We start from the raw sequence: 288,358 nt of genomic DNA on the forward strand, positions 1-288,358 counted from the left end.
GTTGTTTATTTTCTTCCATCTTCAATATTAAAATGGCTACACAAAAATTTGCCAATTTTAATGATTTTTTAAAAATGCACACTGATACGACATTTGCCACATTACAATCTAACAAATTTATTTCAAATGAAGTTGAAAACAACTAAGTGCCACTATAGCCATCTTACAGAAGAAAACAGACAAACTTTTTGGCCACCCTACTTTGCTGATCAGACTTGCAGATCCAGATTAGACTAGCAGACTCACTATAGCTTCCTCCTATTAGGGAATAGAGATCTTGGCTGGGCAAGGACTATGACTGTGTGGTTCAGGGGAAGGGAAGGGCCTTACCACAATGGTGTAGACCTCCACCTTGGTTTTTTCAGTGTTCAGCATAAGTTATGTGACCGTGCTGATGTCATAACTCCTGCCTCATAATTAGTCATGGATGTGGTTCTTTTCAAACCACATGAACTAGTAATACAAAACCAAAAGCAATACTGTATTTCTAGAGGATTTGTAGAGATTAGTGCCACCTACCATCAAGGTCTGAAAAATGCAGGGGTGGTGATTCTTACCCCATCTCCATTTAACTTGCCTATTTGATCTGTGAAGAAGGCAGATGGATCTTGGAGAAGTACAATAGGTTACTGTAATATTAATCAGCTCATTATTCCAAGTGAAGCTCCTTTACCAGCTCTGGTTGCTTTGCTAAGCACATCAATACATTCCCTCATACTTGGTGTGAAGTTATCAGTCTGGCCAATGCCTTTTTCTTCATTGTTGTCAATTAAACAAACGATGTTTATGTCATGATTTAGTTCACAAAAATTGTGATCACCTTTTCCTTCCACAGATTTCATACTGGTCCATTACATTGATGATGTTATTCCAACTGGATCTGATAAGAAAGAGGTAGCAACCCCTCTTGATTTATCGGTAACACATTTGTGTGTCAGAGGGTGGGAAATAAATTTGCCAATTAGGGTATTCTCTTTCAGTGAAATTTCTAGGGGTCCATTGGTGCAGGGCATATAAAGAAATCTAAGATAAGATTATTTATTGTATATGGGATCTTCTACAACCAAAAATGGGCTCTTTGAATTTTGGAGGCAACTTATTTCTCATTTGGGTATTATTCAGGTCTATTTATTTCTAGCTAGGAATAAAGATTTAAGTATTGTCTATATTTTCTATTTAAAGCCAAGTACAAATGTGAGGCCTTCAAGAGTAAATATATAACAAAAAGATTAAATACAAGGTTGGGCAAAAGTAGGTTTACAGTTGTGAGTACCCAAAACAGAGTTTATTCTTGTGTTATTAGTTATTGACTATTGTATTGTTTTCCATACGAACGACATGGGTTTGCCAATCTGGAAATCACTGATGCTCTTTGAAAGTACAGTTTCAGTGTAGTGACAAAGGCTGAAGACAAAATATGGTAACAAATGAGAGAAATGCTTTTGAGGAACAGAGAAAGCAAAGAGATGCTTTCCAGATTCTTGACTCTAAGACTTTACCTCCCTTTATTTAAAATATTTTTGCAACTAATCTTGTATTTCCATGTAATTCACTTGTATTAAATTACTGAGGTTTGTCAATTTTATGTTAACTTCTATTTTCATAATTCATATCTTTCCAGTAAATAAAGACAATTGTAACCAATTGATTAAAAAAACCAGGAGATAAATTAATTTACTAACTAGGGACCTCAACTGAATGTGTCCTAGAACTTCCTAATAAAATATTTTCTTAACACTTTTTTTTCTATTTCATATCTACTTCTATTGAATAAATTCAATCACGGAGTGATATACTGTTCCATTTATTCCCATTCTGTAAGTTCTGTAGTAATGTAATAATGTGGGAAAAGACAGAACACTGAATATAATAATAATTGAATTATAAAATGTCTTGGCTTCACCATCTGTTAAATACAGTCTTAGGCATAAAACCTAAATTCTAAAGTTCAATTTCTTTTCAATTGTGATACCCATAATGATAATTTATGTAAATCACAAAGTACATGTGAGACAAGGAGAAAATATCTGATAAGTTGTTTTTAATGTCAAGTGTCATACAAATAAAATGTCTTCGTTAGCATCACGTTCTTCTCCATTCTTTGGTATATTGTTTCAAAAGTATAACATGTAGATTCCAGCAACATAAGAGTAGAATTAGAAGTAGATCCTGGTTCACATTACACATGAAATTAAACTTCAGATTCAAATCTAAATGTAAAATAAAAATAGAAATACTTTGAGAAAACCTACAATGTGAAAATACCTACAGCATTTTATTTCCAAGAACACCATCGAACAGAACACATGATAAACAAAGTGGGGGAGCGTGTGTGCATCGTCTGAGCATACGGAGAACGGAAGCTGTTGCACTGCAGGAGTTGTCCACGTTCTGTTTCTTCTCTGTGAGGTCCTAGCAAAGTTCAGGAACTTGACTTTTATGCTCCCATCCTTAGTTCTGGTTTGAACTTCAGATTGGCCTTATCATCGTCTTTCTCATCAGCCACTCTTCACACTTTTTTCTTCTACCTTCTTCTATTATTCTATGCCTTATGAAAGTAGGAAGAATATCTTCACTTAAGGGTAAAAGACTAGGCTTTAAAATCAACACTAACAATGGAAAATGTATTTTTTTCTACATTCTCCCAGATTAGTTTTGTTCTGCTATTTCACTAAAACTTGGCATCATTTAACAAAATCTGTTTTCACCCAATTGCTTAGAAAAGGACTCTTGTGCTGAATAATTCTTCCAACTTGCAGTAGAGCAGTCACGGATATGACCGAATCTGTAGATTTGTGTCTCTGTGAAGTCCGTAACCCCCAACACGGGACTCAAAGATACAACGAAGAGGATGTGACTTAAGAATCTGAGAGTAAAATGTGTCAATTGTAGTAGATGTAAAGGAAGAAATGACGGTTACAGGTATAGTTTTCAGGGAAAAGCCACATATTTTTCTGTAAAATATATCCATTGTAGAATACTTGACCTATTGACAATACAATTCTCAATGGAAAACTTAAGTGCACACCTTTCTAAATCATAAAAAGAGAAAGGGAACTAACTTTTTTCCCATCTCCTATGTTAAAATTTTGTATTTATAATACGAAGAAGAAAATTATTTTTTGCTTACTATGTTATAAAGCAATACAAAATTTGCAAAAATTTGTTTGCATGTTCCCCTTTAATTTAGTCTTAATATTCTTTTCTTCCTCTAATTATTCTAAATTACATGCATATTCTAAGGGGGAAATTCCCTTAAAGGACAATGGCTTGAGAAAAAGATTGAGTTACCAAAGACATCCTCTGTGCTAATCTCACAAAAGGTAACAATACTTGTGCAAGTGTGTCTCGTCTATCTTCAACGCATCATTCTTTGACAAACCAGAAGTATTTCCAAAGGACTCTGCTGGGACGGAGTGAGGCAAGTATATAGTAAACATATGTCTGGACTGAGCTGAAACTCAAGCTCTACATTCATCCTAAGAATTCAATATTAGCAACCATAATTATGTCTAAATGCTTGTTTATAACCAGTAAACAGCCTGCCAGAACTGATTGGAGGATAGATAGGTAAAACTAAAATATAAAAAAATATTTAGAAATTAAACATGAAGTACAGTGAAGGCTTTTATTTTGTTTCTGTTGCTACTGCTGCAAGAAGTCACCACTCTATCTTCTCTCAGACATTGGTCAGTTAATAATACGACTAAAATTGATTTTAAGATTCATTTATTTATTTATTTTTAGAGAGAGGGGAGGGAGGGAGGAAGAGAGAGAGAGAGAAACACCAGTGTGTGGTTGCCTCCCGTAGGTCCCAACAGGGGACCTGGCTTGCAGCCCAGGCATGTGCCCTGACCGGGAATCCAATGGGTGACCCTTCCGAAGAATGGATGACACCAAGTTTTCTTCTTCCTTTACTTCCACTTACATCATTCCTTTTTAACAATGCAACTTTCTAAACATATCACTTATTATGTGCTAGACTGATTGTGATAGTTAATTTTATGTATCATCTTGCCTGGGCTAAGGGATGAACAGATAGCTAATAAAAATTATTTCCGGGTACATATGTGAGGTTGTTTTCAGAAGAAATTAGCATTTGAATCAGTAGACTGAGTAAAGAAAATCCACCTTCAACAACATAGGCAGGCATCATCCAATTTGTTGAAGGCCCAAATAGACCAAGAGGAATGGCAAATCTCTCTTCATCTGGGATATTCATTGAGCTGGGATATTCATCTTCTGCCATTACACATCAGAGCTACTGATTCTTGGGCCTCCAGAACCTGTGACTGACACAGCCTTTGTCCTGTGACTAGGACTTATATTGTACTATTGACTTCTCTGGTCTTCAGATTTGGACTAAGTTTATAACATTGGCTTCCTGGATCTCCAGTTTGCACGTGGCAAATTGTGGCATTTCTAAGCCAATCCCATAATAAATCTCTTTTTTTAAGAGAGAAGGGAAGGGAGGGAGAAAGAGAAGGAGAGAAACATCAGTGTGTGGTTGCCTCTCATACTGGGGACCTGGCTCACAATCCAGGCATGTGCCCTGACTGGGAATCCAACCAGTGACCCACAGCTCACAGGCTGGCACTCAGTCCACTGAGCCACACCAGCCAGGATGACTCTCTTATTTTCTTATACCCTATTGGTTCAATTTCTCTGCAGAACCCTGACTAATACACAGATTTTTATCCACTCAACTTTAATAGCTTGTGTACTCTTACACTCTTGGCCATTTTCTTGTCTAATTCTCTACTCATTATTCTAACCAGCACCTATTTTTCTGTAATAATTCTAACATCTTTTAAAGGGAGACTATAACTCACCTTTGTATTCAAAGTGGCTTCCACAAAATTGCTGCTTAACACATTTTGTCAAATATTTAATAAATATATACATTGATGGTTCAAAATTCATACCTCCAGATTCTTCTCTTCTCTTTCTGTCTCTCTTTCTCCTATCTTCCTCTCTTTTCTGGGCTCTAAACTTATATGTTTATATCCATGTAGTAAAAACTGAACTCAATAGAGTTCATAACACAAGCTCATCTCTATGTTTGTTTTCATATTACATTTTTATGAAATGTATTAACATCCTGTCATTTAAATATAAAATTGATTTGGATTCCTTCTCTTTCCCCCTCTAAGAAAATTGGATTATATAAGATTGAGAAGAGAGGGATTAACACTACAATGATGAGCCAGTTTGCAATGAAAAAATAACAACAAAAATGACAGGAATGGTGAAAAGGTTATTTCTAGAGCATGATGTGTATACTAGAAAAAGGAATTAGATGTGACCAAGAGAATAGAATAGAGTAGAACAGGATAGAATAGTAGAGAATAGATGTAGAAATAGAGAGTGAAGGGACATTTACGTTATGGCAAACAGATTGGACTAAACTTTTTTTTTTTTTTTATTGTTATGCAATTACAGTTGTATGCCTTTTCTCCCCATCCCTCTACCCCACACCAGGTGAACCCACCTCCCTCCCCCCTCTCCACCCTCCCCCTTGGTTTTGTCCATGTGTCCTTTATAGTAGTTCCTGTAATACCCTCTTCCAAACGAGTGGATCCAAAAACTATGGTATATTTACACAATGGACTAAACTTTTTAAGTGATTGAGAGACAAAAGAGATTTCTAAGCAAGAAGCTTACTAGGTCACATTTGTTTTTCCTGACAGTGACTTTAGAAGTTCTATATCACTCACTGGTAGGCTCCATCAATTAGAGTTTTATTCGAGTCACTGAATTTACTCCATATTTTTGATATTGCACAACTCATATTTATCTCCTTGAAGCCTGTATTAACCTCATTTTTTGTTGTTTCCATCAGAGTTCTTAGAAAAGAATTTGGTGTTGTGGTAGAAAACTCGGTTGATGTCAGTTGAGGAAAGAATAACAAAAAAATAATTAAAGGTACCATGTATTCCCACATCTAAATTTTTTTAAAGGGCAGAAAAGCAATGATGCCATAGCCACAGAAGACACACATATTTTTATGTACCTGGGAATGATTTAATAGAGAGGGAAATTTCATGATTCAGGAGAGAGAAGAAAACTGCTGTAATGATGCCTTGAGTAGGTAAAGGAGGGGGAGAATGTGGAAACATTGGTTAAGATCAGGGGTGGTCTATTCATAGTAATACTGTGTGAGTGAGGGCACAATATGTGGACAATGGTATATACAGCTTAACAGCTATGGTGGTGGGAGTTTGTGGAAGTTAATTTTTTTCTATTTTTTCAATAATATAGGAAGAAAGGTTATTAGATGAGAGTGAGGATAAGGGATAAAGTGTTTGAGTTTTAAAGGGAAAATGTATGGAAAAATTGGGTAGGCAAGTTGGTGAGTAAATGCACTTGTGAGATTAAATACAGATTTTTGAGCTGCATTAAGACCTATTTGAGGTTAGTGGCTATGTCTTTGTCTGGTCACTGTGAACTGAGAGGGTGTAAGTGTGGGCTAGTCTAAGATTCAGTGTGACTCTTTTGGTGTTTTTTCAGTATAAGGAAGTAAGCAAGGGAGTTGAGAGTATATTTAAGGGGGTGATTAAAAACTGTTTATTAATTTAAGTGGTTAATAAGGAGAGTAAGAATATGAGGGAAGCAAGTGGCAGTGAAGAAGGCAAAGGGTCGTTAGATAATAAGATCTGGTGAAACAACATTTCTTGGAGTCAGAGTATTGGAGGAAATGATTTGGGAATGTAGGAGGCTGAATTGAGACCATGGGTCACTTCAAATTAAGATTATAGAGGAGTTTCAGGTATTGACAATAATAAAATTTTAGATTATGACCAAAAGGGTTAGCAGAATAAGTAAGAAAATGTGCATGCAAGATTCACTGGAGGCCAAGGAACTGTCTAGAATGTTCGAAGGATCACTAAGTATTGGGAGAGTACTAGTGCTAGGGATATTAACAGTGAGCTGAAATCTTCAAGGAATGAGAAACATGGTCAAGGGTTGGAAGATGCTGAAATAGTCAGTGCTGTGCAATGTTGTAGCAGTCTGAGGTTGGGAGTCAACACTAGAAAAAATTTTAAATATTTTATTGTTGTTCAATTACAGTTGTCTGCATTTTTCCCCCACCTCTCCTCCCCCCACAGCCAAACCCACCTCCCTCCCCTGCTTCCACCTTTACCCTTTGGTTTTGTCCATGTGTCCTTCATAGTAGTTCCTGAAACCCTTCCCCCACTGTCCCCTCCCCCCTCCTCTCTGGCTATTGTTAGATTGTTCTTAACTTCCATGTCTCTGGTTATATTTTGTTTGCTTTTTTCTTCTGTTGATTATGTTCCAGTTAAAAACACTAGAAATTTTTGGAGATGGAGGGAGGGAGGAAAGATGTTCTGGAAATTGCAAACAAGAGCACAAAGAACTTTCAGGCTTAATTGTACAAGGAATGTGGGAAACAAAGTCACCAACACTTGTGATATCTACAGAAAACCTAAAGGAGAAGTGGATTTCAATTAAAGCAAGAAGGTAGAAGAGATGTTCAGTGAGTATTTGAGTTTATACAGATTTTGGTGGTGAATGAGAATGGCTTTCTGACGATGGAAAAGCTAGAGTTTTAGATGTCCACAAGGTTTTGAGAGCCAGAATAATTGTTCAGAACCATATATATATACACACTGTAAACTTTAGGGCAACCACTACAGAATTTTAAAAAGAGGTATAATAGATATTCTAAGAAAGGAGATAAATAAAATTATATAAAATGTTCAAATAGAACCAGAGAAGGGGAGAGAGAGAGAGAGAGAGAGAGAGAGAGAATAACCCACCTAGTTCAAAAAGTAGAAAAAGATACAAACATGGCAGATATTAATCCAACTATATCAACAAACACTTTAAATGCGAATGGTCTAAGTATACCAATTAAAAGCCAGAGCTTTTCAGAATGGATTAAAAAAAGATACAACTATATGTTTTCTACAAAATAACACTTTAATTGTAAAGACACAGATTATATGTAAAGGGTGGAGAAAGATGCATCATTCTAACACCAATCAAAATGAAATTGGAGTAGCTATATTAATTTCAGATAAAACAGACTTAAGAACAAGAAGAATTATCAGGGATAAAGAAGGGTATCACATAATGATAAAGTGGTCAATTCTCTAATAAGGTATAATAATTTTAAAGTGTCTGTACCTACCAACATAACATCAAATTTTGAGAGACAAAAACTGGTAGAACTAAAAGGAGAAATATTTTAGCACTCTAAAGGTAAAATGAGTTTCTTATTATTCATAACAAGTCCATTTCAACCAATTGCTTGAGTTCATGTTAATAACATGACTTTTGGACATCTCCTAAAAGGGTAGAGGCTGGTTGCCAGCAACTATGGCAAGGCGACATTGACGAGTGAGGTGACTCTTTACTAACCTAAAAACTCTCTGAAAACCCTTTTGATATTTGCTTACTGTGGCCAAGGTGACTCCTTCATCCGTAGTGGTGTTCAAACCCAGCGGAGGTCTCGAGAGTGATAACCTTTAGAGCATCTCGGCCTGCCTGCTAACACTGGCTTCTTTGTTCCCTTGCAAAGTGTTCAAACTACGAGACTTTCGCTTTGTGCTGGAAGCTGGAAGTCAGCTCTTGATTAGTCACTGACTCTCTCAAGTGTCGAACAATAAAGGCACACCTCATATTAAAATTTTTACTTTATTCTTCTCATCTCCCCTTGCCTAAAACGGTAGTGAGATTAATCTGTCATTGGTTTGGAGTGCGTTATTTCTTTATTTGGCTTATTAAGAGATATTACCCTGTATGTTTTGGCTTATAAAATTATTTTATTTCTCACAGTTGAACCTGTGCCAAATAAACTGCTGTCAGGCAAAATCAATTTCTGAAGCCTAATTTTGCTGCCTCCACAAAACAAAACAAAAAGGTCACACTGATTTTCTTAGGGCCTAGAGCGAAAATATGCTTCTTACCACCAGACACTAAAATGTTTTTCTTGATGGACGTTTGGACAGGCTCTACATCATATTGATTCTACATCATGTAATTTCTTTAGCTGAATTAAAAAAATGATATCAAGCATACCACTGCAAATATTCAAGCACCCTAACAGGAAGTAATAGGGAGAGAAGTATGACAGGAACTTTTACCACATCGTGCAGATGAGAATCTAAATACAATTAAAGCAGGGATAGCTAAACGGAGAAACGTTGACACTGCCATCATTTCAGAGCCTTGATATGCATTTGGAGGGCCTCGCTGAAGGAAATGTATTGACATAAATAAGAGAGCTGGTTGCAGTGAAGATTCAGACACCTAAAGGACGTGATGCCAGCCAAAAACATCACGTGAAAGGAACTGCCGAAAATATTTCATGTCCTAAGACCACAAAGGATAAAAAAGTTAAAAGCTGATCCCAACCTAGAAGAGTATGGCAATTTGCTAAGGCACGGAGAAGACAATCAATCTGCTTAGTAAGTTGGACCACAGGAGAAGTTGCACCATCGTTCATGCTCCTCTTAAAAAAATGAAATAAATTACTTTAATTCTCAATGTTCCCAATATTACAAATTCTAATGTACTAATATTAATTTCACTATTTTATTTCCATATTTACTTATAATCAAGAGTAATAGAGTTTTAATGTCTTGGGAAAAAGATTTTGAGGTCACAAAACAAAATTTTTTCCTTTGATTCTGAGATTTTTTTTTTGCATAGTTTCAGCTTACATGTGATATTTATATTTCATAGTATTATAATAAGCTATAAATTTTAGGACCAAAAATATGGCATACTTTGTTCTAACAAACATCAACTACTAGAGTCATTAGATTTTCCAATTGTTTCATTTCCATTGAATACTTCATACTTCAGTGTTTCAGCACTTGAGACATTTAAAAAGGTGCCAAACCTGTAACAAAAAATAAATAAAAATGAGTTGTATGCTTTATTTATTTTTTAAAAAAGAGACAATTACCTCACAGAGCCAATCTGTTATATCCAAAATGTACTATTCTTTCCTTGAAAAAGAAAAGAACGCGACAGTAGCTACGGTGTCCTCTGTCCTCCTGTGAGAGTTCACAGGAGCCCTTAACTGTCCAGGATCCCAAGCTGCCCTCTCGGCCTTGTGCTCCAGTTTCGCCTAGGAAGTCATTGAATAACCTCGGCTTGCTCAGGACAATTCTGATTTATGCCCAGTGTCTTGTTGTAATTCTTAACCGTGCCTACTTTCACTCTCAAAAGTGTTCTAGTTTGGACAGTGAGTCATATGGTCACCCTGATTATAACTCTCTTAAAATACTTGCATAATCTTCATTTAATGAAGTATGTAAACATATTATTTTATACAACATGTAAAGTAGTAGAATCAAAGCAGAGCTTTCTTGGCTCCACAGGGACACTTTATATTGTACAGGGTAATACCCTCAACTGTGATTTATACTTTAGTGCCTTAGAAAATCAAGGGACAGTAGTGTGAAAGAAAGGGCAGAGAAATATAGCAAAGCTTCTGAATTTCTACCTCCTGTGTTCTTAATTCCAAGGGACTCCCTTTACATAGAGTGATTGTCAGAGAAACGTATTCAAAATTAGCATACCAAACATTCTTTCATTATTGACAAGATAGAATGGACAAATTAACTCACAGGTCAAATTATAAAATTTTGAAACATTATCTGCCACCTTTTTTTATCTTGGTGCACGTACAATTCAGATCCTTCCAGGAGACAGGTGATGGAAGACATGTAATGAATAGCTAAATACAAAAGAAACATCAATTATTGTTCCTTTATACCGCTGGGAGCTAGTTCAAGTACCACAGAACTGGATTCATGTCATCAAAATCCCACTCAACAATCATTTCACTTATTCTTGGTTCCTTGTCCACTTTCCCTTAGTGAAATTTTAAAATCTTTATTTTCAGGTTTCCTATTTAACATCATATACTCTTAACACTCATCAGATGATAGGCAAAAGCAGAAAGTACCAGATGAGCTAAGTTCCTAGCCCCCCAAATACCACCATATCTATATCTGGAGGGGTTCTAATTTTCTTTTCTGCATTCACTGTAGAATGGTTCCCATTCATTCAAGACTAGACTTTCCAATGAGCACCCCCACAAATTTCCAACTTATTACCTCTTTCCTACCCTTTCAATCTTTCTCACTCCATTGGGACCTACCCTAAAGTAATAAGTAATGTCTTTAAAACTCTCCTGTTCTCATGGATTTTCTTTACTGATATAAAACATAACTTCTCTTCCATCAACTTCAAAGCCTTGAAAGAGAAAATCTGGAGTTTAAACTTTATTTTATTGCTTCTTCCTCATTCAGATTTTAAGCCATCTCTATTCTCTCTGAGCACCGTACTTTTCATTTTAATGTATGAAAGAGCATAATTGCAGTAAAATAACCGTTTGCATGATTCTTGATTTATTGTTTAGATTCACCCTAGAGATAAAAGATTCTGTAAGATGTATAAAGGTAGGGCTTATTATTACATCCCCAGAATTTAGCCTATGTTGCAGACCTTAGTAAACACAAGAGATACTTGTTTGAAAATAATAAAATCAATGTTATCAATATTTAACCCACATTATTTTATTTATAACACTCTTGCCTGAGGCATCTTTTAATTGTTAACTAACACTTTATTTTGAGGCCTACGTTGGGCTTCAAAAATAGGCAGACTAGAATCCGAGCCTGCATTCTGGTCTTATTACTCATGTGACCTTAGGAAATTTATTCATTCTCTATGAACTTCAATTTCCTGATCTGAAATTTAGAGATAATGATAGGTATATCATAAGCTGTTTTAAGGTTAAATACATTATTAGATAGAAAGGCCTTTTCCAGTATGTGGCTTGTTATAGGCATATAATACATAGTATTTGTCATCACTTGTGCATGATTTAACAATTTTTAGGTGTTCTCACTGTTGTTTACATTATTCTTGAAACTCCTATTTTTCCCCATCAGCTTCCGTTCTTTCTCCCTTTTTCTTTAATCACTTACTCTTAAACACTTGTGCTAGTTTCCTACTTATCTGACCCACATACAGGGTGGATATGTAGGTTTTTATCCTGTGGCTTCTCCTTTTCTCCATTTTCCAAGTCATTTTGGATAGTTTTTAATTTACCAAAGCTCTTCCTTACCAAGCTCAAATTCCCCTTGATAATGAGGACTCATCTGTTATTCCCAAAGAATATGGTAATCATCGATAAATGTTTGATAAGTAATTAATGTTTAATAAAATCATGGGTGGATACTTTTTTAAAACATTTCTCCATTACTGTCATCTCCCATTCACCCCCAAGCTCGCATTTTATGTTCATGCGATTCTTACAAGTACCATAAATTTGACATATTAATGTTTGCATTCAATATCAGTTCCAAAGATAAAAATACTACACATACACTTGATAATTTTTTCTTTTTTATCTTTTTTATTTATTGTGGTTCAGTTACAGTTGTCCCGCCTTTTTCCCCATTGCTATCCCCTACCCCATAACTGGCCACTCCAACAGTCAATCCCCATCCCTGCATTGTCCTTGTCCATGGGTCCTTTATACAAGTTCCTTGACTTGACCCTTCCCCTTCTTTCCCCCTGTTGTGCCCCCCCTCACCTCTGGTCACTGTTAGTTTGTTCTTTATTTCCGAGTCTCTGATTCTATTTTGCTCACTTGTTTGTTTTCTTGATTAGGTTCCACTGATTGATGAGATCATATGGTATTTGTCTTCCACCACTTGGCTTATTTCATTTAGCACAATACTCCCCAGTTCCATCCATGCTGTCATGAGGGATAGGCATGCCTGCTTTCTGCTGTGTAGTATTCCATTGTGCAAATGTACCAGAGGTTTTTGATCCACTCATTTACTAATGGGCACTTAGGCTGTTTCCAGCACTTGGCTATTGTAAATTGTGCTGCTATGAACATTGGGGTGCATAGGTTCTTTGAATTGGTGGTTCAGGATTGTTAGGGTATAATTCCATCAGTGGGATCACTGGGATTGAAAGGCAGTCCATCTTTAGTTTTTTGAGGAAACTCCATACTGTTTTCCAGAGTGACTTCACCAGCCTGCATTCCCACCAACACTGTACTAGGGTTCCCTTTCTCTAGAGCCCTGCCAACACTTGTTGTTTGTTGATTTATTAACAATCAACATTCTGACCTGTGTGAAGTGGTATCTCATCATGGTTTTAATTTGCATGTCTCTGATGGCTAGTGATGCTGAGCATCTTTTCATGTCTCTGGGCCCTCTGTATGTCTTCCTTGGAGAAATGTCTGTTCAGGTCCTTTTCTCATTTTTTAATTGGATTGTTTGTCTTCCTGGTGTGAAGTCATGTGAGTTCTTTGTATATTTTGGAGATCAAACACTTGTCCGAGGTGTCACTGGCAAATATGTTTTCCTCTACAGTTGGTTCCCTTTCCACTTTGTTGATCTTTTCTTTAGCTGTGCAGAATTTTTAATTTGATGTAGTACCATTTGTTTATTTTTTCATTTATATCCCTTGTCTTAGAGGATGTGTCAGGGAAAATATTTCTGCATGGAATATCTGAAATTTTTCTGCCTATGTTTTCCTCCAAGATTTTTATGGTATCATGACTTATATTTAAAAGTCTTTTATCCATCTTGAATTTATTTTTGTGTGTGGTTTAAATTGGTGGTCTAATTTCATTTTTTTGCATGTACTCATCCAGATGATAATATTTTCTTATGTATAAATTCAAGATAGAAAACTTAAAATTATCATAGTCTGCTCTCTTTCCTTCATACCTCATACCTAGTTAGGTTTAGCCTAAAACAATTTTATCTCAATTTTTCTTTTTTAATTTTTTATTGTTATTCTATTACAGTTGTCCCAATTTTCCCCCTTTGACTCCCTCCACCCAGCACCCCCTACCCCGTCAGGCAACCCCCCCACTATTGTTCATGTCCATGGGTCATGCGTATAAGTTCTTTGGCTTCTCCATTTCCTATACTGTACTTTACATCCCCATGGCTATTCTGTAACTACCTATTTGTACTTCTTTTTTTTAATTAAATATTTTATTGTTATTCTATAACAGTTGTCCTAATTTTCCCCCCTTTTCCCTCCTCCATCCAGCCCACCCCCCAGTCCCACAGTCATTCCCCTCCCTGTTGCCCATGTCCATGGGTTATTCATACATGTTCCTTGCCTAGTCCTTTCCTTTTCTTTCAACCCTTGTCCTCCTCTCCCCTCCCCTCTGGTCATTGTCAGTTTGTTCCTTGTTTCCGTGCCTCTAGTTCTATGTTTCTTGTTAGTTAATTTTGTTCATTAGGTTCCTCTTATAGGTGAGGTCATTTAGTATTTGTCTTTTACCAACTCGCTTATTTCACTTAGCATCTATTCTCCAGTTCCCTCCATGCTGTTGTGAAAGATAAGGGTTCCTTCCTTCTTTATGCTGTATAGTATTCAATTGTGTAAATGTTCCACAGTGTTTTGATCAACTCATTCACTGATGGGCACTTAGGCTGTTTCCAGCATGTGGTTATTGTAAATGGTGCTGCTATGAACATAGGGGTGCTTAAGTTCCTTTGATATTTGTACTTCTTAATCCCCTCACCTCTTCAACCATTCCCCCACAACCCCTTTGCATCTCTCTGATGGCTAGTGATGCTGAGCATACTTTCATATGTCTCTGGGCTCTCTGTATGTCTTCCTTGGAGAAATGTCTGTTCAGGTCCTTTTCCCACTTTTTAATTGGATTGTTTGTCTTCCTGGTGTGGAGTCCTGTGAGTACTTTAAATATTTTGGAGATCAAACCCTTGTCCAATGTATCAGTGGCAAATATGTTCTCCCATACTGTAGGTTTCCTTTTCATTTCGATAATAGTTTCTTTAGCCATGCAGAAGCTTTTTTATTTGATGTAATCCTATTTGTACACTTTTCCCTTGCCTTAAGAGCTATATCAGCAAAAATACTGCATTTTGGGATATCTGCAATTTTACTGCCTGTATTGTCCTCTAAGACTTTCATGGTGTCATGACTTATATTTAAGTCTTTTATCTGTTTTGAGTTTATTCTGGTGTATGTGTAAGTTGGTGGACTAGTTTTATTTTTTTTACATGTACCTGTAAAAAAAAGATCTTCCAGCACCATCTATTGAAGATGCTATTCTTACCCCATTCTATCCTCCTGCCCCCTTTGTCAAATATTAATTGACCATAGAGACATGGGTTTATTTCTGGGTTCTCTATCCTGTTCCATTAATCTATGTGTCTGTTCTTATGCCAGTACCAGACTTTTTTGATTACAGTGGCCTTGTAGTATAGTTAGATATCAGGTATTGTGATTCCTCTTACTTTGTTCTTTTTCAGCATTCTTGAGGTCTTTTTTGGTTCCATATAAATTTTTGAAACATTTGTTCCATATCTGTAGAATATACCATTGGTGTTTTAATAAGAATTGCATTGAATCTATAGATTGCTTTGGGTAGTATGGACATTTTAGTTATGTTAATTCTTCCAATCCATGAACACAGTATATACTTACATTTATTTGTATCTTCTTTAATTTCTTTCTTCAGTGTTCTATAGTTTCCTGAGTTTACCGTATTTTTCAGACTATAAGATGCACCCTCTCCCACCAATTTGGGAGGAAAAGGGGGGTGCGTCTTATAGGCCACATGTAGCTTACCTGGCTTGCTGCTGGGAGGAGGAGATGGTGATGGAGTGGGTTTTTCCCCCTATTTTCCTCCTCTAAAACCTAGGTGTGTCTTATGGTCTGGTGCATCTTATAGTCTGACAAAATACAGTACTTCCTTGGTTATATTTATTCCTAGGTAGTTTATTTTTCTTGTTGCTATATTAAATGGGATTTTGTCCTAGTTTCTCCTTCTGGTATTTCAGTTTTAGTTTACAAAAATGCCATCATTTTCTGAATATTGACTTTGTATTCCACTATTTTGCCAAATTCACTAACTAGGTCAAGTAGTTTTTTGGTGGAGACTGTAGGGTTTTCTATGTACACTATCATGTCATCTGCGAAAAGTGACAGTTTTACTTCCTCCTTTCCAATTTGGATGCCTTTTATCTCTTTTTCTTGTCTGCTGTGGCTAGAACTTCCAGTATTATGTTAAATAAGAGTGGTGAGAGTAGATATCCTTGTCTTGTTCCTGATTTAAGGGGAAAGCATTTAGTTTTTACCTGTTGAGTATGATGTTGGCTGTAGGTTTCTTGTATATGGCCTTTATTATGTTGATGCATGCTCCCTCTACTAACACTTTGCTGAATGTTTTTATCATAAGTGGGTGCTGGATTTTATCAAATGCTTTTTCAGCATCTGTTCATATGATCACATGATTTTTCTCCTTCATTTTGTTTATGTGGTGTATTACATTTATTAATTTGCAAATATTGTACCATATTTGCATCCCTGGGACAAATCCCACTTGGTCATGGTGTGTGATCTTTTTAATGTATTGATGGATCCAGATTGCCAATATTTTGTTGAGGATTTTAGTGTTTATGTTCATCAGAAACAGTGGCCTGTAGTTTTCTTTCTTTGTTTTGTCTTTACCTGGTTTTGGAACCAGGATGACGCTGGCTTTGTAAAGAGTTTGGAAGTCTTCCCTCTTCTTGAATTTTTTGGAACAGCTTGACAAAAATGGCTAGTTTTTCTTTAAATGTTTGGTAAAATTTACATGTGAAGCCATCCAGCCCAGGGATTTTGTGTGGCTCAAGTTTTTTGATTACTGCTTCAAATTCACTAGTTTTATTGGTCTATTCAGTCTTTCTGCTTGTTCTTGCTTCAGTTTTGGAAGATTGTATGTTTCTAGAAATTGTCTATTTCACCCAAGTTGTCCAATTTCTTGAAATATAGTTGTTCATAGTAATATCTTACAATCTTTTGTATTTCTGTGGTATTGATTGTAACTTCTCCTCTTTCATTTCTGATTTTATTTGGGTCTTCTCTCTTTTCTTCTTGATGAGTCTCTTTTAAAATTTGTCAGTTTTGTTTATCTTTTCAAAGAAGAAGCTCCTGGATTTATTGCTCCTTTGAAATGTTTTTTTTAGTTTCTATGTCATTTAAATTTGCTTAGATTTTGATTATTTCCTGCCTTCTACTAACTCTGGGCTTTGTTTGCTGTTGTTCCTCTAGTTCTTGTAGGTGTAGGGTTAGGATGTGTATCTGAGATTTTTCAAATCTTCTTTAGGTAGGGCTATCTTGCTATGAACTTCCTTCTCAGGACTGCCTTTGCTGTGCCCCATAGGTTTGGGGTTGTTGTGTGTCCATTTTCATTTGTTTCTAGATACTTTTTGATTTCTTGTTAACACATTCATTATTTAATAACATGTTATTCAGTATTGAAGTATTTGAATGTTTTTGAGTTTTTTCCTTGATGTTTGTTTCTAACTTCAAACCATTGTGATCTTAAAAGATTGCTTGATATGCTTTCAATTTTCTTGAATTTGTTGAAGCTTGACCTCCCACGTGGTCCATCTTTGACAACATTCTATGTGCATTTGAAAAGAAAGTATATTTTGCTTCTTTGGGGTGAAATGTTCTCTTTCTCTCTATATACACACACATATAAGTTAAGTCTGTTTGATCTAGAGTATCATTCAATGCCACAATATCCTTGTTGGTTCTTTATTTGGAAGGTCTATCCATTGTTGATAATGGGGTGTTAAAATACCCATTCTCTGTGTTGGTACCAATCTTTTTGAAGCCCTCCAAGATTTCCCTTATTTATTTAGGTGCTCCTGTGTTTAGGTGCACATATATTGATAGGGGTTATATCTGTTTGTTGGACTACTCCCTTAAGTATTATATAGTGATCTTCTTTTTCTCTTGTTATGGCTTTTGTTTTGAAGTCTATTTTGTCTGATACAAGAATTGATAGCCCAGCTCTTTTTCATGTCCTTTTGCTTGGAATATTTTTTCCATTTGTTCACTTTCAGCCTGAGTAGAACTTTTGTTCTGAGGTGGGTCTCCTGTAAACAGCATATATGCGGGTCATGTTTTCTTATCCATTCAGCTACCCTATGTCTTTTGACCGGAGCATTTAATCCATTTACATTTTAGATTATTATCAATAAGTACTTACTCATTTCCATTTTCCCCTTTATACTTGTGTTCCCCTCTTTCTCTCTCTTTTTCTTCATCTTATTAAAGCAGTCTCTTTAGCATCTCTTGCATGGCTATTTGGTGGAGATATGATCTTTAGCTTTTTTTTTTTTTTTTGTCTGGGAAACTCCTTATTTCACCTTCCACTTTAATTGAAAGCCTTGCTGGGTAGAGTAGTCTTGGTTGCAGGCCTTTGCTTTTTATTACTTGGAATATTTCTTGTCATTCCCTTCTGGCTTTTAGTGTTTTCTGTTGAGAAATCAGCTCCTAGCCTTATCCTTTCCTAGGGCTCCCTTCATAGCTGTTTCTCCCTTGCTGCCTGTAAGGTTGTCTCTTTGTCTTTAAATTTTGCCATTTTAATTGGAATGTGTTTTGGAGTGGGCCTATTTGGGTTCATCTTGATTGGACCCTCTGTGCTTCCTGGACTTGTGTGACTTTTTCCCTCACTAAGTTAGGGAAGTTTTCTGTATTATCTTTTCAAACAGGTTTTCCATCCCTTACCCCTTTTCTCCTTCTGGTATCCCAGTGATGGGAATATTATTATGTTACATGTTGTCCTGCAGCTCCCTTAAACTATCTTTTTTTCTTTCTGCGCCTTTTTTTCATTTTGTTCTTCTGTCTGGGTGTTTTTTTCTACCTTGACCTCCAACTCCAACTCACTGATTCGATCCTCTGCTTCATCTAGCTTGCTTTTAATTCCTTCTAGTGTATTTTGGGTATTGTATTCTTCATTTCTCCCTGGATTTTATTCATAGTTTCTATGTCCTTTTTCATGCTAATCTAGTTACCAGTAAGTTCCTTGTAGCTTCCATAGAGGTCCTTGTAATTCTCACTGGGCTCCTTGAGCATCTTTATAACCATTATTTTGAACTCTATGTCTAATAGATTGTTTGCTTCAATTTCATTAGCTCTTAATTTCATTTATTCTTTTGGGGATTCCTCCTTTCCTTTTGATCAGGGGTTGTTTCTTTGTCTCCCCATTTTCGGTGTAATGGACAGAAACTCTTTTTCTTTGTTTCTGTCCATTAGATTAGATTGATCTGCTTTGACTGCCTGTCTTCGTGGGGTGGCCTTCTGTGGTAGGAGACCTGTGGGACTCAGTGGTACAGTCTCCTTGATCCTCTGAGCTGGATGCTCTGGGGATGCCCTTCATGCTGTTTATGTGGGTTCTCTTGTTGTGATTGGGTTTTGGCTGTTCTTGGGTCATTCTTTGGTGGGTTTTCCCCACTGGCTGGCTGGCTGGCTGAGAATCAAACTGCCCACCACATCTTATCTGCTGTTGTATAGCTACAGATGGTGCGAGGTGTCATCTGTACTCCTTGGCTACAAAAATTCATATCTGTTGAGATTCTGTTGATTGTTCAGGTCACTTGTCAGATGATCAGCCAAAAATCTGTTCTGGTGGCACAAGCAGTTGGACTCAGCCTCCACCTACTCATCCACCATCTTCTAAATCCTGTCTCTTAATTTCTCTCAATTTCTTAACTATTTTTAAAATTTTTTCCTCTGATTAGATGTTTCTATCCTTAATAAATTATCAAAATAATGTTACCAATGAAAAGTCTTTCCTTTGACATTCTAAGTACTCTTTTTCTTATAGAAAGAAGAGCACAATTTTTTTAAATCAAGCATTTGAAGAAACCTTGTATATATTTCAGCTAGGTTTAAAGTGTTATCAGTATCACAAATGGATATACAATAATGAATAAGACACACTTTCTAACTTTAAGAAACCAAAATCTCACAGAACACATTCAAAGCTATTGACTAAAAATATAATGATGAAAGAGAAAGCCCCGAATTGACATGGTATTTGCAAAGAAGCAACAAAGTTGACACTTGAAAATTGAGTTGGATTAATCAAGTTCAAAAGGAACAAAATAATAAGTCAGGTAATCAAATCATAAAGGGCAAAAATCACAGAGACATGAAACTCATTCAAGTTGGTGATGATAACAAGATCTGCTGGGTTGGAGCGTGTTATTACAGCAAATTAAACAATTAGATATTGCTGGATAGTAAGGGTTTGAGCACTCCAGAGTTGGCATTTTTTCCATTCAAATATTAATAAAAACAATAACAGCAAAATAATCATGAACATTGCAGTAACTTTATCTGATTTCTTTGTATTTTAACTTTAACAACACTAAGTAGGTTGTAACATGTGAAAATAAGATAGATTATTTATATTATTGTACCAAGTGGACTATAGTCAGAACTATAATTTTTTATCAGTGTACAATCACTATAAGAGGGAGGAGAATTCCATGATTTAGTTTTTATCAATTGTCTGTTAATATATGCCTCAATAGCAATTACAGGGGACAAGAAATACCAAAGATATATATATTTCAATAACTTACCTGTTGTGATATGTGTCATAGACTGGTTACCCTAATAATTGTATATTCTTGCTATTTGAACCTATGATATAGGAATTCTCCAATGACTCCCCTCAGAGGGAGTGGGTCACTCATAAAAGGCATAAAGGCCATGCATTAGTAACAGCCAAGGGTTAATATTTGTCTTACCTGTACCTTAACAATACCAAAATATTTCTGTGGACAGACTACAAATTGTACACAGACCTGAGTTCCATTCCCAAATATTTCACTGTCACATCTCGGGGAGGAGGAATTGCTTTTGCTCTCCTTCTGACATTTGCATGCCTTTGAGCATGAGCAACATCTGAGGTCTGAAAAGCAAGCAAGGAAAGTCTCTGACACTGGTACACACATATGCATAATATGTATGCAGAGGTATACAATCAGTAAGCATATATATCAGAATTTCCAAACATCTGCATTGTATATTGAAATGATTAGCAAAGCTTATACATTAAATGAGGTGACTGTTTAACATATGAGAGAAGGAAGAGAATATGATATGAAGTTAAATGGGATATAGATCTGAAACAATCTGAGATAGAAGAACCATTGATATATACAGAGGAAGAAAAATGATGAAGGGATTATTAAAAGCACTCAGAAAGCTTCAGTGTGTTTGGATTGTTGCAGCAAGACCCTAGTCCATCTCTATTATGCTAAATTTTCTACAGACACCTCACCACTTTGCTGTTTCCAGTGATGTTGCTTTAAATTATTTAGTGTTTTGCCATTGCTTTCAGGTTAAAATTCAAACCCTCCACATTATTTCCATGAACCTTAATGACATTCTAATTTTATTCCTTATCAGTTCACATATATTTTGAATACCTTGAACTTTTCCTGAGAGTGTCAGGCTTTTATTTAATATGTGTTCACTCTCAGCATTGAATATTGTACCCTCACCCAGTCTTGACTATCTGATCCAACTATATTGGTTTTTTGCATTATGTATTTATGATTATGTGCATTTCTTTCACTGAGTTATAGTTATCTGTTTACTCCTCTGCTTTTCCTATCATATCATAAGATCATCAAGAAGAAGAATTGTTAAACTGCTGTACTGAAAACTGTATATTAGCAGGTTCTCCTCCCAAGTGCTTGACAATTTTTTTTTATAATGAAAGAAGGTAAGAAAGGAAAGAGTAAAGAGTGAAAGGAAGACAAATTAGTGGTAGGATTTTCAGCAGGGGAAATGATGTGGTTCCTCTCTGAAGAAACTGAATAAACTATCTAGCAAAGCCTAAGTTTCTACTATGATCGTTAGTGCCACACTTTATAACCGTCTTCATTTGGGAAGTTTTCTGTTCATATATTCCACCCTGGCTTCTGCTCTGAAAACATCCAGGTAAATTTCTCATCTCCAGAGAAACCTACCAGAAAACCTATCCTGTTCTAATAGCAATCATGTCAACCCAAACCAAACATCCCTTTCTTTCTTAAATGTGAACAGAGAAGCAAGAATTATAACATATATTAGAGCACCAGCACGAGAGAGAATTCCCATTATGAAAGAAAAAGGAAAAAAACCTGTGTATCCCCCCCCCCCAAAATTTAGGAAAGACAAGAGTCATATTTTACATGACTCCTCTAATTAACATACTTAGATGATTCCAGAACTAAGAACAAGATGCTACAAAAAACAATTCTCAAGAATCACATAAGATTTTATCAGGTTAAAAAATATGATTGTCAAAATAATAATCAATATAAAGTATGATAAATAAGGTTTAGAAAATCTCCCATGGTCTAAAACCAAAAAGAGATGACAATTTGCAAATCTTAACATTTGAAGCAGAGATGTCATGAAAACAAAAAAGGAAATGAAGCAGAAAACATAAACTTATTAGGAATAGCACATATTTTCCCTAAATTTGGCATAAACTTGCAGACTGAGAAAGCCCACAAAGTGCACCCCAAATGAATGATTAAAAAATACTCATGCCCAGAACATCCTAAAATTTCAACTCCTAAAAAATGAAGAAAGTATTTGAAAGCTAAAATCAGGTCATTTTTATGGAGTGAAAATCACACTGGGAACAGACTTATTAAAAACATTGTTTGCTAGAGACAATGACGCAATCTTGTCAATATCCTCAAAGAAACTAATTTTTAACTTTCAAATTTATATCTAACCAAAATAAAGACCTTCTCAGACATGCAAATATACAGAACCTTTATTCCCTATATACCCAACAAAATCCCATTAAAACAGGAGTTCAAATTAAGGAAAAAAGAAGAAAGAAGGGATTTAAGAGGACTCAATTTAATGAGAGAGAGAAGGAAATTAGTTTGATAAAAGTAGTGCTTAAATAACATATAAAGAAACTTAGTCAAGAAAGACAAAAAAGCATTTTTTATAGAAGAATTTATAAATTGCTAACATATTTCCATGTTTTTTTAAATTTCAGAAATATTTCATGATTTTGAACCCAGTGAAAAAGCTGGGGAAAATTAGAGAACCCTAAATTATTGATGAGACTATATGAAACAGATAGATGATTTCACTCACCATTGTCCTTCTGCTGTAAGCTCTTGATGTATTTTGGGGTACACTTTTTCAACTCTTTTAATGCGTTTTCTAACATATTTTTGAAAAAAATGTGCTCACTTGAGATATTTTTATACATATCCAGGTATAATGTTATATTTCTCTCCAACTGTTCTATTATGCTTTGTTGCTTGTCATATGCTGTTCCATTGCTGAAGAAGAGTTTTTGGTAATCTATAATGCACGGCAAGAGATTAGACTTTAACACAAAGTTTTGCAATAAATTATATTAATATCATAGTAGTTATTTAACAGTTTAATAGAAAACATTTTAAAAGATAGCTATATACATGTAGAAGACCAACCTTACATACTTTTAAGATTAAAATTAATTGAGATAAAAATGATTTAAGTTACTCAATGGTGCACTAGTTTCTTGTTTAAGGAAATGCCCAAATAAGTTAAAATGCAAAATGGAAAAATCTACATGAAGCAGAAATTTCAAAATAAAAGACAAGGTCATTCAGTATATTACTGAGCCCATGTGTTGTGAGTTTGAGTTTTTTGAAAAAGTTATAACTGAAAAAGTTATAACTGAAAAAGTTATAAAAAGTTATACAAATTATAAAGTTATAATTTAAGGAGAGTTTGTAAGCACGTTCCTCAGAATTAAAGAAAAAATTCAAAAGACAGGGATTGTGTCTCTAAGAACTTCAGAAGATTCATCCTTGGTTGGTGTGGCTCAGTGGATTGAGTGCTGGCCTGAGAACCAAGGGGTCACCAGTTCAATTCCCAGTCAGGGCACATGCCTGGGTTGAGGGCCAGGCCCCCTGTAGGGGACACTCATGAGGCAACCACCCACTGATGTTTCTCTCCCTCCCTTCTCCTTTTTCTAAAAATAAACGAAATCTTAAAAAAAAGAACTTCAGAAAATCCAGAAAGTTTCATAAGCTATCCATTCTGTGAATTATTACAACATAACTTGGCTTTTCTTGATAGATAGATGTCAGTTACCTGGCAGCCCTGCAAATTAATGGAAACTTTAATTTTTAATTGAAGTTCTGTAAGGATTGAATGCGATAAAGATCACCAAGATGAGCATTCAAGAAATGTTAGCAATTATAGTGATAATCATTTTCTATTTCCTCAGGATGCCTCTCTACTTACTCTTGTATAAAGGAATGAATGGGAAGGGCACTTCCCACCAGCATCCAGGCTTGGGCAGACACATCACCAAATATGGAGTGTTTAAACTCAAATAAATAATTAATGGATATTTAAAGAAACAAAATATGGCAGTGGTTGGGGAAGTATACAAGGAAAAGAAAAAATATGATCAATATAGCAAAAGATAGAAACATGAAAAGCAAAAGGGTATTAAAACTACAAAGTGTAAAATAAAATGATACATATATGATCAAAGATTTTACACTGATCATTCATTAATCATACAGAATTTAAAAAGTACTTTGGACACTCTGAACTGGAAATTGAGAAAAAAGGTACCTATAGGTTATGGTTGGGGTGAAGATTAGATGAGACTGTGTATGAAGACCTTGAGAAAACATTAGTACTTAAAATATTAAGTAACATAACATCAGAATAATGTGACGTGCATGATAAAGTGAAGGAACAGCCTCAGAGAAAAGGGGAAACGTACCTATTAATATCAGGGTTCCCATTCCAGCCATCACTGCCAAGTTCAGCAACAGCACAATGAAAGCCACAAGGCCCCACATTTTCCATGGACTAGAATGTCCTATGAGGAAGCACAAATTCAGAAGAATGAGATGAAAAACACACTTTATGCTACTCCCTCTTTCCCTAACCTTCTCTGCACCTCAGTGTATAGGACCATTTAACTCTATTTTATTTTAATGAAAAAAATAATGTGCAAAGTCAAGCAGTCCTCATTTATGTGAAGTCTTTAGATTCACATCTAACACTAAAAACACAATCTTACATAAATGGAACTATAGTCATATCTGAGTGTTTTTATGGACACTGTCTGGTTTATAATTGATCAGTCTTCCCCCCACCCCATCTTCCTGATGTTGCTTTCCTTGGTCTGTCTTCCCATCTCCGTGTAATCAGCATTTTCCACCTGCAGGACATTCTTCCTTACTTTTACACACTAGTATTGAAATGTGTTACTTAATCCAATTTCCTACCCATTCTCTGATGATTGATCTTTTCAGGTGTTCTCTTTAATACCAGCTTCCTAGGAAAGCATCTATTGCCTTTAGATTCTCAAATTTACTGCAATAAATTTGCATAGACTATAGCCAGGTGTATTTATTCTCTCCCAGTGTATGGGTATATTTTAAAATTATTCCTAATATCTGATAATTTTGCTTTTGTCATTTTTCCTTAATTTGGTATTGGGTTCCTTTAAATGAAACCAGTCTTCAGATTATATTCTATCTTCAAATTATTCTATCTTTAACTTAAACTTTTAAATTCATTCTCTCTTAATTTATTTTACTTATTAAAATATGTATTAATATTCTCCAGGTCCATCCAGAAAATTATGTAAGTGAATTAGGCCAGTCAGTGAAAGAAAAATACCACATATTTCACTTAGCCATGGAACCTAATGAACACAATATATTAACAAACAAAACAGCAACAGGAAGTAGGGGGGTGGGGGGATGGGATGAAAGATGGTGAAGGGGTTAACCAAAGAGCATTTATGTACATCCCATGGACATGGACAACAATGTGGGGATTGGAAGTGGGCAAAAGGAGAGAAAGCAGGAAGTATAACAGCATAAACAATGAAAATAAAATTAAAAAATAAAAAAATATATAAGTATAAGTAAAAAATATTTATTAAGTTTGGCTATTCTTTCTTCTCTGATAATGAAATATTTGAGGTGATAAATCTTTCTCTTTGATAACTTTAGCTATTTTCAAAAAGATTTTTTTGTGTGACATTTTAAATATCTGTAATTTATTTGTTTTGTTTCTTAATCAAAAAATTATTAGAAATGTATCTTTTCCCAAGTATTTAAGATTATTTGGATTATTCTAATATTATTACTCTTCTTATTGTATTATAATCAGAAAGATAGAGGTCTATTAATTTCTAAAATTTTAATATTTAGTAGGTTTTTGAAAAGTAAATTACTAACTCTTTATTCAAAGATACACTATCTGAGGAATTTACAATTATATAAAATATGTGTATTTATATCTATTAAGTAAGCATAATAATTTAATTATTGAATCACCTATTTCATATTTATCAGATTTTTGCTAGGTATTCTATAGTAACAAAAGTAGTATATTAAAAACCCTGAGTTAAATTTACTTCAAATAAAATCTCCTCTTATAATTTTTTTATATATATTTACCTCATTTTTTTGGTGCATATGGGTTTATGGTTTTTAGATTTACTTCATGAGTTATAAATTTGATCATTATTTACCATGTGTTTTCCTGATTTAATCTAGACTCAATTTTTTTTTTACTTTTTCTTAGTACTTGAGTTCTACTTGTATATCTTTCTTCTTCTACTAGTTACTAGCCCTTAGACAACAATCTTACTGCCTCCACCAAAGTGCTCTAATCATTTACAGTTTATGAGTTACAATAGCATAATATTATATATAATTATCAATGCCACTGCCCAACCTGAGCTTTTATAAAATCTTTACTTCCTCACCCTTTCTCTCCCTGACCTTAGGTTATAATGTAAGAATTTAGTAAAATTTGTCCTGGACTATTACAGACTCTCTCTTGGAATACATTTATTTCATCGCAAAAATAATTTAACACTTATTATTATAATTTTTATTGTAATCATCCCATCATCAGCTACTACTTTTTTACATTCCTCTAAAGTTTCTCTTATTAATTCTTCTATGTCTAGAAAATTTCTTGAGTATGTTTCTCACTTGAAGTGTATGATGATTTTCTATTTTATTAGAATGGATGAATTATATATTTTCTGAATTCAGGATGAGTAAATGGTAATAATTTTTCTCCATTTTTACTCAGTATTAGAAGACATCTATTTGTCCTTTAATTATTCCCTTGTTTATATCTGTTATTTTTGTTCTTTATGGAATCTTAGTATTTACCTATTAAATCACTTGGCTTTATTACTCAAGTCTATCATGATTTAATATCTCTTTGATTTTGAATAATTTCTTCCATATGATCTTCCAGGACATGCACAGGGCCTTAATGAACTTCACTTGTTTTTCAATTCATCTACTAACTTTATTAAAGTGAAAGCCATATTATTTCAGTTTAAATTTTTGTGTAGCTATAACTTAGTATCTTAAATGATGTTATTATGTTGGGTGTTTATTGTGCTTGTCTTTCTCTTCCAGAGATTGTTTGGAGTCTTTGGCTTTTTCTTCCTCCTCTGGCCTCTGACTCCCCTAAAATCAGTAGCTATTTTTAATTGTTTTGTCTTCATTTTATTTACTCTTGTGTTTGACAATAAGCTTTGGAGGACTTTGAGAACCATTACACCTACGTGTGATGGAAAGCACACGTTTCTTTCTCTATGTGTCAATGGAATACCAGATGACAAGCTGTTAATTCTATGTTTCATGAAAAAAGGCACATGGTCCAGTATTTTCTCAGACGCAAAGGCTAGCATGCTCTATGATTTAGAATTACAGAGGACTGGTTCTACATGCCAGTCCAGTTTGGATACTAATCCTCTGAGGCCAGAAAGACAAGTAAGTCCTCTTGAGACTACACAAGACTGGCACCACCTTTCCTATATGGAGTCCAACAATATCAAGAGACCAAGCCCTTTTCTTTTCTGGGAATCTCTTACCTAGCACAGAAATAAACAAATCCATTGCCCCTTCTTCTCATTGGAATCTAATGAGAATTTTGGACATATACTGTAAATACCTTCAATGCTCTGTCTATGCTAGCTCCATTCAGGGGACGTATTTGATAATAGAAAGTGAAGAAAAAAGGAAGAATAAAAGTGCACTAGAGTTGACTGAAATGTTGATTGATTGGTTTGGAATTAATTGTTATACATAAATCTCATTCTTCTCCCTTGGTTTTCTCTAAAAACTCCAATAAAATGTAGAAAGAGGGTTAAAGAAGGCATAGATTCATGATAAAAAAAAAAAAAGGAAGGAAACCAAAGAAATGAAATTTTGGAAGGTAGATTAGTAACTTTGTGGGCCCTTAGAAGCTGAAGCAAAGTCAGCATTGAGGAAACAAAAGAAGCAAACTAATTCTCATTTAAGAACCCCCAAAAGCTCCAGGAATTGATGATATCTGGTACTTTCCATGTGGAAGTATAAGTGACCTGAAAACTGAAAATGTGCCTAAACATCCATGTAAGATACAAACAGGCTCCCTTCATCCTGTATTTTTCCTCCACTCCATAAAACTGAGTTACCCTCTCTTATCCATTCTCATAGGAGACTGCTTGGGGCAGTGTATTGTAGGTTCATCTCCAGAGCAACTAGCCGGCCAAAGACAGTGAAAAAAACCTACAAACACTGACAATGGAGTTTTTCAGTGAATTGCCCCAGTCCATGAAGGCTACATTTAAATAAGTCAATCACATATACACATGGGACCAACAAAACTGAGTTGTTATCATACTCTTTAATGGGTCCAGGTAACCAAGGATCACCAGATATTTGAAGAAAGCTGACAACATGAAAGGCTGAGGAAAAAAATAAAACACAGATGAGCAACTTAGAAAAAGCAGAGCTAACACAATGAGGAAATTTCAAAATTTCTGTAAATACACTTCCTGGTGGAAGTGTAAATGTGGAAAATGGTTTTGACAATTTCTGATAAAGTTAAACATACTCCAATCAAATCTAGAATCCTACTCTTAGGTAGATAGTTACCTAATAAAATTTCTAAAAAATATGCCTACAAAAAGACATGCACATAAAAGCAGCTTTATTTATACTAGCCCCCAATTGGAAGTAACTAAAATATCTACCTACAGGTGAATGGATAAATATTGTGCTGTATCCATGCAAAGGATTACTACTCAGCAATAAAAAGGAATTAACTACTGATCTGCATGACATGGATGAATCTCAAAAACACTATGCTAAAGAGGACTTCCAGCCAAGATGGAGGCATAGGTAGGTATGCTTTGCTTCCTTGCACAACCAAAAGATGGACAACAATCAATTTAAAAACAAAACCAACCAGAATTGCCAGAAAATCGAACTGCATGGAAATCTGACAACCAAGGAGTTAAAGAAGAAACATTCATCCAGAATGTGCCACAACAGTCTACGGCCACACCACCCTGAACGCGCCCGATCTCGTCAGAATGTGCCACAACACAGTGAAGTGGGTTGCCCTGCTATAGTGAATACTTAAAGCTCTGCCCCTTACAATGCAACAGGCACACCAATACAAAGAAATACGGCCCAAATGAAAGAACAGTTCAAAGCTCCAGAAATAGAACTAAGAGATGAGAAGATAGTCAACCTATCAGATGCAGAGTTCAAAACACTGGTAATTAGAATGATCACAGAAATGATTAAGTACAGCCATAAAATAAAGGAAGAAGTGAAGGCTACACAAAGTGAAATAAAGAAAAATATACAGGAAACCAAGAGTGAAGGGAAGGAAGCCAGGACTCAAATCAATGATTTGGAACAAAAGGAAAAAATAAACATTCAACAGCAACAGAATGAAGAAACATGAATTCAAAAAAATGCGGAGAGGCTTAGGAACCTCTGGGAAAACTTTAACTGTTCCAACAAATTAATCATAGGGGTGCCAGAAGGAGAAAAGGAAGAGCAAGAAATTGAAAGCTTACTTGAAAATATAATGAAAGAAAACTTCCCCAATCTGGTGAAGGAAATAAACATGCAAGTCCAGTAAGCTCAGAGAACCAAAGAAGTTGGACCCAAGGAGGAACACATCAAGACACATCATAATTAAGTTATCCAAGATTAAAGATAAGGAGAGAATCTTAAAAGCAGCAAGAGAGAAGGAGACAGTTACCTACAAAGGAGTTCCCATAAGGCTATCAGCTGATTTCTCAAAAGAAACCTTACAGACAGAAGGAGGTGGAAAGAATTATTCAAAGTCATGAAAAGCAAGGACTGATATCCAAGATTACTCTATCCAACAAACTCATCATTTAGAATGAAAAGGCAGATAAAGTGCTTCCCAGGTAAGGTAAAGTTAAAGGAAGTCATCATCACCAAACCCTTATTATATGAAATGTCAAAGGGACATATCTAAGAAAAAAAAAGAAGATCGAAGCTATGAACTGTAAAATGACAACAAACTCACAACTATCAACAACTGAACCTAAAAAACAAAAACAAAAACAAACTGAGCAAACAACTAGAACAGGAACAGAATCACAGAAATGGAGATTAGATGGAGGGTTATCAGTAGGGAGGGGGTGGAGTGAGAATGGGGGAAAAGGTACAGGGAATAAGAAGCAGAATTGGTAGAAAATAGACATGGGAAGGTTAAGAATAGTATAGGAAATGGAGAAGCTAAAGAACTTACATGCATGACCCATGGACATGACCTAAGGGTGGAGGAATGCTGAAGAGAGGGGTGGATGCAGGGTGCAGGGTTGAGGAGGATAAAGGGGAGAAAGAAAATGGGACAACTGTAATAGCATAATCAATAAAATATACTTGAAAATTTTTTTATTTATGCTAATGAAGGAAGATAGTCATCAAGAGTATATGTTATTCAAACTCATTTTGATTAAATTCTAGACCAGGCAGAATAGTCCAGTATGACAGAAAACAGGTCAGTGATTATCTGCAGCTAAGATTGTTGATAATGTGGTGAGGATAACTTGGAAGTCACACAAGTGTCTTTTGAAGGTGACAAATGTATTGTGTATATTAATTTTGGTGGTATGTAGATATATATTTGTTAATTATGATAAACTATACAGTAAATGTAAGAATATTATTTTGTATTTAAATTATACTTCAATAAGGTTGACTTGAAAATATAATTTTAAAAAACCGTCAGAGAAATAAGATTTTTCTATACACATAATAATAGAATGTTATAAAAAGCCTTTAGAAAACAAGAATTTGTTGAAATAAAATAATACTAAGAACATATTTTCTGATAGGAAAATTAAAAGACAATTTAAGAAAAATCACCCATAAAATATGAGAAAATGATATAATCATAAAAATTGGGAGGTTTAATGTTATAAAAATAAGAAAAATCCAGAAAAGGATATGAAAACTCTGGGGGTAGATGGAGAAAATAATAAAAAAAAGAGACCGTTTCCCATAAAGAGCATGGGTTTATCACCTTGTGTTTACCCTTTTTACTTCATTTCTCAAAATTTTTCTATCTTTCATTTTTAAAAGTAATCTCTAATTTTTATGCCACAACTTCTCACATAATGTCCTTTTTAAATTTCTTCTTGACCCAGTGGCTCTATTTGCTCCAACAGTGCTTACCGTTCATGGCTGTGCTCTCTGCCACCTCAGTTGTGCTCTCAGCTGCCTCGGGTCTGTTTTCGGCTACACCATCCAGCTCCAGTTCTGGCACTTCATGATTATATTTACAGGGAGAAAAATGTAAAAGTATTTAAAAAATTAAAAATAAAAAAAATCACTCTTTGCTGTAGTCCTCTTTTTACTTTCTAACTGTTCAGATATCCCCACTATTTTTGACTTGATTTTGATAACAGATATTTTTCTTCATACACAAACTCTTTGTGACCCTTTACAAAACTGAAATTCGAGCAACCTACCCAGATGTATGTAAAACAATAAAAATATTATGAAAAATTTAATAACAGTTGTTTAATATTGGCAAATATGTGACTGAACATAAATTGCTTCTCCAGTTTTGCAACCTCCTGAGATCAGTTGCTTACGATATTAATTGGATGGTGACGATGTAATACCCCTACACATACAGTTCCCTCATCAAACATCATAGAAAAGATGACTCTGTTTGGGAAATTTGTCTCTAAAACATAATCTACTAACCCGATGCCTAAAATTCTATAATCACATTTGTTTATATGGACTGCTTTTTCTTCATCATTTGAATATGAAATACTTTGGGGGTAAATAAGCAAATTAAAAATTCCACATATTTACAGAAGATATAATTTTATATTAAAAACAAAAGGACTTAAAACATACAAAAATATTAAAATAGGTAAATAAAAAATTATAAAGAAGAAAAATAATCTTAGGAATGCACATGGAACCGTATATCCCATCGCAATAACGACATTTCAGTAAACATGATTTTGATGTTTTCGAAAGTTATCTTCCTACTGCTTCAATGTTATATCTAACTTTCTAGGGATTGAATTGCTGAATACAACAGACTGCAATTATGTGGACTGGAATTATATTATGTTGAAATAAGGAACCTTCAGTCTAGTCCATCTCAGAAAGAAAGAAATGTTTACATCTGTGAGTAGAGTGTGATGGCCCTTTGAATCCCATAGAATATGTCTATTTAATATCTTTTAGCAGTTACATAAAAATCCTGGAGAATTATTTTCATGCTATTGCTGTTTTTCCTTCCCCTAATAGCCTATAATCTCTAAAAAATATAAGAAATGCTATTGCGGTAACACCAGGAATCTGCATTTCCAGAAGCTTAGACTACAGTCTTCTTTTATACTCCATAACGATCTTACAAACTAAACAAGATAGATGAATTTAGGGTCTGGCATAGCGACTTTACTATGAACTAGCATTCCATAACTGAATCTTAGAAGAGTCTAACAGCCTTGAGCTGAAGCCAGAAGAACCCACTGGTAGAATAGCTGAATGGTCTTTGGTCTGTCTGATCCTGCATAGAGGACCTTACCTGTTCTCTTGAGGCTGCCGCTTTCCTGGAGTTTCTTTGACTTAGAAGGACTTGGAAATTGGAGAGTCGCATAGGTCACTTCCTCAGACATTACTGAACAAAGAAAGCACAATTCGACCACTCTGTGCGTGGGGCTATCACTCTGAAATTGTTCTTGCTGTTGTTGGGTGATTCGTGCACACAGGGACTAAGTTGAGTGAACTGCCTTTGTAAAAACCAAGCAAAAAATAGTGTCAAAAACAGAACTGTTACTTCTGCACATGTCTTATCTCCCTTTTCTAACTTCCTCCAGTAAAGCATCAAGTTGAAGAAATGGTCTTAAGAGAAAAATGTGCGTTTTAAACATAAATATTTCTTTTTAACTTGTGGAAAAACCATACGGATATCTAGACTTGAGACTACCCCGTGAAAATGTAAATTCAAGTATATTTATTCCTGCATATATGAAGTTGTTAATCACATTGTGCCTGTGAAAACACTGTTATAATTGCATGTGGTACTTAACCCACTACTAACTCCCAGAAAACCACAGGTGAGTTAATTCTCAACAAAATGTTTTTCTTTTCCTTTTTTACTTCCTATTTTTCTGGATTAAAGAGAATCCTGAGAAGTTAAAACAGTGTTAATGGACAAGAAAAAAAGGTTCATATACTTTAAAGTGGTAGTTCTTTCTTTAGAGTACACCCATCAAGATAGGATCTCAATTCTAATATTTGAATTTTGGGAGGAAAGTAGTACATATGTTTATATTGACCTATTTTAAAGACTGCAGAGTTGAGATTCAGGGACGCCCAGCGCCCTGCTTGCGATCCAGCACAAGATTGGTCAGTGGACCGCGTGCTCACTGTGTCCTGACTATCTGGCATAGTGACCACCATGTGACACATCTTCAATTGGTATCTCTAAATGGATAAATTATTAATTCATGAATAAATAATCACAGTATTGCTCAGTGCAAAGAAACTGTTAAATATTCTTATTAATAAAGACACCTGTATTGACTTTCAAGAAAGATTGAGCATTGTGCAGTAAGCTTACAGAGGAAAATCGCAAGTAACCAATCTAACCTTACACACACAGGAACTAGAAAAAGGAAAACAAACAGGGCATGAAGTGAGTAAAAGGAAGGAAATGATAAAGATCAGAGCAGAAAGAAATTAAGTTGAGTCTAAAAAACAATAAAGAAGATCAATTAAACCAAGAGCTTGTTCTTTAAAAGGATAAACAAAATTGGTAATATTTTAACTAGGCACATCAAGAAAAAGAAGATGAAGAGCCTAACCAAATAAAATGAGAAAAATCCAAGATGGAGGTGGAGTAGGTGGAAGTTACACTCACTTCCTCCCAAGGCCCATCTGAAATTGCAGCTGAAACATAGAGCAAGTAACCCGAATAACCAACTGAAGACTAGCTCAGGAGAAGTCTTATAACCAAGGATTTCCAAAAGAAGCCACACCGACACTACTAAGAAGGGCAGAGATGTGCAAAGGGCTAGTCCTGCTCCCACGGGCAGCGGCTGAGATTCCTGAGGGATATCTCAGCAGCAAAGGTTTCCCCTGGTAAGTGTGAGGTCTCAACTCCAATCTGGGCCCCTCAGCTGGGAGCATCAGAGCCTGGAACAGGCACTCACATAACATCTGGCTGTGCAAATTGTTGGATTCTGTCCAAGAGGGAGAGATGTGAGTTTGCTAGAGAAAAAGGCAAAAGGCCAGAGCACAAAATCTTGTTCACAGCCATGCATCCTGGACCCTGGAGGAAGGAGGGCCGAACAAACTAGTCACAGGAGGAGAGACGGGGGTTTGTGGCTTTGTGGAGAAAGGTTAAGGGACAGCCACCAAAATCCCTGTGATGAGTCACTGTCCTGACCTGCAGACACCCTTTCTTGGGTGGGGCGCTACCTGCTATAGGGCATCATCCTGGGGGAAAGCAATAGCCCCACCCTCTAAATTCCCTCTCATCCCACCCTGCAGAGCTTGCGCCCTGCTGAGAAGTCAGCTGCCTGGGTGGGGTGTAGAGGTCTGGGAAACTTCAGGGTGTGTCAGTGACTGAGCTGTGTGGTTTTGGGGTGAGGGGCCATCACCTCACTTTCCCATAAACCTGACTGGCACCTTCCCCTCATGGGAGATTCACTAGCCCAAGTATCCCAGTGGCCCCTCCATGCCAAGATCTAGACAGAACCTGGGACAGACTAAGTTGTGTAGCTCTGGCACAGGGGCCATCTCCCCTACCTTCCCCCAAGCCAAACCAGCACTGCCCACTGATTCACTAGCCCTATCCTCCCAAATCCTGGCAGCCCTGCCCTCCTGAGATCAGGCTCCTGACAAAATGTGGAACAGACTGAGTTCTGTGGTTTTAGGACAGGGACCATTTTTCCTTTGCATGCCCAACCAGTGCAGAGCCCTCCCTTCATAGGATCATATTTTGGTCTGTTTGGGCCTGATAAGCTCTGCTGGCCTGACCTTGATGACTCCCTAAGGCCCTACCCCACCACAAAAGTGTGGGAGCACTCGACGGGTAGCAGCTAGATATGGTATCCCTGGGACATCTGAGGAGCGGACTCAAACCAAGCACCCGCACTGAGCATGAATCTGTATCAATCTAGTGATGCACGCCCTTACTTGGTGACTCACTGAGAACATACATCATGCAGAGCAAGTACTGACGAAGGCTCTTTCAGTAACTGAACCTAACAGGAGACTGACAGGTAGAGACAAGCAGAGGAGGTTCTCAAAGTGTTTTAGGAATTTTGCTTACCTTCCCCCAGGCCTGGTGCTGGTAAAAGCCAGCTTTTGAAGTGCAAATAGCTTTGCATTTCAAAATGCAGTATTTCGAAACTTGGGTCATTCATTCCCAAGTAAAAATATGTGCATTTACAACATTGGGGTTACGATGAAATGCCTTAGAAATTCTCCCACAAGAATACAGCAGTCTTTGCAGGACTGCACCAGCGCACCTGTGGGGAGACCTGCGGCCACCGTGAGCTGGCAGGCTAAGAAGCCAGCAAGATGAGCTGGGTGTGGAGAAGGGGAGATGATAACCTGAGGCTTACCAGGCACTTCAGCTTTCACCCGTCCTACTCTTTGACTAGAGCAACCTGTTGAAAATAATGATCTCTGCTTCAGTGTTGCCTTCTAGTTATTCTTCGAGTTCCCTTCACTGTCTAATTCTCACCAGTACCTAAAGAGGTCAGCGGGTTCTGGGAAAAGTGTTTCCTGGACTTAAGAATACTGATGATAGTTTGACCACAGAAAATCCAGTGCATTACACATTTTGCTAACTTTTAGTATTGCCAGACTAATTTTACTCATTCTGGAGAGTACCCCACTATATTTTTATTTTAAATTATTTTCTGGTTAACAGTTATATTGAGCAACTTTTATATGTATTTAGGCTCTTTGAATATCCTTTTTGATAAGTACCTCTTTAAGTCTTTCTGCCCATTTTTAATTAGAGTGATTTTTAATTATTCATTTATAGGAGTTAATTACATCTTTATTTTGAGCCCTATATAAATGTGGATATGTATATGTTATATTAATACAAAATTCAGCACATATCAAAAAATTCAGCACATGTCTTTTTCAAGGCTCTGACTTGCATTTTCATTCCCTAGTACTGTTCTTATTTATAAAATCTAATTTTTCTATCTTTTTCATTTTTAGTGTTTATTTAGTCCTGTTAAAAAAATCTTGTTCCAGATGGCGGCGTAGGTAGACACACTGCGCCTCCTTGCACAACCAGAACTGACAGAGAATCCAACAGCAAGGGGGACCAACACCAAGGAAATAGAAAATAAACATTCATCCAGACTGGTAGGAGGGGCGGAGACGGGCACCGGGGTGGAGAGGACTCGCGTGGCTGTGGCGGGACTGAGACTGGCGGAGTGTGGGACAAATGGCGCAGGCAGTCTGAGCACTAGCAGACCCTGCGGCCCCACATTGGCACAGATAAACCGAGAGGGCCGGACTCAGAGTGGCGGAGAACGGGGCAGGCTGAGCAGGGGGTAGCACCCTGCGACCCCACATTCGAACAGAGATAAACCGGGCGAACTGTGGGGAGCGAAGCAGACCGCGCAATCCAGGGCTCCAGCTTGGGGAAATAAAGCCTCAAACCTCTGATTGAAAACGCCCGTGGGGGTTGGGGCGGCAGCAGGAGGGACTCCCAGCCTCACAGGAGAGGTTGTTGGAGAGACCCACAGGGGCCTGGAGTGTGCACAGGCCCACTTACTCGGGAACCAGCACCAGAGTGGCCCAGTTTGATTGTGGGTAGCAGAGTGGAGGATTGGAAACCGGAGGAGAGTGGGGCGGGCGCCATTGCTCCCACTCGGCCCCGCCCCCACGTACAGCGTCACAGCGCAGCGACCAGCGTTACCCCGCCCTGGTGAACACCTAAGGCTCCGCCCCTTAAAGTAACAGATGCGCCAAGACAAAAAAAAAAAAATGGCCCAAATGACAGAACACTTCAAAGCTCCAGAAAAAATACAACTAAGCGAGGAAGAGATAGCCAACCTATCGGATGCACAGTTCAAAGCACTGGTTATCAATATGCTCACAGACTTGGTTGAATCTATTCGAAAAACAGATGAAAAAATGAAGCCTATGCTAAGAGAAACAAAGGAAAATGTACAGGGAACCAATAGTGATGAGAAGGAAACTGGGACTCAAATCAATGGTGTGGACCAGAAGAAAGAAACAAACATCCAAACAGAAAAGAATGAAGAAACAAGAACTTGGAAAAATGAGGAGAGGCTTAGGAACCTCCCAGACGCCTTGAAACGTTCCCACATCCGAATTATAGGGGTGCCAGAAGGAGAAGAGGAAGAACAAAAAATTGAAAACTTATTTGAACAAATAATGAAGGAGAACTTCCCTAATCTGGCAAAGGAAATAGACTTCCGGGAAGTCCAGGAAGCTCAGAGAGTCCCAAAGAAGCTGGACCCAAGGAGGAACACACCAAGGCACATCATAATTACATTACCCAAGATTAAACGCAAGGACCTACATCCAAGATTACTGTATCCAGCAAAGCTATCATTTAGAATGGAAGGGAAGATAAAGTGCTTCTCAGATAAGGTCAAGTTAAAGAAGCTCATCATCACCAAGCCCTTATTATATGAAATGTTAAAGGGAGTTACCTAAGAAAAAGAAGATCAAAAATAGGAACAGTAAAAATGACAGCAAACCCACAGTTATTAACGACCACACATAAAACAAAAACAAGAGCAAACTAGGCAAACAACTAGAACATGAGGGTTGCCAATAGGGGAGTGGGAGGGGGAGAGGGGGGTAAAGGTACAGAGAATAAGTAGCATAGATGATAGGTGGAAAATAGACAGGGGGAGGGTAAAAATAGTGTAGGAAATGTAGAAGCCAAAGAACTTATAAGTATGACCTATGGACATGAACTATAGGGGGGGAATGTGGGAGGGAGGGGGGTGGGCAGGATGGAATGGAGTGGGGGGGGAAATGGGACAACTGTAATAGCATAATCAATAAATATATTAAAAAAATAAAAAAAAAAAAAAGAAAAAAAAAAAAAGAAAAAAAAAAAAAAAATCTTGTTCCCTTTCCATTTAGTTGATGTTTTCTTTAGCTGTGAAGAAGCTTTTTAGTTTGATGTAGCCCCTTTCTTAAACTTTTTCCTTTATATCCCTTGCCCTAGGGCAAGGGTGTCAAACTCATTTTCACGGGGTGGGGGGGGGGGGGCGGGCCACATCAGCCTCGAGATTGCCTTCAAAGGGCTGAATGTAATTTTAGGACTGTATAAATGTAACTACTTCTTAACTAGGGGCAAAGAACTCAGCGCTGCCACCTGGTAGAAGCCAGGTGCTGGGCGGGATAAAACAAGGCAGAGGGCTGGATTTGGCCTGAGAGCCTTGTGTTTGCCACTTGTGCCCTAGGGGACATGTTGGTGAAAATATTACTGTGTGGTATATCTGAGATTTTCCTGCCTATGTTATCCTCTAGGACTTTTATGGTGTCACGGCCTATATGGAAATCTTTTATCCAACTCGAGTTTATTCTGGTGTATGGTGTAAGTTGGTCGAGTTTCATTTTTTTGCATGTATTTATCCAGATCTCCCAAAAATCATTTTTTGAAGAGGCTCTTTTTACTCTAGTTATGTCCCTGCCCCCTTTGTCAAACATTAACTGACCATGTTGACATGGGTTTATTTCTAGGCTCTCTATTCTGTTCCATTGGTCTATGTGTCTGTGCTTATGCCAGTAGCAAACCATTTTGATTAGGGGCCTTAAAATCAAAATAGTTTGATATCAGGTATTGGGTTCCCTCCTACTTTGTTCTTCTTTCTCAAAATGGCTGAGGCTATCGTGGGTTGTTTGTGGTTCTGTATAAGTTTTTGAAATACTTTGTTCTATATCTGTGAAATATGTCATGGTATTTTGATAGAGATTGCACCGACTCTGTAGATTGCTTTGGAGAGTATTGGACAATTCCATTTTCTATCTTTCTTTTTTTCTCAAAATGTAAATCAGGCTGTATTACTAGAATAAACCCCAATTGATCATGATCTATGACACTTCTATATATTCCCAGATTGAGTTTTTTTTCTGATTCTCCATAAGGTTGGTATTTACCTTGTTTATGTCTGGAAAATCAAGAAAAAAAGTACTTTCCTTTTCAGTATTCTCACCCAAATCACTGTGTTGGTGCTTAATATTATCTGACTATATCTAAATGATATGATTTCACTTTAGGTCTGACTTTAGGTTTCTTTTACTTAGAAACTGAGGAGAAAGAAGAAATTTGACAATGTAAATTATTAGGCAAGAGGCAGAAATGTAGTTTCACAGCATCTTTATTCCATTTGTGTGGTCCCCAAGATGTACGCTGTTGAAAGCTGTGTTTACTTGAGGATGGTATCTAAGGCAAAATAATTACACTAACTATACATCCTTCCATCGGGTTCTTCATTCATGAGTGTACTCTCAATCTTCACTGGATTAGCTAACTTCTCACATACAGAATATTTTTTGTAAGTGCAGGAAACATAATGAACATACTTTATATTTATTATATATCCACAATATGTTCCATCACTTAAGTCACTTGTATTTCTTGTAAACCTGAAGAGAAAATACAGAATTACACTTGGCTAGTCAAACATTTGAAGCATATTAACACAAAAAATCTTTTCTAATATATCATTGCTCCTAGGCTCTGCATTGTCTAAGAAAAATTAATTATCATTCAGAATATCACGAGTGTCCTCGTTTTTATTGGCATATATAATGTCGAAGACTGCCTTGTTTTTCCCTTTCCCACATCTGCAATATTTGCTGTTCTTTCAAACACAATACCTCCCTTCCCTAATACCTAATATGATTTAGAATAATGCAATTCCATTAGATCCTCTAGGGTAACTGGCTCAGTAGTAAATATTTGACACTGTCCTCCTCAAATGTTTTTCATAATTGCCAAAATCAGGAATTAACCTAATGTATGATACCTTAAGCTTCATATCATTTCCAAGTGACCTATCCCTCTAACTATGTTTTTAGAGATTCTACTCTGAAATTCTGAATTTTACCGGCCCCTTATCCAAGATTATTGGTTAGGGATTATGCATTAAGGCAAACTTGTAAATTGAAAACATTATCATTTGGAAAAAATTAGTATTAATACTTGAGCTTATAAATAATGATTAGTCATTAAGTAAGTTCATCAAATTGTCGAAAGTAAAGATTCCTATTTGAGGTGACATAATACAAAAGTCGCTGATCACAGCCCTTTTCAGAAACAAGCTCCAAAATAACATTTAGAATGAAAAACAAAAGGGAATTATATGTGTATATATATGTGTAATTATATATTATATACAAATATAATGTGTTATATATACATACATTATTATATAACTTTTATTTTTGTGTTATTTCTTTATAATTAGAAACATCTATTATATTTTTAGTCCATTCCAGATTATCTTCCCATTAGCTAAAATTAGAAATAAACACATGGAAATTTTACTTTTTCAAAACAAGGTTCCATCTATACTCTCCTCTGACACACACACTACCTTTATCCTTAGGGCTTCACTGATGAGATATTTTAACTGCATATTCTTTCATCCTATGTTGTATTATCGTCTATTCTAGCCTATCATTGCAAACTGCCAAAGACAGAGCTGCCTTGTCTTTTTGATCCATATTCCTTCACCTACTATTTTTATTGGAAGAAAAAAAGCAAAACAAAAAAGCAGTCAGAACTTCTGTGTGCTGTCTGGCCAAGGTGGTGAGTGTGCAGGAATCGCCGGGCTCAGAGCCAGTGTGGCAGCGCCGCAACACAAGCACCCTGAGTTCACTCCTGCTTCATGTGTCCTCACCCCACACACGTGTGTAAATTTGTGGGCAGTATGCAGCAGGTAACACTCTGGCTTCTTTCTTTAATCTAATCTGCTTCCCAGATTGAACGTATTGTAAACTGCAGATAAAATTTTGACATTATTTTTATGTAAGTCTTGTTTTTTTCCCCACTACATGCCACACAAATACAACATGTAAATGCATTTATAGTCATATTTTAACATATTACACAACAAACCATGTTATACATAGCCTATCTGCAGTGCACACAATCAAGTGCACTTTACTCTCTTTATCAGAAGTGCTGGTGTAGCTCTAACATACCCATTCAAAAATGGCCATTTCAAGTGTCAGTTATAACACAAATTTCAAAGCTAGAATTTATTTTTTTGTTATTCTGACTGAAGCATTATCATGTTCTATCTTTTTTATCTGCAGATTTTTACATTTAGTTTGGTCATACTAACCACGGTGAAGTGACTAAGGGCAGCATCACTCTTTTGTTCATCTATGAATCCCAGCACTGAGCATCATTTTAAGTACATGCTTGAACCCAATGAACTGTGTTGGCTTCTATAGTGCTCTTAGATAAAAACACTATTTACAGAAATTCTCCCTTATTTGACTACTATAAATTTGTTAGTGGCTTGTCAAGATAATGAGAAGATAATTGTGACAACTTCTTGCATTATTAGATACATAAGAATACTTATGGAAAAGAATTCTTTACAGATGCAATTTTAATTGAAGCCAGTTTTAATAGTAATCCACAATGCTCCTGAGGAAAACTCCTTTACTCAGATCAACTAGAAACATTCAAGGAAAACTAAAGACTTACCAGTCAAAGGAGGTAAGTGACTCATCCAAGTTTTTGTAGTCTGTTTGACCTTTCCTGGGAGATAATCCTAGCCAATAGTTATATAACTCCTGGGACTTTATAAATTCCTACGGGAAATACAGATGGTTTATTAAAATCACCATCTCCCATTTCTGTATGTTAGCTCACAATAAATTCTTACAAATAACTCTCTTTCTTTAAAATTTTTATTGTTATTCAATTACAGTTAAAAAGGCAAATAACTGTCTTAAGGTAACATTTTCTAATATTATAATACTGTTTTTCAATGTTGTTAAAGAAAATTGAGACAGTGTTTTTAACTGTAAGACTTCCTCCAGCATTTTATGCATCAGTTACTGTAGAAGGATCTACCAATCCACACATAACCTTAATTTAGTGTCAACATCGTTCACAAACTTCAGAATTCAAATAGTGGGCAGTAAATATTCAGTCTGGGGCAAAGAGGCAGCTAATCACCTTCAACATATGCTAATAGAAACAGACAGTAGGAGAAAAACATAGCAAAATGAGATGAGAGTGGTTATAGAATAGAGTTTAAAAACAGTCCAGATCTGTGTAGCCATAATAACATTTTTTTGAGTAAATCATTGCAAATGGATCATTTGAGGAAGAGCTATGGATTGATTTTTGCCCTTTTTATATAGAAGGCAAAGTTGCTTGTGTAAGGAAGCTGAGTTTTTTGAGAAAATGAATTTTTGGCTTAAAAAATAAATATGATTATTATCTGAGAGACCAGAAATTCTGAGTAATAACTAAAACATGGATATACTAATTAGATATTAGAAAAATAAATATATAAATAAATCTTCCAGAGAACTTACTTTTTCTTGGATTCAGGGACTCTGCAATATACCTGCCTTTATCATTCCATCTTAATTCTGCTTTTTATATTTTACCCAAGCTATCTTCTTATTTTAGTATGTGCTGGCTTTCTCTCTTAGTTAAACAAATGCAAAATGGTGGAAATAAAGAATCTCCCCCTATGTACATTTTATGGAATTGGTAAACCTCAGGAATAATTTCCAGATTTTCTGTTTTTAGATAAATGCTCATAAATTGTATTCTGCAAATTGATCCTTACATTTGGAAATGTTTACAGACCTGATTCTCGGTGCCCCATTACTACACATCTGCCCAGCCTCTCCGATTCCACTGATGCTAAAGTTCTAAGCTTACAGTTTTATATGCTGTCCCTTGGCTAGCTGAGATAAGTGTGCCAAGTCTCAGTCACTTCATGCCCCAACTGGAATAAGCCAGAATCATGTCTATATTAATACATATCTTCCCCAACATGCACCACTCCTCCTTATTCTATCTCGAGAAAAGTGACTTCCTTCATCCCAAGCAGAGATCCATAAAAACCTTACCAATGTACTTTTGTTCTTAATCTTCAACAGGCTGGCGTTGTGAGCAGAACATGTCATGTCACTATTTTGCCACGTGTCATAATTCTTAAATAGTTTATAGCAGCTGTCCTCATGCCACATCCATTCTTTTGGACAAGGTTTGCATTTATGCTCTGGAAGAAGAATGTCGTTTCATTTGGTGTGTGTTGATAGTCTTCATTATTCTCATTATTCTCATTGTCCTCTACGTTAAGTTAACCAAATTTACTTGTCTTTCTACTTCTTACAACAAAGAAAAAGAAAATGCATCTTATATTTTAAGCCCCTATATATCACCACAATGTGTCTAAAACATGTTGGGTTGACCAAAAAGTCCATTTAGTTTTTTCCATAAAATAAAAGACACATTTTTTCATTTTCACCAATAACTTTATTGATTTGGATATTTTGCATATGTCAGCTATCTCCCATTTTTGGCTTCTAGTGGGTAGAGTCCAGGGGTGCTGTTAAACATCTTCCAATGTTTAAGACAGCCCCACAGCAAAGAATTATTTGGCAAAAATTTCAATAGTACCAAGAAACTTTGCAAACCACTTTTGACGTGTTTGATCAGTCACAGCACCTTCTCCACACACTGCACACCTTTCTTTACATTTTAACCTTTCTTGAAATAATAAAGCATAATACACTGACAATGTTGCATATTCTTTTATCTTCAATATTAAAATGACTGCACAAATATACCAATTTAGATAAGTTTTATTTTAAAATGCATGCTAATATGACAGTTTTTACAATCTAACAAAGTTGTTCGAATGAAGTTAAAGACAACTAAGCACCACTAGAGCCATAGTATGGGGAAAAAAACTAAATGAACTTTTTGGCCAACCTAATAATTTGAACAACACATTTCAAATTAAACACTTGGATTCCAGTATATTTTCCCACCTCAGGATCCCTGGATGATGATTAATTCAGTTCTCTTTTTGTCATTCTTTAAAATTACTACATAGTAATAAAGGCTCATCACAAGAAACATTGGGTGGTGAGAATCAACCCCACAAACATCAATCCTGCCTTCTCCAGCTATTCCATTTCTAGCTCTGACTTGTTCAACATTTGGGTGGCTTTGCAAGGGCACAAAGAACATACTTTAGTTATTACGGCAATAGACAGTGTTAGAGATATTAAAAGGCAAATGTCTTCCAATTCCAAGGGTAAGGCTTAACTTTATTTTCTCTTGACTCTCATTAAAAATTCACTGAGGTAAGTAAAAGGGGAAAGGTGGGGCAACTCTTAATTGAACAATGATAAGATAAAATAAAATAAATAAACAAAAGTGAAAAATTCACTGAAATTTAGGGCACCTATAAAAAGATATCCTTTTCTCTCCAACATCTGTTGACCTCAGTACCCCCCCAAAATCTAGTGAATGTCAGATTAGAGAAACTGTACATTGTTTAATGTCTCATTAAGTTATTGCCATCCCCTGTAATTTTGGGGCCTATGTTATTATTACTTTTTCTGTTTTTCTTCTAACTGCATAGAAATATCAATTCCTCTGTCAACTATATTTAATTCCTTTTCCCCAAAAATGACTTCCTAGGAAAAATTGATTCTCACATGACACCTAGGTTTAGATCATTGTCTAATAAATAATGCAGAGATGAATATAGGATTACCTGGTTCTTTTCTATATAACTCATAACATAATTTGGTGGCCAGTTCTTGCAGTGTGATAGAGATGTTTCTGATCTTCTTGAAAATATCCATATTATACATCAGTTGTAGAGAAACATTTCTCTGAAGTTCTTCTTTGAAATTTTGTAGTTTTTTAAATTTTCCCATTTCTCTCTTTGAAGTTAGGTGAACTCCAGATCAGAAAAAGAAAATGATTTTAAAAATTTAATCCCTTAGTAGAACCATAGCCTCCTTTTTGCTGAAATAACATTAAGAATATTAGGAGGATCCAAGATGGTGGAGGAGTGAGTGGAAGTTACACTAACCTCCTCCCAGGACCAATCTGGAATTACAACAAAATTATGGAGAAATCATCCAGAATAAACAACTGAACAATTGTGGGAGAGAAGCCTTCTAACCACGGACAGACAGAAGAAAGAGCTTCAACACAACGTGACTGGTAAAGATTGTGGATGAGATGCGAAAGGGCTGGCTGGGCCCTCATGAGTGGCAGCTGAAGTACTGGAGGGATATCTCAGCAGCTGGGGAGGTCCCCCTGAGAAGTGCAGGGTCTAAACCCCAAGCTGTGCTCCCTAGTTTACGTCACCAGAGCCTGAAAAGTATACAGATAACATCCAGCTGCAAAAAGCCGCAGGGTTTCTCTCCACCAGAGATGGACAGCTGGAGAAGCAGAGAGGCATTTAAAGGGCCAATGCATAAATTTTTCACATGTATCCGCTTACCCTGGGCTCTGGCAAACAAGGGGGGATGCAGAGTGGACTAGAGATGCTTGAGGAGAGACTGGGGATGGTAGCTTTGGGGAGAGAACTGAGAGAGGAGCCACTGGGATCCCAGTGCTGCGCCATCCCCCAGACTGCAGGAGCCATCTTGCTCGGGCAGACCACACCCCTCTGAGTGGCATCAGCATGAGGGGAAGCAATAGCCCTGCCCGAAAGGAGATACTCTGCCCCACCCTGTGGTGCTTAAGCCTGACTACTGAGTGGAGAATGACTACATTAACAACTGAAGGAGTCAACCACAGAGGGTAGATCTCTGGTAGTCCTGAACAGGCTGCCAAAGGCCAGACTGGGACACCATCTGACATTACCAGAGGTGGATCCAGAAAGAAAAAACAATGTTAAATACTAGATGCTACTGAGATTAATTCTACTATGGTTTTCTCCATAATGTGCAACATTTTCCTTCCTGCATAGTTTAACATTCATTTGTTGTCCCTCAAGGGTGTGCATATTAAGTCACTAGATTTTATATTATAGTTTATTCCAATTCTTATATTTTGCTCCTCTCTTCTCTAACCCCATTTTACCTTCTCCTTTCCTCTTATTATTTTCATTTTAAATTTTGTTTTCTCTCTTGCTATAGCTTGTTTCCATTCTTCACTCTTACTATTTATTTCTGTCCTGTCCAGTCTCCCCAAATCAGTTGTCTTGTAAATGGTCATCTCACAGTCTTTCTCCTGCTCTTAAAATACCCACTTTCTCTCTCCACCTTTAGCAATCTTTGCTCATTGTTTGTGGATAAGGTAGTTGTTGTTGCATTTTTTCAATTTTATCTCTGGATCTTCACCATCCTTGTATTTCAGATCTCAAATTTTATCATTCCTCTCTCCTCCTCTATTCTGCCTTCATCCAGCCCATTCTTTTTTTCATCTGGAGGTTTAATTTTTCTCTGTCTTAGACTGGTTTTGATTTCTCACTCTTAGTATTCCTTCTTCTATCATCTCAAAATCACTTCCCTTTCCTCTAGCCATCTCTTAAACAATTTTTCTTTCTTTTTTCCCTCTTATTCCCATCCCACCTACATTAATCTTAGCTCATTTGTCGTTGGTAAGTGCTGTGGTGGATCTTTTTCTCCAATTTGTTTCCTATTTTTTATTATTTATTTACTTTTTTCCTTTTTATTTCTCTCTCTTTATTTTTTATTTTCTGTTTAAACCTAATACTGTACACTTCCCTTCTCCCCAACTTCATTCTGCCTTCTTCATTCCCTTTTTTATTTATAGCATAAATTTTACTTTCTCTCTTTTCATTGCTTCAATTCCCTACCCTTATTAGTGCACCTCCCTCTACCCTCTCAAACTCATTTTTTTTCAGTTAGTCATCTTATATTTGCTTCTCCTTTATTATTATAGTCTTAATCTCTTTACACCCTTATTAATACTATGTCATTTGCTCTTGGTAGTGCAGTTGTGGGTGGGGGTTATTTTTGCAGGTATGGGTTTGTTTCCTGGGCTGTGTGGTTTTGTTCTGGCAGTACCAACACAACAGCATACAAGACATGGTGGGTGGAATGACCCTCAGTCAGCCAGCTGGAGGGGAAGAGCCAAAAAAGAATGACCCAACAACAATCAAAACCCAATTACAAACAGAGAGCTAACATAAACAACATAAAGAACATTCCAAGATCATCAAGTTCAGGAGATTGAAGAGACTGCACCACTGACTCCCACAGGTCTCTTACCATAGCAGTTTAAACCACAAAGACAAGGAGTCAAAGCAGATCAATTTGAGAAGCAGAAACATCAAGAAGAGTCTCCCCTAAAATGGGGAACAAAGAAACAACCCCTAATTGAAAGGAAAGGAGGAATCCCCAAAAAGTTGCTAAATGAAGTGGAAGCAAGTAAACTATCAAATATTGAGTTCAAAACAATGATTATAAAGAAGCTCAATGAGATCAGTGACAATTACAAAGAGCTACAGGAAAGCTACAAGGAACTTACTGTGAACTACATCTGCATAAAAAAGGACATAGAAACTATCAGTAAGAGCCAGGAGGGAGTGAAGAATACAATTTCTGAATTGAAGAACACAGTAGAGGGAATTAAAAGCAGGCTAGATGAAGCAAAGGATCAAAAGAGAGATCCTTTTTTATACCTTGGAGGACAAGGTATAAAAAAATTCCCAGAAAGAGCAAGAAAGGATAAAAGACTCAAAAAGAATAAAGAAGGGTTAAGAAAGCTCCAGGATAACATGAAATATAATAATATCCATATAATAGGGATACCAGAAGGAGAAGGAGAGGAGCAAGGGGTAGAAAACTTGTTTCAAAAGGTAATGACAGAAAACTTCCTTAACTTGATGAGAGAAAAAAGTCATAAAAGTCCAGGAAACACAGAACATCCCAAACCAGATGAACCAAAGAGGCCCAGTCCAAGACACATCATAATTAAAATTGCAAAATTCAAAGACAAAGAGAGAATCTTTGTCAAAGAGAGACAAAGGCAGCAAGGAGAAACAGGAAGTAACATACAAGGAATCTCCCATAAGAATATGAGCTGATTTTTCAATGGAAACACTACAAGCCAGAACGGAATGGCAAGAAATATTATAAGTAATGAAAAGCAAAGGCCTGCAACCAAGACTCCTCTACCCAAAAAGGCTCTCAGTTAAAATGGAAGGCGAATTAAAGAGTTTCCCAGACAAGAGAAGGCTAAAGGAGCACATCCCCACCAAACCAGCATTGCAGAACATGCTGAAGGGACTGCTTTAAGAAGATGAAGAAGATGAGTGTGAGAGTGGGGCGCACAGCTACAAAGGGGGAAAATTGCAATTAATAAGTGCCTATCAATAATAACCTTAAATGTGAATGGATTAAATGTTCTGATCAAAAGACAGAGGGCAGCTGAACGGGTAAGAAAACATGACCTGCACATATGCTGCCTATAAGAGACCCACCTGAGAACAAAAGACCTACAAAGACTGGAAGTGAAAGATTGGAAGAAAATAAACCAATCAAACGGACAGTAAAAAAAAAAATGTCAGGGTTGCAATACATTTGCAATAGACTAGACAAAATAGACTTCCAACAAAGGCCATAAATAACACAGAAGGACACTTCATAATATCCAATGGTAGAATCCATCAAGAAGACATAAACATTGTAAATATATATGCACCCAACATAGAAGCACCCAAATATATAAGGAAAATCTTGGAGAACTTTAAGAAAGATATAGACAGTAATACACATATAGTAAGGGATTTTAACAACCTACTGTCAATAATGGATAGATCTTCCAAACAAATAATCAACATGGATATTGTGGCACTAAATGACACATTACATCAAATGGACTTAATTGATATATACAGAACCTTTCACCCCAAAGAAGCAAAATACACATTCTTTTCAGTGCACATGGAATACTTTCAAGTATAAACCACATGGTATGTCACAAAATAAGCTTCAACAAACTCAAGAAAATTGAAATAATATCAAGCATCTCCTCAGATCATAATGGTTTGAAACTAAAAAATTCAAAAACAGCCAAATTCATGGATACTGAATAACATGTTATTAAACAATAAATGGGTTAACAATGAGATCAAGGAAGAAATCAAAAAATTTCGGGAAACAAATGAGAATGAACAAACAACAGCCCAAAACCGATGGGACACAGAAAATGCAGTCCTGAGAGGGAAGATCATAGAAATACAAAAGAAATAGAAAAATCTCAAATAAACAACCTAACCCTGCATGTACAAGAACTGGAAGATCAACAACAAATAAAGCGCAGAGCAAGTAGAAAGGAAATAATTAACATCAGAGCAGAATTAAATGACATAGAGCCTAAAAAAAACAATTCAAAGGATCAATAATCCAGAGGTATTCTTTGAAAAGATAAATAAAATTGACAGGCCTTTAATCAGCTCATCAAGAAAAAAGGGTGAGGACACAAATAAATAAAACTCAGAAAAGAAAGAGGAGAAATTACATCTGATACCACAGAAATACAAAGGATTATAAGAAATTACTATGAACACTATATGCCAAGAATTTGAAAACCTAGATAAAATGGACAAATTTCTAGAAACATATAATCTTCTAAAACTGAATCAAGAAGCAGCAGAAATCCTGAACAGACAATAATAGCCAGTGAAATTGAAGAAGTAGTCAAAAAACTCCCAGCACTCAAAAGCCCTGGACCAGACAGTTTCACAGAAGAATTTTACAAAACTATTAGGAAGAGCTAACAGCTATCCTTCTCAAATTATTCCAAAAAATCCAAGAGGAGGGAAGACCCCTGAACTATTTTTATGAGGCCAGCATCATCCTAATCCCAAAACCAGATACAGACACAACAAAGAAGGAGAACTACAGGCCAATATTGCTGATGAACATAGATGCTAAAATCCTCAACAAAATATATTGGCAAACCAGATCCAGAAATGCACTAAAAAGTCATATACTATGATCAAGTGGGATTCATCTCAGAGATGCAAGGATGGTACAATATTTGCAAATCAATAAATGTAATACATCACATAAACAAAATGAAAGACAAAAATCACATGATCATATCAATAGATGCAGAAAAAGCATTTGATAAGTTACAGCACCCATTTATGATAAAAACACTCAGCAAAGTGGGAGTAGAGTTAGCATTCCTCAACATAATAAAGGCCATATACAAGAAACCTACAGCCAATATCATACTCAACAGGCATAAACTAAAAGCTTTCCCCCTAAGATCAAGAACAAGACATGAGTGTCATCTTTCACCACTTCTTTTCAGCATAGATTGGAAGTTGTAGCTACCATGAACACACAAGAAAAATAAAAGGCATCCAAATTGGAAAGGAGGAAATAAAACTGTCATCGTTTGCAAGTGACATGATAGTGTACACAGAAAACCCTATAAACTCCAGCAAAAACTATTCAACTTAGTAAGTGAACTTGGCAAAACAGCAGGATACAAAGTCAATATAGAGAAATTGAATGCATTTTTATATACCAACAACAAAATATCAGAAACAGGAACTAGGAAAAAACATCCTATTTACCATAGCAACAAGAAAAATGAAGTACCTAGAATAAATCTTACCAAGGAGGTGAAAGATCTGTACTCAGAAAACTATACAACACTGAAGAAATAAATTTAAAAAGGCACAAATAAATGGAAGCATATACCATGTTAATGGATTAGAGGAATTAACATCATTAAAATGTCTATACTACCTAAAACAATTTATAAATTCAATGCAAAGCCTAATAAAATACCATGACATATATCACAGATATAGAATAAATATATCAAAAATTTGCATGGGACTATAAACAACCCAGAATAGCCTCAGCAATTTTCAGAAAGAAGAACAAAGTAGGAGGGATCACAATACCTGATATCAAACTATTTTGATTACATGGCCTCTATAATCAAAACAGTCTGGTACTGGCATAAGAATAGACACACAGAACAATGGAACAATATAGAGAGCCCAGAAATAAACCCATATCTCTATGGCCAATTAATATTCAACAAAGGGGCAGGAACATAAAGTCAAGTAAAAATAGCATCTTCAACAAATGTTGAGGATTTGGTGTTGGAAGATCTGGACAGCTACTTGCAAAAAATGAAACTAGACCTCCAACTTACGCCATACACAAAAATAAACTCAAAACAGATAAAAGACTTAAATGTAAGTTGTGACACCATAAAAGTCCTAAAGTAGAACATAGGGAGGAAAATCTCAGATATTCCATGCTGCAATATTTTCACTGATATGTCCCCTAGAGCAAGGGATATAAAGGAAAGAATATACAAATGGAACTACATCAAACTAAAAAGCTTCTGCATAGCTAAAGTAACCATCAGCAAAATGAAAAAGGAACCAACCGTATGGGAAGAAATATTTTTCAATGAACCTCAGACAACGGTTTTATCTAAAAAATATATAAAGAACTCACATGCCTCCACTCCCAGAAGACAAGCAATCCAACTAAAAAATGAGCAAAGGACCTGAACAGACACTTCTCCAAGGAGGACATACAGAGGGCCCAGAGACATATGAAAGGATATTTAGCATCACTAGCCATCGGAGAGATACAAACTAAAACTACAATGAGATACCACTTCACACTAGTCTGAATGTCCAATCAACAAATAACAAGTGCTGTTGAGGATGAGGAGAAAATGGAACCTTAGTGTACTGTTGCTGGGAATGTAGACTGGTGCAGCCACTGAGGAAAACAGTATGAAATTTCCTCAAAAAACTAAAAATGGAACTACCTTTTGACCCAGCAGTTCCACTGCTGGGAGTACATCCTAAGAATCCCGAATCATCGATTCAAAAGAACCTAGGTACCCCAATATTCATAGCAGCATTATTTACAATAGCCAAGTGCTTGGAAACCACATAAGTGCCCTCCAGTAAATGGATCAAAAAACTCTGGTACGTTTACACAGTGGAATACTAGGCAGCAGAAAGAGAGAAGGAAACCTTACCCTCTGTCACAGCATGGATGGAACTGGAGAGCATTATGCTAAGTGAAATAAGCCAAGTAAAAGACAAATACCATATGATTTCACCTAAAAAGTGAAACCTAATCAACAAAACAAAAAGCAAGCAAAATAGAACCAGAGACCTGGAAATAAAGAACAAACTGACAGTAACCAGAGGGGTGGGGAGAGGGAGATATTGGGGGAAGAAAGGTCAAGGTCAAGTCAAGGAACACGTATAAAGGGCCCATGGACAAGGACAAAGGAGGGAATGACTGAATGTGGGAAGTGTCATTGGGCAGGGCAGGGGAAAGCAATGGGGAAAAATGGGGCCAATATAACTGAACAACAATAAAATTTTTTAAAAGAATATTAAAGGTCTACAGTATTCATTTCACAGGAGTGAGGGAAAGAGACTATCATACTGCAAAGACTTGGTTATAAGTCCTCTTTTTGTTTATATATAACATAATCATTCCAAAGCCTCTGTTCAAATAGTGAACTTCCTTGTAAAACTCACATAATTCTAGGTGTCTTTCTTTTCAATCAAACCTGGGTAATACATACACATGCCTCCTAAGACTCCCAGTGCAGTCATCAGCAGAAGGCACAGAAGCACAAGAGCCAAGTCTCTTTTATGCCACCCGTGGGAAGGAGCAGGAGGTGCTGTGGAAAGCAAAATTGGCAAAGAGAACAGGAAATGATATACATCTGAATCTAATTGATTGATTGATCCGTTATTCAGGTTGCATTTTCTTTGCTAATATATACATGGTAAAGTAATGAAACTCAAGGACATGTTAAAATACTTTTTAAAAACTATGTCAAGAAATAGTCAAAAACAATTTTTAGCTTTTTTGCATGCAAACTAGTTTTCAGGGAGAGTTGTTAATTGGTAGGTTGATTCAAGAAACACAGGCCATTGGAGTTTAAACAAAGTGAGTAACCCCATCAATCTGCACACAATATATCTTTTCCATAAAAATTGGAGGAACCGAGTAAGAGGCAGGTAACAGCAGTCAATTTGAGTATTCCCTTGTTTGAGTGGACAATTGTGGGATGTCAAGGAAAATAATTTCGGTTACATATGTTCTCCCCAGAAAATCATGTCTGGAACATAAGCGATAGGCTGTCCCTTGTAACATCTCTGGATGTCCTTATGAAGCTATATCATTTCCCCCTTAAATTTATTTTATTGTTTTTTAACAACAGACTTCTGTTGATTGTTTTCTTTTTACTAAAGAGTAAAGACCAAAGCAATTTCCTTATTTAAAAAATGTGATTTATGAACTTTATATGATAATTATTGTACTTAAAATAAAAAATGAAAGAAGAGATATTACAACTGAAACCACAGAAATACAAGATCATAAGAGACTGCTGTGAACACAAAATTAGATTACCTAAAAAAATGAATAAATTCCCCAAAGTGCATAGCTCACCAAGACTTAATTAAATGGAAAATTTGAACGGATTTATTACTTCTAAGAAGATTGAATCAGTAATCAAAAATCTCTCAACAAACAAAAGTCCAGGAACAGACAGCTTTACTGGAAAATTTTACCATTATTCCAAGAAAAATTAACACCAATATTTCTCAAACTCTTCCAAAAAATAAAATAAGAGGGAACACTTCCAAACTCACTTAAAAGGGCAGCATTACCTTGATACCAAAAGCAAACAAGGATACTAAAAGAAAATTACAGACTAATATTCCTTAAGAATGTAGATGAAAACATCATGAACAAAATATTAGCAAACTGAATTAAACAATAATTTAAAAAATTATATACCCTGATCAAGTGGAGTTTATTCCAGGTATGCAAAAATGGTTCTACTTCCACATAGCAGTAAGTGTGATACACCACATTAACAGAAAAAGGATAAAAATCATATGATCTTCTCAAAAGATGCAGAAAAAGTATACTACAAAATTCAACCTCAATTTATAATAAAATTCAACAAAGTGTGTATAGAAATAATATACCTCAACATAATAAAGACCATATATGTTAAGCCAATAGCTAACACCATACTCATGGGTGAAAAGCTAAATGCGTCTCCTCTGAAATCAGGAACAAGATAAGGACGCTCATTCTTGCCACTTTTTATTCAACACAGTTTTGGAAGCCCTAGCCATCCAAATTGGGAAGGAAAAAGTACAACTGTCACTATTTGCTAATAATATGATATTATGTATAGAAAACCCTAAACACTAAAAAAAAAAAAGAAAAAAAAAACTGTTAGAACTAGTAAACAAATTCAGTGAAGTTGCAGGATACAAATTCGATACACAAAAATCTGTTGCATTTCTATACACTAACAATGAACTACCTGAAAGACATATTAAGATAAAAATCCCATTTACAATGGCATCAAAAAAGAATAAAATACCTAAAACTAAATTTAACCAAGGAGGTGAAAAACTGTATATTGAAGACTACAAGACATTAAGGAAAGAACTGATGAGAACACAAATAAATGGAAAGATTTTGTGCTCATGGGTTGAAATAATTTACATTGCTAAAAATATCTGTGCTACTCAAGCAATATACAGAATCAGTGCAATTTTCATTAAAATTCTGACTGTACTATATCAAACAATGCTAAAATTTGTATAGAACCATAAAAGGCCACGAATAGCCAAAGCAATCTTTAGAAAGAAGAACAAAGCTAGAGACATCATATTCTCTGATTCCAAAGCACAGTTGAAGTTTTCCAAGGAAAAAAACACAGTACATTGAAGGTATATAGACAAGATAGTAAGAATAGATGTTACGTAATATAAAGTTCACATTGTACAATATAGACTTTAAGCTACATAATGAGAAAAGTAGACAAAACTCAGGAGCGAATAAGACATGATTTCAAGTTTTCTAGAGAGTCAAAGAATTTCTGAAGTAGAAATTTAGGAAGACAGAGTAGTAGAACAAGAGATGAGAATGCATGTATTAGGGAATAAAAAAGATAATTGTATATTAAATTAATGTTATATGAATCTTCTTATACTATAATGTGGAGAAATACAAAGAAATTAAAATAGAAAAATTGCAAAATTTCTAATTTATCCATCTTTAAAAGAAATCTGTATTAAAGGACAATCTCACAAAATTGAGCTATTTTTCTTTGTCAGGTTTTACCATGCTAATGATAAACACATCCAATATCAAACAACAGAAATTGTATTCAGAGTAATGTTAGCATTTAAAAGAATGTTACATTTTGTGGGGAAATAAGAACTTAATAAAATATGAGAATCCTTCTATTGCTCCCCTCTCATAATTTCACCATTTCTATAAACTTCTTGAGTTTTCTGTAACTACTGTTAATGTTATTTCTAACCTAAATACATTGAGTTCAAATATGGATATGCTTGGGCAGATTTCATCCAAAAGGCCAGGAGCCAGGAGGTAGGAACTCTGTGTAATAAGAGGAGTATGGGATTATAAGTAGGATGGAAATTAAAGTACATTTTAATGAAGTATACACTGGTAGTCATCACAAGGATTCCATTTATATCATGATTTAAATTAGAATGGAAGAATACAAAGCTCCCAGGTATAGTGTAGTTTTGAATGTTTTATTTCCAAATATTTCTTTGTCTCTTTTCTTCTTTAATCCTTTAATGTGTCCTTTATTTAACTTAAGCTCTTCTATATTTTATTAACTTGGGAAAAGATTGCCAGAAGAGGAGGAGACATATTAGGACAATATATGCTTCACTTGGTGGAATATCGAACAAAATCAGGCATCTCCGACTGTCTCTGTCTCTCTCTTGTAGACACACACACACACACAAGCATTTTTTATAAAAAGGAATACACAAAACTATGACTTTTCTTGGCTTCCTTTCATGGGGAAAGCAAACATTTCACAATCCAGCCACATAAAGAATAGTATCCTATTTATTATCTTGAGTGTGATATTAAAAATAGGAAATGTTTTAAACTCTGAAAGATTGAATGTTCAAGACATTGATCAATGCCTTTAAAAAAACCCTTTATAATAGTTTTCTATGAACACTTTTGGTGCCATTGATAAAAATGAGAAGCTTAATTAAAATTTCAAGTTGAAGGGTCATTGCCAATCTATTACTATCTATGGTGCAGGGCTACTACCCTTGCCCTTCTACACTCCACTTCTACCAGCTTACAAAACACCCACAGTTCAAAATCTTACCTTTTACACCAACTTGGTCAAACTTCTGCATATGTTCTATCTTGCTGGAGTCCTGGAATTTTAGATCTGCATAAGTAACTTCTTCAGACATTGGTGGTTATGAAAAGAAAGCTTGACAAACTTTAAAAAATGAAGGTAACCTAGCAGCTGGATATTAAACAGCAGTTGTGATTTTGAATTCTGTTTATAAACTGAAGCTGAAACTTGCAAGCTTAAACTTCTGTTTTTTAAATACACTGTACCAACTACCCATCGGTGTTCAAATGAGCTGCAGCCCTGTTGTGGCCTCAGACAAGAACAGAGAGCTGGTGCAGGAGAGAAACGCTTCCTCTTATCTCTTCCTTTTTCTTATTTCTCTGTGTCTACCAACCACAGAGTAGTTTTCAAAATCATGTCTGGGTATTTTCAGTGTTGCGCAAGGGGTATGAATCACTAGTGCAACATGATGCAGATATAACGGAATTTACTGGAGACAAACTTTCAAGCAGAGAAGTAATAAAAGGGACACAATCCTCAAACCCTCGCTACTCTACAGAAATGGCCTGGCACCATGGTCTGCACATGTGATTGCAAAGGCATGTGATAGGCAGGGTTTGCCGTAGCCAGGAAGCTGCACATACACAAAGAGCACTCTTCGAGAAAGGAAGAGTGTAAGTTCCACCTTACCACCTTGTTACAAAGGCATAGGCTAGCCAAGAGGAGATAGGGGATACCTAGTTTCTTAGCATCAAGAAATATACTGAGGGACCCCGGGGCCCCGGAACCATGCTAGGGGGTGTGCATACACAGGTTGGTATACCAAAGCCCTAGAAATAGCTGTGCAGGCCAGGAAAGCTGAGATCGGCCTTGCAGTCTTTCTGCAGACTGACTCAGTCATTTGGGGGTAGCTCTCAGCTAAGCTACCAAAAGGAGGAAGGAAATGAGTCTCCAGGGTTATGCAGGCAGCTGTGGAGTAAGTATGATGCAGCATTCTCAAGGGGCAGAGGTTCATTCATTTCTCGATCAAGTATGCAAGGTGGAGGTGGGGGTTGTGGAGTGATTGTTTTTGACTGCAGTAATTTCTTTCTAATTTTCATTAGTAACTCTAACCGTAAAATTCATATTGGTATTGCCACACATAAATACCATAAAATAGATAGGCATGCTTTTTTTTTACTAAAGAGAATGTGCAAAGATTTTTTCAAGTATTTAATAAAAAATTAACTGTTTTGTTATATATTAGCATAGACAGTAAAAATAAAATTTTAAATGTCTCTTTCACAAGAGCTACTAAAGAATAAAAAATACAGATTCAAAATAATTAAGACTATGCACAACCAAAATGAAGAAAACTTTAAAACTTTTGAACAAAAGAAAAAATTAAAAATAGGAAAACATGCTTCTGGATGACAGGCATCAACATTATAAGAAAAAGTCCCTTCTCCTAAATGTATCTAGACATGCAATGCCAACTAACTTAAAACGCTAATAGATGTTTCCCCTGGTACTTGAAAAACTGCTATCAAAATTCGCCTGAAGATATAACAGTGAACATCTTGCCAGCAACATTTAAAAGAAAAAATAGGCAAAACATGTAATGATTATCTCATCCTAAGCACTTTGCTGATGCCGGTTTCATTTTACAGTTCTGTGAAGTCCTATTATCATCACCTGTATGTTACAAATGGGGAAGTGAGCCGTACAGAGGTTATGTCCTTATCCAACACCACGCAGACACCAGGTGACAGAGTTGAGAGACCTGACCAGGGACACTGGCCACCTAGTTCAAATATAGATGCACAGGCAACAATGCCTCACATGAAAATAAAGCCTCTCTTGGTGGAAATAGACCAACCCTTCCAGTCCTCTTTGGTGTATCACATAGTTGTTCGTCAAGAATGAAAACATTGACATTTTAGAAGAAAATTCACATTGGTGGATTTACTTATTATTATCTTGGGGTTGGAAAGAAGTTTAGAAAAGAGACAAGAAAAGCCATTCAAAAAGATTGACACAATTGACAATATAAAAACTGCATTTTTATATGACAAAATATAATGAAGTAAAAATACCCACAGCAAACCGAACAAAATTATATATAATATATTGTCTCCCAGATTATACCACATTTGAGTCGGAAAAAAACATTCAAATCATTCCTCTCCCCTAGCAAGTCAGCTGCTTTTGGGTGGTGGGGCATATCCAGTGAATTGCTGTTCATTGTCCCACTTCCTTTACCTTGAAATGAATTTCCTTGTCAGAGGCATGTTGTAAGGAATGCCATGGGAATTAATGAATTGCCCTGTAAATCCAAGACTAATGGTGCCCTCCGATTCACTGAAAGTAAGAAAGACAAATCCATGTCTGGATCAGTGTCCCGATTACTTTTTTAAAGATTTTCTTTATTTATTTTTAGAGAGGGGAAGGGAGGCAGAAGGAGAGGGAGAGAAACCTCAATGTATGGTTGCAGCTCGCACACCCCACACCGAGAACCCAGCCAGCAACCCAGGCATGTGCTCTGACTGGGAATCAAAACAGCGACCCTTTGGTTTGCAGGCCATCATTCAATCCACTGAGTCACACCAGCCAGGGACCAATTATTTTTTAAAACTCAATTTTCTCCTGTTTTTCAAATATCACACACACATGCGCACGCACATGCACACGCGCGCACACACCCAGTCTCCCTCTAGCTAGGTAGGGTCTCATCATCAGTCCAGTCCAATCTTAATTCTTCTCTGTCATTGATCAAAATGAGTCTAATCAAATTCAACAAGCGCTATGTTTTCACTATATCCACTAAATATTTCTTGTCTTTTAACTTAGAGGTAAGTAGTTTTTCTGGAATGTTTACTTCAAAACGGTATCACAGATACAGAAGCAACAGTATTCGCTTAGCTGTTCTCTCTTAGAAGTATTTGATGCCAACGGCTACTGCTGCCTTCTTAAACATATTTCTCTCTTGGACTCCATCTTGCTGTCACTTAATCCTTAATGAAATTATTTTTAACTTCAGTTATGATTTATCTCAGTTCTAGAACTTTTCTTTGACTCTTGAATTATTCCCATGTTGTTGGAATTCTTTATACTTTTGTCTCTTTATTTGAATACACAAATCATTTTTATTTTAAATCTCCTATCTAATATTATCAGCGTCTGAAACATTTGGCTTGTCAACAAGTGTTTTGCCTTTTGGTTTCTTTCATTTTTTTAAGGCTTCCTCATATTTTTTTATTAAATGCCAGACATTTTATACAAAAACTTATCTTCCTACAAAGAAGTTATTTTTTTCTTGCAGGCAGGTAAAATATAAACAGTAAGTCATGACCCACCGGAGTCCCTCAAGTTCTGTCTTCTTAGTTGTTTTAGAATTTTGTCCAACTTTTATAATAATATCTTTGTAGGAGGTTTCATGCAATATAGGTCACAGGTCAATAGCGAAAACTTGAGATCTCCCTATTGCTCATTGTATAAAACCTACTGAGCATATAGGAGCTAATGGTCAAACAATAATTCACATCAGTTTTTCTAGGACAACATTTAGTTGGGGACAATATCATAGATGCAGAAGCAACAGCAGCTGTCTAGCTGTCCTCCCACCTATCACACTTTGGGGCGATGCCCACAATCTGGCAGTTCTGCATGTCAGATGCCAGGGAGGAATTCTGATGTTGTATATGCGTGTTTTAGATGCACGGCTGGGGGGATCAGCAGCCTCTCTGCTGGAAGGATTAAGGGTTACAGTCTAAGCATTTTTGGTGATGACATTATAGCATGGGAAAATCTTGCATCTCCCCTATTCTGCTGCCTCAGCATTTTCACCACAAAAACCACCAGCTTCACTTCTTACGTCTATGACTGTAATAAGTGTCAGAACCTATCAGCTGAGTCCTCAGTGAAGCACACTCTCCACATTGACTGCTTTAGGCACTCAGCTGTAGCCAGTAACTTTGGAAACTTACAGGAGCTAACCCTGCTGCAAATCAGTTTTGAGGAGTTAGTTCTTTCCTCTCAGTTCAGTCTTGACTCCAAAATGTGGCTGACAGCTATCCCTCTCCAGTGAGGCACTGCACTGCTTCAGTGTGTAAGGGCTGCATGTCTGGATCTCTGGAGCACACAGCCCCTGGAGGGGAAGACTCACATTCACTCCGCGTATAGAAAACTGGAAAGAGCGTCATTCCCGTTTTCACGACAACTAAATACTAGGTAATTTGTAAACTTAAAACTTCTCTTAAACTCAGAAATCTGAGGTCACAGGGCAGTTACCTAAACTGAAAACTAAGGAAAGAAAGGCACCTTCAAGGAGAGACAGGACATGAAAATTTATTTACCTGGGATGATAAATAACGACTCGTACAAAATTCAGCCAAAGTTTTTAACAAGTTGCTAAAGGCAGAGTGTGGATTTCCCTGAGAGCACAGAACTCTCAGAGCTGCAGATCCAACAGCAAATCTCACCCACTTGAAGGGACTTTACAGAACTCACGGGTTGTGGAAGTTTGAGAGCAAGTTAGGAGACTTTAGAAAGTTTCCCTTCTGTTGCAGGCCTGGGGGAGGTGAAGAGCAGTCCTTGCACAAAAGATACAAAGCCTGGCCTGGAAACGTCTCCCCTGTGGAACAAGAGCCTGAAACCACAGGGGGCAAAGCAGCAAACTCTCCCTCTCAGGCCACAGGTGAAGGACGCGTCAGCTGGAAATGAAATAGAAATGTTACACTCCTGGGGGAAAGACAGAAAACACCATGATAGCATTTACACTGCTTTCTAGAGGACCTCTGCTAAATTCAGCTCTAGCTACTCTCAGTGGTTACTTGCTTGATGTTGCACCCCGTCCCAATTCTCGCCCCTTCAGTGTTTTCCGCCTTCCAAATAAACTGCTTTCTCTGGATTCCTCAGGGCCTGCTTCCAAGCATCTCATGCTGTCCTTTGTTATTTCCCCTTTGTCACTTCCCCTTTGTCCAGGTCGTTTGCACCCTTGCAGGGCCAACAATCCATGTTTCCTTTGCTGGCTACTCCTGTCCTGGGCCCAGTCCCTGGGCTATATCACTAACTTGGGGTTCACAGAGAGGTGTAAACAGAAAATTGAGAAAAAAGCCACACCAAGCCGTGGAACACCTAACGATTTGAAAGATAAAACAATTTCTTAGGACCTAAGCAGGGCTGTCACGTAAAACAAAAAATATCCAGTTAAATTTAAATTTCATGTAAAAATGGTTTATTTTTAGTGTATTTCTCATGCAAACTTCGTATTTATTATATTTGCAATGTTTTCAGTTGATCTGAAACTCAAATTCAACTGGAAATTCTGTGTTTTAATTTGCTAAATCTCACCACCCTGTGTGTACATGAGTGAACTGGCTGGAAAAATGAAGGCAGATTTGTATAGGCAGCAAAAATTCTTTTAGTGAGAAGAAAGGTGTATTCTGATCACTCACTCAAAAGTATACTTTCCATATACACATCAGCCAATCTATCCATTACCCAATTCCATGCTTTTCATAGAATTTATCAAGTATTAAGGCCCAGTTAATGTTTTCAAATGTTTTAAAGGGTATCAGAAATTCATTGTGGTTGGGTGGTAGGTTTGTTTGTTTGTTTATTTATTTATTTATGTTGGGCTCTGGCCTTTACAAGTCACAGAAAGCTTACTAAATAATACAGGGACATGGCTACTAAGATTTCTGCAGTCAGTTAGCTAGTAAAGGCAACTGCATAGCACAACCTTCTAAACCCAGGCTGTCACAATAAATGGAAAGAAATAGTAAAAAAACCAAGGCCTATGTACTTACACAACAGAATGTTTGGTCCAGTACTGACCAGCTCTACCTTTGCTTATTTCTAAATGCTACTGGAGATCCAGTGGGGAACAGCACCCCACATGCTCCCTGCAGCAGTTGTGGGGATGAGATGAATGAAGAGAATGTTGCCAGGCAACCGACTGACCCCAGTGCATCAGATGGTTGCATACTGGACCCTGCAGGCTGCGATGGCCATCTTCCGTATTCTCGGTTATTGCGCTCAAGGCAGTTAGATTCCAAATTCCACAAAATATAGCTATCAATAATGTAATATCAATAATAATTTTTTTCATCTTCTATTTCAGGTCTAAAACATTCAAAACTGTTTCTGCAATAGCTCATCTCAAGATCCAATCCTAGAAAACCTGAGCAAAATGCGGGGAAAAACATGAGGTCTGTGTAGTGATTTGAAGGTTTAAAAGAAGCAATACATTCTGAGAGATCAGGGGAAACATTTCCTTATGAAACAGTTAATGAAATAAATAGGGGAAAACTTCAACACAACCATGCGATTCCAGAACATATTGTAATTATTTTAAAAGTAATTTGTATGATTGGGATATTTCTTAAGGTTCTGACTCCCTTCCCACCCACCTAACAGTTACTGACATCACCAAGTTCATGGTCGAGGAAGGACCGTTAACCCACAACCCTCAGCCACATTAGAAGGGAAGAATGGGTAGACAGGCATCAAAGGATAGGGGAACAGAAGTGAATGATCAAATGTTTTGAAAGGACTGTAGCTCTGCCTGTGCACACAGAAATTAACTTGATTCTTTTGTTGCATTAAATTCGCTCTGAGACATTTTCACACATTCGGATAGTTTGGAGTCACTACCATCATTTTTGTGGTCCCTTATGGTAACAAGAACAGTATCAGTTCAGAAATTTTATGTCTGGCATAATATCGAACCTGTAAGCTCTTCTATGCAAACTGACACTTCAATTTAAAACCTCTTCCCTCCTCTGACCCGAACTATTTCAGACCTGGAGGCACTCAGAGGATGAGATGTTCTGCTTGCTTCCTCTTTTCTCCTTACATCAGAGCCCCTATTTAATACCCACTGTTTCTGGTCCCACTTGTGGAAGAGAAAGCTGTGGGAAGAAAAGCGCAGATGTTGATGGCTTCCTTACTGAGTCATTTTGTGGGTTTTTCAGAAATCACCTTATCTGACTGCTACTTAGTTCCTGTCAGCGATGCTTCTCTTGAGCTGATTCCTCCTCAGTTTTGAGGATTGTGTCAACACTTACTATATTACGGTTTCATTGCCCGGAGTCCTCTAGGTTACATTTCCTTTTCTTAAATTGTGGTAAAATATACAAAAAAAAAACACCCTTTACCATCTAAATCATTTTTAGAGGAACAATTCGGTGGTGTTATATACTTTCACATTATTGTACATCCAATCTCCAGAACTCTTTTCATGTTGTAAAACCAAACTTCTATACCCATTAAATAGTCCCCCACTCCCAAACCCTGCTAACCACGTTCCACTTTCTGTCTCTAGTATTTGACTAGTCTAGGCACCTCATAAAAGTGACATCATACAGCATTTGTCTTTTTGTGACTGGCTTATTTCACTTAGCATAATGCCCCCAAGGTTCATCCATGTTGTAGCATGTGTCAGAGTTTTCTTCCTTTTAAGTCAGAATAATATTGCATTGTATGTATATCCCACATTTTGTCTACCTATTCATCAGTCGATGGATACTTGGGTTGCTTCCATTGCTTAGCTCTTGTGGACAGAGTTGTTATGCACAGAGGTTTACAAATATTTCTTCAAAACCCTGCTTTTAATTCCTTGAGGGTATATCCTTACAAGTAGATTTGGTAGATCATATAATAATTCCGTGTTTAATTGTTTGAGGAAACACAATACTATTTTCCATGCAGCTGTACCCTCTTACATTCCCGCCCGCAGTGCACAAGGTTAGTATTTTATCCACATCCCCATAACACTTCTTATTTCCTGTATTTTGAAAGCAGCCATCCTAATGCTTATGCTAATGATATTTTACCTCATTGTGGTTTTGACTTGTGTTCCCCTAATAATTACCAATATTGAGCATATTTTCATATAGTTTTGGTTACTTATAAGTCTTCTTTGGAGAAATGTCTGTTCAAGTCCTTTGACATTTTTTTAAATCACGTTGTTTGATTTTTTTTTTTTTTTGCTGTTGATATGTAGGAGTTCTTTTTATATTCTGAATTTTAATCCCCTTTCAGATATATGATTTTCAAATATTTTCTCCCATGCGGTACATTGCCTTTTCACTGTTGATATGTTGTTTGATGCACAGGATTTAAAAAATTTGTTGATGTAATTTTTATTATTGTTATTTTTACTTAACTATTATTTTTACTTTTGTTGCCTGTGGTTCTGGTTGCATATCCAAGAAATCATTGCAAAATCCAGCTTCCTGAAGCTTTCCCCCTAAGTGTTTTTATAGTTTTAGCTCTTACTTTAGGTCTTTGATCTATTTTAAATTAACTTTTGTATACAGTGTAGGGTAAGAGTTCAACCTGACTTTTTGGCATATAGTTTCCCCAACACCATTATCTGAAAAGAGTGTCGTTTTCCTGGTAAATGGTCCTGGCTCTGTTGTTGAAAACACTTGAGCATATATTGAGGACTGATGTCTGGGCTATCTGTCTTATTCTATCGGTCCATATATCTGTCTTGATGCCAGTACTACACTGTTTTGATTACTGTAGCTTTGTAATAAGTTTTGAAATCAAGAAGGGTAAACCATCCAACTTTGTTATTCTTATTTGGAATTGTTTGGGCTACTTGGGATCTTAAGTTTCCATATGAGTTTTAGGATGGGTTTTTATATTTCTACAAAAAACACTGGTGGCATTTGATAAGCGCTGCATTAAATCTGTACCGGATACATTTTATAATCACCTCAACCCAGTTTCCCAAAGTGAGATGTACGTCCGGTTTCACTTTGTAATTGGTGGAAGTAGGTTAACTCCCTTGCAGCCCTTTATCACTATTCTCTGTCAGCTTCAGGTTACTCCACAAGCAGTCTTCAGACTTCTGTAGGTAGGGTCGGATAACGGTCACTACTCCATTCGAACTCTCGGGAACACATGTGTGGCCATCGAGTGGCCCCTTCAGAGCTCCTCTCACCTGTTTGGAGATGAGTGTGAAACAGTTTCCCTCCCTCCCTGTGGGTCATTGAAGTGATCCACAGCATAATGAAACTATTTCCAAATACATTTCCCCTTTGCACTTTTTCACTTAAATATTTTTGTACTCATAAGGAGAATCGTGATTTCATGCAAGTCAACTTGATTTTACACTATCTTAAAAACTCCTGCATAGGGATTGAGCACCTGGCTGCAAAGGTGCTTAGTACTTCTGAATTAGTAACCTTTGATACCTCAGCTGAAACTGAGCAGGATGGATTTCTCTCTGGTTTTGTTATAGTGTGTGTGAGGAGAATTGGTACTACCTCTTTCTGTTTGTCTTGCAATTAGTAAATAACCACTGACATACAGGCATATTTTTTAAAAAGTTTTGGCAATAATACCACATCAAACACTATTGGTTACATGTCCCAATACACTCTTCTTTTCCATATTTAAATAGAGTCCTGTCTTGGGTTGGGGTGTGTGTGTTGTATATTCTCCCTTCTATGGATTAATATAATGATTGATTTGATTAAATAATGGACATCTATTTAACTTGAATTACATACATACAGAAACTCTACACTTCTATTCTTCTCCTGTCACTTTGCATTCTTGTATTCAAAGGTGCTGCTTTTCATATTGTATATCCATTTGCACAAAAATGGGCACTGCGTGATCTCTCTTATATATGTGATCTACAGAAGCAGAAAGCACAATGGAGCTTCTCAGGGTCTAGGGGGAGGAGGAAATGGGGAGATGTCAAAGGGTACAAAGTTTCAGTTGTTTAAAATAAGTTCTGGAGATCTAATGTATGGTAATGTGTTGACAAAACCATATTGTAAACTTAAAATTCGATAAAAGGTAAATCTTAAGCGTTATTACCACAAACATATAAAATTAGATAAAATAGAATGGTAACTATGTAAGGTTATGGGTATATTATTACTTGCTATAGTGAGTATTCCACAGTATATACATATATCAAAACATCAGGTTGCACTCTTTAAATAGATACAATTTTTATTTGTCAATTGTATCTCAATAAATCTGGAAGAAAATCTATGGCAGGCAAGTCTTTTTTTCCCACTGAATATCTGCTGGACTGACTTCAAATGTCCCCTAGTCTACTCTAATCCACATATTAATTCTTATTATAGCAGATGAAAGAAAATACTCCAGCAATAGTCTGCATCATACTTGAACATTTATCTGTATTTAAGTCCCGCTTTTTCCATTCTTTTTATCATATGTTGTATGGGTGTTTCTGAAAACAAACCAGCTCAGATCTCTGAATAATCAGCACAGTGCATGCATTATAATAGTGTCTTTAATTTGTCCCAATTACCAGATTGAGTAGAAAAAAATAAACATAGATGCAACACACACACATGAACACACATATTATCAAACCTAATTACTACTCAAAGTCCTCATTTTCTAAAACCATCACACTGGGAGGAAGGCTTTCAACCATGAATTTTGTGATATACAAACACTTACTACGTAATATGTGTATACAATAAGACATATATATTGAATGTACGTTTATAAGTGTATAAATTTTTTAGGTCCATTAGCAAGAGAATGTGTGTATGTGTGGAGGTGATTGTAAATTGTTTTGTATGATTCTGATAATGAATACATTTTATTTACCATGATTAAATTAAATAATAGCACTCTCCAACTACGATTTTACGTGTACATTTACATTTCAGTTTACAGTATGCTTATGTATATTTATAATATTTTTATAGTAATTATATTTATTATAAGTAAATATAATTAGTTATATAATTACAATTACTTATAACATTTATTATAAGTAATTATATATAATAACTTAAAAACTTCACTGGTAGGTTTTATTTATAATTTTTTTTACATTTAGACTACAAATTAGTATATATGTGTGTGTGTATATATATACATATACACACACATATATATATATCATATATATATACACACACATACACACATATATATGTATATATATACACACACACACATATATATATACACACACATATATGTGTGTGTATAATATATAAGACCTGTCCAGAAAGTATCCAGCCACATCGTATGACTAATAGAGACATTTATTGAAGAAGATACAAGACACAAGAAACATTGTACGTAAGACAATGACACCTCAATCCCCTTCAAAGTAGGCACCTGGGGACCTCACATAATTCTCTCAATCACTGTCAGCAACCCCACCAGAATACTGAAGAGATTCAGTATTTTCCTGAATCTCTTCAACAGTCTGAAATCTCTTCCCTTTCAAAGATGATTTTAATTTTGGGAAGACCCAGAAGTCCCAGGGTACCAAATCTGGGCTGTAGGGGGGCTGAGTCTCCTGGGTATTTTGATTACTCATCAAAATACTCTGCACAAGATGTGGTGCGTGAGTGGGTGCATTGTCATGATGAAGCTGCCAATCACCAGTTGCCCAGAGCTGGGCCTTCCTAATCATCCAAATAGTTTCTGCAGAGGAATGTTCAAGTTTAAGGCAAAATTTGATGCAGATTCATTGCTCTACTGGCCCAGTCATTTGGAATGCGACGGCCACACAGTCCACATGCTCACTCAATGACATCTACCGCGTCCACTGACTAGTACAGTGAAGTGGCCATCGCTCATGCAGTGCACACACATTCTAATTCACTCTCCACGGCTGCCAGGTTACATCAGTGTTGTGCAAACCATTCTTGTTATATTAACAATGGTTGGACTTTTTCCAGACAGGCTATATATATTCAGATATAGGTGGTGATCAATGATCCACCATGTCACTTATTTCTCAGTCTGTCAATGAATAATTAACGTGCATCTGGTTCACAGGCCCACACTCAATCACTGAGCTACACCAGCCAGGGCTGATTAATGGGCATCTGTTAGCAGTTAACACACAGACAGCCAAGTGCAGTGTGTTACCACTTTGTCTTGCAGTGATAAATTCATGTAACTGTTTACAAAAACAGATAACCAAAAGGAGGAATTCCTCAAAAATAATTAAAATGCAGCACAGAAACAAAAGTGACAATGCTAAACGTGAACATCAAATAGAAGGTAAACGGACTTACAAAAGAAATAGCTCATCAGGAGGATATTGGCACTTCCACTTTCGGAGAGACTATGTATGCAGCCAGAGGAATTTAGTGAAATTCTGACAAAAAATAAGGGAAGTGTTTGCAATGAAAAGCATGGAGATGTCCCAGAAAAGTTACAACCCACAAAAAATATTTACATCAAAGGAATTCTCAGAGATATTTCATAACATTTCAAAAGCAAAAAATCCAGTGTTAGAGACCATTTCAAACTCAGAAGTACAAAAGTTTGAGAGAGCACAGGGAAGGTGCTTGCCCAGTACTGTAAGTGGTATAACAAGAAGTCGACCTAGTCAAAGTACCCTTGATAAGATTTTTCTTTTACAAAATAAAGTGAAAAACTTGAATTATCAATATTTCTAATGTTTTAAATTACAGTGTTCTAAAAAATATTAGTTGTACTGGTTTCCTATTCCTTATATGTTTTTGAGGGAGAGTAAGAGAGTTTTCGATGTTCCAACAAAAATGTTTAAAGGTCAAGGAACAATCATAGTTTTTCCCTTGGATTATTAAAATAACATGGCATGGTTTTAGCTTGTACAGTCATTTTTATCATCCTGCTTTACTTTGCAAAGTGAGAACTCCCTGGGTATGAAATGAGCCCTCTTCATTCAAGTACTGTGGAAACATGCAAGAACAATGAGTTTGATTCCCCAAATATCCCTAAGCAGTCCACAGGTAAAACTAGAACTCAAAAGTTAACAACAGAAAAACGTATTTAAAAAAGGGTGGGGGTAGGCAGAGCCATTCGTGGTGCGAGAGAGTCTGCGCAGTACACAAGCCAATACCCATATGTTGCAAAATTGTCTCCATGTGAGATTCTAAGGAGACTACAGAAAAGCACCAGCAATGGAGAGTATGGGCCTCTCCGTTCTCTGCCTTGAGTAGTTCGCAGGTGGGAGGCTCACTGGAGCCAATCAGAGGTTGAATTCTCAGAGTCCTCAAGGTCCTCCAGCCAATCTCAGGCCACGGAGCCATAAACCACGGGGGCAAGGGGACGACTGTTGCTTGCTTGGTAGCCGTTACTGCCCCAACCTGTTAAAAATGTCAGAGGAAATGGCAGTTGGCATGTGCTGTCCGCGAGGGCTTCTGGCCCAAGTCCAGTCGCGGGCCTGAGTGGAGGGTGCTAGATTCGTGCGCCATTTCCACTCCAATCTTGCGACACTGCCTCCTGAAAAACTGCTGTCTCTGTTTGCTGCAGTGAGCACCAAATATAATTGGCAATTTGCAATTCGGCCCCGGGATTATCTCAGTGGCTGTGACCACAGATGAACTTCTCCGTGAGCGCAAAGGAGATGGAGAGAACAGGGACCAAAAGTCCTGGTGGGACAGAGGCTGTGCAGCCGGAGGCCAAGAGGCCAGGTAAAGGAGAAACGGAGCTTGGCCGTGGAGACAGGAGCTAAGCCTCCTGTTATCATCCTAGCATCCTGTCTTGACCCCAGTTTGCACCCTCAACATTATTTTAAAGCCATTCATAATACAGCCCTTAAGTACACCCCCACCCCTCCCCCTCCCCGTTTGGAAAAGGCGGACTTTTATTAAAAACTCCCAGGCCGACATTTGGTTTTCTGTTCTGAAAGCAGAGAGGAAGACTAAGTAACAGTTCTCAGAAATGGCACCAAAAAGTGGAGCCAATGGAATTTGAGGCTGCTGCTGCTGAAAATGTAACCCTTCATACCCTTTCTCACTTTCCTAATATATTAATTACTGGCTTGTGAACAGAACATGGAGGAGACAGAAGAAAGTATAAACATAACTTGGGTTTGGGGTTTGTTTGCTTTTCCACAGAAGGTAAACAATGACGTGTCTTTTCCCTAGGTTTAGTATCAAAGAAAATGCTCGTCATATCAAGCATGGTATGTGCAGGCATCGCCTTTCTTCTCTGGGCGATGCTAGGATTTCCTAGAAAATGTAAGTGAACAATTTCTGCTACAAGTATTAATGATACTATTACTGATTCAAGCTTATACCAACAACTAGACTTTCCAGCCCTTGCACTGAACATTGGAACAGAAAATACTCTCCCAGCCAGAGAGTCAATTTCTCTTCAACGTTTGTCACTTGCTTTGCCTTCTAGAATGATTATTCTTTCAGTAAACATCTATTGAACTTTGGGCAAGTATTACACTAGGTGATGATGAGACCAAAAAGAAAAAATGGTGTTTCTGGCCTCAGAGTAACTCATCTGTATCGAAGAAGCAAGCACATCAGCAAACAGTAGTAACAATCAAATAAGTACAAATAGAAGTATGTCCAAGCTGAAGCAAAAGAGCAGATAATAAGTTTGCTTTTGGTAGTCAGGTAAGGCTTTATGAAAAGAAAAGTATTTTTGCTAAATCTTAACGTCAAGTAGGCCTTTTTTCAGAGCACTTTAGATGAGAAAAAGAACATGAGTGTTGGGGATGACACCAGCTGTGATTACAATAATTATGATAGGGTTAAAAAGAAGTGAGGAGGGGACTAGCAGTTGTATTATATTTCTCTAGTGCATTAACACTCTCACTCTCGTAGATAATTATTTTACACTTTCTCTTTTCTCTCTAAACCTTTAATGCCTCTCTCCTCTTCTTCACTCCCAAATCTGTATCTTTACTTCCAGTTTTACTTAGAAATTATAGCAATTAATAGAAAACTTTCAAATACTTTCATTATCACACCTAGTTACTTACCTCCATCTCAATCTGTTTAGACTCCTCGTACTATTGATGAAGTGTTCGTGTTCTACACTAAATCCTATAGCCTTTCACCTGAAAGGTGATGTTACTTTACTCATTCTCTTTTCTTTCTCCTACATAATCAGTTTGTGTGTGTGTATGCTTAATGAAAACATCCCATCAGCAATTCAATATGGTAGTATATATCCTATCTAAAAATAATTAGATCTCCTTTAGTTACCAATATATTTCTTTTATACTCTATAGCAACTACCTTGAAAATTTTTCTTTGCCGTTGTTTTCCTAATGTTTATCTTTCCATTTTTTGTTCTATCTACTCTGATCAGGCTGTCACTTTCTCTTTTTCCACCCAATTTGTCTTTCAAGTTCAATAGTAACTTCCATGTTGCTAAATACAGTGATCCTCTCTCAATCTTCATTTTACTTGACCTGTTTGCATCAATCAACCCTCTCTCTTCCTGGAAATAATTTGTTCATGTGACTTCCAAAACACCACTCTCTCATGGCTTGCTTCCTATCTAACTTGTCCCTCTTTCCAATTTACTTTGCTTGTTCTTTCTTTTCTCCCTGACCTCTTAATGTTGGTGTGCTCCAGGGGCCAATCCCTGAAAAAGTTCCCTCTTTATCTACCGTTGCATCCTTGGCCTTCTGAACCAATGTCACATAAGCACTGATGACCTCCAAATACACATCTCCAAATACACATCTCCAATCTGGGTCTCATCCCTGAATTCCAAATTTATACTCGATTGTCAAATATCTCAACCTTAATGTTGTCCAAGCTGAAATCTTAATCTACTTCTTTTCCATAACTTCTTTTATCTGTGGTTCACCTCATCTCAGAAAATAGCAACTTTATCTTTCCAGTTTTTAGGCCAAAAACCTTATGGCCATGTTTTGATTCCCCCCCGCCCCATCAAACCCAAATATAATCGGCAAATTCTGCCTCCTCTTTCCAAATATAACCAGAATCTGAGTACTTTTCACCACCTCTATTACCACCCTGTTCCTAGCCAACATCCTCTCCTTACTAAATGTTTCTCCCTTTTCCACCCTTGACCTTCTATAGCAACATTTTCCCGTGAAAATATAATGTTAGCCATAAATGTCATTTATATTTTAGAAGTCACATTTCAAAAGGAAAAAGAAACTAATGAAAATTGTTTTTATTCTATTTTTAATTAACCCAGTATAGTCAATATAGTATTTCACCATGTAACAAATATAAAATTATTATTGAGACTTTTACATTCATTTTTGGTACTAAATTTTTGACATTTAGTGTATACTTTATACTAATAGGCCATCTAGATTTGAACTAGCCGTATTTCAAGTGCTCAACAGCTACATGTGGCTAGTGGCTACCATACTGGACAGTAGAGTTCTAGAGTATATTTCTTTAAAAAAATTTTAAACAAATCATATCTGTTCAAAATGCTGCCATTTTTTAATTTACTTGGAATAATGCCCCAAGCCTGAAAATAGCCTATAAGACTGTATTGGATCCAGCCACCCAGTTACCTATGTGCTGCCATCTTCTACTACGTGCTCCGTCTTCAGTCATATAGGCAACCTCACTATTTGGTGAATAAGCCAGACACATTCACCTTGGTCCTCATCTCTTCTCTTCACTTGGGAAGAGCTTCCCCTGGGTGTGCTAATACCTCACTAGCTCGCTGACTTTAAGATGTTAGTGCATTTCACCTTCTCATTGCACCCTACCCTGACTATAGCATTAAAATTGCAACTCTTTCCACAAACAATTCCAGTCTTCTTTACTCTGACATATTTTATGACCAACTCATAATTTCCTAGACACATAAGTCCCATAGAGAAAAGATTTTTGTATGTTATGTACACTGTTATATTCCTAGAGTTACAAAAGTATCTGGCACATAATAAAAGCTCATCTAGTAGTTGACGAATGAATGAATGAGAGAGCTTGACTTTCTGGTAACTCAAGTTCTAAACCAAATACTTGATTTTTGTGCTAGCTATTTATTTAAACTTGACATTTTTTTAATCATTTGGAACTTGATACTTTTAATTAATTTTGCTGGCCTGATTGCTTCACATGGTTTTTATACCAGTCCCACACTGCTGATTTATTGTCCATCTGAGGGTCGTCCCATTCATAGGCTTAACTATGAACCAGTAATTTATTTCAGCTGTGGGTAAGAGGTATTCTTTTGGTAAACATTGTTTTTCTCAGCATTATACCTTAACAAGTAACTTCATTTAGGTAGTTGCAGAAGTAGGAGAGTAAAAAGTAGAGAGTAAAAGCTAGTAAAATTTCAACATATTTTCTTCCATTGTTTTGTGTTTAAAGACAAAAATACAACTTCAGCTTCTGGAGAAATGCAGTTCTAGAAACACAGTGTAGTCCCAGTTAAGTCAGTGAAAGGGAGCCAGCCCTCTGAGGTTATGGATGTAGAATATTGGTTTATTTACAACGAGACATGTCCCAGATGCCATAGTAAGTTACAAGGAAAGAAGTAGATAAATAGAGAAATGACAGCAGTATGAAGAAACCAAGAAGGGAAGTGGCTAGAAAAGTTTGTGTTTCTGGACATTTGTTCATTTGTTTATTATTGCTATCTTAAATTATGCATAGATATGAAGTTTTCAATAATGATTTTTAATCCTTTATTCATGATTTAAAATTTTTTTTGAGTGATGTTTAAAGTTAAACCCTTTGAATTGAATATGGAATAGGACATTTTTTTCAATCTGAAATATATGCTCATCTTTTCCCCTGAAGGTTGAACTCTGTTTTTTCTGTTACACTTCATTCATTTTTTTCTCTATCACTGTGTTAATTTTAGTTAAAAATACAAAGAACTTGAAAGAAAACGTATGTGCTTGGAATGCAATTGTATGTCCACAAGGCTGGTACCAAATCCATAAAAGATGCTTCTTTGAATCTGAACAAGAAACAACTTGGAGAGATGGCCAGGCAAACTGTATGGCCTATCATGCATCTCTGCTCATAATCACCTCCCAGAATGAAATGGTTAGATTTTTTTCTTTGCAATATAAGTTTCATTTAATTTATTGAGCTACTGTATGTTAGGTATGCTTCAGGGGTATGATACATCATTCAACAAAACAAAGATCTTTGCATTTATGCAGCTTACATCCCAAGGGAAGGACAGGGAATAAAAAAAGAATCATAATAAATTGGTAAATTATGTAGTATATTAGAAGTTAGTAAATTTTATGCAAAAATATGTATTTATACTTCAAGTGGTATGGTGAAAGTTCCACATGGATAGACTGCAGGAAATATAGTCTTTTCTAATTGAGATGATGACACTTGAGCAAAAAGGTGAAGCATATGAGGGAATCAGTCAAGGGAATCCAGGGGATAAATGTCTCAGGAAGAGGAAACAGCTAGAACACAGACATTAAGGTAAGTATATGCCTTCAAGGAACAGAAAGGAGGCAGCCAGTCAGTGTGCCTAAAATAAGGGAGGAAGTGAGGGATATGGATCATTAAGATTTTGTAGACAACTATAAAGATTGGGTTTTACTCCAAGTAAAGTGGGGAGATATTGCAGAATTATGAACAGAAGTATGACATGATCTGACTTAAGTTTTAAAGAGTCATTTTCTTTGCTCTGATGGGCTAGTCAGTGGCAAATATAAAAGCACAGTGTTGTTACAAGGCTGTTGCAATAGCCTTAACAAGAGAACGACGTGCTCAAAGAGAGACCATAGCATTGGAAATAGTGAGAGTGAGAAAATGAGCAGAGACCCATTACAGCACTCTGTATTTTGTGAAAGGACTTTTTGAATCACTATCTGGGGACGTCTTCATATTGGATTGGATTAAAAAAGCACAATGTAAGTGAACGCTGGATGTGGGCAAATGGAGATGCATTAAGCTATAGGTAAGCCTTAAAATATTTATTTGTTATTAAACGTGTTAAGCATGGTAAAGATTCTCACTCTATACTCAGCTACTCCCATAGTTTCCTCCATACCTTATCCCCAAAAGGCTCTCAACAAATAGATGCCAGAGAGAACCTCCAAACAAATATGTGGTCTTTAGTGAGGGTTTGGCATCATATACCAATATTTACTTCCGTATGGTAAGTCGGCCTCTACCACGTGTGAGCCACAGGCATTCCTTTCATCCTAGACTAAATGAAAGTCTAAGTAGTTTGGTCCTTGCCTCTTTCCATTTGTACTTTGCCATTTGTTTTATGTTGCTTTAGACTCTCGTTGACAGGGGAGTCTTAGGAAGTATATTCAAGCCTGCACTTACTCTACCCATTGATGGCCTAAAATGGAAGAGAATAAGTGAGAAATAGAAAATGTTTCTTCCCCTTGGTTTTTATTTAAAATTTGAGAACTTCTCTATGTTTCTTAGCTTGAGGAAATGATTGTATCCTTAGACTGAATTTTTGTTCTTAAAACTTAAAATGTTCCCTGACTTCAGGGAGGAGAAAGAAATAAGACGGATGGAGTTTTCCCTGCAGGGGGGCCACTAGCTACCCTTTATGGAACACCTACTATAGACAGACTCTGTCCTAGATCCATGGCAATCTTTGCCAGGTATTATATGAGGTAGATGACAGAAAAAGAGTAGTAAGGTGTTTTATGATATTTCCTAGATTAAAGATACAGCATACATTTAGAGAAACTTCGGTCCCCATTGTGTTTATGATGAATTTGGAGTGAAAATGCATGATGACTTCAGGGTAAAAATATAGTTGACAATTACGTTTTCAACTTTGAAAATGTGAGAAAAAGTACAACAAACTTTCTGGCTACAATACCTAACACATGGTATTTTCTTGAGAGAAAATATTGGCAGCTTAACATATTATATATTACATGTAGTTCACTTAAAAATTGAGAGAGAAGTGAAAGAGCTTTAAGTTGCTTTAAAGTTGGTGTATTAGTTTGCTTGGGCTACTGTAATACCACAGACTAGGATCTCAGGCAACAGTTCTGGAGATTAGAAGCCCCAGACCAAGGTGTCAGTTGGGATTTCTTCTAATGCTTCTCTCTTTGGCTTGTAAATGGCCATCTTTTCTCTTTGTGTCTTCACATGGTCTTCTTTCTAGACATGCGTATTTGTGTTGAATTTTCTTTTTCTTCCAAGGACATCAGTCATATTGAATTGACATCATTTAACTTAATCACATTTGTGAACACTCCATGTTCTCATATAGTTACACTTGGAGCTACTGGGGCTTAGCTCTATAACATATAAATATTGGGGGGTCATAATTCATTCAATAAGAGCTAGTGAGTTCTCAGTTGGCACTAAAGAATGCACAGGCACAGAAACACATGTATGACTTAAAAACAAAAAGCATAAAATTTTGAGGTGAAAAAACTACACCAAGTGCTACAAATTTCCCCAAAAAGGAAGTGCTGAAAACATTTTAATTACCATATAACCATGATTCACCATTCTATTTTTCTTTTCCTCATTTTGAATATTTAATTTCCTATGTTTATATATGACTTGAAATATGAGTGTATAAATTTTCTAGGTATTTCATTTATAATTATTTATGTGTATCATAGGCACTCAAGTACAAAATACCTTTTTTACTATGGTGATGGTTGCAAAGCATGGACGAGCGGACACCTGTTTCAGCCTTACCACAGACCAATATTTTTAGTGTGTGACAAGTGGTCATTGGAATATCAGTTATACTCTCCCTCTACATAACCTTTGAACAGCAAAATTAACTTATTACTTTTTATTTGAAAGTATAAAGAGAAGAATATAATCAACAAAATGATTTACAATGTTTAAAACAGCACAAAGTTCCAGGATTGTCTTGGGTGTGGAGGCAGTAACGTTCCCTAGTGCTCCTTCCTTCCCACCACCCCAGTCCGAGTTAGAGTTTGAAGACCGATATGAGGGGAGAAGCAGCTCATTTCACTCCCTCTATTCTCTCCACGTCGTTCATTTAGAAACATGGTCACCAAAGTTTACACTATGTATTTTAGGCTGTGCCTAGTTATTTTTCATGAGGTTCAGTGAAAAAATCTCTTTGTTTTGTTCCAGGTTCACCATTGAAGGAAGTGGAGAGTGTGCCTTCATTTTTAAGCATGGCATAAGTAGTGCCAATTGTGGTGTTGAAAAAAAATATATATGCAGCAAAAAAGGCGTTTGTCCTTAGATAAAGAGTTTCCCCATAGAAGAAATAAAGTAATTAAAGAAAATCTACCTTTTATGTATTATAAATTCATATACATTATCCCTCCTATCAAACATATGCTTTAAGTTCACCAATAAAATTTTAAATGATTTTTATCTTTATTTACATACAAACTAACCTGACATTTGAATCTTTCTAGCATGAGGACAAGGACCTCTGTCTGCTTTGTCAATGAATATCTCTCAGGCACCCAGAGCAATGACCAGCACATGTTAGACACTCTATAGATGGTACAAAAACAAACAAGAGATGAATGTGTGCATACATGTTTTTACAACGTACACTGGACCACATCAGTTGGTGCATGTAAGCCTATGGGTGTAATGGTGCTCTTGGTCATGACTGATAATAAGTCGGCATGCCTCCGTGGAACAGATTGGATGGTAAAAAGAGGGAGGGAAAGATACCTCTACTTATCTAAAATTCAATTAAGTCTGCCTAAAGGAGATAAAAAAAGATGAAACATGAAGTGAGCATTAGTGGTCCACTCAGCCTTGAGTGGGTGTGTAACTCATTAAGGATTTGGAAAGGAGGCCTTGGGAGAAATATTCAGAGATTAATTAGGACTGTTTTACTTTGCATCATGATCAAACTGATGAATTTGGCTTTATTAAAATAAACTACTTTTATCATTCTACATAAACTGTGAGGAAAATGAGAAGTTAAGCCACAAGCTGAAAGATAATATTTATAAAACATATATAGGATGAGGTATTTGTATCTAAAATACATAATAACCTCATACAACTAAATAAGAGACTAATAACCCAATTAAAAATGGGCAAAGTATTAAACGGTTCATCAAAGGAGCTATCCAAATGACAAATAAGAACATAAAAGATGCTTAACACAATTAGTCATTAGAGAAATGTAAACTAAAACTATATGTGAAATCAATATACTTCTATTAAAATAGCTAAAAAAGAGTCTAACGAAAGTGTCGTAGAGTTGTGCAGCATCTGAAAATTACGCCCATTGCTACCAGGAACTGAAAATTATATGCCCATTTTGGAAACGAGTTTGACAGTATGAATACACACTTGCCTTAGGACGCAGAAATCCCATTTTTGAGAATTTATCCGAGAGAAATAAAACATATGCCCATGGAAAGACTTGTTATGAAACATGCAAAGCAGATTCATAGTAGTCAAACACAGAAAATAGAAGTCTATCAGCAGGTGATTGGTAGACAATATGTGATATAAATGGGGGGGAAGGCAGAGAACTGGACCTGAACAACAACAAAATTTTTAAAAAATGAGAATACTAGTCAGTAAGAAAATAGAATGCACTTGTACTTATATGCACAACTTGGATTGATTTCAAAAACAGTATTAAAAGTGAAATAAGCCAGACACAAACACTACGTATTATTCCACCAATATGAAATTTTAGGAAAGGCAGAAACTATAATGGCATAAAGCAAGTGAATTCTTGCCGACGGCCAGGTAAAATATAATATTTTACACAGACAGAAAAACTTGTAGCTGTTAGATATGTGTTATATGAGAAATCATTAAGGTACATTGTTACAAAATGAGGTACAAAATGATGTGCATATGTTAACATTTGAATAATAAAAATATATACACCTCTGTGAGCATATATAATTTCATTTATTTATTTATTTATTTCATTTAATATTCTGAAATATATGTGATTATATATATCTTCTTTTAAAATTTACAGAGCCTGAAGCCAGAATACAAATTGAGGCTCACATCTCCTGTGTTTAAATATTCATGTTAATAATTTAAATTATCATAATTTTATATTCTATTCTACACAGATAAATATAACTCCATGACCATGACTTTAAAAATATGTAAAAAGAGCATAAGAGTATTGAAGGGAAATGTCTTACTTCTTTTTTTTTTAATTAAGCAGGAAATCAAGATACGCTTTCTGTATAAAGCAAGAATTAGACTTTAAGTGTACTGTTTAAAATTATAGAGGTGACCATTTGGAATATATATATATATATATATATATATACATATATATATACACATACATATATGTATATATGTATATATATATATATATATATATATACACATGTGTATATAAATTGTGCGGAATTGGATAAGGAGAAGAAGGGTTGGTGTCTCCACTCATCCTCTCTTATCAATAAGGAATTTTAACAGTTAATATATAAAGACTAACTTAAGTGTAGTTACTTTATTAATCACTAGAAAAACTAAGAAGAATATCATGACTTCATTTTTCATTCTATTTTTGATTGTTTATTTTATTTTAAACACATTTTTATTTCATTGACAATTTTTTGAAACAAAACTTTCAAAAAAATAAAGCAAAACAAGTTGTCAGTCTTTTAGATACCCTGCCAGTTAATAAAATACGGTCTTCCTGTTGGTGCATTTTGTCATAAAAGGCTGGTAAGTTTCTGTTTCAGGACGAGCCCGACCCAGACAGCATTGCATCAGATCACCACTAACCAATAATAAAGCACAGAGCAAAAGACCTGCAAAATCAGCCAAGAAAAACCACAAGCAGGTTAAACATATTTAAATTCCACAGATAGGAGTAAAAGCAAAATTGCATGTATGGATTACTGAAGAAAAAATAATGTACTCATGAAGAAGTTTTGATATATGTATTAAATCAATGCTTATTGAGAATCTGGAATGTAGAAAATACCTGAAACATCTTTGTTTCTGGACATTCCATGACTATTCTTCCCTGAAGTTAGAGTGGGGAGTCTGGTTTGATGTTATTTCAGAAACTGGATTGGACCAAATGATCCATATTTTTGAAGGGTAACCGAAACACTCACAGCATTCTGACAAGCCACCAGGTTCTAGGAACACAATGTGAGTATTCAATTGCCTCTGTCAGGCTCGGGGGAAAAACAAACAACAAAAACAGTAATTGTGACGCAAAACGCAGGGTGCTTTAATAGATGGGTATGAGAGATTATAAGAGAGCATGAGAAGGAGAAAAGTTTCTAAAGTTTACTGAAGTCCCACAAAGCCCTTTCTGTTTCCAGTGTACATTCTATGTCATCTCATTTAAGAGCCTTCCAAATAGAATGGGAAAGTTACGTATTTCTGCAAGAGCAATGAAGAATATTGAATAAATAGAATTCATGTAACTTTCCAGAAGTCAAAAAAAAAAACAAAACCCAAAACTAGCAGATTATAGACCCAAGATTAGTATCAGGTCATCTGATTCCAAAAGTGTCTCTTTCCAAAAGTTCACAAGGCATAGACCAGCCATACTGATGGTATCCAGGCCTTTACAGTTATTGAGCAAAACTTGGGGGATGTTCACGATTCTTTGTATATAATTTTACAGAAATAAATGGATGGACGGCTCTGCACACACAGCAAGCACAAAGTCTGCACAGAGTTTTGTTTGTCAGATCTGGGCATGTTTATACATTTTCAAATCCAGAGAGAAATGCTGACTCTCACCAGGAGGGTGGATCAGTGGTCTAATTTCTGAATAGAAAATATAAATTTTTTAAAAACATAACACAACTTCATAACAAAATGATCTGTGAGGGATGTATAGCTCTATTTTAGCTCACATATATGCTGTAATTCATAAACAGATTTTAAAGTGATAAAATGTCCCTGATTATGTGGATAGACAGACAGACAGGCAAGCAGATGGAGATACATTTGACATAAATGCCAGGCATCATCATTCTAAGCATTTTCCATGTAGTATCTTATTCTATCATTGTAACATTCCTACAAGGGAAGGACAGTTTTGCTCTCAATAATACAGAAAAAAAAATGAGCAACAGAGAATTTAGGCAACTTTCTGAAGGTCACACAATAAATTCATTCAAACCTGTTCAGAGTGAATATGTATATGTGATTATTATTTATGATTTGTGTACACATTTTCTATAAAAATGAGAAATGGGATAATTCCAAGAAACAGTATGGAGTGCTATAATAATATGAATTCTACACTCCGTGTGGTAGCGCTCAGTATGCAATGTAACATGTTTTTTCTTGTCTGAGGATAAAAATATTTTGCTAATTTCATGATACTCTTTTTATGGATGAGTTAATTTTTCTTTCCTTTCCCTAAACAAGTCTGTCTAGTTTTATCTCTTACCAAAGCAAGTATGAATTTATTCACACTCTCTATGGTTTATCACATTTGCCATGATCATCCCAGATCTACGTGACAGCAGGCACGGCAGTAAGTTTCACTGGGTGAGTGAGAATAAGGGAGAAAAAATTTAAAAAACAAAACAAAACACAGGACAGCTTAAGAATGCTGTCTTATTTACTTACGGAGGAAAACTACTAAAGTAAGTGAGGTGGGGGGAAGCATTTCTGTAAAGTAACAAAAGATTTAGGAGAAATGTAGAGTATTATATGTGCAAGAGAGGACACAAGCTTGGGCATACGAAGACATTTGGTGTAAATTTTATGGTATGTGTATTATATCCCAATATAAATGTTTCAATGTGCTTTTATAGAAAAGAAAAAAAAGTTGGTGGCCACAGTTTGCCCCATCCTGTAACGAAGAATGTTTTCCCTGTCTCAGCCTGCCCAGCCCCAGGATGGGTAGAAATATCTCATCTGGCAAACACGAATAAAGATACATCTAAATAATCAAGCACATGCCCTCTCTTGCAGATTTTTTGGAGCAAGATGTAGAGTACATGCATTACCTGTTACCAGAGGCTGTGGTGTCACAGGAAAAGCAGTTTAGGGACACTGGCAGAAGAAGAGTTCAGCGATAGTGGCAAGATTGGAGTGCAAAGTGACACGGGATCTACACTCTGGGAGAGGCAGAGAGCGGTGGCTGCAGGGTCCTTGCTAAGACTGCACGCACGCATTTCCCTGGGTTTGCGGAAGGAGAAGACTTTCTTTCAAACTATCCGATCTCCTGCTTGACTTGTCCTGGGTCTGTGCTGGCGCCCTCCCTCTCTCCAACCTGTTTCCTAGACTTTCCCAGGTTAGTGCCCTTCCCCTTTTCATAATCGCTGTTTTGGCTCCTACTGCTCATGCCTCATAGTTCTGAGTCATCTTTTGGGGCTTCTACTGTGCATGCGCTCAGCGGGAGGTATTCCAGGTAACTTTTTCTTTCTCTCCCAGGTAATCCGGAGCAGCTATTCGCGTTACCCCCGGGGGGCTGTAAGGTTGCCTTTCCTGCCAAGTTGGCTAAGTAGGTTGTAGTCCGGAACAATGCCAGTTACTCCCCCAGGTGAGTGTGAAACTGCTGTTTCTCAACCTAATCAGGCCTTGTCTGCTCCCTTCTCTGTGGTGAATAACCAACTGCCTGCTCTGACACTACCATTTCATTATCTGTAATATTTATTTCAATTATTTCGTTTTTCTCATTAGATATAGAGGAATAAAACCTTTCAAAAATCTATTTTATCTTAGTTTATAAACCCCTTGGTATTTTAGTTTACTGCAAATGCCACAACAAAGCATGACAAACTGGGTAGTTTAAACGTCATATGTTTATTTTGTCACAGTTTTGGAAGCCAGGTGTCTGAAACTAAGGTGTTGGTAAGATCGGTTCCGAGTGACGGCTGTGAAGAAAGGAGGGGTGGGGTCCAGCCACTCTCCTCGGCTTGTAGATGGTCATCGTCATGTCGATGTGACCTTTCTGCCTGCATGGGAGTCTATCTCCCACATTCTCCTCTTTTTAAACCATCATTTAAAATTTGTTTAAATTATAGCTAACATACTCTTGTTACAACATTATGTTAGTTTCAGGTATACAACACACTGCTCCAACATTTATATGCCTTACAAAGTGATCACCACGATGAGTCTAGTGACCGTCTGCCACCGCGCACAGTTATTGTGTGTTGTTGACGCTGTTCCCGTGCTACGCGTTGTTACTTTATAACTGGAGGTTTGTACTTCTTAATCTCCCTCCCTCTTAACACCCAAACCCCCACCCTTTGAGAAACCATGAGAAATATTTAAAAATCGGGGTGATCACTTCCTGAGATATATAAATGCCTAATTACTATGTTGTCGAAAGGAACAAAATTCTGCAACTCTAAAGCTGCTTTTGGGGATATTGATCTTAAGCTGTTTATTAAGAAACAAAAAACAGAAAGAAGCTCTGACCCTCCTTACCTTCTTGCCGAAGAGATTCAGACAGAGAAACCTACTTCAGGAAGGAGAGTTTAGGATGTCGTTTTAGCCTAATTTTAATTAATTGTAATAAACAAGAGGGCTTCAGGCAGGTTAGCTAGTTACCCACCTGTGTCTCATTGTTTCTAGGACGTTTCCTAGGAAGGACTTTCCTGCCTTGTGCTTTCTGCTCTTTCTTAACTACCTGTAAATGTCTATTGTCATTTCTAATATCTAATACCCTGTTCCTTTCTCCTTTGTCCAAAATGTCTCATATACCCAATGTTGCCCCATTATCTAGTGCTACCTCATTAATAGACTTAAAAAGTAAAACCACATGATTATTCAATAAATACATATAAAGCATTTGGTAACATTCAGTGTCTAAGATAAGCCCTCTTAGGAAACTAAGAATAAGAGAATACTTCCTTAAATTGCTAATGTTTTATGTTAACTTTATACAGCATTTTATGTTGTTTAGTAATGAAATTTTGCGCAGATTTTTTAAAGATTAACAGCAAACAATAGGCGATTGCTCACTGGTACTATGTAACATAGCATAGCATTAGCAGTTGTAAGGAGTGATACAAGAAAAGTAAAGGAATTAAAGTTGCCTCTGTTGTTACTCCTTTTTATATAAACAAATTGTCTGAAAATATTGCAGAAATATTTCTTCCATAAGAACCCTTTTCCCTTTTAGTGTGATCATAAAATGGAAGGAAACCAGAATATGTCATCCAATGTATGCTTTTTGTCGTAAGAATTATTTTGAGCTGGAGGTTATTAGCAAGCAGTAAATGCAGGAGAAACTTGCCCTACCCTATCCCTCCTTTTCTGCCTAAAGACAGAATATAAATTTTCCCTTTATTGGAGTCATACTTTTATCAGCCAAAGGACAGTACATGTTACTCTATTTAGTTCTCTCCTGAAAAATTACCTTCCTGGAGTTGCCACCTTTGGAAGCCTGGAACCGCTTTTTCTTTGTCCTGGCATTCCTCTACAGACTTATGTATTTATTTTTGTTGAAAATGCTGTGTAAGCCACAGTTCTAAGGTACTGCTTTGAGTTCCTTTTCCTTAGGTTTCTCTCAGGTGTGGTAATGTGTCCCACACCTGTTAATGAACTGTTTTACTCTTGCCAGTCTGTTTCTTGTTCATACCAGCTGAAAATCTAAGAAAAATGGGTAAAGGTAAAGATTTTCCTCCCCTACAAAACCTAGTAACTTTTCTCAGCTTTCACTCACTAGGTCTGCTATGCTCCTTTTTATTTTTTCTTCAAATATTTTTCTTCTGATATTTAAATATGTTTGTGTGTGTACATATTATACACACATATTCTTCCTAGATTGTTTCTACATCTTCTAATAATGTATCAGAAAAGATTATCTTAGTTAGTAGTAAAATTATTACTGTTTGTTCCTAACCTCCTAACATTTCCATGAGTACCAAATCCCATCTCCTTTCTAAATCATTCCTCACCACCAAATACTGCTTTTATTGGCATCCTCTTGCTCAAACACATTAAGCTTTTTCCCCTATTGCTTACAGTATAAAGAAAACAATTTTATCCTATACTTACATTCTTCTTTCATATGATCTTACTACTTTCCCTTTTTCCTTATCTTCTGTTTCTATAAATTGATGTATCTGTTATAGCCATTTGTCTGATCATAGTCCTTTTTTAAACAAAACTTTTTATCCTCACCTGAGGACATTTTTTTTTCATTGTTTGCAGAGAGAGAGGAAGGGAGAGAGAGAAACATCTATATGAGAGAGAAATATCAGTTGGTTGCCTCCCCTATGCTCCTGGACCAGGGATCGGATACACTTGGACCAGGGACTGGACACGCCTGGACCAAGGACCATACCTGCAACCCAGGTACGTGCCCTGACCGAGAATGGAACCCACAACACTTAGGTTGCGGGATGACACTCTAACCAACTGAGCCGTACTGGCCAGGGCCAATCACAGACCTTCTGATGACACTTATACCAATCGTTACCACTTACCTTCTTTGTGCTTTGTGAGGCCATTGTATCTTTTATAACTTTAAGAGATAGATGCTTATAATCAGAGTTTCTTGAGTGATTGTTATGGAAGAATAAATGAATAATAAATATCCCATCATTTTCTTTGGAAATTTTATTATAAATGTTTTATTTTGCAGCTCACAAGTCAAAAAGCAACTGGGTGACTTTTACACTCATCATTTTTATTATTATTCCAGTGGTATTTATAATAATAGGTGAGTGAATTAATTCATAAACTTTCAATGGTTATTTATGGTTAGCAAGCGCAAACATTTATATCTCAAGCTCTATGTGGAATCTCTCAGTTCTGGAGTAGTAAATAGGTTTGTACAGATTATTCCTTGGGTTCCTATCAGTTCAGCAGGTTTTATAGTCATCTTCTCAACTTCATAGGAGTTCTTGATCTTGGAGTAAAATAATTATAAGTTCTCAGATGATAACAAGATAGCAAAATCAATAAGTATTTTTTTTACTTGAGAGTACTTTGTGTGAGTTAAAGAGCCTAATGCCAATACATTATATTTAATACTTACAAGACTATGGAATAGGTATAATTATGAAATCCACTTACAGTCAGAGAAATAGAGGTTGGAGTGAATAAGTTGCATCTCACAAATAACTTCCAGAGCCAGAATTGTGAGTCTTATGTAATTCCTGATATTTTAACCACCATGTAACACTCCCTCTATAATTACAGTATGTCTTTTTTTTTTTATTATTGTTATTCAACTACAGTTGTATGCCTTTTCTCCCCATCCCTCCACCCCACCCCAGGTGAACCCACCTCCCTCCCCCACCTCCACCCTCCCCCTTGGTTTTGTCCATGTGTCCTTTATAGTAGTTCCTATAATCCCCTCTTCCCACTGTCCCCGCCCCCACCCCCACCCCCACCCCTGCCCTGGCTATTGTTAGATTGTTCTTAACTTCAATGTCTCTGGTTATATTTTGTTTGCTTTTTTCTTCTATTGATTATGTATTTGTCCCTCACCTCCTGGCTTATTTCATTTAGCATAATGCTCTCCAGTTTCATCCATGCTGTTGCAAAGGGTATAAGCTCCTTCTTTCTCTCTGCTGCATAGAATTCCATTGTGTAAATATACTATAGGTTTTGGATCCACTCGTTTGCTGATGGGCACTTAGGTTGCTTCCAGTACTTGGCTATTGTAAATCGTGCGGCTATGAACATTGGGGTGCACAGGTTCTTTTGGATTGGTGTTTCAGTGTTCTTAGGGTATAATCCCAGCAGCGGAATTGCTGGGTCAAAGGGCAGTTCCATTTTTAGTTTTCTGAGGAAATTCCATATTGTTTTCCACAGTGGCCTCACCAGTCTGCATTCCCACCAACAGTGCACTAGGGTTCCCTTTTCTCTGCATCCTCTCCAACATTTGTTTGTGGATTTGTTTATGTTGGCCACTCTGACTGGTGTGAGGTGATACCTCATTGTGGTTTTGATTTGCATCTCTCTGATGGCTAGTGATGCTGAGCATCTTTTCATATGTCTCTGGGCCCTCTGTATGTCTTCCTTGGAGAAGTGTCTGTTCAAGTCCTTTGCCCATTTTTTAATTGGGTTGTTTGTCTTCCTGGAGTGGAGTCGTGTGAGTTCTTTATATATTTTGGAGATCAGGCCCTTGTCTGAGGTATCATTGGCAAATATGTTTTCCCATACTGTTGGTTCTCTTTGTAATTTGGTGCTGTTTTCTTTAGCCATGCAGAAGCTTTTTATTTTGATGAGGTCCCATTTGTTTATTCTTTCCTTTATGTCCCTTGCTTTAGGGGATGTGTCTGTGAGGATGTTGCTGCGTGGAATGTCTGAGATTTTCCTGCCAATGCTTTCCTCAAGGACTTTTATGGTGTTACGACTTATATTTAAGTCTTTTATCCATCTTGAGTTTATTTTCGTGTATGGCGTAAGTTGGTGATCGAGTTTCATTTTTTTGCACATAGCTGTCCAGATCTCCCAACACCATCTGTTGAAGAGGCTGTTTTTGCTCCATTTTATGCTCCTGCCTCCTTTGTCAAATATTAATTGACCGTATAGACTTGAGTTTATTTCTGGGCTTATGGTATGTCTTTACTCTTATTTCTTTTAGATCAAGAGTAAGTAGTATTACTAATAGTGGTTATATGAAATATTTGTTTATTTCTATCCTATTTTGATAAAAGAAAAAAATAATAAGTGATATTTTGCAAGATTTTCTGTTGGAGTAGATTTGTAAAAAATAAGTTCATTTTCTCCTGGATGTTATGGATTCATTTTGTGGAAAAAATTCAAAGCTCAATTTTAATTCCTGAGCTAGGGCATAATAGTCTTCGGTACTTGATTGTCCATATGCATGCTTTGCTTAATTTAGCACTTGAGTTAGCACTTAAAGTAACACTTTATACTCTTGATTCTTGTTTCCTTTGTCATTTGCAAGAGTATTGGATGTACTTTTTGCTCAATCTCCTCTGTCACTATGGAATCCTAGGAGCTCAGTGTTATCAATATTTAAATATCTGCAGTTTAAACATTTGTAGAGAAGGGTCCTATAAGGAGTCTTTATATACATTGATTAATTTAATTTTTAAAAGTGTTGAAACAATATATTTTATTACTCATGAGTAGTAGCCTGGATCCACTTCTGAGTATTACAAAAATAAATAAACAAACAAACATTGCAGAGTGAGGCAAGAAAGCTTTGGAGTTAGCCCTACATTCGAACATTTACTTGGCTCTTTTTTAGAAGATTTTATTTATTTATTTTTAGAGAGGGGGAAAGGAGGTAAAAAGAGAGGGAGAGAAAGATCGATGTGAAAGAGAAACCTTTGATTACCTTTCACACGCCCCCATCCAGGGACCTGGCCCACACACCAGGCATGTGCCCTGACCAGGAATTGAACCAGTGACCTTTTGGTTTGCAGGATGATACTCAACACACCGAGCCACACCACTCAGGGCTACTTTGATCTTTCTTGGCCACATTAACATATTCAAACATTTGCAGGGCAGGGACTTTATCTTATTCTCATTACTCAAAACCTAACTAAAAACCTGAAAGAGTAAATTCTCAAAACAGTGTACATATATTCATTATTACTCCAGTTCCTTTGGCACTGAATATTGTTGAAGTAGGACAGATGTTTCACTAACTCATATTTCAATGACTTGTTATAACTTACGGTGAGTTTCACTTCTGTAGCTTTTGTATCCTCTTTTGTCTATGACTTTTTCACTTCTTCATGGTAAAACGAAGCCTTCATTTGTTGCCTAAGTCCTTGTGGCTTAAATTATATTCGGGTCTCTAGATTTCTTCCTCGATTGCTAAATTTTATACATTCTTTTTGGTAGGATGCCAATAGAGACCATGAGAGGCTAGTGGTTCCATTTCTTAAAATGGAAGCCAGGAAAAGAGGCTAAAGTATAGACTACGTGGCCACTAAATGTCTTCTTTGTAGACAGAGGAATTGAATTCATTCACCATCGCATGAATGGAGTTAATTTTACAGGCTTCAAACCATGGGAATAAAAAGTAAAATTGATTCACCAGAATGAGTAGAAACACATTTTAACTTTTTTAAAATTTGATCACTTCTTTCTCTTTTTTTCTAGTACTCATGATACTGCCTTCAAGAAACCCGCAAACTATAAATAATCCCCAAACTATAAAATGTCCAGGAAAATGGATTGAAGTCAGATACAAGTGTTTCTATTTTTCTGATGATACCAGAAACTGGACAGCCAGTAAAACATTTTGCAGTTCACAAAGATCAGAACTTGCTCAGATTGATACACATCAAGATCTGGTAAGAAAAAGGAAAATTTTCAATTACTTTAGAGCTTAAGTTTGTACAAGAAGAGAATAAAAATGCCAAAAATTAATACTCAGTAATGTAAGTCAGACTTTGTTTTAAGCACTGACACTATAAAAACTCATGTAATCTTCAACCAAATGCCCATGAAGCAGGTATTCAAATATCCCTCTGCTAAAGGTGAGGAAAGTGAAGCACAGAGATGTTGTGTAACCCAGCCATTGTCACACAGCCATAGCTTGTTGAATAGGGATTTGAACGCAAGGAAGTTAGCTTGTGATGGTATGTCCTTAATCACAATGCATATTGTTCGTATAGCTAAAAGTCTTTGTTCAATATCCTTAAATTATTAAATAGATTGTTTTTAATATCTTCACAATTGTGTTCTCTCAAGGATAGTCTGGGAAAATTGAAATGAAGAAAAGATATGGTTCTTGGAATTTGGAAATGAGAATGCAGACAAAATCCATACAGTTTGAAGAAAGTAAGACAATGAATGGAATAAGTGAGAGAGGGCAAAGAAACAGGGACCTGGACTCCATGGGTCAAGATAACCGAGAAAGTTTGTTTCTTTGTAAAGAAAAGCTGACCGGCAGGTCTGTGGTCCAATAGTGAGGATCCCATAGAGGAGAGACCATACTCATCACTCAGTATCTTGTGTTGCAATAAATGATATTCAGAAGTTAGATTGATTTCTGATTCTAGGAGAAAACACAAAAATGATGCCATTCTTATTCTAATATCTAGTCAAAGTAGTTCATCACTGAGTTTTGATATTTTAACAACATTTACACTTTCAATTAAATCCTCCCCCCCAAAAAACTGCACTTCCATGATTTTGAGAGCAAAGCTGTGCCCAGAACAAAATATGACCATTAGTTCTCTATCACCTTTAAAAGCATGCTGTGCTAGTTCCTATAAAAACTGCTTGGCTCCTGATTTTGCCACCCAGATGGATATAATATCATATTTGTGTATTGACTTTGTCATTCACTCTGTGACTAAAACATACTGACAGTTTATATGTTACAACTAGAAGGATAAGATGTCAAATGTTCTCATCAGTTTTCCAGTGGAGACATTGTGGTTACCTTTAAAGATAATTCAAGTCAGGGCAGCTCAGAGAGTGTAAGAAGTAAAAGAGCAAAGTAAAAATCTTCCAGGTAAAACTAAGCTGAACATGTGTGATGTTTGTTGTTATAGAAGCATTGGGGCATGCAAATTAATATGTAAATCATAAAATCTGACTGGGATGAGAAGCCTGTTTAGCAATGTGCTCTAAACTATTAAATAGAACATGCTGTGATTTTTTGAAAGGAATTTTTGAAAAAGCACACAGGAACGTTTAAGCACTGGATTGGGCTGAGCAGAAAACAAGGAGAGCCTTGGAAATGGACAAATGGCAAAACATTCAATTCCTGGTGAGTTTCAAATGTAGTGGGGAAGATTTATTCTGGTTGTGAAAGAAATTTAACCTTTCTGAGCTGTGACACGTGCCTTTTCACACTGAAACATACTACGGAACAACCCATCATCTTCCTTCTATCTTGCGAAATAACACAGTGAAATTTTCCATTTTATTTTCATTTGTATCCTATTTTATTTTTTCATTGTCAAGCTTTGGTAATCAGCACTCATATTGTTCATTCAAATTCAACTATTTTGTCAATTTCAAGCCAAAGGACAAACACTTCTTGTACTTTTTCTAACTACCTGAATTTATACAAGATCTCTCTTCTTTAACTAGAGAACATATAGTTGTCTTTAAGTTTCCAAATGTCCATCAAAATCAATCTTATTTATTTAGGTAAGAGTTTCTTGAGTGAATGTAGTTTCCTCACTTACATGCCATTTACCTGCAAGAACTGTACTACTTTCCTTTTATATACATGTATTCCTGCCTTAATGTTTCATTGTGCTCGATAAAAATTAAATAAATATTGAAACATATACAATAGGAAAAATTATGTTTATTGGAAAAAAGGAAAATTTCAGTAATCAGAACAAATTATAAAAACAATATTATAAGTAGTCTTTTTAGTCTTTATCTGAGTATGCTGCAAAAGCATCTAAATAAATATAAATCTTATTACTTTCATAAAGGAACACTGGCTAAAAATACACCAGGGAACTGCTGTTATTTATTTATTTATTTATTTATTTATTTATTTATTTATACTCTTCAGTTACAGTTTATTTTTAGTGTTATTCTGTATTAGTTTTAGATGTACAGCACAGTGGATAAACACCCATGTGCTTTACTGAATGGGCCCGCGATATTTCCAGTACCCACGGGGACCCATACATAGTTATTACAGTATCATTGACTATGTTCCCTACGCTAGAATTTACAGCTCTGTGACTATTGTGTAACTACCAGTTTGTATCTTTAATCCTTTCACCTTTTTCACCCACACCTCCGGCCCTTGTCAACCATCAGTCTATGCTCTGTATCTATGAGTCTGAGAAAACTGATTTTTAAAAAATTCCAGAGCTCTATGGATTTAGCAACTGCAGGTAGATAGATAGATAAAAGTAGATATAGACGAATGTATATAGATATGGAGATATAATGGCATCACTGATTTATCCATGCCTGTCTAAATCAATCTTTCTTCCTATTGTGCTGGATAAGGTTACACATTACGCTAATAATAAATACCTCCATTCAGTCTTCCAGTCCTTGAAAGTACCAGATATGTTTGTGTGGCATATGGTGATGGGTGAGTACTGAGCTCAGTATTGTGTGTCAAACATTTCAAATCACTCTATTTTTAATTTTACTTTTGATTACAGCTGAAAATGGTTTCCAAGCTGATTTTGGTTATTCCTTGTTTAGGTTTGAAATTAGTGGGAATGGATATTTTGCTTTTCTGAATGCTGATGGAGTCAATAGTTCCAGGGGATTTGATGACATGAAGTGGATTTGCAACAAACCTCGATTTTAATAGAGGAAAACATGGGAAATTGTTACTGAACCTGGCCAGCGGAAGTTCCACCACTCGCCACCACACAGGCAAAACTTTGGAAACAGAAAGGAAAAGTAAACTTTTATTTAATGACCATACAATTTGAAATAAAGAAGGTTTCTGCCCCAAAACCCATTCCTTATATATATATATATATATCTCCAAAGAAAAATAACACTGCCACCTGCCACTGCCACTTGCTGCCAGGCCAGAAGGGTCCTAGCCCACACCTGGAATTCCCTTTCCCATTAAAAGTGCCATCCTTGGGAAAATACAGGTGGCTGAAACATGCTTCTGATTGTGGTCTGCTCCAGGTGTCCCTTGGAGCCCATTCAAGCTGCTCCTTCAGCTTCTGCCCATTGGTGCAGCCCTTGCTCCCTGTCTCTTCTGTGTCATCTTACCAGTGCAGCTGGGATCCTAGCCAGGCAGCTTCCAGACCCTGCTGGGGCAACTGCTGACCAATGCAGCAAATGTTCAGTTGTACTGTCATGCAGGTCGGCGCCAGCCACCTAGCCACATGGCTTCCAGAGCCGGCCAAAGCACAAAGCACCAACTGGCTAAGCACCTTCCCGCATGTCTGTGCGGTGGGTCCAAGGCCCTGCCCGGGCTGTAGCAGGTGGAACAGCAATGGCAGCTCCTCTGCTCACTGGACCTGTGCTGGAGGAGCACGTGTGGGCAGCACTCCGGAGGCTGCCAGGTGCAGCTTCCCTTGCAGGGGAGGGAGTGGGGCTTGCTGCCCAGTTGCACAGCACCCAGAGCCCACCAACCTGGGCTTCCTCCCCTCTCTAGTGCCCCCTGCACTCCAGGCACGCTCTGTAGCGCTGGTGAAAGGGTGCTGAGAATGTCCCTGGACCACATGATCTCCTTCTCCTGCCAGCCTGGACACCTGCGCCCCTGGGGGATGACTGGGCCATCAGGGGAGGGGACTGCAAATCGAGTGGTGTTTCCACACACTCTGCTTTTAAAGAATGCCCCCAGAATCCCTCGTGTAGTGGAAGTAGTCATATATGCTTTGCTCTGCTGTCCTTGGCACTTCCCAACCCTTCCCCCATTTCTGGCAGATGCCCTTCCCCTTACAAAACGACTATGACAATTTGGAAGATAAAGTGAAAAACTAAAGTTGTTTTTCACTTCTTGGGCTGTGAAAGTGAGGCAAGATAGGAAGGATTAGGGAAAACTAACAGGCAGAATGAGGAAGCTGGTGAGACAGCACAGGCAGATAAGCCCCTAGCTTCTCTCATCAGAGCCCCCACCTCCAAGCATGACCAGAGGGCAACAGTTACAGCAGGAAAAACTCCTTTGGTGGAACAACAAGGACTGGCTGCAAACAGATGGATCCAAGGTGAAAGAAACATTGACCAGCAAGAAGGTAAAGGGGGGAAATGGTGATGTAGGAGACTCGACTTGGGGTGGTGAACACACAATGCAATGCACAGATGATGTGCTGGACCATTGTACGCCTGAAACCTGTAAAATTTTGTTAACCAGTGTAACCCAATTTAAGAAAATGAAAATAAAAGAAAATGGCATCATTATAAGGAAAACTTGTACCACAAGTAGAAGAGGAATGGGGGTGGGCAAATGCCATGACCCGTCCAGAGCAAACCATTTTAGGAACAAGACCCTCCTCCCAATTAGAAGACAGAGTCAGAATTTGGTGCCACCAAGTTCAAAAACAACCCACCCTTATAAACACATAAGATCCCAAGAACTGACCCCGTCTCATGCGCTCACCGGCACCCACTCTGGGACAGCCAGTCCCAGGCTCAACCTTTGACCCTGTCCCAGGAACCTGAGTTCTACGTAAATAAAACTTGCTTTTCTTCCAACTCAAACTGGTTTTTGAATTCTTTTCTGCCTAAGTCAAGTGTCTCAAGGTCCCAGACTGTGCCAAGGCAGGGCCACCTCAGCTTACAACCGGTCTGGTGACAAAAGGAGCTAAAAATTGCTGAATAAATAAATGAATGATTATAGGCAAAGCCTCATCAATTCAAGACACATAATTGCCCATTATGAGCACAAGTCAGGAAACTTCTATTAAACAGGACCAAACAAAGTAACAATAAATAATTAGATGCTCTGTGCCTGCAATGATGGTTATAAAAAACTAATTTAAGAATGGATCTATATTGATAGGTCAGCCAAGACTTAGGGCTTAAAAGTTAGAGAAATGTAAGTGCTCTCTATATGTGTACTTATTATATGTGTACCATCATATGTGATATAATATGTTGTATTATATGTGTAAATATTATAAAATACTAACCATAGTGTCTTTGACTTTATCCTAAAAACAAGGGAAAACCCACCAGGAAAGATCCTAACTCTATAAATAACAATCACTAATACATAATTAGAATTATACATTGAAATTACAAAGCTTAGACTGTAGAACATAAACTAGAATAAGGGTGTACCTTATTTACAGGGCCAACACACACAAACAAGTTCTTCTTTTATATCTTTAATGAAGACTTAATTCCTTCACTGCAGGTGAAATATGTGATAAATGATAAAGGGAGAATTTTATGAGCCCCACCCATCATTGCTTTTACTTGGCATTTTATGTGACTGCAAATGACTTAGCAATCCTGGCAAATGTCAGCATGTAATCACGTACAGGCATTCTCATCTGTGCCTCATGTTGTAACTGAGAAAACTTGAAAATGATCATTTTTAGATACCATTGTATATTACAGGTCAATGCATTAAATTTTGGTTCATAATATTGGTTTTATTTTTATTGTTGGTTCATGATTACAAGTGAATTCATGTTAATTGCTTAGAAATGTAGAATAACTCACCCCTTTTTTAAAAATTTGCTTCACAGTTACTAGGGTATAAATTCCTGATGATTTAGAATGAACTACACGCAACTTCTTGAAATTAAATAACTACCCCACTCCCATAGTAGATGCAAACGGCTGCATTTATTTTAAAATATGATTGTGTTTTGAATAAAAGAAAGGAAAAATAAGAAACTTTACTTTTATAACATTTCAGTTAGAAAACGAAGTAGGAAAGTTCTCAATATAATATTTAAAATACATTTTATTAAAGGAGAATAAATTGTGAAATCACATAAAAAACAAGGTTATATATTATTTGAAATAGACATCTTATGCTTACAACATCTAAACACATCCCTTTGAAATTTGATTTGTTTTTGATAAAAAATTGAAAATAATCAACTTGGGGTGAAGGCCCATGATAAAGGAAAAATGGCATATCTGTATCTATGTGCCTGCTTTATTACTCCTCCAAATGCTCAGAAAGAGTTAGAACTCAAGGAATAGGACACACATGGGGAATAGATAGGATTAGGAAAAGATTAAATTTATTTTTTAGACATTCAAACAACAGGGAATTATGTGTTCTTGTTTTAAAAATATATTTTTTTCATTTGAGTCTTATTTCTGTATAAAATATTTGAAAATTTTATATTCAAATAAAAACACATAAATTTTCATTCCTCTAAAAAAATGGACAACCATTTATAACATCCATCCATACATACACATTTCTTCCACTTTCTTATTTAACTGCGCAGATTTTCTGTTATTGTTCAGACCACGTCTCTCTGGCAAATGCCATAAAATTGGGAGTCGCAGTCTTCGGAACTCACTTGATTTCCTGTGGTGACAGCACAGCTCATGCTATCAGTTGGTCCAATAATTGAAAAGCTAGGAGATAAAGGGCAGACTTTAGAGAACTTATCTTAAATTCTCTAAACATCCAAGTGTGGTGGATAAAAATTTGGGAGGGATATCTCAGGAGCGAGGAGTCCCACCCCACACTCGGACCGCCAGTGCAGGATTCCAGTGCCAGGAAGATTAAATCCCCAAAACTTCTGGCACAAGTAGGGATTGCAAAAAACAGTAGGGATTGAGTTGGTGGAAGAAACTCCTGGAGTCTCAAGAAGTTCCTCTTAAAGAACCCACACAGGGACTTCTCAGACTCACTCCTTATGAGCTTCAGCACCAGGGTAGCAGCTTGAAAGTCACCAGTGGCATACAGGGAGAAACTGAAGTGTCGGTCATCAAGGCGAGCAGAAGCCATTGTCCCTTTTCTAAACCCTCCCCACCCAGAGCCACAGAGCCAGCAAGCTGGTGCCATATCTGAGATCCCATCAAACTATCTAACACTGTTTGACCCACTGTGGAGATCCCCAGAAATTCCACTCCACCCCACTTAACGTCTCACCCAAGCTGCTTTTCCATATAAATGGCTGATTTTGGCTCACATCTCACAACTTCCTAAATCCTCTCAAACAAGCAACAGCCAGCTTCAGTGAGCCCCTAGCCCCTACCACTTGCGAAGTGGCCTGAGGCCCCGAACTAGCAGCAGCTTGTTCTTCAAAGCTTGGCTTTGCCTGGGAATCTCCAAGCCCAGCACCAGTAGCAGCCATCTCAGATTGTTTTATGGCTCAGACAGGGTGGTCCTGGGCAAAACACAGGTGGGGGGCGGACCTTGCCTGCACCACCTGGGAAACCCCAGAGCCTGCATATCAGTGGACAGCTACAGACCATGTTGGAGCACTTCCAACCTTCCCCCACACAGCTCATCCTCCTCATAGGATGGAGGTTGGTGGTAAGTGGTCGCAGCCAATCCTTGCAGCTGACTGGCCTAGTTAAATCCCTCCCATTGACCTGCCAACAGTAATCAAGGCTCAACTACAAGAGGAGGGTGTACTCAGCCCACACAAAGGGTGCACCTCTAGTACCCACCTTAGGTGCTAGGGGAGGCTGTGCCACTGGACCCAATAGGACACCTACTATATCAGGCCACACTACCAAGACAGGTCGTCTAGCAGCTCTACCTAATACATAGAAACAAACACACGGAGGCTGCCAATATGAACAGACAAAGAAACATGGCCCAAATGAAAGAAAACTACAGAAAAAGAACTGAACAAAATTGAGATTAGGTAATCTACTGGGCACAGAGTTCAAAACACTGGTTATAAGGATGCAAAGGAGGAAAAATTGGGACAACTGTAATAGCATGATAAATAAAATAAAATTTTAAAAAAAGAGATGTGTTGCCCTAACAATATCTTGATTTCCAAATTAAAAAAGGGGAGGGGAGCTACACATTTCTTACTAAGTTTTTCAAAGGCTACTATCAAAACAGATCCAAAAACTGAATAGTATTTCATGCTTTCATTTTATATTCATGAAAGATGATGGAAAATAGAAGTATAAATATCCAGATTGAAATGAACTATCAGTCCATGGCTTTTGCTCTAACTTGCAAGGTTTCCCGTGCTCTTTGCCCAGTCTCAGCTACTCTAGTAATGTGAAGTGAAAAGAAAATGGGAGCACAGAGGAATACGGGTAAGTGTGCATGACACTTAAGAATTTTAAAGCACTCTTCCACTCATTACCTTCTGTTGTTCACACAAGAACATTGTGAGAGAAGCTTCATTCTGATATCAACAAGCTTGAGAGCATTTTTAAGGGCAAAATTTTAAATTTAAACTTAAAAAAAATAAGTTAGCATTTATTGAGTGCTTCTTCAATAAGTACAATTTATAGTAATCAGTTTAATCCTTTTTTATTAAATACTTTTTATTGTTGTTCTATTAGAGTTGTCCCAGTTTTTCCCCATTCCTCTCCTCTGCTCTGCCCAACCCTTGCTCCCACAGTCAATCCCACCCTGTTGTCCATGTCCATGGGTCATTTATACTTGTTCTTTACCTAAGCCCTTCCCCTTCTTTCTTCCTTTATCCTCCTCCCACCTCCCCTCTGGTCCCTGTCACTTTGTTCCTTGTTTCCATGCCTCCAGCTCTATTTTCCCTCATTTGTTTCTTTTGTTCATTAGGTTCCTGTTATAAGTGAGATCATATGGTATTTTGTCTTTCACTGCCTGGCTTATTTCACTTAGCATAATGCTCTCTGGTTCCATCCATGCTGTCACAAAAGGTAGGAGTTCCTTCTTTCTGCTGCCTAGTATTCCATTATGTAAATGTACCACAGTTTTTTGACCCACTCATTCACTGATGGGTACTTAGGCTGTTTCTAGCACTTGTTATTGTAAATAATGTTGCTGTGCACATAGGTGTGCATAGGTTCTTTTGAATTGGTGTTTTGGGGTTCTTGGGTTATAATCCAAGCAGTGGAATGGCTGGGTCAAAAGGCAGTTACATATTTGATTTTTTGAGGAAATTCTATACTGTTTTCCACAGAGGCTGCACCAGTGTGCAATCCCACCAACAGTGCACTAGTGTTTTCTTTTCCACACATCCTCACCAGCCCTTGCTTGTTGATTTATTCTGTTGTTTGTTATTTGTTGTTTCGCTATGCTATTCTGACCAGTGTGCAGTGGTATCTCATTGTGGTTTTAATTTGCATCTCTCTCATGGTTAGTGATGCTGAGCATCCTTTCATATGTCTCTGGGCCATCCATATGTCCTCTTTGAAGAAGTGCCTGTTCAGGTCCTTTGCACATTTTTTTAATTGGATTGTTTGTCTTCCTGTCACTGAGTCGTATGAGTTCTTTATATATTTTAGGGATCAAATTCTTGTCCGAGGTATCGTTGGCAAATATGTTTTCCCATACGGTTGGCTTCCTTTTCATTTTGAAGATGTTCTCTTTAGATGTGCAAAGGCTTGTTAATTTGATGTAGTCCCATTTGTTTATTCTTTCCTTCATTTCCCTGGCCCTCGAGGATGTATAGGTGAAAATATTGCTGCATGGGATATCTGAAATTTTACTGCCTATGTTTTCCTCTAGCACTTTTATGGTGTCATGGCTTATGTTTAAGTCTTTTATCCATTTTAAATTTATTCTGGTATATGGCGTAAGTTGGTGGTCAAGTTTCCTTCTTTTTTCTTTTTTTTTTTCCAGCATCTACCATTCCAGATCTTGCAGCACCATTTTTTGAAGAGGCTATTTTTACTCCATTTTTATGTTTCTTCTCCCTACGCAAATATTAACCAAACATAGAGACATGAGTTGATTTCTGGGCTCTCTATTCTGTTGTATTGATCTATGTGTCTGTTCTTATGTTGGCACCAGACTGTTTTGATTACTGTGGCCTTGTAGTATAATTTGATATCACATATTGTGATCCCTCCTAGTACATTCTTCTTTCTCAATGTTGCTGCAGCTATTTGGGGTCATTTCTGGCTTTTTTTTTTAAGAGTTTGGGAGTCCTCCCTCTTCTTGAATTTTTTTGGAATTGTTTGAGAAGTGTAGGAGTTAGCTCTTCCCTAAGTGGTAAAATTCACCTGTGAAGCCTTTTGGTCCAGGGCTCTCTGTGTGCCAGCAGTTTTTTGATTACTGCTTCAGTTTCACAATTGTTATCAGTCTATTTAGGCTTTCAACTTCTTCTTGATTCAGTTTTGGAAGATTATATTTTCCAGATATTTGTCCATTTCTCCCAGATTGTAGATATTCTTGGCATATAGTTGTTACAATCCTTTGTATTTCTGTAGTATTTGTTGTTATTTCTCCTCTTTCTTTTCTTATATTATTTATTCTAGTCCTCTCTCCCTCCCTCTCTCTCTCTCTTTCTCTCTTTTTTGGTGAGTCTGGTTAAAAGCTTGTCAATTTTATTTACTTTTTTCAAAGAACCAGCTCCTGGATTTACTGATCTTTAGAATTGTTATTTTAGTCTCTATGTCATTTAAGTCTGCTCTGATCTTATTTCCTTCTTTCTACTCACTCTGGGCTTTCTTTGTTGTTGTTCCTCCAGGTTTTGTGGATACAGACTTAGGTTGTTTATTAGAAATTTTTCTCTTTCTGAGGTAAGTCTGTATGGCTATGACCTTCCCTCTCTAGACTGTCTTTGCTGTGTCCCATAGGTTTTGGGCTGTTGTGTGTTAATTTTCATTTGTTTCCTGAAATTTTTTGTTTTCTTCCTTGATCCCATTGTTAACCCATTCATTATTTAATAGCATGTTATTCAGTCTCCATGAATTTGAATGTTTTGAGTTTTTTCCTTGAGGTTGGTCTCTAGTTTCAAGCCTGAGTGATCCAAGAAGATGCTTGATATTTTTTTAATTTATTATGAGCCAGCTGAGGCTTATTTTGTGATGTATATGTGGTCTATCTTTAAAATTGTTCCATATGCATTTGCAAAAAATATATATTTTGCTTCTTTGGGGTAAAAGGTTCTGTATGTATAATTAAGTGCATTTGATCTAGAGTGTTGTTCAATGACACAATATCCTTGTTGATTCTTTGCTTGGAAGATCTATCCATTGTTAACAATGGTCTGTGAAGATCCCCTACTATGAGTGTGTGGCTGTCGACATCTGTGTTCATATGTCAAGCATATATATATTTACAAGGGTTATAGCTTCCTGATAAATTGTTCCCTTAAGTATTATATAGTGTCCTCCTTTGCCCCTTTTCATGGTCTTTGTTTTGAAATATATTTTGTCTGATATAAGTATTGTTACCACAGCTTTTTTTTTTTAGTTCCATTTTCTTGGAATATTTTTTTCCATCCCTTCACTTTCAGCCTATGTAGATCTTTTGTTCTGAGGTGGATCTCTTGTAAACATCATATATATGGGTCATGTTTTCTTATCCATTCAGCCACCCTATATCTTTTGATTGGAGCATTTAATCCATTTATATTTAAGGTTATTATTGATTGGCACTTATTCATTGACATTTTCCCTTTGTGCTTGCATTCCTTTCTCTCTCCCTCTCTTTCCTCATCTTCTTAAAGTAGTGCCTTTAGCATCTCTTGCAATGCTGCCTTGGTGGAAATGTGTTCTTTTAGCTTTTTTTTTTTTAATGGGGTGCTCCTTATTTCACCTTCCATTTTAAATGATAGTCTAGCTGGATAGAGTAGTCTCGGTTGCTGGCAGTCTTTCCTTACTTGTAATATTTCTTGCCATTCTGTTTGGCTTGTAGTGTTTCTATCAAGTAATCAGCTGATAGCCTCATCAGGGCTCCCTTATATATTATTAGCTGCTTCTCCCTTGCTGCCTTTAATATTCTCTTTTTGTCTTTAAATTTTGCCTCTGTTATTATGATGTTCTTAGAGTGGGCCTCTTTGGATTCATATTGATGGGGACCTTCTGTGCTTCCTGGACTTGTGTGACTTTTTCTCTCATCAGGTTAAGGAAGTTTTCTGTCATTACTTTTTCAAATAGATTTTCTGTATCTTGCTCATATTCTTCTCCTTCTGGTATCACTATCATATGGATATTATTATATTTTATGTCCTGCAGCTCCCTTAAACCCTCTTCATTCTTTTTTGAGTCTTTTCTTGATTTTTTCCTCTGTCCGGGAATTTTTTTCCTATCATGTCCTCCAGCTTGCTGATTTGATCCTCTGCTTCATCTAGCTTGCTTTTAATTCCTTCTACTGTGTTCTTCAATTCAGAAATTGTATTCTTTATTTCTTCCTGGCTTTTATTGATAGTTTCTATGTCCTTTTGCATGCTGATGTATTTCCCAGTAAATTCCTTGTAGCTTCCCTATAGTTCTTGTAGTTGTCTTTGAGCTCACTGAGCTTCTTTTTCACCTTTCTTTTGAACTCAATGTCTGATAGTTTACTTGCCACTATTTCATTTAGCTTCTTTCTGGGGATTCCTCCTTTCTTTTTGATTGGGGGTTCTCCCCATTTTAGGACTCTTCTTGTTTGTTTCTGCTTCTTAGATTGATCTGCTTTGACTCCTTGTCTTTGTGGTGTGAACTTCTATGTTAGGACACCTGTGGGATTCAGTGGTGCAGTCTCCTTGATCTCCTGAGCTTGATGCTCTTGCGATGCCCTTTACGCTGTTTATGTTAGCTCTCTGTTTGTGATTGGGTTTTGATTGTTGTTGGGTCATTCTTTGGTGGGTCCTTCTCTCTAGTTGGCTGACTGAGAGTCACTCCACCCACCATGTCTTGTATCCGGTTGTGCAGGTGCTATCAGAACAAAACCACACAGCCCAGGAAATAGACCCACACTCACAAAAATAACCACTACCCATAACCAAACTATCAACAGCAAATGAGTCAGTATCAATAAGGGTGTAAATAGATCAAGACTACTGTAAGAAAGGAGAAGCAAATATGAGATGAATAACTGAAAGAATAATGATTTTGAGAGGGAGGAGCAATAATAAGAGTAGGGAATTGGGGCAAGGCAAGGAGAGAAAGAAAGAAATATTACATCATAAATAAAAAAGGGAATGAAGAAGGCAGAGTGGAGCAAGAGAAGGGAAATGTTTAGTATTAGGTTTTAACAGAAATTTTAAAAAATATATAATGAAAGAGGGAGTAAGATAAAGAAAAAATAAATAAAAAATAGGAACCAAATAGGAGAGAAAGATCCACCACAGCACTATCAACAACAGATGAGTTAAGATTAGTATAGGTGAGATGAGAATAAGAGGGAAAAAGAAAGAAAGAAAGAAAAGATTAAGAGATGTCTGGAAGAAAAGTAAGTGATTTTGAGATGATAGAGGGAGAGGGAATACTGAGAGTGAGGAATGAAAACCAGGCTAAGACAGGCAGAAGTTAAAATTTGAGATGAAAATATAAAAGCAGGAAGATGGCAGAATGGAGCAGGAAAAGGAAATGGTAAAATTTGAGATTTGAAATACCAAAATAGTGAAGATCAAGAGATAAAATTGAAGAAATGCAACAACAACTACCCTATCCACAACCAAAGTAAATATTGATAAATGTGGAGAGAGAATAAAGGTATTTTAAGAGTAGAAAAATAATGCGAGATGATGAATGACAAGAACAATGGTTTTGAGAGGCTGGAGGGGGCAGAAATAGCAAGGGGCAGAGTAATTTCTGAAGGTGGGGCTATTGCTTCCCCTCAGGCTGATGCCACTTGGAGGGAGCACTCTGCCTGAGCAAGATGGCCTCTGCAGTATGGGGGGATGACTCAGCACTGGGATCCTGGCAGCTGCTCTCTCAGTTCTCTTCCCAAAGCCACTGCGCCCAATTTCTCCTCAGACATCTGTAGTCCACTCTGCAACTCCTTTACCATAACCCCAGGGTAAGTGGCTGCAAATGAAAATTGTGCATTGGCCCTTTAAAAATCTTCTGTGACTCCAGCCATCTGTCTGTCCCTGGCAGAGATAAACCTTGTTGCTTTTCACAGCTGGATATTATTTGGGTTATTTTGGGGCTCTGGTGCTCTAGCCTGGGGAGACCAACCTGGGGTTCAGACCTCTCATACTTCTCAGGGGGATCCCCCCTGCTGCTGAAATATTCCTCTGGCACCTCAGCTGCCAACCATGGGAGCCCGGCCGGCCCTCTTGTGTCTCCTCCACAGTCCACACCAGTCACATTGTGGTCTGTCTTCTGTCTGTCTGTGGTTATAAGGCTTCTCTTCCACCATTGTTCAGTTTTTTTCTGGGTGATTTCTCTACAATTTAGCTGTAATTCCAGATTGGTCTTGGGAGGAGGTTAGTGTAGCTTTCACTGACTCCTCCACCATTTGGATCTCCTAAATTTACACTTTCTGTTATCAACTCATGAGACATTTTTACACATTCCAGATGCTTTTATTCATAAGTTTATTTTATTTTTGCATTTACTATATAGAAAATATTTGCTTCAAATTATTTTAATGATATTCAAGTCAGCTTAATTTTTTAAACAATTAGTTTTTGACAATTAAAATTTCCAAATGCCATAATGAATAATTTCTAAACACATTTCTCAGCATTACTGAGTGTTTTAAAAAAAAGGAAGAAAGGATAGAAAGAGAAAAGGAGAGAGAAATAATTTGAAAAGAAGTGAGGCAAGAATGGTTAAAAATAAACTTAGAAATCAAGAAAGCTTAATTAAATTACTTTTCTATAAATAAAACAGCATATTATACCATTCCTCTCCCTCAAATAATGACTTACTCTTTTTGTTCCACAAAAGGGTGTTCATTTATCCACATCCATTGCTTTCCTGGGGGCATAATGTATAGTCCAATCCAACTAGGCTGTCCAGGTTTTAAACTCTTCTGTATGAATTCCTACGGAAGGAATAGTTCATTTGTTTATTCATTTATTCAAAAACATGTCAATGCCTTCTACAGAGTAAGGCACTGTGCCAGGCATTAGTGAAGAAGTAAATAATTATTTCTTTCCTAAATAATAGGTTTCTTGTCTTAAACAATAGCAATTATATTAGGGTTAATGAATGTTCAAATCAATGACTATAAACTACCCACACTTATTAGACCTGCACCTAGCAATTCCTCCTGGAGCTTTACCCACACTTAGATCCCATTTGGATTCCTCACCAGCTCTTCCACAGCGTGAATCACCGGCAGATGTGCCTGCAGCTTTGTGCAATCGCGTTGACTCTCATTCCAAGCTTTAGAAGAAGTTGAAAACTTGTAACACTTCCCTTGGTTCAACAGCCAGTCATTCTGACACATATAATTATCTCCTAAAAGAAAATGCAAGAAAAAGTTAATTAAACTCTACAAAATTAATATACTTTGTACCAGGCCAAGAATTGAGGGTCTTGAATAGTTACATTTTTGCAAAAACATAATTTAAAGACTCAGGATAACTGGATTCTAATTTCAGCTGTACCAGTACATAACTAAAAGGTATAAAATAACCTCAAATATACCTCACAATTTGAATTGGAGGGGAGCTATTAACTGACTATTATTAGTGAGAAGGAATCATTTGGACCAAGTGATTCCATTAGGTGAATATTGATAGAAGGGTGACTTAAGTACAGTTTGGAGGTGCAAAATATAATAAAAGTAGTCCAAATGATCAGTGTAAGATGTTAAAACACTGAAACATGATTCAAAATGTGGACACCAATTGTCCAAAGAGCCACTAGCGTTAACTTAGCTTCCAGTCTTATCTTCTATAAGAAGAAATATTATGGGGATGAGAGTGGAGAAAAAGAAATTTATTTAGCTACTTTGTATCAATTCTTGTCTCAATTTTTTACATAATAACAACAAATGTATTTACAAAATACATCTATTATGTATTTTTACATGATAACACATATAATGATTATTCTGGGTTTCTAAGCACCTAGCATATATTTAGGTTTTAAAATAACTTTATAAAATAGCAGAACATGTTAAATGACAAGATTGAAGTATAAACAGAAATATAAACAGTATATTATACAGAACTATGACCCATTTTTTCCAACAAATAAATGGCAAAGAGAAAATAAATAATTAAAGAGGACCTGAAGATTAAGAGATTCAAGAGATACTGAGGCATTTTAAACGTATACAATTGTGGTCTTCCTTCTGATTGTGATTCTAAAAAATCAGAGGAAAATGAAAAGACATTTTAATGGTGACTAGGTAATATATATATATGTGTGTGTGTATATATATATATTGCTAATTTTGTTAGGCATTGTGGCAGACAGAGTTCTAAAATTGTTCCCATGATTCCTGCCCCTGTATACATGGTTAGTATAATTCCCTCGTGTAGTGAATGTGAATCAGGCCTGTGACTATGAGGGGATATCACCTCCATGGTTAAGTTTTATTGTATTGCAAGGTGAAGGGATTTTGAAGACATAAAAAGAGTCCCTAGTCAGTTAATTTTGAGTTCATGAAAAGAGAGATTATCACAGGAGGGCATGACTTAGTCAGGTATAAAGGAGACTGGGCCTTCCTTGAAGAGAGAGAAGTCCTACTGGCTCTGAAGAATTAAACTCCCGTGTCTTGAAAAACACACAGGAGTTATAATGATGTTGTGATTGAGTTAAGCACAAGGAGCCCTTAACTGTAAGAATCATGTACTGAAATATTTAAATATTAAGTGGCATGATATCTGGTAATTGGTTTAATACAATCTAGTTTGGGAGTGTGTTAATGGAAGAGATATAGATGAAATAATACCATGTACAAACAATTTTTGAAACTGTTTGAAAGGTACCTAGTTTTACTTTTAGTTTTCATAATAAAAATCTAAGAATATAACAAAATAAAACTTTCCAAAATAGATGTTATTATCACCCCCAATTTACAGAGGAGAAACTGAGTCACATATTGAATGATTTTGTCAAAGTCATACAACAGATAAATATCAGATCTAAAATTCCAACCTAGTTGTTTGTCTCCACAGGCCATCTGGTCAACTAAAGCATTATTATATTGCTTTATAAGATAATATGCCTCCATATTATATTACTTGGTGTATTAGTCAGGGAAATAGAACAAACACAGAGATAGATAGATAAAGAGAGAGAGAGACAGAGAGAGAGAGAGAAACTTATTTCAAGGAATTGGCTGACAGGAAGAACAGGTTGCCAGGCTGCAGACCCAGGGAAGAACTCATGTAGCAGCTGGAGTCTGGAGTGTGGAGGCCAGATTCCCTTTGCAGAACCTTAATATTTTTTCTCTTAAGCTTTCCAGAGGATTGAATGAGTCCCAGTCACATTATGGAAGATAATCTGCTCTCCTTAAATCTACTGGTTTAATTGTTAATCTCATCTAAAAAGTGCTTTCACAGCAACGTCTAGGTTAGTGTTTGACCAAGTATCTGGGTACCATGATGTTTTGGCCAAGCTGACAAATAAAATGAACCATCACAGCTGGTTTAAACTACACTAAATATTTACTATGATGTGATTATTATATACCCATTTTAAAGTATTTAAAACCTGATATTTAATCTGTGTAACCAGTTGGTTGAATTTTTTTGATTCAACACATATCAGACAAAAACATTACCTGCTAGACTGTTGATATTTACATTCTTTGAGAAATCCATTTTTTATCTGTATTCAGTGCAAAGAAAAAATATAATGAGTAACATAAAGAGCAACTTAGGTATACGAGAATAAAACACTGAACATAGTTCTCTTCTGCCAGGCTTCTACTCCTCTCCTTCCCCAGAATTAGCCACATTTCCTAATATTTTTATTCCTTTGAGAGCTAGTCACAGTTCTAAATATTGCATGCATTCTTAAACCTCATACCTATTACTTCTTTATATATTATTTTTGGTGTTATTTTTTTGTTCCAAACACACCCTTTGTATCATACCAAGTGTCTTCAGCATCTTAGCTGCAGTATTCATAGATTGTTTCCATGCAGACTGAATTAATTGCTCTCCTGGAACACAGAACAGCTGATAACCTGCAACGTCCTTTCCATTACACTCTTGGGCTAGCTTTACTCCATCTAATACCAGTGCCCCTCTTCCTTTATTTGTTTCAAAAGAGTGCATAGAAAAATTATATTAAACTTAAGTTAAAGCATCTTCAGAACTACTGCAGTCATTTTGTATACACTTAAAAATCTGATGCCAATTTGTTTCTTTTTGCTTTGGGAAAAGACTAATTCTATATGTAAACATTTAGGATTATATCCTTACTGATTGTGTCCTGAAATATAATGAGGATTTATCCGTCTATCTGTCTATCTTATCTATTTATCATCTACTTATTATATCTATTTTTGCATTTTATTCTAAATTTGATGGGCTGTTTGTTATAAATTGAAAACCTCTTGGGTTTTTTTGTTTGTTTGTTTTTTCTCCTGAAAAATTTTAAACATTTATCTTATTATTTCCCATGTACTTTTTCCCCTTTTCTCTTCCGGAAATTTGTCAGTGATGCTGTCCTTCCTGGCATAATATGTTGGGATTTTATCTCAGATAATCTCAATTTATTTATACTTACTAATTTTTTCTGACATTTTTCTCTATCCTCTGAGATATTTGGTTAGATTCCATGAATTTTTAGATAGAATGGGAACAGGAAATAACCAAATTATGCAATAAACCAACATTGCGTATTCGCTGGTCCTCTCCAGAACCCAAACAAGGAGACCAGTATCTACTACGTCGACCACCACTGCATGAAAGAGGAACTCCAGCTTGTTTAGTTATATAGCTGATTGTTTTAAAAGGATTTTGTTGGGCTTTTTTGTTTTGTTTCTTTTTTTTTTTTTTTGCCATGATATGGTACCAAATACCACTGCATGAGTAGAGCAAGAGGTTGTTAAGAGAGCAATCAAAAAGAACATTCTTTCGAAAGCCTTTTAGTTAACTACATTGCTATAGACCTTTCTTTACACCTTACTCATCTCTGAAAAGGGGATCCTCCCCGGGCTTTGCCCTGAGGAAGACCTTTCATCCCCATTGTTGTCCTTTGTTCTTCGAACTGTGGTTCTGTCCATTGATTGATTCAATAGCATTATCCCATCTGCTTTTCATTTTTATATTTTTTCTTTCTTTTCCACCTCTGTGCTTTTAATTTATTTTATGTTGTTATCTTTTACTGTTCTGATATAGAATCTTGGGAAAGAACAGATGTAAATATTTATGATCAATAATTTGTTTTGAACTGAAAGCCATGAAAAATATTTTTAAACTGGTCAAAGTACAAGCACAAATTTACTAGAAACACAAATATTAAAATTGTCACTAATTTATTACATTAAAAACCACTAAGAAAAAGTATTGTCCCTACTTATATTTCATTAATTTTTCAAGTTTTACTGATTTCTTGTAAAAAGTATCTTTCTCTGAAAGAATGATGATGGCACCAACTATGTCATTTTGCCATTTTACTATTCACATTTTACAGAGGAGGAAACTGAGTCGCAAGAGTGGTGGTGGCCTGTAAATATCGCACTTGGTGCCCAAAAAGAAGCCATTTGCTTCTGAATTTAAGATCTTTTAAAAAAGTTTTAATATTACAGTGTAGTCCATATCCTAGAATTACTGGTTAAATGATACTTGCTTAGATAAACTCATGAAAATGAATAGTCATCTAATATTGAATGTGAAAGAAGTGGGCAATTTCATATTATCAGTCATTGATTTCAATATAAGAGTTGAATATATTAAGGGATATGATTGGTTGACAACTTCCCAGCCAAAATGCTGTTAAAAGTACAGAAGAACTACCTAAAGAATAATATTTATTTGGTCTTAGAAAAATCTGACATTTTCTGTTGTTGTATCAGGAAAAACATAAAAACAAATATAATTGCCCAATATAAAATAGATGCTTTACTTCTTTGTCTCCCATAGAGAACTTGCTTTCGGGCTCATCCGTGTTTAGGTATCTCATTTAGAGTTTATGTTCCATGTCGACATTGTACATGACAACCCCCATTTTAGCCCTACATTTTCAAGAATCATGATTTCAAGAGAAACACGAAAACTATAGAACCATGCAATGGTCTGGTTATTTCAGAAGAATGAACATAGATTACACACACTAAATACAACTTCAGGGGGGAAAAGCAGGTGCAGGAGTCCACCTAAAATGGTTTTCAAACAGGTCATTTTTTTTAAACTAGCACATTCATACATTTAAATTATTATTTCTCAAAGTGATGCCAATGAGTACATAATAGCCTGTAAAAATACATCACTGATTTTTTAATAATATAATAAGTCAATCTTTAACTAGAAGTTTTTTCAAACATGCAGAATAAATGTGTGTTTTATATTTGAGCTTATATTTAAATTTATATTTGAGTTATATTTAAATTTCTTAATTTTTCTGAAATTTAAAATAATTGCGTAACATGACATGTGACTGGAAAGTTTAATTTACCAACTTTGGACTACAGTGTGGACCTGATTTTAATATTAAGAGGAACTAAAGAGCAATTTATCTTTGGAAAATGCAAAAGCAAATAAAAGCTCCATACTCACTGGAAAATTTCAGGCCAATCACGAAAATGAGGATCCCAATGCATCCAACTACCAGCAAAATGCAGTAATAATATGGATAAAAGGCGAAATCTGAAAGGTTGAGATTTTTTTCATGAATTTTAGAACTCTTGTGATTATTCACTTTAAAAACATTTTCCTGCCTTGCTTTGTTATTTGGTGATGTTTTTGATTACTTAAAATTAGTTATTAAATTAAATATATATTAGGGCTTTGCTGGTGTGGCTCAGTGGATTGAGAGCCGGCCTGTGAACCAAAGGGTCGCAGGTTCAATTCCCAGTCGGGGCACATGCTTGGGTTGCAGGCCAGGTCCCCAGTAGGGGGCGCTCAAAAGGCAACCACACACTGCTGTTTCTCTCCCTCTCTTTCTCCCTTCCTTCCCCCCTGTAAAAATACATAAATTAAATTAAATTAAATATATATTATATAGATATATAATTTATAGTGCAAAGTATTATATGTTATATAAATATAAATAACTAACATATAAATACAATGTAAATATATTAAATTTATATTATATAACATTTATATTTTATATATTACACACATAATAATACATAGTAATTCATAATATATAAATGTGTATATATGTAATATATTCTATATATCACATATATTAGATATAAAATAGAAATTATATATGATATATGATAATACTGTATAATGATATAAATGGAATTGTTTTTCTTAATTTCATTTTTGGATTGTTCAATGTCAAGTGTATATGTGTTATGTGTGTTATTTATTTTAATGACCCACTGTAAAAAAATAAAAGAAGGAAAGGAACGTTTGTTGAAGTTCTGTCATGTACCAGTAATGGTACTGGGAATATTCACATGTTATCTCACCTTTAGCTATGATACATTGTGTACCCTTGACTTTGACTTTTTGGACAAGAATCAGTGCCAGTTTAAGCAGTGTAGATCTCTGATTAATGCTGTTTATATTGAACTTTTGCCATAGTACTACTTTGGATCAGAGTTGGCAGGAATGGCCTCTAAAGAGGAATAAATGGGGGAACCACCAGAGACATAGAAATATATTTAATATAATCATAGGAATATTATTTAAATCGAGAAACATTCCAGCCAATTTGTTTTGCTAGTGCCCAAAGAGAAAGTCAAGTAATTTGATGCTCAGATCATTACTCCCCAGTTTTTATTGGTTTATAAATACACAGGCACTTAATTTCATCACTGTAGTTGTACATCTCACAAATAGTTCTAAATCAGCAATTTTCAACTGATGTGCCACAAGAATTTTTAAGACATGCAGTACCTGACTACTTAGTCAGGGGCACTGACTCCTTTTCCCTTAGATTGTCAAATAAAAAAAGTGACAACAGCCAACACAACAATAACCATTCAGTGTGAATGAATAAAAATTATAGCTATTTTTTTGTCAGATGAGGAAAAACTATATTTTTGGTGTTCTGCAGAATTTTAGTAATTATTTTATGTGTGCTATGAGATGAAAAAGGTTGAAAATTGATGTTCTCAGTCATAATGAATGAGCGCTCCTTCTCAAATCTGGATGTTTTATTTCAATTGATTTTCATTGATTTTTATGGACTTGGTGCATCTCTTTATAACACATAGTTACAGGATGTGTTGTATATTGTAAAAGTTTTGAAATTTACACAATTGTCTTTATTGCAAAATAAATCCAAAGTGTGTTTCTATTTTTTTTCTTGCCTGTGGATATTTCTTCACTCAAACAAAAGTGAAAAGACCTCTACTTAGCTAAAAACCCTCAAAATGTACTTCTGCAAGTTATGAGGGAACACCTATTCTAGGCATATTTATCTGAAGTTAACTGATCCCATATGTACCAGGAAGAAAAAGTTTTAACTCATTGCCAAATCATATTATAGCTGTAAATTAAAAATTACTATTCTTTTACCTAAGCTGCAATGTGCATACCATGTGCCAGGTGGACAGAGGGCTGAGACCCTTGCGTTCCTGCACCAGCCCATTCCAGAACTGCTGGACCCCGTGCCGCTGGCCTCCATGGGGCGATATTAAGAAATTGCTCTATGAAATTTATCATCATCACTGCTGCCAGAACACTACTTGTATGATTATATCTGCTTTGTGATGGGAAATTTTTCTTTCTGGATTTAGTAACAAGATTAATTATTTCCACCTTTTTTCCATAATTATATTTTTATTACTTTGAGGAAATATATAACTGTGATAAGCACTAGTGAGAAAAATAACAGGTACTGTGAGAGCAGCAGTCACTATTTTGCTCTCTAAATAATGCTCCATTTGCTCATCTCTCCTCATGGTTTTATGTGTTTTACACAGATCAAATGCCCAAATTCATCTCTAAAATCTCAGCTCTCTTTTCAACTTCAGCTCTCTGACCTCCTATGAACATCTCCTTTTGAATGTTCCATTATTGCTAGAAGTATTTCTGCAAACTCCCCCACCAGCCAGCACTTATATGCATCCAGGAACTACCAGTATTTGCTTTACTCAAGGCTGTAGGTTTTATTTCCCCTTTTCTCTATCCTCAACTTTGACCTCAGGCTCGCTAATTTTCTCTGACATTTTCCCTGATCTAGACTTTGGTTTTTACCTGAGTTCTTATGCTCTTCTAATCTTGCTTCACTTCTACTCTTATGTGGTTAACACTTTTAGTCTATTCCCATAGTAGGTTTTATATCCATCTTAAACAACAAGTGTAACTGTCTTACAATGTGTGTCCAATAGCTGGTTGGATTACCTTTACTCATCAATTACAAAGAAGCTTAGAAACAAATCTGTGGCGGGCAAAAACATATTTACAGAAATGTAATTTTTGATTAATTACAGGCCTGATTCATGTTCCTAGCCCTATTCTTTCACTAATAATTTAAAGGACTTTTAAACCTGTATTTTATGTACCTACCTTCAAATTTTATATATCTTTACTCACCTGTCTATTACAAGGTGGTTTAGAAACTTTTTAAAAAGGTAATAATTCAGTTTAACCACTCCATCTGTGGGGTTTCGAGTCCAATTCAATTCAAGTCCAATGGTCCTAGTTTCAGTACACTGAAATAAGGTACTAGTGAAAAAGGAGGTGTTAGGTTTCTGATACTGAGATCATGAAAAAGACCTTGAGCCTGCAGATGATGACAGAAGCATCATGTTTATGGAAAAACTTTTGAACTTGAGGGATGTAAACTGGGATAATACACGAAGATATACAACAAGAGTGCATATGGCAGAGCTGTGGGTTTTCCCAGCAAGTCTAAAATTTCTGGCCCGTGTCATCCCAGTTTTGATCCTGACTATTTCAACAGAACTATCTAAAAAATGTATTGTAAACATACTGGATTTAGAAAACATATGTTGTATATCAAAAACTTTTACTTGCCTATAAAACCTGTAACAGCTCGGAAAACAAAACAACCTTGACCAGATACAACAGTCCTAAATAGCCAAGATTGATGTTCTCTTTTATTTTCCTTTTTCTCATTCCCAATAGACTATTCTGCCATCCCATGGCTCCTTTCAAAAGATTAATGAAATGCAATATGTGTATACAAAAATGCTGTTGGAAGCTGTAAAATACGATGGGACCATTGCCACTCCCACCATCAGCACTAGCTCTTTACTTCTGAGTACCACAGGCATCTTCAGCAGATGCCGTACCCACAGAGTTGCTTTCAAGAATCCGACGTTTTGTAGGAGGAATAATTTTTTGTAAGAATGCTAACTTTTGACTCTTTACTTGAAAATTACCTTTATATTCTTATTATACCACATTGAGGAGATTATACACTATCTTATTAGCATTTTCCTGGCCCCACGGCTGCAAAAGTACTGCTTTTTGTTGGTTGGTTGTTGATGCTTAGCATGAGTCTAAATAAACTTAGCTTATGACCATTTTTTTTAAAATCCCAAAATAAAGTTAAATTTAACACTTCAAAATTATTCAAAGATCATTGTTTTTTTCCTGAGAGGGTAATGCAATTTTAAACTGGAGCCTGGCTGACAGATAACAATATTCCTACCTTTGGATCTCTGCTGGGGTTTGACCTGAGTTTTGCCCGTCAGCACCATGTAGCCGTCTTCAGCCTCCATCTCCTTGAATGTTTCCCTGGGACATTACCCGGAAAATAGCACAAGAAAGTGGAGAGGAGTTTCAGCCTTGGATATTTCTCCTAGCACAATGTACCAAAGGCTAGAAGGAAGTCCGAAAATAGTTTCAAACCACACAGGATGTGTTGGTGAGTGGAAATGGGTAGACATGTTAATTTCTGGCTAAAATTCTCTATGTGGCAAGATGAAAGTGGCTCTTTTGTTTCATCCTTTTCAACAAATATTCACTGGGTACTTACTGTGTACCAGCCACTTGTGTGCAGTGTACTAGGAACATAAAAGTAAAAAGGACAAACACATTTTCTATCTTTCATATTCTAGTGAGACAAAGGAAAAAATACATAAATACCAAACAACCAAGTAAAACCAGTGTTTGGCTAGATATGAATAAAGATTCTAAAGGACAGTGTCTTTATCACACTTCAGTGTTAAGCATGCATACACACAGAGGAAAATGTCACTTTTCACTGGAGATTGGTAAGTCACAGGCCAGCAGTGTGGAGCATATAATGAAGGCAAGAGGTAAGATAACTTCAGGCCTGCATTAAGCCAATTGTCATAACAGTAGTTTAAATAATTGTCCAAAACCCTTGCAAGAGGTATGGCTATGGCGATTTGAGGTGACTCGGGAAATGATCAGTGCAGAGACAGCGGTAAGCTGAATACAGGAGACATGGACACAGCACACTGTGAGTCCTTGTGCCTATGCACGATGGTGCTGAAGAAGCACTGTGGGCAGGAAGCCCAATTTATTATTTGATTAAGAGTCTACCTAATTAAAGTCTACGGTTGCCCTCTTTAGTTTGATAGTGTCAATGTAATCCTGTCACCTAGCCACCCTGCTGTCCCGCCCAGAATTGGTCCCTCCTCTGGGACCCAGATCTGCCCACGGCATTTGGCAGATTGAGCACTCACTAGGTCCAGGGTGGCCTTGGGTGGTGGAAGACAACTTCACCGATCCCACGCACAGGATTCATTTTAGCTGCACGAATTGGTTCTATATTGGTCCGTTAATGACACATCAGAGCGCCTGGAGAAAGAGGCTTCCTGATGCACACAGCACATATCATTTTATCCGCCTGATTATTGAACGTCTCCTCCTCAACTGTGGTTAACAATCGTGGGTGTTCATATGGGAATTAACTTCTTCACAAATCCCTATACATACCTCTCCCCCAAATCTCTCTGTCACTAATTTTCTAATTTTGTTCTTTTTCAGTTCTTGACCAGTCACTGAACCTGTTAATCTCTGACTGTGAGTCATTTTAGATTTATATCTCTGGGTACTCAGCTTTCCTGCCAGATGGACAGCCAGATATATCACCCAAATTTCTGTTTAACGCAAAGATTTAGCTCCACTTCTGCCTTTCAAGGCCAACCCCAGAATGAGACTATAATGTAGCATCTACTTCAAGCTGTCATACATTTCATATCCAGTGATAAAACTTTTCTTTTTATTTCTCCACTGTGTGATCATATGGAACCCTTTCCAACACTTCCCTCTCCTGCATCAAGGCCATATACATGGTTGAGGTGAAGAGAGAAAATTAATGAAGAAATACACCTTGGGAGTCTGAGCCATCTGCTCCTGCAGTTTACTGTACCTCTGTGGAACTGCTCAGGCTTAGCCTACAATATGCCCCTTTTGAGCTAATGATAGAATGTTGCTGTTCATGTCAAATCTTAGAGTCCATTGGGTCAAATTGATCACAAAAGGTCTGGTTCTTGCTGATAAACAAATACGTTAAAGTTGTAGAATGTTTACTGCTTATTCTTCACCAGGTACAATTAGCATAATGTTATCAATGTAATGAATCTATTCTGCATAATAAAGTCTAAACTATATCATATTCTGAGATAAGTCAAGATGATCTAGTCCTCAGTGAGAGATCGTATGGCAGAGATCAAGAGAACTTACATATACCTGGGCAAGCCTAAAGACATACTTTTGTTTTATGAAATTCTATGAAATGACACTCTGCAAATGATGAAAAGTATTTATAATACATATATCTGACAAAAAGATTGTTTCCAAATTATTTATACATTATCTTACAACTCAGTATATATACATATATAGATATAACTATGTATTTCTATATATCTTATAACTCAAGAAGACAAATAATCCTATGAAATTAGTAAAATATTTAAATAGAGAGTTCAAAAATTACATATATTAATTGCCAAAAGCACATGAGAAAATGTTCAACAGATTGTTAGAAATATGCAAATTAAAACTACATTTAGATATCATCATACACCTACTTGAATGGTTAAAATTTAAGACTTACCATATTGAATACTGCTGTTGAAGGGGAGCAACTGGAACTATTCTACATTAATGGTGGGAATGGTACAACCTCTTTGGAAAATGTTATAGCTTTATAAAATTAAACATGTAGTTTCTTTTAAAAACAGAGCTTTATTTGTATAAATTTATATATGAAACATGGAACATATTTAATATGTGCGATTTAATGAGTTTGGACATATGCAAACACTCATGGGCAACATCATGGGCAAAACAACAGACACATCCATTACCACGGATTGCATGTTAAGTGTTGTTATCACAAAAATAGAGGGGGAGACACCAACATAAATTTTCTATATGACCTAACAATTCTACCTCTAGGTTTTTATTCAAAGATTAGAAAATGAATGTCCACAGAAAGACCTCAACAGAAATATTTATACTGGTTTTATTTATGATGGCCAAAAATTGGAAACAACCCACTGGGGTAATGAGTAAAGAAATTATTTTATATCCATTTAATAAAATACTACTAATTAATAAAATGAAGGAACTGTTGGTCTATGCAAGAAGATGGATGAAACTCAAAAACATTATGCTGAGCAAGAGACACCAGACTCACAAAAGTGCATATTATGTGGCTTCATTTATGTAAAATTCTAAAACTAGCAAAACGTACCTAGTAGGTTGTGATAGTAGGTTAATGGCTGACTAGTTCCAAAGGTAGGGGAAGGAACTGCAAAGGTACATCAGGGAACATTTTTAAGTGATGGAAATGTTTTATATCTCCAGTCAATTTTTTTTTTACTATCTTCCCTTAGCAACAAAAATAAATCTCACTCAACCATGATAGTGCAATCTCTATATTTTCCTAATTATTCATCCTTAGTAATTAGTTCTATGATAGAATATTTTTGGTGATGGCACAAGTAGAATATACTTTATTTTTCCCCAGACATTTAGTCTTCTTTCTTTCTCCAGAAAGGAGTAACAATTCTGTAATTTGTTTTTTCCTTCTCTATTTTACCTTGCATAGTTTTGTTTTGGGTGATGACAGAATTGACCAGAGAAATATATTTGCAGGCACCCAAAAGAGTTTAATCCTGAACTTTTCATTCTCTTCACATGTTCTTTCTTTTTTATTCTTTTGTACTCTCTCTTCTTTTCTCATTTCCATTTCCCCTTAGACTGTTCTCTTTTGTACTCTCTCTTCTTTTCTCATTTCCATTTCCCCTTAGACTGTTCCAGTCAGAACAAATGCTGTATTACTCTTGAAGCAGCTTGTGACAATCAGCTATTTCCTTTAGTGTCCTCCCTTTTACATATATGAGTTCTGTCCAGAAAAAAGTCCAACCATTGTTAATTAACAAGAATGATTTGCATGACATAAATGTAACCTGGGATCCAAGGACAGTGGACTGGAATGTGCATTTGTGAACAATGACGACTTCACTGTACTAGTCAGTACAGACTGTAGATGCTGTTGAGTGAGCTTGTGTGCCATGTGCCCATCATATTCAAAATGACTGAGCAAGTAGAACAATGAATCTGCATCAAATTTTGTGTTAAGCTTAAACATTACTCCATGGAAACTATTCAGATGACTCAGAAGGCTGCAGCTGTGGGCAACGGGGGGTTGGCAGCTTCATCACAATAACATGCCCACTCATGCATCACACTTTGTGCAGATATTTTTGGTGAAACATCAAATCACCCAGGTGACTCAGACGTCTATAGTCCAGATTTAGCATCCCGAGACCTCTGACGTTTCCCCAAACTAAAATCACCTTTGAATGGGAAGAGATTGCAGACCATCAGTGAGATTCAGGAAAATATGATAGGGCGGCTGATGGTGACTGGGAGAATTGTGTGAGGTCTTGAGGCTTGTATCTTCTTCAGTAAATGTCTCTATTTTTCATGTTACATGGGTGGATGCTTTCTCCTAAGAAATAATTTGAAAATTCTGATGAGGACAGAATTTGTGTCCCGATAACCTAACACTAGCATAACATTACCATCTGGAATATTCATGTTAACATTCTGAACATTTTTAACTATCTTTTTCTTTTCCTCTCTTTGTGATTTAGTGCCTGCATATGTGGGTGTTCACATGATGTTTATGTTTGAAAGAGACAGTGATTTGGTCCTTGTTTCAGTAGCCAGTTTAAAGCATAGCTTTCTGTTTTTTTGCTTTCAACACCATTTAGATGGACTTTCTTAACACATGATGATTAAGCGATCTAGTTCTAAAACATGCCTTTTAATTAATTAGCGTTTTTATCTCTTGTGGTTCTGGAAAAACAGTAGTTATGTACCATTCTTGGGGGAATTGAAAATTGTTCCACTTGAATATGTTTTGCTCTGTGGTTCGGATGTGGATTCTTTACTGAGAGATAAGAATATATAAATTCCAATAGCCGCCTGGGAGAACATGGACCCCCTGCAATGTCCAGGATCTTCTGGCCGGTGGGAGGCTTCATTACATCTGTGGTCAGGCTGTTGCTAAGTTTGTAAGCCACCTGTTCAGATAAATGGCATGGAAGGTCACTGTGCCACTGCTTAGTATTTTGCTGCAACTAAACACAATAAACAGAAACAAGTAGAAAAGGAATTACTGAGACTAGTACAAATCTTGAAAGAACCAAAAAAGGCTGCTTCAATTATGAATCCTTATGTAAAGCATTCCAATAAAGTGAAAATCCAAACTGACATGACCACAAAAGAGAAGTTATCTTCCCTCACATCCAACCTGATCCATTTGCTGGCTGAAAATGATCACTTGAATAGTATCCCTGGAGTCATTTCTGCCTTTTCTAGCATGATGAGTGTGACCACCATGGAGAAGTGCCTTGTACAGTTACCACTCCGTCTTTAGATGAAGCCACTCTTTCTGAATTGAAAACAATCCTGAAGATCTTCATAAGTAAAACCCAAATATTAAAATTGGAATTTAAGATTGATGCATCAATTGTGGGTGGAATCGTTGTCCAGGGGAATCAGGCTCTTCCATGGGATTGTGAGGAAAGCATTCCAAGGACCCACACATGGGAAATTGTGGTGTGACAGGTGGTTTACTCATGCAGAAGGCTTTCCCCGTGTCCCCTTTCTCTCTTTCCAGTCATGAAAAATCGTCAATCATGTTCTCAGCAAGGTCAACACAAGATCCAGTGTCCAGAGTTTTTGCTTCATATTAAAGCTTATCCCTTTGAAGCCCATGCAGTCTTCAGGGGGCCCCAGCTGTTGCTGGACACGTGGTCATGTGTTCCTGGGTGAGAGAGGATAAGTAAATGCACAGCACAAGTGTGGGTAAGAAGAGAGCAAGAGCTTCTTAATTTCCTGGGATTATATGAGCTTGCATTTGGAACAGACCAGGTGCTTTCTAAAAAATAACCAAGAAATTCCCAAGTTTTTGATAGGTTCATAACCCCTAGTGAGACTGACAGGCCTCTATGGTTAATCACTTTCCAATTGCATTCTCTAAAAATTTGTACCTGATGCAGGGAAAGGAGGTGTGTTAATCCCCATGGCAGAGCAATGCTGTGATCCCCTGGGGTATGAGGCTGCAGTTTCTGGTGAAACAAGCAGGCTTATGTGCCCCAGTTCATTAAGCTCAATGCCCAGTTCCCTATGCTTACATTTCTTGTTATTGATCAGCCAACTACCTACGGTAACATTCCCTCCTGAAGACCTTAATCCTCATAATCTTACAAGGGTCAATGGATGAAGGTCTCATTTTTGTAACTGTTTCTCACTGTCAAGAGGGCATAGTCATGTCTATTCCAAGGCCCAGTGGGTCTTCCTATTTGCTAAAGGAATAAAGGAGCAAACATGGAAGGGGAATCTTCATGCACGGAAGGACTTTAAAAAGTCCAGGATAGTCGGCTGTCCCTGGAAGGTGGCATATATGATGTCTAGAGGATGGTGTTGTCTAGAAGATGGCACTGCTGGACAAGTTGGCATCCTTGTTGTATTCTACAGTGGAAAATTTGACTAGACATAGTCTAAAAATAAGGAGAACTAGAGTAACTAAAGGTCTGGTGAGAGGTAAAAACCAGGTGACAGAGGGACTAATTTCACAATGCCCCAAATTACATCGGAGGAGTGGTTTCCCTGGAGGGAGGTGTGTCACATCTGTCCAAAGCCCTCTTGCTTATGATATTCAACTCAAGTTACATCGAGGGGACCATTCTAAGATTCCCCCCTGAATAACTGAGGGCCTTTTCTGTCTGAACGATTTGGGCAAAAAAGGGAAAGAGGTTTTAAGTGAAGTTGATACAGCATCCCATACTGTACAAACTAAACCATCTAGTTCTGAAAACAAGTGAATCCAGCCGAATCATTGAGTCTTATTTCAGGAGGCAGTGATGCAGATGGGATTTTAAAGTGAGGTTTATATTGTATAAACAAGCAATTAGTTAAATATGGTCATAGGCATATCCCCTGCGAAAACAGAAGGAAGAACATAAAGGTTAGTGAACACAACAAATCATAAACCAGTTTCTGAGTCTGCAAGGCTCTCAGCTGAGAAAATTTCCAAATGCAAGTCTTGATAGAGTGATGGTAAGCAGTGAAAATCTGATCCTTCTTGCCTGCAGTTTGCAAATCTCTGGTGATATCATCAGGTATTAAGGTAAATTCTGTTGACATATACAGAGACAACCTTAAAAAAAGTTTAGTTTTCAATAAGTTTTAGTCCAAAGATGGAGAAAAAAATGAAACATTAGCTTCAAGCATTGAATAAAACTAGAATAATTCAGGAGTCAGCTCAGTTTATAAGTAAAAACAAAAATTTGAAGACAATTTACAGAACTAGAGTTCAATATTCACAGCTGGGCATTGTGACTTCCACTGGAACACAATTTTTCTCCCTAAAATTACCCTAGTTTTAATTTGGCCTGATTATTTGCATAAACACATCAAGAATAGCAATCATACAGGCTTTTAAAATCTGCTTTGCTGGAATTTTTCAAGGAGTTTTTTGCATTAGCTTTAGTCATCCCCTCGGGGTACAGAAGCTAAGTCACCCAGTTGCCATCAGGATTTGCCTGTCATACCTCTCCATATACCTCTTGGTGATATTCTCAACATACCAACATACCTCTTGGTGGTATTCTCAAGTTTTTGAGGTTCCCAAAATGTCTTGAGGTTTCTTTTTTTGACATCTTTCAGGAAAGCAACATTTGTTCCTAATCTAGGGCGAGAGAGGCTCCCTGCTGGAGGCCATGGGCCACATGACTGCTAAGGCCATGTGGCCCATGGAGAGGACAGGCCATTGCACTGTCCAAGTGCAGGTCCTGAACAGTGACCAACGAGACAGAGAGAAAAACTTTCTTGGTTCCCCTGGGTTTATATTACATTTGGGTGTGGGATGGACCAAGCGTTTTCACAGAATGACCAATTAGCTCTCTAAATTTTCTCGCACTTTGGGTGGGTTCACCTCCGATGCCTTTTTCCCCTGGCTAGACTGACAAGCCTCTTTGGCCCAGCACCTGCCCTGTTGCAATTATAATTTCTATTGTGCATGTGCCTGCCTTCCTCTGGTCCCAACCCCTATCTGGTATCAGAAGGGGATAGGAATGCTTTTTTACCTCTTATCCAGTTATTTTGCTAGACTAGTGCATGCTCAGTATAAGAACCTCCCCTTGCTGCCATCATGGCCCATCATGGCCAATGGGGAAGATTCCCATGGTGCTCCATCAACTCCATGCCTCTCATACCCTAGTCCCTGTATAAAGTAAGTTGCCCACATTCTGGACCCATCAGCACAGAGTGACCGAACCAAAAGCCTAAGTAAAAGGACCCTGGAAACACTGCATGGCCTCTCAGACAACACTGAGGATCACTCCTCAGGCAGTGCCAAGCATGGCCTTAGCAGGAAGGGCAGGGCATCTGTAACCAGTAACAGGACATCTGCACTAGGGGCAGAACATCCACAAGGCACACGCTTGGTTCAAGGCAACCTCAGCGTCCTGTGGAAGCATTGTGAAACTCAGTGTGCTTGCCAGGGCCCCAGGTGGCTCACAAAGGTATGGCTGCACGCCAGGCCCTCATTGCTCGAACCTCCAACCTCTCTCCCTGAAGGTGTGGCTCAGTGCACAAGGAGCTCCCAGTTTCCATTCCCATGACCCAGCTCCATCTCTCACAGTGGTCCCTCTTATTCCTGCCCTCAGTCCAGTGCCAGCGGTCTGGGCAGGCTGTCTATTGGTATCAGGTTTTTATTAGCTTTGAAAGTCAATCTCAATTCCTCGAGGTTTTTTGGTGACATCAAGAGTCCAGGAATGATTAGACGTGACATTTCAGTCAAAGTCTTGATTATGAAAACCACAATTGGAATTTATGTAAAGAAATTTATTGCCTTGACTCACTCATAAAAAACTGCAAAATCTGGAGGGATCAGCTAGGAAGAAAAATATAAAGCAAAAGAAAAAATTTTCACCCTTTAACAGAGTGAAAAAGACCAAACTCTAACTCTGTATTAGACTGCTAAAAGTAGACAATTGGCATTCTTTAGATTGGCAAACACATTTCATAATTTTTAGAAATACATACTCCTCTATTGGCAAATGCATTCACACTTTTTTTTGTTATGAAATACATCTTCAGGATTTTATTGCAAAATTCAGCTGTTAACATTACAGTGTAGATTCAGAAATGATACTTTTCCAATAGAGTTTATATTATTACAGTGTAGTCCACATGCAAAATCACACCATGAATTTAGCAAGTAATTTACACAAATGCAGTTATACAAAGCACATGTAACATACCACTCTTAATTCTGTCATACAATATAGAAAGTCAAATTTCTAAAATTAAAAAAACTAAAGCAATTGGGGTCATGGGCTACAATGGTGGGCAAACATATCGAGTGTGCAGCACTGAGGAACCGGAGTCACAACTTCCAAACTTTCCCTCTGCAACACTTTTGAGAGACAAACTTTCATGAGACAGGTATTACAGCACAATGTCCACTGATTTAGAAGGTTATAGGCTAAGTTAAATTGGTTTTCTCCGATGGCTAAGGTTTTTTTCACTCTTGATAAGATTTATCTTTCAGGAATTTGCATTTTAAAAAGATGATTCAGATAAGAGTTTTCAGAGGCTGGTGATTTGCATTTCAAAGTCAGGCTTTGGTTTCACAAAGCCAATTATACATAAAGCCCTTTCAGGTGGAAAGCACCCTAGAAGGGTCGCCTGAGGCAATGTAGATGGAGATTGTATTGCTTACTGTCTGGGGAGAGGAAACTATCATCTTCCTAAAGAAGGGTAAGAAAACATTCATTCTCATTGGGCGGGGTGCTTTTATTCTCATAAAAGAGGGAGATATTGGTTTTTTGAGAGAGACATGAGCATTCTCCATGCTCCCTAGCCCTGGTCACAGACAAAAGCTAGGGATGGCCTGTGACCTCTTTGCCAGCCATGGCTGTTCTACAGCCTGATCCTGCCTGTGCCAGCTTTGGCAACCTCCCCCCCCCCCCCCCCCCCCCCCCCCCCCGCGCCCTGATAGCCTCTGCCTTGCCCCTCCCACACTGGGGGTAGGGGCCTTCCCCAAGTGGCAATACAATTGTCTAGGTATTGCCTTATGTAGAGCCTTATTAAGAGTCCGAGGTGAGCAAGCAGTGTTTAATTAGGTTTATTTAACTCCACATGAGTGATTCCGATGGCCTCTGACCTTTTTGGAGGTTTCTGCCCTAGTACCTGTAAGGGGTGCCTTGTGCCTCCACTGCCTTGGGTAGAAATCTCCTCTTCTAATTGACCTTAAGCAGCTGGGCAAGTCCGAGCAGACTCTGTCCTGTAGGAGGCCTGGTAAAGTGAGGTAGCCATTTTCTGTGAGTAATTGCATCCAAGGCTTTTTACTTTTTGTGTATATCTGTAGAAGCATTAAGTGAGGACTAAGAATTTGGTGCCCCAGAGGCACAGACAAGCAGCTACATTTGCAGGAGAAGCTGAGATTTACTAGGCTCCATACTACATGGCTGTAGCGACGAACGAGCAGAAGGCAGCAGTGGCTCCAGCTGCCTTAGCAACACGTGGATGTTGGGTGCTGGACCGTGGGTCTCTGCTAGCTTTCTCTGCTGCGTCCTCCTCCATGGTGTGCAGACCCAGGTTGCATAGAGACAGGTACCCACGGAACTTTGGCCTAAGCCTGTGGAACAAGGGGCACCAGTGACTGACCCTGTTGAAAGACAGGGAATTCCCAAGAAAGGAGGGGAATTCCCAAGTCTCCTTCTGGGCAGTGGACCCCAGAGCTGCGGAGATGGCAGGGCCGGGCTGCTGAGCCCCAAGAGGCATGGAGCCTGCGCAGTCTGAGGGGCAGGGAGATGGCATTGAAAGGCAAAGGAGGAACTGGGCTGTGTGCCTGTGGTTCTCACAGCTTGACCAGGCTCAGCATTGGCTGAGGGAGGTCCCCCATTCTGCGAGCAAGGTTGGGGTTGCCACAGAGGATGGGGATGGAACAGCTGGGCGTGCTTGCGTTTGGGTGTACCAGGAGTAAAGTCCAAGGCAGCAGTGGGTGTGTGCCCACTCCCCACATTCTGGGGTCTCCTGACACCCATCTGCCCATTACCCCGCAGGGACTCACAGCACTGGAGCCAGTTTGCATGCAGGACAGGGCATTCCTAAAACACAGTGTGAGCTGTGCAGGCTGGAACAGACAGAATATAACCTGGAGAAACGCAGGTTTTCTGATCACAAGCCACAGCTGCTCTCACTCCTGCCGGCCCACCAAATGTTGGTGGTGGAAATCAGGTGCTACCATGGGATTGCAAGGAAAGCATTCCAAGGACACCTGCATGGGATATTGTGGTATGGCAAGAAGGTTTATTCAAGAGAAGGATGTCCTGTGTCCTCTTTCTGTCCATCCTGCCATGGAAAAAGTTCAACCATGTCCTCAGCAGGGCCAACACAAAAACCAGTGTCCAGGGTTTTTGCTTCACATTAAAGCGTAATCTTTCTGAAGCTCACACAGTCTGCTGTGGGCCCCCGTAGCTGCTTGAGCCACATGGGTATGAGTTCCCGGGGTGAGAGAGACCCTGCCAATGCATGATGGGGCAAAGGCGCTATCTGGTGGGTGAGAGAGACAGAGAGAGCTTCTTTGCTTCCCTAGCTTGGATTTGGAACGAACCAGGTGCTTTTTCAAAATAACCAGTGAAATTCCCAAGTTTTCTAAGGGTTTTGATACAGGTCCACCACCCGTAGTTAGACCACCAGGCATCTATGTTTAAGCACGTGCCTTTGCACAGTCCAACAATCTGGTACTGAAGGGCAGGGGAAGAGAGGACTGTTAATCCTCTTGGCCAATCAATGCTATGATTCCCTGGGGTGTGATGCTATAGCTACCTGGGGAAGCAAGCAGGCTTATGCCCCAGTTCATGAAGTTCAATGTCCAGTTAGTTCCCTTTGCTTCCCTTTCTTATTAATGATCAGCCAACTACCTTTGGTAACATTAGGACTGTCCATATTGGAGAAAAATATGTTGAAAAGTAGCAAAAACTAAGATTTAGAAGCTGAGCAAGGTTATGCAGGATGGTTTCCGAAAGTGTCGATTTTCTGTCAGTGATATGTCTTAAACTTGGAGCAACAGTAGAATGCTTCCTGAAAAGCAAAAGAAAGAATATATGATTTTCTTATTATTACCTTCTTAGTTGTTTTTCTTTTAATTTAATTTATTGGGGTGGCAATGATCAATAGGGTCACATGGGTTTCAGGTGTACATTTCTATAATACACGATCTGTATATTGCATTGTGTACCCCCCACCCAAAGAAAAATCATTTTTATCACTATATATTTGGTTCCCTTTACCCTTTACTAACCCCTTAACGCATTCCCTCTGGTAACCATCATCCTGCTGTCTGTGTCTATGACTTCAGTTTTAAGTCCCACATATGACCGAAATCGTACAGTTCTTAGCTCTTTCTCACTGACTTATTTTGTTTAGCATCATATTCTCAAGGTCCATCCATGTTGTTGCCAAGGACGGTATTTCACTTTGTGGCCAAGTAGTGTTCCATAGTACATATGTGTCGTATCTTCTTTCTCCAGTCCTCTATAGAAGGACACTTTGGTTTTCTGCATGTTTTTTTTTCAAAATGATTATTCTTTCATTGAACTTATTGGGGTGACATTGATTACTAAAATTTATAGGTTTCACGTGTACAGTTCTATAACACATTATCATCATACTGTGTTGTGTGTTCCGCTGTGCCTAGTCAGGTCTCCATCCTTCACCATTTAGCCCCCTTTTACCCTCTCCTACCTCTCTCTGCCTATCTGGCCCTCTTGTAATCATCATGCTGTTTGTATCTATGATTTTTTTTTCTAACAAAGAAGAAGACTACATTTTTTAAAGTAAATTTCCTGTTTTTTCCCCACAGCAGTACAGTGGTATGACTCAGTCATAGTCATGTGATTACTTTCGTTTTGAGAAATAGCATTTAAAAGTTTATTTTCCTTTACAAAAGTAGTGTGACTATAGTTTGAAACTGTGTTGTAAAAACAACTGTAACACCTTTGCCTTAAACTGAAGACTTTGAAGAGAGGTATGACAGAAAGCATCACCTTAGATGCCCAGCCGGTGCCAGAAAATGCTATCAGCAGCCAAGAGACCGATGCAAAAAAGCAAGGTAAGACTGCTTTGTAGCTTCATCATTCAAAGGAAAACAATCTTATTTTTAGGTAACAATTCCATAAAAGAAAATTAGTACTTCAAAATTAAGATTTGTCATTGAGTGTTTTATGCTTTTATTTCAGATTCACTTTATCTTATCTTAATTAATAATGGAGAGGATTTAACCTCAACTTAAAACTTTTCAAGATTCAGTTTCACTTTTACTTAGCATGACTGGCTAAGTAATACCAGCATTACTGGAGGGGATGTTAAATATAATCTACATAGTCATTCAGTGCAAGAATGCACTCAAGATATGAAAAAATGCCCATTATTTGTAATTTCTTAAAAGATTGTTTACGGACTGTGAAGAAGTAAAAATAAAGTAGATGGCAGAGGTAGTTAATAGCAGAGAGATTGTCTCCTTCCCCTACCCTTCTCTAAATAATTGCCAGTACCCTGATATTTTTGAGGATGTCTCTGGCAATCTTAAAAAGGGTGAGTAAAGATAATGTACCAAAAAATCTTAGAAAGCAATGTGGCATTATTGGGTGTATTAAATTACAACCTCAGAATATGTAAGATCCCAATTCTAAATCTAACAGGAAAGTCTCTTTTAATTATTTCAACAAGGTTATTTATAGTCAAACTATTGTGAAGAAGGCAGGGAATGAAGCTAAATGATTTAAATACACCAATCCATGATTTAGGGACTGTGATGAGTCTTAAACACTTGCCACTTTATTTTATTTGAATCTACCAGTACATTCAAGTCAGAAACTTGCCACTTTATTTTATTTGAATCTACCAGTACATTCAAGTCAGAAATCATTGTTGCAGTTCATATTAGAACACATACATACTTTAATCTTTTTTTACAATTTAATAATTCTTTCTAAGGTCAGATCAAAGAAAGTTGGAAACAATGTGATTAAATATTTTATGGTAACATGAAAATATCTGAACCAAATTTTACAAATACTTTCTAGCCAACAGAAAATCTCTGTTAAGTTTGACCTTACATATCAATCAACATTGAGAATTCTTTCTTCATCATTAATTTTTGACAGTTTTAATACAATGTGCCTTGGAGAAGGCCTCTTTGAATTGAGGTAACTAGTGTTCTGTTTTCTTCTTGGATTTGAGGACCTACCTCTTTCCATGGGTTTGGTAAGTTCTCATCAACTATTTGTTTGAATAGGGTCTCCATTCCCTTCTCCCTCTCTTCTTCTGATATACTTATTATTCTTATATTGTTTTTTTCTGAGGTAGTCAAGTAGTCCTCATAGAGCTCTTTCATTTTTTATACTTAAGTCTCTTCTCTACATCATTTCTAGATTTCTATCTTTCATATCACCAATTATTTTCTCCATCTGGTTGCCTCTATTCCCTATGCTTGCTAGTGCATTTCTGATCTCTTTTACTGAATTCTTCATCTCAACATTTCTATTGGCTCTTTTTTAAAATTTCAATCTCTTTGGTAAAGTGCTCATTTTGTTTATAAATTTGTTTTCTGAGTGCATTGAATTGCCTCTCTGTATTCTCTTACATCTCATTGTCTATTTTCAGGACTGCAATCTTGAATTATCTGTCATTTATATCACATATTTCCATGTGTTCAAGTTTGCTTTTTGGAGGGTATTTTTTCTTTTTCTTTTTTTTTATTTTTTAAAGATATGACATTTAAAAAAATTTTAAGGTAAATTTTGTTCATTATGCTATTATAGTTGTCCCTTTTTTCTCCCCTGTACCCCCACCTCCCTGTACCCCCACACCCATGAGCATACCCCCCTTAGTTCATGTCCATGGGTCGTACATATAAGTTCTTTGGTTTCTACATTTCCTATACTATTCTTAATCTCCCCCTATTTTGTGCCTGCCAATTATGCTTCTTATTCCCTGAACGTTTTCTCCCCATTCTCCCCTTCCACCTCCCCACTGATAACCCTCCATGTGATCTCCATTTCTGTGATTCTGTTCCTGTTCTAGTTTCCTTAGCTTTTGTGTTTTTTTTTTTTTTAGGTTCAGTTGTTGATAGTTGTGAGTTTGTTGTCATTTTACTATTCATAATTTTTGATCATCTTCTATTTCTTAGATAAGTCCCTATAAGATTTCATATAATAAGGGTTTCATGATGATGAACTCCTTTAACTTGACCTTATCTGGGAAGCACTTTATCTGCCTTTCCATTCTAAATGATAGCTTTGCTGGATAGAGTAATCTTGGATGTAGGTCCCTGCCTTTCATGACTTGGAATACTTCTGTCCAGCTCCGTCTTGCCTGATTTCTTTTGAAAACTCAGCTGATAGTCTTATGCGAACTCCTTTGTAGGTAACTCTCTCCTTTCCTCTTGTTGCTTTTAAGATTCTTTATCTTTAATCTTGGGTAACAATTATGATGTGTCTTGGTGTGTTCCTCCTTGGGTCCAATTTCTTTGGGGCTCTCTGAGCTTCCTGGACTTCCTGGAAGTCTATTTCCTTTGCCGGATTAGGGAAGTTCTCCTTCATTATTTGTTCAAATAAGTTTTCAATTTTTTGTTCTTCCTCTTCTCCTTCTGGCACCCCTATGATTCTGATGTTGAAGCATTTAATGTTGTCCCAGAGCTTTCTCAGCCTCTCCTCATTTTTTTTTTGAATTCTTGTTTCTTCATTCTGTTCTGGCTGGATACTTATTTCTTCCTTTTGTTCCAAATCATTGATTTGAGTCCTGGTTTCCTTCCCTTCACTGTTGGCTCCCTGTATATTTTCCTTTATTTCACTTTGCATAGCCTTCATTTTTTCTTCATTTTTGCAACCAAGCTCAATCAATTCTGTGAGCATCCTCATTATGAGTGTTTTGATAGGTTGTCTGTCTCCTTAGTTCTTTTTCTAGAATTTTGATCTGTCCTTTCATTTGGGCCATATTTCTTTGTCTTGGTGCACCTGTTATGTTGTAAGGAGAGGAGCTTTATATATTTGCCAGAGCAGGGCAACTCTCTTCTCTGGGTTGTGGCACTGTCTGTGGGGGAGGGGTCAGAGAGGGAATAATGACATTTTCTAGGCTCTCACCCCACTTTCCATCACTTCCCTGTTTGTGTACATTCTAGGACCCCATGTGTCTCTCCAACAGACTCTCCTTTGAGACTGGGAGTTTCTTCTACCACTGAAACTCCCACAGATTTTTACGGCCAGAGGTTTTGTGTCTTTAGTTGCCTGTGCTGAAAACTTGGGTTTCTCGGTTTGTCTAGCTCCCAAATTGTTCTTCCCAGCTTATCCACATGTGACTGCTGCCTTGCCTTGCCACGTGTCCTCTCTGCCCTCGTGACCACCCCTATTACCAATCTGGATGAATGTTTCTTTAACTTCTTGGTTGTTGGATTTCCATACAGTATATATGTATACATATGTATATATGTATATATATATATGTACTTAATTAAAAAAGAGAGAGTGTTATTTAATGGATGAAGAGATATATGCTAAAATGGGGTAAGAAATCAAAATTGTGCATAGTAAATATTTAATCAAGATTTTGAGCCTATGGTATTGATAACAACAAAATCCTCTCTCCACTACACTAATTCATGAACAGAGTGCGGTAATGACATATCAAGCTGACTGATGGCATAGAATATGGAAAACAATATTTGTTTTCTGGATACCTAATATTTGAAGAAAATTGAAAAAGAAAGAAATTAATAAGGTAATATTTGAAAGGAGATGACAAGCTTGAACCCGAATGGTCGCCTGAGCCATTATGAAAACCCAAAAAAGGCTGAAAAGACAGATACTCATAGAGAACTTTTAAAAACACGAACCTGCTAATGCCAAAGAGCCACTAAAAAAGTTCAGTGGCTTCCCAATATACTTACAAAAAGATCAAATGCTTTCCCAGCACCTTCAAAACCTACATCATATATCTCCTATACTAACTCTTATCTAGTCACTGTTATGCTTGGCTACATTCTTTTATTTTCTTTCCTGATTCAAGGTAACTGCACTTGCTGTTCTCTCTGCTTGAAAGCTCTTTCTTGTTTATCTGGTATGGTTAATGTCCAGTATGTCCATGGAAACATTTGGTCCATAGTTAATAGACATCCCGCTCACCTGGAAGATTGGAACCAGACCCATCCATCTGAGGCTCCTGGGACATGAAAGGTTATTTTGGCAGTTATTATTCTGCAACACAATTATGGGACCAAGAAAACATGATCATATTTTTACTGTATTGATCCTGTAAATCCAAAGTAGTAATAAAGGTTATGGACTATTTGAACACAGGCATATTTGCTTAAGTGTGGACATTTTGGACCACCATAAAGGACCATTTGTGGATTGGGTGAAGACCAAATATGCTTATAGACATTTTGGACAAGACCAACTTCCAAAGGCCTTTAGACATAGACTAAAGTGTCTTTGTGAACATTTTAGACAGGGCCAGATGTCCTGCAGGACTTGGTGTAGATGGCTACTGCTCACATTTTGGGTCTTGGTTTTAATGTAATTTCCCCAGAGTGAGCCTCCTGCCTGTCATTTTTAGGCTCTTCCCCCTTCTTAAATCAGAGCACTCTGCTTATTGCCTTTCTCGCTCTTGTTGCAATTTATAATTTCAAGTTCATTTTTATCAGTTTCTCAGTCTTGTCCAAGTGTATGTTCCAGGAGATTATGCGTTGTGTCTTTTTGTTTACTATTATATTAATGGAAACTAGCACATAGTAGGTGATTAATGAACATTTGTTAAAGGATGAAAGAATAAATAAACGCAGTGGTGGGTCAAAGGTGAGGCACTGCAGTTACTAGGCATTGTGCTTATTGTGCCGCTTTGAAATCCCAGATAGACAGAAGAAATGCCCAGCTAAGGACAGGCTTTTCCAAAATTGGGAAGAAATACACAAAATTACACACAACACCATAATTGTATTTCTCAGATAGATGAAATAATAAAAGCTCAGTGACTCCAAAACAATGTTGATATTCTTTTCTGCATCTCCTTTCCCTCCTTACAATATTCTTTAAAAATTACTTTACTATGAATTCTTATCAGTATTAGTATTTCCATGTGGTACTCCTGATATAGTTTAGATTAGTACTATACATTTAGAAGAACACTTAACTGATATATATCAATTTCCTTATTTTTTTAAAATTGTCTGATAAGAATTAGGTAAGTGTGCAAAAGCATTTAAACTACCTTTACTCTAGTTCTGTTTTTAAAAAAGGAATAAAACAGCTTCAATGTCCATCAGAAGAGAATTAATGTTTATTTTAATGGTATAGCCATATAAAAGAGTATTATCAGCCATGGGGCCGGGGAGGGGGATAATGGGCAAAGAAGGGACTAGACAGAGAACATGTATGAGGGGCACACGAACATGGACAATGGTGCGGGAACTGACTGCGGGAGCAGGGGATGGGATGGGCAGAGGGGGGCAAAGGGGGGAAATGGTGACAACTGTAATAGAATAACAATAAAACATGACTCACTAAAAATGAAAAAATAAAACATCTGATATTAACTTTTAAAGAAAAAATTGTGATGTAAAGTTACATTTTTACATGATGGACAACTTTATCTGTTGCTCTGAATGAACAGCCACTCTAAAGTTTTAGCGTCTTAAGACAACAGTCATGACATTGCTGGCACTTTTATGGGTTAGGAATGTAGACAAGAATCAGTGGGAATGGCTGGTCTCCTCCAGTGATGTCAGCTGGTGTATTTGGGCAGGGACTGGGGATCCAAGTATCACCACTCACAGATTTCAGCCTTAATGGTGGTTGAATTCAGCTATTTATCCTCCATATTTCCTCTCTCTCTCTGTTTCTGTTTCTTCTCTTTCTCTCTGTCTCTCTCTCTTTCTGTCACTCCCTCTTTCCACTTCTTTAGATGTAGCTGAGCTCCAGATGAGTAAAAGCAGAAATTGCAATTGCAGTATCTCTTCAGGTCTGGGCTTTAAAGTCCCAGACTGTCACTTCTACTGTATTTTATTGGTCAAAGCAAGGCACAAGATTAATTCAAATTCAGGTGTCAGGAAATACAGTGAACCTCTTGATGGGAGTAGTAGCAATATCCTGTGTGCAAGGGATGCTGGACACAGGGAGGCATAATTCATTAAGGGCCATTTTTCATGGTGTGCCACACATGGGAAGAACAAATTGTTAACTGAAAACATTGGATTATGCAACAATGGGTACAAGATAATTGTACTCATTTAAACTTGTTTTTTGGAGTGAAAGGCTATATGTGTGAAAATAAGATTAGAGAAACACATAAGGTGGAAGGAGGTTAATACAAATGGAATGCTGGTTCTCTCTAAGTATATAAATTTGGATGCATTTTAAATGTCATTTCTTTAATACATACACTATGGAATAAAATATTCAACAAAAGAACAGTTATTTATTAGGGGGAAAGATAGGAATGATAAACACTCTCATAAATTTATAGTCTAACTTAAAGTAACTTCTACATTTTTTTAAATTTTATAAAATTTTGCAATAAGAACAAATGCTTTATAATCTTATAAAATAAAAATCTTTCATTTCAAAAAACTATGTACCACATTTTCCAAAATGGGCACTAATAAAAAAAACCAGTCTCTGATCAGAGATGAACCCTGTTCTATGACTGTGCAGATAAGGAACAGGACCAGAAAAACAAGCATGACATCCAGGTTCCCATTGTTTGTTTGCGGCAAAGATCTTAATCCCAAATCTTTTGATTGATTATTCTATGATCTTTCAAATATGCTATGCCCTCAATCATTTAACATAACCTTCTCATTAGTTAGAAAGTATATTTTCTTGGAAACATTCAAAGTATATCAAGACGTGCTGATATAGCACCACAGAGCAGCGATTTTCAAACAGTGTACCGTGGCACAAACATGCACTACCTGACTATTTAGTCAGGGGCACTGACTTCTTTTTCCTTAGATTGTCAAATAAAAAAAAAAAATGACAACAGGCAGCGTGACACAAGCTCTCTGGTGTGAATAAGTCAAAATTATGCCTATTTTTTGTCAGACCGGCAAAAAGTATAGTATATATTTTGGTGTGCCACAGAATTTTAGTAATTAGTTTGTGTCTGCCATGAAATGAAAAAGGTTGAGAACTGCCACCATAAACGATGGGGGTGAAGGCCGGGGGACGGCCCCAGGCCTGAGGAAACTCCACCTTCTTTAGGGGTGTGTATTCAATTCCTCAGACTGTGACGGTAAAGTTCATGGTAACACTTGGATCGGATATAAGGGTGTCCTGAGAAATTTCAACCAAAAAACATCAGATTTTTTCCTACGACTAACAGGAAAAGTTTGTTTTGTGTCATGTCCTTGTGAAATATCAGGATAAAATTGCCGAAAGAGGTTTGTTAGATGCAGTTAAGAATGCAAATTTTAGTGTTTTTTTAGCTATTTTTAAATATATGTATATGTTTATATGTATATATTGATTCCAGAGAGAGAGAAAAAGAGAGAGAGACACCCATGTGAGAGAAACTTCAATCCGTTGCCTCCTGCAGGCACCCCAGCGGGGGACTGAACCTGCAACCTAAGTGCCCGGACCAGAAACTGAACTCATGACCTTTCAGGGCACAAGACAGCGCTCCATCCAACCGACCAGACTGTTTCTTAATCTAAATGTATTTGTCCTTTGTTTTTCAGGTGACTGCAAGAATATGGCACTGATTATTGTATCTGTATCTCTTGTATTATCAGTTATTGGAGTTATTGTTTTAGCTGTTGCATTAAGTGAGTAAACTACATAATTTATTTCTTCAATTTTTTTTTCTTGTTTGGGGCTTTTTATTGCATTATTATTTTCCTTTCCATCTCATTCATGGTCTTTTCTTACTATTCCCACTCCCTTCCCATTAGTCATGATATATTGAATGAGTATCAATGAATGAATTATTATGAAGTGCGTGACCTAATGTAAGGCACTGGCAGACAAAGTTGTTTACCCTGATAATGGTAATCACTATTTTGACTTCTGTTTCATAAGTTAGTTTTTCCCACTTAAAAATTTTAACATAAAATCATGCAATTTGCATGCATCCTTTGCATCTCATTTTTTAAAATCGTTCCACATTATGCTATGTTATTCTTCCATGTCATAACATGTAGGAAAATTTCATTGACTCATTATTCTAGAAGGGGGTTGGAAATATTTTTATACAAAGGGCCACATAGTAAAACAAAACTTAGACTTCCTTAGCATTACAATCTCTGTTGCAACTTCTCATCTCTGTAGAAGTTCAAGAGCAGCTGCAAAAGATACATCAACAATGGGTCATGGCTGTGTTGAAACAAAATTGATCATGGAAATTTGGAATGTTATATAAATTTCATGTATCACAAAATATTCCTCATTTTATTATTTTGGCTAATTATTTTTATTGTTTTTATTATTTTAAAATGCAAAAAGATTTTTAGCTTCGAATATGGCCTCAGGTTATAGATTGCAAATTCTTGCCATAGAGTGTTTCATGCTATATATTATTACTAATTTTACTTTTAATGGACATTTGGATTATGTCACATTTTGACTATTGACAACTGTATTGCTTTGAATGTTTTCATAATTTTAGTCTTTTAGTGAATAGTGGGTATCATTTGGAATATACTTATAAAAAGAATTACTAAGCCATAGGGTGTATCTGAGTCAGATTTAGTAGATAATGCATAGATAATAGATAATCCAACCAAAAGTGTATGAGAGTGTGAGCTTCTGAACATACTTGTCAACACTTTATTGTCAGTTTTGCCCATTGTTGTTATTCTGACATGGAATATATGTATCGGTACCTTTTCATGATCTTAATTGGCATTTTCTTGATGACCCATACTATATTAAGCTTCTTTTTATATTTATTTTTCATTTAGCCACAATATTTTGTGATGGGCATGTTCACATACTTTCCCATATTTTTATTGAGTTAGCTCTCAAGACTTTTATGGTTTTGTGTTTTAAACTTAGGTATTTGAACTATTTTTAGTTAGTTTTTATGAAGGGTGCAAAGTCTGTGTCTAGACTTATTTTCTTACATGTAGATGCTCAGTACCATTTGTTGAGAAAACTACCTTTTGTTCCATTGTATTGGCTTAGTTTGTTTGTTTGGTTGGTTGGTCAGTTGGTTTGGTTTGGTTTTGTCAAAGATCAGTTGACTGTATTTATGGCTGTTTATTTCCGGGTTCTGTATTTTGTTCTATAGGTCATTTTGTCTGTTGTGTAACCAATGCCACACTCTCATGATTATTATACCTTTAAAGTAAGTCTTGAAGTTGAGTAGTGTCTGTCTTCCAACTTTGATTTTTTCCTTCCATATTGGGTTTACTCTTCTATCTTTGTTGTTTCTTCATATAAATTTTAGAATCAGTTTGCTACTATCTACAAAATGACTTGCTGAGATTTTTATTGGGATTTCATTGGATCTATAGATCAAGTTGGGCAAGAACTAACATAGTGAAAATACTGAAGTTTACTATCCCTCAACATGGATTATCTCCCCATTTATTTAGTTCTTTAATTTTTTCATCAGAGTTTTGTATTTTTTTATATATATCCTGTTCATATTTTATTAGATTTATACATAAGCATATCATTGGGGGGAGGGTTCTAATATAAATGATACTGTGTTTTTAATTTCAAATACCATTTGTTCATTACTGGTGCGTAGGAAAATGATTGACTTTTGTATATTTACCTACACCCTTCAGCCTTGCTATGATCACTTACAAGTTTCCAGGTTTTTTATCCAGTTCTTTCAGGCTTTCTACAAAACAATAATGCCATCTGCAGAGATTATTTCTTCCTTCATAATTTGTATGCCTTCTTATTTTTTTCTTGTTGCATTAGGTAGATCTTCCAGTGTGATATTTAAAAGGAGTGGCAAGAAAGGACATCCTTGCCTAGTACCCGATACATACTGAGAAAGCATCTGGTTTCTCACCATTAAACGCGATATTAGGTGTAGTTTTTTTTTTTTTATGAGAGGTTTTTGTCATGAATGTTGAATTTAGGCAAATTCTTATATTGATATGATCCTATGATTTTTCTTTTTAACCTCTTGATATAATGGACACCATTAATTGATTTCCAAATGTTGAACCACCCTGGCAGACCTGGAATAAATCCCATTTTTTTGTGGTGTATAATTCTTTTTATACATTGTTGGGTTTGATTTGCTAATATTTTGTTGAGAATGTTTGCATTTATGTTCATGAGAGATATTGCTCTGTAGTTATCTTGTATTGTCTTTGCTTTTGGTATTAGAATAATGTTGACCTCATAGAATGAATGAGGAGATATTCTCTCTGCTTCTATTTTCTGAAAGAGAATGTAGAGAACTGATATAAATTCTTCCTTAAATGTTTGGCAAAATTCACCAGTGAACCCATCTCAGTGTGGTTCTTCCTGTTTGGGGACATTCTCGTTCATTGATTTAATTTCTTTAATAGATATAATCCTAATCAGATTTCTGTTTCTTCTTGTGTGAGTTTTGGAAGATTATATTTTTAAGGAATTGGTTTCATTTCATCTAGATTATCAAACTTGTGAGCATTGAGTTATTCAGAGTATACATTTTTATCTTTTAAATTTCCATGTGATCCATAGTAATGTCCTCTCTTTCATTTCTGATATTATCAGTTTGTGTCTTCTGTCTTTTTTCTTAGCCTGGATAGAGGCTTATTGATTTTATTGTTCTTGGCAAAGAAACAGCTTTTGATGTTGGTGATTTTCTCTATTAATTTCCAGTTTTCAATTTCATTAATTTTTGCTCTAGCTTTTATTATCTCCTATCTTCTTTTACATTGGGTTTAATAGTCTCATCTTTTACTAGTTTCCTAAGGTAGAAACTTAGATTGTTAATTTTTGAACTTTCTTCTTTTCTAATGTATGCATTCAATGCTATATATTTCCTTCTAAGAAATAATTTTGATGTGTTTTCATTTTTATTTAGTTCAAATATTTTAAAATTTCTCTTGAGATTTCTTCTTTGGGCCACACATTATTTGGAAGTGTGTTGTTTTATCTCCATATATTTTGAAAATTTTTAGTTATCTTTCTGTTATTGATTACTATCTAGTTTACTTGCATTGTGATCCAAAAGCATACAACATATTATTTCTTTTAAACTTTCTGAGGTGTGTTACATAATGACTATTGATTTTAATAAATTGTCTTCATCTTCATTTGGATGTTTATGTCAGCCTTTAGATTGTCTGTAGATAAAAACAATTTTATTTATTCTTTTGAAATTATTATACCATTTTATATATTTTTATTGCCTTATTTTACTGCCTAAAATTTCTAGTGCAAGTTTGAGAGGAATGTTTTTCATATTCCCCTGTTAAGAATGGTTATTTGTGAACATTCTTAGTCAAATTAAGGGAGTTCCCTTTGATTGCCAAATGGCTAAAAACTTTTACTCTGAAAGGGTATAGAATGTGATCATATGTTCTTGAGATACCCAATTTGTTTATTTTTTCTGTTAATGTGTTAAATCCCACAGATTTATTTAATGTTAAATTAACTTTTCATATCTAAAATAAATTCAATTTAACTATGAAGTATTAACTTTTTAACTCTCTTGAATTAAAAAAAACACTTGAATTAAACTGGCTAATATTTTAAGATATGTGCACATATGTTTCTAAAAGACTGAACTATCATTCCCTTTTCTTATAATACTAGTGTCGGGTATTGATATTGACATTACCTTGGCCTCAAAATGTGAGTTGGAAGGTAATTCCTCCTATTCTATTGTATTTTCTGAAGGACGCTGTGCAATATTGTTGTTATGTCTTTCTTAAAAGATTAGAAGCGTTCCCAACTGAAGCCATCTGGCCTGAATGGTTTCTTTGGTGACATTTTTAAATTAAAGATTTAATATCCTCACTAAAAAAATATTATTCACATTTGCTATTTTTTCCTTTTCTGTTATGATAAGTTGTGTTTTTCAGAAATTCCTCTTTTTTAAAAATACATGGTATTGCTAATCCCTCTTTTAAATTTAAATTTTAAATCAGTTTTTCTACTGTTCTATACCATTTTAATTACTGAAAAAGCCAAGTTATGTTTTCAACTTTTTCTACTTCTGTTAATTTTTTCTTCAATTGATTTCTGCTCTTATTTTTTTAAGATTTTATTTATTTATTTTTAGAGAGGGGAAGGGAGGGAGAGAAACATCAATGTGTGGTTGCCTCTGGCATGTCCCTCACTAGGGACCTGACCTGCAACCCAGGCGTGTGCCCTGGCTGGGAACGGAACTGGTGAAACTTTGGTTAACAGACCAGCACTCAGTCTACTTAAGGACACCAACCGTGGTGATTTCTGCTGTTACTTTTTAATTGTGTTTTTCTACTTTGCTTTTAATTCACCACTCTTACTATTTGAGATAGATAATTATCTTTTTAAAAAGACTTTCTTCTTTTTTATTTTTCAAATCTATTTATTTTATTTTTAAATTACATTTTATTGATTGTGCCCTAACAGTTGTCTTGATTTTCCCCCCTTTGCCCCCCTCCACCCAGCACTGCCCTCTCCCTCAGGCAATCACCCCACCATTGTTCATGTCCACGGGTCATGGATATAAGTTCTTTGGCTACTCCCTTTCCTTTACTGTACTTAACATCCTCATGGCTATTTTGTAACTACCTATTTGTACTTCTTAGTCCCCTCACTTCTTCACTCATTTCCCTGTGAACCCCCTAACATCTGGCAACCATCAAAACACTCTCCATATCCATGATTCTGTCCCTGGTTTTCTTGTTTGCTTAGTTTGTTTTTTAGATCAATTATTGACAGATATGTATTTTTGCCATTTTATTGTTCATAGTTTTGTTCTTCTTTTTCTAAAATAAGTCCCTTTAACATTTAATATAATAATGATTTGGTGCTGATGAACTCCTTTAGTTTTTCCTCATCTGGGAAGCTATTTATCTGCCCTTCAATTGCAAATGATAGCTTTGCTCGCTAGAGCAATCTTGGCTATAGGCCTGCTTTTCATGGCTGAATATTTCTTGCTAATGCCATCCAGCCTGCAAAATTTCTTCTGAGAAAAAAGTTGATGGTCTTATGGGCCCTCCCCTGTAGGTAACTAACCGCTTTTCTCTTGTTGCTTTTAAGATTCTCTCTTTATCTATAACCTTTGACATTTTAATTATGATGCATCTTGAGGTGAGCCTCTTTGCATCCATATTGTTTGAGCCCCTGTGTGCTTCCTGGACTGGCGTGTCTATTTTCTTTCACCAAGTTAGGGAAGTTTTCTTTCATTATTTTTTCAAATACACTTCCAATTTCTTGCTCTTTCTCTTCTTTCTGGTACCCCTATGATGTTGAATTTCTTGAAGCTGTTCCAGGGCTGCTTATACTATATACTCTTTTTTTGGATTCTTTTTTCTTGTTGTTCTGATTGGTTGTTTCTTTTCTTCCATATGTTCCAAACCATTGATCTGATTCTCAGCTTTATCCACTCTACTGTTCTTCCCCTGTAAATTGTTCTTTCTTTCAATTAGTGAATCCTTCATTTCTGACTAGATCTCTTTTATGCTGCTGAAGTCCTAAGTTCCTTGAGTATCTTTATAACCAGTGTTTTGACCTCTGCATCTGATAGATCGCTTATCTCCATTTCATTTAGCTCTTTTTCTGGAGTTTTTTTTTTCTCTTCTTTTATTTGAACCATGTTTCTTTATCTCTTCCTTTTGGCAGCCTCCCTGTGTTTCTATGTATTAGGTAGAGATGCTTTGAGTCTGTGTCTTGGTGGTATGGCCTAATGTAGTAGGTGTCCTGTAAGGTCTGGTGGTACAAGCTCTCCTATCATCCAAGCTGGGTACTTGAGGTGTGTCCTTTGTTTGGGCTGAGTACACCCTCCTCTTGTAGTTGAGCCTTGGTTACTGTTGGCACATCAGTGGGAGGGATTTATCCAGGCCAATCAGCCATAAGGTTTGGCAGTGACCACTTACCACCAACTTCTTGCCTCTGTGGAGGACCAGCTGTCCAGGGGCAGGATGGTAGTGCTTTGATGTGGTCTGTAGCTATCCACTAGGTGTACTGGCCCTGGAGTGTCCTGGGTGGTGTAGGCTGAAAATTCCACCCCTACCTGTGTTTTACCCTGGGCCACCCTTCCTGAGCTATAAAGCAATCTGAGATGGCTGCTACTTATGGTAGGTTTGGAGATTCCCAGGTGAAGCCAAGCTGTAAATCTAGGCTGGCTGCTGCTAGTGGCAGACCTGAGGCTTGCTAAGCCTGGATGTTGCTTATTTGAGAGAATTTAGGAAGTTTTGAAGCATAAGCCAAGACCAGCCATTCATATGGAAAAGCTGCTTGGGTAGACCCATGAATTGGGTAGGGCAGAGTCTCTGGGGATCTCCAGGCAGGTCAAACAGTGTTAGCTGGTTTGATGGAATCTCAGATATGGCACCAACTTGCTGGCTCTGTGGCTCTGGGTGGGGAGGGTTTAGAAAAGGGACAATGGCCTCTGCTCACCTTTCTGCCAGACATTTCCTTTCCTCCCTGTAAGCCGCTGGTGTTTTTCAAGCTGCTACCCTGGTGCTGAAGCTCAGAGGGAGTGAGTCTGAGTAGGTGAGTCTTTGTGTGGGTTCCTTAAGAGGAATTGTTTGGGGTTCCAGCAGTTTCTTCCACCAACTCAATCCCCACTGGTTTTTGCAGCCAGAAGTTGTGGGGACTTATATCTTCTGGCACTGGAACCCTGGGTGGAGTGCCTGGTGTGGGGTTGGGACTCCTTGTTCCTGAGACATCCCACCCAAATTTTTATTCACCACATGTGGATATGGGACCAGCCTGTTGCACATCTGTGCCCCTCCTACCAGTCTGGATACATGTGGTCCCTTTAATTCTGTAGTTGTCAGGCTTCCATTCAGTTTTATTTCTGACTGTTCTGAGTAATAGTTGTTCTATATTTTAGTTGTAATTTTGATGTGGTTGTGCAAAGAGGCAAACCACATTTGCCTACGCTGCCATCTTGACTGAAAGTCAAAAAGTCTTCTTTTTTAAAACATTAATTTAAACTAATAAATTTCCCTCTAACTTTTAAGATAATGTTCTATTTTCTACAAGTTTAGTTATATCTCATAAGTTTTGATATAATATATGTGATACATACCAAAATATATGTAACTTTCTTATACTTCAGAATATTTTTTACTTTCCATGTCTTTTCATTGATTCATGAGCTATTTAACCTTGCTTTACTTAATTTACAAACTTTGGTGATTTTTAATTTTAAGTTTTGTTATTGATATATGGCTCAGTTTTACTGTATTCAGGTGGCATACTGTAAATGTCTTCAGTTTTTTAAATTTGGTTATTACCACTTTATTGCCCTTCATTTTGTAAATGTTTCATGTGCATTTTAAAGAATGCACCTTCTGTACTTGTTTCATGTGGCTTTCCATGTTTGTCAACTGGCTTAGTTGTGTTAATCATGCTGTTCTGATGTCATTACTTTTATACTTTTTACTCATTGTTATATCCATGGTTAAGACAGATTCTTGGCATCAAGTGACTGTAGATGATAATTTAATCAATTGTTTCACCTCTGTGCACCCTTAATCACCAGCATCCCATCTATAGCTGGTGATTAGACTAATGCCTTTCAAGCAAATGACATGGGAAAACCAATATGATGATATCTCATCCTTACGGTTGTTTCTTCAGAACCACTTTTGGTACCAAAAATTGATTCATTCTGTGTGTGTTCAGAAAAGTTGACACTGCAAATGTTCGGAGATGAGGACTTTGCTGCAGGATTTAGGGACAACGTGTTTGTAGGAGGAGCTGGGGAGTGATGGTCTGGAAGGCTATGTTACTAGAGGAGTAATAGTAACTAAAAATTTTGGCACATTACTCATTTAGTAATGTGTTTGGAGAACCCAGAGATTAGAGGAAAATCTAAGAAGCTAAGACATCTAACTGCCAAGACTACAAAAGCTAAAAGGCCTGTGAACTTCCTATGCCTGAGGTCTCCAAGAACAATGGCTTCTGCTTCACTTCCAAATCTCATGTGGGCCTGCACTGGTTTGCCCAGAGCTGTGCAGCAAGGGTGACACCGACTTGACAACAGGCAATGCAGCACGTATCTTCTTAGTCATACATTCTCTTGTATTATTTGCATTGCTTCTGTAGAGTTTAACACGTTTCCTAGATTTGTAACAGTCTAGTATGAATTTGTGAATCATTACTTGCAGATAATGCTAGGATTTTGTTATGTTTCATTTACCCAGAAATGGCAAGGGTGACTGAACACAAGTGAACGTCCCACTGGTTACTCTGGAACACCAGTGTGTTAGAGTTAAAATGAGTAGGAGTGTCTGGCAAATCCTGAACTGCTGTCATTTAACATAACATGAAATTGTTAAGCATTTGTTAAGTGCTAGATACGCAATTCTCATCATAATCGTAATCTTTTACATCGCAATCCTGTCTTTCCCTAATAATCACAAATGCAGAGGCGTTTATTTCATCTGGTTCTTAAAATATGTATTTGTCTCGTTTCCAGGTATAGCACGTCAGTCTAGGCAGTATTTTTGCCCAGACAAATGGATTGGTTTACAAGATAATTGCTATTATTTCTCTAACCATGAAAGGAATTGGAGTTCAAGCAGAAAACACTGTTGCGCTGAACATGCTGACCTAACTGTGATCGACACTACAGATGTCATGGTTAGTAACCTCATACACATTCTTTATGGACGTTATTGCATAGGGACTCTGAAAATATTCAAATTTGATTATGAGTTTTAAGATTTATACACATGCTTGTCTGTCTACACAGAATATTGAAGATGTTCATGACATGCCATGAAACGTACCTGATGATGTTTTTGTTTGGAGAGTGTAAGACTTACGTCGTCGTAAACCTGATAGTTATCTTTATCTTTTGAAAAGTATAAGTAGAAGAGCTTGAAATATTTGGAAACGTTAAAAGCCAATAGTCCACAAAGAGAAAATTGCCTCAGGATGGACAGGATTCTTTATTCCCTCTTCCTCCAGCGTCTCAGCCTTGCTTTGCTGTCTGTCTCCAAGGTCCCGTGGCAGCCTGCACCGCATTACTCACTACTGGTAATGCAATGGGTGTGCAATCAAAAGTGCTGCCCTGGGCAGGAGTGTGAGCTTCCAGTGAGCAGACACTATGCTTTTCTTGAAATTGTATCTTTTGCTGTAGCATAACAGCAGATACAATTAAAAGCTTAATCGATCTTTCTTGAATTAATTTACATGGCAAAAATTTTACGAGTGAAGAGAATGTCCAAGAACTTTAATGACAGATTACGAAACTCTGTAGCTCTCTACTTGTGAAATTTGTTATTTCCCCAATCATTTCTGCAATAAGCGTGTGGTGGGGGTTTTTTTTGTTTTGGTTTTTTTTTTTCTTTTTTTTTTTTTTTGGCTAACCTCTTTAAAAGGATCAATATAAGAAATAATGCAACTTGATTTAAATATTTCTATGAATAATGTACAATGAAGTGTTTAAAATGTGAAGAGTACAGCACAGCAGTCAACATTGTTAGAACTGTGTGTTTTTTCTGTGGTGAGCCAAGTTTATTTACGTAATCAACCTAAAGACTGGTTCAAATTCAAATGGACATGAACCAGGCTGGGATAATTCATAGATCAATGCAAGGAAACTGAGCTATTTTGGAAGCAAGAAAAGGTATGGAAACCTGAATCAAATGTGCAAATCTAGATATGATAAGAACAACCAGAAAATCAAACCCTCAGGCTCCTTTATATGGGAAGAACCTCTTTACCACAATCAATAGTTTCACTCATGAATTTTGCAAGACTTTTGCAATGAACATTTTGAGAAATCTTTAAGCTGCCCTTTTATAGGTCCTCTTGGGAGGAAAGAGGATAGATCAGCAGTAAGATAGAAAAATACCAAGTGTTAATAAAATATTTGAGAGATCAAGAATTAACAAGACAAACTTTTTAAACTCTTCACTTAAAAGAATCGTGTTGGCAATAACTGAAAAAGTAGTGACTATCTCAGAACACAAGGAGCAGAAGTACACAAAAATAATTAGTTTTGAGTTTAAGAGAAATCATTAAGCATATAAGCATGATGATACTGTTTGGATAAAAAAAGACATCATACAACATCCTAATGTATTTTGAAGATCATAGAAGCTTATTAAGTCCTACATAATCTGGGCAAAATTTAAGTGACAGAGAGAGGTAAACCTGTCTGTGGAGGAGTAATAAAAAGTAGTACATTTTAAAAGACTATTTACTTTAAACAGTTAAAAATAATATGTATTTATTTAAATTACAAAATGTCACTTAGTTAAATGAGATGAAACTTGTTTCATGGAATATTTGTTGTATGCATTTCTACCTACTTAAAGTTATCTTGCATCTCTAATGAGAGGCTACATGGACACCCCTGTGTCGAACAAATAATAATTAATGTTTATCATAGGACCGGCTCTAGAAAATATGCTTCCTAGTGGCCTGTCACCAAGACCACAGCTACTAAACGTCATCCACTTTTCCTTATTATCTAACAACAAATGTGTGTGTGTGTTTCCAGTCAGTTTCCAGTACATTTATTCTTTCTTACATATTTTTTTTCTTCATTTAAAGAAGCCCTTCGCTAGGTCTAGACCACGAATGTCCTTTTCTCCCTCCCACCCTGTGTTGATCACGGTACCTTCGCTCCCAGGTCTACCTTTTTGATGGAGCACATCCTCTGTGAAAGTCTCCCATAAAGACCAGACGCTTCTTCCTGGAAACTCAAATTTTAATTTGTCTTTATTGTATTCATTATGTTCTCCTTAACAATAGGATATTTTCCAATTCTATGTTCACATATTTGAAATCCAGGGAGCATGTTGTATTAATCTATTCCTTTGTAATCCCACAGTTTAGCTCAATGAATTGAACTTCTAAATGATAAACTCATAAAATACTGCAGAAGATTAAAATGCCAGAGGTTACTAAATGTCACTGTTATTAGATAGAAATGAACCATAAGTGTTGTGACATCATGATTCCCTTATATTTACCATAAAATTGAAACATGCTGTGATATAATGTAAAACGTACGGTTTTCCAGGTATTTAGCAGCAGAGGAGACTCAGTGACTTTACATACAATATAATTCTATGGTAAAAATGAGCTCTAAGGTAGCAAGAAATTTTAACATTGAGTGAATAAGAAGAAAAGGAGAAATATCAGGAAATTATATTTTCCCTGAATGATGCCTCTAAAAATTGAAATATTTGTAAAAAATGAAATTTGATGATCAGATTTTAAAAGAACTAGTTATATGGGGGCATGTATGTATGCCTTTGTGCATGTCTGTATGTGTGTGCATATGTGATAATTTCGAAAGAGAAGTTGAAGTAAAATTGAACTCAATACACCAGTATTTACTTGGAAGAGGAAAATCTTTATAGTAAATAGCTAATGATTAAAAATTGGCAAGCTCTGACTTTCCATAAGTTTATTATTTAAAAATCCTGGAGGAAATGATTTTCATACAGAATAGTTATCTATTTGGAATCAGAATGTATCTTAAAGAAAAGGTACCTCATACCTTTGTTTCACACGAAAAGAAAGCAGGGTTAGAGAGTAAAACATTTTTTTCAAAATGCCATACGTATTTTCTTGTGTAGCTAGGACTTGAACACTAGTAAAAATTGAGAAGTAAAATTATGAAATCTATTTTGTTTTGAAGGATTTTCTAAGACAACACAAATGCAATTCTGATCACTGGATTGGGTTGGAGATGAAAGGAAATCAAATCGGAAAATGGGTAACTGGAAAAATATTTAACCAATCGTGAGTTTTTTTTTTTTCTTTATGGGGTTATTTAAATTTAGACAGTGCAACCAAAAGAACTTGTGCATTAGCTACATTTCTCTAGAGCCCAAGATTTGAGAGAACGTTGCAGAAATGAAATGGGGAGGTTGTATCATGTATTGAGTTAGTTGCGTGAGTCAACCAGAGAATCCGGGAATCCAGATATAAGGGAAACATCTCCTAGTTGGTTATTTGGAAAATAAAGACCTTGATTCAGAAACACAGTCCAAAAAAATTAAACATTCCTCTTATCATAACTTATCTTCTCCAATTCTATATCTATTTTTCAAGCTTTGTACTACCTGTTTACAGTTCATGAAAAATTTAGTGTTTATTTTAACCTGATTCTATTTGCATTGAGACACAGTTTATCCTGGCCTTTGTATTTTCCATTTTATAATAAGAAAAATTGGATCTAAAGACCTGAGTTCATGAACACATGATCTCAGCATGACCACCACCCCAGATGATGAGTGCTGGCCACTCTACCCCTTAGTTTATATTAGATTTCTCACTGACCCAGTAGGCTAAATTGTTCTTTGTTGTCGGGAGAGGGCATTTTTTTGTGCATTGTAGGATGTTAACAGTATCTCTGGCTTCTACTCCCTTCATTTGTGACAACCAAAAATGTCTTCAGTTTTTGCCAAGTGTCCCTTGTGAAGGCAGAATTGCTCCAGGTTTAAAACCTTTGGTGGATATGAACTTCTAGTTCCACCAATTACATGTAACTAACTTAATATCATTTTAACAAATGTAAATTCTTGAAAACAGACTTTTATGGTCCAGTTTAATGCAAATATCTTAACTCTAACAAGAAAGTACTTTGTCACAGTACACTTTTTTTGGACTCAGATATTTTTAGAAGGTGTTATTGAGCAAGGCAGAAATCACAGAACTCCCCAGTACATAGTGTTTAGTCCACTCTCTCTATTGTAGATTTGAAGTGAGAGGAAATGAAATATGTGCCTACCTCAGTGATGATGGTGTAGCAACAGCTAGATGCTACACAGAAAGAAAATTCATTTGCAGAAGGAAAAAAGAGCGCTAGGTAAATATTTCTAATGATGGACTTATAAACATGGGTAATATTTTATTTCTATGTTTAGATTTTATTTATTTATTTTTAGAAAGAAGGGAAAGGAAGGAGAAAGGGAGGGAAAGAAACATCAATGTGTGAGAGAAACATTGATAGGTTGCCTCTTGCATGCTCCCAACTGGGGACCTGGCCCACAACCCAGGCATCTGCCCTGACTGGGAATTGAACTGGCAACCTTTTGGTCCACAGGCCAGCACTCAATCCACTGAGCCACATGAGCCTGGGCATGGGTGATATAGTTTTGATATCTGTAACCTTTCCTTCTTTTCCTCTGTAGAACTTCATTTTTGTTAAAGTAAATTTCTTCAACTTATTTTTTTTTACTTTACAAATGGCTTGGATCTTTGTTTTTCTATATCAATTTTAGAAGATTCTCATAATTTCACAGATTCTATAGGTCAATGTTGAGAGTGTTGTATTTATAAGATTATTTTCTTATTAATTTATAATATGTATCTTGTATGATTTTTGTCTTCTTATATAACTTACAATTTTTATAGTTCCCGAAAAATATTCACTATGTGCATCCTTATTTTTTGCTATTGGCATTATGTAATTTTATTACCTTTTAAAATAGTTGTTTCTATATAGAAATATAACTGCTTTTGGTTATTATTCTGTTCAACATTCATGCTGAAATTTCTTGTAATTTCTAATAATCTGTGGATTATGTTAAATTCTGCAAAATATAGTACCTGATATGTTTTACTTTTCTTTGTCTTATAACTATTGCTTCTTGTCAAATTTAAAAATGTAAGACTGCCAGCAAAATATTGATGGTGACCATTCTTGACTTGTTGCACATTTTAAGGAAAGTTTTTCTAACATTTCAACACTAGTAGTGTTTTATCTAGTTTTTGATAATATAATTTTTAAGTTAGTTCTTTTCTGTTTCTCTTTTGTTAGGTAGAAGATACAGGGAAGAATTGTCCCCTGGAGCCATTTGAAAGAACATGGCCCAGCAGACAACTTGATCTGGGTCTTCCAGGTTCCAGAAATATGGACAATAAGCTTCTATTGTTAATTACCTCATTTGTGATACTTTGTTATGTATGTCATTGCTACCAAACTAAGACATTTTTATTTTCAAGATCTGCTTATTTTATTTCTGTGTTCTATCTTTCTCAGATACATGTCTGAGCTAGAATGTCCCTTTCTTGTTTCAAGGTTCTTCTTTAAATCAAGGAAAATATATCCTCCACACATGTCAGTCCAGCCCAACCTAATTTTACCCATCACACCACAGAAGTGCACAAGAGCCATGCTCATTACGGATCTCTGGTGTCCTCTCAAGAAGGATTGAATATTTACCTTTTATTTCCTCCTTCTTCAAATGCTATCTTCCAAAATCTCTGTGATACCATACCCCCCTGAGATTCCTCCTTGCTCCCTGCATTCTCTGCTTTTTCTGATTTCAGGACACTTTTATTTGTCTCTGCCATACATATTAGCCTTCCTGTTGTTTTAGGACTCCTTTGCTCCTCCATTTGCACACCCCCCCTAGGCAATCTGATTTATATATTCGGGGTCAGTGTCTCCTCTAAAGGGTCCCACACTTCCATATTAACAATGAAAGTCTCTGAGTTCCAGATTTTATACCTAACTTCATACTCCACTTCAATGTCTAAATTATATCTTAACCTGAATGTCTAAAATTTAATTTATAATCCCCTCCCCCAATAAGGCCCTCCTCAGTGCCTTAAATGGAACCATTATCCAAATAGTCGCATAAAAACAGAAACCTGGTATTTTCCTCAACATCGATTTTTTCTTTATCTACCATTCAGTCAATCAATAAATATTAATATTTATATTTCGATTCCTTCTTTTTATCTTCAAAGTTCCCATGCTAGTACATCATCTCTTGCCTAATAATGAACTCTTAAGTATCCACTTCCTCATATTTCTTTTTCCATACTGTAGCCAGAGTAATGGTTTTGAAACTCAAAACTGACCAAGCTATTCTGCTAACTGGCTTCCGATTGCTGTTTGAAAGACAGTGAAAATACACGGCTTGGTTGACTCCTATTTTCCACTCATGTTTCACACCCAGCTTATACTGTTTTGGCTTTCAGTAACACTAACTCTCTTTGCCTTTTTAAAAAAGCACAACATGCTCACTAAACTCAAAAGGTTTTTTTTTCTTTTTTAACCTGTTGGTGCTTTATCTGGAGCCACTTAGTAGATTTCTTCCTTCTGCTTAATCCTACTCACTCCAGATACAGGTTCATTGATAACACATTTAATAAAGGACTAGCTGAGTTCAGTGACAACATCAGATCCCCCTACTTTACATTATCATAAGTATCATGAAACTATCATTTAGAGCACCTATCAAAATCCACTCAACTAATACTTATTGAGCACCTACTATGCGTCAGTCATTGCTTTAAATAATAAAGACATAACACATATCCAAACAGGACACACCACTTGCCTACATGGAACTTAAATACTACATGAGGAGACAGAAAATAAAATATAATATTTTGAAAAATACAAAGAAAAATTATTTGGAAAAAGAAAGTTTTATTTTTATATTTCTCTAGCTAATTATTTAATTAATTGTATGAATCAAGATAAACAGTGATTTTCAACCTTTTTCATCTCATGGCACACATAAACTACTAAAATTCTGCAACAAACAAAAATATATTTTTTGCTAATCTGACAAAACATAGATATAATTTTTTATTCATTTACACCAGAGAATTACTGTTGCATTGGCTATTGTCATTTTTTTATTTGAAAGTCTAGGGGAAAAGAGGTCAGTGTCCCTGAGCTGGGAGGTTTGGAGGGTGGCACCTTTAGAGAGGAGAGGTGAGACAAGGTGTCGAGGGAGAGCAGAGAACTAGGTCCTCTCTTTACATGGGTGTTGTGACACAAACAGGCCCCAGGAGAAAAGCTGTGAACACCCGTGAGTCCCAGGTCTTGGTGTGGACGCCTCTTACTTCTATCACTTCTGTGGAGGTGTTAGGCATAAACCTACGGTTGTTTCAGCCTCATACAGGGGGAACAGCTGATTACATGCAAAGCTGGTGACAGAAAAGAGGTCAGTGCCCCAGACTAAATAGTTAGGTGAGGCATGTTTTAATGATTCTTGCGGCACACCAATTGAAAATAGCTGGGCTAGAACATAAAAGCCAGTTCCAACATTGACAACAATGATTACTGGTATTCGTCTAAGGCTATTACCATTAAAAAAAAACAAAACTACAAGCCAGCAAAGGATTATGGTGATCAGGTGGGTATACAGGTGTCATCTTGGAGGGTAACTCCCATGATTAGATTTGGGACAATTTTATCATCAAAATAGAAGATTATGATCCATTGAATAAAGTGTGAAAATGGAACTCCACAAAGGTACAAATTTTAATGATGAATGGAATATTTACAAAATTTAGAAGTTCCTCCTGTCAAAGCAAAAATTGCATGGACCAGTCTTACACAGGAAATAAAGACCTTATTCAAAGCTACTGAAATAGAGGAGATGGGCCAGAACTCAGTGTGAACAAAAATTGGCTGATATAAAGGGCAGCAAGAATTTTTAAGAGCTGGAGTAATGGAGGAGAACATACACCTCTGTGTTTGTTACTCAGTTTTACTTAAAGGAAAATTGAACTTTCTCAGATCTTCATAACACAAGGCAGTTTTACAACTTGGATCTAGGTACCCATTTAAGTTAGGCCCCTACTGCTCCAGAAGAGAGAAATAAGGGTTCTGTCTTTCTTTTTTTTTTTAATTTTTATTGTTATCCACAAAATATAACCAGAGACATTGAGGTTCTGTCTTTCTTGATGATTACATTTCAAAGGAACGACTCTCAGCCCCTTGAGAAAGAGATTCCTGGGTTATAAAACCTTCAAAAGGCTTAAAAACTTTTTCACATCTCAAAGGGACAGATAAAGAACTTCCCATTACAAGTTTCTAAGGTAAAAGCTCTGAAAAAAAAAGGAAGCCAGGGGTGCACGGTCAGGCAGAATGAACCTGGTCTAAGGTTTAGTCAAGCTGGGGAGAATGTTAAGGCTATCGTAGTCACTCCCCACAAATATCAATCAATTACAAAGGGAAAGGGTGACTTTGCAGTGAAGTGTGTTAAACAGCACATTAATCATGCAAATAAGGTGAAGGGGATCAATTATGGAACAAATAAAAGTCTGTAGATCTTAAAGGATGCATTGAGAACACAGTTTTGTTTTGTTTTGTTTTTTGTCAGTGGGAATTAGGATCTGCATGAAATTACAAGCAAAGAATTCCAAGGACCCACACACAAGAGGCTGTGGTGTGGGAAGGTTTATTTGGGTGGAAATAGAAGTTGCCCCCTGGGTATCCAATGTCCCATTTCTTTCCATCTTACCATGGAAAAAGTCTAACTGTGTCCTCAGCAAGGCCCAAACAAAAGCCAAGGTGCAGAGATTCCGCTTCAAGTTCAAGCTTAACCTTTTGGAGCCCATGCAGTCTGCCACAAGCCCTCCTAGCTACCAGACCCACGTGGTCATGCACTACTCACTGGGTGAGAGAGTATGGGGGTGCATGGTGGGGCAAAGGAATTACTATGTGGGAGACAGAAAGAGGGAGAGAGTGTGTGTGTGTTTCTTTGTTCCCCTGGAATTATGGGGGGAGCCAAAAGAAAAACTGGAATTATCTTCTGGAGGACGGGCCCCTTGTAGTACAGGCTTCCCCCACCAGGTGAGTGTTCCAGGAACCCATTGGTTTCAGTGTGCGAGCTTGCATTGCGGTGAGAGTCTGTGTTCGGCTTCAGTGAATTTTTTATGTAGACTCTTTCAATGTGTTTGTTTATTGCATGATTTACCAGTCCACCTGCCCATACCATGCTGAGTGTTCAGCAATTTTTGACCAAAAATGCCATGACCCCATGCCCTACTCTTCCAATCCACCAAATCTTTCCCTGAGCAACTTTTTTTTATTTCTCCAATAAAAAAAAAAAAAAACCCTCCTCAAAGGGAAATGTTTTGCCAAAGTGGAAGAGGTATAACAAAAAACGGCAGAAGCACTAAGGCACCAAAATCGATGGGTTCAAAAACTGTTTTGAGCAGTGGAAACATTGTCTCAATAGGTGTATTGCATCAAATAGAGAGTACTTTGAAGGTGACTGAAATTTAAACATGTAAGAATAAAGACAATTTTTAATACATACATTCTGGCGTGTTGGGGTCTCCCCTCATGTATTAGCTTGGGTTTGGGATAGACCAGGTGCTTTCTCAAAATAACCAATGAGCTTCCCAAGCTTTTGCAGGCTTTTTGATGGATCCACCCCCTCGCTAGACTGACAGGCCCCTTTGGTCCAGCACCTCTCCCTGCACCTTCCAACAATCTGGCACCAGAGTGGGGTAAGAAGGAGCGCTAATCCCCTTGCTGGAGCAATGCTGTATGCCCTGGGTTGTGAAGCTATAGCTTCCTGTAAAGCAAACAGTCTCATATTCCTCAGTTTATTAAGCTCAATGTCTAATTCCCTTTGCTCTATTTCTTTTATTAATAACTAGTTAACTATTGTACCTACAGAAACAGCTTCACTACATCACTTCTCTGCTATTCCTGTCAAGGAGGTGTAACTTGAATATAACCATAAGAAATAATCGTGCAGATTCTCATAAGTATCATGCAACTTTTATTTACAGCAAGTATCGAAATCAATTAATATTTATTGAGCACCTATTATGAGTCAGGCATTATGATCAGATGGATTCTCATAAATGTCATTCAACTTTTATTTTATTTATTCACATTGAAGAAAATTTTACAGAATAATCAGCTTGCAGTATTCAAATGTCAACATCTTAAGTGTCGAGGAAGCCTAGGAAACATTTCTGGGTAGGAGGGAATTAAATAGACCCCTTGAACTGGGTGTTTGAATCTAAAGAACATTATTTCAACAATTGGCAAACCCTGAAGGTGACCTGAGAATTAGCTGGTAGTACTGTGGCAGTGTTAATGTTGATTTTGATCATTGCATTGTGATTAAGAATATTTTTTGTAGGAAGTATAACAACATTACTAATGATACTTGAAATTTCATAATAAAATGCATCAGTTTGGCAACTAAATCTCAAGAGGTTCATAGAAAGGTTTAAGTTCTTTTTTCTGTACCCATAATCTTCTTACAAGATTATAACAGATTCTAAATGTATATAAAATTTTTATAAAATCTAAAGTACACAACATATTTAATATTTTTACCCAGAATTTCCAATTTTCAGGTTTATATCATAGAAATAAAAATGCTATTATCTAAGAAAAGATTTAGAATATTTATTGAAGCACAGATTATATTAACAAACTTGTAAAAACAAAGTTGCTGCTCATCACTTAAGGAGTAACGTGTCTACAATTCCGCACTGTAATGCAACTCAGATCTACATGAAGTTTCATGGGATATTGTTAATACTAAGAAAGCAAAATAAAAAAAAGCAGACAAAATTTAACAACCTTTGTTGGAAATGAAAAGAAATGAATAAAAGCCCTTAACCTAAATGCATAGGCTTACACTAAATGTTAAACATTGAAAAGGTATATTGTAGACTGTTAACAGAGGTTATTCGGAGGCCAGGTCAATGTAGGTGATGAAGGGAAAATGGAGAACGGATTTTGGTGTTTAACTGCAGTTTTAAATTCTTATTCTTCAAGATTAACCTTAGAACCTAATGGGGGAAAATTGACCACTGATTACTTCACTATTAATATTTTAAATTCTAACATTGACAAATCCATTTGAAAACACTGCTGCAGGTTTCAGAGTAAATTTTGTTTCCCTTGGTGGCAGCACAGCTGTTTTCCACAGCTGTTCCTTGTATGAAGACTCTGCAGAAGGGAGGATAAATACATTGTTAATCATTGTTGCTGAAGAAATCCATTTGCATTTGCAGCTAATACACTCTCTTCACAGAATGATCATCATAAATGGTGATGGTCAGAGTGGCCATCATAAAGAAATCAACAAACAACAAGTGCTGGTGAGGTTGTGGAGAAAAGGGAACCCTAGTGCACTGTTGGTGGGAATGCCAGACGGGTGCAACCACTGTGGAAAACAGTGTGGAGTTTCCTTAAAAAACTAAAAATGTGACTGCCTTTTGACCCAGCAATTCCATTGCTGGGATTATATCCTAAGAGCCCTGAAATACCAATCCAGAAGAACCTATGCACCCCAATGTTCATAGCAGCACAACTGACGATAGCCTAGTACTGGAAGCAACCTAAGTGCCCATTAGTAAATGAGTGGATCAAAAAACTGGGTACATTTACACAATGGAATACTACTCAGCAGAAAGAAAGAAGGAGCTCCTACCCTTTAAGACAGCATGGATGGAACTGGAGAGCATTATGCTAAGTGAAACAAGCCAGGAAAAAAATAAAATAAAATAAAACATCATATACACTAACAGGTTAAAAAACAGAAATTTGCACCAAAAACATAATATTAGTACTTCGGGGAAATGGGAGAGGATATAATAGCATTGGGGGTGAAGATCAGGGTTTTAGTTTCAGGTCTAACCTTTTTGAAAGTGTAAAGGATTTTGGAATTATGTATTAGTTGTGAAATAAAAAAATGAAAAGAGTCTCGTGAGTATTGTACTTATATATGCACATTTTGATGGTGTTCATTTAAAGGGCAGAAAATGAAAAAGAAAGAAGCCAGGAAATGAAGGACAAATACATATGATCTCCCCTAATTAAGTGGAACCTAATCAACAACAACAAAAGCAAGCAGGCAAAATATAACCAAAGACATGGAAACAAAGAACAAACTCTGACAGTAACCAGAGGGGAGGGGAGAGGGTGATAATGAGGGAAAGAAGGGGGAGGGTAATCGAGGAATGTATATAAAGGACCCATGGACAAAGCCAAAGAGGGGAAGGAGTGAGGGTGAGAGGTAGGGGTGGGTGGGGTTGGGGAAAGTGGTGGTGGGAAAATGGAGACAACTGTAGTTGAACAACAATAAAAAAATGGCAATGCAAAACTTCAAGGCATTTTCAAATACCTTCACTCACTAAATATTAGTTATCTCTGTAACTTATCATTACCGTCCCTGATTGGCAGAAAGTTCTCAGTTTGTTTGCAAATGACAGCTAAGAATAAATGTGTGCCCACATTCCCATTTTAGTATTCTTTGATTGTTCCATGTGGCCCCCTAGATTTAAAAACAAAAAAAGACTAAGTCACATGGGCAGCTTACTTAACATTTATTGGCTTCTCATATCAAATTGTACAATGGTTTTAATAATGTTTGTCTCGTGATACTATTATTAGGTTAAATGAATTGATGTTTGTAAAGAATTCAGTACACAAACTGATTCATGTAAACTCTAATTATTCATTTATTGTATTCTTTATCCATAAAGAAGAAAGGTAAACACAATAATAAAGTTATCTATAAAATATTGTAATGTTAGTGATTTTATTCTGTTAGGAATTTATTTAAACTGAGGGAAAACTTTAAGAAATATCATGGGAAAGATGTACAAGGTCACCAAAACTTCCAAGTTGAATAAAGGGCAAGTAGGTACTGAATTCTCACATTGGAGATACGCCATGCCCACGTTCACATTTGACTTCTGTACTGAACATGTTTTTAACAAAAATCCCTAGGCATGTTCTAAAGTTCAAACTAAACCTACAGGGTTTGGCCTGGGAAAACACCTAGGCTAGCACCTTCGTAAGTGATCTCTCAGGTAACGTTCAGTGACAGACCCTCAGATGGCGCCCACTCATAATTTTAGTTTCCATTCCAATAATGTCTTCAGTGGAATTGCTTAGATGGGTTCATTTAGTGCGGTGAAATAGAAAATAAGTAATATTTAATGACAAAGTAAGCGTGAGTGGAAAGTAACTCAACGGTTTTACTGATTGGTACTTGATTATATAGTGTATCAGTTTCTTATCACTGCTATAATGAATTAACACAAACTTCAAGGCTTAACACCACAAAAATTTGTTATCTTGAGGTTCTAGATGGGAGTAAAATCAAATGTCTACAGAGCTGCCTTCCGCAGGCACTAGGGGGAAATTTGTTCATTGCCTTTTGCAGCTTCCAGAGGCTGCACTAATCCTTGGGCTGCGCTTTTATCACTTGGACCTCCGTGTTTATCTTTCCATCCCTTCTGTGACTCTGCCCCTATTTTCTCCCTCAGGTAAGGACTTGTGTTTACATACCTGGATAATCCAGCATAATGTTCCTATCTCAAGATTATTAACTTAATCACACCCTTGAAGTCTTTTTTGCCATGCAAGGTAATACATTCATAGGATTTTGGGATTAGGTTATGGACATTTTGGGGACCATAATTCTGTCTACCAACATCAGGATAAAATTTGAATTTATTGGTTTTACTATTTGTACTTTTCATTAAAATTTTATTATAAAATATAAACATAAAAATAATGATAAAAAATTTTAAATCCTCATTAATCTCATGGAATTGCTGAAAATATTTCTGTATTATTTTGTTTTATCTTATATTTCTCATTTGTCTTTTAGTGTTATGATAATCAAGCATATAATACAAAATATGTGTACAGATCTTTTTTTTAATTATTAAAGATGGCTAAAGTAAACACTGAGAATTTTTGAAAACGCAGGAGTATATTTGTTCGGTCCACCTTTCCATATAAATCATGAATAGTTTTTAAATAATAATAGTCCCACCATTATTGTTTTTGAATCCTTTTGCTTTGAAAACCAAACTAAAATATTCATTGTTACTTCAGTAAACAGTAGATGATATTTGGTCCTTTCAAATTCTTTCATACCAAGAACTATTTCAGAGTTGACTTAGGTGAACTTAGAGATGTGTTTGAAGGTAAGTTTTACAACAGACCATAAATCAGATTGCCTTTTAGTAAAGACTCACATCTCTGAAGCTAGTGGAGAACCATCCACCCAGTTCCATGTCCTCTTCTGGGCGGTAAAGTTCAGCCCAATCCACACGTAGTTTGATTGTTTTAGGTTTCTCTGTATAAAAGCCTAAAAAGTGAGTAATGAATAACTAAATGAACAAAATGATTTAATAATTCATACATACTAAATAAGATTTTAGAATTTATTGGAATATTGGACTCCAGATATGAATTGTTATACTAACTGACTCATATATTATTCATGCACATTACCTTATATATGTACACATATTCTACTTGCAAATTGAATACAAGTATTCAGATCAGGACTAGCATGAGGCAAAGGGAGGCACTGGCTTTAAGCACAAAACTTAAGAGGGCCTCCAAAACTCAGTTATCAGGATAAGTGATAGTTTAACAGAAGATGGGAAGAAAGTTCAGGAAAGCCATTTTGAACTATGAAGAAGCTAATGATGTAACCATGACAGTAAACCACTTACCATTTCAGATTGGTCCTGAATGATTAGCAGATGAGATTTTCTTCCCAAACAATACTCGTAACTGTCACGCCAACTTTTTAACTCATTAGAGAACCAATAACACTTTCCCTGATATTTGAGCCATTCTGATGGGCACAACCCTACTGAGAAATGGGGAAAACAAAGAGAAATTAAATTACATGTGTATCTCTGAAAATTGACAGAATATTTATGTGTTATACAAATAAAAGTGTAGCTGTAATAAAATCACTCATCACAAAATGTTCAGCTCACACTGTTAAAAATACACGTAATGATTCTTGGGACTTAAGAAAATTAATTTAGTAAGATAAAGCAAAACTGAGACATAAAGAATTATTTTTCATGATATGACCTAATATAATTATTAAGTAACATGAACCAATTAAGGTATATATTGCATGAATACTATTTGAGAAATTAAATAGAATATTATCTACACCATTTGCTTAGAATGTATCCATATAAAGTTTTAGAATCTTTATCCTTGCTTTTTGGCATATAATCTTTTTTAATATCTTCCTTTTGTTATTAAATAACATTGAGATTAATTTTTTCAACTTCTTTGTAATTTCAACTTCATCAAGACTTGTGATTTTCTTAATTTAAAATTAAATTGAAGTCCAAAATTGAAAATCTCTAAGACTTTTGGCATAATAATGAGGGAAAGTGAAGTATATGTAAAAATATAACTACAAGCCAATATAACTATCCAAACTTGTAGCCATCATAATCCCCTTTTTTAATTGAGGTAAAATAAAGTTCAACATTTACTCTTTAAAAATGTAAATGCCATGGGTTTAGTAAATCCACAGTGTTATTCAAACATGACTGCTATCTCATTCAAAAACATTTTCATTACCCAAAAATAAAACCCCATAAACATTAGCAGCAACTAACCACCCATCCACCACATGGAGGTAGCATATTTTGTTTATCCATTTATCAACTGATGGACATTTTGGACTGTGCTTGATTATTACAAATACTCTTGCTATAAACATTAATGTATAAAGTTTAGTGAGGACATATATTTTCTTTTGAGTATACACCTAAGATTTGAGTTGCTGGGTGATATGATAATTCTGTTTAACTTTCTTAGGAACTGACAAATTGTTTTTCACAGTGCTGCATCATTTACCATTTAAACGCCTACCAGCAATGTATGAGCAATTCCTCCACATTACCAATACTTGTTACGTTTGTTTGCATACAGCTACCCTAGAGGGTGCGAAGTGGTTTCTCATTGCGGCTTTGATTTCCCCTTTTCTTAAGAACTAATCACGTTAAGCAACTTCTCATGTGCTTATTGTGCTTCTTTAGTTTCTTTGGAGAGATATCTTTTTGTATCTTTTGCCCATTTTTTATTGAGTTGTTTTTGTTTTGGAGTTATTAGAGTTTTTTTATATATTCTGGATACTACATACCTATTAGATACATAATTTGCAAGTATTTTCCCATTTGGTGTGCTGTCTTCAATTCCTTGATAATATCTTTTGATGAACTAAGGTCTTTACTTTTGATGATATTGATTTTATCTATTTTTTGTTTTGTTACCAGTCCTTTTGATGTCATATTTTAAATCGTTGTCTAACCAAAGGTTCTAAAGATTTATATCCATTTTCCCTTGTAAAAATTTTATAGTTTAGCTCTTACATTGAGGTCATTGATCTACTTTAAATTTATTTCTCTCTATTGTATGAGCTAGGTGTTCAGTCTTTGTATCTGTCTGTTCAGGTGACCTAGCCGCATTTGTTAAACATTGTTCTTCCCACATTGAATGGTTAGCACCCTAGTCAAAAGTCATTTGGCCAGAGGTGTATTCTGAGCCCTCAATTCCATTTCATTGATCTATGTGTCTATGTTAAAGCCAGTACCACACTCTTTTGATTACTGCAGAGTTGTAGTAGTGTTTTGACATCGGAAAATGTGGATCTCCCAAATTAGTTCTTTTTTATGACTGATTTTGCTATTCAAGATCCCTTGCAATTCCATATGAATTTTAAGATCACCTCATTTATTTCTTCAAAAAAAAGTTCATTAGAATTTGATAGGCGTTAGTATTGCCACCTTAAACAAGTTGCAGTGCAAAAATATATTGGAAGATTTTTTCAGCAATAACAAGAAATAACATGCTGATACAATCCATAGTGTGAATGAATGTCAGAGCATCACACTAAGTAAAAAAATCAAGACACAGAAGGTCAAATATTGTATGATTCCATTATATGAAAATCTATAATAGGTCAATCCATAGCAACAGAAAGGAGATTCGTTTTTCCAGGGGATGAAGAGCAAAGAAATGGGGATTAATTGCTTATTGGGTGTGAGATTCCTCTTTTGGCTGCTGAAAATGTTTTGGAACCAGACAGATGTGGTGGTGGCACATTTGACTGTCCTCATACCAGTGAGTTGTTTAACTTTAAATGGTTAACTTTATGTTTATGTATGTTTATATTGCCTCAATTAAACAAGAAGAAAAAAGTAATAAGGAATTACTATATTATCATTCAGTGTACAGCATTTAGACTGACTTTAATGGATATTTAGTGGCAGATATATGATTCCATGTTTACCTATGAAAGCTTCCTTACCTCTGAAAAGGTTTCATTATGATACCCAACACAGTGAGGATTTAGCTAGTCAGAATATGAAATATGTGATAAAGATACAATATTGTAATTCATTGGGGACTTGTACATATAAAACATACAGATAATTCAAAAGAAAAGAGTAAACTGTAACATTTTATATGTGACATTATTATAATTTACACGTGATAAAGAGGACTACACAAAAAATCTTTTGATAAACAGTTATCAAACAAGTTCATCGGCTGCTCCATCATCTACTATAAAATAAACGTCCAATTCTCAGAGAGCTAAGTGTTAGTAAGTTAAAACAAAAAATGAAATTAGATATAACTGCTTTTATCTATTTTATACTTCATAAAAGGATATTATGAAACAAAAAATATTTATTTACCTATTGCCTTAGCATTATAATGAAGATTTCATATTTATATGTCTCATCTTGATTTTAAATTTTGGAGGGAAGAACCTAATTTTTACATTCTGTTTTACAGCTCTCCTCCCACTGCAAAAATATATGTATATATAAATCAAGTTTTGAGTGAGAAGACATATAAAATATTTATTTGCTTATTTAATTTATGTGCTTAATATTTTGAACTTAGAAGGTCCAGAAGATTAAGACAAGGGTGGGCGAAGGGCTTGAGAGATACCTGTGTGGTCTGCAGCACTTGGAACGCAGTGGCCCATGTCTGCATTACTTATATTTCCTCTCGTGTCATTATTCATTGTCAGTTTTCCAACGCCATCCTGGGTGTTATTCGAGTTAGTTCCTCTTTGACAATTGAGCAACACTCCTTGAGAAACTTGAAAACAGGATTATTTTAAGGTCGGTTAAATATCTTCTCTGTACAATGTCTCAGAGACCGATTCTTTAGAATGATTCTGACGGTTGGAATGAGAAATCACTGAAGGGGTAACTAGAAAACGTTTTTTATTTTCATGTCTAATAAAAATATTTCAAATATTATACAATTAATTCATTTATATAGCATATACATGTTAAAGATCTATTCAGTGCTAGGCATTGTTCTAAAAATTGACAAATAAAATGAAGGTCTTGCTCTGGGACACACACATGCTCTTTTCATGCTTTCTTAACGTTTTGCTGAAACTTATGATATTATGTTTAGCCCATTGTAGTGTAATTATTGATATAAAATCTATTTTTTTCCAGTAGAATATGAGCTTCCTCAACACAATTATTCCTTTCTTCAAATTTGGGAATTTGTAGTAATGTTTGTGGTATAGTAGTTCCTCAGATAATATTGTGGAACAAAAGCAAGAGTAAACTAAATACAATCTTCCATAAATGTGTATGAACAATTATGGATATTTATCTATTTCCAAAATACTGACTTTAATTTCCAATGAAAAAATACGCTTTCCAAATATTCACCTCAACCATACAGACACACACACACACACACAATTTCTTCCTATCAGACTGTATGCTACTTAAGAACAAATACATATCTGATTTAATGATATATTAAGTATATTACTATGAAGTATATAACCTATGTCTTTATACATAGTAGCTCCTTATTAAATCTTAGTTAATATGAGGAAGAATGAATATGAAATGAGACATAATATGGTAAAAGACATAAAAAGTACACATTTTCATATATTTATTTAATTTAAAAAATTTTAACTTACCCAACAATGCCAGGGAGATAAAAGTCAAAACCAGGATAACATTTACTGTTCCAGATATTCCCAATAAGATTTTATACCAGTGCAACATCACAGAACAATCTGAGAGATCAATCACATGAGTTAGCTTAGAAAAGTGCATTTCCAATAAGCGATAGCAATTGTAATAATAGAATTTTATATATTTCATAACATTGATTTTGAATTACAAAGGATATTAGCCAATCAAAAGCATAAAAACTAAATAAATAGAAAAATATTTAGTAATGATAATATTCTGAGAGGTCAGAAGTTGCGATACATGTTATATTAAATCTTTAAAAATGCTAGTATTTGGCATAATTTACCATTGGGAAAAAGATTTTTAATCTGTATATGTAATAATTAATTCCCTCCAGGTGTGTCTGCATGTGCACTTACAGACACACATATGTATACACACAAATTAGAAAGTTAGAAAAACTTTCTAATTAATCCCTTGCTTTATTTTTTGGCGTTCACAACAGTTTTATTTGTAATAACCGTAAACTGGGAATAATCCAGACGTCCTTCAATAAATGGTTAAGGAAGCTTTACATGCATACCATGGAACATTACTCGGCAATATGGAAAAGTGACCATTGATATATGAAACAATGTAGACGGACCTGAGAGCATTACGCGGAAAGAAGAACCCAAAAAGGCCAATCCCCAAAGACAACATCATACTATGTAATTTCATTTATAGGACATTCTTTTTATTAATAACTATTTTTAAATATCTACTTATTTAATTACTTCTCCCATCACCATTTATTCCCCTTATACCTCCCCCCACCTCCCCCCAAAATCACCACATTGTTTTCCTCGAAATGACAAAATTACAGGAATGGAAAACAGATTAATACTTGTGGAGATTAAAGAGACAGTGAGGCTGAGAGGGAACTGGATGTGGCTATAAAAATGCAAAATGAAGGAGGGGAAATATTCTGTATCTTGACTCCATTAATATATCTTTTCTATGATGTTGTACTATAGTGTTGCAAGGTGTTTACATTGGTGAAAACTGGGTGAACAATGTACATGACATCTGTGTGTTCTTTTCTATAATTTTTATTATTATTAAAGATGTTGGGGTGACATGGTTAATAAAATTACATAGGTGTCAGGTGTACAGTTCTATACTACAGCATCTATGCACTGTGTGTTCACTACCCCAAGTCAAGTCTCCTTCCATCACCATTTATTCCCCCCTTACCCACTTCTTCCTCTCCCCACTTCCCTTTTCTCCAATCACTATTCTGTTACCTATGTCTATGAGGGTTTCTTTTTTTTGCTTAATCCCTTCACCTTTTCACCCAGCCTCCCATCCCCCCACCCCTCTGAGAGCTATCAGTCTTTTCTCTGTATTTTGAGTCTGTTTCTATTTTGTTTATAAGTTTATTTTATTCATTAGATTTTGTTCATATAAGTGAAATCATATGGTATTTGTCTTTCTCCAACTGGCTTATTTCACTTAGCATGATATTCTCCAGGTCCATCAATGCTGTCACATAAGTTAGAATTTCTTTTTTTTTAATGGACAAACAGTATTCATTGTGTAAATGTTCCACAGCTTTTTAACCCACTCATATACTCATGAGCAATTGGGTTGTTTCCAAACCTTGACTATTGTAAATAATGCTGCAGTGAACACAAGAGTGCATATATTCTTTCAAATCAGTGTTTTGGGTATCTTTAAATATATTCCCAGAAGTGGAATTGCTGGGTTATATAGCAGTCCCATTCTCAATACTTTGAGAAACCTCCATCCTGTTTTCCAGCGTGGCCATACTAATCTACATTTGCACGAGGGTTCCCTTTTCTCCACATCTTCACCAACACTTGTTTGTTGACTTATTGATGACAGCCATTCTGACAACTGTGAAGTGATATGCCATTTTATGAATGTGAAATGAAGTGGTTTTAATTTGCATCTTCTGATTATTAGTGACATTAATCATCTTTTCATATGTGTATTGGCCATCCATGCATCCTCTTTGGTCCTCCCAAAGAATCAAAGTGTCTATTTAGGTCTTTTACTCATTTTTTAAATTGCATAGTTTACTTTTTGGTGTTGAGTTTTATGAGTTCTTTATAAATTTTGGATATGAACCCCTTATCAGATGCATTAATGGCAAATATACTCTTCCACTCAGTGCACTGTTTTTATTTTGTTGATAATTTCCTTTGCTGCGCCAAAACTTTTTAATTTGTTGTAGTCCCACTTGTTTATTTTCCCTTTTTTTCTTTGCCCAAGGACATATATCAGAAAAAAATGGTGCTACAAGAAATGTCTGACATTTTATGGCTATGTTTTCTTCCAGTATTTTTATAGTTTCAAGTGCAACATTTAAGTCTTTAATCCATTTTGAGTTTTTCCTGTGTATGGTAGAAGGTAGTAGTCTAGTTTCATTTATTTGCACATATCTCTCTTTGGATGTCTCTTGTGAAGCTTATTGGATCAAGTTCTGATGTTGTCTGAAGCCAGCCGCTGGACATGTTGGTTCTGAGGCCTCTTGGGAGGTACTCCTGTTTTCCAAAGAAGATGGTCAAGTACCTGGCCAAGTAACTGAAAATATGTTCAACACCACTAATCATCAAGCAAAACAACAACGACTCACCTCCTCACAGTTGTTGGAGTGGCTCTTACCAAAATGACAAAAGATTGCAAGTGTTGGTGAGAATGTGAAATGATGCCGCCACTACAGGAAACAGTATGGCGGTTCCTCAAACAGTTAAAAATAGAACCACCATGATCCATAACCCCCACTTCTGGGTATAACCAAAATAATTGAAAGCAGAATCTCAAAGAGAGGTTTGCCCTTCTGTGGCCAGTGCAGCATTCTTCACAAGTCAGGATGTGGAAGCATTCCGTGCGTCCGTCTGCAAAGGACAAGGTAAGGAGGATGTGGCACATGTGAACACTGCTGGGACGACACGGATGGCACCTGAGGGCAGTAGGTGAAGTACAAAAAGGCAGGCAAACACAAATACTGTATGTATCACTTATATGTGGAACCTAAAAAGGCTAAAATTATAGAAGCAGAGGGTAGAGTGGGAATTTCCAAGCACTGCAGGTAGGGGTGATGGGCAGGTGTCCAAGTGTGTAAACTTCCAGTTATAAGGTGAATAAGTTCTAGGGATCCACAGTACAGATACTGATTAGAGTTAACAATGCTGTGTTACATACTCTAAATTTGTTAAGAGAATAGATCTTAAATGTTCTCACTCCAAAAATACTGTAATTATGTGAGTTGATGGAAGTGTTTACTAACCCTGATGGGTAATCATTTTGCAATATATAAAGGTATCAAACCAGTACACTGTACACCTTAAATTTATACAATGTTATATATCAATTATATCTCAATAAAGTTTTGGGAAAATCCCAACTCTCCATTACTATTTAATATTTTTGGAAGAGTTTATTCAGTGCAGTCACACAAGATAACCCAAACAAAGGTAAAAACAATAAAAAAGAGATAAAATTATTTAAAGATAATATCTGTATGTGTTCAGCAAAACGAAAAGAATAGCAGAGATAATAAAATAATTAGTAACTGCAGTCATACAATTAACATACTGAAATCAATTGCCTTTTTATATATAGTATCATTTAAAAATATCAATAAAGAAACAACACTACTTTGAATAGCTAATGAAGCAAAAACAAAGAAGAAGGTTAGAAATAAAAAGTTTCCCCAATCAATCAATCAATCAATAAAAATAAATTACCCCAAACCAATATGAGGAGAAGTATACAAACACATAAATAACTGAAAAGCATAAATGTAGACTTGAACAAATAGAAATTCAACCACGTTTTCACTGGAGGCTAAACGTCAAAGAAATAAATTTTCCCTAAGTTAACTGATAAAGTAGGAAGGAATTTAGTACACTGAAATACATCATTTTCTTTTGGCTTGGACATTTGGGTTGAATGTCTGCAAAATTTGTTATAAAATTAAGTGGAAGAACAAACAAGTGAGCTAACCAAGAGATTAAGGAATGAAGAGATTTAAAAGTTGGAAATGTGAACTGGAACAATGCTATGGAGGGATATTTAGGAAAAAAGTAGCAACATTCTATAGATATTTATATGGTCATCCAGTAAAATTCCTTCTAGAAATCTGTTCCAGTGATATATTGGAAAAATATGAAAAAATATATGTACAATGCCTTGTAGTAGAAATATAATAAAAGAAACAAACATCATGAATGTCCAACGGTGGGGGGACTGGCTGAATAAACTGGTGGAATAGGATGAAAGGGACAGTATGGGAGCTGGAAATCTCTGCAATTACCTTGCCATACAGATTTGACTTTGAAAATACATGTTGTTACATAATTAAAAAAATAATTATATTGTACTATGTAACATGTATCATATTATCATTGCAAAATGTGTTTACCTATACATAATTATAAAATAAGATAAGCCAAAATTTTTAAGTGATCCATAACTAAAATGGAATATGAAGTAAAGAACCCTAACTGGGCATTAAGTTAGTAGAAATATTTCAAGTAATTTCATTTTTTAAATATTTATTTAAAGATTATTTGGGGGGATGGGAAAGGGAGGGAAAAAGAGAGAGAGAGATTGATGTTCAAGAGAAACATTGATTGGTTGCCTCTCTCATGTCCCCAACCAGGGACATGGACCTCAACCCAGGCAAATGCCCTGACCAGGAATCAAATCGGTGACCTTTTGGTCTACAAGATGATGCCCAACCAGCTGAGCCCCACCATTCAGGGCTTAAGTAATTTTAAAACATAATTTGACTCTGCAAGTACAATGGAGCATATACTAAGGATTAGAAAACCCTCCACTACATTTTAATCTGTTTTAAGTTATTATATTATTAGTAATACTACCTATAATTATTCTGAAATTTTATATATATATGACAAAAATATAACTTTTTAAAAATTTTTATTGTTATTCAATTACAGTTGTATGCCTTTTCTCTCCATCCCTCTACCCCACCCCTAAAAAATATAACTTTTTATTATCATTAATGCCATGATATGAAAAAAGGTATACAAATACACAATGACAAAGTTAAGTAAAACCCTATGTATAACAACAAAGCTTAAATTGTCAATTAGATTCAAATGTAATGTTTTACCCAAGCTTTACTAAATTTTACCAAGCTTTATTAAATATTAACAATGGATACATTAGCAAAATATAAATATAAGCTTGTAGTACTTAATTAACTAAAAGTTACAAATTTATTATTTGTAGCCTGCTGAGCTCCTTTTTTGCATAAAACACATTCGGTTTCTGAGTGACATCTACAAAATGAGTGTGAAAGATTTGCACAGAAGAGCCACTACATTCTGTGACCTTTCAGGCTAATATCTCTATTTCCCAAAACAAAATTATTCACCTGGTAGAAAACATATTTTAAAGTCTTGGCAAGCTGAATTAAAAATTTATATTAAAAATGCCATATTTTATGAATAATGAGATGAATGACTGACGGCAAATATTAATTTTTAATTATTTACTTTAATTTAATGTACATATTTTCTGAGAATACCCTAAGAATAGAGAGCCCAGAAATAAACCCAAGTCTCTATGGTCAATTAATATTTAACAAAGGGAGCAGAAGCATTAAATGGAGTAAAAATAGCCTCTTCAACAAATGCTGTTGGAAGAGCTGAACAGCTACATGCAAAAAAATGAAACTTGATCACCAACTTACACCATACACAAAAATAAATTCAAGATTGATAAAAGACTTAAATATAAGTCATGACACCATAAAACTCCTCGAGGAGAACATAGGCAAGAAAATCTCAGATATTCCACGCAGCAATATTTTCAGTTATGTCCCCTAGTCAAGGGACATAAAGAAAAGAATAAACAAATGGGACCTCATCCAAATAAAAAGCTTCTGCATGGCTAAAGAAAATATCAGCAAAATGAAAAGCGAACTGACCTTATGGGAAAATATATTTGCCAATGATACCTCAGACAAGGGTTTGATCTCCAAAATAAATAAAGAATTCACATGACTCCACTACAGGGAGACAAACAATCCAATTAAAAAATGGGCAAAGGACCTAAACAGGCACTTCTCCAAGTAGGACATACAGAGGTTCCAGAGACATATGAATGGATGCTCAGCATCACTAGCCATCAGAGAGATGCAAATTAAAGCGACAATAAGATACCACTTCACACTGGTCAGAATGGCCATCATAAATCAACAAACAAGTGCTGGCGAGGGTGTGGAGAAAAGGGAACCCTAGTGCACTGTTGGTGGGAATGCAGACTGGTGCAACCACTGTGGAAAACAGTATGGAATTTCCTCAGAAAACTAAAAAATGGAACTACCTTTTGACCTGGCAATTCCACTGCTGGGATTATACCCTAAGAATCCTGAAACACCAATTCCAAAGAACCTATGCAGCCCATTGTTCATAGCAGCACAATTTACAATAGCGAAGTGTTGGAAGCAACCTAAGTGCCCACCAATAAATGAATGGATCAAAAAACTCTGGTACATTTACACAATGAAATATTATGCAGCAGAAAGAAAGAAGGAACTCTTCCTACCCTTGGTGACAGCATGGATGGAACTGGAGAGCATTATGCTAAGTGAAATAAGCCAGGCAGTGAAAGACAAATACTATATGATCTCACCTTTAACTGGAATCTAATCAACAAAACAAACAAATAAGCAAAATGTAATCAGAGACATTGAAATTAAGAACAAACTGACAGTAACTAGAGGGGAGGTGGAGGGGGAGAGTGGGGGAAGGCAGGGGAAGGGTCATCGAGGAATGTGTATAAAGGACACATGGACAAAGTCAAAGGGGAGTAGAATTGAGTGTGGGAAGTGGGGATAGGTGGGGAGGGAGAGAGTGGTGGTGGGAAATGGAGACAGTTGTACTTGAACAATAATAAAAATTAAAAAGTAAAAGAAATTAAATGAGACAAAATATTATTTTAAAAGCAAATGTTAGTCCCACATTGATAAATGAGAGAGACAGATGAGAGATAAGATGGAGACAAGCACAGAAAAACATAAAAAATAAAAATAAAGCAACTCAAGAACGGAATATTAGAAATCCTTATCCACATTAATATTAGTGTTAATATTAACCTATCTTATATCCATACCCATATTAATCCACACCACCTGGAAAAAACTGAATTCCATACCTTTATATGTAAGTTCGGATGTTTGGAGGGAACTCCTTCTTTTCAAAGGCATGTTCAATGTCATGTATCTTTCTTCATCTTGCATCTTCAGTGTGATCAGTGTGTGTATATGTGTATGTTTGGTTCTTTACTATGACTTGTATTAAGAAAATAACAAACCTGATGCCAATCAGAGGATTGTCCTCAAACTACTGATTTGTCCTCAAATTGTCTGCCCAGGGTACACACAAGGGTTCACAGTTTCATCTCTGGTGAAAACCTCAGAGGAAATGTTTTGTTTTATTTTCCTCATGACCTAGATACCACAATTCCTCAAGTTTACACTATATATTAAATTTAATATATTTGTTCTTTTAAAAATTTCTTCTGACAATCTGTACAGTCAGGGGAATGGAAAATATGTATATGAGTATTTTCGATTATACTCCCTAATACATTAATATGTCAATATGAGAAACATCCAAACCCGTGAGAATGTTTATGAGTTTTTTTTGAGCCAAACTGACAGCAATCGCTGAGAAGCAAAACCTCAACAGTTTGAGAAATTGCTCCGGAAAATGGCCGTTTCGCACCTTATTTTATACATTAAAATCAAAAGAGGAGGCGTAATTGGGTTACATGAAATCTGTCAATGATAGATTAGGGAGGCAGGAGAAGGGAAAGCGGGATTGAATAAAAAATAAAATGATAAACACATACTTCTTTTACACAGGTGGTACATGATAGGTAACACTCAACAATTACCAATAACAATGAGGGGGTTTGTAGTCTCTCTCTGGTGCAGTGCCTATGTTTTGGGGAATCCAGAAAAAGGGCATTTGACATTCCAAATGTATGTTATCATAAATGCAAAAACACAGTAGGCACAATTGATGTAAAGATTAACTTTTGTCCGGGAAGATTCCAGCGTAGGGCATTACTGCCCACCATGACCTGCTTTTAGTTAGAAAGTTTTTCACTTCACACCATCCTATGTGGCTACTGCAGGCCTCCGAGTTCGCAAGGCCATCACACAGACCTCCCCTGAGCTTGTCAGGCTTAGCATTTTCAACCACAAATATTTAATTTAATATACTTGCTTGCAGTTATCTAACGGTTAAATTATTTTTTGATCCTGAAACAACATTGCAAATTATAATAATGATATAATTACATGACTTGAACAAAAATTAACTTGTAATCTTTGGCATTCTAAAGATATTCAAAATATACAGCGGTTGGCAAAAGCAGATTTACAGCTTCAATTATGTGAAATACAGAGTTTATTTTTATATTATTATTCATTAATTATTATATTATTTTCCATACAAATAATTGTAAATCTACTTTTGCCCACACCTGTATTTAAAATATTGGGGAGAACTTACTAAAGAAACCATGTTTTCCAATGATCTTTCCTGATATTTGAAAAGAATGTCCAATATTTATGAAGCAGGGCAGAAATCTGGATTTTTTTCACTTACCTTCAATGAGGTCTAATTTACAAACCATGTGCATTTATTACATGTATATGATTGGATGAATTTTAGCCGATATATAAATATGCATAATCATCACCAAATCTAGTTTAGAACTTTTCTATCAATGTAGAACATTCCCTTAGGCCCAAACTAAACAGAATAACACAGTTCTAGAAAAACTGACTTCATTCATTAAGATAAAGTAATTTAAAATTTAGACAACTAGATCCCAAATCTCCTGCAATTGTAGCAAATCTAGAATGGAGACCCAAAGGCTGTAGCCAGGAGACTTCATTAGTGTTTGGCTAAAGATTGAATAAGAAGGTAGAACCTGGTAAACGTATTCAGTTGGGGGATGGAGATGCTTGCAGGAAGAGCAGCCTGAGAGTTTTGAACTTCATTCTCCACTGATTGGTCCATCTCACAGTCACATAGAAGCTGGCTCTTTCCTTAGGCCTCACACAAGCACTAGAGGGCACCAGTTCACAAGTGGAACTGAAGGTTTTGCTCATGTGAGTCCCTGATGGAATACAGAAAAAGAAGGCTGAGCACTGTGAAAAACATGAAATTTCCTCAAAAAACTAAAAATGGAACTGCCTTTTGATCCAGTGATCCCTCTGCTGGGATTATACCCTAAGAATCCTGAAACACCAATTCCAAAGAACCTATGCAGCCTTATTTTCATAGCAGCACAACTTACAACAGCCAAGTGCTGGAAACAGCCTAAGTGCCCATCGGTAAATGAGTGGATAAAAAAAAAACTGTGGTACATTTACACAATGGAATTCTATGCAGCAGAAAGAAAGAAGGAGCTCCTACCCTTTACAACAGCATGGATGGATCTAGAGAGTATTATGCTAAGTGAAATAAGCCAGGCAGTAAAAGACAAATACCATATGATCTCACCTATAACTGGGACCTAATCAACAAAACAAACAAATGACCAAAACAGAATCAGAGACAGGGAAATAAAGAACAAACTGACAGTGACCAGAGGGGAGGAGGGTGGGGCATAATGTGGGAAAGAAGAGGAAGGGTCGAGTCAAGGAACACGTACATAGGACCCATGGGCAAGGACGATGGGGTGAGGAATGTCTCTGGGAGCGGGGGTTGGATGGGGCAGAGTAGAGCAAGGGGGGCAAAAACGGGACAACTGTAACTGAACAACAATAAAAAAAAGAAGGCTGAAAGGCACTTGTGTCAGAAATCAGCCTGCCAATTTCATTTACACTAGACTATACTCAGAATACCAAATCATCAAGTGGTGTGCTTTAATTCACTGATACCCACTTATATTATTTCACTTATATTAACATTTGCTTTTATTAATTAATCTAATTATATTTGTGAAGCATGCAAAAACAATCTATCTAGTTATGCTTGCTTAATGTTTAATTATCATCTATGCTGATCTGGTCATTGTGCTCAGTGCTGCCACATACTTGCCATTAATATCTGCCTTTATTCACCAAGTCCGTTTTGCAGGGATAATGAATGAATCATGCTATTACAATTTAGATTTTCATTACCATCCCTACAGAAAAATTAAAATTCTTAAAGTAAAATGAATTCAAGTAATTTCAATTTAGAATTGTTTGTTATTGAATATTACATGAAATAACAGAATTATTATTTCTGCTATGGCTGAAAATAATAGATATCTATGCTATAATTTATACTTTTATTATATTAAAGTCAACTCTCCTGAAGCTGATAATAAAACTGGGTTTTTAATTGATTTTTTACATGTCAAAAATAAACAAATTTTTTGCTTTATAAATTTATTTCCTCTTAAGAACGCTAAGTAAAAAAGAAATTACAAAAGTTTAAGTTGAAATACTCAGTGCCAGTTTTGAAGCCCCTGTGTCAATAGGCCTGAAAACTCTAATAATACTGTAAAGTTAATTTCTTTCCTTTTTTAAGGAGTAAAAAATGGAATTAATGAATTATGTGTTAGATATTGTGTCGAAGCAAGTTGCACTAAGATCTGTATAAAGCTTTGTTAAAAAGTGCACTTCAAAATTGGAACAAATAAAAATGTGGGGTTTTTTTTCTGACAGATCATTGTCCTAAATGATTCTGACTTCCTACTTACATCCCACTGAGAAAATCAAGTGTAACATGAGCCAGCACAGATAATATCTGCACACTTTATATTGCTTTGAATTGAGATAAAAGCAACAGTGAAAAAATAAAACTAATTTACATCTAATTCTAATCTATTCAGTATCTTAGAATTTGAAATTTTGATCTCTTTGTTTTAAACAAAATAAAAATTGGACTATCCTAATGCATAAAGACATAATTCTGGCAATGAATATATATGTGAAATTTCACCAGTAAGTATGAAATTTTGATACAGGCTCATAAAAATAACATTCTACATAAATCCTCCACTGTCAAATCAGATCACATAGGATGCTACATATTATTGTTACAAATATGGCTAATTTAAAGAAAACACCCAAGAGCGTTAATATGAGACAAAGAACATTGTTGTGTGCCTTTCACAGAAGAAGATTGATAGTGGGGAGTCTGTGGAAGTGCTCTAGAGGTAGTGAAGATGGTAATTTTAATATTAATGGTATGGCTAGCAATATTTCTTTAGCAGCCAAAAGAAGAATGTTTATAAAGGAAAGGAAAATATCAGTTGTGTCTAATACTTCTTATAAGTCCATGAAGAAGAAAATGGAGTCGTGAGTATAGAAGATAGAAGATAGCAATAGGTCAATAATGACCTTGACAATATTCCAAACAATGGTTTTAAGATTTATCCAGAAGAATACAACAGAAAAACCAAGATTTCTTTCCCACTAAAGAAAGAATATTATGATGTCTTCAACTATCAGATGTTAAATAAAAACAATAATAATATTAATGTTTTTCCAAACTAAAAAACAATTAGTCTCAGCTCAATGTTGAGTTTTTTAATAGTTCCACGGGATGTGAAGTCTACGGTGGATCTGCCTAAAACCCACGCAAGAACCGTGTTCATCATTACGTTGTCCCAGCAATCTGCACGCTGCCACTCCTTGGGTTTTAATCGTTCTCCTACGGCAAAGATAGGAAAAGTCTTCAGGCTATAAACTCAAATTATGATAAACATTTGGTGATTAACTGACCCAAGGAAAGGAATCAATGCAATATAAACTATATAAAAAAAAACTTAGATTGTGTAGACTAGGTTCCCTACAAACATACTACCAATATCATCTGCCCAGAAAACAAACAAACAGATTTTTCAGCAAACTCAAGCTGGGTATCTAAGAGACTATTGGAAATGAAGTTTTTTGAGAGCTACAGTCTCATGGCACCTTTCAAAGCAGAGTACAGCTGAAAAAGATAGATGGTACCCAAAGTTATAAGGCATCTGTGTCTTATTTTTTGGAATTCATATTTGCACATCACTTCTGCTGTGTCTTAATCTTTCATGGGCACGATTGTAGCTACAAATGCAAAGCCTAGAAGACGTCTGAATTATTCATAGAATTCCTCTTTGACCTCTCTAGTACGACCACCTGGGTCTACTCACTGTGTCACTCACTATCACATGCACACATTGATTTATTCATTATATCAACCAAAAATTATTATCTGCCTGGCATTGGTCTGAGCACTGGAGACGTAGTACTGAATTCAACAAAACTGTTGCTTTCATGCCGCTTACATTCAGATAGAGAGAGATGGGCAAAAACAAAACAAAACAAACAAACAAACAAACAAAACTATGTAATAATCCAGTTGGTAAGGAAGTGGCTTGAAGAAAAATAAAGCAAGGCCAAGGTAAAAAAAAAGCGAGGGTTGCTTTGCAATTTCTGTAAGAACAGAAGCAGAAGATCACAAAACCCTGTTACAATGGAAGGCACTAGTTGGTGTTAGATTAGTTTTAAACATTTTAAGGTTAAGATGACTATTTGACATTGGAGTAGACAGGTTGGGTAAGGAGTTGATAATCAGGTATGGAACGTAGGAAAGAAGTCAGGGTAAAAAATATAGGTTATAAGAATATGGGTAGCATTAATGCCATGGGGCTGGATGAGATCATCTAAGAAGCTCAGAGAGTATGTAGAAGAAAACAAAAAAAGAAACAAGGATTCTGCAGAGGAGGCAGAAGGAATGTCCAGTGACTTAGGAGAGACAGTTTCATGTAAAACCAAATTGAGAGAGCGGGCTGGGGAAGGATGAGAGAGAGTTGTGGAAGGAGGGAAATATATATTCAGAGCTGTGTACACTTTTATAATGAGACACCTCAACATGGTTTTGTGTTATCCCCCAGCTAGATAAATTCATTAAGGTATTCAGGTGCAGGTGTGGTGTAGGCAGAAAAGTAGATTTAACGGCAGAGGAATGGCCGCGTTCTTAGTCAAGTCACGTGGCTGTGATGGGACACTATTATTATGATGCAAAGGTGATGCTGCTGCTACTGAAAGAACTTTGCGATTCCAGCCCACTTGTTGCTCAGATAGACACAGAGATTTTAAGAAAAATAATTGCTTTGCTTCACTAGATTTTAAGGTGCACTGGGTTCTACATTTATGGCCATTGTAACTGTAATTTTGTCTTCTTTTAAATTAATCCAGTCATTTGTTAGTTTGACTTATATTGTGTTTTTTTAATTTTTACTTTATTTTTTGAAAATCCCCCATATCTCATCTTTTCTGCTTTTTTTCTTTACATAAGATGCTCCATTATTGTATTTTTTTCATTACCATTTAACTCTTCTTACACCCCTGTCCCCTGCAGTCACCACACTGTTGTCCATGTCCATGCGTCCCTCCTCTTTTCTGCTCCATCTCTCGACCCACTAACCCTGCCACCGCCCGATAGCTGCCAGCCTGCTCTCTATGAGTCTGTCTTCATGTTGCTTGTAAGTTCAGTTTATGCACTAGATTCCACATACAAGTGCAATCACATGACATCTGTCTGTCTCTGGCTGGCTTATTTCACTTAGCATAGTGTTCTCCAGGTCCATCTGTGCTGTAGCAAAGGGTAAAATTTTCTTCTTTTTTATTATATTTTTTGATACTAATCAGAGTTATAAACCATGACCTAATTAAGTGACCCTTTTTCTTAAACCTTAAATAATAAACTTTCAGTACTCCTAAAAATACTCTTGAAATTTACTTCTTGTTTCTAAGTAAAGATGTTAAACTGGCTTCCTATAAATTACGTAGCTTTTGTGGTCAAATCAAGAGAAACGTGTAAAGGAAACAGATGTATAGGAGTTACATGCTTATTTGGTTACAAATGATTTCTGAGACTTTAACAAAAAGTGAAAGGTGTTTTCCTAAAACCTGGCCACCTTGAAAAATTGTCTCAGCATAAAAAGTAATATTGTGGAATATATTTTCTACAACTGGTTTATCATACAGTTAAGGCTTATTACTAAATGTTTCCTTTTTATTATCAAGTGTAATTACGTACTTAATTAATTTTATAATTACATTTTTGCAGGTAAAATGATTTATTTATGATGCTTGCAACTAAACTTAGACTGTAGACGTCCATGGGTCATGTCATTCATTTTTTCACCTTCATGGGTCTTACCTTCCTGATATTCATTGAAAAGTATGGGACACTAGTATTTTGTAGATTGAAACTCTGGATAGAGGCATTTCTTATTTTATTCATCAATTTAATACTGAATATTCTCTATTATACTTCTGGATACTAGATACCCATAGATTTTATCATGTCATCACATTCAACTCAGTACACCTACCATTCAAGCCAATTATTTAATCACTGAAACACAGCATCTTACATGATAGTCATAATTATAAAATGTGTCTTCCCAATATCTGTCATCCTATTTCTTTGGAAAAAATCATCTGTTCACATACTATGGTCTTGGGAGATTGTCAGCCAGACTCTACCTTTCCCCTGGTTAAAGTAACAACTTTAAATGTGGACACGTGAAGCTGCTGATGAAATAGAATATGGATCTACACACTCTGATCTCAGTAAGAAGAACCATGCTTGCTTTTCTTCTGTATGAGTCATTTGATGGTTTCTAACAATGTAATAGGTTTTATGCAAAATATAAATCTCATGTCCTTACTGGAGTGTTAAACATTCATTGTAACCATCCTCCAAAAATGTCAAATGCAAAAAGGAATTGGAGAAGCAGCTATTGGCAAGATACAAGCTGCAGAGAAATTTCATTTTTGCTCATTCCTTTGTGGTATTGCTCCTCAGGGTAAAGATTACATGGATTATCCAGAAAATAAGGAGATTGAGGATAAAAATTCACTTTTGACTAAGATATGTCCCAAAAAGAATCCTAAAATTATTTTTTTAGGCCCTGTTGCAGGTCAGGTTCTTCAGGGAACAGACTCTGACACAGAGGTTTCCATATAGGATTTTGATAAGGGAGGTATCTCAAAATCTACCCCTATGGATGAGAAAGACAGAGTAAGTTCTGTCTGGGCAAAGGAAAACTTGGAACTGTGCTTCCATCCCAACAAAAGCTTTAGGCGAAACCATAGAGAGCTCTGGAGATCAGTGGCCCTTTAAGTTTGTCCTGATATAAGTCAAGAGGTTAGGTTTTTATTGTCTCACATCAAACAATAATTTGACTCAGCTCATCCAGAGAGACTGACCTTGAGAAGGTGGTACGTTTTCGCTGAAAATCATTCTGTAGATATTCAGCTGTAAACCTTGAGATGTCCATTTTGTCAGCTGCAGGAATGAACACTTCAGTCCAGTGTGACGCACTACTGCATTCACAGCAGATGGAAAAATCACATTTTCAATCAAAAGATAGAAAAGTTATATATATCAGACTCATTTGCTCAGAACTAGAATCATATATCCAAATGTCTATTAAAAATACTTACTTAAATCTCCTCACAGTTTCCAGAAACTGACTTCATCATTTTGATTTTCTCCTAAATCTAATCCTTACTCTCTCTTTTAAGGAGGACTGCCCAGAGTTGTCTGACTCAAAACATGAAGACATCCCTGACTTACTCTGTCCCTGTATCTCATGTCCTTGAATTCTCTCATCTAATCAATCGTAAATTGTGTTCACTAATCATGTATTTAATTCAACCACTTTGCTTTATCTGTACTTCCACCGCACTAGTCTTAAATACAATCAACTGTCTATGGTAACAGTTCACCCCACTCCGTCTTGTAAGAGTCAGCTTGACTGATATTTCTTAAAATGAATGTCCAGTCCAAGTTATTCACAATGTTTAATGCTTTAGAGATTTTTCACTGTACTTAGAATAATCTAAGCTATTTAACAGCATTTATTTGGTGTTTTGTTGTTGGGAGCTGTCCTGCCTGGTTTCAGGGACTGCAGCCTCATTAACAGACAAAAGTGTCGCACGGCAAGGGCTGAGTGAAAGGGCTTTGGGGCCATGAGCCACTAAGGAGATAGAGCATTTCCTCCTGGCGGGGGCACAGCCCCTGCCTCCCTCACTTCCCCCTGCCTAGCCCAGGCGGATGACTGGTTAGCCAATGACAGGTAAGACTCCTCAAGGAGGGGCAACCTAAGACAGGCACAGTCACTAAGGGCCATCAGGGAAGGACTTAGGGGTCTATAGAGAAGGGGCAGAAAGACTCTCACCCCTCAGCTTTGTCATAGCCTGAGACCTCATTCTTTCTGTAAAAGTCTCCTAATCTCTTGGCTGCTTTGCTCTCCCCACCTGACTCAGCCTGAAAACAACGCCAGAAGCAGCTGCGGCCTTGTACTGGAACAGACAGCTCCCGGGGTGAATCTGGCTAGAGAGAGAATATTCATTGTTTCCTTTGAGGCCTGCTCTGCCCTGTTGGTATGAAACAGACACTTGAGCTAAAGCTGGCCCTGATGAGAGACAATTCTTGTGTTTTATCAACTATTATCTGTAAATGATGTCAGATTTTCATGACTGCAGCTTTTTGGACATTGGTTGATGAGCTTTACGTGCATACTATGTATCTCTGTGTGAGCTGAACTCAATAAAGATGCAGGGAAGGAGGTGTTCAGGACCCTTCTCTGAGAGAGTGGTCACCTTTCCTCCCCAAGCAGAACGTGTCTTGGTAGATTTATTCTCATCCGCAATGGGGGAGCTCTGTGGGCAGAGCCCCCCATGCTTTGTAATTGGTCTTTACTTACTGCTTCACTCTCTACTCTCACTTTATTTCAGCTTACTGAATTTCCTTCAGTTTCTAAAATTGGCCATCCTTACCCTCATCTCTGAGATATTTGTCAATATCTAAAAAGCTCTTCTGTCTTATTCATCTAAAAAAATTCTGTTCACTTTTACTTCTTAAAGTATATGTTACTTTTTACACAAGGCTATTCTCATACCAAAGTAAAATCCCCAATATGTTTCTTTAACTCCTTTTACTTTTCCTATTAAAATAATAAACATATGTCATTATAATAACATTTTTGACTGACTACAGATCAACTGGAATGGTGGCATTATGACCTACAAATTGCTATTTCTTTATAAAATGACCAAGAATATTGACAAAAGGTCAAAAACAACTTTCTTAGCATGCTGAAACATAACCAAAGATTTGTTAAAACCTCCAAGGGTTTATTCAACCAAATAATAAGTCTCAGTAAGAACAGTAACAGTTGTGGGATTTTGGATTGCTTTGTTCCTTCCCCCTTATTTTCACCTTCACAGTAACCTTGAAAGCCAACTGTCTTGCAACTACAGGAGCTGTGGAAATCAGCAGCATAACAGGAACTGGAGGAGGCAGGAAGAATTTAGAAGTCCTCAAAAGATGCATCTCAGAGTAGTCATTATTTGAACTATCTGGCATTTACCTGGAAATTCCCACCTGTAGGGCGTGTCTTCATTAGAACCAAAACAGTCATACAGAGCTTGCTCAATACAAACAGCCTTCTCCCCTGGGGCATGTTTCAAAAACAATTAACATCAATTGCCTAATATTTTAGCTGCCTATAATGGTAATAAAAGCTGGGACAAAGAAATAGCTGATAAAAAATCTTACAGGGGATAATATGTTCATAAAAGGGCTTTTAAAAAGGTCTAACGGATTGCAAGGAATACAGGAGGCTGTGTGTGCATGGGGAGGGCTGTGCACGTGCCCACGAAAGGCCCGAGAAGGCCCTCAATTCTCCCTTCTGACAGATTTTAAGACTCTGCACAAGCAGAGATTAAGGAAAAGATTTTCATTTGGCTATTTTAATTTTTTCAAAGGACTAAAGCAACCATGTTTAAAGAAATAAAATAATGTATGAGAATGATGTATCACCAAGTAGAAAATGTCAACAAAGATGCAGAAATCATTAAAAAATACAAATTTTGGAGCTGAAAAGTACAATAAATAAAAGTAAAAATACTAGAAGGGCTCAATAACAGCTCTGAGGTGGCTGAAAACAGAATCAATGGACTTGAATATAAAATAATTGAGATGATCAAGGCTGGGAACAAACCAAAAGAAGAAGAAAAATAAACAAAGCCTCAGAAAGCAGTGGAACACTAACAATCACATCAATCAGTGCAGAGTAAGATTCCCAGAACAGAGAGAGGGAATAAGGTAGAAGAAATATTTGAAGAAGTAATGGCCCCAAATTCCCAAACTTGATGAAAACATTAATCTATACATCCAACAAGCTCAATGAATAAATTCAAAGAAATCTGCTACTAGATAAATTTTACTCAAACTATAAAAAAAACAATGACTTACAGAGAGTCTTGAATGCAGCCAGTGAGAACTGACTCTTAACATACAAATAATCCTCAATAAAATTAACAGCTGATTTCTGATTAGAAAGTTTGTAGACCAGAAGGCAATGGAATAACATATTCAAAATCTAAAGTGCTGAAAAGACTGCCAACCAAGAATTCTATATCCATAAAAACTATCTTTCAAAAAAAAATAAAAGAAAAACTAAGACATTTCCTGATAAATAAAAACTAAGACAATTAGTTGCTACAAGACCTACCCTACAAGAATGCTGAAGAGAGTTCTACAGACCAAAACAAAAGGCTACCATACAGTAACTTGAATACATATTAAAAAATAAAGAGAAAAGCAAACTATATGGGTAAATATAATAGACAATATAACTTTATTTCTGTTTATAATTCTATTTTTCTCCTATCATATATTTAAAACATAACTATATAAAGCAATTAAAAATATGTATAGATGTGTAATTCATAACTTTTTGTAGATATTTAATGTATACAGGTATAATATGTGTAGTAACAACAGCACAAAGGATGGGAGAAACAACAGGGCTATATAAGAGCAAAGTTTATGGATACTACTGAAAGTAAGTTTATATTCATCTGAACTGGATTGTTATAAATTAGGATCTTAATTATATTTCCCTGGACGACCACTAAGAAAATAACTATATGTATATAGTTATTACTCTATATCTATATATATACACACACACATACATATATACTATATATACATATATAGGCAGGTAATATAGATACGTAGATATATAGGTATATAAATAGTAAAGTGAAACAAGATAACTAAATTGTACACTGGAAAGTTTCTAACACTAAGGAAGGCAATAATAAAAGTAAGGAGGAATTACAAGACATCCACATATGGGAAACACATAAAATGAAAGACCTAAATCCTAATAAACCAACTTATCACATTAAATGTAAATGGATTGAACACTCCAATCAAAAGGCAGAGATTGAAAGAATGGACAGAATACAAACCAATTATGAATATGAGGTACTCTTAGTTACATGCAAGTAAGTGTGTATATAAGGGACACATTTTAGATTAAAATATGAAAACTTAAAAAGGCATGCTATACAAATAATAACCAAAAGAGAGATGGGATGTACACTAATATTAGATAAAATAGACTTAAAACATTATTAGAGACAAAAAAGAACATTTTACAATGATGTGAGATCAATCCACCAAAAAGACACAACAATTTTAAACATAAATGCATCTAAAAAATATAGCTCAAAATACATGAAGCAACCACTGACAGAATTAGAGGGAGAAAATAATCAATTCATCAATAATAGTTGGAGACTTCAATATCCTACTTTTAATAATGAATAAAACTAAACACAACAACAGAACAATTAGCAAACAGAAAATTTGCAAAGCACAGTAAGCCAACTAGACTTAACAGATACCCATAGAACACTGAACAACATAACAATTCTTTTCAAGTGAACATGGAACATTTTCCGTATTGGCCATATATTAATTAGGTCAAAAAAAGTTAAACAAGTCTTAATCAATTTAAAATAACTAGTATTACGTAAGATCTGCTCTCTGATCATAATGGGATAAAATTAGAAATAATGACAAAAAGAAATTTGGAAAATTCATGAAGATATAGAAATTAAACAATATACACCTAAATAACAATAAGCAAAAAAAAAATCATGTGATTTAGAAAATACTTTGAGATATGTGAAAATTAAGACACAACATAGCAAAAAAGTTTGAGATATGGTAAAAGTAGTATTTACAGGAGACATATTGCTATAAATGGCAGATTAAAAACAATAGATATCTAAATCAATAACCTAACCTTCTAAGAAACTAGAATTTGAGAGCAAATTAAGCTAAACAAGAATATGAAAGAAAATAAAGGATAGAAAAACAATATAGAAAGTCAGTGATAGCGGGTTTTTTTTAAATCAATGAAATATTAAAATTTTGTCTAGAATGACTAAAAGAAGAAGAAAGATTAAATTAATAGTTGTATGGCATACTTGCTAGACTGCATACTGTTTAAAAGCACAGATATCATAGTTGTTTGGTCCGGTTCTGTTTGTATAGTATCTAATCCGTGTTTCGTACAAAGTATTAAATATTTGTTAAATGAGTGAATGAATAAATGAATGAGTGCAACTCAGTAATATACAGCAACTCCTCTAAGTTTATGATAGCAGTCAGTCTTTAAATTGCATCTCTTTATGGTTTCCAACCCACGGCTCTACCGCTTCTCTGACATGGTATGTGATAGCCGTTCCATCTCACGCCTTTACTACTGATGGGAACTAGCTCTATTTTGTCTCCTTTTTATCTGATCTTGCTACTCCCCACCCACTCTTAAAATTCTATATCATAAAAAATGTCTATGGGTTTGGATAGGTAGCACTTTAATTTTTTTTTCAAGTTACTCATGTGGTTTTAAAATTTCCTGTTAGGAGAATAAGATAAGTGTTAGCTTGGGACATAAAGTCCCAGCACTTGAATACAAAGATCAGTAACAGAGATTTCTTTCTAGCAAATCGTGTTCAATGACTGTTTCAGCTTGTTGTGATTTCCTACCCAGTAGGCAATTCCTGCCTTCATCCTTCCTAGTAGAAATTAGAGTATATTCAGGCATTCACTCTCTCCCCTGTGGCCCCGGTGTTTCAGGAGGCAGGAGGTACCACCCTTTAACTCAGTAGGTAAATCCTAATCGGTGTTGATAATCACGGTGGTTCCACTTTTTGCCAGCAATTGGGTTATGAAACACCAGTGAGGTGTGACAGCTAACATTTATTTAGCACCAACTTTCAGCATGCACTGTTGTGCTTTAGATGGATTAACTCATTATATTTTTAATTTTTATTCCAACTAATAAACAAAAATAGCAGAACAGAAACACAGACAGTTCTGGAGTCCTTGAACTGCTGAAATTAACACCTCTGAATCTACCACTAGTTAGTAATGTTTAAACCATCATGAGTCAAATTATCTGCAGCGTGCATCCAAACAATCATAATTGTTACAGACGCCTTACCTCTAAATTTCTTGTTTCAGAAGACAGTGAGTCTTTATCGTTTTAGTCAACTGACACATTTTTTTTTGTTTCTTATACAGTTGCCCTATTTATAGATAGAAATACAAGGAAAAATGCAGACATTAAAGATGAAAAGTGAAAAGATATGGACTTATCCTGAAGAGGAATTTCAATGTCTCAGAAGTAACAGGTTGAACATTAAGAAACGATGAGTAAGTTTTTGCTTCTGTTATGGTAGTGTTACTCACCACCCCACCACAAACACACACAGACCCATGTGCAAGGAGGCAAACACATATTCACAATTATAGTAAAAGACGTTAATATTCCTCTCTCAACAAGTGGTAGAATAGACTTAAACACTAACATAGAAAAACTCAATAACACTATCAACCAACAAGTTTAATAGATATTATATAAACCTAAAAGAGAAAATACACATTATTTTAAGAGCTTTATAAATATATGTTAAGGTAGAGCATATCCTGGGCAATAAAAGAAACTTCTCCAATAAATTGAAAAGTATGGAAAAAAATACAGAGACTTTTTGTGGCTGAAATGGACTCAAACTAGAAATTGGTAACACAAAGAGAGTACAAAAATCTCCAAATACTTGAAAATGAAACAACACATTTCTAAATCATCCATGGATTAAATAGTGTCATGAAAAACTTTTAAAAATATTGAACTGAATGAAAATGAAAATACAACATGTCAATATGTGCAGGATAAAACTAAGCAATAGTGTGAAGAAAATTTATAACCCTAAATGCTTTATTATCAAAGAGGGAAAGTATAAAATCAGTGATCTAAGCTTCCACCTCAAGATATTAGAAGAACAAAATAAACCTACAGCAAGCAGAAGACAGGATGTTATATAAGTGCAGAAAGCAATGAAATTGAAAACAGAAAAACAATAAATGTGTGACAAAAAGAGAAGTTAAAAATTTTGCTCTGTAAAAGACTTTACAAAGAGTATGAAGAGGCAAGCTGCAGACCGGACTTAAATATTTGCAAACACATATCATACAATCCAATTAGGTTTGAGAAAAAGACACAGCACTTCCATTGCCGAGGACATACAGGTGGCACCTAAGCACATGTAAAGATGTTCAACATCCTTAGCCATTACGGAAATACAGTTAAAGCTGCGATGAGATGTCACTGTACACCTGTCAGTATGGAAAAAATGAAAAAAAATTTTAAACCTCACCAGAGGATGTGTTTGAGAGAGAGAGAGACGCCAGTGTGAAAGAGAAGCATCGATCAGTTGCCTCCCATACATGCCCCGAACAGGGATCAAAACACTTAACCTTTTGGTGTAAGGGACAATGCTCCAACCAACTGAGCCACCAAGCCAGGGCTGGATAAAATAAAGAATAAAGAGTGGCAACACCAATATTGGCAAAGATGTGGAGATACTGAATCATCCATACATTGCTAATGGAAATGTAAAATGGTAGAGTCACTGTAGAAGAGTTAGCCAGTTTCTTAATTAACCAAATATGCAGCTACCAAACAACCCATTAATTGCATCACTGGACATTTATTCCAGAGAAGTAAAAATTTATTTTCATACAAGAATGTATACACACATGTTCATAGTAACCACTTTTATTCATAACAGGCTCAAACCGGAAACAAACCAATGTCCTTCAAAGCATGAATGGAACATCCTTAGGGTGGAGTATTTTGAGCAATAAAGAACAAACTATTGGTGTCTTCTTGAATCAATCTACACAGAATTATGCGGAGAGGGAAAAAGCCAGCCCCCAAAGGTATGACGCCATTTATGTAACATTCTTGACATGACAAAATCATAATGATGAAGAACAGGTTAATGGTTGCCAGAGCCTGAGGACAGGGGGCAGGGCAGATAAGGGTGAGGGAGAGGCAGGAGGGAAATGGATTTGCCTACAAAACACAACCAAAAATTCATGTGACAGTGGGTTTGCTCTGTACCTTAGCAGTATCAGTTTCTATATCCTGGCTGTGATATTGCGCTATAGTTTTGTAAAGTGTTGCCTTTGGGACAAATTGGTTAATGTTTAAAAAGATCCTTTACAACTGCATTACAATCTACGATTACCTCAAAATATTCAAAGCTAATTTAAATTGTTTGACTCTCTGTTCAATCCTTATCTGTTTATTTTGTACAGTTATTCATTTATTGGCCCTTTCTGCATTACTACATCATGCCTCATTTCTGATTTCACAGGATAACTTTCTCAATTATTTGTCTTTAAGTATGACATATTTTGTAAATATCCTTTTCTATAATCTATAAAGATGTTCATATGAGTATTATTAATAATAGTGTGTGTTATTAAAATAATAGTGTTATGGGCTTTCATTATGAATTTATAGTTAAATTTAACAAATGCTGTATTTACATATTTTGAGTTAATGTTTCCCCTTAATTTATTAATGCGACATATTGCATTGATTGCTTTTTAATTAAATTTAATGGGGTAACATTGGTTAATAAAATTATATAGGTTTCAAGTGTACCATTGTGTTTGTCACCCAAAGTGAAATCTCTTTCCATAACCATATATTTGACCCCTTTTACTCTTCACTACTGGGCCCCTCCCCCTTTCCCCTCTGGTAACCACCATACTGTTGTCTGTGTCTACGGGTGTTGGTCTGTCTGTCTTGATTATTCATTTGTTGTTTTCAGTTTTATGTCCCCCCCATGAGTGAAATCCTACAGTTCTTAACTTTTTTTGTCTGACTAACTTGGTACGATATTCTCAAGATCCATCCATGTTATCGCAAATGGCAGTATTTCATCTTTTCTTATGACTGAGTAGTACTCCATTCCTTTACCCAATTATCTACCAGAGGACACTGGTTGTTTCCATGATGTCTTCACCACTGTGAATAATGCTGCAATGGATATAGGGACGCGTATAACTCTATAAATAAACGTTTTCAAATTTTGGGGTATACACCTAAAGGGGGGTGCTGGGTCATAGGGTGCCTCTATTCTTAATATTTTGAGGAACCCCATATGTTTTCCTTAGTGGCTTTACAAGTTTACATTCCCACCAGCAGTGAACGAGGGTTCCTTTTCTCCACAGCCTCTCTGATATTTATTGTTACTTGTCTTGGAGAAGTGTGTGTTTAGGTCCAAAGCCCATTTTTTAATTGGACTGATTGTTTTTTGAGTAAAGAAAAAGCAACATTGTATTCTTAGAGTAAACCCAATATTATGTTTTATTATTTTTTACCTATTGCTGAGTTCAGTTTTCTAAACTTATTTTAGGAAGTTGTTCCTCTTTGTCCATGAGTGAGATTGGCTGGGCAGGTTCTGACTGCAATGTTTTCCTGACCTGACTTTTTTATATTCTCTGGAAGAATTTATAATTTCTTGCTTCTTCCTTAAATGATTGGAACAGAAAGTGACCTGGGGATGGAGTTTTTGCTGGTCTTGATTTCCATGTTTTCTTTCTTTCCCAAGAGATCATATTTGATTGTGGATTCAATCTATTTAACAGTTATAGAACTCTTCAAGATTTTTGAAATTTATTTTTGTTTCAGTTTTGGAAGAGGCGTTTGCCTGTAATGTGTTTGTTTTAGTTCAAATGTGTTCATTTTATTGAAATTGTCAAGTACGCTTGCTTAAAATTATTCATAATCCACAACCATAATTTGTCATGCTTGTTTTGACCTCTCCTGCTTTCTGAAGAATTCCTTTTCATGGGTTCCTAGTATCTTGCCTCAGTGAAAGACAATCCGATCCATCAGAAATAGTTTAATGTATTTAAACTTCAAACTGATTGGGCAGAATAATAATAACAATCCCTGAATATCTTTTTCAAGGCTTTTTAAAGTAAGTAGAGACTTAGAGATACACAGGAGGTGGAATAACAGTTCACAGTTCTCTTTAAATTGACTGTATGTTTATCAAGATTCAAATACAAATGTATACATTTTAAATCACTTACTGGCACAGGCCCTGGCCTACCTAAAATTTCTATATATTACATTTTCCATTGCCATACCACTATGTTTGGGAATGTTCCTCCAAAATATTTTCTACATGTAATAAGCATGAGATTAATTTACGTAAAGTTCTATGGTATAAACATTGTATCTCATCTTTGAGGTAGTCATTTTATGTCTTTTACCGTTAAATATTGCCAATTTTTTAAGATTCTACCTTTCTGTATATGTGAATGTTATATTTTATCTTACCCATCTCAATCAGGAAGAAGAAATAGACTAGTTCATATTTTCCAAACCAACTCATTTCTGTTTTTTAGGAGACTTTTCACCCAAGGGGAAAATTAGAAAGTTCAAAGAATTAATTCAAAGAGGAGAGAAGGTTGGAAAGTGTTTAGAGCTGGAAATTCCCCCACTTACTCACGGTTACCTCGATTGGCCCTTTATGGTAAACAACTAAAACTACACACACATTTTGATTTAAAACTAAATTGTACCAATTTTCATAATTTGTGTTAAATGAGTAGAAGATAAAAAATTATAAATTAAAGTTCTGATTCCCAAGGAGCTTAAGAGGCATTCAGAAAGCTAATTCAATCACTGAAAAAGAAAGGAAATTGAAAAAAACCTGATGAACAGGTTGTGTCCGGAAACCGTCTTAGGTCGGAAGTTTGCGGTCCCTGTGAACAGGTGCCACTCAAAGCATCCTGCTGAGCTGCTGCTGCCTGATAAGGACTGTGTATCCTGTCTTCTCAGCATCACTTTGCGTCTAGCTCACATTACTTCATTTCCTTCCTGGGACCTTCCCCCGGATTCTTCATATAAGGTCAAACTTAAAGAAGAGCTACCTTGATTTCTGGTGCCCTGAGTGGCTTCTTCTAACTTTCTCCAAGAACTAATTTCTCTAAGCCTCAGCTTTCTCAACTGAATTATGAAATGTCAGTGATAATCTTTGCCCTATGGATGTCCTTAATTTTTAATGTATTTATGAAATAAGACATAAAATATCTCTGAAAAAAATGTTGAAAGTGATGTATTATTGTCATGTGTTTTATAAAGTGATGAGAAAAAAGAGCTTATTTGTACTAGTTTTGTTTCTTCAGTTTTCATAATGTGTTTCTTTGCTTTGGAGAATTGAATCCCTCAGGGCTGACCACACAGGAAGTTTGCTTCCATATTTAAATGAATAGGGACAATTGAAAAACCCTCTAACCTCAAAATTTCTCCCACACTACACCCTGACCTTCTAAACTTCGCTTTGTCCTGTTTGCTGTAATTTCTCATGTATAGATACCGTTCTTTCATTTAACAAATACTAATTAATGATATGAGCATACAAATGGTCGTGCACTGGAAGACACTCCTGCAAGTGAAACGACATGTTTCTGTAATTACGTCAGGGCAGCAGGTGTCAACCAGGGCTGTGCTGGGCAACCCCTAGTCAGTGTTCACTTCTTTACAGGAATTGAAGTTGATTGCTTTCTCAGATCTAAGGGAGAGTTCTTACACTTAAAAAAATGACTGTAAGAGGGAAGGGGTAATTAATGAGTAACTTACTCACTTTACATTGAAGTTTAGACTGTCATAGAGGACTCAAACAGCATGAGGGCCAACGGATACTCAGGAGGCCTATTGATAACACGTGCTGGGTGCTTTGGCTGGGTTTTATGTTTGCAGTGGCTGCCTACTCCCACCTATGCAAGTGCTGATTTCAACAAAATGCTTTGCTCCCAAAGACAGAGAAATGATTTCAGAACACAGGTAACAGATTGTAATCAGTGTGATAATGTTTATTTTTCATCTTTACACAGAACAATTTTCATTGCTTTTAGAGAGAGAAGGGAGAAAGAAAGAGAGAGAGAGAGAGAGAGAAAGAGAAACATCCACATGAGAGACAAACATCAATCAGTTGCCTTCTGGTACACGCCCCAACAGGGTGTTGAACCGGCAACCCGGTTTGTGCTTTGACTGGGAATAGAACCTGCAACCCTTTGATCTATGGGATGATGCTCCAACCAGCTGAGCCAGGGCTCAATGTGGTAATGTTTAAAGATACTTATTTTCTTACAATAAGATCCCTATCATTTTTCTGTGCCCAAGTGCCTATGTAATATATGTAGCATATACATGTGTGGGTTTATAAATATAAACATATATAAATATATGTAAAATGTATCCACCTGCCTGGGGCTAAAGAAGCAAGAAAGCCTGAGCACGTACACAGGGCTCTTAGCGTCATGAAAGCGGTTGGAGGTGATTGTGGGACACGCAGCTTCCTCTGTCGGAGTGTCACCTGCACAGACAAGAGCATTAAATCAGCAACCATGCTGTGACTTCTCAGGTTTAATTCTCGGTGCCTTACATCAGATAAGAAACTTTCCCTTCTCATGACTTATATCAAACTGTTATTCGTTTACATATCATTAAATGGCTAATGTACTATAGTAGAAAACTATTTTTCTAATTTATAATATTTTTTCACAAAAAATATAAGTTGGATGTTAATATTTTCACTTCACAGGTAAAGGCAAAGGTGCACCAAGCAGTTAACAAAAGCTTAGGTCCGTATTCACACACATTCTTTCCTGTATCTACCCAACAGACTTGTTGAACTCCTATGTTCTGGGCCCTGTTACCAGTTGAATAAACCAGATGTGTTCCTGCTTGTAAAGACCATACACTCTAGTTAGGCAAATAAATAATATTTAAAACTAAATGTATTACTTTCCATAAGTCACAACTTATTACCTCATTCTCTTAGTTTAGAGAATATATCATCATCAGAAATGTTCTGTGAACTAAAATAAGAAAATGAGGTAATAAATTGTGACTAATGGGAAGTAATTTATACAGGTGGTCAGGGAAGGTCTGGTGCAGAGGTACATGTGAGGTAAATATTAATGAGAAGAGTTTGCCATGAAAAATCTGAGAGCGGAGAGAACAAAAGCAAGAATACACCCTATAAAGTAAAACAAACTTAGCTTTTTCAAAGAATAGAATGAAAGTCAACACAGTGGGCCAAGAGGGACTTGAGGAAAAATTGTGGGAAATGATTTCTATCTGTACAGCATACACTATTTTCATTATGCTAACCTATCTAACTGTTCTGGAATATTCAACATTCAAAGACATAATAGTTGGTGTCCAGCTAAGAAAGTTATAGTTTCATACTGATGTGGGGGGAAAAGGTACACTAATAAGTGGTATAACTGGACCATGATTTTCGTTAGCCTAATCAGCTGTTGAGAAGTCCTGCTTTTCTTGTGGAAAAGACACATGGCAAGGATTATCAGTGTGTGTAAGGGAATTTTCTTTCTCTTTCTTTATACTTCAGACTGGAAAGAGATCAAATAATGTTGCAGATTTCTCAGAGTAATATTTTCTCATACATTCATCACAATATAGTATGGTTAGTTAGTGTTGGATGTGGTCATCAATCCAGATCTCCCAACTCTAGAAGGATAAATACACATTTGAAAGGTCCTAGCTGTTTTGCCCTGCCCAGGTAGCTCAGTTGACGAGAGCAGTGTCCTGATATGCCAAGGTGGCGGGTTCGATCGCCAGTCAGGGCACGCAATAGCATAATATCAGATATTCACAAATGATACAGAGAAAGAGAAGGTTTTATGGAAGCTTAGAGTGTGACAATTTATTTAACATAGAAAAGGCCAGTGAAGATCTCTCTGGGCTGATGAAAATTGAACGGTGAATGAATTGAATTAGTGGAAGAGCAAGACATTCAAGTAGATGGAGGAAGAACCATCCAGAGAACAGGCAAAGACCACAGAGTGGAAGTAGTAGGCTTGACATATGTGTGGAGGAGTAAAGAGATTACTGTCAGAGAGAAGAGTGGCTAGTAGGAACAGTAGGAGGACAGGTAGCCAGGGTTCAGAACATGGACCTTCTCAACAATTAAAAGCTGATTGATTTTTACGTAAGTTTGATAAGAAGCCATTGAGGGTGGAAGCAGGGAAAGAGTTGAACATCTAACCAAAACGATATCATTTATTTACAAAACAAACTGTTCAACTGCTATCTGGAAAACATACTAGGAAATAGGCAAAAACAAAAAAACCCAGAATGGAAGCAAAGAGAGCCTTTAGGACCAACGTGTACCTCTTCATGTCTTACATAAACAAATAAATATGATGGCCTAACTCACCTATAGTAGATGATAATTTCCAACCCACCTAAGCATGATATTTTCACAAAGCCTTTATTGTAAAAACAGAATGTCTCTACTCTACAGAAGTGATATTAATGATAAAATTTGGGGAACCATTGTTAACCATGGTGTATTTTGATCCCCTCCTTAAATCACCACACATGGACCTTCTGCATTTAGTTTGTGTTAATCTTAATAAGTTATCTGTATGATATTCATACTATGACAATATGTTTATAATATCATACTCCAAATGTCTTAATACTCAAGATATAAGAAAAAATAATCTAGCAGATGGGGAAAATAGGAGGATAATATACTACTAAGGAAAAACAAGAGTGGTTGAAATGACAGTAAAATTTAACAAAAAAATTAAAAGAAGATAAATGAAACAGATAGTTCAAGATAAATAATTTTAGAACATAGAAAGGAAGTTCCAGACCACAGGTTTCTATTTCCTGCATTAAGGCAACTACTTACTAAATGATGCCTTTAGAAAAAAACTAGCCCTTCGGAAAGAAGTGAATGACAGACTTCTGAAGGCCAATTTATAGCTTCCTAAGAAAATTTTTCCATGCTGAAGAAAGATCCATGAGGATAGGGATCTTAAAATTCTTATTCAACAATAACTCATCTAGCTTTAAATAGTGTCAAGTTCATAGTGAATGTTCAATAAATATTAGTTAAATAAATGAGTGAATGGGATTCCAGGTAAATAATACTCTCCAAATTATTCCCATCTCAAAGACAGGAATCTCTAACTTTGAATTCTTTACTTAGTTACGCTGTCTCCTAAACTATTTTTATTTTCTACAAATTTAAGGGGATGTCACAAATTCTGGGAAAACCCCAAGTGTCTCTTCATGCTACACCTACAGTTGTGAGAAAGCACGTTTCAGGCAGCAGGGAAAACCCATAGCTCACAACAACACAGTATACACTGTCTGGGCCACTGGAGCATAAATGAAAGAGAACGGGGGTAGCTGAGTGATTAGAAGGCAAGAGGAAGGGGGTGGAGCCAACATAAGCAACTATAAATGAAACTATAAAAGACGGCTCAGAGACTCAGACTGAACTAGAGCTGCAGCAAAGACTCACTATAGATTGGCTTGAGCTGAGATTAACCAGAGAATCAGACCAGAGTAAAGATGATTTCTGAAGATTCTTCCCTAACAGAGCACAACATCTTGGAGAGAGGACAACAAAGTAAGTCAGATCTTATTTTTAGGTACTGGTAATAACTATATATGTAGATGATATATACCGGGTGGGGCAGAAGTAGGTTTATACTTGTGAGTGCATGAAACACAGAGTATATTCATGTATTATTATTTATTAATTATTGTATTATTTTTCATACAAACAACTCTAATCCTACTTTTTCCCCAGCCTGTAACAGTACTTAAGGAAGAAAATGAGGCTTTGTTTTTTGAAGAACTTGGTTACATACTATTTCAGTCAGGATAAAGGAGAAAATGGGAAGAAGTAAATATGTCTTTATCTATGAGAAGATAGGATTCCTGAGACGAGAGGAAACACAAAGGTGAATTGCAGAAGATCGTCGAGGATCTGTTTCTCTATTTCGGTTTATATTGTCTCAATTTTTAGATGCAATTAGAAAACCCCCTATACTAGCCAGTGGACTCTCCATCATTTTTCCATATCCATCTGACCGTATTCCAGGAAACACTGACTTTCTTTACAAAACTTCTGTTTTCCACACAAACAATTACATTCTCGATTGCCTTTACTTTGCATCTTTCTGTGCTTCCTGTGTGCCTCATTTTGTGTTCTTATGACAGCATTTTCCAGTTGTTGAAAGTGAGGGTTTCTAACCTCTGAAAGGATAACCATGTGAGCATCTGAGCTTCATGGTGTCCAACAGTAATTTATTGAGAATGTCATGAAAGAATTCTTGAAAATGCCATCTTCTGCTTCTATATTCTTTTTTTTTTTTTTTGAGATTTTGTTTATTTGGTTTTAGACAGAGAAGAGAGGGAGAAAGAGAGGGAGAGAAACATCAATGTGTGGTTGTCTCTCACACGCCCCCAACCAGGGACCTGGCCTGCAACCCAGGCACATGCCCTGACTGGAAATCAAACTGGCAACACCTTGGTTCACAGGGTGGTGCTCAATCCAGTGAGCCACAGCAGTCAGAGCTGCCTCTGTATTCTTTATGGGACTCTTTTCATACATTTCGTCCTGCAATTTTACTGTCTAATTATTGACCTCAAATTCTGCATGAATCAGACATTTTTCTTTCTTTTTCTTTTCATCAAAATATGATCATCATAACTATATACTATTTCCCCTCTTCTATTTGTCTATTCTGTCCACAGATCCATTCTATTCATTATTACTACATTTTCCATTGTTTTCCTACAACTTGTTTCTGTGAGACTTTCTTGATATTTTTCATTTATCTCTCTTCCTTCTTTAATCATTGAGGGACCCCAAAACCTAGCATGTAGGAAGTAGAGTTTATCTGTAAGCAGTAATAGAGGGATGTGTTATGAACAGCAGAGCTCCAACAATCTAGAGGAAGGATTGTTTTCTGAGAGTGTGTCTACTGAACTGTTTTGTGTTAGAAAAGCATTGCTTACCTCCCACAAACCCATCTCTCACTTGAGAACACAAGATGAAGCATGGATGACAAGTGCAAGCGGTACAGATTCTTTGGTAACCACATAACCGTAAGGCAATGGCCCAGTTGAGGTGCCAAAAAGAAAAATTAGTGTAATAATAAAACTACTCAATACATAGAGGTCATAGTTCAAAAGGTCCTAATTCAGAAGCTCTTAACTTTTCCTGAGATCATCCCAGTTTTCTATTGAATGTTTAGTTTATGTTGTCTTTAAAGTTGCTTTATTAGTATGAACAACCAAACCATCAGGCATCAGCTTTCTATGGCTCAGTATGTAAAGGTGGATTTGTTTTCAATTTCTCCATGAATTAGAAGAGCCTATATGCAGAGTGGAAGTATTGGGGGAGTGTTTTGTCTTCTAGGTGATAAATCAGACTGAGTAACAGTAGTCCTCACTAATGAACAGAAAGTAAATCTGAAAATCATCTGTACAGTTTACCCACTGGATAAGCCAGCAGACTGAGGTGGCCTTTGCAGTCCCGGAGCCGTTTGGATGCATTAGTACTGGCTCAGGAACACCGGCTGCTGCTGCACTGAGTCTAGGCAGGGTGATGAGAAGTGAAACTAGACAGAGAGCTCTGAACTTGCTACCCTGCCTGCCCTGAGCTTCTTCCGGTAACAACTGGATGCCGGTAAAAAGAGAATTACTTTGAGAAGCTGAAAGAAACAGAATTAGGAAGGGGTGAAGCAGAGACATCTCTTGAAAAATCTGAATACAGATCTATGGTGGAAAAAACAGCCCCAGAAGCAGAAGCTGATGTTGACATTCATGCAGTACATGATTATTAGAGAAAGCAACATCCCTTTGTCCAGTTTAACTTTAGAGAAATGTTTTAAGGCAAAAATACATACATTTCAAGATATGTGTTTTTAATTGTAAAAGTCTTCTTACTGGAAAACAAGATATTTTCACATTTTGGGAGTTTTTATCATAAATTTTAATATTATTCAAGTAGCAATTTTATGTTTTATTTTCTCAGGATGTAGAAGGGAACTATGTGTTACCTGTGAAACCAAATTTTTAAAAAACTGAGAGCTCTTTCTAGCAAAAATCAAATTCAAACTTTGAGTCACAAAACTCCCTTTCCTCATTTCTCAATTATTTATTTATATTTTAGAATAGATGTTCCTCTGGGTTTGTGTGTATGTTTGTGTAACTAAGAGTCATCATCCACATTATATTTACATTCTAAATCTTTCAACACATATTTTTATTGGTGAAATCAAATTTTTACTTTGTTCCAGCATTATCCAAAGTGTAAATGAAAAAATTAACTTCTGCCAAATATTTTGTCTTTAACACTGTTATGTCTCCGCTATTGCTGTTTATTCCTATATCATTTTAATCGAGGTATTATTTACATACAATGGATGCACAGATTATAAGCATACAGTTATTCAATTATAACTACAATTGCAATCAACATTTGAAATTTTCATCAACCTAGAAAATTGCTCTGTGTTTCTTTTCACTCAAATTACCTTTCTTACAAGGATAGAAGCAATCACTTTTCTGAATTGCCCCCGTAGTTTTAATTCAGCAATTCTTGAATGTTATATTAATTGAAATATACAGCATATAACTATAGATGGATTTTTCACTCCAATTATTTTTAGATTCATCCATTTTGTTATATGTATCAGTTTTTCTTTTTTAATTGCTGAGTAGAATTTCCTTGTATGGATAATAGCATAATTTGTTTATCCATTTTCCTGTTGATGTGTATTTAGCTTATTTTTAGGATTTGGCTCTTAAGAATAAAATTGCTATGAACAATCTTGCCCAAAGCACTTTAAAAATATATTTTCATTTATTTTGAGAAAATACATAGGAATAGAATGGCTGGGTCATAGGGTAGGTATGTAATTAATTGTGTAAGCAACTTTTCTAAAGTATTTTTTCATTTTACTCTCTTATCAGTAACATATGAAAATTTGAATGGCTTCATATCTGCACAAACTTCACCAAAAACTACTACCAATCTTTTTTTATTTTCAGTCATGTTAGTTGTAGACATTTATATATATATATAAATTCAAGAGTTTTATTACACTATCCCCATTTCTCCTCATTTACATCATCTCTCTTAAACAGTAAATACAGTCAAGTTAGGAGATTATGCCCAGGATTTTTTGATATGTCATCTAGAATAACCAGGCATTTAATAAATGTTTGTATTGTGACTAAAGCAATAAAACTGTGCTAGACAGAATTTTCATAGCTATTAAGTACATATATTTGGGAGATATTTTATGATCTCATCATTATGCCTAGATTGTTTCATTTTTACCCAAAAAGAAACTATCCAAATTCACTCAAAAATTGGGGAAAATTAAGTTATAAATTTTATACACTTATAAGATAGGGAGACACATACCTCCTTTTTAAATTAATGTTCAAGAAAGTACCTAATGTTGCTATTGTACTTCTGTAGTCTTCCCGAACTCACCAACAACTCTCTCTCTTCAGGAAGTACGGCCAGCCCTGTCTTCGTATCACATCAAGAAGGGTCCCTTCAGGTTCCTGTTCCCTGCGCGGTACTGAATGTGGTCTTCATCACCGTCCTGATCATAACTCTCATTGCTCTGTCAGGTGGGTCTGTACTGCATGAAGTCATAGAGTTCCTCTTCTGTAAGCATGTGTTGTGATCCCCGCTGAAAGCAATAGGGATTACTTAGTCCAACTAATCAGAAATTTTGAGTAATTTAGGATTATCCCATATATCATACATGGTGCATTTCCTAAAAAATACTATATATATTCGATGTTTCTTCGATGATTGATATAACACCATTTTGACTTTTCTAGAACTTTTCTATAAGTGTGAAAATCATCTATGATTTATACATTATTATGGAAGAAAATTACTTTAATGTAGGTTTAAGTATGGAATGAAAGGAGCTGATTCAGATTCTAAATAAATCAACATTTACTTAGAAAAGATGTGTGCTGCACACGCATTGTTAACAGAAAAAGTAAGCCACCGATTAATCAGGACCTGGTTAGTCATTTGTCTTTCACCGCGAAGCCTACTGCACGGTGGTTGTGGAGAATTAAGAATAGATCTAGATGCTCTCAGAGTCCATGTCATACAGTACTCAAAACATACTGTTATACCAGGATACATTTGTGTCTTTTACAAAGAAGACTTTTTATACTTTTATAAAACAACTCAAGTCATAGACCCTTTTGTATTCTGAATGACTCTCCTGCAAATTTTCTCTCATCTCCCAATGTAGTGTTCTGTCTACTATAAGTTCAAGTTCCTCCACCCCTGCATTCAGTCCAAAATCTTACTTGAAATGTTTAATGCACTTTACCCTTTCTAGTCCAAGGCTATTTTCAAGATTTTTCTATTTTTTCTACCACTTTTGGACATTATAGCCAAAGAGCCACCCTCTTTTTTTTCTCATACCCTATACAATGATAATTAGGCACAATGGGAGATATGGTAAAGTGAGAACCTGCTTTCTTAAGCTTTTCAGAATTTGCCTTTATTGTCTGTCATCCTTTATTTTATCACCTGGTACAGCACAGCATTCCCTGAACTAGGTTTGCATGCCGTGGGTATTCAATTCCTTCTGTAACTAAAACAATTTTCCTGTCCACAGTGGGCCACTACAATTGTCCAGCCCAATACGTGCCTTCAGAACCATCGATCAGCCATATTTCTTCATGCTCAGATGACTGGATCGGATACCAGGGGAAATGCTACTTTATTTCCAATACAACAAGGAATTGGACATTGGCCCAAAACTCTTGCGTGAAGCATGGTGCTACTCTTGCTCTCATTGATTCTGAAAAGGACATGGTAAGATAGTATTCAAAAACAATTTCATAAAATATTGCAGTTTTCTTTTATATGGCTCATCTGTGATTTCATTGTTTCCTGATTTGTGAAGAAGACATTGTACCTGTCTCCCATGTAGGAAAATTTAGTCTGAGGTCAAAATCAGGGCTCTATTTAATCTTGTAAATTTGATTTGAATGCTTAGCTTCAAAGGCCAGAAATCCAAATGAGTCGATTCTATACAGAGCTAATGAATGATCAGCTTAGCTACTGTACCTCAGATGCAGCTGCTGAGAAATTGCTTTTGAGAATTTATTATAGACCTACCTACCCAGAGGGGTTGTTTAATATGCACCCTCTGTGCTTTCTTCAAGATCTTTTTAAAACGATATGTGGGTCGAGCTGAACACTGGATTGGGCTGAAAAATGAAGCTGGTCAGACTTGGAAATGGTCACATGGCAAAGAATTTAACAACTGGTAAGTTTCAAGATGTTTCTTTATCCTTTTCAGGCTGCTAGCTCAGGAGAATCATTTTCCTTTTTTCCACTCTTCTATATGAAGGTTGTGCTCTTTCTAAGCAGAACTTTAACAATCTCTTTTGTATTCTTATACTGTTTGGAATTCTTTAAAGAAAGGCTTTGATGTTATCATTTTGTTCTTTTCATCTACTTGGAATTCATACAATAAATGCTTCTAGTAATTTCATCTCAGAAAAAAAATGTAGTGTGAATAAAAGAGTCAGCTAGAGATATGCCAGGAATAGTTATGATGATGTAAACACAATCTAACATTTTCAATCTCATATTAGTATTTTGGTGATAAGCTAGTCTTTGGAAAATAACTCCCTTTTACTCCTTCCCAGTTCTCATCTCTACAGGGATAAAGAACAATATTTTCATACTTAATTAGGAAGCTTCTTGTGGACCTGAAAGAAAACTTGCCCCAGAATTAAAGACGCTGACTTTATTTTCATTACCTGTAATTAAACTACATTTTAAAGTTTGAAGGACACCTTATAGGTTTAGTGTTAATATTTGTCATCTGAAAACTCAGAGTTGAACAAATTTCTAGCTATCTATATAGTTTTATTATACCCTTATTTTGCAACATATTATGTGCACCCACGTTTTTTAGCCCAAATTTTCAGGGAAAAAAATCTTTTGTTTTAATTTTCTAATTCAATCATTTATTTATTTATGTTTAGATACTTGGGGTTTTTTGTATTATAAAGGAATTTTAGCATTTATTTTTTAACATATTATGGTACAAGAAATTTTATGTAACAAATAATTACAAAACACAAGAGCAGATACAAGGTATTTCAGGTACTACCCATGTATAATGCACATCCTTATTTTTCCGTCAAAAATTTGGGCAAAAAAGTGCACATTGTACATGGCAAAATACAGTAATTACTGATACAGAGAATAAATTCAAATCTCTAGAAAAAGAATTCTTAATAGGTGTCTAATGGTATCATATCCACAGATGAGCTTCAGGGGCTGTAACCTCCCTACAATTGTACGCACTGGTATGTAGTCTTGTTGAATGTGTATACTTTTGGGGAATTGTTTCTTGAAGGGTTTGTGAATTCAAAAATGCCGAGAGTCACTCCTCTGGTGGCATGCCGACCAAATAAAGGGAGCTCTTAACTCTTCTTAGCTTTGTACCTTCTTTCCACATGCTCTTCCTTTGAATAACTGCCTGCTATCTCTCTAGATTAGTCTATGACCATTTCACTGGCAGACTTGCCTCTAGCATTCCTACTCAGCAAAAAAAAAAAGTTTATTCTCATATAACTGAACGGAAATGATGATCTGAAAATAACTCTCAGTTCCTTTATTGTTTGACAGGTTCAATCTTACAGGACCAGGGAACTGTGCCTTTCTGAGTAGCACAGAGGTCAGCAGCACAGAATGTGGAAAGAATTCACACTGGATATGTAGCAAACCCTTCAAATAATGAGAAATCATACTTGTTTATAGACTATTATTTCATGGAACTCAGGAAATTTGTGTCGATGGATGCTGCTCTCTGGTCAGACTTTTTCCATAAGGACTTTGTGCAAAACTTTGTATTATTTTGGAATCCTTCTTCCAAACAAGACTGTGTGGAAAAGGAAGAGAAATTCCAGGAATACCTGCATTATCTGAATTGTGGAATAAATACCCTGGTCGTGAGCTGAAAACATCACAGATGGATGGATATTTACATCCAAAGAATGAAAAGAATGATTTTAAACCTTTTGACTGCACTTTATACTTTATCAAACTCAGAAATAATAAAATAGCTAGGTTTAGAGCCATTATTTATTGTTGGATGACTACCAACGATGAGTGTCCTTCACGCCTTTGCACTATTTGAAGGAGTTAGATGGCAGTGTTAAAAACCGAATGTAAACAATGGAAATTTCAACTGGTAGCTCAGACATTCAGTCTAAATGCATTTGTTATACTCAGAGAACCTTTGTAAGTGGACAAATGCTTATGAAACTAAGCTTTGTAATATTTCTCTCTTGGTGGAGAAGTTTTCCAGGTTACTTTGTCACTTTTTCCCTCCAGAAGAATGAGATGACCGTGTGCTCACGTCATTGTTCTTTACCTTACTTCTTCAATGTCTTTTTCAATGGTATGTAGTTCTTTGCCTTTAAAACCGCCTACACCATGTTTTACAAAGATAAAAACAAAACCAAGGAACATGAGAATATTTGTAAACAGATAAGTGCTGGAAAGTGTGCAATATATGGTGTCACAAATTCCTATCAGAAAAAAAATCTGTATTGTTCAAACCCACAATATCTGATTATAAACTTAAGCCTCTCCGAATCAATTCTATCATGTGCAGTACTTCACGTGCAGTATTTTTAGTGCAATAAAGTGTTGGTTTGTTTGTTTGTCTTTTGTATTCGGTGCAGTTATAAGCTGATTTCGTGTATGAGAAAATAAAAATAGAATCAACAAAATGATTTCTAAGAAGTGTTTGCTCCTTTAAAATGCACTGAAAATTGTCATGCTAAGGTAAGGAAAAAATGCTACAACATTTTTTTAAAACTTTTCTATTGTAAAATTTTAGCTTTATGACATGGTTTCTACTTTTTGAATTGTTTTCGTATGTGTGTTTCTAAAAGGGCTGTATTCATTTTTTTACAATAGCAGACAGTAAATATTCTAATTGCCTTAAAAAGAACTTGTGTCATTTAAAATGCGTTGTCTCTCCTGTTTTCTTCTGCTTTATCGTTTGTCACACTCATACTGAAGACGCACAGAGAAAGTAAGAGACAACAAAATTCCCCGCTGTGAGGACCTGCTTATAAGCTCATTCTGTCTCCAATAAGACGACAAATGGTCCCCATAAGCAATGTCCTGAAAGCATCTTGTTCCAAAATGCTATAGATATTGTAGTTGTTTACATAAAATAATTCATTTGATAGAAATGAAGTACTACATAATCTTCATGATATATTTCAGCCAGGAAAAAATCTATTACTTTCAAAATTGTTTTATGAATGTATTTTGCAATATACTTCTCTGAAAGTTGGAATGTGTGCTATATGTGGATCTTTATTTTTTTAAGATTTTATTTATATTTATTTTTTTATTTTTTGTTGTTTTTTATTGTTGTTCAAGTACAGTTGTCTCCATTTTCCCCCCACCATCCTCCCGACCCCAGCCTCCACCACCTCCCACCCTTGATACCACCCCACCTTGGTTTTGTTCACGTGTCCTTTATAGATGTTTTTGAAAACTCTCCCACCTTCCCCCCCCTCATTATCCCCTCCCACTTCCTCACTTTTATATGTGGCATCTTTAAACTGTTGTCATTAGTATGGCATATTGAAAAGAAAGTGGATTCCTGACACTGCTCAGTGATAAATAACATAGAAATTTCTTAATCTCAGTGTCCTTCAGTTCTCACAGCAGTGAAATAAAGCAAATGGCCGCCAAGCTCTAATATACTGTCATTAATGACATCAATATACTCCCCCTGAGTAATGTTAGAGAAAAACCTCTTATGACGTGTGTGCTATTAAAATAGCAAGTAAAAAGAATTGCCGTTTGGAGCCAAAGCACAGAAGAAATATTGCCTGAGTTTCATCTCTACCACTCACTAACTGACTAGCTGTTTAAATTAGAGTTAGTTAGAAATTTAGTTAAAAATAGCTGGAAACTTCATTAGTTAATACATGAAAAAGGACTTAGAACAGTACCTGAATGATGATAACTATTGTTATCTGTGTTTTATTTTGCTTTTTCAACATAATTTCAATTTCTTTCTCTGGGAGGGAGAATAATTCCTTACCTGCTTATTTCACCTAATTTTAAGAATTAAATAAATTTTAAAGTATTTTTAAAATAATAAGATGCCATTACAATGTTATACACATAGTCTTCAATAGACTCAAATTTTTATAATATGAATACAGAAATGATTTTTCTAAGTTAGTTCTCAATTTTCATAAATTTGACTAAGGTTTTACACATGGAAATGTATCATAACTAAAACTAAATTGCTAAAAATATTTTGGACAAAATGTTAGAAAATACATGACCATAGTGACTGCTGGTGATTGATTTAGTTTAACCTTTGGAAAACAGTTTGAAAATACTTACCAAAACCTTAAAAGATCTATCCTTTTTTATGTGACATTTTTTTAGGGGAGTATTTTTTAAAGGAATAGTCTTAGATGTGCAAAACATAATCATAAATATGTTTATCCAAAGGATTCTTTTTACTAATAGTACGTCAGAAGCTACTTAATTGCTCAAAACTAAAGATTTAGTCAAATATGATTCCACTACATGATCAAATAATATGCCAACGTTAAAAATAACATTGAAGGTGAATGTTTATGTAAATGGCAGAGTACCCAAACCTATTATTGCTAAGTCAGTTAAAGTAATATATACATTAAAATGTCATGCCATTAAGAAGCATTATGTTGAGCTAAAAGATCCAGGCACAAAATAGTATCTGCTGTATGATTCTATTTATATTCCATTTATATGAAATTCAAGAACAGGCCACACCAGACAACAGCGACAGAAAACAGTGGATGCCTCTGTGAGTGGGTTACAAGGAAGAAGTGGGCAGGGCATGAGGAGCCTTCTGGTGTATGTCTAATCAGAAGGTGTTTACAAGCATAAACATCTGTCAAAACTTACTGAACAGAATACTTTAACTTTAAATTTTATTTGATGTAAATATACCTAAATAAAAAGTGACAATATATCAAAAAGTATTAATTATGTATTTTGTGTTCCTATATGCTAAAAGAGAGAAAAACTACAAAGGTAAACAAAATGGTTTTCCCAGAGTAGTAGGAGTATAGGTAATATTTATTTACTTCTCTGTTTCTCTATGGTTTCAAAGTGTTCTATAATAAATAGTTGTTTTACTCTTCGTAAGAAAGTAATTTATTTTAAACCCCAATATAGGATCGTTAAAGGAAATAATTTCCTGATTTAGAATACAACTTTACTTTCTATTAACTAATTACAAATAATTACTTTCTAGTACCTAATTATAAATAATTGCTTTCTGGTAACTAACTATTAGTTTGCTTCAAGAATCTCCCCTATACTAAACTGTTTTTTGGCTCCTCCCCCAACCCATGTGGGCACCAACAAGCTGCAGTGTCACCTAGTGGCTGCATAAATTATTGCCCTTTTTGTTTCACCCGTTCTTGAAACAATTGGGATTTTTTTCTTGTAACCAGTGTTATAGATAATGTAATCAGTTTTGTATTTAATTATAGAGATGTTGATTCTCTTTTTGCCCCACAGTAGAGATAAAATAAAAACAATCTGAATTTCAAATACTAACAAATGTACTTTTGGTTTGGTTTGGTTTCTTTTCCAGCTTTGTTGAGGTATAATTGTTACCAAAAAACTGCATATAATGGATGTACACAGTTTGGTGAGTTTGAACATGTGTGTTGCCATCACCACAACCTCGGCAATACACACACCCAACACTTCCAAAAGTTTACTTTGTTCCTGTGTGAGCTTGCATGCGTGTTGTGGTTAGAACACAACATGAAAACTGAACTTTAATTAATTCAGTAAAGTTGCAGTAGACAAAATCAATATATGAAAATCCGGTGCATTTCTATACACCAACAGTGAACTATCTGAAAAAGAAATTAAGAAAACAGCCCTGGCTAGTGTAGCCCAATCAATTGAGCTCGGGCCTGTGAACCAAAAGGTCACTGGTTCGATTCCCAGTCAGGGCACATGCCTGGGTTGTGGGTCAGGTCCCCAGTACAGGGTGCATGAGAGGCAACTACCCATTGATGTTTCTCTCCCTCTCTTTCTCTCTCCCTTCCCTTCTCTCTAAAAATAAATAAATAAAATATTACAGAAAAAAGAAATTAAGAAAACAATCTCATTGACAATAGGACAAAAAAAGAATAATACATTTATAAACAAACCTAATTAAATAGGTGAATAACTATACTGAAAACTTTAAGACACTGATGAGACATAAATCAATGGAAAGGTATTTTGTGTTCATGGATTGAAAAAAATTAATATTGTTAAAATGTTCATACTACCCAAAAATGATCTACAAATTCAGTGCAATTCTTACCAAAATTCCTAAGACATTTTTGTAGAGATTTTTTAAAATATTAAAATTCATATGGAATGACAAAGACCCCAACTAGGCAAAGTTATCTTAAGAAGAACAAAGAGGGAAGGTTCACACTTCCTTGTTTCAAAATATATTACAAGGGTACAATAATCAAAACAATATGGTACTGAAATAAAAATAAAAATAGTTCCATGTAGACTAATAGAACTGAATAAAGAGCCAAGTAACAAACCTACACATATATGGTCAACTGGTTTTTGACAAGAGTGTCAAGAATACACAATACAAAAAGGATAGTCTCTTAAATGTTGGGAAAACTGGATATAAACATCCAAAACAATGCAACTGGATCCTTATCAATTTCTGCTTTTTCTCAAACAAATACCTCATTGTAATGACATCATTTGGCAAATCACCCTTTCTCCACTGTGCTATAGTCACTATTGTCATAAATCTCAAGTGTTTCTGTTTATATAGTCACTTTCTAGACTCTTCATTCTGCTTTATTGGTATATTTGTCTATGATTCTGCCAAACTACACTATCTCAATTAGCATCCCTTTATAATAAGTTTTTACTTTCAGTAGAGCAAGCTTCTCTACTTTATTGTTCTTTATGTGTATCTTGATTATTCTTGACTGTTTGTATTTCCATTTAAACTTTAGAATTGTTTTCATAATGTTCACAAGAAACTTGCTGGAGTTGAGATTCAATAAATTGATAAACCAAGCTGGCAAAAGTGACATCTTTATTAAGTCTTTTAATCCCTGCCTATGATGTAATCTCATTTTATTTCAGTCTTCTTTACTTGCTCTCTTTAATTTCTTTTATACTTTTATAGACTTTTTATGTAAAACTCTTTTATATCTCTTTAAATTTATCCCTAGACATATTACAGCTGTGATGCCATTATAAATGACATCTCTGCTAGGCCAAATGACCCCCTGCAAGATATCCAGAGCATTGAAAATGTAAATATGTGACATTACCTAGCAAAAGAAATGTGCAGATGTAATTAATACAATGCAGACATTCAGATAGAGAGATTATCTTGGATTGAATGTGTAGTCCAGAACTAATTACATGAGCCCTTAAAACAATGAAATAACTAAATGTCTCTCATCCCTAGTTAGAGAATGTTGGTCCCTCCAGTTTTGCTTAAACCTCAATTTTTATGTGAATTTAAAGTTAATGATCCCATGGTTTCCTGTAAGCTAAAATATTACTCCCTATCTTAGACCATATTTCCTCTTTTTGTAACTGTATGGCACTAGTGAATTGCAGAACTTCCCCTTTCTCAGACATCCTTCTACATGTGGCTCATTACTTAACACACTCTATTGTCTGTTTTGTGTCTTCACCATTTTAACACCATTGGCTTTAATGTGTTGTTGTGCTGTTGTCGTCTTATTCTCCTGTGTTGTGCTTTCATGTTGGTGAAAAAGGGGACCTTTCCAAATTCTTTTTTATTTTAATTTTAATTTTTTATCGTTGTTCAAGTACAGTTGTCTCCATTTTTCCCCACCACTCCCCCACCCCACCCATCCCCACCTCCCACCCTCGATCCTACCCCCACTTTGCTTCTGTCCATGTGTCCTTTATAGATGTTCCTGAAAACCCTTCCCTCTCCCCCCCCATTATCCCCTCCTACCTCCCCCCTGGTTACTATCAGTTTGTTCTTATTCTTAAGAATGTATAAATTTATTGTGAAATAACCATCTGTCCTTAAGCATTACTATTTATAGTCCCTTTTCCTAACACAAAGTGCCTCTTTGTAAGCGGAGGTAATCAAGAGGATAGGAGCTCGGGTTAACAACCCTCGAGCTGGACCCGAGCATTTCAAGTCTCCTTACCCAGCTCCCTGTCCTTGGAATGTACACTCTGCCTACTGTTCCACAGTTGGAGCTGTCCCAAGGACATAGTCTTGAAAGAGGAGGCTGTTCCTGAGATCATCTGGATTGAATACATGACTGAATACAGTTCACATCTCTACATAAATTGTTAAGGCTCTGGTGAGCATCTACTTGTGAAAATCTACTCATCTTTCAGTCTCCTGAGAAAAGCCTCATTAAGTACGTTCTTTTGCTTATTAAAATTGCCTCCTAGCAATCTGGAGTGGAAGACCTCTTTTTTCAGTCTCTCATTGCCGGCTGTGTACAGGGACCAGTTTGCCAAATAACAATTGATGAGCCAGCTCGGAGACCAAAGAAATGAGCCTTGGGAAAGAGGAATCCTCAGAGGAAGTCCTCAGTTGGCCATCTATCTCTATGAGAGAAGGGGTAGCCTGTATGTTAGATGCTTGTGGACTGCCACTCATGTACAGGGACACCCCCAAAACACCAGGTGCTTTAATGCACTTATTTGAGGAACTGTGCAGAGCATGCTGTGGCTAAGAAGGAAAAAGAATGACTGCACAATGGGCTGGCCCGCACTGTGGGCACCGATGCTCAACCACAAGCTGAAGCTCTAATTAGAAAATTGGAAGAAGAGCTGAGGTTAGAAAAGGATGTGCCGTTGTCCACTGCTCTGTTAGCTTCAAGGCTGACAAACAAGTGGGAGAGGAGGGTAAGTTGGAGACCTCAGAGTGCCACTTTGCACAGCCAAGAAGGTGCTGACTGCCATGGATTAAGGCCCCAGAGCTTGTGACCAAGACTGATTGAGATGCTAAGAGGTGAAATCCCTGGGAAATCGGGGAAAGAGAAGAGGGTGTGGTGATTGACAGATGAAACACCCAAAGCCCTTCAACCCCTAATACAAAGGAAAGCAAAAGTATCACAACAGCAACACCACCACCAGACAGTGGGGCAGCCCCCAATGTAGGAAATATTTGTGATGAGAAAACATACTTCCACTTGGCTCATTGTTGTAGCTGCCAAGTTGGATGTGTGACAGCATTTCTCTGCCCTGTCAGAAAGCAGAGAAAATGGGCCACATCACCACACACCCTGCTTGGTGCTGTGGGGCGGGAGATTTCAGGTACTCACTCCCTTGTGGATTAAATTATTCTAGCCTGCATAAAGGCCTGGTCCACTGAGGGGATTCCCCACAGGCACATGGGACCCTGGAACTCTATAGAGGAGGTGCAACAAATCTTTAGGGAGCTGTGGATGAGAAAAGGCATTTATGCTCCTGTCTTTTAAGGGCTTGATGGGGCCACATTCACTGCAGGAAAGAAAGCCAAAATACTCCAGTCTGCCCCCAGCACCTGGTATAGGACAAGGATGTCCATGTTGAGCCCAGTAGTGGGACAAGACATTTATGCTATTGGGCAATCCATTGCTGAACTGGGAGAAACGGAAAAATCCTGGGAAAGGGTGTGGGCTGTGGGAAAACCCGAGATAGAGAGGGAGCTCGGAAAGCCAAAAGGCTATTCCTGTGAAAGTAACCCAGAAGTAAGGGTGGTTCTTGCTGAGGGGACCCCACCTGAACAGAGAGATTGACAACCCAACTCTGTGTTGGCCTGTAGGGTCTTAAAGCCTGAGCAACAGCTCAGGCCTGCTCCATCTGCCCCACCATCCCTGTTGCCTTGCCTGCTCCCGCAGAAGCCTCAGGGATACAGTCTCTAATAAAAATCCCCCTTTCTCCTTGTCCCTCCCAAATTGCTATTCCACTGGAGAGGTCACAGAGCATATGTCTGAACTAAAAGAGGAAGCGTTTACGAAAGAAAGTTATGCAATATCATCAAAGTATTCCAAATTTAGGCAGAAAAGTAACGGAAGAGAAAGAAAGTAACTACTGTATGGATAATATTTTTCTTTTATATCATGCAAATGTTAAAAAAATCTATTACCTTGATTGATAAGACCAAACACATTGCTTTTGTCTTTTATTCATAGAGGAAATCCACCAAACCTGGGGGAGTAGAAGGAGCTCATCCATCTCCATCTACTTAGCAGAAGTTTGTTTGCAGCAATATGAGACAGCCTTCGGCAGAGCAGGCTGCCCCTTTTTCATATAAGCCATGTCTGGAGATATAGTCTACGCTGATCTCCAGAATGTTAGGGCTTCACCTTTAGAACATTCATCTCCAGTTCCGAGGCCTGGTAAGTTGAGTTTCAGACTGTTTTTAAAGTTAGTGTTTTATTTTTCATCTCCTTTATTCCTGTCCTGTGTCTACGTTTGTCTTACTGGAAGTAGGAGACTGGGTTAAAAGTAAAACTTATTGCGTGAAAGACTTAATGAAACAAAATGTTCGTAATGTAAATTGTCGCTTTAATTTTAATATGTAGAACTTGGCTTTTGGTTTTCATGGCCTCTCTCCTTATATTCCTTGTGATGAACGTTGGTACTCAGACACTGACAGCTGTTCTCTGACCCCTGTCTCTCTACAGCTTTGCTCACCCCTGCTCAAATCTGGCCTTTGACCATAACACCATAAATTCATTTACACTGAGGAAAATGTCTCTGGCACTTATTCACATTTTTATTTACCCTTTTAGAATTTGCATATTGATAGAATACAATATGAAGCTAAATTAAGGAGACATGAAATGTTAGTATTTTATTTCATAGAGTTTAGAATTAATGACTATTTTGAGTATTGGAATATTTTTGAAATATGAAGAGATAAGCATATAGCTAAAAGATAGTGATTTTCAACCTTTTTCGTCTCATGGCACACATAAACTAATCACTAACCTTCTGCAACACACCAAAAAATATATATATTTGCCAATGTGACAAAAAACAGATACAAGTTTGATTTCATTGACCCCAGGTGGCTATTGCTGTGTCGGATGCTGTCATTTTTTTGATTTGACATCTCAGGGAAAAGAGGTCAGTGCCCCTGTCTAAATAGTGAATGTATGTTTTAAAAATTCTTACAGCACCCTGGCTGAAAATTGCTGGCTAAAGATAACATTATACCTTAATCACAAACCACCTAAAAAATGATAGATTTTCAGATCCGGTGTATATTTATTCTCTGAAGCATTAGGGAAATTTCCATGTTGAATTTGTATTCTCTCCTAGAGTAAGAATTTTTTTGTATTATAGGGTTTATACAAAATATTTGAATAATTTAAGTTCTTTTTGTTGTGCTTCCCCTTGTGAAATGAATCTGTTTTGCTTTTTATATGTTTCCAAAGAATGCATCTTTTACTTTATATTCTTAAGCCTGCAGTTATCAAGTGAATTTGGTGTGTTTGTTTCTCTGGTAGCAGAAGCATGTTATCTCCTATTTTTAAACGTTAGCTCTCTAACCTGCCCAATAGAAGCTTATTTGCTTTCTTTTCTCCCTAGACTAGGTGTTTTCATTTTCTGTGAGATGGTGGAATTTAATTTGAAAAATGACATGAACTAGAATTTCATTCTTATTCTTGCAACCCTAAAACAACCTCACACAGCTAGTCCACTTGTCTAGAGGATATTTCACTCAGTTCAATCAACAAAACCAGCATTTTCGATTCTGCATTCTAGGGTTTGATCTCCTTTCTGTTTAGGGATAGGATTTTACTGCATCCCTGATTTAGAACTTTGGGGACAATATCTTTAATGCTATCTAGTCAAATCTCCTAACATTAAACATGAGAAAACATGAAAATTAAACTGCTTACCTATGATCATGCTTATGGCTGGAAGGCAAATATCCCTCACGGCCTGTCTCTGTTGGGTACGTGCAACTTTCGTCCTCATTGTCGTGTCATTAGAGAGGGAAGAACTAGTCGAAACATCCCATTTTCATGTCCTGCAAAGCCTTATACAATTGTCCCTGGTGTTCCTCTTTTAACTTCCTACATTTCACTTGTTTTGCTCTGGCTGGTTTGCCCCCTACAATGACCATATTTGATTAGGGATATGTTGAAACCATCTCCCTAATCTCTTAATCTTCACATTCCCAACACCTCACACAGCACTAGATAAATAGAAAGCAATCAAAAGATGTTTGTTAAGTGGATGAATGTATAAATGGATACATAAATCAATGAAACTCATTAGACACTCAATAAGTATTATAGGTTCATTGGTTCTCCAAGATGGAAAACCAAAAGGGGTGTCGCCATGAAAATTGGCAGAATATCAGTGAAAAAGAAAGAAAATATCAGTAAGGAATATCAGGGAATACTGTAATGAGAATTTCTGGGATAAGATTCAGACATTCATATTTTTCTTAAATTTTACCTCAGAGGCCTAAAAATGACCTAATATCTCTTATGTCAGTCCTTTCATAAAATCCAAAGATTTATTTTGTAAGTTTTTAGGTCTATAACCTCAGTTCTTCATATTAGAAATATGTGTAGAAATAGCACCTGGCTTTGCTTGTGTTTGCTGGGACTAGCACAATTTGCATTGTTTTGCCTGGTAAAGGAACGTACATGGATTTTTTTATGTTCTAAAAATTAATGTATTCTTCCTGAAGATGTTTTACTTAATAATAATGGTACATTGAACACAGAACAGAGTGCTCTATAATAATATTCCACTTTATAAGCATTCAGGTTAATCAGCCTTGACACTTGATTTTGTAATTGGCTATATTTTAAAATCAGTTATGTTAGTACTGTCTCAGGGTATTGTATGTATATGTGTATTAATATCACATATCTAGTGGGATTGATATATTGTAATTTTTATGGATTAGAGATTTGGATTTATTGGCCCCTCTTTTCACAAACTAAAAAAACAGGAATGACGCGCGCGCGTGTGTGTGTGTGTGTGTGTGTGTGTGTGTGTGTAGAAGGAAGCTGGGCCTATCTATTTCAAAGTAACTCAGGAGAAAGATAACTGACAAAGTTTATTCAGCCCTTTCCTGCCTATCACTACCTAAGGAATTATCTACAGAGCTTACTAGTGACATCTGTCCAATTTTATAGATTCTCACCATCATGGAATTCTTCTGAAAATTGGATGTACAATGATCACCGTCCTCCTCATAATAATAATTACACTCAGCATTTTTGGTAAGTAACTGACAACGCTATTCACGTATCCCAAGGTATTATTCTCTAGTGGCCTGTTGTAATTGTGTTTGTTCCGGAGATTCATAAACCTTAAACTTCACAAAAAGTGTGAATTTGAAACGCAATTATGTTTAGAGATGTACCACAGAACTTCAGCATGTGGTATAATATATATATATTTCATTGATGAAGAAATGAGATGTCAGGATTATATTTATGTGTATTTAATAAACATGATCACACAATTTCCCACCGCACTTTGATAGTGGGCTACGCACAACCATTTGTAAAACCACATGCAGATAAAAGCAAATTAAATTAGAAAGTATATTTATGTGTAACTTTATTCGTATTAACTACTCTTGGGCATTATCAATCTTGGATCTATAGGTGAGAAATCGGTTTCAAATTAATCAATTCAAAAAGCTTTTAAAAATATTGAATTTGTAGGGTGGCATTGGTTAATACAATTACAGAGATTTCAAGTGTACAATTCTATAATACATCTTCTGTTTATTGTATTGTGTGTTCACCAACCAAAGTCAAGTCTCCTTCCATCACCATCTATCCCCCCTTTCCCTCTCTTCCTTCCCCTCATCCCCTTTTCTTCTGGTAGTCACCATGCTGTTGTCTGTGGCTTTGAGATTTTTTTCTTAATCCCCTCACCTTTTTCCCTTAGCTCCCCAAATCCCTCTCTTCTAACAGCTGTCACTCTCTTTTTTATCTCTGAGTCTGTTTGTATTTTGTTTGTAAGTTTATTTTGTTTATTACATCCTACATATAAGTGAAACCATATAGTATTTATTTTTCTCTGACTGGCTTATTTCACGTAGTATCATATTCTCCGGGTCTATCTGTGCTGTCACAAAGGTGAGATTTCCTTCTTTCTTATGACCGAGTAGCCTTCCATTGTGTAAATGTACCACAGCTCTTTCATCCTCTCTTCTAGTGATAAGGGACTTGGGCTGCTTCCAAATCTTGGTTCTTATAGGTAACGCTGCAATGAACATAGGGATACATATATCCTTTCAAATTAGTGATTTGAGTTTCTTCAGATATATTCACAGAAGTGGAGTCTCTGGGTCTTAAGGCAGTTTCATTTTTAATTGTTTGAGTAAATTCCATACTGTTTTCCACAGTGGCCACACCAATCTGCATTCCCACAAATAGTGTACAAGGGTTCCCTTTTCTCCACACCCTCACCAGCACTTAATTGTTGATTTCTTGATGATAGCCATTCTGACAAGTGTGAGATGATAACTTATTGTGCTTTTAATTTGTATTTCTCTGATAACTAGTGATGTTTAGCATCTTTTCATATGTCTATTGGACATCTGTATGTCCTCTATGGAGAAGTTTCTATTCAGGTCCTTTGCCCCCTTCTTAACTGGATTGTGTGTGTGTGTATGTATGGGTGTGTGTTGAGTTGTATTAAGTTCTTTATAAATTTTGGATTTTAATCCCTTATCAGATATATCATTAGAGAGTATGTTCTCCCATTCAGTAAGTTGTCTTTTCATTTTGTTGATGGCTTTCTTTGCTGTGCAAAAGTTTGTAGTTTGACATAGTACTATTTGTTTATTTTTTCTTGTGTTTCCCTTACCCAAGGAGGCATGTAAGAAAAAATATTGTTACAAGAAATATCTGAGATTTTGCTGCCTATGTTTTCTTCTAGGTTTTTTTTGGGGGGTGGGTTGGAGTCTAACATTTAAGCCTTTAATTCATTTTAAGTTTATTCTTGTGGATGGTATAAGAAGGTGATCTAGTTTGTTTGTTTATTTATCTATTTTGCATGCATATGTTCACTTTTCCTTTTCAGAACAGGACTTCTGTTTGTTGGGAGGTTTGGCAGTGTTTTTGTTACTAATTCAATTATTTATACTGTGTCTATTCAGATTTTCTGGGTGTTCCTGATTCAGTTTGGGAGGATTGCACGTTTCTAGGAATTCGCCCATTCGATCTGATTGTCCAATTTGTTGGCACACAGTTGTTTGTAATATTTCCTTACAATTCTTTGTGTTTCTTTGGTGTCAGTTGTTACCTCTCTTTCATTTCTGATTTTTTAAAATTTGAGTCCTCTCTCTTTTTTTCTTGCTGAGTCTGTTTAAAGGATTGTCAATCTTGTTTATCTTTTCAAAGAACTACCTCTTGGTTTCATTAATCTTGTGTGTTTTTAAACTCTATTATTTTTGCTTTGATTTTTTATTATTTCCTTTTCTACTCACATTGGGCTTTGTTTGTTGTTCTTTTTCTAGTTTCTTTAAGTGTAATGTTAGGTGTTTATTTGAAATTGTTCTTGTTTTTTGAGATAGGCCTCTAATGCTTTGAATTTCCCTTTCGGGACAGCGTTTGTAGTGTTGCATAGATTTTGGGTTGTTTTGTTCTCATTTTCATTTGTTTCAAGGTATCTTTTTATTTCTTTCTTGATTTTATTGTTAACCCATTCATTGTTTAGTAACATGTTATTTAGCCTACCTGTCTTTCTGTGTTTTTCAGGTTTATTCTTGTTATTGATTTGTAGTTTCATATCATTACTGTGAGAGAGGATGCCTGATATGATTCCAATTACATACGGCTGCCTTTGCTGGGCTTAGGTGTGTGCGGGAAGTACCGAGCTGCACACCAATGCCACTTTTTACCATCCTTAGGCCTGGGAGGCAGGTCAGCAAAAGTCCCGAAGCAGCCCAAGATTTGCCTCTGCCTGCCTCCACCTGCTGGCTCCCTTTTAGGCCCAGGCCCTGAAAGAGCCTCTGGCAGTACTCAAATTGCATAAGGTATATTCTCAGTCAGTCGCCAGGTGGGGGCAAGTGGTGTTCATCAGACTGACACAGCTTTAAACTCAGTGCTGGTGCTGGGTCTGAGGCCACTCAGCAAATGTCACGGAGTGTAACAAGTCTAGTTGCCATGCACTGAGGGCCCGCAGACCTTGTGATGGGGCAGGGGTTCAGGGATTCTTCGGGGTGAGGCCAGTAGAGTTTATCAGGCCCCCAAAGACCAAGATTTGGCTGCATGAAGTGGTAGCCCTGCACCGGTTGGGCGTGCAAGGGAAAAGTAGTCCCTGTCCTAGAGCCACACAACTCAGTCTGTCCAGGATTCTGCTCTGAGGCCTACCTCATCTGGCCTTGCCACTGGGACTTGGAAGGGCTATGCTAGTAGATCTCCTGAGAGGGGGGAGTGCCGGGCAGGCTGTAGGAAGGTGAGTGAATTTGTCCCTGCCCCAGAGCCGCACAACTCAGATTGTCCTGGATTCTGCCCACACTTCAGCAGGGTGGGGCCACCGGGAGCCAGGAAGGTGAGGCTAGCAGATCTTTTGTGAGGGAAGAGGCACCAGTCAGGTTAGTGGGAAAGTGGTGGGAATGGTTCCTGCCCCAAAGCCTCACCACCCAGTCAGATACCTCTTATGTTTGCCCAGACCTCTACACCCCAGCCCAGGCAGCTGACTCCCCAGCAGGGTATAAGCTCTGCAGGGTGAGGCAACAGGGAGTCCAAAAAGTGTGGTTACTGCATTCCTTCAGGCTGATGCCGTAAAGAGGGGAGTGCTCCACCCAAGAAAGTTGGCTTCTGTGGAATGGGAGAGGGAATCAGCACAGCATTCCTGGTGTCTGTTCCTTCAGCAATCTCCCCAGAACCACAAACCCCAGTGTCTCTTCACACAACTCCAGTCCACTCTAACCCCCCTCCACCACAGGCCAGGGTGAGTGGTGGTGAATGCCATTTTGTGCATAGGCCCTTTAAGAGTGTAACTATGTCTCTAGCAGACTCCTATCTTTTCCTGGCAAACAAAATTCCCACTGATTTTTACAACCAGATGTTATGTGGGTGCCTTTTCCTGGCTGTAGTGCTCTGAGCTGTGTAGCTTTGTATGGGGTTGAGACCTCACCTTCTCAGAGGAAACTTGCAGCTGAGATATCCCTCCTGAATCTCACCTGGTGCTTAAAAAAACGGGGCCATCCCTTTTCACATCTCCACCACTCGTACCAGTGTAGATGTGGCTTCTTCTGTAAATCTTTGGTTATAAGACTTCTGATCAGCAAGTTTTCAGTTGGTTATTCAGCTTGATTGTCCTACATTTTAGTTGTAATTCCAGTTGGGCCCTGAGAGGAGGGGAATGTAACATCCACACCCTCCGCTGCGAGCTTGGACCCTCTCCCACTTAACTTCTAATCATTTAGCTTCCCCATCCATGAAAACTTCATTGGCACTAGAACTCAGTGGTTTTGTGCTTTGTATTTAATTAGGAAAATTTGTTTTTCTTTCATTAGTTATCCAGTACAAATCTGCAAGACATACCGAAGTGGATAATGAATTCAAAGAGTCACTCTGTGACAGGAAAAATAAATCTGGAACAATCAGCTCAATAGGTAACGTTATTTTGTACTGCTTACTTCCTGAGTGCCAAGCATGAACAGTAGTACCAGTTTTACTTGAGTGTATCTGCATAGGGAGATTTCACCCCTACAAAGGGATGGTTTAAATCATTGCCTGTCATAGGCCCATTATAGTCCATGACGAAAATGTTCCAAGATCCGATGCAAATGAAAAAGTGAGTTTAAATAATGAGTTTTAAATGAATGTAAAAGTATTTCATTGAAATAATTGCATTTTTTTCTTTTTTAATTTCTGTTGGAACATACACAGGTGCAAATGTGTTCAAAGTATTTTCATTCTTAAAATTTATGATCAAACCAGGCAGTTTTTTTTGTCAACTTTTTTATGTTATTACATGAAAAACAAATTGCAAATGATAATCTTATATTGGTCTTTTTCTTGCTCTCTTACATGAATGTATTTTCATGCTTTTAAATGTCAAGAAAACAATTATTTGGCCTTTTCATTTCCTTTTTCCAGTCATTTCCTTTATACTTTTTTAAGTCCTTCAATTTAAGTTTTAATTCTGTATTAAAACACCATATACCTTTCTTCTTTTGAGCATCCAGATATAGTTTCATTAGAAAGACTTACCAGTCCATGTTATAGAGTCCATTCAGACTCTGGGAATTCATTAAAACTTTCAAATGGATTTTGAGGTTCCCCCTCAAACAAATTCTAAACACTACCCGATACAACATCCGTACTAGTTAAGAGTGTTTTAACTAGTATTACTATGAAGACAAATATTTGGAACATTATGTCCAGAGCAACGCACTTTATTGAACCCTTAGTGACTATAACACAAGTGGTACTAGCGGCAATCAAAAGGCTCTAGTTTTAAATTCTGCGAAACCCGTTTTCTGATCCTCATTCTGTTGTTATGGTTGTGTGTCGCCTCTCCTAGACTTCTAGTTTCGATTCAGCAGGAGAGGATGCCAACTCTAAATTTGTTTGATCTTAATTAAATAATAAAATCGACTTAATGTAAAACAATAGGGCCATGACTCCTAATTCTTTGTCCACCTTCTCTCTGTTTTCTTTCTAGCACATACACTAGATTTGCAATAATAGACCTTTGTTTTCTACTCTCCATTTCTCTTTACCCCACATTTTGTCCTCATTGTTGTGATTTTGTGCTGAATTCTTGGCAACGTTTCCAGATACATCTTGTAGTTCACAAATTCTCTCTTCCTGTTTCTAAGCTGCTGACTCTTTCATTAAGTCTAGTTTCAATGACTAGCTTTTAAACCTAAAGATTTATTTTCAGATCTGTTTGTTAACTTCCCCCTTTTCCTCCCAACCATTCAATGGCTTTTAATCACAGGTGTTTAAAGGCAGAGATTGAGGGTTAGGATTTAAGGTTCAAGAATAAAGCTGATTGGTTAGTTATTGTAACTGGGTTGAAGAACCAAGTACTACAAGATATCTCATGATTGTGTTACCAGTTCATAGTCCATGTGCCTGACACTTCGAAAGGCCAAAACAATTTTAACCTATTTTTACTTATGATATTTAATATGATTATTAAATATCTAAAGTCCTTAGTGACCAAATCTGCTGTTTATACTTCCTGCTAATATGTTCCATTTTTAAAGTATTCGATTTTTTTAAAAACTTTGATTAATCTAAGTTTTTGAATTTCTAAGAGAAAAATTAAAGATATTTTTTGCAAAGATTATTTGCATTTTCTTCTGCAAGGAAACAATGGGGAGCTAATGATTTGGGTGATTTATGGCCCATGTGAAGACCCTAGACTAATGAAAGAGTCTCATAAACTCACTGCAACACCTTTCAGTAAGTCCAAGGCTTGTCTTGCAATCCCACCACTGATATAAGGCATTGACTTTGAGTAACCTTACCTTTTGAATTCATTTACACAGTCATTGCTCCCCATTTCACTTCTAGATAAATGGTTCTTTTTAGCAATTTTTCTTATTTCTCCCAAGCTTAGCAACATTTTTTATCCAATTTGTTTAGGTTCTAATTATCTTGCAGTAAAACTATCTTCAAAGAAGAGTTTTTCTAATACTGAGCCCTAACACATTTGTATTCCTTAAGGTTCTTGAGCTACAAAGATCACAGTGGTTAGCTGATACACTATAAACAGATTATTATTTATTAATTTGGTTCTACTTTAGAAATATATTTTTATATTCTCTTAAATAAAAATGGTTGAGAAACACAGCTTCAAATTATCTAGTCGAAGTATCTAATATCAGAAATACAGAAGCCATTATCTTTTTTGCCTTATTTTCACTCTCTTCTGGCTCTAAGACTTTAATTTTATCTGTGTTAGATATTTTTATATTGTCCTGTGAATCTTCAAGATTCTGGATATTTTTACAACTATTTTTGTCTGTTTTTTATATTAGACAATTTCAAGTTTACTAACCAGATTTTTTTTTTGGTTAATTCTTTGCTTTTAAGCCTATCCAATGAAATTTTTATTCCAAAATAGTCAATTGCAACTTTAATTTATTTCAAGTAAAATATGTTTACCTTTATTTATGAGGTATGTTACACAGTTGCAAGTTATATTTGCATCAAACATTAGAGATTACTAAGGAAATGTAGGCTTCTGTCCAAATTTTGCTTCCCTGGCTCACCTTGTTGCCACTGCTAGTTCATTCATACTCCTCAAAGTGTACCCAAAGCAATTTATCAAAAAGGTAATTATGTCCACACTCCCCTGCCACCAGAAATATCTGTGCTTGAAATTAATCAACAGGCCACCATTTCCTATGGGAAAAAGACTACGGTCCCCAGACCTGGCCCCCACTCTCCTTCTTTAGCTTCTTTTGCCATTCCTCTTGTCCCACATGCCCATGTCTGCCCTACCTGAATATGCCAAGTTGCTTCTAGACCTTCCTCTTTGCTGGTGCTCTTCATTTGCCCTTTCTTCACTTGGCTCAGTTTTTATATCATATATTATATTTCTCTTTTTTATTACTGTCTAATTCCAGTTGTCCCCATTTCCCCCCATTACTCTCCTCCACCCTATCCACCCCCACCTTCCACATGTAATCCTCTCCCCCATTGTCTTTGTCCATGGGTCCTTCAATTCTAAATTTTATTTAGTTTTTTATACTCTATATTTCTTAGCTGAAGTATCCTATCTCTTGACTAATTGAAAATACATTTTTTTTCACATCCATGGGCATGAGTATGGTTATAACAGATGCTTTAAAATATGTTGTCTGATAATTGTAACTTCTGCATCATTTTCTCACTGGACTGCATTAATTCCCTCTCTTTCTTGAATTGGCCATATTTTCCTGTTTTTTGCTCTCACATTGTGAAATTTATGCTAAAAAGTCTATGGATTCTGATATATTTCTCAAAAAAAGAGTTGACTTTTCTTTTTTAGCAGGTACTCTGTATAATTGGACTCAAATTTAAATTTCTATCTTTTAGGCAGCAGCTCAAATCTCAATTCAGTTCTTTTATCCTTAGCATGCAAGGATATCCTTAGTTTTATCAATTCAGTTCTTTTATCCTTAGTTTTCACATGCAAGGACTTAGAAAAACTTTGCATACAGAAGTTGGTGCATACCCCCTATGTTTTCTCTTTTATGGGATTCACTTTTCATTTTCAGTATCTGTGGTTGCCCCAACTCTGTTCTTTGGTTATTCAGGTTAGAAACAATGCAGATTAACTATTGAAATTTTACTCATTCTACATGGTACCAATATTAATATCTCTAGGGTAAAAGTTGTAAAAATGAGAAACTTTTGCCATTCCATGCCTTTCTCTTTTTTTATTGTTGTCCAATTAGAGTTGTCCTCATTTTTCCCCATTATTTTCCCCTGCCCTCCCCCCACATTCAATCCTCCCTCCCATTGTCTTCACCCATGGGTCTTTGCCATACCTTTCAAGTGTCAGCTCCCCTCCAAAATCTGCCTACTTTTCTCACTCTGATGGCTTCAGACCATTGTGTGTTTGTACATATGTGTGAGTTTTCAGAGGATATTTATTTGACAGGACAATAAATTATTGGTATATTTAGGTTGCTTGTGTATTGTCATCTAAACCTACTGGTGAATGTTATAAACTAGAACTGTTAACTATCAGTGCATTTTTGGATGTTGAGACCCTTTTATATATGGAAGAATCAATCTAAGTTTTGGGGGGTGACCTATTTTTCTCAAGAAAAACTATTTCAGTGTAATACATAGCTCCCAAAATATCTGGTCCATGGGTGGACCACTAATTAAAATCCCCAATTTCTATTTTTTCTGTAAAATTTTATCACCCTGTGGCTTGGGGGTGATGTTTATTGTCCTACCCTAGTGTCTGGTGTATTGTTTAGTTGGTAGAGAGCATGATACATTTCTAAAAGAATAAATTAAATGAATGTAAGTTAGTATAAGCATATAATGTTAGGGTTATAGCCCCAAGTTTCTTCTAATCACTTACCTTTTTTTCTCCCAGTTTCTTCCAACTCTTCTACTGCTCATAAATCATGCCCCAACAAAGACTGGAAGCTACATGGGGGGAAATGTTACTGGGTTTCTACCCATAAGAAATCTTGGATTGAAAGTAGAAATGACTGTGCCACGAAAAATTCACAGCTCATGGTGATTCGAGACTTCATTGATATGGTGAGATATAAAACGTAGAGATTATAACATCCCTCACAATGAAAATGTGTTCCTTGGGCTACAAACTTGAAGGTTTCTATAATTTTTTTAATCCTCATTGCTATTCACTACAAAATGTTGGTTGAATGAATCATTGACCTATATAATTATTTTAGGCCTCTTTTTGGAAAGAATAGAAAGAATTCATTTAGTATTATACAACTAAATTGTAAATTAGTATTTACAAGGGATCCCCCTAGCTTATCAGATCCCACTTTAAAATAAAACATAAAATATCCCACTTCCCATGTTTGTTGCAGTGCTCACAAAGGTTGTTAGAATTAAGGATGGTATTGGGAGAAAGAAAATATAGTCCTTCACATTAAGACTTTGTTTTTCCTTGAGGAGAACTAATAATTTTGCTAACCCTGGCTTAATTTTACTTTGAACTTTTGTCACATGAGATCGGACACTAAATCTTCTCCTTACATCAAACATCAAATCAGGGTTCTCAGCATGAGTATTGGTATGTTGGAATCACAACTATGACAAAGACTGTGTCTAAAAACCCAGTGAATTCTTTGCAGTCCTGGTACAGCAACTGCCCTCTGTGTGATTTACAACCGGGCAGCTGTGGGAACGTCTGAGAGTAGAAATTTACAACAAGAATGACAAAAATAGAAATAAGCTGTCTTCACGGTAACCAGTATAACCCCAAATACCAAACTGTAAGACTCTTTGTCAGATGCAGTTCAAGCTGGTTCAAGTATGAATCAAATAAGGATGGATTAAGAACTGAAAGAAACTTCTTTCTTCTCCTAAAAGTCAATTTTAAGACAAGAAAGGAGAAGCAGGCTCTGTAACAAACTAACAGTAAATCATTGCAGGGAGAAATTGTGCAATTTACTAAGACTTTACTAAAGAACCTCATCCATTTGCTGCTGCTCACCAGCAAAGGGAACAATGCTGAAAATCAGAAAAGACACGTCTCCTGCTCAATCAGCGAACCAGATTTTGGAGAACAGTAGACTGAAACAGCGTGTTTTAATGGAAACTTTTTTCCTGTGGGTTACACCTCTTCACAATATTCATTAGCAAATGAGTGGGTTAGATGTAATTGTTCCCTTTCAAGGACAAATAAAAGTCTAATAGGAGTCAACACAGGCCTTATGCATAGATATTTCCATTCCAAATCTCTCCAAAAACAGACAAGTAAAAGTCAGATAAAATATATATTACAGAAGAATAATTACTCCAATAAACAAAATAATTTTCAAGCAAATACTTCTTCAGCTTTCAAATAAGTTAAAGATAAAATGACCACCCAAAATAATTATTAGTCCATCTAGAATACACATGTGTCATTAAGGAAAGAAGGAAATGATGAATGAAAGAATATGGCCGTGCCTTTTAATGTCTTTTTTTTAAATTATTTTATTGTTGTTCAATTACAGTTGCCTGCATTTTCTCCCCACCCCATCCAAACCCACCTCCCTCCCTTGCTTCCACCCTCCCCATTGATTTTGAACACATGTCCTTTATAGTAGTTCCTGAAAACCCTTCTCCCCACCGTCCCCTCCCCACTCCCCTCTGGCTATTATTAGATTGTTCTTAACTTCAATGTCTCTGGTTATATTTTGTTTGCTTTTTTCTTTTGTTGATTATGTTCCAGTTACAGGTGAAATTTCAGTACTATGTTTCTTTCCATTAGTCAGAAGTAAGATTAGTCACATTGCCACACTGAGCCAAAAAGGAAGCTAGGAAATATAGCCCTTATTATGTTTGGTCATGTACTTTGGATCCGGGTCATTACTCTAGAAATAAGAGATATTAAAAAACTATAAACAACATGTACCACATCAGGTCAGATACTGCTTTCTTTAATTTTTTCTGTGTATTATCTTGCTTCTATACATATTTCATACCTGTTTTTAATAACACTAGCATTTATGTAATGAGTATTTATTATGTGCCACAGTATTTAATAATATTACTCAATAAAAAATAATCATTCTTTGAGATAGTAACTATTATAATCAGAGTTTTAGAGATTGGGAAAAAAGAAGTAAAAAGATTTAATAGCTGTGCTAGGATGCACCACAGGAGACAGGAAAGCTCGGACTCGAATTAAGCAGTCTGACTCCACAGCCATAGGATCTGTTACTACTGGATGCAATTTCGCTTCAGCGGTCACCTCATTGCATTACCTTGAGGTGTCCTTCTACGATGATCCTATGAAACCACGAAGTGTCTGACTCATCTGCTCATTCCCAGCCTCTAGTACAACTCCAAGCACATACAAAGTGCGCTTGAGATATCTTTCTTATATCAATAAGAATTAGTCAGTTGTTTCATAAAACATTTCCTATTCCCTTTAGAGTTTCCTATGGCTGCACCTAAGTCGTTCAGACTATTATTGGATTGGCCTGAGTATTCCAACCAAAGAGAAACCATGGGTCTGGGTGGACAACAACTCATTTGACCCCCATCTGTAAGTTTCTTGTATTTTTAGCTTTTCTGTGATTTTCCGTGTGATAAGAAAATGTCATCTGCTATTGTTGGACTTCAACTGAGTGAACAAGTGTAAATTTCCCAGCTTTTATAACCTGATAAATATTCACATAAAATGCTCCACACAGAAAATTGAGAAACAAAACAAATTTCACTTTTCACTCAGAAGGTTTACGTGTGAGATAAGATTTGCCAACTTTTATTTTATTTTTTTATCTAAGGAAGAAATTGGCTATTGTGAAATCTCATATGACAGTACAAATTTAGTTCACAAAATATAAATTTCTGTTTATTTCTTACAGTGTACAATAATTTTTAATAAAAAATTCAAAGGTAATATTTTAACATTATCCATATGCATTTTAAACTAACTAATATTTATTAACTGTTAACTTCTCTGGACAGAGGTTTTGAGAAATAAAACTGAAGGTGGAAGAATTACTTTACCTTTCGTATTGTTGTGTCTTGTTTAAATTGTTTTAATGATCATAGTTTTATTCAATAATTAGGAAATACTTTCTGAGTCCCTCTTAGTCTCTGGACACATGCATATTTTTCCAGGCTGATGTAAAGATACCTGCTTTCTTTATACAGGTTTTCAATAGAAGAAGGCACGCCACAGACTCGGAGCCTGAAATGCGCCCAGGTATCTCGTATTAACGTAATTGGGAAAAAGTGTGAAGACCGTGAGCAATGGATTTGTCAGTTGTAATCCACTCGGCAGTAAATCAGTCTCCATTTCTCTGGCTGAAAAGCACATGAAGTTTGAACTCATGACAGAGGATAGTCCAGCGTATTACTTGCGTCCTTGAGGGCTCTGTATGTGCAAGCATGTGTTCATGTATGACTCGTGTCACTGTAGTACTATTTCTCATAGGTGTGGGAAGGGTGCTGGAAGAAATGTCATATAAAATGAGCACATATGCTGAATACATGTTTTTCATCTGAATTAGCAATGTAGTTATTCAATCATTAGTCTCATTTGGCCTGTATTTTGGACCTTTAGCTTTCATGTTCTCTACACCTTCCCTCAACAATACCCCTAGCTAATCGCCTACACTCTCAGTTTCAATTACCACGTGTGAAGTAATGTGCATCAAATTTACATATCAGCCCAGGACACCTGACCCATATGCCATACTGCCTATTTAACACATTAAAACTAAACTCTCAAAGGCAGTTCAAACTCAACATATAAAAAATAATTCATTAACTTCTTCACAAAAGGAATCATCTTCCAGCTGACCGTATTTTAACAGGTGGCATGCCATGCAAGAAATGAAGTGATCTGTAAGCCCACTGTCATCTGGTCACCACCCTCTCCCTCACACAGGGCTCTAGGCTGCCCTCCACCCTCCCTCTCACAGCACCAAGTGTTATCTCTGATCTAAATTGCTCTCAGTCTGTCTGCTTCTCTCCATCACCACTTTTAATGATCTCAGTACAAGGGTACTAAAATGTTAAATAAAGGCAATAACAAGGTCTTCTTGTTTAGTCTTAGCCTATCTCCATCATTTTAAGAACATTTTGAGAACACTTCCTTGAACTCCATGGCAAGGTGAAATATCCCAGCAATATATTCCCTTCCCCAGCACTTGCCACACTGTTGGTCTTACATCAGTCTCTGAGCAAATACTTATTTGATTAATGTTCCACCCTCACTTGACTGTGAATTACATAAGGCCTCACTGTCTTTTCTATTTTAGGATTTTTATATTTTCAGTGTCTTTAAAGTACACGATACATAATAAATCATAAAACTATTTGTTGTATTAAGTTTTCTATAAGAGATCACAGGAGTAAAATGCTTGGGAGATGGGGTTCAAAAGAAGCAGAGACTCAGACAAAGGAGAACTAATAGGTAGGACATTTAATGACAAAGGAAAAACAAAGTATTTGTCTGCTTCTGTGACTTACATCAAATGAGAACCCTACAATTACCAAAGGAGTTAATCTGAATAAATAAGTGCTTCAGAAACAACCATGTTTGTGACATTTATGCTAATCTTTTATGGTGATTATATTTCTACATGTTTTCTTGAATTTCATAGCATAGCATGACATACCACCTTATACACGTTGATTTGGACATTATACACACATGGATGGGTAAAGCATATATATGATGGTATATTGGCACTGCATCTCAGCAAGAATATTTTTTCTTTTTTAGGGGCACAGGCATGTTTATAAATCTGCATGAATATTTACAAGACTGGTTTCCAAACTAAACGACTTGAAAGCACAGAAATACTTCCAGGGACAATAATCAGCAAGTTCTTGCACTGCAGAGCAGACAGGTACAAGAACACCTGTTGTGCCGCAAGTGGTCTGCAAAGGTCTCGGGATCAGACACTGCTGATGGCCACACAGGTGCTCTGCTGTGCATTTAGTTCACAAAAGGGCATGGGGTAGTGTTTCCTGCTCGTGTGGTTCTAGGGTGGTTTTGAAAGAATATGCTTCATAGTCTTGCCAAGGATAATTTGAAAGTGATCTTTCCTCATTTTCTTTCTCTTCTCAAATTCATAAATCCATTTTTGACATGTATATTCAGAAGTGCTTGGATTATAGTCCTGAAGAGACAGAAGTTACTAGCATCCACATGCTTAGCTGTAGGGTCTTCCCAGGGAGAGGTCTCTGAAGTATGAAGACAACAGTTTGAGCAAGAGAGGTAGAACAAGTCTTTGCCAGCCACCAGCCACCAGAAAATGCTTGAAATAGGCAATCACAAAATTATTGGGAAATTGGAGAGCAATCAATAAGAGATATCTGGAGATAAACTCTCTGGAACACCGCCCATCACGTTGTGATGCCATCTTAGAGCCAGAATCAGAGATGAGTGCAGTCTGAGGATGGTGGAGTGGAGAGATTGGTGGTACTAGATAAAAGGCAAATGGATCAGTGAGATCAACAGAGAGGGCTAAGTCTGGTGAGAAGATAATATCCTGAGAACAGGTGTGGTAGGTGGGGAGGTAAGTCCAGGGACAACGTGAGGTCTCTTTTTGGAATAGTAGCTCATGTCTATATGTGTGTTGAGGAAGGAAAGGAAATAGGGAAAATGATGCATACAGAAACAAGTCCTATAAAAACATGAAATCTAGTCACAGAAAGGACTCCGGTGACAGAGAGAAACAGTGATGAGGGTAAGCCAGAGGGGAGGGGAGGGAAGCTGAGATTAGTGGCAGAGAAGACCCTGGTTACAAAGATGAGAAAGTCAATCACAAATATGAACAAAGAATCCATGAGGAATTAGTAGAACCCGGTGGTCAAGAAGACTCTGAAGGCGGAGGATATAAGACCATTGGTGGGACACGAGAAAACTGATCTGTGAGAATGTTGCTGATTAATAACTAGGTGGCTAATACCTGGGGGCAGAGAGAAGGCCAATGATGAGAGTAAAAGAAGCTTTGAGGAGGCAGAAATCAAGGTGAAGTTATGACAGAGTGAGAAGGTGGAAGTCAGTGAAGGAGAAGACAGGAGAGCTGAGACAGCGACCACTGAAGAAAGAAGGACCTCCATAGAGTGTTCAGGACAAGGAGGTGACAAAAAAGACCAGAACTAGAGAGGGCTAAGTAAAGTGTGGTTAGTAATTGGACCTATGGAGTGTTTGCTGAAAGAGGGAATGCCAGTTGTGGGGCCAAAGAGGACAAAAAGAAGAAAGCGCCCATTAAGTTCCTGACAGTATCTTAGCTTCCACCATTGCTATAGCAGTGATCTTGCTGCAAGGGTTACTCGCCTTTAATAAAAAGCTTGCTCAGGTGACGGTCGCAGACAAGGATGCACACTCCAGCCAAGAGAAGAACAGGGACAGGAGGGCCTGGCAGTCCTGGCGGGATTCACATTTTCCCAGATCCCTGACTTTACCAAATCCCTTTTATCCTCACCTTGCCCTTCCTACTCAGTGTCAACCCAAGCTGTCCTGGGGCTCTGGAAATTCTTAGGTCATGCTAGGTAGAAAGACGCAGGAAAGAATGGAAATAAATTCATCAACTTTTTCAAAAAAGGAAGCCAGTCTTGGGCCATTTCTTTTTTTAATGATAAGCTCTCCAAACTTGGAAAGCAAGAGACTCTATTACAAGTGCTCAAGATCAAAGGCTTTTTGTATGAGGCTAAGTGGACTTGGTGTTGAGGGAAGACTGTTGGGAGGTTAAACTTTGATAGCCCCAACCATTAGTGTACAAGGTCAAATGGTCAACGGCAATAGTAGTAAGGGGTGTGTGTGTGTGTTGCTTTGTCATTTCCACAGTGATTTCACACACATTATTCTATGGGAAACTCACAACAATTCTGTGGTAAGAAATTCAGTTGTTGTTTGTTTTTCTCAATAAGGCATCAAAGACATAAGAAAATTAAACCACCTGTTCAAAATCTGAGTCAGGTTTTGCTTCTAATAATAATGGAGATGGGGGGTTGAGTGATTAACCTTGGTAAGGGACTTTCATTCTGCAGATATCCTGAGTTCTTGTAATTAATCCTGGCCATTAAATCACTGTGTTTAGAATTTTACTCTGGAGCCGTCCACCATATTCGGAGGGTCTAAGAACTTCCATTCATTCTAGCCCCTGCCTTGCCTAATCGATCTCCCAAGAGGGATAATACTCTGTTATTTTCTAAGAGTTTCCATTTTGATAGTCTCTCTGCATTTCCATAATTGATGTAGGAAAGTGGGAAGAGTATAAAAACAAAAGAATCCATTTCTGCTAGTGTCTGGGCCTCAAATTCTTTCACCAAATTGATGTATTTCACAAATATTAGCAAAACCTGAAAATGTTTGCAGGTGACATACAGGGAAAGAAATGCACATTACACTCCAGTGCAAACAAATTAAAAATCAACTCAGTAATTTTTCCCAGATCTCTTTTGGACTATCTGCTATTGAGGGCCTGAACTCCCCACTCCTCACCCATGCAGTTCCTCTCAACTCTGGCCCCTCTCTTTCTCAGGTCCCCACATCTTCCCCTAATACATTATATTCTTCTCGTTACCTTATAGAAAAATTCACCTCTCCTTAGTCCGTATCCCAACATGAGCTCACAAATTCATCAAGTGCTGGGAGTAAGAGGGAACCCTTGCTAACATAATCCAATATCTTAAAAGAGCAGCTGGTGTTATAGAGAACAATGTGTTTGGGTTACTTCCACTAAGAAGGTTCTCTTATTTTTCCCATGTCCTTTCCATCTCTTCACAAAAATCCCCGTTTACCTCTTAATAGTTATTTTTTTTAGAAAGCAGCTACTAAGAGATTTAAACCCAAATACACCAGTACTTAGTTGAATGTAACTAGACGAATGCTGAAAATAACACAAGATTAGCAGGATTTGTTTAAAAACAATCATGGCTGTAATAGTATAATCAACAAAATAAAATTAAAAAAAAGGAAAAATGATCTCTCTCAACACTGAATTGAACAAACAGAAAACACTAGTAAGCGTGTAAAGGATTTTGAAGAACAAAACGAACGAAACTGACCTAAGACAGATGCCCACGATCTGTCAAGAGCAGTACATGAAACTGTGTTTTTCTTTTCAATTATACAAGGAACATTTATAAATCTCCACAAATTAAAATGAATTGAAACTACACAACATATCTCTTAGAATTTAGTGGTAACAAGAAAGGGAAAAATGTCAAAAATAGAAGAAAAATTCATTTGTTTGACAATAGTTTGATTATATAGAAAGATCACAATGATAATTGCAAAATACGGGATCTGGCACAAATAACGCCCCTCTTTATTATAAAATCATAAGCATGTACTTCTGTAACATAACAATATCATGCTCAAGCACACCTTATGACATTTTAGGAGAAACGTTCAAATTCAAACTATAAATTATTACACACACATTATCACCCTACCAACCACACTCAGGCAGGTGTCACTTCTGCCGGACCCTGTATTTTGAACTGAGTGATAACACAAATAAATATCAAAATGGGGAGCATATAAAGTTTTGCTTAATGGAAATGTATGTTATTTAATATAAATGTATATGTGGAAAATACTGAAAATCAGTGATCTGGAAGGGCCCAGTAACTCTACAAAAGTCTGATTATTTCCCTTTCCTCAATGCAAAGACACGAAAGTAAATGGTTATAGATCTGTTTGAGGGAAAAGTGGGGAAAAGTTAACTACATAAACTTTTTTACTTTAACAGAGTCCTTCCATAAGGTATTTGCCTCCCTTGCCCCAACTCTCAATTAAAGAAATTCCAAGTCTATAAAGTGACTCAGGTCTGGAAATTGATTGAGGGAACATGACCCTCTGTTTTTAGAATTCAATTTAGTCTCCTGTTAGCTTGACCTAGAACTCCCTTAAGGTAGGGCGTTACAGGTTCTCAACACACACACACACAACAAACAAAAATGAACAAGTCCAACCTCCTTAGACAGGAGTGAGTGGAAGGGCTACTTCTGCTAGCAAGAAAAGGCTCAATAGAATTTAGGGTTCTACGTCCATAGCTTAATTGGAATCTTCCCATTTTCTCTGTTCTAGTTTTTAAGATCTTCCTTCCCAATCAGTGCCCTCACTTTAACAAAAGACAACCTGCGGTGTTGGGAATCCAGATCATCCCCTTATTAATCTCCTCACACTGCAACTAACAGTGGTTTTAGCTCTAAATCAAATTCTCTGGAAATTTTCTAGATATTTCTAGGGCCTTGTCTAGCTTGCCCCTAACACATTGTGTCTGATAACAAAAACAAGTAGTGCAAACTCTCTCCAGCAGATGGAGCCATTAAACAAGGGTAGTCTAAGGAGCACACCATTAGAAAACTTCCTGTTTTCTCTCTGGGGTCTTCTGATACTGACATCAATAACTGACTTTACTCACTGTAACTTGTAGATGAGGAAGAAAAATTAAAAAACACAATGAGTGTGTACCATATAAGGAGCTTGGGAAATCAGAGAAAAATCTAATTGGTCAAATGTGGCAGGAAAGGACCACCACACGTGACAGTCACAATGGCACCAGAGTAGGCTTGGGAGAGCTTTTACTCAAAGGAAAATTTAAATTCTGGAAGATAACAAGTGAGTGTGGGAAACAAGAAAGAAAAATAGATATTTAGTCCAAAAGTAACTAAAGAAATGGCTTTAAGTACTATGTGCAAAAGATTACTATGTAGCAAAGATGAACAATTACTCTTTCTATGTCCACTGAGAAAGAGAGAAGTAATTAAAAGCATGTAATGTGGGATTTGGAGAAAAAATTAATTTCTAAACACAAGACATTTGTGCTAAATGTATTTCAAAACTTTTACATTTTTTTAGGTGTTGCGTTAAATACCACACTCTTGACCTCAAACATTTCTTTCTTCTGGAAAAGAGGAATATGAAAAGAAAAGCCCTGTTATAAAAAACTTCTCTCTTAGTCAAGGCCTATTATCATCTGGACAATCTTAACTCTTTAATATTATTTACCATTCTCCTCTTTATAAATTACACCCCAGCTAAGACATTCACTTTTCTGTTAATGAAAAAACATAGGCATAAATATTCTAAAAGAAAGGGGATGTGGTCTTTGCTTAGGTCTGGATTAGAAGAGCAGTTTTTCAGAGAAAGTGAGAAGTGGTGATTCGTGAACAGATGGCAGAAGCAACTGCTCTCTTCAGGAGAAATAGAAATGAGGTAGCAAAGGAACTTGCAACACTAAATGAGGGCCCTGCTTCAGTGAAACAGCCTTCCTTGTCCGCCAGGATATAGATTAGTGCCTGAATTGGGGTTCGGGGCACGAAGGTATTGATGCAAGCAACTTCTGGGAATGAAAAAGACCTTCATTTGTAACAACATTAGCCTAAGGTCAAGGTGTGAAGAAACACAGGGTGATGGAAATAGCAATGAAGGCAAAAATGCTGACCATCTTCTCATGAAGGATCCACAGATCTATACCTTCCTTGTCACTGGTGTAAACTACCTGGTAGAATGACACCAGCTCATACAAAATGCCTTGTATGGACAGCATTCTTTCCCTTTCAATGGTTCAGCTTTATAGAGGAACTGGCGCAAATAACGCCCCTGATTTATTACATAAAAATCTTTTATTACAAAATCATAAGCATGTCATTCTGTGATATAACAACATCACACTCAAGCACACCATATGACATTTTAGGTGAAATGTTTAAATGGCCATCCATCTCATGAGAGACATTCACGTACCCTCCCAACCACACCAATGGTGTCACGTCTGCTGGACTCTGTATGTTCCATTCCTTTATCTCTAATCACACAAAGAGAAGACTGGATCCTTGCTTACTCAAAAGTTAGTGCCGTGAAGTAAGGAAAGTACAGCACCTGTATTGAACAGGTAAGATCTATTCCCATTACACTTTTATAATGAGAAAATGAACACATTAAAATGACAATTTAACTAGGTTTTATCTGCTTTCAAATATCAGTCAAGCAATCTAATGCCACTTAGTGAATGAGTAAACTAGCCCTCCGCACATCAAATGTCTTTACAGATGCTGAGTGAAAGAAAAATTAAAAATTAGTATTCATAACAATAAATTTGAAGCTAAAAGAAAAAGTTTTATATTTTACATATAAGGTTTAAAATGTAGTGCAATAGAGATTGTATGTGAGGCAAATATTTATATACATGTTGAATTTTATATGTAAAAGTTAAAGTTAATTAGGATAATTCTTACGTATAAAATGTTTAATTCCAATCTTAACTTTTAAGATGGTCCATCTTAAGTAAATAAATACCTTTGTTATAGAAACAAAATTACAAGTTATTCCATCAAAATGAAAATATTGCATTTATTATATTGCAAAGTAGTTACTGAATTAGGTCAATGAGGATTAAATTTTCACTAGATGCAGTTGCTTGAAGGAATCCAAAGTACCAACAAGTGTAATGTAATGATAAAGTATTTGCTTTTTTGACAGTTTGTTCAATTGTTTATAGATTAAAACTGAAATTGTGTGAAATAGGTTTAACTGAATTGTTGTTGAGTAGGGTTAGCTTTGGCCCAGGTTTGGTATGGAAGAAGGAAACCACACTGCATAGTAAGAGAAAATGAGGAGAAAGAGACCAAATAATAAGGCTTGGCAACATACTAGAAGAAGGGTAACAAAATTTTTATTTAAAAATTGAAAGATTTTTCATGAAAAAAAGTTAATTATAAAATAACATGAATAATATGATACTACTATTTAAATGTTTTATTCTGATTTAAATGTTTATATTCTTGTCATATTCTATGTGTAGGTAGTTTCTTCCATACACAAAGCTTTCGTTGACTCATACATGCTGACAATCTCAAGCCTTTAGCTTCAATTTATAGCTCTTCCCTAAAAGTTGGAATCTTGTACTTAAATGCCTATCAGACAACTCCACCTAGATGTTCAGAGGAACTTTAATAGTAAAGTGTATATGTAGCTCCCTACTGGCAGTTGGAGTTGGGCACAACCAAAGGACCCACACGTGCCCCCCAGTATCCTCAGTTCCAAGGGAGGCTGGGAAGGTGAAAAGCTTTCTTTTCCCTTCCATCTGGACTCATGTGATGAAGAACTGCCTGGGGAAAGAAAAGTGGTCCAGTTGCTACACACCTGAAATAATGAGAAATAAATACCCACTACACCATATTCCTCCAGTCATCCAAGTCAAACCTCTAGAAATTACCCCACATTTATCTGGCTCCCAGTATAACTATTAGAAGGGATGTATCTCAATGGGAACAAAAAAAATGGAGTAAAGGAGTTTAGTAAGACACTAAAGAGGGTAAACAGAGATATACATTTTAAAAGAAAGGTATGAAGGGGATCACTGATGAGGGTAAGTCTAGGGCCTAAGGGTACCGACTGATAAAGATCTCTTACATGAATGGATCTCCAAAGGTCTGGTGAAAGGGACGACTCAGAAAATTAAACACATACACACACACTACCAAACTGTTATATATGGTTCATGAATCCCTTGAAGTTCAAGAACTTATTTGGAATGTGTACTTCAGTTTAGTACCTTTTCCCTCCTAAAAAAAAAAAAAAAAAAAAAGAATCACAGTACCTAGAACAGCATTAAATTGAATGGTCTCAAAACACTTCTGGCGTTGACTGTAATTTCTATATTCAGTACTTATGAATTCAAATCCCATGTAGAATTAACAAACTAATCTTATAAATTAAAAGATGAAAATTAATTGCATTGGTTGTTTCCCAATGAACAAAAAAGAAATCACAAGTAGTAATGGTTGGGCAAGGGGAGCAAAATCATTGCTTATTCTAAAGATATTAAAAATAATGTCAATGAAATAAAAAAAAATAGCTCCTTTAATATTTTATAACATACTTCTCACCTTCAGTAGCTAGTACACCCTGGGGTTAACTTTAAGAGGAAACCTGACAAGAAACTCCCCTTCAGAAGACAACCACTCACCCTCACCTGGTGACTCACTGTTGCATCACAGTGAGTTGCATACACCATAGCTCATGCAACTCAAGTAGCACCAAAGGCTTTCAGAGACTGGGCCTAACAGACAGCTGGCAAGCAGAGGCAGGATGAGTCAGACCTTGAGGGCGCCTGGGGACTTTTATTGACTTGCCCCTGAGCCTGATGCTGGTAAAAGCCAGCCTTAGCACACAGCTTGGTCTTTCCTTGACAGCTCTCAGGCCCAGTAAAGGTAACCACAAACTGTGGGTCTCTTGTACTTCCAAACAGGTTGTCCAGCGTTAGTTACAAGTAGTGACAACACTGGTCTGGACCAGAGTATCTCCCAAGAGACCCAGAACAAATACACTCAGTAGCCAGCTTCAGATGTCACAGCAGGGTCCCATAAGCCTCAAAAGCAGCATATCAAAAGAGAAGTCTCAAAAGGTACCAAACACTGCTGAGGCGAATTCTGCTCCAAGTGGTCAGCACCTGCACGGCAGTTTGCTCACTATGGTTGGGGCTGAGCCTCACAGTCAGCCAGCCAGAAGTCCAATCACAGCCATGAACAGACCAATAGCAATGAAGGATCAATTATGCCCTGGCTAAGTAGCTCAGTTGTTTAGAGCATCCTCCTGATACATCAAGTCTGTGGGCTTGATCCCCAATCAGGGCATATACACGAATCAACTAATTGATGCAGGAATAAATGGAACAACAAATCTAAATTTCTTCTCTCTCAGTCTCTCTCTCTTTCTCTCTCTCTCTCTCTCTCTCTCTCTCTCTTTCTCCCTCCCTTTTTCTCTCTTCCTCCCTCTTTCAAAAATAAAAATAAAAAAGACTCCATTTCAACAGAAGAGACCACATAACCCACACAAGAGACATTCCTGGTGCACCCACCTCATGTGATTAAGGACACGGCACAACTGGACTCCACCGGACACCTACGATATAAGACCACACCACGAAGACTGGGAGCCACAGAAGATCTATCAATTCACAGAAACATATACAAAGAGGCAGCCAAAATGGGGAAATAAAGAAACAGACCCCCAAATGAAAGAACGGGAGCAATCTCCTAAAAAAGAGCTAAATGATATGGAAGCAAGAAATTTATCGGTTACAGAGTTCAAAGTAATGGTTATACAGATACTCAACAGCATGAAAAAGGATGTAGAAACCATAAAAGAGGACCAGTAAAAAAATGAAAAATACAATATCTGAAACGAAGAACACATTGAGAAGAGTAAAGAGTAGGTTGGATGAAGCAAAGAATTGAATCAGTAACTTGGAAGACAAGGTAGAAAATGATACCTAATCAGAGGAGCAAAAGGAGAAAAGATTTAAAAAAAAAAAAAAAAAAGAGGATAGTTTAAGGGACCTTAGGGAAAACATGAAGCATAACAACATCCCCATCATAGGGGTATGAGAAGAGGAGACATCAGAGGATGGAGAACCTATTTGAACAGATACTGACTGAAAACTTCCCTAATCTGATGAAGGAAAAAGACACACAAGTCCATAAAGCACAGGCAGTCCCAAACAAGATGAACACAAAGAGGACCACAGGAAGACACATCATAATTAAAATGGCAAATGTTAAAGACAAAGAGAGAATCGTAAAAGCTGCAAAAAACACAGTTGCTTTCAAGGGAGCTTCCATAAAACTGTTAGCTGATTTCTCAACAGAAACATTTCAGCCAGAAAGTACTGATGCAACAAAAAACAAGGACCTACAAGCATGACTACTTTATCCAGTAAGTTTATCATTTAAAACTAAAGGAGAATAGCGCTCCCAGACAAGAAAAAGCTAAAGCAGTTTGTTACCACAAAATAGGCATTACAAGAAAGGTTAAAGAGCCTTCTTGAAGAAGAGAAGAAGAGGAGAAGGAGAAGATATTGGAAGAGAAGCAAGAGAAGGAGGAAGGGGAAGAGGAGAAGAGGAAGATCATTAAAAAATAACAATGGGCCCTGGCTTGTGTGGCTCAGTGGATTGAGTGCCAACCTGTGAACTCAAAGGTCGCCTGTTCAATTCCCAGTCAGGGCACAAGCCTGGGTTGTGGGCCAGGTTCCCAGTAAGGGATATCCGAGAGGCAACCACACATTGATGTTTCTCTACCTCTCTTTATCTCTCCCTTCCCCTCTCTAAAAATAAATAAATAAAATCTTTTATAAATAAAAAAATAGGCAATAAATACATATTTATCAATAATCAATTTAAATGTAAAAGGCTTAACTGCTCCAATCAAAGACATTGGGTAGCTGAATGGATAAAACATAAGGCCCATATATATGCTGTCTACAAAAGACCCACCTCAAAATGAAAGATACACAAAGACTAAAAGGGATAGAAAAAAGATATTTTATGCAAATAAAATATTTAAAAGCTGGGGTAGCAATACTTATAGCTAACAAAGTAAACTTTAAAACAAAGGCTATAACAAGAGACAAAGAACACTACCTAATGATAAAGGAAGTAATCAAAGAAGAATGCATAACCCTTGCCAACATTTATGCACCCAACACAGAGTATCTAAATATGTAAAGCAAACTTTGATGGACATGAAGAGAGAGATTGAAAGTAACACAGTTTTAGTAGGGGATTTTAATACTCCATTGACATCAATGGATAGATCTCCCAGACAGAAAATCAACAAGGAAACAATGGCCTTAAGTGACACACTAGATCAGATGGATTTATTAATATCTTCAGAGTATTTCATCCCACAGCAGCAGAATATACATTCTCTTCAACTGCACATGGAACATGTTCTAGGATAGACCACATATTATGACACAAGAGGTCTCAATACATTTAAGAAGGTTGAGATCATACTAAGCATCTTTTCTGACCATAATTGTATGAAAGTAGAAATCAATCACAAGGAGAGAAAAAGAAACCCACACAAAGAGATGGAGGCTAAATAACATATTACTAAACAATGAGTGATTTAACAATAAGAATCAAGGAAGAAATCAAAAGATTCCTTGGAACAAATGAAAAGGACACAACCACAACAACACTAAATTTATGAGACACAGCAAAAGCAATCTTATGAGGGAAATCCATGGCATTACAAGCTTATCTAAAAAAAAAGAAAAGAAAATTCTCAAATAAACAATCTAACTTTACACTTAAAGGAACCTGAAAAGGAACAAAAAACAAAGCCCAGTTAGGAAAAAGAAGGAAATAATAAAGATCAGAGCAGAAATAAACAAAACAGAGTCTAAAAGAAATGATACAAAAGATCAAGGAATCCAAGAGCTGGTTCTTTGAAAAGATAAACAAGATTGACAAGTCTTTAACCAGATGCATCAAGAAAAAGAGAGAGAGGACCCAAATAAATAAAATCAGAAATGAAATAGAAGAAATAACTGACACCAAAGAAATACAAAGGATTGTAAAAAAATATTATGAACAACTATTTGCCAATAAATTGGACAACGTGGACAAAATGAATAAATTCCTAGAAACATACAGTCTTCCAAAACTGAATCAAGAAGCACCAGATAATCTGAATAGACAGATTACACCTAGTGAAACTGAAGAAGTAATAAATAAACTCCCAAAAAACAAAAGTCCTGGACCTGATCACTTCACAGGTGAATTTTACCAAACATTTCAAGAACAACTAACACCTGTCTTTCTCAAACTATTTCAAAAAATTCAAGAGGAGGGAAAGCTCCCGAGTTCATTTTGTGACATCAGCATTATCCTAATTTCAAAGCCACTACAGAAAAAACATTACAAAGTGTTTTTGTAGTGTTGTTCACTACAAAGACACTACAGAAAAAAAAAAGAAAATTATGGGAATTTTCTTGTAATTAATTTTTTTGTAATTAAAGATTTGGTTTTAGAAACTATGGATGGGTCTGACTAGGCTGAACCAGAAACTGGGTAAAAAGGACTGAGAACATTAATTTATTGATTCATCAAACACTAGGTTTAGCATTCGATTTGGGGTCAATCACTATGTGACAATACAAAGATGAATACACAGATTTCTTTCCATCTTGAAGCTTCTAGTACCTTAAGGGAGACAGATATGAACAATTATAATTTAAAATGGTAAATTCTGTAATACAGAGTCTAAATTGGTAGTATGATAGGGAAGGTGAAGACTTAAGAGGGATGGTTATTTTTTTGCCAGAAGACTTAAAAGAGATGGCTATTTTGTTTGTTTGTTTGTAAGTTTGTTTTCACTGGAGACAGACAACTCTTGAGCTGGGTAGGCAATGGGAGAAGGGCGCCTCAGGTAGAATTACCAGCATGCGCTAAGGCATAGAAAAGTGAAAGAATGTCAATATTTGAAAAATTATGCAAAATCCAGAATGGAAAAAGAGGAAGAGAAATGAAGAGGATAATGTAATTTGACATTTGAATTGCCAAGGGTCATTCTAAGGAGCTTAATTTTGATTTGGAGATAAGAGAATTGAAAAAATTCAGCAATGAAGCTTATAAATAGATTTGCATTCTAGAAAGAAACAATTCTCCCAGTAATGTAAAAGCTGGGTTGAAAGAGAAGATAGAGATTGGACTAGAGGTGAAGTAATTACTTCAGAGGCTAGCATAAAATGTCTGATTTAGAAGAAATAAGACATTAAAATATTGAGTAAAATTGTGATAAGAGGAGACAAATTGAAGAGATATTTATATATAATTCTGATCAATGTTATTTGTGTGTAAAAATTTAAACAAATCAAATGAGTCCCCAGTTTCTGATTTGAATGTTTTATAAAAGTTGAGAACAAGCTTTCAAACCTCAATCACATTTATCTACAAAGTTAGACATACATGTAGAGAAAACAAATTGGCAAATGAAGAATCAGAACATGATACTAATCAGCTGAGTAAAATTGAATAATTAACTAATTTATAAAAAAACACCTAATTTATACTTAATTTATTTTCCTCATTTATAAAGTACCGTGCTTGAAACAGGACCTTTGCCTCTAATATTAAGGCTCCGACTACTTATATGGATTCACTTTGCAGTGTTATGTAAGTTTATTCCTCCAAAGGTAGGTTGTTCTACTCCGTAGCATTTCCTTTTGAAAAACATCACAGGACTAGCACAGAGTGGGCAGATAAATGTAACAAAAGTGAAGAAAAAAAAAGTGATAATACACATGACAAATAGGAAAAGTTTATATGGAACTCATTTTGAAAAGTGATTAACCTTATTTAAGTTGAAGATGCTATGTTGCCCATAAGAGAAAATGGAAAAAGGCTGAGAATAGCACTCTTAAGTAAATTGCTTAATTTAAAATCAAAATAATGCAAAGATATCTAAAGGATTAATTAAAAAACAAACAAACAGATCAATAGTGACATTTGACCAGAAGGGCTGAAGAAATACTCCAGCTAGCAAGTTATGGTTTGCAAGTTATTAACAATTCATTCCTATTTTTAAAATTTTTTATTTAATTTATCGAGGTAACTGTTTAATAAAATTTTGTAGGTTTCAAGTGTATATCAAAGCCTATGTCTTTGTCTTTGATAGGTTCTTCCCACTTACAGTAAGAAGTTCCTGATGAGAACCAAGATGGCGGCATAGGGAGACACACTGCGCCTCCTCGCACAACCAGAACTGACAGAAAATCTAACGGCAAGGAAGTCCGACATCAAGGAAATAAAAAAATAAACATTCATCCAGACTGGTAGGAGGGGCGGAGATGGGCAGCCAGGCGGAGAGGACTTGCGTTGCCATGGTGGGACTGAGACTGGCGGAGTGTGGGACAAAGGGGGCAGGCAGTCTGACCACTGGCAGACCCTGCAGCCCCACATTCGCACAGATAAACCAAGAGGGCCAGACTCAGAGTGGCAGAGAACGGGGCAGGCAGAGCAGCGAGTAGCACCCCTGTGGCCCCACTTTCGTGCACAGATAAACTGGACAAACGGAGGGGAGTGAAGCAGACCGCGCAACCCAGGGCTCCAGCGCTGGGGGCGGGGGGGGGGGGGGGGGGGGGGCGGATAAAGCCTCAAACCTCTGATTGAAAACGCCCGTGGGGGTTGGGGCGGCAGCAGGAGAGACTCCCAGCCTCACAGGAGAGGTCGTTGGAGAGACCCACAGGGGCCTGGGGTGTGCACAAGCCCACCCACTCGGGAACCAGCACCAGAGAGGCCCAGTTTGATTGTGGGTAGCAGAGTGAAAAATTGAAATCCGGTGGAGAGTGGAGCAGGCGCCATTGCTCCCTCTCGGCCCCTCCCCCAGGTACAGCGTCACAGCGCATTGACCAGAGTCACCCAGCCCCCGGTGAACGCCTAAGGCTCCGCCCCTTAAAATAACAGACGCTCCAAGACAAAAAAAAAAAAAAAAAAAAGGCCCAAATGACAGAGCACTTCAAAGCTCCAGAAAAAATACAACTAAGCAACGAAGAGATAGCCAACCTATCACATGCACAGTTCAAAACACTGGTTATCAAGACGCTCACAGAATTGGTTGAATCTGTTCAAAAACCAGATGCAAAAATGAAGCCTATGCTAACAGAAACAAAGGAAAATGTACAGGGAACCAATAGTGATGCGAAGGAAACTGGGACTCAAATCAACGGCGTGGACCAGAAGGAAGAAAGAAACATCCAACCAGAAAAGAATGAAGAAACAAAAATTCAAAAAAATGAGGAGAGGCTCAGGAACCTCCAGGACATCTTGAAACGTTCCAACATCCGAATTTTAGGGGTGCCAGAAGGAGAAGAGGAAGAACAAAAAATTGAAAACTTATTTGAACAAATAATGAAGGAGAACTTCCCTAATCTGGCAAAGGAAATAGACTTCCAGGAAGTCCAGGAAGCTCAGAGAGTCCCACAGAAGCTGGACCCAAGGAGGAACACGCCAAGGCACATCATAATCATATTACCCAAGATTAAACAGGAGAGAATCTTAGAAGCAGCAAGAGAAAAGGAGACAGTTACCTACAAAGGACTCCCCATAAGACTGTCAGCTGATTTCTCAAAAGAGACCTTATAGGCAATAAGGGGCTGGAAAGAAGTATTCCAAGTCATGAAAGGCAAGGACCTACATCCAAGATTACTGTATCCAGCAAAGCTATCATTTAGAATGGAAGGGAAGATAAAGTGCTTCTCAGATAAGGTCAAGTTAAAGAAGTTCATCATCACCAAGCCCTTATTATATGAAATGTTAAAGGGAGTTACCTAAGAAAAAGAAGATCAAAAATAGGAACAGTAAAAATGACAGCAAACTCACAGTTATTAACAACCACACCTAAAACAAAAACAAGAGCAAACTAGGCAAACAACTAGAACAGGAACAGAACCATAGAGATGGAGATCACATGGAGGGTTGTCAATAGGGGAGTGGGAGGGGGAGAGGGGGGGAAAGGTACAGAGAATAAGTAGCATAGATGATAGGTGGAAAATAGACAGGGGGAGGGTAAGAATAGTGTAGGAAATGTAGAAGCCAAAGAACTTATAAGTATGACCCATGGACATGAACTATAGGGGGGGAATGTGGGAGGGAGGGGGTGGGCAGGATGGAGTGGAATGAGGGGGGGAAATGGTACAACTGTAATAGCATAATCAAATATAGTAAAAAAAATTAAAAAAAAATAAAAACTAATAAAACAACAACAACAAAAAAAAGAAGTTCCTGTTACCATATAAAGTGTACTTCCCCTGACTTTGAGTCAGTCAGGAGATGAGCTTCAACCAACGCCCCACACTTCTGATATCTCCATAAGAAGAGCTTCTAGAAAAGCTGCCTCTTCAACCTGGATTTCAGAATAACAAGCACAGGCGGACTGCAGCTTGAAACAGCCATATGGTTGCCAACTTCTCTCAGACAACTCTCAGCCAACGCAGCAGAGACTAGTAAGTGAACCCAGGTTTGGGATTTGGTTCGTAATTAGCATTAATGTGGCCATGGCTAATTGGTGGCAAAATTTAAGGTTTTAAAATAGCAAATGAACTTTTGGAATAAATTTGTTCCAGAGATAAAGGCTTGAAGAAAAAATCCATCCACAAGTTTCCCCGATATCTATTTCTCTCTCTCTCTCTCTCTCTCTCTCTCTCACACACACACACACACACACACACATACACACACACACACACAATCTGCTTGGCTCCTGAAATTGTTTTGGAGATGTGAAAAAATATTATACATTATAAACTTCAAAATACATAACTAAAGAGAACTTCATACCTTATAGCCCAGCTTTTAAAAAAATTACCAACCCTTTACTTTCTGTTTGTCTCTCACGAAGTGACTGAAAATATAGGCTGCCATGCCTACATTTATTTCATCCTCATCTCTGTCAAGTGATATTACATGGGTATAATCATCTTAGAATAATGCAAATAGCACATCTTTGTTGTTGTTTAACTGGAGTTCTGCTTTCTATATCTGGAAGAAGTTTAGCATAAGAATACTCATGGAAATGTTCTGGACGGAGAGAAGCTATAACTATAACAGAGTGGTTGAATAAACAGAGCCTGTTAGTACCTAAGCTCTGCCACATATTGGCTATGTTACTTTAAGAAAGTCTTTAACCTCTCAAAGTTGTCTAATCTGTGAATTAACGAGAATAGTAAGCTCCTATTTGATAATGTTGTGAGTTTAAATTAAATCCTAACATTTAAGAGCTCAGAAACAGGCCTACCATAGAGTAAAACACAATAAATATTAGATGTTATTTAATTGTTATTATTAAAGCAAATTCATATTATTTTACTGAAGTCTAAGGTTCCATTTCATGCTCAAATTTTTTAAAATTGGATCTGTGGCTGGGACCCACAGTGGTCAAAATTTTGGTAGGTCAGGGTGATGCTGTGAAGACTCAAACTGTTGCCTTCGTAAACCACGGAATCTTATTTTCTTTGCACTGAGTCCAGTCCGAAGAATTATTTCAGAGTCTTAACTACCTCCAGGGACTCCTCAAACTACGGTGATACAGAATGATTTTTGAATGGCATTGAATGATCAGATTTCTGGGAACTTTTGACATATTTTTGTATTAATGTTGTATTTTCATTTTAGATTGCCTGAACACTGTATTGTATTTTAAATTGTATTCCTTTATATTATTAAAGCTAAACTCAAGTAGTGGGCAGGGATCTTGAATCCAGTGTGTTCTCAATGACCAATCCGTATTTTTTTTTAATCAAAAGGAAACATGGATAACGACACAAGGCTGAGAAGTGTAGGGGATTCCCAGTCTTCAGGTAAGGAGCATGGGCACCACTGGCTCGAGATGTGGTTTGTGATGTAGGCAAATTTACCTTTGGTCAGCCCCTGCCGTCCACTCTGAATCATCGCCCCCCCTGGAGAACTAGTGTCTCTATTTTCTCCATCTCTTCTATCTGGGTGAAATCATTTCCAGCTATCTATCTAAGGTATCTTATAAACAGATCCACACTGTGTGAATAAAAGCAGATTTTTGTGCTTTTTTAAATAGCTTTATGTAGATAAAATTGATATATATTAAAATGCATATATTTAAAGTATACAGCTTGATAAATTTTGATGTAACACACATCCATGAAACCATAAATACATTCAAGATGCTGAGCATAACCATCAACACCAAATGTTTCCACATGCAGCATTGTAATCTTTTTTATTGCCACTTTCAGCATGCCCTCTTTGAGACAACCACAAATCAACTTTTGTCACTGTAATAGATTTGCATTTCTGAAATTTTACTTACATGGAATCATACAGTATGTAGTCATTTTTGTTCAGCTTGTACTATTCATCATAGTAATTATTTTTTAATCCTCACTCCAGGGGATATGTGTATTGATTTTGGAGAGAGAGTAAGGTGGGAGCGGAGAGAGAGAAAGAGAGAAGAAAGAAAGAGAAAAACATTGATTGATTGCCTCTCATACACGCCCTGACAGGGATTGAACCCCCAACCTAGGTGTGTGCCCTGAGCAGAGATCGAACCCGCAACCTGTGTTGTATGCGATCGATGACACTCCAACCAGCGGAGCCCCTCGGCCAGGGCCAGCACAGTTGTTTCTACAGTGATCCACGCTGTAGATACCATAGTTCATTTCTTTTTTACGTTTCTGACTAGTGTTCCCTCATCTAGCTATACTACGGCCTACTTATACATTCACTCATTAATGAACATTTGGAAGTTTCAGTTTGGGGCTATTACAAATAAAGCTATTATAAAAATTTATGTACATATATTCGTAGTAGGTGTATATTTAGTTTTTTAAAGAAACGTCTACACTGCTTCCCAAAATGGTTGTACCGTTTAACATTTGTACCAGCAACAGACGGGATTTCCAGTTCTTCCCTATCCTCCCCAACACTTGATGTGGTCAGACATTCTAATTTTAGTCACTCTAATAGTGATTTCTAAATTTAGTTTTAATTTGCCTTTTTTATGACTCGTGATAATGAGCATCTTTTTATGTTCAATTTTCCATCTATGTCTCTTCTTTCATGAAGTGTTTATTCAACTCTTTTGCTCAGATATTTTATTGTATTGTTCGTTTTCCTGTTAAGTATTGAGTAGTGTTTATCAAATGTCAAATATATTCTGGACACAGGCCCTCTATCAGACATTCGATTTCCAAATATTATCTGCCAGTCTCCGGTTTGTCTTTTTATTTTGTTGACACTACCTTTTTAATATCAGATGTTATTACTTTTTAGGGAGTTCAGTTTATTGCCTTTTAATGGACTATGCTTTTTTGGATTAGATTGAGGCCATCTTTGGTCTATAGTTTCAGATTTTATGTCCACTCACAGGGTCCACTGGACTTAATGTTTGTATATAGGACATGATGTGGATCAAACATCTTTTTGCTCATGGAGATCCAATTACTCTGGAGCCATCTATCAAAATGACTATCTTTTTGTGTGTGTCTTTGCCAAAAATCTGGTGTGAGTCTATTCTAGACCATTTGTCTATTTTGACACAATACCAATGCTCTATTGGCAACTGCGGCTTTATAAGTCTTTAAACAAGGTAATTTTTGTCTTCCAACTTAGTTCTCAGTGCTTGCTATTCTAGTTCCTTTGCATATGCATATAAATTTTATAAACAGCTTGCTAATTTTTACAAAAGAAAAAGCATGCTCAGAATTTTGTTTCAGATTGTAATAAATCTAGAGATTAATTTGAGTAGAGTTGATACTTTAGCAATATTGTGTCTTAATGTTTTGTGACTTATGAAAACAGTATCTCTCTCTCCACTTATTTTATCCGCAATTTTTTTCAGCAATGTTTTGTAATCTTCAGTATATAAGTTTTACATGTCTTTTGTCAGATTTATCTATGAGTATTTAATATTTTATGCCATTGTAAATGGTGTATTTTAATCTCCTATTGATAATGGATAGGAGATTATATATAAATCTGATTAGTTTGTATATATTGATGAACCCTACAGCATTCTAAAGTCACTTATCAGTAAAAACTGATTATTTTTCTACAGGTTATGATACCTCCTCCAGACGTACTCTACAATCACAAGAAAATCTAGAAAGGAATAAGAAGAGACTTTGTACCTCTAAAATCATCACTTTCTTTCTGGTGATTATAATAATTACACTGGCCATAATTTTAACAGGTGAGTTTTCTATTTCCTAAATATGCTCATATTTAATATGTCATCATTTGTGTACCTTTTATACTTTAGCTCAGCATTAAAGGTCATCAGACACCTCTGTGTACACAGAATCAGCATATATAACATGAGGATACTAGCTGTATTAAATACTGTGAGGATTAAAACAACAATGTCTATGAAATTTCCTTCTTAGCCAGTATTATTTGGTCTTTACAAGGCAAGGAGCTTGTGGTAAACTGTAAATCACCACACTGCTTCCTTCATCAAGAAGGTATCATGCTGAAGAAATAGCGAAAGAACTAAACAGTGCATTTGGTGACTTAGTTAACAACATGTCACAAGGTCCTAATCCCACTGTGGACTGATAGCGAACAGTTTGTGGGAGGTTATCCAGTTGTGGACTACCTTGCCCTAAACCATTTGTTTTTATATAAATGGTAGTATTTTTTCCTAAGCTGTTTCTAGTTGAGGTCTATGTTTATAAGAATGAAAATTGAGTTCAAGATTCTCTATGGTTACACAGCTTAAAGTGATGGGGACAGATTTCCAACTCCTCTTCATAATTCACAGCTAAACATATGGGTTACAAAGAATCGAGCAAGAAAAAAATTGTTACCATCCTAACAACCATATTTTAACACAAAATATAGATTACTTTTAATTGCAGCAAAATACATCTCCCCTATCTGATAGTGAACTATGGACACATATTCTATAAAGAACTCAAAATTATTTTAATGATATATTTGAAAATATATACATAAGTATATACAATATAGATGTGTATATAATTTATACATGAATGTATATGTTGTAATTATGAATTTAATATATACATGTATAAAATAATAGAAGTTAATGAGCATGTATCTATATACATGTGCACATATATGTATATATGTACAAAAGAGTTTATATGGAATATATTATTAATCAACCATATTCTATGAACTAAGCATTAAAAATATATAAATGTATGTATATACATGATTTTATATATGTGCACATATTACATAAATCCATATATGAACCTATACGGTGTACATATATAGACACATGTTTGTATATATGTGCATGTACATGCAGTATACACACATACATACATTATATATAAATACATATATACAGAGTATATACATATATACATTTATAAATATGTATCTATGTGTCTGTATATGTATGTAAAAATATATTTAATGTTATGAGAATGTGATCACCTAGAAGTAGTGTGTCACCTGAGGAGATCACAAAGCCCTAAATGTGACAAAAACTACTACCTCAGCATTCAAGAATTTCTTTCAACTTAGTAACAAAATAAGTACAAAAGATCGAAGTTGTTCTCACTTAGGGAACAATGTAATGTGTAATTAATGAAGTCTCTGATTAAAGAATCAAAGCAATTCTGGTGGATTGCATCACATGGATAATTGTTTTAATTATTGTTCAGGGCTTTTCACTCCTCACTACTTAACATGTTATTAAATCATTTTTTAGTAGAAAAACATAAATCTTCCCCCGACCACAAATCATGCTTGGATGGCTGGATTGGTTACCTAGGAAAGTGCTTCTATTTTTCTGAGAATACAACCACCTGGGCAGCAAGCCAGACCTACTGTGCCTCTCATGCAGCAAGTCTTGTTGTATTCAACACCACACAAGAACTGGTAAGGCAATACTCCGGAACTACAATTATCTTTCGGAGATTATAGTTTGTTTGGGGAGCATGTGCTGGAAATGGGAATGGGCCAGAAAAGAGCGTCTTTCCCAGCATAGAGGAGATCCCATTTTCCACATCAGCTCCGAGCACAAGAAGCATACAATCAGGGTCACCTACCTATTTTGTTCACCTTCCTATTTTACACCAAGTGAAAGTTGCCTTTGTGGGACTGTATTTTTAAAAAACATAAGTAAAGAGTCATAACAACCCATTTGTCAGAAATACCAGAAAGAATTACAAAATGAGTAGAACAATTAAGAAGATCTGGGAGATTTGGGGCACAGAAAGGGTAAATGAAGGAATGGAAAAGCAGGCGGCACAAACTGCCCTCAAACCAGAAATAATTGCCAGGTAGAATATCAGATGGTAAGAGACAGAAAAGTTAAGATCTTAACAGGCATGGAGATATATTTAACATATATTGAACACTTCCTCCATGGAGAATAGACAGAAAAGGGATTGACCCAACTTAAATTTAATTTTGTAGGACATTCTGATGAAGATTTTAAAATGAGCATATTAGGGGAGCTAAAAAAATATAAATGAAAGCACACATTTAATTCATTAGAATATTAAATAATGAAAGTAAAGCATGAAAAATGGGAAAGTATTTAGATCAATCTGAAAACAGAGCAAAGAAAATAAATAATTTAAAAAGCATAGTTACTGAAATAGTTTTTGGAATCAACATAAAAAAATTTTAAAAAGAATGCAACAAAAGAATCAATGAGGACATACAAAAGTAAAGCTATTTCTCTGGATAGACAGGACTAATCACAGATAAAAGGAAAAGATAGACTCACCCCGAAACAAAGACCAGAGATTTAAAGCATAAAATATAAAGATGTTTATTCTAATAACTTTTAAAACTTTGAAGAAACAAACTATGTCTAAACAATTATTTAAGCAATTGCTTAGAAAACCTAAAATTGGAATATGTGTAGATTAATATATTTCTTAAAAATAAAATGGTTAGCATGAAAAAGTAAAAAATGTTTAAATAAAGACATAGAAAAAGTATCAGTCCAAAAGAATTCATAAAAAGTAAAAAAAGAAAAAGATAGTCAGAAAACACAAAATTAAATACAACAGCAACTGTGATAAAATGTTAATGTTTTTAACTTATCCCTTAAAAGACAAATATATCACACTGGTTTTTAAAAACCAACAAAGTAGAGTTAGTGCCACTTACACAGACATAGCTAAGCATGTAGACATGCCTGCACACACATCCACGAAAGTCGGAGATAAAGCAAAAGTGAAGATGTGGAAAGCAACCATTGACCAAACCCAAGCCAAATAAAACAAAAGTTAGGTTACTGGTAATCGTGTCAGAAAACATAATGTATCAGAGTAAATTATGAACTTATACGAAGCTTGAATAAACTAATCACTGTTCAATATATTTTACTGCTAACCAAATTCTCCCATCCTAAAAGGAACAAAGCCTAGAAAGATTTACTGGCAAATTCAACCAAGCCCTCACAGAAGAGATCATTTTTCTCTTATATAAAACTCACTTAGAAAACAGAAAGGACAGGTAGCCACCCAATGCCACTTACTACTGAAGTTGTGACAGAAGTAATAGAACCCATAAACAGATGCATGAACTAGATAAAGATAATGTCACTTCTAAGATTATTCCCAAATCTAGAAGCCTGTGTCTACATGAAGATTATCTAATGAATTAGATGAAAGAAAGTCCAAGAGAATGAGACATTCACCCTTTGTCCTGTAAATATTCTTTATCTCAGGATTTCCTGAAGCGCTATTCTGACCATTCTCAATATTGGATTGGGCTGAGCCGAAAACCAGGACAGGCCTGGAAGTGGGTAGATGGAACCGTGCACAATGGCTGGTAAATCCTGGGGTATAATTCACACTCCTACAGCTGGGACCTGAGCCTTTCCCACTGTGGAGAGATCTGAGTTACAATCCCTACACACCATTCCGGAAGCTTTCTTCATGGTGGAAAATAAAATGAACCCAGAGAAAATGCGGTGATGCAAATTATTATATGTTACTCAATACCCATAATATTCTAAATATAATGCTTCATAATCATATTATTTGACTTTTACAACTGTGGGAAGTGAGTATCCTTATCTCCATTTTAAATATTGATGTTCAAAGCTGTTGAATAATAAGATATCATGAATAAATCCTGCACTTCTTCATCATATAGGTTACATTGTAGGCCAGGCAAGGCCTATGAATTCAGTTTGCTTTCCATTCAGACGACACGGTGTTGGGGTTAGAATGAAAGCACACAGACGCAGACATTTTACTAACTCTTCCAACAAGTACTCACTCGTTCTGTAGCCTTTCTTACTCTCGTGTTTTGTTTCAGGTTTAAAGTGATGGGATTTGGAGAAGGTGCCTATCTACACAAGATTGGGATTAGCAGTTCCAGTACCCATTTGGTTAGAAAATGGATTTGCAACAAACCAGACACATGCATCCCAAGAAGTTAAGATGTCACAGACCTAAGATGTTTTACATAAAATATAGTTTTTATCCTCCTTGAAAGAAATATGCTATATTAGTGTAAAGGTACATAAAAATTTATGTTTAGAATTTTTATTGAAGTTTCACTTCAAATCTCTAAATTAATTTTTTAGAAATTTATTAGATTCGTGGCATTCAAAAAGTATATGCTGCAATATATTTAAAAGTTTCCAAATTGTATAGAATAAGTTTCTCATATATGAATGAAAAAAAATTAAATGGCATCTTAAGATGTAATCATATGAATTCTGACTAATGTCATTTAAAATTACTTTTTTTCAAAGGACTCTGATATTTTTGCAGTTTCCTTTCTTTTGTTATCAATGACCATTGGATGGTTTTCTCTTAGGTATGCAATACTTGTGTTGCTTTGTCAGATTCATTCATGAATCGAGTATAATCCAAATACAATACTAGTGTTTAAAGGAGGTTGATTTACTAGATAAATGAATCTCTTTCCCACACCAACCTCACAGCAAAAAAAAAAAAAAAAGCAATAATGAGATTTCACATTCAGACCATCATGTAAGGTGCATTCCAGATTGTGAGTCTTGAACTAGCAATGTTCTATCTGTGAATGCCAAGAACCTACTGCATAAGGGGCGATATAAATAGTAATCATTTGGTGGGCAGATGGATGAAGGACTGGTCTGAATTTGGCTGCTCAAGTTTCTCTCTATTTGAGAAAACAAATTAAGTTCTGTATCAGAATGCATACTTCTTCAGAGGTGTGATCTTTATGTTTATTTAACATTAACAATGTCCCTTTGTGAAACATAATCCTTATTTTAAAGTTCTTGTGAAATCTGTGATCTGCATCTATGGATACTTAGTATATACTCATTGATAGAAATGTGAACAGTTTTAACAGGAGAATATACATTAGAGAATGGGACTAGTAAGAATTTAGGGAAATAACTTAGTAAAGTCTCATTCTTACATCTTTTATTACAGACCATAACAAGTTTTCCGCCTTTTCACCCTCTCTACTCATCTTCATTTTAACTCTTTTCCCCCCTGTACTTGGCTTTCCCCCTCATTCTTTACAGATGGTCATTTGATTATTTTAATCTCAACATGAATAGGGGAAATAACTGTCCATAGTCAAATAAGTGCCAAGATGGTAAAAGACTTAATGAGGAAATTTCCTTTCTAATTAAAACCAACAACTACATGGATCTTTAGAAAACTCAGGAGTTTGTTCTTAAGGTCTTTATTTTGACTTTGTTCTTAAGGTCTTTCTTTTATCAAACTGTATTGTATTATTACTCCATTGTTCTCCTGTATCAGGAGTAGATAAAATTTATTTATTGAAAGCTAGAATATAAAAAGGGATAACAAGGGATGGAGGGATGGAGGAGAAATAGATGTTAAGAATAAATCCCAGGTTTCACTCTAAATCAATCAAATGAGTAGTGGTGCTATCAACTGATATGGAAACAAAAGGATATTTTTAAATTATGGAGCTTCAGGAGTCTGTAGGAAGTCCAGGGGGAAAAGCTTAGTAGGAAGTAGATTGCACAGTTTTGGAACTGAAGCGCAAGTCTGGGCAGGATATATGAAACAGAGGCTTGCAAAGTTGCAGAGATCTATGGTGTAAGCCTACCAAAACACAGGGAGAAAATCATATGGTAGCAAAAAGACAATTATTTACCTAATGGAAAAATAATTTTCTCCTATATAAACTTTCTTCTTAGCAGTTCGCATAAAACTTTTTTTTGTATTTTTGTTGAATTTATTGGGGTTATAGTGGTTAATAAAAGTAATAGCTTTCAGGTGTACGTTTACATAATACATCATTTGTATATTGTATTGTGTTCACCACCCCAAGTCAAGTCCCCTTCCATCACCATTTATCCCCCCTTTACTCTCTTCTGCCTCCCTAACACCTTTTCCCTCTGGTAATCACCATACTGTTGCCTGTCTATGAGAGAACATTGACTGACAGCTGTCAGAGGGGAGAGTTTTGGGGGGGCTAGGTGAAAAAAGTGAAGGGATTAAGTAAAAAAAACCACTTAATAGACAGGTATACTTTTTTTCTTAAAAAAATTAGGTGAGGTCTAAATTAAGATAACTTTTAGGTTTTGTCATGAGCTAAATCTGTGCCTATAGGCAGAACAGTAGCATAACATCAGACAAATAAATCAGCTCACATGTATGTACAGAAGTGTTAAATAAGAAAGGATTAACCAAAGATCATGTACGTATGACCCAAAGACAGAGAGAACAGTGTGGTGATGACCAGAGGAAGGGGAAGTGAGGACAGATGGAGGTGGGCAGAGGGGGAGGGGAACGGGGGACACCTGTAATAGTGTCAACAATAAAAGTAAAGTTAAAGAAAGAGTAATGCATATTTTTCAGAAGACAGAGATGCTGCAATACTCTGAAATATTGGATCTGCAAAACTTCTAATACTGAATAGTGTCCAAGCTCAAGTAGAAAAATATACTAATTTTTTTTGCTTTTCAAGTTATAAAATTATATCTTCATTATATTAACCCTCTCTAATAATAGAGCAACAATGCCAAGAATCTTTTGTATGACTCTGCTTTTATTGTACCTAATGCTATTTCATACTTAATGACATAAATTTTAAAGTGTCCGCCTCAAGTTTCTTAATTGAGACTAAAATAAAGTTGTTACTTTAGAAATGAATTGATATTTTGTTTTTCTTTTAAAAAATTACAAATATACTCATACCTCTCTTGTGGGATAATAATGGATAATTATGCCTAGAAGTGCATATCTCTAAAATTCTGGAAAGATAATTTTAAGAGTTAAAACATTTTTCAACCCGAATAAAATTTTTGTTATACTTTCAAGTACAATATATATGCCCTTAAGTTTAAAAATAATTGTATATATATGCATATATACTATTAAGCATAAATGAAATATGAAAGTAACATGTTAATTTTTACAGTGATTAGGAGGAAAGCTAAAATGTTTAAAACAATTGAGTATAAATGGGGAAAAAGATATTCATGAATATAATCTTATCATTTTGTGAGACTAAGAATATGATACTTCATTTGACCTAAGAAATGCTTAGTTAGAAGTGAGAATGTAAACCGACTGATATATGATATCTATGAACATACATTCCCAGATGGGTAATTTAATATTTATGAACGACTTACCATCAAGGGTTTGTTGATTGATTCTTTTATCTTTTTGGAGTTCTGCTTTTGGTTTGGACCAAAGCAACACCCAACATGTATCTCAGGCTTACCACCCTTGAGCTGCCATATCATTCAACATGCATTTTCACTATTAAAATAAACACAATGTGTTTGTCTTTGTTTTTTGGAAATTAATCAGACTATTTTGGGGGAATTAATGAAGACATTTGGTGGAAAAATAATGATAATGGCAGAAAGGGAGCCCACAAAATAGTAGAGAAGTTAAAAGAGGTTAAGCATTAAGGTTCTTAAGCACTCACTTGCAAATGGAGTTCAGCACTGTTGATTGAGTTTGTGCATGTGTGGAATGAATATTTTGTATTGTTTTTTAATGATTTGTAGTTTAAAGATTTTATTATTTATTTTTAGAGGGGAAGGGAGGGAAAAAGAGAGGGAATCACTAATGTGTGGTGGTCTCTAGCACACCCCCTATACTGGGGGCCTGGCCTGCAACCCAGGCGCTTGCCCTGACTGGGAATGGAATCAACGACCCCTCCATTCACAGGACCGCACTCAATCCACTGGGCCACGCCCGCCAGGTGGAATGGATAGTTTTTAAAAGAGCCACTTGCCAACTATGTTTGCCACCACACCGCCCCATAAATGGCACTATACTATAATAATATTTCTAAAAAGCTACCAGCCTTTCACACACTATGTTTAGCATAGTATTCTTTCTTTTATAGTTAACCCCATTTTCTTTTTTTTTTCTCTGCCTATTTTATTTTATCATTGTTGCTCAGTTACGGTTGCCCCACCATTTCCCCTGTTGCCCTTCCCTGCTCCATCACAGTCAATCCCCACCCCGTTGTCTGCGCCCAGGAGTCCTCTATTCATGTTCCTGACTTGCCCCTTCCCCTTCTTTCCCACGTTACCCTCTCTGCCCCCTCTGATCACTGTCAGTGTGTTCTTCATCTCCACGCCTCTGGTTCTATTTTGCTCGTTTGTTTTGTTGATTTTAACCTCGTACCACACAGTAAATTCAAGGGTACTCACTAACTCTGCTGCAAACTTAACTTTAATCCGGAACTCATACAAATCTTAGACCAACACCTAATCATTGTACAAATGCTATTTCTATACTAACAAAAATATTAATTCATATATTAATCAATGCAAACTAAACCACCTGCTCCCCTGGTACGTGGTGTTGCGTTGTAATATTTCAAGGAGGCTTCAGGCATTTCACACACGAGACTCAACACAATATTCTTTCAAATGGTGAAACATTTTCACTATGGAATGCATGTCGTTAATGACACGATGTTAAATGAATACCTGTCTAAATATGATGAGAAAACTGTTTAGAACTGTATACTTTAATAGTCAATTTTCTTACGTTGTGTAAAACATGTAATGAAGTATTTGAACACATAAAATTTATTAGTACCAAACAAGATTTTTGCAAATTATTTTCAGCAAAGGATATATCTCTGAATGAAACTTCTGTTTATGATTTTAAATTTAATTTTAAAAACTATTATTTTAAAAGGTACTGGAAAGATGTATTGCAATGTGTTTTTTTAGTCAATGGAACTTATGTAGCAATTTATGTATTTAATTGGTTCAGAAATTGTTACATAATATTTCCAAGAAAGTCAACATTAAAACTTCCTGTGATCAAAACAAACAAACAAACAAACAAATAAAGTAACTTCCTGTTTAAAAAAGTAAAGAAAAGTAGTTTCCTACTTTTGGAGTACAAAGTAGACTTTGGAGTAGAAATGGAGACTTCAAACTCCTTAGCCGTGGCTGTTCAAATATGTTCACCCTGCAGAACTGGCTACTCTTGAAATGAACAAACCACCACTGTGAAGGGCATCATTCAGTCAGGTGCACCTGACCCCGTTAACACAATATCAGAGAGAAATGAATAGGGAGTGACCCGTGTGCAGCTGCAACTTTTTCTTTTCCTAGTTTTACACTTCAAATCTACCTAATGTCAGATCTTTAGGAGCAAAGGAATCTAAGCTGTTTTTCCTCTTGGGGGGAGAGAGGCAGATGCAACATTCAACTATAATGGAGGTCTGAGTGGGAAATCGGAAGTGGCCTCATTGAAGCCCTTACCTACTGAAACCATAATTTTCCCCAACTGCAAACAAGCACATAAACACATAAACACACACATTCCAAAAGAAGTTTAAAGATAAAAACTTTGAAGTGCCATAAATTTTAATTGTCCCATTTATTCCTGAAGCTTTTTCCACTAAGAATCTCCTAATTTACATTGTTTAATCTTATTCCCTCTCAATAACTAGAATCACTCTGGAATTAAAAAATAATATTAATTTGGGAAACTAGATGATCTAAAAATAAGTTTAGTTGTTAAAAGTCAGGTATTCTAATCTCTCAAAAATATGCACATACATAGATGTATAATGGAAATATAAGGCAAGCTTTGATTTGTAGTAGGATTTTAGGCATGATTAATTAAATTCACAGTAGTTTTTAGAATTCTCAAATCAAAAGTTCACAAGTAAAACATTTCTTTATTGCTACTCAATTTTTACAATTTAATGGAAAATATTATTTTATGAATAATCCTCAAATAAAAAGAAAAAAGAAAGAAATGCAGCCAAATTGTTTAAATTGTCTTTAAATGTTTTAATATTTAATTAAATACTTTTTATTGAATTTATTGAGGTGACACTGGTTAGTTAATAAAACCATATAGGTTTCAAGTATACAACTCAATAAAACATCATCTGCACACTGCATTGTGGGCTCATTGCCCAAACTAAAGTCTTTCCATCCCCATTGATCCCCACTTTGCCCACTTCCACCTCCCTTCACCCCACTTCCCCTCTGGCTATCACCATGCTATTGTCTGGGTCTGTGTGACATAAAAATATTTCTTGGCTTAATCCTTTCACTTTTTTTCACCCAGCCCCCCAATTTCCTTTCCCTCTGACAGCTGTTAGTCTCTTCTACATGTAGTATTTCAAAGAACATTGATAACTTGGCTTTGAATATTAGAGATCTCTTAATCTGCCATTATTTCCTCTCCCCCCTTCAACTGTAACTGCTCTCCAATCATATTTTCCACATTTCTTAAATGTTCACATTAATAAAATAGGACATATACTAAATAAGCATGGTTTCATGTTTCTTGTGTTTTTTTTAAGTGAGTTGAAGGTTTCCTACTTCATTTCCTATAAACTATAATTACTTCTGATCAAACAAAAGTATTTGAAATAAATATATTTTTAAATTCAGGTATATCCTTTAAGTTTTACTCTTAGTGGATTTAGACTTTAAAATAGGTGTCCCACTGATAAACTTGTATTTTGTTAACAAACATGACTGTAGTCATGTCTCTACTCCAAGTCTCAATGTAGGTGCTAGATTAAAGACAAAAACAAACAGCAAACAAGGAAAATCTTATTTATTCATGCACATAAACCCAACACTGACCTTTATTTAAGAAAATAGAGTGAACCATTTCTCTACATGCAAGTTATGCTTATCTACCCTGGGAAAAGATCTGCAAAACTAGTAAAACTTAGGCTGGGGAACTCATAGAACATGTTACAAATATATGTTAATATAAAAGGTACTTATTTATCATCCATTATACATCATTGTTCCAAACAATAATGATGATTATTGACCCTGCATACCTTACAGTGCATTAAAAAACAATTAGGGAAACAATGGCCAAAAAAGAGGGTACTACTGATAGACATTAAGATTAGGTAAGTACAGGGAGCTATGAAAATATTTACCAAATCTTGTCTGGAGTGGAGAATGGTCAAAAAAGTATATTCCTCCAAATGACATTTAACTGGGTCACCTGAAAAATAAGAAGAATTTCAAAAAGTGAATAAGAAAGAAAAGAAATTTTGTTAAGCTGAGGCAAACAATATGTGATTAGATTAGAGGACTGAGAAAGCATGATGAGTTGAGGAACCGAGCAAAAATTAGTGTGTCTGCATCATTACACACATGGAAATGAGGGTGAAGTGAAGCAGAGCCAAGACACAAAGAGTCTGGTAGGAGTTGAATAAAAGCCTTAAGCAATTAAATGGCACCGAAAGCAATTAGGTAGTAATGTGGTCTGAAATGAGATTTAGAGAGTCACTGTCACAATATGAAGAATGGCCTTTGGCAGAAAAAAACTAGAAGCAAACAAAAAGATTGATGCAGCAATCCAAATGATAGGGTAGGTATGAAGATACGTAGATGAATTCCAGAAATATTTATGTAGTAATATTGACAGGACTTAAATTAGTGTTTGAATAGTGAAGGTGAAAAAATATAAGAGGAATTAATGGTTGACTCCAAGGACTCTGGCTTAGACTAGTATAGGAATGTTCCTGTCATTAAGTTAGTGAATTTAACTTTTAACACGTGAAGACGGAGGGGCCTTGAGCTGTCCAAATAGAGATGCCTAATGGGCAATCCACTGTAATAAGGTGTAGGCTAGAAATAAGTGTTTGGGACTTACCAGTAAGTCAGTGGCAATTAAAATTATAGAATGGATGAGTTCAGCCAAGAATTTTGTATGATAGAGGACCCATGCAGAACTCTGAAGAACAACAGTATTTAAGAGATCAGAAGAGGAAAGGGACACTGCAGAAAAGAGTAAGGAGGAATGTCTGGAGAAGTAGATAGCAGTTCAAGAGCATTTCATGTCACAGATGCTGAAGCTAGAAAATATTTCTAGAAGAAAGGATAGGTCAGTAATGAGCAAATTTGATAGTTAAAATGAAAGCTAAAATGGTCTCCTTGTAATTAGTCAGAAGAAAGTCACTGGTGACAATGTGAGAACACTTTAGTGAAATAGTAGGAAAAGCAGAAGCCAAATTTTAGAACTTGAAGTCTTAGCTATACTTTGCTTGCTTGTTCATTTTGTTGATTAGGTTCCAGTTAAAGGTGAGATCATATGGTATTTGTCTTTCACCACCTGGCTTACTTCACTTAGCATAATGCTCTCTACTTCCATCCATGTTGTCACAAAGGGTAGGAGTTCCTTCTTTCTTTCTGCTGCATAGAATTCCATTGTGTAGATGTACCATAGTTTTCTGATCAGTTCATTTACTGATGGGTAAAGTATAGCCAAAGACATTGAAATTGAGAACAGGCTGACAGTGATCAGAAGGGAGAGGGGAGAATGGTGAAGGGATTATAGGAACAATTACAAAGGACACATGGACAACAACAAGGGGGGTGGAAATGGGGGAGGGAGGCAGGGAGAACTGGGGTGGTGTGAAGGAGTGGGGATAAAAGGAAAACTGTACTTGAACAACAATTTGAAAAAAAAGAACCTGAAGTCTTAGGTAGAAAGAGGAAAAGGGGAACATCAATAGGTTTTAGGAAGAAACTTATAAGAGGCGGGGAAAAATAGACCGAAACTAGAAGCCGCATGTGGTTGAGGGAAAATTTATGTGTTGCTCTCGAGTGTTTATTTGCTGATATAAAAGGAAATATAAGAAGAGAGGGGTAAGAGAGGAGATAATCAATGATGGGATTTCCTAGAAAAATTAAGAGATGTAATCCTGACTACAGACTTGGAGATTTGATTTAGACAGAAAGAGATACCACTTTTTTTGGTGATAGAAGAAGAGGAAAAATTAGTAAGATGTAGACAAATGTGTAGACTTAATGGCATAAAGTGCAGAAATATATCATCTAATATCTTCTCTTTAAAAAAAAACATAACAAAGCTCCTGTGTTAATGGTGATTGAGAGGCTTAGGGAGAGAATTATTGAGGAGATAAAAGGACAGTTTCTGTCTGAGATAGCTACTATCAGGAATGAGAGATGACTATCAAAATATAATGTGAATCAATTGAGGCTGATTGCCTGGATTCATAGTGACACAAATCTATAGCATTGTCATCAGTATTACCATGTATTGTAGAAATGAAGTGTTTCCACATAAGTGCATAAGGAATATTGGTGAAATCTTTTGTTAATGGGAGAAATACCTGCGATCAATTTAGAGGTCATCGTCTGAAGAAATCACATCTTGACAAATCCAATAACCTTGAGCGTGACATTTTTCAGAAAAAACGCCCTTCTTTGTTATCGCAGCGCAGGCATTGTCTTCAGCCTTGCCAGTGATTTGAAATCTGTAGAAGAAAAGGAGACACTGTCTTCACACTGCTGAAAACACAAAGATGAATATTTCATGCATTTTCTCTCTTCTTAGAAAGAACACACTGCACTCCAACCTGGAAATCTAAGGCATTGTAATATTCAGACAAAGAATGTACGTTAAACAACCATTTATTTAATGAAGACACTGGTCCAAATAGTTTTTTTAACCAAAAATGATCATGTGTAAATAGAAATACTGCATGGAATTAAAATGTGAATAAGAAACACTGGTTTCCCGATGCCATGTAACTATATTAAAATAAAGATCTTAGAGGATTGCTATGGTCTAACGGTTTTAAAACCTAAAAATAATGGTATTAAGAAGTAGGGCCTTTAAGAGGGTACACACTGGCTATAATGACTTTGCCAATATGTTTTGTAAAATTTGGAGGAAGACTCTTCACTTTATCATACATAAGATGAATTCAAAGTTCTGTTTCTCAAGCTATGTGCTATGGTTTAAATGTATGTGTCCCACCCCACCCCCAAATTTATATTTTAAAATCCTCATTCTACCATGTGATAGTATCAAGAGGTAGAGTTTTGGGGGTGATTAGGTCATGAGGTGAACCCCTCATGAATAGGCTTTGTTCCTTAATTAAGAGACCCTGGAGAGATTCCTAGACCCTTCCACTACTGAATATATGGGGAGAAGACTCCAGCTACAAACAGGAAGAGGGCCCTTATCAAAACATGACCATGGTGGCACCCCAACCTTGGAAGCCTCCTCGCTAGAACTGTGAGAAATAAATTTCTCTTGTTTAAAAACAAACTGGCAAGCAAAATATAGCCAGAGGTCTTGAAATCAAGAAAAACCTGACAGTAACCAGAGGGGAGGGGAGAGGAAAGAACATAGGAAAAAAGGAAAAGGGACGTAAATGAACATGTATGAGGGACCCATGGACAGAGCCAAGGAGGGAGTGGGATTGAGGGTGGGAAGTAGCTGTGGTAGGGCGGAGGAAAGTGGTGGTGGGAAAATGGAGACAACTATATTCGAACATCAATAAAAAATTTTTCTATTGTTTATAAACCACTCATTCTGTGGTAAAGCAGCACAAACATTTTTGAGGCCAATCCTGCCATTTTTGGAGAAAAATTCATTTTGTTACTCCCAAAATTCCTGATTCAAGCTTTTTGAATATCTGCAACAATTGAATGATAATCAACTCTGTAGCATACAATATCATATTTATTATTTTAAGATTTAGAAATATAACACATCTAAAAGTACAGATGGTTTTCAAAAATATTAAACCAGTTTTCTGTAGAGTATATCAAACCATTGACATTTTCATCATCCAGACCTAAATCCCAAATGTCACACATTCCAGAAATCTTCCCTCACTATTTGTGTATAATGAGCCTCCTTGTGTCTACAAGAGATCCTAAGAAAGAATATTCTTTGGTATAGGAGACCATTCTGCATGGCATGGGCCCAGCTCCCATTCAAAAAGGCCAATGGGAAGCAAGGTCTAGCACACAGGACCCACGCCCACCGATAGTTTCTCCCGTGGGGAGTCAGGCCCTCATTGTACCTAGGCTGCTTTGAGACTTGCTTTTTGCTGAAACTCCCTCACCCTGACCTGAGGAAGCAAATGTTTACTGCATATTTTTAAAGTAACTTCCTAAAATCTATGCTGAACTTTCCAAGGACCAGTGTAACCAGCTTAACCACTTTTCCCTTTACATTTGCAAATATCATTCCTCTTTTATGTAATTAGCAACACCCTCTCCTTTGTTTTCTGTAACTGACTAAAGCGAACCTGTGCATAGTAAATGAGGATCATCTTCAATGAAATGTGCCCAGAAAAGCAATAAAAGCCTGTCAAGGCAAGGGTCAGCGGACTCTCCTCTTGAGAGAGTGGCCACTCCATCCCTTTTCCTCCACAGGACTCGGTAGTCCATGTGAATTTGTCTATTGCTGCCACAACACAGAATCCTGCTGGGCAGGATCCCCATCACTTTGGTACACCCGCATTCACATGCTAAAAGATAGCAACAGTAACTCCAGCTTTTCTTGGGGGAAAGAATTACAGTGAAGAATATGGGAGAAAACCTCTCCCCTTCTAAATTTTTAAACTCACATAGATACCTCAACAAGAGAATATCTGCTTATACGCATACGTATGAATATACTCAACTCCTTCACCCTTAACACAAAAGAAGGAAACTTCCCATTTTAATTCTTATCTTCCACGATGTTTAAACTGACATTTTGTGTCTTAAACAAATAAAACACAAGGGATCTAAAAAACTAAAATATTCTTAACTTTAAAAACTAGATTACAAATAAATAATTCTAAGCAAGTTTGCATGGAGGTTATTCTGTAGTATTTCTTAATTATTAGAATCCTTCCATGCATCAAAATAAGGATTACTTTATGAAATTTAAGAAATATTTTGTAAGAATTTAAGTTTAGAAAATTTTTATTAACTACAACTTCCTATTTATACCTCAAATATTATAGGTAGACTAAAAAATCTAAATAAGAAAATAAATGAACTTAGGAACCTTCATTTTTCTAAGGAAAATTTCCTACACACACATTAACAAAGATCAACCTCTACAAACTATGAGAACCAATTGTCTATCTAGAGTTTCAGGAGGCTCCCACTAACAACTGGCTGATGAGATTTTATATTTCCCCAATGGTACTCCAAGGTCAAACACTCACAACTGTGGGTTCAATGGGGTTCCATCCAGCCAGGTCCAAGTCTTTTGTGGATGTGTAATGTTCAGTCCAATCCAAAAGTAGATTCCATCTTGTATACTGTTTTGTATGAAATCCTGTAAAAGGGATTCCAGAGCAACTTAACCGAGTTATATCTACTAAAGTAGACCCTTTGGCTTTTTTCCAGACTTTAAAAGGTTTTGATATTTATCTCCCTAATTAGGAAAATCTTAAGAAGGGTACAAAGAAGATTTAAAGCAAACACTAGGAGAAACTATCTTTCTCACCAAGAGATAATGTGAAAGGATGGCATGGATATCCTAGTTTTGCAATTTACGTAGTGAAGTAGACAAGTTTATACAACCTGTCAAGTTCTGCAGATTCTTCTTATGAAAATGGGGAAAATACCACCCGTGTTGTATGGTTACTGTGACCACTAAGTTATGTAACATTTATAATATGCTTACCACCGTTCCTGCCATACAGCAGGAATTCACTAAGTGGCAATAATTATTAGTACTATATTCCTTGGATTATAAAATATACCTATTTCTTCTAGTTTTGAAAGGGCGAAAAATTAGCTCTTACCAGTTCAGCCTTGTCTTGGATCATCAAAAGATGCGATTTTATTTTTGAACAGGATTTTTGGCTATTGATCCATGATTTAAAAGTGTAAAAGAAGTTGTAACGTTTTCCTCTTTCCTGCACCCAACCATTAGGGCACAAGTTTAGTCTAGTGTTTCCTGAAATGACAATAAATACAAAAGTTTGTAAACTGTTTCCTTTAAAGTAAATATTCTATCCCATTTTTAAGAAATAAACACCCCCTCCACTCAGAAGAGATAAATGCAATAAGTAATTATTGTTATTATTTATTGAGCAATTACTACACATCAAATAGTTTTGTGCACGTGAATATATGGAATTTTTTCTTGTAAGAAACTGAGGCAATCTATGAAATGATTAACTCTATGTTCCTCATTTGTAAATAAAGATACTAAGGTTAAGCTTAAGTATAAACTAGGAAACTAAAGGTTAAGTGATTTACTCAAAGTCATATAACTAATAAGTGGTAAGAAATAGGGAAATTTAAAATAAAACAAAGAGCTCGAATGGCATCAGAAGCAAACTGCTGTGAAAAAAAGTCATTTTCAAAGTCCTTTTTTATTGCAAAAGAATGTATTTCATAACACATGTATTAGCAACTTTGTAAAACAAATTCTTCAACATGACCCCAGTATCCACATGCCTCAATGACCAACAGACTTACCTCTGTATAAAGGAAAAACTTGAAGTAATTAAAATAAACCTATATTACGAATAAGTATGCATAGGTTTCAACTGAACTAATGATTCTTTTTATATTTTAAACTAAATAGTAGGTACATAGGTATTGATTGTATTCTATTTAAATTTTTATGTCTTAAATAGTGCTTATCATTTTGAAAATGTTCACAAATTTGTATAAAAACGTACCTAATATGCTTATATGAAATGAGATGAACATGAAAATACATACTATAAGATACTCTACACAAAAGTTAGCTTTTCCTGCTAGAGTCTGTGGGAGCTCTTTATGAGACAGTATGAGAAATTATATTATTTCAAGAAAATATCACATTTTAAGTTTCTGTTTTGAATCATCGAAGTATCCTAATTCTTTACAACCCTCTTTCCAAGGGATTTCATTTTGTAAGTAATGACAAAAAAGTGGTCATTGAAATAGTGTATTAATAAACTAGGCTTTATCTATATTTACCAGGAAAAATATCCAACAGTACACCTGAGACCAAAGCTGGAGAAAAATTGTATTTTTGCTGAAGTTCAGTATCATAAATTATTGATGGAAGTAAATGACTGAGCTATCATGCTTATTCACAGGTTTACTGTGATATGCCCTTTGCAATGGTAGCATTTTGCATCTACGATAAAACATGAATTATTCATTCCACCCTTCTTTTTATTTGCCTAAAAGTCACATAGTCACTGCAATAAAGAAACCTAGGTTTCCGTCAATATGCTAAAAAGAAAAAGAAATTAATCTATTGAAAATTATGTTTATTTAGAGTATAAGGGACTATTATTGATATGCCAAAGGTAAGATGATGAAAATAGTCAACAAATACTTTTTGAGTACCATAGACTTGGACTCCCATCAAAGGGAGGCCTCCCAGTGGTTGAGGGAAGCCTAGAAGAGTAATGTATGGGGAGGGATATGGGAATTACCAGTGTAAGAAAGTACTTTGCTGACCTATTAAAGAGTTGAAAAATGAAGTCTTAAGGGGAAAATGCAATAAAAAACTTAAACATCAGTTATATTTTCATATTATATTCTATCACTCTATGGCCATCAATATTTAATGAGAATACATTTATTAATTATCCAAATTTAACATAAGGACTAAAAAAAATTTAGTATAGTTCTTTGTATTTAACCTGTGTTAAAGTTTATGGTTGATGGTAAGTTTTTTACTTGAAAATTAATTGTAAATTGTGAGAAAATGTTAACTTTTATTCTACAATAACACTTACAAATAAGAAAAAATGAGCACCTTATTTTTTTTTAAAAGGGAGGCAAAGATGGTGAACAGGCAGTTTACAGAATAAAAATATCCAATATATGTGATTTTACATTTAACTTCCCTATTATATAAGAAATACAAAAAATCAACCATGATTTTATCATATTATACTAGCTGGTACAATCTGAACTATGTGTGTATGTTAGAAGGGTTCAGAGGGTAAGAAGATGAAATGGAGAAATAAATATTCAAAAGAGATGGACTTGATCAGCAGGAATAATGACTTGCAGTTGAGGGAGTGTACTACCTCATATTACTTCATAGAGATTTGTTTTGCTGGAGACTAGGACAACCGGGAGCTGTGTATTGTGAAAAATTAGACTGCTATTGTAGGAAACCAAGACTCAGAGGACATTGCAGAATACGTTAAAGTGCTTACACTTTGTTCTAAGGACTATAGAAAATCACTGCCGAGTTTTGACTGCAGGGATGCCCTGGCCGCTGATGTGCATTTTAGAAAGATGCTGACGGCTGCAGCGTGGAGAGCGAATGGAGACCTACAGAACGGCGGTAAATTAAAAACCCCTGCCTTTATGAGACATAGCGATCCTCAAACGTGTTACAACTCAATCTTTTGACATTATAATTTTTTAAAATTAATTAAAACATCCTAATTGCATATTAAAACAGTAATAAGTACAAAAGCAGTAATCACTATCACACCGAAGTGGCATCTAATGGATAAAAATAAGTGCTTTAAAACACTAGTATAATAAATATCTTTGAGTAGCAGAGCAGAGGGCAATCACACCAACAAAACTACTGTAGGCCAAAGCCCCTCACAGTTTTCCACCAAATCATCTCCAAGGATAAAGAACAATGAATTTGCCTCTTAAGTTCCTAGCACAATTTCCTAAAAAAACTGATTTCATTTTAAATTTTCATGCAGCTATTACATTCTAACCCTTAATGTATATGTGAGTTTGATTTAATATGATGGTATCTAGATTACTTTCCATCAAATACATGTTCTAGGAATAAGACTCTACACTCATCAAGTGTCACCAAGAAATTATTATCATATCGTCATTAACCCATCATACATCACTTCCTGTACTCACCTTGCCTTTAGAGATCCTAGCGCCTTGTGTAGGAAGCTACTCTAGACTGCTGTTGGGGAAGATTCCGTCAGTTTAAACTGCCTGTGGCAGTGCGACTTGACTCTGTCTTTACAATCTCACACATTGATCATGAGATCCTTAAAGGCAGAAAATTTTTCTAAATTTCTTGCTGTCTTATTGAAGTTAAGAACAATCTAACAATAGCCAGGGGGGAGTGGGGAGGGGACAGTGAGGAGAGGGGATTACAGGAACTACTATAAAGGACACATGGACAAAATCAAGGGGGAGGATGGAGGTGGGGGAGGGAGGTGGGTTCAGCTGGGGTGGGGTGGAGGGATGGGGAGAAAAGGCATACAACTGTAACTGAATAACAATAAAAATTTTACAAAAATAAAAAATAATAAAATAATAATAATAAATAAATTTCTTGTTGTCTTGTCAGTAAACCAAGTATTTTGTATATGCCTAATAAGTATATAAAGTCAAATAAATAAATTAAATTTCGAAAATGGAAAGAGATAGCCAGTGATAGGTTTGTTATGTAGCAAGGGAATTACAAAACTTGAAGCAGCAGCCAATCGGCTCTTGGAGACAGTGGTATTTGACGAGTTTTAGCAGGGGTAAGAAGCAAATCAGCAGTAAGCACAGTCTAATCAGTGAACCTGAGCAGACTAACAAGAAGCAGGATTGGAGGTGAAGAAGTGAAATAAAATCGTCTTCAAAATACTGAAAGGGGTCTGAATACACCAGACAAAAATATTTCATTTTTATATAAGAATTATTTTAAGCTGAAGATATTTGAGACCCAGGAAGTGCTCTTCAGAGTTACTTTTACCTGACTAAATGCAGAAAATTCTGAGAAACGAGGCTGCCATAAATTTTGTTTTGGGGGTGATTTATTCCCAGAAAAAAATGCTGAGAGGAAACCTACCTGCAGTCCCCCCTCTGGGGGGAATTTCATGTCCATGAAGAAAACGAAAAGACTACTTTCACCTGCATAAACAGACACTATCATAAACTTTCTTTCTCCAGTTTGTTCTGAAAGAAACACTTGGCTTTCCAAAAAAAAAAAAAAAAAGTGATTTCCCCATGGAAGTCATTTCTTACCTAAACTAAGTTAGGCATATAAACCTCTAATTTCAAGAATGTTGAACTAACTACTTCTTTTGTTAGTTCCAGTATGCATGTAAATAAACGTTTTTCTCCTGTTAGTTGTTTTTCTGTCAGTTTGATTTACCGCCGCCCCCCACCCCCCCCCCCCCCAGGTACCAAACTTTAGAGGGTAGAAGGAAAGTTTTCGCTCCACTACAATAAAACGACATAAAATCACTTACTTGGGGAACTTGTATCTCCCTGCCGTTTCCTGGGAAGAATATTCATACAATCACAAGCTCTGGTTTTATTATCACTGTCGAACATCTCCATGCAGTGGTTATCACTGAAGGGACGTGTGCGTAGCTGACTTACTAAGAAATTACGAAAAGGAGTAACGCTAGTTAGATTTCTACAATTTGCAAGACTCTACCTTTTAATTATTGATTAGAATGAAATTGCAAGTGAATGCACACTGCTGGTTGAAAGGAAGCCTTTTTATTAACATTTCAACCTTCTAATTTGATGAAGCACGGATAATTTAGAAACAGATTTCCACTTGCAAAAGAGCAATTAGAAACAAACAATAAAACAAATCATTTAAGTAAAATTAAAATATTTAAAAATGCATCTGTTAGTATAGGTTAGAATTCTTTGTGATCTTGAACCAGTTATGAAGGCTCTCTGTGTCCAGTGTTGTCATATGTGAAAGGGGGGAATGCTTAACACTCAGAGTTGTTCTAAGGCTAAAAGGTAATGTGTATAAAATATTTTTCTAATATCCTAACATGTAGAAGCTCACAACAGATAGAATCAATAACAAATATAATTATCCATAAGGCTTGTTGAACTAGAGCTCATTTTAGAAATAGATCTTTATTGAATTTATTGCAGTGACATTGGCTAATAGTTATATAGGTTTTGGACGTACAATTCTATAACACACCATCTGTATATTGAACTCTGTGCCCAGCATCCCAAGTCAAGTTTCCTTCCACCACCATTTATTCCCCCTTTACTCTCTTCCACCTCTCCCACTTCCCTTTCCTTCAGATAATCACCATACTGTTGCTCAATTCCCTTCACCATCTTTACACAGCCCTGCTGTCCACTCTCATCTGATGGCTTTCAGTTATCCATTTAGCTACACTGTGTCTTTTGGTTGTAGCGTTTAAGCCATTTACATTTAAAGTAATTATTGATAAGTATGTATTTATTGTCATTTTATTCTTTTAAGTACATTTCTATGTTTTTTCTTATTCTTCTTAAAGGAGAGCCTTTAATATTTTTCTAATACTGGTTTGGTGATAAGAAACTCCTTTAGCCTTTTTTTTTTTTTCTTTTGGTTTGCTCTTTAGTTGTCCTTTAATTTTAAATGATATCCATGCTGGGTAAAGATATCTTAATTATATGTCCTTGCTTTTCATAACTTTAAATATTTCATGCCAATCCCTTCTGGTCTGAATGTTTCCATTGAGAAATCAGATGACAATCCCATGAGACTCCCTTGTAGGTAACTAACTGTCTTTCTCTTGTGGCTTTTAAGATTCTCTCTTTGTCTTTAACCTTTACCGCTTTAATTATGATGTGTCTTTGTGTAGGCCTTTTTTGATTCATCCTGTTTGGAACTCTTTGTGCTTCCAGGACTTGTGTGTCATCCTTCATCAGGTTACAGAAGTTTTTGGTCATTATTTTTTCAAGCAGATTCTCAGTCTTTTGCTTTACAATCTTCTCCTTCTGGTACCGTTAAGATGTGAGTGTTGGTTCACTTCATGTTGTCCAAAATATCCCTTAAACTATTCTCATTTTTAAAAATTATTTTTCTTTTGCTGCTCTGATTGGTGTTTTTTCCCACCTTGTTTTCCAAATTGCTGAATCAGTCTTCTGCTTGTGGTTCTCACTAAGTTCTCTGAGCATCCTTATAACCATTCTTTTGAACTCTATGGCCAGTAAACTGCTTGCCTCCATGTAGCTCTTTCTCTGGAGATTTCTCCGGTTCTTTCATTTGGACATGTTTCTTTGTCTCCTCACTTTGGCTGCCTCTTTGTGTTTGTTTCCACATGACAGGCTGATCTGCTATGACCCCCAGCTTTGGTAGGGTGACTTTGTGTAGTAGGTATGCTGTGAGACCCCATGCACAGTCTTTTTTTATCACTAGTACTGGGTGTTCTAGGAATGACCTTTGTAAGAGTAAATTTTTAATTTTACTCGGCCTTCAATTTTCAAGCATCTGATAAATTTTGTCAAAACTTCAAAATACATAGTCATTTTCAAAATCAAAGATTTTATTAAAAGGGCCAAGTCAGCTTTCATAAAACTAAATAATTTTACCAAGATTTAAAACTTCATTTCATAGAATTGTGACTGCCAACCACATGCTATTTACTAACTAATTAAAGTTATGAGCACCATAGGCTTTATAAATGAGTTTATTACCTCCTTTCTATAGGGAAAATCTACTAATTAGTAATGAAATCATCAACTGTGTCATTTATTACCAATATAATTGAAATAACGATTAAAGAAATCATCAGGCAAATGTGAAAAATTATCTGTCAATGTTATAGAAATAAAGGTATAGTTCATCTATATACTTGGATGTAACTTTTAATTTACTTACCCCAGATAGTTAGTCCTATCACTGCAGCAACGAGTACAAGGAGGGCAATGCTGACCAGTCCCAGAGCAGTCCGGTGCCACTTTGGACACTCGGGGTAATCTGTAATGATTAATTTTTCTTTCTGAAATATTCAGGTATTTAAAATGAAAATGAAAATGTGTCATAGAAATGTAAATTCATTGCCTGATGATGGGGGAAGAAATCTACAATCTCTGTTTAAATTACCTTGACATGAACACATACTTAATTATCATTAAAGAGATTTATTGACTCCCAAGTAAGGGTCAATATGTTTTATTTAATTAAATGTCCTTCATATGTTAACACTTCTGTTCCAAAACTACCATTTATCCAACAAATGGGTCCATGTAAAGTGATCAGTTGGTTAGTTAAAACATTTCAGCTAAAATTTGTCACTTACCTTCATTCACATTTTTACTAAATTATGCAGATAATATTCAGTGGGACTGAAGACCAAGAAGATAAAATACAAGTTGTACCAAAATAATTGAATAATAGTAAAAATGAGTGTCTAGTGGACAAACATAAGCAAGATTGAATATTGTAGCCATCTCCCCAAACATTGTTTGAAATCAAAGTTGTATTGTATACCAACCCATGAAACAAAACTCAAATGCTAATCTTTACAACTGTATACTTTGCTCCAATAAAACAATCATTATAACACCTTTACAATCTTCAACACCAGTGAAGTAAAATCTGATCTACTCCATTTGGTTTAATAATGTTCATAAGCATATAACTCCACGCCAGGAACTGTGCTAGATGTGAGGGCTACAGAGATAGGAAACCACATAAGCTGGTGCATAGACATCTGCACACACATGTTACTTCAAAATAAGATAACAATTTTTTTGAAAAATAGACTTTAGTTCAAATTCTTAAAAGTTCTCATTAAAAACCTAGGATTCAAAGGCCCATAAAAAATCCTAGCTTTATCATCTGTGGTCTAATGACAGATTGCAGATTCTTACCTTTGCACGTCCACTGGCGTTGGCAATGACAGGGGTGTTTCTTTGGCTTCTGAATTGTGGGTCTCTCGGTGCTCTCCTCCAGTCCAAACGTCCTATAGATAGAATAATCCATACTCGAATTCGATGGGAAGAGCGACATCACCCAGTCAAAAGCAGCTTTTGTGTGCAAGAACTGCGGCACTGACACCAACCCTAGAGCTAGCTATAAAACCACAAAGGATATGGTGAAAGAGTGAAGGAACTCTCATTCTCTAAAGAAACGTTTTTCTTAGTATAGTTTTGATTTATAGAAAAATTGGGAAGGTAACAGAGAGAGTTTCCACGTACCCAACACCCCTATTATTATGTTACATGAGTATGGTACATTTGTCAAAATTAATAAATCAACATTGTTACCTTATTATGAATTACTCTATTCAATTCTTATTAACTTTTTAACTAATACCTTTTTCTCAGTTTTTACCTCATGCCTTTTTCTAGTCAAAAATCCCATTCTTTTCACATGATAGTCATCAGATCTTGTTAGGAAAATCTTGGCTGTGACAGTTTCTTACTTTTTCCTTATTTTTTGATGATTTTTGAAATTTTTGAGGAATGTTGGTCAGATATTGTTGTGTACTGTTCTCAAATTAGGGTAGGGTAGTCTAATGTTTTTCTCATCATTACACTTGGGTTATAAGTTTTCAAAGGAAGACTACAGAGATAAGTTGCCATTTTTATCACATCTTATGAAGGGTACATACTATCAACATGGCTTATCACTGCTTATCTGATATAACTTGAGTCACTTGGCTATGGTAGTGTTTGTCAAGTTTATCAATTGTAAAGTTACTCTTGTCTCAATTTCTAGATTGGACTCTTTGGTAGGAAGCCAAGATGTGTAGCTCACACTTAAGAAAGTGAGAGTTACGCTCCACCTCTTTGAAGACAAAGTATCTACATAATTACTTAAAATTCTTTTGAGAGCATATTTCTATTCTCTCATTTATTTGTTCAATCATTTATATCACTAAAAATGCATTCATATTTATCTTACATTTTGAGTTACAATTCCGTACTCTTTTATTTATTATATTGCTCACATTGTTCCAACTTTAGCCATTGGAAATGCCTTCAGGTGGATCAGTGAGGTCATATTAATGTCTCCAACTCCAATACAGAAATGGGCAAAAGAAGGCTTACAGTTGTGATCACGTATGATTCATCTTTTAGGTAATGGTGGCTGGTAATTTAACCTGCATGGCTTTTTCCAAAGGAATGACCATAAGCCTACTTTTGCTGACCCTTGTACATTACGACATGGATCATGCTAGCCTCCTCCTTGCAGGTCCATGACCTCCCACACCACGAGTGAGAAACAAATCTACCGCCACCACTATTCATGTACTTAACTGTTCATTTCCAGTACACATATTTAGTGGTTCAGAATTGTTATCCCATCCATACCTTGTGGAGAATTACTTTATCAACTACAGTGTTTATGTACACTTCCTTTTGTCATTAGTCTTACGAGTTAAGACTTCTCATTTCTAAGGTTGCTTAGGATCAGCGAACTTTACCCCCACACCCTTCAGTGAGGCTGTTTCATACATTTACCATATATATGTTCAGATTCTCGTGGAAGTTTTTCATTCCACACTGGGGGCTCACAGCCTCCAAAATTATTTGCATACATTAAGGTTCAGTCTTTCTACCGTAAAGTTCTATGAGTTTGAAGTTCCCAGCTTAACGTCATGAACCCACCGTTACAGTATTGTACAGAATAGGTTCACTGCCCTATAAAATCCACTTTGCATCACTTTTCAACCCTACTCCCAAATCTTATCTACATTTCTGCCTCCTCCAGATGTCATGTAAATGAAATTATATAGAAAATAGTCTATTCAGACTGTCTTTTACAATATGAAATATGCATTTAAGATTTATAGATTGTTCTTTCTCTGCTGTCTCCATCATATATATGTACTACAGTTTTCTCATTCGTTTATCTATTGAAAAGACATCTGGATGGCTTCCAGCTGAGGTAAATTATGAATCGTTCTACTCTAAATGCTCATGTGCAGGCTTTTGTGTGCATGGAAGTTTTCAAATCAGTTAGGTAAATAAGAGGGTAGTTGCTGGATTATACGGTAAAGTATGTTCAGTTTTGTAAGAAACTGCAGAATTGCCTTTCGAAGTAGCTGTACCATTTTGCATTTCCATCAACAGTAAATTAGAGTTCCTATTGCTCCCCGACCCCACCAGCAATTGGTATTCTCAGTTGTTTTTTGGGGTTTTTTTTTTTTTTTTGCATTCTAATAGGTGTCTAGTTGTAGTTCCATGTTTTAGTTTTCATTTCCCTATGGCAGGCAATGTTGAGTACCTTTTCATGTGCTAAATGCCCATCTGTATATTTTCTTTGAAGAAGTACCTTTTCAGATCTTTTGCCAAATTTTCTATTCACTTGTTTTCTTATTGTTAAGCATTGAGTTCTTAGTATATTTTGAATACAAGTCCTTTTATCAGACACGTGTTTTGCAAATATTTTTTACTAGTCTTTAGCTTGTCTTTTTAGTCTTTCAAAAGTGTTTTTATTAGAGTAGAAGTTTTCAATTTAAATAAAATCTAACATTTTTTTCATGGATAGTACTTTTGGTGTTGAATAAAAAACTTCTTCACCAAATCAAGGTTATGCAAATATTCTTCTATTTTTTTTTCTAGGAGTTTTAGAGTTTTGCTTTTACATTTTGTTCTGTGACTGTTTTTGAAGTACTTTTTGTTGAAAGTGTAAAGCTTATGTATGTTGAGGTTCTTTCTTTTTTGACATAGACATTCAATGCTTCCAGCACCACTTCTGTGTGTGTGTGTACGTGTGTGTGTATTCCAGCATATATATACATTCCAGCATATATCTATGTATATATTCCAGCACCATTTCTGTGTATGTGTAGACATATGTGTGTGTATCCTTTCTTTACTGTATTGCCTTTGTGTCTTTCTCAAAAATGAGTTGACTGTATTAAAACTGTGCTCCTTTTCAGATCTCCGTTTTGTTCTGTTGATCTATGTGTCTATTTGTTCACCAGCACCATGCTGTCTTGATTACTTTAGCTTTCTAGTGAGTCTTAGAATCAGGTAGTGAGTCCTCCAACTTTGCTCTTCCTTAGCATGAGGAAACTATTCTTGATCCTTTGACTTTCTATAGTTTTAGAACCAGTTTACCAGTACCTGCAAAATAATTTGAGATTTGGTTGGGCTTGCAGTCTACAGATGAAGTTGGAAAGAATTAACATCTTGCAATAATGAATCGTTCCATCTATGAACATAGAATATCTCTCCATTGATCTAATTTTTTATTTTTTGTATTTTATCAGCGTTTTCTAATTTTTCAAATACAGATTCTGTATGTATTTTGATATATTCATACTTACTTTTATTTTTGGTGCTATTGTAAATGTTATTTTAAATGTTAAATTTTAGTTGTTTAGTGCTGGTATATACAAATGCAATTGATTTTTATATATTAACCTTGTAACCTGCAAATTTTCTGCACACACTTTTTATTTCCAATTATTTTAATTTTGATTTTTTGGGGTTGTCTAACTAGACAATCATGTCATCTGGTGAAAAAATAGTTTTGTTTCTTCCTTGCCAATCTGTATTCCTTTTGTTGTTTGTTCTTGTCTTCTTGCATGAGCTGGGACACCCAATGCAATGTTGAATAAAAGTTGTGAGAGTGGACATTTTTGCCTTGTTCATGATCATGAAGGAGGAAGTGTCTCATCTCTCATCACGAAATATGATGTAGTAGTTTCTGTTTTGTAGGCATTCCTTATCAAGTAGAGGAAATTCCCATGTGTTTCATCAGAGTGTTTATTACTAGTGGGTGCTGAGCTTTGTCACATTTTTTTCTTGTCAGTTGACATGATCGTATGCTTCTACTTCGTAAGCTTGTTGACATAATGGGCTACATTTCTTGATGTTTGAATGTTGAGCCTGCTTTTTATTACCTGAAATAGAGCCTACTTGGTCATGCTGTATACTTCTTTTGTACATTTTTAAATTTAATTTGCTCCTGTTTACTTCAGGATTTTGTTTGTATATTCATGAAAGATAATCGATCTGTGTTTTTACTTTCTTTTAATGTCTTTATCTGTTTTCAGTATTAACTGCTAGCTTCATAAAATGCTTTATAAAATATTGTCTCTGAAGCAAAGATATTATTTCTACTCTGAGAGTAGAAAAGATAAAGAGAGATAAAAGTTTTTAAAATTCTTGGTATAGGACACACATTAGTCTACGCTTTGAATTCTGGACACACTTGGTTCACTCTGCCCAGCGTTGCGTGCAGATGTAAATAGTTTTTTTATTGTACATCAGAGGAAAGCAGCTGTGGAAGGACGACCACAGTCTTTCTCTTTGCTGGCACCTTATTTCCTCTCAGCAGTGGTTATGGCATTTCTTGGGCGTATTTTGAAGCTTGTGGTTTACCTAAAATTTTATCATATGTCCTATGCTTTCCTCCTTTGTTTGAAATTTTACATGAAAAAATAATAATTCAGACAAACACGTGAATAAATATGAAGCAGCAAACTGACTGCTTGGAAGCCAGGTATATTAACCCAATAGCTAATATGAAAAAGAGAAAGTTTGGAATTAAAGATCTTTTAACAGTATGTTTCCTTGAAGAGATTACTCTCCAAGGGGCTGAAGGGGAGTCAGGGGAAACAGAGGTCTGAATGTAGCAAATCAATGAAGAAAAAAGATAGTTACCTAAACAAATACGATAACAATATTATTGCAATCGAATTTATAGTAACTGAGAAGAAAAGGAAAAAACACACACAACAAAACCACTTTAGTTCAGATTAATAGTGGCAAATGGTCTGGAATGAGCAAGGTGATGTTTCTGCTCTGCGTGCCTAGGATGAGTCAGATCGCTCTTGAAGCTGCACTCAGTTCTGCACAGGGCTGAGACTGACCCGATAACCTAGGACACAAATGAAGGAGAGCGCTCCTGTGGGTCCCTCTCACTTGTTTGGCGTGTTCTGTAATCTCAGTTGCCAGCCTGGGCATCCACATTTAGAGAAAAAAAATTCATCCATTCAGCACTCATTCTCTGAAAACCATGGGAATGTGTCCAGTGGTGGATCTACTTTGAAGCTGTTGAAGTTGAATCTTCAAACTCCTCTCTTACCTGGCTCCCTTGAAAGGTACTAGATGAACCTTTGCAATGTGTCTGCACAGTTGTATGCTTTTGCAAATTTTGTAAACTCAAGATATTGTAACTGTACACAATTAAGACTGCTCTCTCTTTCTGTTCTGACTTCCCTTCGAACATACCACATTTCCGTCCATTAGTGTTGAAAGAGTGGACAGCATTTTTTTTGTTGTTGATATTCTGAAGGGGAAGTTGAGGTGGCACAAATTTTCAACTTAGTTAAGTGCCATGAATGTATGTAACTTGTTGTTATTTCTAAGTGTATTTAAGTTCTTGAAAGCCTTCCTGGTGAAGGTATGCCTTCTAGAAACACTCTTAACCCACACAGTATTGACTTACCTTGTATCATGGCACAAAGGTACAAGAGCAGATGTTATGTAGTGCTACGACTGAATGCTATAGAACCCAGAACCAGAAGCCAGTGAAAAATGGAAGAGAAAACAGATTTGAAATGTAGAGAGCCATAAAACCTAGTCTGTGGAAAATTCTTCCAAGAATTTGACAAATAAAAAGTGTAAGTGGAGGACTGAGTCTCAATCATGTTAGACATAATAGAATTTCCTTCCTGTCAGATAATATAAAACATTCCATACCACCACAATGAGGTCATCTCATCGAAGACACCCTGGAAAATAAGGCATCAAGTCAAAGAGTGTTCAAGATTCATCTCTGAATGAGAACACTTTTATGATCCCCCAACCTTATAGTTAGTGTAGGAAATAACTTCATCAACATAGCACAACCATTAACAAGTGTGACATTCAAAAACACGTCAAAACTGCTAATAATGCAAAACAAATTTTAGTCAACCATGTTTGCTATCAAAAATGCAATTATGTATATTTTTAATAGCTGGGCAAATCTACTTCCCCTTGTTCCATCCTAGTTGAAAGTGAAATTTGAGTTACATTTAAAAATCAGAAAACACCATCATTCTGAAAAATTTTAAAGATTATAAAATAAATTATTATATCCAAACAAAACTATTAGCAAATGCTTTTTGAGGTCATAGCAGTGTGGGAGAGATACATCTCCATTTGTGATGAGGAAAACCAACTGCGGAGAGGAGGGAAAACAAATACAGGAGAGAATAACCTGCTGCTCTTGAGACTAAAAAATGTGACTTACAGAGTGTAAGCATATATCACCTAAACGTTTAGAGAAGCTTTTTAGCTCTGAAGAATAAGTCAAAATTTGTTATCGGTGGTTTATGTAGAAGAAGTAATAGAATGGGAGCCCAGATCAATTAAAGATGAGGTGAACCAATGTAAATTTATCAATAGACTCACTAAACTTGTATTAGACATGAGAACATCCAGAAAGGCAAAGCTCCAGTGGCACCTCTCTGTGATAGTCTGTCTGTAATGTGAGATGTGAAAAATTAATCAACTACTGCTTCAACATTGAGATTATTATGTTCCACTCATTTATTCACTGTATTTCATTTTTTTTAAAATTTAATCAGATTATGGGAAAGTTTGATGACTGTTTTTAATTATATTTTATTGATTATGCTATTACAGTTGTCCCAATTTTTCCCCTTTTCCCCCTTCCACCCAGCATCCCCCACTCCCTCAGGTGATCCCCAATGATCATTCAGGTTCATGGGTCATGTGTAGCTTCTTTGGATGCTCCATTTCCTACACTGTATTTTACATTCCCATGGCTATTCTGTAACTACCTATTTGTACTTCTAAATCCCCTCACCTCTTCCCCCATTCCCCCACACCCCCTCCCTTCCGGCAACCGTGAAAATGCTCTCAGTATCCATGATTCTCTCTTTGTTCTTGTTTGCTTAGTTTGTTTTTTAGATTCAATTGTTGATAAATACATGTTTGTTGCCATATAATTGTTCTAAGTTTGATCTTTTGCTTAAATAAGTCTCTTTAACATTTCACATAATGATGGTTTGGTGATGATGAACTCCTCTATTTTTTTCTTGTCTGGGAAGCTCTTTATTTGCCCTTCGATTCTAAATATCTTTGTTGGCTGTAGGTCTCTGCTTTTCATGACTTTGAATACTTCTTGCCAATCCCTTCTAGCCTGCAAAGTTTGTTTTAAGAAATCAGCTGACAATCTTATGGGAATTCTCCTGTAGGTAACTGTTTATATATTAAAATTGTTTTAATTCCTTCTAAGTCCATTGAAATAATGAAATGCCTTTCCTCTTACAAGCTTATTAAAAATATCTTCTACCTACTTTTCTTCGATGAATAAAAATTTATATCACAGAGATAAAAATAATGAATTTTTAATTATTGATCTACAGTGAGGAAATATATAGCATGAGACAGAAATATATGCACTTGGTTTTTTTTACTGAAAATGCTCATTCAAGTTCTTGATATATTTTGACACATATTTCAGCAATGTCTTATAGTTTTAAGAAAAACTATGGGTCTGTAAGTCTTAGGTCAGAAATGAATAATTGAAGTATTCATTTATATTTTTCTGAGAAAGTACACATAATACTGGTTGTCTTTTTTGGTCATTAGTGCACAATTTCATTGATCTTATGAAAAATATTTATGTGGTCATTTTTGAAACAATACTAGTTCTGAATAAAAAAATCAAATTCCAGAGTGTTATAGAAAAGAAAAACTAATCAGAGACCAAGTGCAATTTCAATGAAAAGCAAGATAATGTCTCCTGTAACCCAATGTTATTTTAGCTTCATTATCAGAAACAATCAGGGGATAGCCATAAGTTCATAGAGGATTCACCACTACAACACTCCATATGCTGCAAAAATGTTCTCTTTTTTTTTTTTTTGGTGCTGATGAAAAGGTAACACAATTGAGAATAAACCATGAGCTAACAAAATCAAAATATTTTTAGGATTATGTGTCATAAACATATGTATAAGAACTAAAGAGGGATAATAATAAAACTTTAAGATTTTCACATAGGAAAATATAGTTTGTCATTCATTCCAAAAATACTTACAATATTTAATCAGCATTTATTATGTGCCAGGTATTATCTCAGGTACAGAGGCTATAAAAAAAAAGTTCTTGTTTTAAAGCATTTTTCAAATTTTTTCAAATCAAATTTCCAAGCCATAACAATAAAAAGATCCCCAAGTTGTCTTCCCTGCTGGTAAAAGTACTAACAACCTACCAAGTCTTCACTCTTAAGTTGTTCATTTTTCTGTTTTTGGAAAAGGAAAAGTGGAGGGGGTAACAAAGTTTTAAAATTTGAATGGGACTTAATAGAAACCTACTTGTTACCAAATCAAGTTATAAAACACCAAGACTAGAGTGTGAAAATTATTTTTTTGAATTGTCCTTAACTTCATATTCTCTACAGTGGTTCTTCCTTTCAGTAAGAACATTTATAATTATACCTTGTACTAAAACAATGTCGGTAGGAGTTAAGTTCAACCAAGTTCTATTGCTGTTATTTCCTGTACTCTTAAAAAACAAGTATATATTGCCTAAACCTCTTAAAATATTTTATACTAAGGACTTGCTTATTCTAATAAATACAATCACATTCTAATAAACTTAAATAATAGCGTAAGTTAAGAATTGAACAACTAAAATAAATCACTTAAATATATTTCAGTACTGTTTTGATACACTGATATGATATGAATTGCCAAATCTTAAATTATTTACTAAAATTCCCAATTCTTATTTAGTGAAATTACGCTACTGTTAGCAGGAAAATGGTACCAGATGTTAACCAGCAGAGTAAGAAGGTTGGTTCAGCCCCCTTCTGCTTCAGTTCTGGCTAAGAAAGAATTCAGAACCAAGACTCAAACTATAAGAGAAAGTTTATTTAGAAAGTCATAGAGGTAGGAAAGCTGATCCAGCTAGGCTATGTGGGCTCAGGAAATCAGTTACAGAGAAAAAAGAAGAGTCCTTGGAGCTTAGGACAAAGACAGGTAAAGAAAACGCACCTGGAGAAAGGAAAGGGGGAAAGTTGCAGGCGTTCCAGAGAGAGAGAGAGAGAGTCATGCCTTGATGGAAAAAACGGATGGAAAAAGGCACGAGCATGCTCCAGAGAGACAGTCACACTAGGTCTTCTGTCCTTATGGTTCTTATCCGAAGTCTCATGGGAGGATCCCAATAGAATATTCATCAGCTTTCCAGGTGTGTCCCCTCAGGGTGCTGGCTACAGCTGATTGGTTGGCACTGGGGTAGGAGGTCATTAGTTAATGCAGCTGGTCCTGATGTCAGCCATGGCATGGCTTCGTCTAGTTTTGCTGCTTTTCTGGGCCTGGAGCTGAAACACAGCTGAAGACTAGATGTCATCTCCAGGGGTTAATACTTAATGGAGTGGTCCTGCAAGAGTCTGTAGTCTTGCCCCTCGCCAGGCACCCAAGGCTCTCCCCCGTGGTGATCCCCTAGCCTGCGTTCCCACTCTGCCCATGCCTATGTAACTGCCTACTACACGACCCCATACCCGAAGTAAGACAGCTATAGTTTATTAAGCTTCCTATACAACTTACTTACCTACAAATGAGAATTTTTGTTTTCACAGACTAATGTAGGCCACTCAATAAATATAGTTAATACTCCAGAGTGAAATATTGTTTACATTGTGTCAAAAATCAAGACATATGCAACAAGTGATAGAACCAGAGAGGCTAAAACTAAACACCTTCAGAAATGGGAGTACTGTAGTGGTGGCATGAATTAAATATGATTGGAACAAGAGAAAGTGTTCCAAACTCTGCTGCAGGGAATCAGGGAGGGATTACAAATATGTGGTAGGAACAAATAGTTTAAAGAATTTGCCATTTTTTTTTTAATGTGGGTAAATCATTTTCAATGTATATAATATCAAAAATATAAAGTTTATAAGAATAAGTATGAAAATAAAAACACATGTGCAAACACTGAAGAGGGGAAAATACTAAAAGTTAAATGAGAGACATTAAGAAGGCCTGTTGTAATAGTCAAAACAATGGTCCCCAAATTGGTCCCCATTCCTAGATTCCTAGAACCCGCAGATACGGTATTTTCTGTTGTAAAAAGGACCTTCCAGATGTGATTAAGTGAAGCGTCTTGACATAAAAGATTACCATAAATCATCTGGGTGGGCCTAATCTAATCACCTGAGTCCTTGGAAGTGAAAGAGGACGTCAGAACAGATGGAATGTGGAAAGGGTTCAAAGAATTCAACCCAACATTTCCTGACATTGGAGATAGATAGAGGGAACCATAAACCAAGGAATGCAGTAGCTTCTAAAAGCTGGAAATGACCCTAAACTCATAGATAGTAAGAAATTAGAGACCTGGTCACCAAAATGGTGGCACAAGAGATCCCAACCTTAGATCATCCACCAAGATCAGCAATTAGACAGCTATCTATTAACAAAAACAGCACTGGGGGACATCTGGAGTCCTGAAACTTCAGGAAAACAGTGGGGGCATGGGAAATTTAGAATGACTACATAAAAGGGGAAGAACAGCTTCCTTTGGTTACATCATCCCATCCTCCAGGCCAGCATTACTCAGCATGAAGAGGGAACTCCCCAGCTAGAAAGAGTTCCCCTCTCTGGGAAACAAGGTGCGGAGTGAGCAACCTCCTTTGGTTTCACCCTAAGCAGAGACCAGCTAAGCTGAGAATTATTGAAAGCACTAGGAACAAGGAAGAAAAGCAGGGGCTACTAGTATCAGGCACACAGCCCAAGTGACTATGCTTCCCAGTTGCAGAGCAGGTCATGCAGAGAACCCCAGTGGCTTTCACCACTAAAAAAACAAGGGCCAGCTCAGCCTCCACAGACCCACTGCAGATTTCACCAGTTTTGTCCCACAAGTATTCATGTTCACAGACTCACCTCCTGAGTCCATCCCAGCTCCCTCTACCCATCTTTGACCCTGCCAAAGATCAGCACCGACAGGCAGCCAACACCAGCCTAGATCCCCACAGCTGCCTCCCACCAATGTGTGCACACATGGGGCTAACTCCTCTAGCCGTGTACCTGAACACCACTGCCCTGACTCCCAAGGCCACACAGCTTCTTGTGGGCCTAGATCTGACTCTGGCTACTGTCTCTGACCTGAGCCCCAGGACTCAACTGCACCTAACTTCTCCAGCTGAGTACTTGGCTGTCCCCAGCCCGAATTTCAACACCAGCCTCCATTGCTGGGCACCCATGTTAAAATTCAGTAATGCATGCCAACAGCCAGGGCTCCCACAACTGCCAGTGCATACAGCTGGCTCCAGCTCTTGCTACTGTCCCTGGCCCCTACCACCACATGTGTGTTTGCAGCTGGCCCCTGCCATTGCACAGGGACCTGCAGATGTTCCCTGAAACCAAATGTGTGTACAGCATTAGCTATAGCCACCACTACTGCTTGCCCTGGTTCCTAGCTGTTGGACCTGGAGATGCCATTGAGGACCCCAACAGGTCTTGCAGACTCTGTGGACACCCACAGCACTCACCAAGGACTATGCAGTAGATGCTGTGCACCTGGGGTGTTCTACCAAACATTTAAACAAGAATCATTTCTTCTCAAACTATTCCAGAAAATTGAAAAGGTAGGAATACACCCAAACTTGTTTTATAAGGTCAGCATTACCCTGGTATCCAAACCATATAAGAACACTGTAAGAAGAGAAAACTACAGGCCAATATCCCTGCTGAACATAGGTGCAAGATGAGAAAAAATATTTGCAACACTTACAAAGAATAATGGACTCATTTCCACTATTCTTTAAAAAAACACCAATAAAACACAGGGTGTAGACTACCCACAAGCAAAAATGGGCAAAAAACTTGAGAAGATTTTCACAATAAAAGGATATTCAAATAACTGTACATATGTGGAAAAGTGGTCATTCTCATATATAATTAGAAAAAGAAATGTGAATTTTAACCACCAAGAGATATAAGCTTTTAGATTGGCAAAATTTAGCACATTCTCACATTCTAAGAAATTCTATTCTTAGGTCTTTATCCTATGGAAACTAGTGAAGGACTTGTGATTATACTCACCAGGGTACATGAAAAGAATGTTCATAGTAGCTGTTTTCATGAAAGCCCCAAACAACAGGAAATACATCAAATATTCATCCAATAGAAAGTGGATTTAATTGTTATCATAATTAAACTTAATGGCCTACGTAACTACATGTGATAACAAATTGAATCTCCCAAACATAATGTTGTGTAAAAGAACAAAGTCACTACATACACATATATTCTGAATTTTACTATAATTTTCCTGACTTTTGTTATCACTGAACATTTTTATATTTGAAATACATGTTTAAATTTTTGTTTTTAACTTTATTATTAATATTTTTTGCTGTTAACTATATATTCAAAATAGTGGGAGGAAGCACAGTTGATACAAAGGCACAAGGTGGAAAAAATAAGGTATGTACCTAATCGTGTGAAATTATTTTAGCAATTTCCAAATTTGATTTTATTATTTCTTAAATAAGCCACCTGATTATATACTGGAGGTCCTCATGTACAAGTATAACTGGTACCAGAAAAAGGCCACTTATATAAACTGACCTAAAAGAAGAACCAACATTTCATAGAAAGTAGTGGGGGAGGGGAGTTAAGTAGACTTTATCTTGAAAAATAAAGAAAAACATTTAAAAAGTAAATGTATCATATAATTAAAATTTAAGGGATAATTATGTGTATGCAGTAATTCATGGATTGGGAAGGAATGAAGTGTTGAGATTTTTGAAGATCCATTGTTTTTGAACAAAATTTTATAATAGCACAAAAGCACAACTGTACCTCATGTTGAGTTTTGTAACGTTGTCATATAACGTCATTTTAAAAAGATGACAGACTTTAGTTCTACCAAGAGTCTTTCTTAATACCTCATTCTTTAACTCATTCTCCTTTGCTTCAGCTGTCGATCTCCTTAGTCCCATGGATCTTCTACCTGTAAGTCATTGACTTGTGCAGCTCTGATGTTCTTCCATTTGTTAGGCACTTTGCTTGCGATTTAAACAATCTCTATTAATTTCGTGGCTCTCGTAAAATCCTAAACACTTTGAAAGCAATTTTAATTTGCATAGTACATTATACTTGCACTATATTGTCAAGTTTTAGCATCTAACAGCTGGTAAAAGGCAGTTTACAATGTCCTTGATGTCGTGATGGAGTTAGAGGCTAATGCCAGGTGGGAAGGGAAGGTGCTTGAGAGCCAATTTTGTAAGTGTCAGTTCATCGGTGAATAACTTTGCTTTCTTGCTTTTAACATTTATTGTTCTCTCATACGACCTCATATCTGCAGTGGTTTTGTGAATAAAATATTGGAGAATGAGGACTTTCTGTGTAATATATTAAAGATGCTTTAACACAGTTCTTGTGACTCTCACAGCTCTGCTGTGATGTAGGCAAGACAAACATCATTGTTTCCACTTGATGCTCAATTTGAAATCACTACAGGATTTGTTCTAAGTCACAGAATTGTTGAACAATAAAGCTAAGACTTCCCCCCAATGTTTCTGTACTAAAGTGCTATTTAGTGTATTATGCTGCCCCCCAGTGGTACGAATTTATATTCACAGGCATCTGTAACTGAACATGCATTGTTTCTTTCTTGTGGATTTGGGAAATGAAGATCTGTTTACTTACCCATCATTAAAGTAATTTTCTCTGTATACCAGGCGTGCTCTTTTTACAATATTCACATATTTCTAAATTTGTATAATGTTATGTTTTGGACATGTAGGCAAGAGTTAATTATATGAAAAGTTAACACTTACAGAGTGTTTATTTTATCCCAGGCATTTTACTACATATCCTAAAAAGTTATAGAAGTATATTACTATTCTTACTTCAGGAGTAAAATAAATGAATCTCAGAGAGTCTGTGTAACTTGCCAATATTACACAGCTAATAACGGCCAAGCCAAGGCCCACGTTTCCCTGCTCATCTCCAAAGCCCATCCTGTAATCGGTTACATTTCCTATTATAGTTTCTTCCTAATTAAAATTTTCGTTGAGGCTCTAATCTTTCACTGTCTGTCCACTACTTCTCTAATGTAGTATCTTCGGAGTGACCACAAGCGCAGATCTTGGGCATCAGTGCTTGTTCAGGTGCGAATTTGTGTGAGCATAACTGATAAACACACCGTGATCACTAAATGTACCACTTTTTCACAAAGGGTAACCTACGAGCTTCTTCAGAAAGATTTCTTGATTTTGTTACTCTACTGCGGACACAGAAACTGATGGTGAAAAGTTCTTCTCTAAATGCTTTGTTGCCCAAATCCCAACCTCACTTAGAGCTGCCATCCAATTTACTAACCATTAATCCCACGTGACTTAAATTTTAATCGATTATGATTAAATAAGTTAAAATATCTAACCACATTCCAGGTGCTCCACAGCCACACGTGGCAAATGGCTACAATTTGCGGTGTGCTGACATAGAATAATTTCATCATTTCTTAAATTGATTCAATAGTGCTAGCCTAGAATAAAGATAACAGTCGTCTTCTAGATGTTGAACAAAAGGAATTCTAATTTTTTTTCAAACAATGAACCATATATAACTCAAAACATTTTGGGGCAGTTACAAACAATAGCTCTCTTCGGTGCATGTGTTGCAAGCATGTACAGGTTATAATCCAGGTGAAGCAATACTGGGTATGATAACTGTGTTTAAAGAGAACCTGAAAATAGAGGAACAATGGTGGAAGTATCTTCACTTTTTAGTTTTTTGCTGAGATTATATAGATACCTTTAAAGCAAATAACAGCATATGTCTAAAACTAACAGAAAATTCCAGTGAAAAGTAATTTTTTGCAGACTCTTGTTAAAATACACTGCAATATATATGACCTGTGGAAAGACCAGAATGGTAGCACAAATTAAATTTTAAAATAAATATGTCAGAATATAGAAGAAATTTCTACAACTATAGCAACTGAAGGGACAGAATTAAACAAATTCCTTAACAGCCAATAAGAGTTTTCCCAGCTGAGCCATGACAGTAGAGAGCTGAGACAGGACTAAAATGCAGCTTTTGAACACTTCTAATGACAGTCCTTAAAATCAACACAGAGAACTGAGGGTGCAAGGTCAGGGGTTTTCAGGAGCTACTATAAAGGACACAGGGACAAAACCGAGAGGGAGGGTGGAGGCGGGGTAGGGAGGTGGGTTTGTCGGGGGTGGGGTGGAAGGGGTGGGGAGAAAATGCAGACAACTGTAATTGAACAGCAATAAAAAAATGTTTAATAAAAAATATTTTTAAAAAATAAAATTTTAAACACACACACACACACAAAAATATGTTACCCTAATTTAGGAAATGATGTCAAAAACAGTGCAGGAGGCCAGTGAAGAGCCCCTACTCGAGATGAGGATTCCATTGACCTTTGCACACTGGCTGCACACAACTCTATAGAGAGAATAAATTGGCCTCGAATTCTCACAACTGAAGGTAGAAGATGACAGCCCATACTTCCATCTAGAGAGCCAGAAAGCAGAGTTCAGCAAAAAGCCCCTTTGCATCACCATTGGTTTGGGGAAAAAAAAAACACCATTCTTTCAGTCCTGCCAACAGTTGGTGACACAGGTTTGGGCGAGTCTGCCCAGCATGCCTCCTTCTCTGGAGCAAAAACACACTTCATGGTCTTCTAGTGGCCTCAGGAAGCCTCTTAGATTTACTCACGGAGAAGAGTAGCGGCCTTTGTCCACCTGTCAACTCCTAGAAATTCTAATATCACTGTGTGCGTGAACTGCTCCCCAGCTTGATAGGAGAGAGAGGTATTCGAAAAGTTGCAGACTCTTTAATGAAGATGTCCAGAAAACCGAGGGATATCCTTCCAGATTGAATAGTATCTTGTTTCATAGCAGGATGTACCTTCATTTAAGAATGAAGAAAAAGAAAGACATGCATTTTTTTAACACACTCCTTTAGGTAGAAGAAAAACAATGTGCCATGAAGAAACACAAAGAAAAAAAAAATATATATATATATATATAAGTCAGAAAATGTTTACTTCAGCTAACTCTCTAAACTTGAAAATACATTACACATGAAATGCCCAGATAAGATAAAGGGAATAAACAGCAAAAAATTCAATGATAATTCATAGTGGATTGAGTATTCTCTCACATATTAAACATGTTCCAAAACTTAAACATTTTTTTCAGTGTGAACCTGACATAAAAGACAGATAAATGAAACAAAATAAGTAATCTATAAATATATTTTTATGCAAAAGTATTAAATCTGTTTTAAAGATGGCAAAATAAATCAATGGGGAATAAACACATTATTCAATAAACGTGTTGAGCCAAATGGTGACAATTTTCTAAAAAGATATTGCATTTTATACTATACACCAAAATAAAGCCTAGATGAAGGATATATGTATGCGTTCATAACTATAAATGGAACTTTCTAAGAATACCAATACTGCGTCCTTGTAAGCAAAAAAATATTGAAAATTGTATAATGGGAAAATGGCTTATTTAACTTCAATATATTTAATTCTATAGATAAAAGTAACTACATTTTAAAATAAAGTAATAATATTGAAACATGTTCAGTGACTATTGCAAATAATTAATACACCCATTATATAAAGAACTTGCACAGGCTATGCAGGGACGCTGGCTGTGGCAGCAGCTACCTATTGTTTGCTAAGACTCCTTTTAGCCAATCTGAGTGCCCACATAATTGTGCTTTTTGTTTATTGCTGCTCCGCGATGTTCCTTGCAAAGATTTACGCTCGGTTGAAAGGGAAGTTTTTCTGAGTTACAAAAGGATCCTTCTTTAATCTCAATGCTGTGTTCTTCCACATTAGCATTCCCCGTCTATATTACAAAACAAGATTTCTAAATAACTGATGTTTTTTCCATTGAAAAAAACATCAATACCCCAATAGATTTATGGGAAAGAACATCAGGAAATTATTAGTAAAACAGGAAATATAAATAATATTTCAATAGGTAAGATATTATCCAACCTAATAGATTAATAATCAAAGACACTAAAATTATAAGCTAGCAAATTAGGTTTTGTTTCTCTTAACAGTTCTGGATTAATGTATCTATATGTTCCAGAAATTGTGGCTTTAATTCTAGTAAATGGTAAAATAAAATTATGTAGATTGCAATGCTAATAAATTTTGTATAAAACTCTTTATTCTCTTTATCCTTCATAACAACTGGATTTGTGATTATTGCTGGAACTCAGCTGTAAATTTATATAATGATTTTATTTTATCATTTTACTATAATTAAAACCAGGATATCTGGAACTCCCAACAGTCTTCAATTTTTTTCAAATGGTCATACAGTAACACTTACTCCTCTCTACACGTCAACTGTGAAATACCTGTCACAATGTAGCAACATTTTCATAGGAAACTTATGTATACATAAAATATTTATTTGAAATTCTCCTTGTGCAATTTAAGTTCTAAAGATGTAAAAACCATGTTTACAAAATATTAAAATAATATTAGCTTCCCATTAGCTTGACACTAATTTCATAATTAGATAAAAAATATAAGCTGTCTTACCTACTAAAAATTAAAAGTCAAGGTTAAACTAAACACATTTTGATATCACTAGTTTTCTAGGTTCTGCTTTTAGCATAACATAACTCATTAATATTTAACCTAACTTATAAACATTTCCGATTACCAACAGCATCAATGCAGTAAGTATCAGATTTATGTTCACCTAGTTAGTATACCATTCAAATAGAAGCTAATTTATCCTTTTGTCACGGTTACCAATGTAGAACATGCAAGCCAATCAAAACAATCAGCAGGGAAGTCAGCAATGGCCGTGTTGGTAATGTCTGGGCCATGAGAGACAGAAGTCTCACCTTCATCAGTGTGGGGGCAGAGCACACTGTTCCTGCCTGCGGAACCCAGGGCCAAGAGGGGCATCTGGGTTGGGTAGCTTTTCAGCAGTTTGCTTCTGAGGGCTGTTCGCATCAACAGCGTCTACTGACTGCAGAGCATTTGCATGAGCATCCTCATCACTTTGATGTGGGAAGTTTTTTAGAAAGCGGAGATGGTGATTTTTGCTCTGACCCTCTCAAAGATTAATTCTCTAAGGCTGGGGAGGAGCTCTAAAAATTTACAATCTGTTCTCACTATACATACTCCATAGGATGCCATGCTAAGTGAAGTGAGTCACAGAAAAAGTCAAGAACCATATGATTTCACTCATAAGTGGGATATAAAACTGAAAACAAGAAGACAAACAAACAAAAACTCGTAGACACAGACAACAGTATGGTGGTTACCCAAGGGAAAGGGGGGTTAAGGGTAACATAAAGGGTAAAGGGGGTCAAATACATGTTGACAGAAGGAGATGTAACTTTGTGTGGTAACCACACAATGCAATATACAAATGACATATCATACAATTGTACACATGAAACCTATGTCATTTTATTAACCGGTGTCACCCCAATTAATAATAAACTCTGGTCTCCTTTGGGCGTAGCCAAGTTCTCGTGGGCACTCTGAGACTCTAGAATTGGAGGTGGTGGATCTTACATGTTCTTAGGTTTCTCAGGTGGATCTGCTGGCAGTGTGAAACACGCAGTTTGGAAATTACGTTGAACCTCATGAAAGTCAGACGAGACTTGCCTATTGCAGCTATTAAAGGGGCACTTGCAGATTGTTCCTACTTTTTTCTTGACTTTTTTGGAAAAACCAAAAACACCTTTATTTTCTTTCTCCTTT

General features: G+C 36.3%; 8 protein-coding genes, 1 long non-coding RNA gene and 1 pseudogene across 16 annotated transcripts; 5 read left to right on the top strand and 5 right to left on the bottom strand.

Annotated features, from left to right (window-relative positions):
- Positions 1-9,771: 9,771 nt before the first annotated feature.
- On the bottom strand, positions 9,772-32,828 carry LOC123478605 (C-type lectin domain family 12 member A-like). Its single transcript, XM_045187111.2, has 7 exons — positions 32,725-32,828; positions 31,347-31,436; positions 24,590-24,688; positions 22,951-23,163; positions 20,643-20,749; positions 11,141-11,235; positions 9,772-9,871 (listed from the first exon to the last, which is right to left on the bottom strand). The coding sequence occupies exons 1-7, from the start codon at positions 32,813-32,815 to the stop codon at positions 9,772-9,774; spliced, it is 795 nt and encodes a 264-aa protein (XP_045043046.2). The 5' UTR covers positions 32,816-32,828.
- Positions 32,829-39,523: 6,695 nt separating this feature from the next.
- On the bottom strand, positions 39,524-56,654 carry LOC112321991 (C-type lectin domain family 12 member A). The gene is made up of 6 exons (XM_024579597.3): positions 56,353-56,654; positions 52,741-52,839; positions 44,936-45,124; positions 43,275-43,426; positions 41,887-41,993; positions 39,524-39,809 (listed from the first exon to the last, which is right to left on the bottom strand). Exons 1-6 carry the CDS (start codon positions 56,441-56,443, stop codon positions 39,626-39,628), a joined length of 822 nt encoding a protein of 273 aa, XP_024435365.2. The 5' UTR covers positions 56,444-56,654; the 3' UTR covers positions 39,524-39,625.
- Positions 56,655-81,365: 24,711 nt separating this feature from the next.
- LOC112321961 (C-type lectin domain family 2 member A) lies at positions 81,366-92,496 on the top strand. 3 transcript variants are annotated; one of them, XM_053920815.2, is made up of 8 exons: positions 81,366-81,423; positions 81,867-82,188; positions 82,329-82,437; positions 85,062-85,205; positions 85,495-85,572; positions 88,947-89,140; positions 90,464-90,567; positions 91,986-92,494. In XM_053920815.2, exons 3-8 carry the CDS (start codon positions 82,419-82,421, stop codon positions 92,092-92,094), a joined length of 648 nt encoding a protein of 215 aa, XP_053776790.1. In that variant the 5' UTR covers positions 81,366-81,423; positions 81,867-82,188; positions 82,329-82,418; the 3' UTR covers positions 92,095-92,494. The 3 variants fall into 3 exon arrangements, with proteins under 3 accessions (XP_053776790.1, XP_045043029.2, XP_045043030.2); XM_045187094.3 differs by having other exon boundaries at positions 81,389-81,437; XM_045187095.3 differs by lacking the exons at positions 81,366-81,423; positions 81,867-82,188; positions 85,495-85,572 and having other exon boundaries at positions 82,271-82,437; positions 91,986-92,496.
- Positions 92,497-95,318: 2,822 nt separating this feature from the next.
- On the bottom strand, positions 95,319-113,846 carry KLRF2 (killer cell lectin like receptor F2). Its single transcript, XM_045187201.2, has 5 exons — positions 113,718-113,846; positions 109,691-109,780; positions 104,320-104,468; positions 103,934-104,049; positions 95,319-95,798 (listed from the first exon to the last, which is right to left on the bottom strand). Exons 1-5 carry the CDS (start codon positions 113,785-113,787, stop codon positions 95,681-95,683), a joined length of 543 nt encoding a protein of 180 aa, XP_045043136.2. The 5' UTR covers positions 113,788-113,846; the 3' UTR covers positions 95,319-95,680.
- A 4,661-nt stretch (positions 113,847-118,507) lies between these two features.
- LOC112321962 (ATP synthase subunit O, mitochondrial pseudogene) lies at positions 118,508-125,548 on the top strand (annotated as a pseudogene).
- Positions 125,549-126,449: 901 nt separating this feature from the next.
- Positions 126,450-149,653, top strand: CLEC2B (C-type lectin domain family 2 member B). 2 transcript variants are annotated; one of them, XM_045187082.3, is made up of 6 exons: positions 126,450-126,686; positions 134,307-134,393; positions 143,165-143,328; positions 146,348-146,451; positions 147,409-147,520; positions 148,475-149,653. In XM_045187082.3, the coding sequence occupies exons 1-5, from the start codon at positions 126,605-126,607 to the stop codon at positions 147,518-147,520; spliced, it is 549 nt and encodes a 182-aa protein (XP_045043017.2). In that variant the 5' UTR covers positions 126,450-126,604; the 3' UTR covers positions 148,475-149,653. The 2 variants fall into 2 exon arrangements, with proteins under 2 accessions (XP_045043017.2, XP_053776771.1); XM_053920796.2 differs by lacking the exon at positions 147,409-147,520.
- A 3,628-nt stretch (positions 149,654-153,281) lies between these two features.
- KLRF1 (killer cell lectin like receptor F1) lies at positions 153,282-169,557 on the bottom strand. Of its 3 annotated transcripts, none has more exons than XM_024579684.3 (6): positions 169,387-169,557; positions 162,192-162,290; positions 161,183-161,335; positions 157,921-158,060; positions 157,435-157,547; positions 153,282-154,387 (listed from the first exon to the last, which is right to left on the bottom strand). In XM_024579684.3, exons 1-6 carry the CDS (start codon positions 169,469-169,471, stop codon positions 154,279-154,281), a joined length of 699 nt encoding a protein of 232 aa, XP_024435452.1. In that variant the 5' UTR covers positions 169,472-169,557; the 3' UTR covers positions 153,282-154,278. The 3 variants fall into 3 exon arrangements, with proteins under 3 accessions (XP_024435452.1, XP_045043026.1, XP_045043027.1); XM_045187091.2 differs by having other exon boundaries at positions 157,921-158,063; XM_045187092.2 differs by lacking the exon at positions 169,387-169,557 and adding an exon at positions 164,831-164,952 and having other exon boundaries at positions 157,921-158,063.
- Positions 169,558-189,297: 19,740 nt separating this feature from the next.
- On the bottom strand, positions 189,298-210,336 carry LOC123478622 (uncharacterized). Its single transcript, XR_006653882.2, has 3 exons — positions 210,250-210,336; positions 196,763-196,967; positions 189,298-189,796 (listed from the first exon to the last, which is right to left on the bottom strand). It is a non-coding gene; the product is annotated as an uncharacterized lncRNA (long non-coding RNA).
- On the top strand, positions 192,741-201,069 carry CD69 (CD69 molecule). Its single transcript, XM_045187211.2, has 5 exons — positions 192,741-192,874; positions 196,783-196,905; positions 197,925-198,124; positions 198,478-198,581; positions 199,958-201,069. The coding sequence occupies exons 1-5, from the start codon at positions 192,817-192,819 to the stop codon at positions 200,064-200,066; spliced, it is 594 nt and encodes a 197-aa protein (XP_045043146.1). The 5' UTR covers positions 192,741-192,816; the 3' UTR covers positions 200,067-201,069.
- LOC112321615 (killer cell lectin-like receptor subfamily F member 1) lies at positions 208,365-227,405 on the top strand. Of its 3 annotated transcripts, none has more exons than XM_045187209.2 (7): positions 208,365-208,431; positions 208,531-208,737; positions 211,507-211,593; positions 215,856-215,954; positions 220,397-220,566; positions 222,924-223,036; positions 223,651-225,020. In XM_045187209.2, exons 2-7 carry the CDS (start codon positions 208,656-208,658, stop codon positions 223,766-223,768), a joined length of 669 nt encoding a protein of 222 aa, XP_045043144.2. In that variant the 5' UTR covers positions 208,365-208,431; positions 208,531-208,655; the 3' UTR covers positions 223,769-225,020. The 3 variants fall into 3 exon arrangements, with proteins under 3 accessions (XP_045043144.2, XP_024434798.3, XP_053777803.1); XM_024579030.3 differs by adding an exon at positions 225,230-227,405 and having other exon boundaries at positions 208,422-208,737; positions 223,651-223,702; XM_053921828.1 differs by having other exon boundaries at positions 208,422-208,737.
- Positions 227,406-288,358: the final 60,953 nt, after the last annotated feature.

This window comes from Desmodus rotundus, chromosome 3 (assembly GCF_022682495.2).
Source record: "Desmodus rotundus isolate HL8 chromosome 3, HLdesRot8A.1, whole genome shotgun sequence".
Classification (NCBI taxonomy): Eukaryota; Metazoa; Chordata; class Mammalia; order Chiroptera; family Phyllostomidae; genus Desmodus; species Desmodus rotundus.

Excerpts from the sequence above, each read along its gene's own strand:
- CD69 (XM_045187211.2), top strand. The coding sequence starts at position 192,817 with ATGATTTCTGAAGATTCTTCCCTAACAGAGCACAACATCTTGGAGAGA. Across the intron at positions 192,875-196,782 it reads CTTGGAGAGAGGACAACAAA|GAAGTACGGCCAGCCCTGTC; the intron begins GTAAGTCAGATC and ends CTCTCTCTTCAG. Across the intron at positions 198,125-198,477 it reads TTGATTCTGAAAAGGACATG|ATCTTTTTAAAACGATATGT; the intron begins GTAAGATAGTAT and ends GCTTTCTTCAAG.
- KLRF1 (XM_045187091.2), bottom strand. The coding sequence starts at position 169,471 with ATGCAAGATGAAGAAAGATACATGACATTGAACATGCCTTTGAAAAGA. Across the intron at positions 162,291-169,386 it reads ATCCGAACTTACATATAAAG|ATTGTTCTGTGATGTTGCAC; the intron begins GTATGGAATTCA and ends TTGATCTCTCAG. Across the intron at positions 154,388-157,434 it reads TCTCCACTAGCTTCAGAGAT|AGTCTTCATACAAGGAACAG; the intron begins GTGAGTCTTTAC and ends TCCCTTCTGCAG.
- KLRF2 (XM_045187201.2), bottom strand. The coding sequence starts at position 113,787 with ATGGAGGCTGAAGACGGCTACATGGTGCTGACGGGCAAAACTCAGGTC. Across the intron at positions 104,469-109,690 it reads GATTGGCCTGAAATTTTCCA|GAGATAATTATATGTGTCAG; the intron begins GTGAGTATGGAG and ends ATTTTCTTTTAG. Across the intron at positions 104,050-104,319 it reads TTCACGCTGTGGAAGAGCTG|GAATTCATACAGAAGAGTTT; the intron begins GTGAGGAATCCA and ends TTCCTTCCGTAG.
- LOC112321615 (XM_045187209.2), top strand. The coding sequence starts at position 208,656 with ATGTCTGGAGATATAGTCTACGCTGATCTCCAGAATGTTAGGGCTTCA. Across the intron at positions 211,594-215,855 it reads AATTACACTCAGCATTTTTG|TTATCCAGTACAAATCTGCA; the intron begins GTAAGTAACTGA and ends TTCTTTCATTAG. Across the intron at positions 220,567-222,923 it reads TTCGAGACTTCATTGATATG|AGTTTCCTATGGCTGCACCT; the intron begins GTGAGATATAAA and ends TATTCCCTTTAG.
- LOC112321961 (XM_053920815.2), top strand. Across the intron at positions 85,206-85,494 it reads GGACCATACCTGCAACCCAG|CTCACAAGTCAAAAAGCAAC; the intron begins GTACGTGCCCTG and ends TTTATTTTGCAG. Across the intron at positions 85,573-88,946 it reads AGTGGTATTTATAATAATAG|TACTCATGATACTGCCTTCA; the intron begins GTGAGTGAATTA and ends CTTTTTTTCTAG.
- LOC112321991 (XM_024579597.3), bottom strand. The coding sequence starts at position 56,443 with ATGTCTGAAGAAGTTACTTATGCAGATCTAAAATTCCAGGACTCCAGC. Across the intron at positions 43,427-44,935 it reads GTTATATAGAAAAGAACCAG|AGCATAAATGCAAACCTTGT; the intron begins GTAATCCTATAT and ends TTCTTCTTCCAG. Across the intron at positions 41,994-43,274 it reads TTAAGAACAAAAGTACATTG|GAATTTATAAAGTCCCAGGA; the intron begins GTAAGGTTTTTA and ends TATTTCCCGTAG.
- LOC123478605 (XM_045187111.2), bottom strand. The coding sequence starts at position 32,815 with ATGTCTGAGGAAGTGACCTATGCGACTCTCCAATTTCCAAGTCCTTCT. Across the intron at positions 31,437-32,724 it reads CGGCAGCCTCAAGAGAACAG|TGCCAGAACTGGAGCTGGAT; the intron begins GTAAGGTCCTCT and ends ATAATCATGAAG. Across the intron at positions 9,872-11,140 it reads ACATTACTTATTACTTTAGG|GTTTGGCACCTTTTTAAATG; the intron begins GTAGGTCCCAAT and ends TTTTTGTTACAG.
- CLEC2B (XM_045187082.3), top strand. The coding sequence starts at position 126,605 with ATGACAGAAAGCATCACCTTAGATGCCCAGCCGGTGCCAGAAAATGCT. Across the intron at positions 134,394-143,164 it reads TGTTTTAGCTGTTGCATTAA|GTATAGCACGTCAGTCTAGG; the intron begins GTGAGTAAACTA and ends TCTCGTTTCCAG. Across the intron at positions 146,452-147,408 it reads GGAAAAATATTTAACCAATC|ATTTGAAGTGAGAGGAAATG; the intron begins GTGAGTTTTTTT and ends TCTCTATTGTAG.